General features: G+C 43.5%; 5 protein-coding genes and 2 long non-coding RNA genes across 37 annotated transcripts; 5 read left to right on the top strand and 2 right to left on the bottom strand.

Annotated features, from left to right (window-relative positions):
* Window positions 1-44,289: 44,289 nt before the first annotated feature.
* Window positions 44,290-79,846, top strand: LOC126980663 (ankyrin repeat domain-containing protein 17-like). 5 transcript variants are annotated; one of them, XM_050830755.1, is made up of 20 exons: window positions 44,496-44,643; window positions 47,371-47,555; window positions 59,226-59,430; window positions 60,582-60,946; window positions 61,362-61,562; window positions 62,331-62,429; window positions 63,522-63,746; window positions 64,488-64,677; window positions 65,766-65,940; window positions 66,346-66,472; window positions 66,712-66,927; window positions 67,390-67,675; window positions 67,781-67,974; window positions 68,251-70,512; window positions 70,689-70,950; window positions 71,272-71,435; window positions 71,753-72,109; window positions 73,132-73,307; window positions 73,743-77,565; window positions 78,131-79,846. In XM_050830755.1, exons 4-20 carry the CDS (start codon window positions 60,671-60,673, stop codon window positions 78,164-78,166), a joined length of 9,069 nt encoding a protein of 3,022 aa, XP_050686712.1. In that variant the 5' UTR covers window positions 44,496-44,643; window positions 47,371-47,555; window positions 59,226-59,430; window positions 60,582-60,670; the 3' UTR covers window positions 78,167-79,846. The 5 variants fall into 5 exon arrangements, with proteins under 5 accessions (XP_050686709.1, XP_050686710.1, XP_050686711.1 ...); XM_050830756.1 differs by having other exon boundaries at window positions 44,503-44,643; window positions 47,374-47,555; XM_050830752.1 differs by lacking the exon at window positions 47,371-47,555 and having other exon boundaries at window positions 44,290-44,643.
* Window positions 79,847-81,494: 1,648 nt separating this feature from the next.
* On the top strand, window positions 81,495-126,004 carry LOC126980664 (zinc finger and BTB domain-containing protein 7A-like). Of its 21 annotated transcripts, none has more exons than XM_050830773.1 (7): window positions 81,499-81,650; window positions 84,463-84,560; window positions 85,286-85,906; window positions 86,066-86,320; window positions 87,526-87,639; window positions 92,913-93,273; window positions 94,764-94,901. In XM_050830773.1, exons 2-6 carry the CDS (start codon window positions 84,480-84,482, stop codon window positions 93,246-93,248), a joined length of 1,407 nt encoding a protein of 468 aa, XP_050686730.1. In that variant the 5' UTR covers window positions 81,499-81,650; window positions 84,463-84,479; the 3' UTR covers window positions 93,249-93,273; window positions 94,764-94,901. The 21 variants fall into 21 exon arrangements, with proteins under 21 accessions (XP_050686714.1, XP_050686716.1, XP_050686730.1 ...); XM_050830774.1 differs by having other exon boundaries at window positions 81,500-81,650; window positions 92,913-93,259; window positions 94,764-94,888; XM_050830757.1 differs by lacking the exons at window positions 92,913-93,273; window positions 94,764-94,901 and adding an exon at window positions 101,679-106,949 and having other exon boundaries at window positions 81,495-81,650.
* Window positions 126,005-131,454: 5,450 nt separating this feature from the next.
* Window positions 131,455-147,784, bottom strand: LOC126980666 (regulator of chromosome condensation-like). The gene is made up of 9 exons (XM_050830780.1): window positions 147,551-147,784; window positions 144,363-144,495; window positions 143,062-143,249; window positions 141,772-141,951; window positions 140,670-140,895; window positions 139,396-139,548; window positions 138,587-138,680; window positions 134,734-134,912; window positions 131,455-132,297 (listed from the first exon to the last, which is right to left on the bottom strand). Exons 1-9 carry the CDS (start codon window positions 147,584-147,586, stop codon window positions 132,131-132,133), a joined length of 1,356 nt encoding a protein of 451 aa, XP_050686737.1. The 5' UTR covers window positions 147,587-147,784; the 3' UTR covers window positions 131,455-132,130.
* On the top strand, window positions 134,901-138,580 carry LOC126980667 (uncharacterized). Of its 3 annotated transcripts, XR_007733451.1 has the most exons (4): window positions 134,901-137,383; window positions 137,549-137,889; window positions 138,004-138,117; window positions 138,175-138,580. It is a non-coding gene; the product is annotated as an uncharacterized LOC126980667 (long non-coding RNA). The 3 variants fall into 3 exon arrangements; XR_007733449.1 differs by having other exon boundaries at window positions 138,004-138,580; XR_007733450.1 differs by lacking the exon at window positions 134,901-137,383 and adding an exon at window positions 137,474-137,548 and having other exon boundaries at window positions 137,662-137,889; window positions 138,004-138,580.
* An 18,339-nt stretch (window positions 147,785-166,123) lies between the features above and the next one.
* Window positions 166,124-240,433, top strand: LOC126980669 (TLC domain-containing protein 2-like). Its single transcript, XM_050830786.1, has 8 exons — window positions 166,124-166,454; window positions 220,005-220,087; window positions 226,852-226,981; window positions 228,031-228,260; window positions 229,992-230,083; window positions 230,205-236,644; window positions 236,678-236,770; window positions 236,806-240,433. Exons 1-6 carry the CDS (start codon window positions 166,255-166,257, stop codon window positions 230,319-230,321), a joined length of 852 nt encoding a protein of 283 aa, XP_050686743.1. The 5' UTR covers window positions 166,124-166,254; the 3' UTR covers window positions 230,322-236,644; window positions 236,678-236,770; window positions 236,806-240,433.
* A 413-nt stretch (window positions 240,434-240,846) lies between these two features.
* On the top strand, window positions 240,847-281,483 carry LOC126980668 (glutamate [NMDA] receptor subunit 1-like). 4 transcript variants are annotated; one of them, XM_050830782.1, is made up of 23 exons: window positions 240,847-241,325; window positions 241,722-241,902; window positions 242,829-242,951; window positions 243,918-244,046; window positions 246,321-246,509; window positions 248,306-248,406; window positions 249,665-249,838; window positions 250,823-250,939; window positions 252,082-252,256; window positions 264,288-264,389; window positions 267,238-267,346; window positions 268,117-268,251; window positions 269,133-269,287; window positions 271,144-271,274; window positions 272,099-272,184; window positions 272,934-273,082; window positions 273,833-273,990; window positions 274,929-275,101; window positions 275,603-275,898; window positions 276,308-276,359; window positions 276,781-277,370; window positions 278,124-279,377; window positions 281,187-281,483. In XM_050830782.1, exons 2-22 carry the CDS (start codon window positions 241,732-241,734, stop codon window positions 278,157-278,159), a joined length of 3,351 nt encoding a protein of 1,116 aa, XP_050686739.1. In that variant the 5' UTR covers window positions 240,847-241,325; window positions 241,722-241,731; the 3' UTR covers window positions 278,160-279,377; window positions 281,187-281,483. The 4 variants fall into 4 exon arrangements, with proteins under 4 accessions (XP_050686739.1, XP_050686738.1, XP_050686742.1 ...); XM_050830781.1 differs by having other exon boundaries at window positions 240,853-241,325; window positions 276,778-277,370; window positions 281,187-281,482; XM_050830785.1 differs by having other exon boundaries at window positions 240,854-241,325; window positions 276,778-277,142; window positions 281,187-281,482.
* A 1,106-nt stretch (window positions 281,484-282,589) lies between these two features.
* LOC126980670 (uncharacterized) lies at window positions 282,590-284,300 on the bottom strand. Of its 2 annotated transcripts, none has more exons than XR_007733453.1 (3): window positions 284,162-284,300; window positions 283,893-284,093; window positions 282,590-283,688 (listed from the first exon to the last, which is right to left on the bottom strand). It is a non-coding gene; the product is annotated as an uncharacterized LOC126980670 (long non-coding RNA). The 2 variants fall into 2 exon arrangements; XR_007733452.1 differs by having other exon boundaries at window positions 282,590-283,824.
* Between the last annotated feature and the right edge of the window lie 4,058 nt (window positions 284,301-288,358).

A 288,358-nucleotide genomic window follows, 5' to 3' on the forward strand; every position in this document is an offset into this window, starting at 1 on the left:
ATGCAAAGTGAGCTGAAGCATTTCCAGGATAATCCGCGATGCTGGCAACTTGTGATTCTCCGAAGTATTGACGGTAATGTGCTGATGGGAGAGCTGTCATGATGTTGTGTTTGAGAGAGCTGTGACGGTTTTGGAGAGAGCTGTGATGTGTTTGAGAGGGCTGTGACGGTGTTGAAGAGAGCTGTGATGTGTTTGAGAGGGCTGTGACGATGTTGAAGAGAGCTGTGATGTGTTTGAGAGGGCTGTGACGGTGTTGGAGAGAGCTGTGATGTGTTTGAGAGGGCTGTGACGGTGTTGAAGAGAGCTGTGATGTGTTTGAGAGAGCTGTGACGATGTTGAAGAGAGGTGTCAGGGTTTGTAGAGCTTTGTAGAGCAGGTTTGTAGATATGTGAAGACCAGTCAGGTTTGTAGAGGTTTGCAGAGGTTTGTAGAGTTTTTATAGCAGCCAGGTTTGTAGTGGTTTGTAGAGGTTTGCAGAGGTTTGTAGAGGTTTGAAGAAGTTTGTAGAGGTATGTAGAGCGGTTTTATTAAGGTTTGTAGAGGTTTGTTGATTAGTCAGGTTTGTAGAGCAGTTTTGTAGAGGCTTTTAGAGCAGTCAAGTTTGAAGAGACTCTTGAGCCTCTTTCCTCCCACGCCTTTTCACGATACGATATGAAAACGGACGAAAGGAAAAATAAAAGCGAAAAGTGATGTACGCGCCATCAACTCCACTTGACGTAATGATGTGAAAACTGAACGAACTGAACGAAAAATAGCATATATTCCATCCATGCCACTACGCGAAATTTAATTGGAACGAAGAGCAATAACGAAAAATAGTATACGAACACCCACTCCCCTGCACGAAAAGATATGGAAAGTAAACGAAAGAAAACGAATAACGAAGAATAGAACGCTTTCCACCCACGCCATTTCACGATAGGATATGAAAACGAGCGAAAATAATAGAAATAGCTGTAAATAGATCACTTTCCTCCCTCGCCACTGAACGATAGGATATGAAAACGAACGAAAATAAAAGAAATAGCTGAAAATAGATCACTTTCCTCCCACGCCATTTCACGATAAGATACAAAAACGAGCGAAAATAATAGAAATAGCTGTAAATAGATCACTTTCCACTCACGCCACTGAACGATAGGATATGAAAACGAACGAAAATAATAGAAATAGCTCAAAATAGATCACTTTCCACCCACGCCACTGAACGATAGGATATGAAAACGAACGAAAATAATAGAAATAGCTGAAAATAGATCACTTTCCACCCACGCCACTGAACGATAGGATATGAAAATGAACGAAAATAATAGAAATAGGTGAAAATAGATCACTTTCCACCCACGCCACTGAACGATAGGATATGAAATTGAACGAAAATAGAAATAGGTGAAAATAGATCACTTTCCACCCACGCCACTGAACGATAGGATATGAAAATGAACGAAAATAATAGAAATAGGTGAAAATAGATCACTTTCCTCCCACGCCACTGAACGATGGGATATGAAAACGAGCGAAAATAATAGAAATAGCTGAAAATAGATCACTTTCCACCCACGCCACTGAACGATGGGATATGAAAACGAACGAAAATAAAAGAAATAGCTGAAAATAGATCACTTTCCACCCACGCCATTTCACGATAGGATACAAAAACGAGCGAAAATAATAGAAATAGCTGAAAATAGATCACTTTCCACCCACGCCACTGAACGATAGGATATGAAAACGAACGAAAATAAAAAAAATAGCTGTAAATAGATCACTTTCCTCCCACGCCACTGAACGATAGGATATGAAAACGAACGAAAATAAAAGAAATAGCTCAAAATAGATCACTTTCCTCCCACGCCACTGAACGATAGGATATGAAAACGAACGAAAATAAAAGAAATAGCTCAAAATAGATCACTTTCCTCCCACGCCACTGAACGATAGGATATGAAAACGAACGAAAATAAAAGTAATAGCTAAAAGGATATACTTTCTTTGCATCCCACGTAACGAAAGGCTGTGAAAACTGAACGAAGAGTAAAGTAACAGCGGAAAATAATATGCATTCCACCCACGCCACTGCACGAAATTATATGAAAACGAACAAAAACAAACGGAAAGTACAAGTTTCACCTATTGCATTTAACGAAACTATGTGAAAACTAACAAAAATAAAGTTCCACCTACTGCTTTTAACGAAATTACATGAAATCGAACGAAAAATTATAACAAAAAACAATAGAACCTTCCATCTACTCCAGTTAACGAAATAATATGAAAATAAACAAAACAAACGAAACACCGGACACGCCAAGTACTGAATCCCTTTAACTACCGATCAGTCTCTTTTTCCATCGTTCGGCGCTCGTCCAATACCTTTTAGATGCGAGTGTAAGAGGTTAGGTATTATTGTTATAGGTATGAAGGGCGGGTATAAATGGTGTCGTTGTGTTTAATAGTAATAGTCGTGTCTGGAACTATGTAGACGGTGGACCTTAGTGCGTGAGTGTGTGTGCATTTGTGTTTGTGTGTGTGTGTGTGTGTGTGTGTGTGTGTGTGTGTGTGTGTGTGTGTGTGTGTGTGTGTGTGTGTGTGTGTTTCATTTTCTCTCTCTCTTGAATTTGTCTTTTTTTGTATTATTATGTCTTGTATTTCTCTCTTTCTTTATTATCTCTATGCTTTTTTGTATTTATCTTTTATATTTATTTTCTTTTTATTTTCTCGTATTTGTTTTCTTTATTATATCTATCTCTACCTCCCTCTTCCGTTCTCGTTCTCTCTCTCTTTCTCTCTCTCTCTCTCTCTCTCTCTCTCTCTCTCTCTCTCTCTCTCTCTCTCTCATCAACACTTTTGATCTCGGTCGGTCTCAAAGGAATGTCTTCTCGACACCTCCCTCATGACTTCGCGGAGGAGGAGGAGGAGGAGGAGGAGACGAGCCACTGACGCAGAATAAGTGAGACATGGAAGAGTAGACGAGAGTGAGGAGTTGGAGGAGGAGGAGGAGGAGGAGGAGGAGGAGGAGGAGGAGGCGACGACATATGAAAGACAGGCTCACTAAGGAGGAGACGAGGATGAATAACCGGAAGACTGATGAACTGAGAGGAAGAAGAAGAAGAGGAAGAAGAAGAAAAAGAAGAAGAAGAAGAAGAAGAAGAAGAAGGAAGGAAGGCAAGGATAAGAGAGGGAGATACCGAGAATAAGGTAAAGGAGAAGAAGAAAACGAGGAAGAGAAAGAGGAGTAGCAAACAGAGAGAAAAGGGAAGGAGGAAGAAGACGAAGAAGAAGAAGAAGAAGAAGAAGAAGAAGAAGAAGAAGAAGAAGAAGAAGAAGAAGAAGAAGAAGAAGAAGGAGGAGGAGGAGGAGGAGGAGGAGGAGGAGGAGAAGCATATGAGGAGGTGGAGTGTTAAATAGAGGAAAGTAAGCAGGAGGAGAAGGAAGAAAAAGAAGAAGAAGAAGACGAAGAAAAAGAAGAGTGCAACAGCTAGAAAGAAAGAAAGAAGAGAAGAAAGAAAAAGGAGAAAGAGGAAGAGGAGGGCGAACAATCCTCTTATCCACATCTCCTCCTCTTCCTCCTCCTCCGCGGCCCGTCTGTTTGTACGCTATTGCTCCTTGCTCTGTTTTTCCGTCCTGTTTTTCCCTTTTATTCAGTAGTCTCTCTGTTTCCCGACGTTTTTCTGTACCGTGTTTTTCCGCGAGGTCGTAAGCAGCTTTGCTCCTTCATATTAAACAGAGGCGAGGAGGAGGAGGAGGAGGAGGAGGAGGGGAGCAACAGGAAGGCTAGGAGGAGGAGGAAGAGGAGGAAGAAGCATAAAAGTAAGTAATACATGAAACGAAGCAGTGTGTGTGTGTGTGTGTGTGTGTGTGTGTGTGTGTGTGTGTTATAAGCCAGTGAATTTCCTGTTGCCTGCTCTTCCATGTTTCTTCTTCCTCCTCATCCTCCTCCTTCTTCCCTCCCACCTTTTATTCCTTCTTTTCCTCCTCCTTCTCTTCCTCCACTTTCTCCCTGTCCTCCTCTTTTATTTGTTTCATCTTCTTATCATCAGTAGTAGTAGTAGTAGTAGTAATAGTAGTAGTAGTAGTAGTAATAGTAGTAGTAGTAGTAGTTGTAGTTGTAGTATATCAACATTACTATCATTTACTCCATCCTCCTTTTCTTCCTCGTCTTCTTTGGTCTTCATCTTCGTTTTCTTCTTCATCTTTTCTCTTATTTTCTCTTTATCGTCCTCCTTATCATCTCCAACATCCATTTCTACCTCCTTCTGGTCATATTCCTCCTTCCTCTTCTCATCATCATCCTCCTCCTCATCCTCATCCCTCTCTGGTTTTACTCCATCGGTTTTCAGGAGAGCAGAGGAACCGTATCAATTAATGGGAACTTGTATTGAAAGCTTTTACAAGACAGAGAAAAAAGAGAGAGAGAGAGAGAGAGAGAGAGAGAGAGAGAGAGAGAGAGAGAGAGAGAGAGAGAGAGAGAGAGAGAGAGAGAGAGAGAGAGAGAGAGAGAGAGAGAGAGAGAGAGAGAGAGAGAGAGAGAGAGAGAGAGAGAGAGAGTCGGAAGGAAGTTTTTGAGAATGCACTTTTTTATGGTTGTTTAAAGTTTTACGAGTAAGGGAAAAAAATTTACGTATGATGTGGGAGCTGAAAAAAGGAGAGGCAGACTCGCCCCTCAGAAGAAAAAAAATTAGTAGAAGGAACTTGAAGAAAATAAGAAAAGGAAGAAAAAAAGAAAGAGGAGAATTATTACAGTTATTATTACAGACTATCTTTGGCAGGAGAAAAATCTTATTGTATTTTTCTCCTGTCAAAGATAGTCTGCAGCACCTCATTGTAAATTTTGGCAGTTGAATGTTTCTGTATCTAGTAAATAAAATTAAAAGTAAATAAAAAAAGAACGAGAATTAAGAGAGAAATCAGAAACGAAAAAGAAAAAGAGGAAAGAGGAAGAATAAGAGGAGAGGAAAAGAAAGGAAATAAGAAGCAAAGAGCGGAAAAAAGCAGATTAGAAAGGAGTGATAGAGAAAGAGAAATGTAGAGAGAAGTGGAAAATGAAAAAGAAGAAGAGGAAAGAGGAAGAATAAGAGGAGAGGAAAAGAAAGGAAATAAGGAGTAAAGAGCGGAAAAAGCAGATTAGAAAGGAATGATAGAGAAAGGGGAATGTTGAAGGTGAAAGAGAGGAAAAGAAGGAAAGAAGAGGAGGAGGAGGGAAAAGAAAGCAGGAAGTGATGGAAAAAGGAAGAACAGAGGAAAGGGAGGAGAAGGAAAAAAGACAGACAGCAGAAACTAGATGGAAAAGAGGAAGAAGAGGGAGAGAGGAGAAATGAAGCGGAAGAAAAGAAGGAAAAGGAAAAGAGAATAGAGAGGGAAAGGAGTCAGTGGAAGAAATTGAAAAGGAAAAACCCAGAATAGAAGGAAAGAAGGAAGGAAAAGAAAGAAAATAGAAGAAAATAGAAGAGGAAGAGAAGGAAAAAGTAAAGAGTGTCATAATTAATTTCATATAAGAAAAAAACGGAGAACGACGAGGAGAAAAAATGAAAGGAAGAATAAAGAAGGAAAAAAAAGAAAAGAAAAAGAAACGGAGAGAAGAGAAAGAGAATGGTGAATAAGAAACCAAAAAAAAGAGATAATAAAAATGAAATGTGGTTTTTACAATGAAGAATCGACAAGAAAGATGGAAGAGGAGGAGGAGGAGGAGGAGGAGGGGAAGATGGAAGACCCGAGACAGGAAGAGCAATGAAAGAAGGAGAGAAAGAAGATGACTTAATATGACCAGGAGAGAGAGAGAGAGAGAGAGAGAGAGAGAGAGAGAGAGAGAGAGAGAGAGAGAGAGAGAGAGAGAGAGAGAGAGAGAGAGAGAGAGAGAGATGAGACTCATTCATTCTTTCCTTCTTTACCTCTAACGGAACCTATCATGCACCTTAAACAGTAGTAGTAGCAGTAGTAGTAGTAGTAGTAGTAGTGATGGTAGTAGTAGTAGTAGTAGTAGTAGGAAGCAGGAACTTGATGGAAAAGAGAAAGAATAGGAAGAGAAAGCGAGAAAGGAGAAAGGAAGCGAAAGAAGGAACAATCATTCAGGGAGAGACTCGCGGCCTTGGTATCATTGCCTGGGTGAGGTAGTGCGCGTTCATTGCCTTGTTCTAACGTGCATGAAATTGACTCTGTATTCCTACCAAACCCTTTGTGAGTTAAGGAAACAGATTGCATCGAAAGAAACTAATTCAATAATATCTTTAATATCTTTTGTGTCTTTTGAATTATTATAGATAAATCTGAAACGACATTCATGATAAAACTAAATCGGAAACGCATGTAAACGGACAATATTTAGCGACGGAAGGTGCAAGCTTGATATTTTTTTAAGGCCTGTTGGAGCTAGATTTTATTTCCCTACGTTTCCTGCCACTACAGAGGGCTAGGCTACAGTCCACACAGTCTCATTCGTTAACTCATTTATTATACGATTTCGTGGTATATTTTTAGTCCCGACCTATAAGTCTGTTCAAATTAACTTGGCCAATTTGCACAGAAAAGCCCCTTCCCCCTACTGGCTAAGCTCCGCCTCCCTTTCACCTGATTGGCTGTTCATGACATCATGCATTGTTTGAATGACACGTACCAAATATATATGATTGAGATAATCTAGATAGCTAGATAGGGGCGGAGCTTAGCCAGTATGGGGGAGGGGCTTCACGGAGCAAATTGGCCAAGTTAATTTGAATAGACTATAGTAGCAGTAGTAGTAGTAGTAGTAGTAGTAGTAGTAAAAGTAGTAGTAGTTATAGCGGGGTGGGGCCAATGAATTGCTTTGTGAAAGGATATGAGAGAATATACCGCTCACAACGCAACTCTAATAGATGGAGGCCAGTAGTAGTAGTAGTAGTAGTTATAGTAGTATTAGTAGTAGTCGAAGTAGTAGTAGTAGTAGTGGTAGTAGTCGCAGCCAGGGGAGCCAATCAGCAACACTCCCTGCATACAAGCAATCCGTGTTCCTCATCCAGTCCCCCGCGCGGTGCTGGTAACAGTGGGTGTGGGAGGGAGTCGCGTGCGTGTGTGAGTCCCCGGGCGATCGTTCCTCGCTTCTTCCTTTTAGTGGAGGCGGCGAAGAAGGAGTAAGAGGAAGATGCGGAAGAAGGCGAACTGGAACTAGAGGAGGAAGAAAGGGGAAGAATGGGAGCTGTAGGCAAAACGAGAACAAGAAAAAGGTAGAGAAGAGGAGGAGGAGACGGAGAAGAGGAGGAAACGAAGGAGTTGAGGAAGAAGAAGAAAGAGAAATGGAAGAAGAAAATGAGGAAGAAGGGGAGATGTAGGCTGTACGTAAGGAAGAAAACAGGTGAAGAATGGGAGAAGGAAAAGAAAAAAGGAAGGATAAGGAAGAAGGAGCAGAAGGAGGAAGCTGAGGAAGAGGAAGACGGAATTGAAGGAGGAAGAAAAGGAGAAGGAAAGGGAAGTATGGAAGATTTTGACAGCATGTAAGGAAGACACCGGTAGAAAAGAGGAAGAGGAGAAGGAAAAGTAGAGAAAACGAAGCTGCTGAGGAAGAGAAGGAGGAAGAGAAGCTGTTGGTATTGCTTAAGGAAGAAGAGATGGAGAAGGAAGATTAGGGGAAGGAAAGAGCGACGAAGGAGGAGGAGGAGGAGGAAGAAGAGGAAGAATTAGAGGAGGCATAAACAAAGGAAAGGAGGAGGAAGGGGAAGGAAGAAAGGGAGGAGGAAGACTAGAAGAAAAAGGATGGAGAAATAGTGAAGAAAATATTAAGGGTAGAGAAAGAAGAGGAAAAGGAGTAGGGAAAAGAGAAACAATGGAACTACTACTACTACTACTACTACTACTACTACTACTACCACCACCACCGTGACCATCAACAACAACAACAACAGCTACCCTCCTCTCCACCTAATTAACCTCTCCTCCTCCTCCTCCCTCTCTTCTCTCCTCCTCCTCCTCCCTCTCATCCCTTCTCCTCTCTTGACCCTCCCCTCCTCTCCATCCCTTCACTCCTCCTCCTCTTTCTCCTCCTCCTCCTCCTCCCTTGCACTCCTCCCCTCCTTACCTCTTCTCTCCTCCTCTTCCCTTGTTCCTCCTTAACAAAACTGCCCCGCGCCACGCCCCCACCTGCTGCGTTAGCGAGGAAGAGCCTGAAGCATGGAAGACTGGAAACATGGAAGAGCAGGCGACAGAAAGCTTATAACGAGGCTGCCTGTTCTAGTGATTTCATTCGTTCTTCGTGCTCTTTAATCACCTGCGGAACAGTTTGTAGCCCTTGGTGTATGTAATTTGCGAGCCTCACATTTCGCTCCTGTCTACGAATTAAAAACAAGGCGAATTTTAAAGGTATTGATCATCTTCACTTAGCGGATTACTGCTGTATCGCCTCGCTTGATCGGAAGACGGGTGTTTCTAGTTCTAGGTTAACTTGGAGGTAAAAAAATAAACTTAGATATTTCTTAACCTGTATCAATTCTTGTAGTCGTTTCTTTTCAATCGTAAGGAGGTTGAGTCGCTGAGGCCTCACCCGTAATATCAGTTTCGTAGTGCACCACTGCTCTCCCTATGTAGTAATTCGTTGTCGTTGTAATTTCGGGACCCAGAACTGCACTGCGTATTCCAGGTGAGGTCCTCCCAACGAGTTATGCAAAGACAACAAACCCCCGGCGACTTACATTCGAAGTTCCTCGCTATGAATACAGAATTAGCTTTATAACAGCCACATAAACGTACAGTGTGACTTGTAGGGGCTTCCCGCGCATGTTGTAGATATGGTTGCTATTTCTAGACCCAAGCGCATGAGTTTTACACTTCCCAAGGTTGAATGACTTGTCGCTTCTCAGACCACTGAATATTCCGGTCAAAGTCTTCTTGGATAATACCGCAGCCGGGCCTTTCCACCCTACTATTCAATATCATCAAGCTTCAATAAGGAGGCTTTCAGTTGTATTTCTAAGTCGTTCGCGTATTTAATAGAGTGGGGAAAATAGAGTTCAGAAGGAATAGTACAGAAAGGATAAGTGTAGTACGATGTATTTAATAAAGAGAATGGGAAAGGAGGAGGAGGAAGAGAGAGAGGAAAAGGAAAAAAGAGAAGGAAAAGAGCAAGAGAAGTACGACGAGGAAGAGGAGGAAAGAAAGTTGGAAATAGGTGAAAATATAAAATGAATGAAGACAGAAAGGAAGACAGGAAAAAACAAGATACAAGGAAGGAAAAAAGTTACATAAAGAAGAAAAATTAAATAAAACAGAAAAGGAAGGAAAACAAAATGAAAACAAGACATTAAAGAGGAAAAAAAGTTAGAATTGAATGGAAAAAGAAAATGAATAAGAAAAGGAAGGAAAAATAGAAGATAAAAACAAGACATTAGGGAGGAAGATGAGTAAATAAAGCGAATTAAAGAGAGAGAGAGAGAGAGAGAGAGAGAGAGAGAGAGAGAGAGAGAGAGAGAGAGAGAGAGAGAGAGAGAGAGAGAGAGAGAGAGATAGAGAGAGAGAGAGAGAGAGGTCAGGAAGGAAGAAACGCATAAAAAACAGAGAATAGGAAGTGTTGGATAATATTATAAACAGGAAAGAAAGAAAGAAAGAAAGAGGGAGGAAGCAAATATGGAGAACGGAAGGAAGGTTAGAAGAGAGAAATGAAGAGAAGGAAGGAAACAGATAAGAGAGAAATAAAGGAATGAGGAAGAGGGAAGCAGGAAGAGAGAGAGAGAGAGAGAGAGAGATGCACAGAATATAATCTCCAGCTCTCTCTCTCTCTCTCTCTCTCTCTCTCTCTCTCTCTCTCTCTCTCTCTCTCTCTCTCTCTCTCCACCCTCTTTCGCACGCTTACTTCCGCCTTTCATTTCCTTCTCCTTCTTTCCTCCTCCTCCTCCTCCTCCTCCTCCTTCTCCTCCTCCTCTCATCTCCGCAAGAGGGGCGTGACGCGGCAATTTTGTTTAGGTAAAGAAGAGTGGAGGAAAGGCGGAGGAGGAGAATGACTTTAGAGGTAAGAGTGGGTGAAGAAGAAAGAGAAGAGGAAGGAAAGGAAAAAGGAGAAGAAAAGAAAAAGAAGAATAAGACGAATAGGAAAATGAAGGAAAAGGAAGAAAGGAAAAGAAAGAAAAGGGATGAAAGTGATGTGGAGAATAACCTAAAAAATAGAAGACAAGGAAGAGGAGGAGGAGAAGGAAGAAGAAAACAAAGAAAACAAAATGGAAAAGAAGGAAGAAGAGGAAGAAAACACTGGAAAAAAAATGAAAAAAATGAGCGAAAAAAAGGAAGATAGAAGCACAAAATGAAAAAAAAAGGAGAAAGAGTAAAAAAGAAGAAGATTGTAAATACAGGAAAGAAGAGGAAGAATACGAAAGGAACAGCGAAACAAGAATAACGTGAATAAGAGGAGGAGGAAGAAGAGGAGGAGAAGACATAAAAAGTACTCATGGAAGAAGAGGAAGAGGAGGAGGAGGAGGAGGAGGAGGAGGAGGAGGAGGAGGAGGAGAACTTAAACGCCCTTCGGGAAAGCGACTCCGAGACCGAAAAATTGTTAGTCCCGAGAGAGAGAGAGAGAGAGAGAGAGAGAGAGAGAGAGAGAGAGAGAGAGAGAGAGAGAGAGAGAGAGAGAGAGAGAGAGAGAGAGTCGACCAACGTTAAAAGTCATGTAAGCAGAAAAACAGACGTACAGGCAGATAGGCGGAAAGATACACACACACACACACACACACACACACACACACAGTGAAGGAAAGAAAGATGAACGAACTAAAAATGACTTCGTGTGTGTGTCTGTGTGTGTGTGTGTCTGTGTGTGTGTGTGTGTGTGTGTGTGTGCACTAATTACGTACACGAGTATGGACTTGGATTCCCTGTTTGTGTTTTCTCTCTCTCTCTCTCTCTCTCTCTCTCTCAGCTCACGTATTCAGCCAATGAACGAATAAAAATTTCTATTGATCAATTATTAAAAAAAAATGTCATCCTCTGTTCTGACACACACACACACACACACACACACACACACACACACACACACACACACACACACACACACACACACACACACACACACACACACACACACACACACACATTTACATAGATATTCAGACCACACAGAGCCTATGGTCTTGACTAGGTACAATGTTCTTAATCAAACATCAGTGAAGCGACATCAGACGGCCGCCAAGACGTTGCTTCTCTGCCATAACGAATATTAAGGTGGAGGAAGTGACGGTCGAATCTCTTGTGAAATTAGATGATCGCGTAGCACTGAACCACTTAACGCGGGAGCTTATTCCATTCTCGTACAGAGTGTGAATGAAAACAGGTGATGCAGTGGGGGTTTACTAATGTACAGTTAAGTTTTGTTTCATTGTTTCTTGTTCGCAATGTGTTATGGATCTCATACTATTTGGATTCATCCCTATTTGTAAAAGCCATTAAGTATTTTTTAAACTCTCCATCAGGTTCCCTTGGAGGCGACGGCTCTCAAAAATGTACAGATAAGGACAGCAGCACCTCCGATTATGACGTCGCTTTGCAAGACATTGAATAAGGTAAGCGATGTTTTTTCTCTTAGATTTGCACAATAACGTTTTTGAATTTCGTCACCCTCATAAAATAATCGCCTAAGTCATTTTTCAGCGATTTCCAGGTTTTTGTCAACATCAATTTTTCATCATGTGACGCCCATTTTTGTAGAGTTGCCTTCGTCATTCAGGGTTTGAGTGTCCTAGAATTGGCCTTTTCATTTCTGCCTAAATCTTACGCCAAATGAGATAATGACAGTTCTTTTCTTATTTCCTGTCAAGTAGAAAATAATGACTTAGGCGGTTTGTTTACGAAGGCGTCGATTTGATGTTAGTTTGCCTAAGCTTTCTAGAGGATGTGAGGAAAGGCTTTTTTGTGTTGCTTCATCTACACCGTCTTGGCAGCGAGACCTATACCACTACCACTACTACTGCCACTACTGTTACCACTACTACTATTACTATTAACACTACTACTACTACAGTGTTGCCCTCTGCCTGCACGCTAGCTCTGAAAGTCCCCAATGAGCGGCTTTCTCTTTTTTTTCCCGGTAAAGGAAGCAGCTCAAGGGTAAAAAAAGGGAGAGGAAAAAAATCCCACTAAGCGCTTCTCCTGCAAAAGCAAATTGAGTTGAGTGGCCAGAAGAGAGATCAATTTTGGATGGTAACTCAGTTTTATCCTTTTTCCCTGTAGCAGCTTACCTTCCACTTATGTTAGACTAATGGGCCTGTAATTACCTGGCGTTGATGTGTCACCTTGCTTCAAAGCGTGACAGCAGTCGTCCACTCAATTCAAACTTTTTAGGTGTCATCTGTACCGCCTGTAGGCTTTCTTGAGGAGCCTCTAGTCTAGGGCGACCCCAGCCCGTTAGTGGTGCAAGCGAATTTCATTTATATTGGCTGCCTTGATATTGCTCTCGCTTGGCCCATGCTGCCCCCTGTGCTCCGTTTGAACGAAATCGCTGAAGTTAGGGTTGACTAAAGATCTGGGCAGCATGTGGGTAATCTTTCGTCACTCGGCGATGGTTTGAATAATCAGCGTGTTTCGGTGGGACTCGAACGTAGATCCACGGCCTCACCACGCCCGCACGCTGACCACTCGACCGCCACTTCCATCAACAGGAGTAAACTTCTTCAGCACCTTGTACACCGTTTGAGCGGCTTCCTCTACTGTAAAACATATTAATTAGGAAGGTATAAGGTAACACTTTTCTTATTTAACCCGGTAGCAGCGACGGGCCAAATTTGTGGCTTTACCGTGTACCAGCGACGGGCCAAATTTCTGCCATGATATAAACCTCCCAAAATAGATGACGCATAAATTGATCACAAAAGCGTTGATATATATTATGAAATGGTTTGCGTGAGTGATGATTCTTTCTCATTATTTTGCTTAGAGGGGCCTTTAACCTAACCTAACCTAACCTAACCTAACCTAACCTAAGAAACATGACCCCCGCAGCTACCGGGTTAAGGATATGTCATTATTATCTTATTATCTGGTCCTGAACGTTTATTTGTTTTTCGTGTTCTGGATGCATTGAAAACTTTATCGGCAGTCACGTCAGAGTGTGGCGGGGTGAGGGTGGGCGGGTTTCAATAATAGTTGTCGGCGTTGGTGGCGGCGGACGGACTGCGTGTTGTTGAATGCCGGGGAAAATAATGATTCAATATGTTCGCAATGGCTTGGTTTCCAGTCAGTAACCTACCCGCGCTGTCAAATGATAGGTCGACCCCAGTAATGATTTTATCTGTTGTTTAAATATTTTTGAAGACTGATTTAGGATCGACCATACACGTGGCAGCAATGTTTTCCTCCTCATCCGCACTTTGACGGACCTACTACTTATTTCATATAATTTTATTTATTTGTCTATTTATTTGTTTATTTTTATTCTCGTCGCCAGGCTCCATGGTAAAGTTAACTATTTTTAGATGAGTTTTTGTTTGTTTGTTTGTTTTTGTTTTTTTGCTTGCTTAATGAGTTTCTCTCCTGATTAGAGTTCTTGATTTCGTGATTGAATCATGAAGAACTTTTGATAATGTTTTGTATCTTCGCAAAACTGGACAAAAAGTTATTATGCCGCGTAAATAACTTTTTTTAATTAGTGCCATATGAATTATAAATACACGATAACATAGTCAATAACCGTAAAACTCGAAAAGGCAATAAAAAATAAAAAATAAAAAAGGAGAGAAAGGGAAACGAGAGGAATAAGAGGAAGGAGGAAAACAGAAGGAGAAGGGTGATCGCATACCTCTCAATATTGGCCTGACTTGCTTTTTTTTTTTCCCATTAAAGCTTTGTACCTGTATTGTTCTTTCAGTCACACCTGCATTCGTGACAGACGGACGGAAGAACACACACACACACACACACACACACACACACACAGACACAGAGAAAGACAGAATGAAAGACAGACAGAGAGAGAGAGTGAGAGAAAGAGAGAGAGAGAGAGGGGGCAGGGTAGATGAAGACTATAGATTTAAAAAGGCAGACGTAAGCCGCAAGGAAGGAAGGGAGAGATTAGCCGAAGATGTAACAACTAATACGAAGAATAACGAAAAATAACCAAATAACAGCAATTAGAAGAAGACGAGGAGGGGAAGAAGAGAAAAGCCCCGCCAATAACAGGAGGAGGAGGAGGATTAGGATTAGGATAAGAAAAGTTACGTGGTTGTAGTAGTAATAGTAGTGGTGGTAGTAGTAGTAGTAGAAGTAGTAGTAGCATTAGTAGTAGTAGTAGTAGTAGTAGTAGTAGTAGTAGTAGAAGTAGTAAAGTAGCAACATCTCAGGAGAAAGGGAGAAAAAGAGATATTGTTATTAAAATTTATTAGAAAAATTAGCAGAAAGTAGAAGAGGAAAACAAGGAGGTAGAAGTAGCAGTGGTAGTAGTAGTAGTAGTAACAGTAGTAGTAGTAGTGGCAGTAGTAGTAGTAGTAGTAGCAGTAGTAGTAGTAGTAGCATATCAGTAGAAAGAACGAAAAAAAGATACGATATAGAAATTTATGAGAAAAAATATTACGAATCCAAAAAATTAGCAAATGAAAAGAAGGAAAGAAAGATGAAAATAGAAAAACAAGCAAAGAAAAAAATGAGAGAAAGAGAAAACTGAACGAAAATATATAAAAAAAAACTATAACGAAAGCAAAAATATAACAAACGAAAAAAAAAGGAGAAAAAATGAAAATAGAAACACAAGCAAAGAAATAAATGAGAGAAAGAGAAAAAACTGAACGAAAATATAAAAAAAAACTATAACGAAAGCAAAAATATAACAAACGAAAGAGAGGAGAAAAAATGAAAATAGAAACACAAGCCAAGAAAAAAAAGGAGAAAATATAGTAAAGAAAACGAAGAGAAAAATAACAAACGAAAAGAGAAGAAAAATAATGGGAAAAAATAATAAGAAAAATAAGAAAAAAATAAGAAAATAAGGAAAATTAAAATAAAAAGTTAGATGCACTCAAATAAAAAAAAAACTAAATAAACAAATAAGGACAAAAAAACACCTTGAAAATAAAGAATGAATTAAATAACGCATGAAAATGAATAATAAAAAATGCATAACAGAAATAACCAAAGAAAGCATAAATAACAAATACATAATAGACAAAAACAAACATCACACATAAATACTGAATGAAATAATGAATAAATTAATACACTGAATAATAGATAATAAAATGTATAGATTAATGAATAGAAACAGCCTAAATAAATTAATAAATGACACACAAAAAAAAAGCGTCTAAATAATGAATATGATAACGATGAAGAAGAAAAAGTAGAGGAAGAAGAAGAAAAAAAGGGGAAAGAAAGAAAGAAAGAAAGAAAGAAAGAAAGAAAGGAAGAAAGGAAAATAGAAATAAAAAGAGGCAACATAACGAGAGCGAAAGGATGAAAGGAAATAAGGAAGGAGGAAAGAAGAAGAGGAGGAAGAGAAGGAAAACGAGGAAGAAGAAGAAGAAAATGAAAGAAGAGGAGGAGGAGGAGGAAGAGGAGAAAAAAGTAAGGAAAAAGAGGAGGAAGAAAAAAAATAAAAGAAGAGAAGGAGGAGGAAGAGGAGAAAAGAGGAGGAAGAAGAAGAAAGAAAAGAAGAGGTTGAGGAGGAAGAGGAGAAAAAAGCAAGGAAAAAGAGGAGGAAGAAGAAGAAAAAAAAAGAAGATTAGGAGGAGGAAGAGGAGTAAAAAGAGGAGGAAAAAGAAGAAGAAAAAAAGAAGAGGAGGAAGAGGAGAAAAAAAAAGGAAAAAGAGGAGGAAAAAAAAGTAAAAGAAGAGGAGGAAGAGGAGAAAAAAAAGGAAAAAGAGGAGGAAGAAGAAGAAAAAAAAGAAGAGGAGGAGGAGGAAGGGGAGGAAAAAAGTACGGAAAAAGAGGAGGAAGAAGAAGAAAAAAATAAAAGAAGAGGTGGAGGAAAAAGAGGAAAAAAAGCAAGGAAAAAGAGGAGGAAAAAGAAGATAAAATAAATAAAAGAAGAGGAGGAGGAGGCGTCAATAAAACACATAACAACTAATAATAAATAAAACAAAATAAAATGAATAAAATAACAATAATAAAAGAATGATAATAAATATTGAATAAACAAGACGTCTTAAAAGGGGACTTGAAGGGGGATGAAAAATGGGTCTTGATGGGAGACTATTCCATTCTTGGGGTGACCGGGCTGGTGGTGGTGTGGCTGGTGGTGTGGCTGGCGGTGTGTCCATCAATAAAGCCCGCCACTATAATGATGGCAAGGAGGTGGTGGTGGTGATGGTGGTGGTGGTGGTGGTGGTTGTGGTGGTGGAGAAAGGAAGTATATGTTAGGAAAGAGCTTGCAAAAGATGGAGAAGAGGAAAGGGAGGAAAAACGAAGGTGTAGGAATAGAGAGGAGAAAAGAGGAAGATAGAGATAGAGGGAGATAGAGAAAAGGAAGGAAAGAAGAGGGAGGAAGGTAGGTCAGAAAAAAAATAAAAAGATGAAGAAGGATAATGAGGAAAGAAAAATAAAGAGGAGGTGTAGAGGAGGAAAGAACAGCAGGAAAAGAGAGTAGAGAAGAGGAAGAGGAGGAGGAAAGAGAGTAGAAAATGAAGCTCAAGAAAAGGAGGAAAGAAAAAAAGGAAGAAGAGGAAGTTGAGAGAGGAAAAAAGAGAAGGAAAGAGAGTAGAAAATGAAGCTAAAGAAAAGGAGGAAAGAAAAGAAGGAAGAAGAGGAGGTGGAGAGAGAAAAAAAAGAATAGAAAACAATGGTGAAAAATATGATAAAAATGAAGGAAAAAGTTGAAAATGATGAAGAAGAGGAAGGAAAGGAAAAGAGAAAGAATAAGAAGGTAGAGAAAAGGAAAGAATGAAGAGGAAAAGGATGTGTAGCTTAGGAGAAAAGATGAAGGGAAAGAAGAGGAAAGAAAGAAAGGATGAAGAGAGGAGAAGGTATAGGAATGGAGGAGGAGAAGTAAAGGAGAGGAGAAAACGAGTTAAAGAAAAAGAGAAGTGAAGAGAAGAGGAAAGGGACGATAAAAGGAAAGAAAGAAAGGAAGAAGAGGAGGAGGGAGAGGAAGAGTGGAGATGGAAAGAAAGAATTAGACAAGATAATGAAGAAGAAAAGAGAAGAAAAGAAAGAAGGAAGAGAAAGATGCTTAAGAATAGGAAGAGGAAGAAAAAGAAGAAGAAGAAGAAGAACCAGAACATAAAAAAGAGGAAAAAAGGAAAGAAAAAAAGAGGATGAGGAGAAATACGGCGAGGAAAAAAAGCAGGAAAAGAAGACAATGAAGAAGAAGAAGAAGAACTAGAAGAAGAAGAGGAAAAGGGGATATAAGAGTAAAGAGAGGAGGAGGAGGAGGAGGAAATGAAGAAGAAGAAATTAAACAAGAAAACTAAGATAGAGAAAAAGAGAAAAAATGAAACAAAAAAGGAAGGAGTAGTAAGAGAAAAGAACGAAAGAACGACGAAGAACGAAGAAAGGAACAGAGAGAAAGGTTAAGGAGGAAGAGGATGAAAAAGAAGAAGAAGAGGAGGAGGAAGAAGAAGAGGAGGCGTCATAAGTCATCTTCCGTCCCGTCATACAGGAGAAGGTCGGGCGTCGCCAACACATTATATCAAGAGATTTATTAATGAGAGCCTTTGTGGACCGTGCCAGGCTGGAGAAGGAGGAGGAGGAAAAGAAGAAGAAGAAGAAGGAGAAGGAGCAGGAGGAGGAGTGGGTTTAGGAGTGTATAAAAGGGAAGTATTGGAAAATAAGATAAAGAAAAGAAAAGAAAGGAAAAGAGAGAAAGGAAGGAGACGGAAGAGAAAAGGAAGGAACAGAAAAAAAGGGTTAAGGAGGAAAAGAAAGGGGAAAGAGGAAGCGATTAAGGGAAGGAGGAGGAGATACGAGTTAATGAACGAAGGAAGGAAGGAGAAAAAATAGAGAGAGAGAGAGAGAGAAAGGATGAGGAGGAGGAGACGAAGTGAAGAGAGATATTTTTATGAGGAAAATATAGGAAAATAATAAGAAGAAAGGGGAAAGGGAAAAAATGAGATAGAAGAGAAGAAAGAACGGGGAAAAGAAAAAATAAATGATAAAGAATGAGGAGGAGGAGGAGGAGGAGGAGGAGATATGAATTAGTGAAGGAAGGAAGGAAGAAAGAAAGATTGAAAAAAAGAGGAAAAGGAGGAAAGAAAGAAAGGAAGAAGAGACAGTTTAAAAGTGGGAAGAGGGGAAAAAGAGTTGGAAATTGTGTTAAAGAAAAAGAGGAAGGAAGAGGAAGAGGAGGAGGAAGAGGAGGAGGAGGAGGAGAAAGTAGTTATGACTGCATGAGGTTAAGGAGGAGGAGGAAGAGGAGGAAAAGGTACAGGCTCGGGATATTATTGATGGAAGAGGAGGAGGAGGAGGAGGAGGAGGAGGAGGAGGAGGAGGAGGAGGAGAGGAAGGAAGTAGAAGTAGAAGAAAAAGGAAAGGAAGTTGAAGAAGAAAAACAGGATCAAAAACAAGAACGAGAAGAAAATAAGAAAGAAAAAGAAGAAAAAAAAAGAACAAGAACCAGAAGAAAGTAAAGAAAAAGAAAGAAAAAAGAAAGAAGAATAACGAAAAAGAGCAAGAAAGAGAAAAGGGGGAATAACAAGGAAGAACAGAAGAGAAAGAGAAAGGAAGAAAAAAAGAAGAAAATAAATAAATGTAAAATTGTAAACGTCACCTTCTCAAGACTTTATTTTATACAGTTCACTAACCTATATAACTCTGTCTACATTATTCATTTTGTCTCTCGTCTTACTGCAAAGTGATAAGGCCTTTCTTTTACAGCTAAATAGATAGACTTATTAATATTTTACTTTTCTGTTCTACTTTTCGTTTTTTGGGAGCAACGCCATGGCGGGCTTTTTCTGTATCTTGTATTTTCTCCCTTGAGCTGTGTCCCTCCTGTGTTCCTCCTCCTCTCTTCACTCTTATATCCCCTTTTCCTCCTCTTTTCTTCTTTCTTTCTTTCTTTTCTTTCCTCTTCTTGTTCTAGTTTTTCTTCTTCTTCTTCATTGTCTTCTTTTCCTACTTTTTTCTCTCGCCGTATTCCTCCTCATCCTCATCCACTTCCTGTAAAAAGAGAAAAGATGAAGGAAAAAACAAGGGCAGGGAGAGGCGGTGGGTGAGTGGTCAACGTGCGGGTGGTGTGGCCTGCAGGATCCGGGCTATATATACTTTTTGGGTCCGGGTTCAAGTCCCGCTCGCCACTACAAGCTGACAATTTTCAGTCCTTGCCAACTGGCCTAAGACTACCCACATGCTGCCCTGATGGCCACCTGTCAACACGGACCCTGGCCAAATTCTCCAAAAGCCCTTTTCAGACGAATTGACTTTTCGCCGTGCACAGTCCACCACACGACGTCGTGCTCCCATATAACCAGAGGTGTCTATGGACGCTTTCACACGTTACGACCACCGCTGTGGACGCCGGAACGCCGTCCACGGCCGCCGTTATCCCAACGGCTCCCTTTTCCCGCCGTCCACGGCAGACGGCTGACCTTTCGCCGTCTTGACACGACGGCGACGCTACTTCCGTCCTTCAGTTTCTCCTTACCACTGTGCACAGTAGGCTACTGCTCGCCAGGGATTATGGAGGAGTGGATGTAGACGTTGAATTGCTAATTAGCCAGGTTCAGGACAGGCCGGTTCATGGGACAAAAGCCCAGAAGAATACAAGTGTTCAAAACAGAAACCACAGCATTCGGACAGAAGCATGGAGGGAAGTGTGCAGTCACCTGAACCTGGACTTTGAGTCTGTGAGTGATGATGCAAAGAACAAATATGGTGAGTACATGTAGCTTTCACATCAATATGTACAGTCGCGGACAGAAGTGAAGACACAGATTTCAGAACAATTCAGTTGGCTGGCGAGAACTGGCAACTGACAACTGGAACAGACAACTCACAGCTTCATTTCGTTCAACCTCAGAAGAGATAGATAGATAAGTAGATCGTGTCGTGGAACGAGCGTGGTCGTGGCGTGGACCGCCGTCCACACAACGGCGCACTCTCTGGAATGCACGACGTCGTGTCGTGGACGGCGAACGGCGAAAAGTCGATACGCCTGAAAGGGGCCAAAGAGGATGAAGTGAAGCTATGGGGGGCAGCGTGAGCCCCATCATGAAAGCCTGCCTACGCAGAACAGAGGAAAAAATAGCCCACAAAACGCTGCTATGATACAAACAAAAAGGTGTCGAGGCGAGGCGAGGCGAGGCGTCTGGATGCTCCCCTCGTGCACGCGTTCAAGTCGTGGAAAGGAAAGGAAGGGACGAAACACTCACGAATTGAAGGCTGTTGCCGAGTTTGCCGGCGAGAGGGATGAAAGAATGAAGATACACCTAAACTTTTGCGCCAGGGAGCGGAACGGCAGCATAAGGATGAGCTAGAGTAGAAAGTCGTGTTCAGGGGGCCGTGGGAGGGGGAGGGGGCAGTGGTGGCGACGAGAACTCAGCAACTTCAGAAGAGCAGTCAGCATGAACACAGCGATAAAAGATAGAAAGAGGAGCAACATTCTGGAGGGGCGGAGGACGGTCAGTGAGAGGAGGGGAGTTAATGAGGAGTGAAGCCTTTGACTCTACTCTGTCCAGGAGGGATGAGTGTTTCGGTCTCTCTCTCTCTCTCTCTCTCTCTCTCTCTCTCTCACCACGCCCTTTCTCACCTGAGCTGGGCCGTGGCAGAGGTGATTAGTTACCTGCGGAAGAGAGGGAGAGAGAAGGGAGGGAGGGAGAGGAGAGAAGGGAGAGGGGACGCATCTCCATTAAGGGGGTTGTGTTTATATTTTTTCTCAACTCTTATTTTATCACACACGACTACCACGCATGCGCCTACGACCTCTTCTGCGTCTCTGCAACGAATTCACTTTCCTTACGATGAGGTAGAGTACGTTAATGAAGAATGGGATGGAAACATATGTATGAGTCAAGCTTTCGTTAATAAGGGTATCTGGACACCTCCCCTTCCGAAACTGACCTCTCTTTCGGCCACCTCTTTGAATTCTTTTTAGGAGCAGGAAGTAGCGGGCTTTTTTTTATTATTGTTTTCTTTTTTTGTGCCCTTGAGCTGTCTCCTTTGTTGTAAAAAAAAAAAATCATAGGGCAATATTCTCAAACATTTCGGCGCCTAAGTTCGAACACATATTTGACAAGGCTTTCGTGGGGGTTTGGGGCATTTCCAGGGGTAGTTTTGTGACCCTGGTGGTAGTCCGACCCTTCTGCACCAACAACCCCCCAAAAAACATTCATTAGAACCCGACTGATCTCGTTTTTGGCCTTTGGAAATAATAGTTAATGTGAGGAGAGGGAGGATCTGAGAGCACGTACCCAGATCCACCCGAAATTGATCCTCTTTTTTTTACCTCTCGTTCCGTTTTCTTTTGTCGAAGCAGCGTCTCAGCGGGGGTTTAGGTGGCTGTGTTTCTGTTTATTAACCTTGAGCTGTCTCCTTTGCCGTAAAAAAATAGAATGGTAGAATAGAGCCTAGTGGTGTATAGTTTGACAAGACTTCTGTGCCATTAACGTAAAAAAAAAAAAAACATCTGAGAGCACCTACCCAGATCCACCCGAAATTGATCCTCTTTTTTTTACCTCTCGTTCCGTTTTCTATTGTCGAAGCGGCGTTTCAGCGGGCTTTTAGTTGGCTGTTTTTGTGTTTATTACCCTTGAGCTGTCTCCTTTCCTGTAAAAAATATAAAAAAGAGAGGTAGAATAAGAGAGCCTGGTTGTGCATAGTTTGACAAGGCTTTTGCACCGAGAACGTGAAAAAAAACGAAGCAGCGTCTCAGCGGGCTTTTAGTTGGCTGTTTTTGTGTCTATTACCCTTGAGCTGTCTCCTTTGCCGTAAAAAAAAAGAGAGGTAGAACAAGAGAGCCTAGAAGTGCATAGTTTGACAAGGCTTTTGCACCGAGAACGTGAAAAAAAACGAAGCGGCGTCTCAGCGGGCTTTTTAGCTGCTGTTGTTTGTTTATTACTATTGAGCTGTCTCCTTTGCCGTAAAATAAAGAGAGGTAGAATAAGAGAGCCTGGTTGTGCATAGTTTGACAAGGCTTTTGCACCGAGAACGTGAAAAAAAACGAAGCGGCGTCTCAGCGGGCTTTCTAGTTGCTGTTGTTTGTTTATTACTATTGAGCTGTCTCCTTTGCCGTAAAACAAAGAGAGGTAGAACAAGAGAGCCTAGAAGTGCATAGTTTGACAAGGCTTTTGCACCGAGAACGTGAAAAAAAACGAAGCGGCGTCTCAGCGGGCTTTCTAGTTGCTGTTGTTTGTTTATTACTATTGAGCTGTCTCCTTTGCCGTAAAAAAAAAGAGAGGTAGAACAAGAGAGCCTAGAAGTGCATAGTTTGACAAGGCATTTGCACCGAGAACGTGAAAAAAAACGAAGCAGCGTCTCAGCGGGCTTTTAGTTGGCTGTTTTTGTGTCTATTACCCTTGAGCTGTCTCCTTTGCCGTAAAAAAAAAGAGAGGTAGAACAAGAGAGCCTGGTTGTGCATAGTTTGACAAGGCTTTTGCACCGAGAACGTGAGAAAAAACGTAGCGGCGTCTCATCGGGCTTTTTGGTTGCTGTTGTTTGTTTATTACTATTGAGCTGTCTCCTTTGCCGTAAAACAAAGAGAGGTAGAACAAGAGAGCCTAGAAGTGCATAGTTTGACAAGGCTTTTGCACCGAGAACGTGAAAAAAATCGAAGCGGCGTCTCATCGGGCTTTTTGGTGGCTGTTTTTTTTTTGTTTTGTTTTGTTTTTCTATATTGCCCTTGAGCTGTCTCCTTTGCCGTAAAAAGAAAGAGTGATAGAACAAGAGAGCCTAGTGGTGTATAGTTTGACAAGGCTTCTGTGTCATGAACGTGAAAAATAACACTAATGAAAACCCCGATCCCGAGTGAGGTCCTTTGTGGCCCGTGGAAATAGCCGTTGTGAGAGCCGACAGCGGTAGAGAATACGGGCCTTTTTTGTAACGTATGGGAGTGACGGGAGAAAAGGAAGGGGAGAAGGGGAGGGTATGGGAAGGGAAGGAGTTGGTGGAGAAGGGAAGGGGAGGAAGAGGAGGGTATGGGAAAGGGAGGAGGAGGGTGGGGAAGGGAAGGAGAGGGTGGGGAAGGGAAAGGGAGGAAGGGGAGGGTGGGGAAGGGAAGGAAGGTGATGAAGGGGAAGGGGGTAACGAAAGGGGAAGAAGGAAAGGGTGGGGAAATGGAATGGGAGGGTGAGGAAAGGAAGGGGAGTATGGGGAAGGGAAGGGAAGGGTGGAGAAGGGAAGGGGAGGGTGGGGAAAGGAAAGGGAAGGAAGTGGAAGAGAAGGGAAGGGAAGGGGGTGGAAGGGAAAGAAAAGGGATGACTTGGAAAAGGGAAGGATTGTAATGTAACGCTTCTCTGCAAATGATCACGATATTATTTGACTTTCCTGGTATGATGAAGGGGAGGGAAGGGAAGGGAAGGGAAGGGGAGAGAGGGAGAGGGGCGTAGTTATATATGTCGAGTAGGGGAGCTTGCAAACTGTTCTACTGCGCCGGTTCTCACTCACTGCTCTTCCCTCACACAAATATGTACCTAAGTTTGGTCCATTTTAAAACACTCATTCATTCTCTCTCTCTCTCTCTCTCTCTCTCTTCTATCTATCTATCTACCTATCTATCTATCTATCTATCTATCTCCCCCCCTCCCCCCCGAGTCTTGTAACTACGCTGAAAATTCTCGGAAAATCTTCAAAAATCTTCTCTCTTTTTTTTCTTTTTTTTTTTTACACACGACTAAGAACGCGATTATGTTTTGTTTTTGTTTTGTTTTCGTTTTTTTTTTTTCATTCTTGCGCGAAGGTAAAAAAAAAAATAAATAAATAAAAACAGGTGAGGGACGTGAGTGAATTAAACTGAACGAAAGGAAAAGTACATTATGTAAAGCCTTGTGTGTGTGTGTGTGTGTGTGTGTGTGTGTGTGTGTGTGTGTGTGTGCCGGATCAGTAAATCTCTCAAGCTTAATGTATGTGTGCGTTAGGTGCGAAGAGAGAGAGAGAGAGAGAGAGAGAGAGAGAGAGAGAGAGAGAGAGAGAGAGAGAGAGAGACCGCCCACTCTCTTCCAATCCCCACTCTCCCGTCCCCCCACCACACCCCATCTTAACCCTCCCTACACCCCACTTTCACCCCGTCACATCTTCACCCCACCAAGCCACACCCTTGTACCACACCCCTCTTCACCCCACACCCCACCACACCTCACCTTACCTCTCCATCACATCACCCCACCTGTTCACCCCTCACCCCTCCTCTCCTTCACCTCCTCCCCTTTCTTTTATCTCCCCCCCTCACCCATGTTATCTCCCCTCATATCCCTTCCCATCTCCCCTTTTTCTTCTCTCCCCATCTCTTCCTTACCCCACCTTGCTCACCCCTCCCCCACCTCTTCTCGCTACACCACAGAGAGCACAGAAACACACACACACACACACACACACACACACACACACACACACACACACACACACACACACACACACACACACACACACCTCTCGAGCACTTTGGTTGGCCATTAGAAACACCTCGACGCCAGTAAGCCACGGGAAAGCTGCTCCGCCCGAGTCTGGAGGCTGCGAGATTGCTGTCAGCCTAACATCTCCGACGTCAGCGCTAATCTCGAGGCTCTGTGACTTCTTGGCGGGCGAGCTGGCTGGCTGGTGTTGACTCTGGTAAGGTTCATTTTCTCCTCCATTTCGGGGCCTACAGACTAACACATTTGGTAAGGCTTTCGTAGAGGATGTAGAGGTTGTTATGTTAGTGATTTTGAGTCTAGTGATAGTTTGACAAGGCTGGTTGGTGTTGACTTAAAAGTTCATATTCTCTTCCATTTCGGGCCCTACAGACTAACACATTTGGTAAGGCTTTCGTAGAGGTTGTAGAGGTTGTTGTGTTAGTGATTCCATGGGTAGTTTTGAGTCTAGTGATAGTTTGACGAGGCTGGTTGGTGTTGACTCTTAGTAAGGTTCATTTTCTCCTCCATTTCGGGGCCTACAGACTAACACAATCGGTAAGGCTTTCGTAGAGGTTGTAGAGGTTGTTGTGTTAGTATTTCCATGGGTAGTTTTATGAGTCACACACACACACACACACACACACACACACACACACACACACTAACACTCATTCGCCTTTCCCCTCCCGTTCTCTCCGTTCTTCTCTTCCCCCGTTTCCCTTCCCTCATCAAACCCTACTGTTCCTTTCTAGTCTCTCCTTCCTTCTTTCCTTTCTTTCCTTCCTTCCTTCATTCATTCTTCCTCCATCCAATCCTCCTCTTCCTCACTTTCCTCATTCCTTTAATAAGCCCTCCCTTCCCCTCACTCACTCCCCCCCACTTTCTCTCCTTTACGTTATAAGTCTTCGAAGGCCGATATATAGCGCCGAAGTTGCGTCCGCTGTCCGCTCCCAAAGTGACTCTCCCGCCGCGGCCGCCCCACCGATCAGCCGCCAAGTTTCTCAATCTAAACAAACAAGAAACCAAGGGTGCCGTTGAGCTGAGGTATAGCTTGGGAAAGTAGTGACTGTGTGTGTGTGTGTGTGTGTGTGTGTGTGTGTGTGTGAGAGAGAGAGAGAGAGAGAGAGAGAGAGAGAGAGAGAGAGAGAGAGAGAGAGAGAGAGAGAGAGAGAGAGAGAGAGAGAGAGAGAGAGAGAGAGAGAGAGAGAAGGAATGTTATGAGAGAAGGAATGAAGGGATATTGGAGGAAAGGAAGGAGATAGGGAATGGAGATGAGATAAGGGAGAAAGTGAAGGAAGGAAGGAAGGAAGGGAGAGAGGGAATATGCGAGGAAAGGGATGATATGAGGTAAGGAAGGTAAGGAATGAAGGAAAAGGTGAAGAAATGAGTAAATGAGGTTAGGAAGGTAAGGGAATTAAGGGAGAAAAGGAAAGAAAGAGTGAATGAGGAAGGTAAGGAAGAATGGAAGAGAAGGAAGGGAGGAAAGAGTGAATAAAGGAAGGGAGGAGGGAGAAAATGAGTGAACGAGAGATGAGATGAAGGAGAACGTGGAGGCAAGAATGATTGAAGGAGGAGGAAAGGAACGGAGGGATTGGGAGGGAAGGAAGGAAGGAAGGGAGAGAGGAAATATTGGAGGAGTGGAATGAGAGGTGAGGAAGATAAGGAAGGAAGAAAAGGAATAGGAGGAATGATAATAAAGGAAGGGAAGGGAAGAAGGGAGGAAAGGAAAGGATTGAAGTGAGGCAAGGAAGAATAGAAAAGAAGGAAGGGAGGAAGAAGTGAATGTAGGAGGAGGAAAGGAAGGAAGGGATTGAAGAAAAGGAAGAAGGGAAGGAGAGGGAAGGAAGGAGAAAGGGGATTAAAGAAAATGAAGGAAGGAGGGAAGGAAGGAGTGAATGAGGAAGAGAGTAAGTAAAGAAGGAAGGAAGGGAGGGAAGGAGAGAGTAAATACGGGAGGGAAAGAGGGGAAAGAAGGAGGGAGGGAGGGAGGGAAGGAGGGAAGGAAGGTAGGAAAGTTAAATTGATTGTGTGTGTGTGTGTGTGTGTGTGTGTGTGTGTGTGTGTGTGTGTGTGTGTGTGTTGGTAGGTAAGTAGGAAGGAAGAGAGGAAAGGAAGGAAAAGAGAGAAGGAAAGAAGGAAAAGAAGGAAAGAAAAGAGGAAGCAAAGGTTATGAATTTGGTAGGAAGGTGGAGAGAAAGAAAAGAAGAGAGGAAAGGAAAGAAAAGAACGTAAAGAAGGAAAAAAAAGAAAGAACAGGAGGAAAGAAAGAAGGAAAACAGGAAGAAAAAAAGAAAGAAAGGAAAGAAAGAAATAGAAGGACGAAAGGAAGAAAAAACAGGAAGAAAACAAAAGAAAGAAAGGAAGAACGAAAGAAAAGATGAGAAGAAAAGGAAGAAGGAGAGCAAGATTAGAAAGAAAGAAAAGAAGAAAAAGATGGAAAGAAAGTAGATACGCTGCATTAGGAAGTGTCTGTCTGTGCGTATGTATGTATGTGTGTGTGTGTGTGTGTGTGTGTGACGAGGTGATGCCCCCAGCTCGCCAGGGACACACGAGAAAGAGGAGACGACGGAGCATTTTCCCCGCGGCTGCCTCCTGGACGTCAGCGCGCGGACCGGCTCTCACTCGGGGCGGCGCTGCGTGAAAATGAATATGACAAGATGAGAAAATATGCAACGAGATTCCTGGGTGTGGCGGCGTGGAGTGCAGGCAGGCGGGCAGGACGAGCAGGCAACCAGGGAGAGGCGTAAAGAGGCAGGTCATGACAGAACAGGGTAACAGGGTGGGTAGGACGTAGTGGAGAGCATTGACAGAGAAGGAAGAAAGGAAGGTAGGAAAACAAGGTCAATGGAATGAGGACGAGCAGGCAGGGAAGGAAGGAGAGGCGTAAAGAGGCAGGGGATGACAGAACAGGGTAACAGGGTGGATAGGACGTAGTGGAGAGCATTGACAAGGGAGGGAGAGAGCAGAACATGGTGAAAATAGAACAGTAAGAGGCAGGAAAGAATTTGAGTAGTAATGGATAGAAAAGAAGAAAATAAGCAGAACAAGACAGACCAGGGCAGCAGAGTAGAGAGGAAGAAGTGGAGACCATTGACAAGGAAGGAAGAGAGGAAAGATCACAGTGAATAGGAAGAAAGGAAGGAAGGATGAAAATGGAGTGAAGGAGGAAGAGAGGAAGGGAAGGAGAGAGTGAATGCGGGAAGGGAAAGAGGGAAGTAAGAAGGAAGGGAGAAAGGGCATGAAAGGAAAGAAAGAAAGAAAGAAAGAACAAAGATGGAAAAGGACAAAAGGGAAAAAGAAAAGAAAAAAAAGGAAGAAAGAAAAGAACGTCAGAGAGAAAGAAAAAAAAAGATGAAAGGGAAGGAAAGAAAAAAAAAAGTGGAAAAAGAGAATTAAGGAAAGAAAGTAGATTGTAGGTAGATAGGTAGGTAGATAGACAGATGAAGGAAGTGTTTGTGTGCTCGTATGTAAGCATCTACGTATGTGTGTGTGAGAGAGGCAGGGAGGGGTTAACAGGGAAGTCCTTGTCAAACTATCACTAGGCTCATAAAACTACCCATGGAAATACTAACAACGTCTACTATGAAATTCCATGGCGCAGAATCCTGGTCAAACTATCCCCAGACCCTTAAAACTACCCATGGAAATACTGACACTAACACAACCTCTACGAAAGCCTTATCAAACGTTGGTGTGTGAGCCCGAAATGTATCAGAATATGGGTCACAAAGGAGCTTAGTCGGATTCTCATAAGCACCGAAGCCTTGTCAAACTATCACTACCCATGGAAACACTAACACAACCTTTACGAAAGCCTTATCAAACGTTGGTGTGTGAGCCCGAAATGTATACGAATATTAGTCAAAAAGAAGATTAGGCCTGTTCTCATAAGCACCGAAGCCTTGTCAATCTATCACTACCCATGGAAACACTAACACAACCTCTACGAAAGCCTTATCAAACGTTGGTGTGTGAGCCCGAAATGTATACGATTAGTCGGGTTCTCATAAGCACCGAAGCCTTGTCAAACTATCACTACCCATGGAAACACTAACACAACCTCTACGAAAGCCTTATCAAACGTGGGTGTGTGAGCCCGAAATGTTTGAGAGGATACGGGCCCGGGCTTGGCTGGGTCCCGGGCTTCAGTGGGCTGCAACACGAGCGCTTTGAGTGTGCTCGTCAATATGTAAAGCAGAAGTTTCAATCTGTTCTCCAGGTCACTGAAACGCCAGCCGGATGGACGAAATTACTTAGGCAGACTCGTTATTGCCAACTGGTTTCGTATTGCCTACTCATCCCTGCTTCCTCCTCCTCCTCCTCCTCCTCGTCCTTCTCATCCTCGTCGTCTTCCTCGTCCTCCTCCTTTCTCTTCGTCCTCGTCTTTATCATCATCATCATTTCCCGGCCCTACCTTCCTCTTTTTCTTCTTTTTCCTTTCTGTCTTTTTATGGTCATGTCTTTTCCATTACCTAACTCTTCTTCTTCTTCCTCCTCCTCCTCCTCCTCCTCCTCCTCCTTCTCCTCCTCCTTCTTGTCGTCGTCGTCGTCGTCGTCGTCTTCCTCCTCCTCCAAATTTTCCTCCCTTACCTTATTCATTTTTGGCCTTTTTCCTTTCTATCTTCTTATGTTCGTGTCTTCTCATACTTTTTTTTTCTTGCGTTGCCTACCTCCTCCTCCTCCTCATCCTCATCCTCATCCTCCTCTGCTCCGTCGAGTTTTACTCAACGGACAGGTCTCCGAGTGGCTCCCAGTAACAAGTGGAGTGCCACAGGGGTCACTGCTGCATCCCATACTCTTTATAAAAAAATCAACGACCTTGAGCTAGGATTAAAATCCACCCTTTCTAAATTTGCAGACGACATCAAGGTGGGAGGGAAGGCTCTCACGCCAGCAGACTGCGAAATTATCCAGAGAGACTTGGACCAGATCACTCAGTGGTCGGAAAAGTGGCAGATGTCCTTCAACACTACCAAATGTAAAGTAATGCACATTTGGTCCAGAAATAGCAACCACACATACTACATGGGTGGCGAACCACTACAGGCAGTGCAGGAGGAAAGAGACCTCTGGGTCACTATCAGCAGTGACCTGAAACACACAAAACGCTGCAAGTCCGCCTGCAAGAAGGCCAATACTATGCTTGGGTACATAGCGAGGAAATTGGAATACAAGACGCCGGGAATTGTGTTATCCTTGTATAATTCGCTGGTAAGGCCCCACCTGGAATATGCCGTGCAATTCTGGTCCCCTAATTGCAAGAAAGACATTGAATCACTCAAGAGAGTACATCGACGCGCCACGAAAATGATACCATCATTGAGGACGCAACCTTATGAAGAAAGACTCAAGCGACTCAACCTTTTCACGTTGGAAAAGAAACGACTGCGAGGAGACATGATACAAGTCTTCAAGTACCTGAACAAGCAACGTCGACCACTCCGAACTCCTCACACTACAAACTATCCCGAGAACAAGAAACAACGGTAAAACAATCCAAGCGAAACGATGTAGTACGGATATCGGCAGGAGTTATTTTCCGAACAGAGTCGTCCGCCACTGGAACAACCTTCCTGCAGGAGTGATTAGTGCGGAAACAATCAACTCCTTTAAGAATCGCATTGACCGTCACTTTGCTGCGTCGGGAGTGAACTGAACGTAATGCTGAGTCTGTACATTAGTTCTTTAATTCTTCCGCAGGTCACTCGTGTGCCTGACGGAATAATCACTAAAAGACTCGCAATGACCCAACAGGCTTTCTGCTGCCTGCTCGTCCATGTTTCCTCCTCCTCCTTCTGGGGCCACGGAGTCAGTCCTTTCTGGGCCGTAAATCAGTTTGAAAATTATGATGAGTTGGAATTAACTGGATGTTGCCCGGGTAACGTGTCTGCCTCGCGTCCTAACCCTGGCCCGTGCGTGGAAGCGGGAGGGTTGGGGTGGAGGGGGCATTAGGGGGTACGTGGGAGGAGGGGAGGACAAGTGGGTGGAGAGGGGAAGGGTTTTAATATGGCTGTTTGAGTTTGAGAGTAATGGAGAGAGGGGATGGGAGCGACGGGGACAGGAAGAAGGGAGGAGGGAAGGGGAAATGGGAGGAGGTGGGGGCTAATTTGGCAAGGGGAGGGATGGACGGGGGAGGATTTTAATAGTGCTGTTTGGCTTTGATGGTAAGGAGAAGGGGGGAGGGAGGGAGGGGGAATGGATGGGACGAGAAGGGTTTTAACATGGCTCTTTGGCTGTGATGGTAAGGGAGGGGGGGACTGGGGGTTGGTGATGCTGGCTAACTGGCTTGTGGAGGGGTGATGTTAGGTTAGGAGACGGGGAAGAGGTTGGGGCAGTTGGGGTTGGGAAGGACGGGAGGGGATCGGAGTGGAGGTTGGCAAGAGGTGGAGGCTGAGGTAAGGGAAGGGGTTGAGGAGGAAGGGAGGGGTGGAAACTGAGGTTGGGGGCTCAGGATTTAGGTTATGGACTTCGGTGGGGGGGGAAAGAAGGGGTTGAAGAGGAGGGGAGAGGGAGTGAAGGTTAGAGGGGTGGGGAAGAGGTTTAGGGGGAATGGAGGGGTGGGGATTGAGGCCAGGGGAGTGGAGGAGGAGTTGGGGGCTGGGAACAGGATTGAGGTTGGGGGCTAGGGGAGGGGATGGGAGGTAAGGTCAGGGGCTTGGGTGAGGAGGGAGGGGGATGGGGGAGAAAGTTAAGGGGTGACTCTCGTATGATGGGGATTGAAGAGACTGGCTGACGATGTGGGGATGAAGGAGGGAATGTCTGATTTATGGAGGGGTTGGAGGGGGTTGTAGTGGGGAATGAGGGAGGGAGGGGGAGAGGGAGGAGAGAAAGGGAGTTGTGGAGAATTTGGAATGGGGAAGGAAGAGGTTGGGATGGAGAATGGGGAGGAGGGGGAGGTGTCTGTGGGGTTCTGAGAGTAAAAGAGGAAGGAAATTGGGGAGGTTAATGAGCAAGGGGTTGGGGAGTTGAGGGGGAGAAGTTGGAGGGGGTGTTGGAATAGAGAAAGAGGAGGAAGGATGGGGAAGAAGGTGGGGAGGGAGGAAGGGGTTGGGGGAGAATGTAAGGGGTGGATTTCCGTGTGGGGAGACTAAAAAGGTTGGCTGACTAGGGGGTATGGGTGAGAGTGTCTTGTAGGGGGGTGATTTGGGGAATGAGAAGGGGAAGAGGGGGGGTGGCTGGCTTGTTAGGGAGATGGGAAGTTGAGGGGAGGTTGGATAGATAGGGGAGTGGGGAGTGGAAGGAAGGTGAGGGGGTTGAGGGGGTTGGAATAGGCAAAAAGATGATAAAAGTTGGGGAAGATGGGGATTGAGGGTTGGGGGAATGAGAAGGGGAGGTGGGGAGTGGGGAGTGGGAGGAAGGGGAGGGGGTTGAGGGGGTTGGAATAGGCAAAAGAGGATAAAAGTTGGGGAAGGTGAGGAAAGAGAAAGAAAGGTGGGGAATGAGGAGGGGAGGTGGGGAGTGGGGAGTGGGAGGAAGGGGAGGGGTTTGATGGGATTGGAATAGGGAAAAAAGAGGATAAAAGTTGGGGAAGGTGAGGAAAGAGAAAGAAAGGTGGGGAATGAGGAGGGGAGGGGAGTGGGGAGGGGGAGGAAAGGGAGGGGGTTGAGGGGGTTGGAATAGGCAAAAGAGGATAAAAGTTGGTGAATGTGAGGAAAGAGGTGGGGAATGAGGAGGGGAGGGGAGGGGGAGTGGGGGGTCAGGTAGGCTCGCAGGTAGGCTCATTAGTACCTTCATCAACGGTCTCATTTTAGGGCTGAAGCTGCACATCCACTCTTGTTGTTGTTGCTGTTGTTGTTATTGTTATTGTTCTTTGCGATGATTTTCTTTTTTGTGTTTGTGTTGATTGCATTGTTTTGTTTTGTTTTTGTTTTTGTTTCTTGATTGGTTGGTTGAGTACACTTATGTTTATTTATTTTTCTTACTTATTTTGTTTGTTTTTTTGTGCTTATTTGTGTGTATTTGTTGTTGGTGGTATTACTGGTATTTCTTTATCGTTGTATTATCGTTTTCTTCTTTTTTTTTTATAGTGTTCTAGATGTCTTATTTTTGTTATTTTTGTTATTTTTGTTGTTGTTGTTGTTCGCATTCCTCTTTTTCATTTATTTAGCAGCGTTTACACTAATACTATTTCTTATTATTATTATTATTATTATTATTATTATTATTATTATTATTATTATTATTATTATTATTATTATTATTATTATTATTATTATTATTATTATTATTATTATTATTATTATCAAGTAAAGTTAAGCCACAGACGTTTAATTATTGCAAGGTTGGGATAGATCAGAGCAGATTTTAATTAGGTAACGTTAGGTAAGGTCAGAAAAGGTTAAATTATATAAGATTATGACAAGTCGGGGAAGGTTTTGATAAGGTAGAGTTATGTTGCGTCACTTATGGTTAATTAGATAAGGTTAGGATAGGTCGGGGCAGATTTTAATAGAGTTATGTTACGTCTTTTATGGTTAATTAGATAAGGTTAGGAAAGGTCGGGGCAGATTTTAATAAAGTAGAGTTATGTTACGTCATTTATGGTTAATTAGATAAGGTTAGGATAGTTCGGGGCAGATTTTAATAAAGTAGAGTTATGTTACGTCACTTATGGTTAATTAGATAAGGTTAGGAAAGGTCGGGGCAGATTTTAATAAGGTAGAGTTATGTTGCGTCACTTATGGTTAATTAGATAAGGTTAGGATAGGTCGGGGCAGATTTTAATAAGGTAGAGTTATGTTGCGTCACTTATGGTTAATTAGATAAGGTTAGGAAAGATCGGGGCAGATTTTAATAAAGTAGAGTTATGTTACGTCACTTATGGTTAATTAGATAAGGTTAGGATAGTTCGGGGCAGATTTTGATAAAGTAGAGTTATGTTACGTCTTTTATGGTTAATTAGATAAGGTTAGGATAGGTCGGGGCAGGTTTTAATAAAGTAGAGCTATGTTATGTCACTTATGGTTAATTAGATAAGGTTAGGAAAGGTCGGGGCAGATTTTGATAAAGTAGAGCTATGTTACGTCACTTATAGTTAATTAGATAAGGGTGGGATGGCTCGGGGCAGGTTTTAATAAAGTAGAGTTATGTTACATGTTACAGATTGGATTTAAGAGACTATACGGACGATAAAAGGTTTAATTTAACGATAACAAAGTATTGGAACAAGCAGAGTACAGTAAAATATTCAGTTTAATAATAGTACAGTGTTAGAATAAGAAGACTATTTTTTACAGCAAGGGAAACAGCTCAAAGGCATTAAAACAAAACAGTAACAAAAAAAGCCCTCTAAGTGCTGCTCCAACAAAAGAAAAACAGAAGAGACCAAAAGAGAGCTCAGTTTCGAGAGAAGACTAGACAGTAAAAGGTTAAACTCAACGACAACAAAGCATTGGAATAAGCAAACTTGGCAGTGCGATAAGTTCAATTTAATGACAACCAAGTACTGGAATAAGCAGAATTGACGAAAAAAGTTCAGTTTAACGATAATACAGGATTCGAATAGGCAGATTTGACGATAAAAAGTTCAATTTGAGAATATTAAAGTATTGGAACAAGCAGACTTGACGATAAAAAGTTCAATTTGAGAATAACGAAGTACTGGAATGAACAGATTTGACGATAAAAAGTTCAATTTCAGAATTGCAAAGTATTGGAACAAGCAGACTTGACGATAAAAAGTTCAATTTGAGAATAACGAAGTACTGGAATGAACAGATTTGACGATAAAAAGTTCAATTTCAGAATTGCAAAGTATTGGAACAAGCAGACGACGATAAAAAGTTCAATTTGAGAATAACAAAGTATTGGAACAAGCAGACTTGACGATAAAAAGTTCAATTTGAGAATAACAAAGTATTGGAACAAGCAGACTTGACGATAAAAAGTTCAATTTGAGAATAACGAAGTACTGGAATGAACAGACTTGACAATAAAAAGTTTAATTTCAGAATAACAAAGTACTGGAATAGCAAACTCGACGATAAGGGATAAAAAAAAAAAAGCTCAATTCAACAACAATACAGCATCGGAAAAAACAGATTGATGATAAAAATAAAATAAAAAAGTTCAGTTCATTGATAAAAAGTATTGGATTAAGCAGACCACGTTGAGGGGTTCGGTCAATAACGATAATTAATAAATGGCTTTCCAAATGAGGCCGTCCCGTTCTGCTCCCTATCATCCCATTACACTCCCGATAATGTAATGCTTATGGGCGGCGGTTCGGGTTGTGGTCGGGACCGTTAGCAGTGATAGGGTTGTGGTCGTCATTTTTAGAAGCTTCTGCCTCTCCTATCAACCATATCCAAAGCCCAAAAATGAGATTAATCGGGTTTTTATGAGTTTGTTTTCACGTTCACGGTACAGAAGAAGGGTTAAACTACCATCAAGGTCATTATACTACTCATGGAAATTCCCAGAACGTATATGAAAGCCTTGTTAAATATGTGTGTTTATAGGTTTCGAAATGTTTAAGAATGTGGCCTACTGTGTGTGTGTGTGTGTGTGTGTGTGTGTGTGTGTGTGTGTGTGTGTGTGTGTGTCCAAGCGAAGGGATATGAATGAAAGGAAACGAATGAACAGTTGAAGAAATAAATAAATAATCTAGTAATTAAAAAAAAAAGAATAAACAAATGAACGATGGAAAAAAGATGAGTTAGGAAAAAAAAACGAATTAAACTAAGGAAAGAAGTAAACGAATAAGATTGATGAAGGAAAACTAACGAACACTTGAGACAAAGAAATATATGGAAAAAAATACGTAATTAAACAAAAGAAAAAATGAAACTAATGAAAAAAAGGCAAAAAATAACTGCAAATGAAAACATACAAATTAATCTTAATGTGTGTTTATTTACCACACAAACACTAACTACTAATTATTACTACTACTACTACTACTACTACTACTACTACTACTACTACTACTATTTTCCTTTTTCTTTCACTTTCTTTCGTTTCCTTTCTCCTCTCCCTTTCTCTTCCTATTCTAGTTCCTGCTTTCTACTACTACTACTACTACTACTACTACTACTACTACTACTACTACTACTACTACTACTTCTACTTACTACTACTACTACTACTACTACTACTACTACTACTACTACTACTACTACTACTACTACTACTACTACTATTACTGCTACTACTACTACTACTACTACTACAGCTGCTACTACTTCTGCTACTATTACTACTACTACTACTACCACTACTATTACATTTACTACTAACTACCTAACTACATAACCTGACCAATTAAAAGAGGGAGGTAGTTGGTAAAGAAACAGGAGGAATTTTTCGAGCAATTACTTAAGACATGTGATGATGGATTCTAAAACCAAATTAAAAAAAAAAAGGAAAAAAAAAACTCGAAGGGGGAAACTCGTCAAAAGCATTCCGGATAACTTTTGGTGTGGAATCTTCTTTTTTTTCTTTCTTTTCGGAGAGGGAAGCGGCTTAAGGAAAAAAAAGTAGCTATCTCTCTTCCTATAAAAAAAAACTTGTAAAAAACACCGTAAAAGTTCGTAAAGTTCATGTAGGGAAAAAAAAAGGAACTGTGATATAATGTAGTACCACTGTAAATGTATAAAAAAAAAAACTGGCTAAATCAAGGCCTTTATTTGTTTAGCACCTGTCCCCTACCATTGTATCTTGTTAGTTTCCTGGTGCTACTTACACATGTATCCATAGTTCTATAATCACACTCTCTACTGCCTGGGGGTTGGGATGGCATGTTCCTCCCTTCTCCTTTATTGTTTACTTGCAACAATAAATCAATCAGTCAATGAAAATAAAAACGTATAAAATAATGAAAACAAAATCTTGGGATAAAAATATATTGTAAAAAGTCTAGTGCTCTAATGTGAAAATGTAAATCTGTATAACAAATAAAAATGTATATAGATAAGTCAGTATTCTAATTATACCTTTCAGACCCTCAAGCACACGTAATAATTTGACAAGACTTTCGTACCCAGGCTTTTTGGGGGCCCTTTCAGAGGTACCTTCTTTGATGGCCCTACTGGTGTTAGTTTGACCCTTTTTCTGTACCCTCCATGATCATAAAAAAATACTCTTGGAAACCCGCTTAATCTCCTTTGCAGCTTTTGGAAATGGTTGATGTGAGGAGAGGAAGAGTTTAAATATACTGACCAAGTGCATCCCTTCCCTTTCCTTCCCTTCCCTTCCCTTCCCTTCCCTTCCTTTCCTAACACACCCTTCCCTCCCCTTTCCTTTCCTTTGCTTCCCTTCCCTTCCCTTCCTTTCCTAACACACCCTTCCCTCCCCTTTCCTTCCCTTCCCTTCCCTTCCTAACACACCCTTCCCTTCCCTTCCCTTCCCTTTCCCTTCCTTTCCTTTCCTTTCCTTTGCTTCCCTTCCCTTCCCTTCCCAACCCTTTCCTTTCCCTTCCTTTCCCTTCCTTTCCTTTCCCTTCCTCTCCTTCCCTTCCCTTCCCTTCCTTTCCTCACACACCCTTCCCTCCCCTTCCCTTCCCTTCCCTTCCTCACACACCCTTCCCCTCGGACAGACATACCAGCTTGAGGCAGCCACAGGGGTCCACCAGCAAGCCGAGTTGGTAACATTGATTGCAAGGCGGCGGCGGAGGAGGAGCGGCAGAGATATTAGTCTTAGTCCATCTGGTGACGGATAAGAACTTAGATGCAATGCTGAGAAGGCGCAATGACGGTAAGGAGGAGGAGGAGGAGGAGGAGGAGAAGAAGAGGAGGAGAAGGAAAAGGAAGTGAAGGTATTGCGAGTTGGTTATTGTAATAGGAAAAGGGCGGTAGTATAAATAGTAGTAATAGTAGTAGTAGTAGTAGTAGTAGTAGTAGTAGTAGTGTAGGAACCGTCCGTCTCAATTAGGTTCATTACTCGCATTAACTCGCCCATCAAGACCCTTAAAAAAGAGGATGAAAGCAAACAAGCGCAGAGAGAGAGAGAGAGAGAGAGAGAGAGAGAGAGAGAGAGAGAGAGAGAGAGAGAGAGAGAGAGAGAGAGAGAGAGAGCGTTTGGTCACCATCTGGCGGATTATTGCATGGTGATGAAAGTGATGATGACTGCCTCATTAGTGATCTCCTCCTCCTCCTCCTCCTCCTCCTCCTCCTCCTCCTCCTCCTCCTCCTCCTCCTCCTCCCTCCTCTCCTCGCGATTACTTCTAAATTTTCAAACTAACTTTTACCGTCTCATTTATTTTTCTCTTCCGTGTGTCCTCATCTTCCGTATTCCTCCTCCTCCTCCTCCTCCTCCTCCTCCTCCTCTTCTTCCATCATGAATATTACTTTTAAAAGATTGGAGACGCATCTTTCAACCTCATCTGCCTTCAATAATAATAATAATAATAATAATAATAATAATAATAATAGTATAGTTCAGTGATGGAGGTTCTATGGATTCATGGAAGGGGAGGAAGTGTGTGTGTGTGTGTGTGTGTGTGTGTGTGTGTGTGTGTGTGTGTGTGTGTGTGTGTGATTATCTCTATCTCTATATCTCTGTCTGTATTCCGATCATGCACGCAGAACAGGAGAAGGAGGAAGAGGAAGAGGAAGAGGAGGAGGAGGAGGAGGTGGAGGAGGAGGGGGGTGATGACAAGCATGTGGTTCAGTAAAGGTGGAAGAGGGGTGGACCGTGGAAGGGGAGGAAAAGGAAGAAGAAGAAGAAGAGGAGAAAGAATTTATGACGTCATCACGAGTCAGTATTCAGGTAAGATGATGACGAGAGAGAGAGAGAGAGAGAGAGAGAGAGAGAGAGAGAGAGAGAGAGAGAGAGAGAGAGAGAGATTACTTAATAGACAGAATACATACATACATACATACATACATACATACATATACACATACATACTTATAAACACAAACACAAACACACATATGATCAGAGAGAGAGAGAGAGAGAGAGAGAGAGAGAGAGCCTGAGGCGTGGCAAGGGCTGGAGTTAGCGACGGAGGAAGCCTTGTGTCGGAAAGTTTACGGAGAGAAGGAGGAAGGGAGGGAGGGAGAGAGAGGAAGGGAGGGAGGGAGAGAGAGGAAGGGAGGGAGAGGGTTGGGTAAGGTTGGGTAGGGTTGGGTAAGCTGAGGGGAGGGAGCGAGGGAGGGAGGGTTGGTCAGATCGTGTGGTGAGAAAATCGGAGGGAGGAAGGGAGAGAGGGAGAGGGAGAGGAGGGAGAGCTGCCCATCCCAATCCTCTCTGTTCCTCCTCCTCCTCCTCCTCTTCCCTCCCTTCTCTTCGCCGTAACCTCCTCCTCACAGTCCCTCTCCTCTCCTACGTTCCTCTCTTATGCTACTCCTCTTCCTCCTCCTCTCCCCTCCCTCCCTCCTTCCTTACCACCATTCAAAAATACGTTTCAGTAATTATTAACTCGTGTCAGCCCACTAAGGTTATTATATACACGTCCATTATACTCCCATATTATACAATTCGGCGCCAAAGTAGCTGCGTATATTTGACAAGGCTTTCGTAGGAGTTTTGTTGGGCATTTCCAAGAGGTAGTTTTACGACCATTAAATTCTTCTGTACCATGAACCTAAAAAAAGCACCCATTATAGAACCCGACTGATCCCCTTTTTGGCTTTTGGAATTAGTGGATCTGAGGTGTTGCATTCGTGGGAGCTTTGTGGGGCATTTTCAGGGATAGTTTTGTGACCCTGGTGGTAGTCTGACCCTTCTTCTGTGTACCATGGACGTTTAAAAACACCCATTAGAATCCGTCTGAGGGGTGGAAACGTCACTTTGTGCTGGCCTCGTGGATGGCTGAAAGAGGAAGTGGAAGCAAGGTAAAGAAAATGACTAATTGGAAGAGCCATTCATCCACTCCTAGTCAAACTTCAGCCACCCAGCCATGCATGCAGCCACTCGGTGAAGGCAATGACCCAGATCACCCTCCCCTGTGCAAATAACGCGGTGATATTTGTTACGTGTGATTGCCTTCTTAGAGCTTGGTGTTTGGGGTTTATTTTGGGGTTATTAATAAGTTTTCCTGTTTGGGGAATAATCAATGAATGGAAGTCCCGATCGAGATTCATATGGGACGCTGATACTGTAGTTATAATTGTCTGTGAAGTATAAGATGCGTATTTATGGGCGTAAAAAGGATGGGATTAAATTTTCATTAAGTAAAATGTCTCATGTAGGAACCATTGTAGACAGAGAAGGGTTAACAAAAGAAAATAGAAGGAATGGAAGGATTATCAGACGCTTCATAAATGTCTATAGAGTATAAGAAATGTGTTAATGGGAGTAAAAGTAAACAGGATAAATTTGTATGAAGTAAAATGGGTCATATAGGAACCATTGTGGGCTGAAGGGGGTCAAGAGAAGAAAATAGAAGGAATAGAAGGATGGCAGCAGCTGCTCGCACCAGAGAAAACGTGTCTACCCGCCCTAATGAATGGGAGACTTGCCTTTCCTACCTCACTTCACTTTACCTTCAGAAACACGTCAGTCCTCGTCAACAGACTAACTTGGTCGGCTCCTCTGACGCCAGCCGATAGAGTCGCTCTGTCGGCATCCTCCTCTTCATTGGCCGCCACCCGACAAGTGCCCATGGTCCCACCGCGGAAGAACATGTATGCATGACCTTGGCGGGCTCTATAAACCCCGTGTCCCCGCCTTAAAGGTAACGACAGATATTTAAAAAGAAAAAAGACCTTACCCCATCTCACCTTACCTTACCTTGTCTTACCCCACCTTACCTTACCTTACCCCATCTCACCCCTTAACCTCTCCTTACAGTACCTTACCTAGCTTACATTACTTTACCTTACCTTACCTTACCCCACCTTACCTTACCTTACCTTGTCTTACCCCACCTTACCTTACCTTACCCCACCTTACCTTACCTTACTTACCTTACCTTACCCCCCCTTACCTTACCCCACCTTACCTTACCTTACCTTACCCCCCTTACCTTACCTTACCTTACCTTACCCCACCTTACCTTACCTTACCTTACCCCCCCTTACCTTACCTTACTTACCTTACCTTACCCCACCTTACTTTACCATACCTTACTTTACCTTGATTACCTTACCCCACCTTACTTTACCTTACTTTCCTTGACCTTACGCCCTTACCTTACTTTATCTTACCTTACCCCACCTTACTTTACCTTACCTTACCTTACCCCACCTTACCTTACCTTACTTTAACCCCACCTTATCTTACATAACCCCACCTTACCTTACCTTGCCTTACCCCACCTTACCTTACTTTACCTTGCATTACCCCACCTTACCTTACCTCACCTTACCGAAGTGCCGTGCCCCTATACAAGCAATACCGAACATGGCTTTAACACATCTCCCTGTACTTCTTGATTGGTTGATGGTTTATTGTTGCAAAAGTACACAACTAAGGAGAAGGGAGGAACATGCCATCCCGACCCCCAGGCAATACATAGCGTGATGCGTAATAATACAAGAAAGAAACATGTGCATACTTTCCATATCACTATGCTGTAGGGGAAACGAAAACATATCCGGATGAGGGTAATAGAAAACAGGAAGATAAGGAAGCGAGTGCACGAAACCAACGATCGAAATCAGTAATACGTAACTTCTCAGATTGGCAAATGGTCGACTGGTTGGTGGTAGGCCTATACTTTTCTCTCTGCCTTCCTTCCACTCTTTATCCTGCAGCTCCTCCCGTCAAGCTCACATTTTCCAACTATCCTCTTAGTAGTAGTAGTAGGAGGAGGAGGAGGAGGAGGAGGAGTTGTAGTAGTAGTAGTAGTAGTAGTAGTAGTAGTAGGGTAATACGTAGAGACGGAGAATTACAAAGACACACCCAAGACACAGAGAAATTAGAGTTAACGTTAAAAGGGAATGAAATAGCGACATCCACACCTCTTCTTTGATTTTGACACCACAGAACAGCCCTTATATTGCCGTCCATAATGCGTAAAGGTCCATATACATATATAAGGCTTAAAACTGCCCGAAAAGAACTGAACAGATTAAAGTTGTCATATATCAGCTCCCATAACAACTGCAGAATGTATTAGAACATCCGAACAAGCATATATATCTTTTAATAATGTTTCTGGTATTTTTCACAGCCTAATACCCATCAAATTAAATCAGTGTGAAGCCCAAAGACTCATACAAGGATTGAAACATGTTGCCTTACTGAAATTAAAACGGTAGTATATATATTAACAAAGATTTTATAGATATTAATTTTAGGTCCCATTACAACAGAAGAATAGCCTAATAATTACCAAACTCTGCCATGAACTACCTTCCCTTATGTTTTTGTTTGTCTGTACAGATTAATAAGCAATCAGTTAATATATAGAGTCGATATATGAGTCTTGAAGAGCTTGTGGTATATCCCTGTGTTAATTCATATCTACGAGTTTATTAAAGAAATTAGTGTAGATTCTTATAAAACATACATAAAGTGCGGTGGTTCAATTTGTGTTTTCTTCTATAATCTCTCTCTCTCTCTCTCTCTCTCTCTCTCTCTCTCTCTCTCTTGGCAGGCGCAATTTTTTTCTTGAGCTCCCCCTATAATCTTTTTTTTTTTCTTCTTTCTTCTCCGTACTGCGTGGCATAGTACTATTCCACGGCAGATGTCAGTCATAAAAATAGTAACAGTAATAACAATAATGATAATAAAACTTCCTTCTTGAGCTGAAATAAATAAACTTGAACAGAAGCGATAGTGGAGGAGGTAGGCTTTTTTTTCTAATCTTTTTTTCTCTCTTCCTTTTTTTCTCCCTCGCTCTCTTTTCTAAATATACCACCGACGAACGTAACATACTACACCAAGTTCACCCCGCGGCCAAGCCATTTCTGGGTTAATGTAAACTTTCAATGCGTCTAAATTATTCAAGGTGACAAGATGACGGCCATTTGAGAGGAAGGACACGAAATGTTGAAAGTTCTTGCTATATAATTTGCTGAAGTTTATCACCCATATTAAACTTATCTCTTTTAATATAGTCTCCCATCACCCCAACATGATAATTTAAATATTTGGAAAAAAAGCGAACTATTTAGATATATTAAAAGTTCTTGCTAGTTTGCTTAAGTTTATCTAGGGTAGCATCCATATATTAAACTTATCTCTTTTAATATAGTCTCCCATCACCCCTACATGATAATTTAAATATTTGGAAAAAAGCAAACTATAGATATATTAAAAGTTCTTGCTAGTTTGCTTAATTAAGTTTATCTAGCATCCATGTTAAGCTTATTTAACTTTATTGTAGTCCCCCCAGCACCCTAACATAACTTAAATATATAATAAATTCAAGGTGATCGACGGCCATTTGAAAAGAAGGAAACGAAATCATAAAAGTTTTAATTAAGTTTAACTAGCATCCATATTAAGCTTATTTACCTCCTTATCTAGTTTGCTATAGTTTACCTAGCATCCATATATTAAAATTATTCTTCTCTTTTAAAATAGTCTCCCATCACCCTCACATGATCATTCAAATATATATAAATTCAAGGTGACGGCCATTTGAAAGGAAGGAAACGAAATATTTTTTTTTTGCTAGTTTGCTTAAGTTCATAATAGGCAACCATGCCAATATTAAGCTTATTCATCACCTGCAACATAATAAATAAGGTTCGGGTGCTCAGTCCCTGCAAACATCCTCATAACATAGAATTACGTAAACTTTTCAGACTGGCACACAATATCGTTTATAAATACCCGTGACGGAAAACTTGGAACACGCGGGAAGGGAATAAGATTTGGAAACGATTCATGGTGGTAAATAAATAGGACTTCAATTAAGGCATCATATATTAGCGTTTTCATCTTCATACGCTGCAAAATAAGGATGGTTCGCGACGGGTAACAAAATCATGTAAAACTTTCCTAGGGTGCCCCATATAACATTGCTCATTAACAACTAGCGTAAAATTTGGTGCATGGGATAAGCTTGTATTTGGAAAGATCAGTCATCGTAGTACTCGCTGGGTATATCAATTAAGGGCATCAATTAGGCATTTACATCATAATACGCTGCAAAATAAGGCTGGCTCGCTCAAGAGAAAATGGGGAGAAAGAAATACCAATGCTGGCGCCCTAACTCAAACTATGGCATGCACGCTCTTGAGAAAATCGAAAACACGAAATAAAAAAATGCACCCCGCCGGTACACACCCATGCCAGCCAACGTGGTGTTTGTAGAATGTAGTTAGAAAATATATTAAATAAGCCACTTCGTCGTTAGGGGCTGATTTATGGTGATTTCCGAGGTGCTCTGGCAGTGGGGTGGCGGCGTTATTCGAAATAAATTTACACAAAACGGCAATACATAGTGAACCTAGGGCGTATAAAAAACGATTATTAAATTCCGATTAAATATATTATACCATCCATATCGTCACCAGGGGCTGATAGGAGGAGATATGAGAGGTGTTCAGGGGGTGGGGTGGCAGCCATGTCCGAAATTATGACTAAATACAAGGACACAGTAAGTAAAACATATTTCCCCATGAAAAATCACGCTAAATCATCTGATGTGTCATTTAGGGCTGGATTATGGAGAAATTGGAGGAAAATGAGGGATATTCATGGGGTGGGGTGGCAGCCATGTTCAAAACTACCCCTAAATATATCAGGACACAGCCAGAAGAACGTATATAACCCCATGAAAAAATACGTGTAATCATCTGATGTGTCATTTAAGGCTGGATAATGGAGATATTGGAGGTTAATAGGAGGAAAAACGAGGGATGTTCAGGGGGTGGGGTGAGACCCATATCCCAAAACCACCCCTAAACGCCAGGACACAGGGAGAAAACACCTATTCCCTCAATGAAAAATTAATCTGAATCACCTAGTGTGTTATTTAAGGCTAGATCATGGAGAAATTCGCGGTTTTCACGTGACGGGGTGGTGGTGGAGGAGGCGTTATTGGAACCTCTCATCCGGGGCCCAGGCGGCAATGGCGGGTGTCGGCCCTCAGTGAAGAGTCCCCGTCGTGAGCGCGTTTCCCAGGTGATATGAACGCTCGGCCATGCTCTCTGGCGCCGGGAGAACCATTTAGCTGTGAAAGATGCAGAATGTGGTGCGTGGGAGTCTCGGGAAAGAGCGGTTACTAGAGGGCGAGGAGAAGACTGATCGTGGTGGTGGTGCTGATGGTGGAGGTCCGTCCCCGAATAATAATAATTCCGAAAATAAATGCCAGGCGTATGCGGACCTCCAGGACAAATTCTTCACGGTATCCGGCGAGTCTGACAGCGAAGAGGGCGAGGAATCGGAGGTGAGTAGCCGCGGGGACACGTGTTTGGGAGGATTTCCGTGAAAGACCCAAATTTGTGGCCCTCAACTTGTGGGTCGAAGTCGGCCTAAGGGTAAAATTACATCGTGGCCTTGTGATTTTCAGTGTATATCTTCCACTGGGGGGGATAAAACCACTATCGCCATTTTTAATATTACCAAGAAGTGGAGAAGAAGGATGCATGAGGGGGAGAGGGTGGAAGTAATGGCGTAGTGTGGAGAAAGACGTGGTTTGGGTGTGGATCATGTGGATGGTGTGGCTTTCCAGTGTTTTAAGGGCGTGATCCTTGAAGGTGGAGTCTGAATAGGAGGTTTTGGAGGATCGAGGAAGAGCGGGAGAGAGGAGGCACTGTTGTAAAAGGGAGGAGGAGGATGTAAGGAGATGACCAGGCGTAGAGACGGACAGACAGACACGGGTATGGTTGGGGATGTGGTGGGGATGATGTGGCGTGCTGGGGAGGGATGGGGAGCAGGGAAATGCGTACTGGGGGAGAGGGAAGACCAATGGCATGAGTTAATTATATAATCTCATCTTCCATGTTTGTTCTTTTTTGTCCTCTATCACATGCCCTCCCTCCCTTCCATGCCTCATCTTTGTCATCATTTATCCTCATTTTCTTTTATCTCCATATTCAGCCATACTTCTCTATCCTTTCACCCACCCTTCTTTCTTCCTCCTTCTCCTCTTCCTCTTCCTCCTTTATTTCATGCTCTCCATCCATGCCTCACCTTTGTTATCATTTATCCACATCCTCATTCTCATCTCTTTATTCAACCATACTTCTTTATCCTTACATTCACTACCCACCCATCCACCCTTCTCTCCTCCTCCTCCTCCTCTTTCTTCCTCTTCTTCCTCCTTGGTCCCTCTCAGTCAGATAACACGCCAAATATCATACCTTTATCACTATCCCTCACACACTGGGGCATGAGAACACTTGCCCTCCTTGTTTGCCTCTCTCTCCCTCATTCCCTTTTTATCTTTTGGTCTTCTGTCCTTCCCCTTTTATCTCCATTCCTCCTTGATGGTTTCCAGGGATGGGTTAGGGGGAAAGGGGTGGTGGTGGTAGGGAAGGGGGAAAGGGGTGGATTGTTGCAGTATTTTAAAGCTTTTGAAATTACATCCTTCTTAAAGGTGCATTGTGGTAGCAAATGCAGCAGCAACAGTAGTAGTAGTAGTAGTAGTAATATGAGTAGTAGTAGGAAGGGGTAGTATGTTCATGCTTTACTCTTAATTTGTGTGTGTGTGTGTGTGGTTTTATATTATTTATTTAATTACTTTCTTTGTAAGTTTACTTGTTACATGGATTTCTATTACATACTTCCCTTTGATGTCTTGGGATGCTCATTGATGAACCAACAGTGTGTGCAAAAACCAGGTGGTGTATGGAATGGCCATGTTTATTCTGTCTCTCTTGACTTCTCAAAAAACTGACCTCAGACACCCTGAACCCTTTTCTTGCACTGGAGCATTGGACAAGCAGTGGGTGGCTGTGTGTGTGTGTGTTTTGTTTAGTACAGAGAAGGAAGCTGGAGTAGATGGTCATGCAGGTGGTGGTTGTTAGGTTGACAGTGTGTTTGTTGTAGATGTTGTCAGTGGGAGGAAACAATCAATGGAGGTCAATATCAAAGGGGTAGTGGAGGTGGAGGAGGAGGAATATTGACTTTTGTGATCCACCCTCAAGTGGATTGGATGAATCTTGCTGTTTGCCAGGCACCTTGCATAAGCTTCAGCTTCAGGATTGATTTTGTGTGACCTCATACTAGTATCCAGCCAGCTGGCCTTCCCCTGCTGGAGGTGGCCTGCACTGCACTGTCATGGCAACTGTTGATAGACTCCCCCCAGCCACACACTGGAGGCTGCCCTGCTGCCCCCCCAACCTGTGGCACTCAACAGGAGGCAGGCACCACTTGCATGGGCTGGCAGAAACTCATTACTTGTGAAGAAAGTGATGCAGATGTGCAAGTCTGCCCTGTACGTGTGGCACTCAGCAGAAATCAGGCCACACTGAACTAGGCTGAGTAGGGAGTGGTGACTGCCCTCCAGTCTCCCATACCTGTGGCACTCAGCAGGAGGCAGGCCATACTGACCTATGTTGAATAGGGATCATGACTGCTCTGTACTTTTGGCACTTAGCAGAAAGCAGGCCACACTGAACTAGGCTGAGCAAGGAGTGGTGACTACCCTCCTGCCTCCTACACATGTGGCATTCAGCAGGAAACATAGGCACCATTTGCAATAGGAGAGAATAGTGAGACAAGCTTGGGAGACTACTCTGGTGCATCCTACACATGTGGCACTCAGCAGGAAGCAGATACTTTTTACAAGGGGAGGAAATGTTAAGAGAGGCATGGAAGACTGCCCTGCTGACTCCAACACATGTAGCACTTACCAGGAAAAAGAGGCTCCACTAACATAGATAGGGGATGTGGAGACAGTCCTGGGAAAGCTGCCTTGTTGCTTCCTGTACATGTAACGCTACAGGAAACAGAGGCACCACCAACATGAGAAAAGAATGATGTGACAGTCATGGAAATATGTCATCATGATGCTTCCTAACATGTGGCTATTAGCAGAAAGGAAGAGGCAACACTGACATAAGAGAGGAATGTTGTGACAGCCCTGGAAAGCTGTCCTGGTGCTTCTGTACATGTGACAATTGGCAGGATGCAGGCAACACTGACCTAGACTAACAAAATCTTCTTGCAGCAGGAATAAATAGATAAGCAGTCCTGGAAAGCTGCTTTGGTGCCTCCTGTACAAGTGGCAATTGGCAGGAAGCAGACAAACAGTCCTGGAAAGCTGTCCTGGTGCTTCTGTACATGTGGCAATTGGCAGGAAGCAGGCAGCACTGACCTAGACTAACAGAATCTTCTTGCAACAGGAGAAAATAGGTAAGCAGGCCTGGAAAGCTGCTTGGGTGCCTCCTATTCATGCGGCAGTTGGCAGGAAGCAAACACCACCTGCTTGCAAAATGAGTAAATTAGGAAGCAGGCAAAGAAAAAGCTTCCCTGGTTCTCAGCTTAACTCTACATGCACAGAAATTTGATACTTTTGCCATGGCTGAACTTATGTGGGTAGTACAGAAAGATGATTCAGAAGTACCCCTCTGCCTCCCCACCCACCAGCCCTCTCATGCTGCCCTATCACACTTCACCCCAGTAAGAGTAATAAAGGAAAAGGATGACACACTCCCACTGTCACTCCACACCTCATCCGGTATCCCTTCTCACCCTCCTTCCAGTCTGCCCTTCCATGTATTAGACACACTTGATAGGTACTGGGTAAGAGAGGAGACATATACAGCTTCCCCTTTTCTCCTCCCCTTCACCCCCCTACAGTAACCAACTTCCCCATGCCTCATCCTGTGCTTCTTACCTTCCCTTCTCCTCCTTTCCTATACCACCTAAACACACTTCATTTTATTCTTTATCCCTTCAAATTTTATCTCCTTCTCTCCATATCTCCTAATTTCCTCTGCCTTCTAATCAACCTACTCATCCTGTACTTCATCCTATCTCCTTTTCCTCCATTCCTATACCACCTAAACACACTATATTTTATTCTTTAGCCCTTCAGACTCAACCACCTCTCCTCTCTACAGCTTCTCCCCCTTCCCTCCCCCCACACTCTACTCCTCTTGTATTCCCTCTTCTATCCTCCTATTCCTCTCTCTCCTCCATTTCCTCTTTATCTCCTTTCCTACACCAGGCAAACACTTCACATGTCAGTCTGTACACTTCATTTAGTCCCTACCTCCTCCTATTCCTCCTACTCCTCTCCTCCACTCCTACAGCACCCAACACCCCCCCAGACCTCTTCCTGTAGCCTAGTCTCCCCCTCCCTCCTCCCTTCCTCTCCCTCTCATGTGGCTATCAGTGACTCACTGATGTTTGCTCCCCTCACCCATGCCTCAACAGCTGATGGACACTCACTCCTGCTACTGGGAAACTTCCACTCACACACCTTTGCATGTGGAGAAGAAGTGTCATTCCTGCCCCCTAGCTAATCACCCCTCACACCGAAGAGGATGTCGGAGAGTGCCTTAATTAAATAGTGGTCGTGATTATCCCCCCAGTCAGCTGATATTAGAGATAAGGCCAGAAACCCCCCCAGAATAACATGGCTGCTTTCAGTTATATGCGTACACAGGCAAAGTTTACATAAGGAGCTTGCACTTACACACACACACACACACACATTCATTTTTTTTATTTTTCTGTTAGGTTAGTTTTCCAGGGTTACTGTTGCGTTATATCTGATAGTTTCATCTTTATTTTGTTGTCCTAATTGATTCCACGTTAGATGGGATACTCTTCTGCTGATTCTGTTTATTTATAATGGAGTTGCTGCTGCTCCTGCTTCTGCTGCTATATTTTTGCATTGATGATTGTCTTTATATATTCACCTCATCTATCTTGTTGTTTTCCTTCCTTTTTCTTTTCTCCTCTTGTTTTATTTTCTCTTTTCCTTTCATTTACTTTTATCTTCTTTCCTTTTCCGCTGCTGCTGCTGCTGCTGCCATGAGATTTAATATGTGTTGGCTATGTATATTTTCTTCTTCTTTTTCCTCTTCCTGTGTATCCATCCAAAGCACATGTACATTTCTTCCTCTCTTTCTTTCTCCTCTGTTGAGCATTCATTCATACATTAACTTCCTATTCTATTTTTATCCTTGCTGTTTTGTGCCTTCAACATTTTTTCCCCTCATCTGTAGCTCTCGCATCTTAGATCCTTTGCTTTCATGTTTTTCTTTCTTAAACTTATGTAAGGCCATATTTAGTGTCTAATGGCCTAGTTGATTTGCTCTTACTCTGAAATATTGTTTGGAATCTTCTCAGGCAAGCTACAGTATTATTATTTTTTCTTATTTTATGGTGCATTTGTGAAGTTTTGGTAAGACTATAATATTTCCCTGCAGATCACACACCTAATACAGCTCTTTTCCTGTATTTCACAACTCGGTAAATACACACACACACACACACACACACACACACACACACACACACAGCCCAATGTCCTTTCTCTGAGGTTAAATTCTAGGCATTTTAGTTGCATAAGGTCTGATCAGTACTGCTTTTTTTTTTTTTTTTTTTTTTTTTTTCCCCCCCTCCACTAGTCGCCCCTGAGCTGCCAAGTGCCCATGACTGTCCTGGCTTGTCACGGAGGCAGTGTTGTGTTTGTTTTGTTGTTCCACTCCACCAACAGATTGTATTACCATTGCTCAGTCAGTATATTGCACCCATGAATATATCCACGAAACAGAAAATGACCTATACATGCACACAGACACTGATTTATTTACTTGCTGCTTTATTATTTTTTTACAGCCCTTTGTGTTCCTCCTCGAGCTTAAAATAACTACCCCATTTTGTATCTTGAGGCCTCTAGATTACGTGGAACCATGGATGGAAATTAAATAATGTTATGTGTTTAATTAAAATGGAGGTTGAAAGGTAAAAGTCTTCCCTGACTCTGGAAATACCCAGAAAGCAATTATCCTATTGAAGGTTACAAGACTTTTTTTTTTCTTATGGAACTGCAAGGGCAACACACACACACACACACACACACACACACACACACACACACACACACACACACACACACACACACTCCCTCCCTCTCTCTCACTTCATGAACAACAACAGTCGAATGGAATGTCCTGAAAACTGGAAGGAAGGAAGGAGGTGAAGCAATACCCAGTGCATCATCACCTTGCCCAGCCGAGGAGAATTTAAAAGCACCAGCAGGGGGGGTGAGCAAAAGGAGGAGGGAGGACACCTTATGCACAGATGGGGCAGTTTGAATAGGAAACATGACGGAATGGGAAACTCTTGACACGATTATGCAAATGTTGCCCCGTCCGTCACTCTGGAGGCAGGGAACACATGTATCTTGCTTGCCCTTCCTCTTCTTAGCTCATAGTTTCCTCTTCACCACAAGCCGGTAATGGAGTCTTGGTGGTGGGTTTGTTTAGGTAATTTAGGGCCACTTTCACAGTTCGCCATGATGGGTTAGTAAGCCTCCAGACAAATACGTACCAAAGACTGAAAATTACTTGTGTAGCGTTTTGTGTTCTAAGTTAAGAAATTTGAGGAAACTATACGGGAAATCTTTTGTGTATCTGGTCTTGTAACAAAAACCTAACCGTTGTGGAGTGTACAAGGTTGATAATTTTGGTTAAATTAGGTTGGTTCTGGTGATTACAAAGCCAACTCTTAGTGCATAAAGACCTCACACAGAATTATGCAAGTGTTGATCCTGTTTAAACTCACAGTGTGTTTGTTAGTTAAAAGACTTTTGCCCCTGTCTCTGTTATGATTTGCCGCCACCACACGCAAGTAAATGAATCTGTAGTATGTCTGTGTGTGTGTGTGTGGGTAATTTTCTGCTTGATGGATATACTCATTCACTTGGGTTGTAATAGTGATCCCAAAGAAGTGCAGAATAGTATAACAGACATGGTTTTCAAGAGTGTAGGAAAGCATTCTTTGTGTTTATGTATTGGTTTTCTTTTTTTATAACATTTCTGCCTATAGCTCCTGTAGGCTTTCTTGAGGGGCCTAGCTGGTGGTCGGCACAAGCCCGTCATGGCCCAGGCAATCTTTTTTTATAGCGCGCCAGTTATGCTTGGCTCATGCTGCCCCCCGGAACTCATTCTTGATTCACTGGACGGTTTCTTCTAGAGTCCGGGTTGATTGGTGGTCGTCAGGACAGCATGTGGGTAGTCTTAGGCCACTCGGCGGTGACTGAAAAATCCCAGGTGGTAGCGTGGGGATTCGAACCGACATTGTCCATGGCGTGGTGAATGTGAGCCCAGCACGCTAACCACTCAGCCACCGATATATTCATGCCGTTTGGATAGTAATAGTTACCCCAGAGAAGTGCAGAACAGTATAACAGACAAGGTTTTCAAGAGTATAGGAAATAATTCTTTGTGTGTATGTATGTTTTGGTCATTTTGTGCTCACTGTTTATATTCATGCAGTTTGGATTGTGAATGTGACGTACAGAACAGCATAATTAGACAAGGAGGTGAAAAGAAGCGAAGGAAATAGAATAATGAAGAAATAGAGTAGGAAATAGAAGAGTGAAGGATTAGCGACGGAAATAGAAGTGAAGGAAGTGCATAGAAAAATATAGACTAGAGCAACTGAGACAGGTAACGGCAAACAAGGACAGAACTCAACCAACACATTGCAGGAAGTTACTTTAATCTGACCTTAACCCAGTACCAGCGATGGGCCAAATTTGTGGCTTTACCGTGTAGCAGCGACGGGCCAAATTTGTGGCTTTACCATGTAGCAGTGACGGGCCAAATTTGTGGCTTTACCGTGTAGCAGCGACGGGCCAAATTTGTGGCTTTACCGTGTAGCAGCGACGGGCCAAATTTGTGGCTTTACTGTGTAGCAGCGACGGGCCAAATTTGTGGCTTTACCGTGTAGCCACGACAGGCCAAATTTGTGCCACGATATAAACCCCCTCAAAATAGATGATACATAATCTGATCACAAATGCGTTGATATATATTATGAAATGGTTTGTGGGTTTCTGTGAGGGGTGATTTTTTCTCATTTTTCTCGCTTGGAGGGACCATTAAGAAACATGATCCCCGCTGCTATCAGGCTAATTACTTGACCAAATTGCTAGCACTTCTGAGCCCTTCCTTCCCTTCGCTCAGATCGCCAGTTGGCTTGACTCGCTCACAAACAAGCAAGCACGGAGGATGTTCTTGCATAAGTAATTGGTTTAAAAAAAGGAAAGTATAGATAAGTAGGTCATGTTTATTTACGAATACAGAAGATTTGAGAATGCTGCAAAACCACATTATGCAGTTTATCTCCTCCTCCTCCTCCTCCTCTCTTTGTTTTATTTTTCCTCCATCCTTCTTTTGTATTCCTTCCTCATATATCTCTCCTCCTCCTCCTTTTCCCTTCTCTTCCTCCTTTTGTTGTTATTTTTTCTCTTCTTCCTCTTATTTCTCTCCTCTTCCTCCTCCTGTTGTTTTGAATTTTTCTCCTCCTCCTCTTCCTCCTTTTGTTCTTCCTCATTTCACCTCCACATCCTCCTCCTTTGCCTCCTTTTGATCTTCCTCCTCCTCTGTCTCCTCTTGTTCTTCTTCCTCTTTATTTCTCTCCTCCTCTGCCTCCTTTTGATCTTCCTCCTCCTCTGTCTCCTTTTGTTCTTCTTCCTCTTATTTCTCTCCTCCTTTTGTTCTTCCTCTCCTTCCTTCCTCCTGACTTGTCATCATCTACTTCTCATCCTTTATTTTCATTATTTTTATCACTTTTATTTTCCTTCCCATCTCTTCCTCTGCATCCTTTTCTCCTTCCTTCCTCCTCAGTGTTATCAGTATCTTCTCATCTCTCATTTTCATCATTTTTGGGGGGGAACTTTCATAGCTTCCCATCTCTTTCTCCTCCTCCTCCTCCTCCATTTTAATCTTTGACAAGTAGTAATAGAAGTAGTAGTTCTCTTTCCTCCTTCTCAAGTTATCAGTATCTTATCTTTTTTTCCATTTTCATAACTTATCCATCGCTTTATTTTGCCTCCCACCACTTCATGTCTCCCCACTTTTCCTTCCTCCTCCACTTTAGTCTCGGACAAGTAGTATGGTACGATCCCTTCATCAGCATGGATAGGACAAGTTATCAGCAGGTCAGTGCCACACCACCTCCATCTTACTACACACACTTGCATATGCTTTTCCCATTTATTCGAGTGGCATTCAGCAGGTTGTTCTGTTGATGTTTTCGTTTTTGGTCGAACTCCCTCCCTTGATGCAGAAAAAAAACACTTACCTACCCACAGTGGCATGCAAATTTTATCCCAGGCATCAAGCTCGTAGCCCTATAGTACATTGCTTGGGTCTTTCTCCAAGCTCAAAGAAATCGGGGCTCTAACGCGATGCACATCAGAGGCCCGACTGGTGCTGCCAAGTTTTATTTATGGCCACAGCCTCTTATGCAACCCAGTAACCAGAGGGGCTATAATGATGACAGAATGGGGAGGAGTTTGTATGGATTTGTTAGCTTTGTTTGTCTCTCTTGTTTTGAATATAGGAGCAGTAACTTTTTGACATTATTATTATTTGGTAGAGGAGCTATAATGACTGAACGAGGAGGATTTTGTGAATGGTTAAGAGTTTATGTGGATTTGTTGGTTTTATAATTATCTCTCTTGTTTTGAATATAGGAGCAACAATGTTTTGACTCTCCTTTATTATTTAGTAGAGGAAGTACAATGACAGAACGAGAAGGAGTTTGTGAATTATGGAGTCTATATAGATTTGTTTGGTTTATATTTACCTCTTGTTTTGAATATAGGAGCAACAACACATCAACTTCCTTTTGTTATTTAGTAGAGGAACTATAATGACAGAATGAGGAAGAGTTTGTGAATTAGGAAGTTTTACAGATTTGTTTGGTTTATATTTACCTCTTGTTTTGAATATAGGAGCAACAACACTTCAACTTCCTTTTATTATTTAGTAGAGGAACTATAATGACAGAACAGGGAGTAGTTTGTGAATTATGGAGTCTATATAGATTTGCTTGGATGTATAGAAGCAGCAGGATTTAAACTTTTTTTTATTTACTTTCCTTTCCTTTCTTTTTCCCCTTTATTTTCCCTTCTCCCTCCTCCTCTTGCCTCAAAAGAAAACGAATGATTGTGTCTAAGAGATTGATATTTATGGTATATTCCGTAACACTTTTTATATGTCTCCCTGTTTTGTATAGAGGAACAGGAACATTTCAATTTTTTATTTTTATTTTCTAGTTTCCTTTTTCCCCATCTTCCTCGTCTTACCTCGAATGAAAACAATCGTGTCTCAAGAGATTGTTGTTTATAGTATATTCCTCAACACCTTTCTGTTTTGTGTCTACGAGCAACAGCATTTCAACTTTTTTTATTATATAGATTCCTTTTTCTTTCCCCTTTTTCCCCCCTCATTCGGTCTTCCCTTGCCACAAAAGAAAGTAGTGTCTATGAGTTTGGTATTTCTGGTATGTTTCTCAATGCCTTTTTCACTCGGCCATGGTCAGGATATATTAGTAAAGAGGATGAAAAGTGACAGACTGGAAACTAACAGATATATAAAGTAAAAGAACAGTAATGGGCAGGACACATCAGTAGGAGAGAGAGGACAAAAAGTGACACTGGGAACTTACTGATACATTATAATTAACCCGTCCGCTGTGATTGGCTCGGATTTCGCCTTCACTGGTAGCCTGGTAACATATACTCCCAGGTCTTTCTCTGCCTCTGTGGGGGATAGTGGAGTGTTTTCCATGTGGCATTGGTATGCTGGATTTCCCCTCCCAAGGTGAATGACTTTACAGTTTTCTTCATTGAATTGTAGCGGCCACTTTTTGTTCCATTCCTGTAGCTTGGTGATGTCTTCTGGTAGGAAATCCACAGTCAAGGGGTTAAAATCAAGAAGTTGTCATGGTCAGGAGACATCAGAAGGAGATGACGAAAAGTGACCGACTGGGGGGGGGGACTACATAAACTAAACGGTCTCTTTTCCTCAGCGTTTTAATGGACAAGCTATATTTTGCCTGTTTGCAGTAGAATGACATACAGACTTAAAGATTATTAAAAAAATGTATATATGTATCCAGAGACTCAACTATTATATTTCAAAGGTCATTAGATTCATATTATTAGCAATGGAAAGTGAGAACAATTAGGCAACCACTGTAGGAGGAAGGGAAGGAGGAGGCCATTCAGTGGATAGTGTGATAATATTAGTTTAGTTTGCATAACGTTTACACATGAAAATCTGGAGGCTATTTATTTATTTATTTATTTGTCTTCATTGTTGTTTACTTGCCTGTTTTTGCCCTTGAGCTGCTTCCTTTACCGTAAAAAAAAAAGTGGGGAACAGTACAGAAACTAACGGAAATGCTTGCTATGGTAGTGTGGGAAAACTGGGAACTAGAAGAGTGGACAGCTGTAATTTCTTTGTGTTTGCCCTGGAGGTACTTTCTTTACTGTTAAAACAAAGGGAGGTGGTACAGAAACTAATTGAAATGCTTGCTATTGGTAGTGTGGGAAAATTGGGAACTAAGAGGCAGAGAAGACATTGTATTTTAGTTCATTAAGCGCAGTTCACACGGGCAAAGCTTCCTCGGTGCCGGTATCTCTGTAAAAAAAAGGGAGGTACAGAAACTAATTGAAATGCTTGCTATTGGTAGTGTGGGAAAACTGGAAAGTAGATAAATGGACAGCTTTAATTTCTTTGTGTTTGCCCTGGAGGTACTTTCTTTACTGTTAAAACAAAGGGAGGTGGTACAGAAACTAATGGAAATGCTTGCTATTGGTAGTGTGGGAAAATTGGGAACTAAGAGGCAGAGAAGGCATTGTATTTTAGTTCATTAAGCGCAGTTCACACGGGCTAAGCTTCCTCGGTGCCGGTATCTCTGTAAAAAAAAGGGAGGTACAGAAACTAATTGAAATGCTTGCTATTGGTAGTGTGGGAAAATTGGGAACTAAGAGGCAGAGAAGACATTGTATTTTAGTTCATTAAGCGCAGTTCACACGGGCAAAGCTTCCTCGGTGCTGGTATCTCTGTAAAAAAAAAGGGAGGTACAGAAACTAATTGAAATGCTCGCTATAGGTAGTGTGAGAAAATTGGGTAGTAAGAGACACAGAAGGCATTGTATTTTCTTTTAGTTCATCCCTCTGAGCTTCTTCCTTTACTACTGAAAAATAAAAGGACAAACTAAATTAAGTGCTTGCTACGGGCAGTCCAGTATGGGAAAACATGAGGGGGACTTGATTGCCTTTCCGTCCAGGGTGTTCTCCTCCTCTTGGTATGTGTCTCATGATCTCATTGACCCTTACTGATGTTTTTGGCACCTTGGGATTATTACTTCATTAATGAGGGAGTAAGATATTGAGGTCGGTATTATAAGATCGTTTCAGTTCTCACATCAACTATTTCTAAAGGTCAAAGAGGGGGTCAGTCAGGTTCTAATGAGTGTTTTTAGATTCATGGTACAGAAGAAGGGCCAAACTACCACCAAGGTCATGAAACTACTACAGGAAATGCCCAAAACTCCTGCGAAAGCCTTGGCAAATATGTGAACTTGGGCGACGAAATGTTTTAAAATACGACTCTGGGGGTCTTCGAGTGATGGCTGGTGTCAGTGGTGTGGGGGCCAGAATGTTGTTGCCAGTGCTTTGCTGTTTGGTGACTCTGAAGTGACAGTTATTGTGGTTGACTTCATCTTGGGTCACTTTTTGATGTGAATATATTATCATGCTAGTTTTCAGGTAATTGCAAGTTTGTGGTGTTATCAGTGAGTGTGAATGATGCCAGTTCTTGCTGTTTAGGGGGGCTTCGTGGTGCAGTGGTTAGCACGCTCAGCTCACAACCAAGAGAGCCCGAGTTTGATTCCCGGGCGGAGTGGAAAAATTTGGGCGGCTTTTCCGATACCCTACGCCCCTGTCCACCCAGCAGTGAATGGGTACCAGGTATTAATCAGGGGTTGTGTCGCATCTCCTGGGATCTGTTCCCTTCTCCTATTATTCCTTCCCCTCCTGTCTCTCTCCTGCATATGACCACAGATGTTGCGCCGACTAAACGAAACTTTCCAAACTTTCTTGATGTTTAACCATTCAAAGTATCCATTAAGGTGATTTAACCTTATGAAGCCGCACTGAATTTGATGTGAATATATGATCCTGTTAGTCCTCAGATGTTTGTTATCATTGAGAGAGTGAATGATGCCAGTTCTTGCCATTTAACCACTCAAAGTATCATGGTGATTTATGTACCTGATGAAGTTGTACTGAATTTCCTCTGAACATATGATCCTGTTAGTCGTCAGGTGATGCCAGGTGTGTTTGTTATCATTGAGAGTGTGAATGATGCCAGTTCTTGCCATTTAACCACTCAAAGTATCCATTATGGTGATTTATGTACCTGATGAAGTTGTACTGAATTTCCTGTGAACATATGATCCTGTTAGTCGTCAGGTGATGGCAGGTGTGTGTTATCAGTGAGAGTGTGAATGATGCCAGTTCTTGCTAATTAACCACTTTTGCGTATCCATTATGGTGATTTAACCTTATGGAGTACTTCTGAATATGTGAGTGTGGGATACTACTGGATGTCTTCAAGGAATGGGCTGGTGTAGCTGTTATTAGTACAGGAGACAATGTTGCCAGACCTTGCTGCTCTTACCACACTCAAGTGCCTGTTGTGATGTAACCAAAAGATAGTCATGTGCTGATGAGTGTGTTGATGTTAGCGTCATGTTTTGGCTGGTGGTGTGTTAGTAGTGTGAGAGGGGCTGAGTGTTGACAGTTCTCGCTGCTCCGTAACACACTCTGATGCAACCTTGGGATAGTTCATCATCACCTCTCCTCCCGAAATTGACCTCTCTTTTGGACACTCTTCTAAACTTTTTTTTATATAGGGGCTGTGATTGTCGGGGGGTGGGGTGGGGTGGGGGCTCTCATTATTATTATTATTAAAAAAAAAAATCGCTTATTCTTTTACTGTAAAAAAAAAAATTGGGTGTGTTGATGTTAGCATAATGTTTTGGCTGGTGATGTTACTAGTGTGAGAGCCAGAGTGGTGTCAGTTCATGATCTTCTGCAACACACTTTTATATACACATGGAATAGTTTACCATCACCTGGTCGTGTGTTGATGAGTATGTTGATGTTAGCACAATGTTTTGGCTGGTGGTGGTGTTAGTGTGAGAGCCAGTCTGTTGCCAGTTCATGCTCTTCTACAACGCACTTCTATATTAACATGGGATACTTTCTCATCAGTTAGACAAGGCTCATGAGTGTGTGTGTGTATTTACCAAGTTGTAGTTTTACAGGCCTGGGCTTTACGCTCATGTGGTCCCGTCTCCATATCTACATTTATCCAACTTTTCCTTAAAGATTTGCACACTCCTCGCCGATACTACATCCTCACTTAGTCTGTTCCAAACCTCTATATTTCTTTACATCTCAAGCATCTTCCCTTCCTCAGTGTGTGGGTGTGTGTGTGTGTTGATGTTAAGGTTACTGTGTTACTGAACTGCTACTCTTCTAGTTTCAAGTTTGTCTTACCACCATAGTACACCACATTTATGATAAGGGATTTTGTTTTTAGTAAATTACACTTGTATTATTAGTTTTTAGTTTTAGTCCTACCATGGGGTCAGAGGGGGGTCATTAGTAGTGGCAGGAGAGAATGTTTTGGCCGGCATTTGGTCTATGCCACCTTTGCCCTGGCTACTACACTCTTATATATGCTTCTGACTTTGTTTTAGAGCTGCTTCCTTTTCAATGAATATAAAAATGTCACCACTTTGTTTGATATCACTATCTTCTCATCTTCCATTTTCATTTTGTTTCCTGTCTTCTCCTCCTTCCCCTCATTCTTTTTCTTCTTCCTCTCCTCCTCCTTTTACTTCTTTCATCACTCTGCTCCCCCACACAATATGGTAGACTTTGGTTCCCTTGTGGTGGCAGCCCATTGCTAAGCCAGACCTGTTTCATTCCTGCCCACATGCTTTCACCAGCACCCTCTCTTTCCCCATTACCAGGTGGAGCCGTTTGCCCTGGGTGAGGCGGAGGGGGAGGAGGAGGAGGGGGGTGGACCTGGTGGCAGCGTCCGCAACAAGTTCCTGTTGTCCGCAGCAGCCCATGCCACAGCAGCCACTCCAGAGCTTGGAGCTGCCGCACATCATACCCAGCCACACTTTGATCCTGACACGCACTCTCGACTAGTGGCACTTCTGGAAGCTGCCGGTCAGTATCTTGTTGTGTGTTTCGTTGTGGTTGTCCCTTCCTCAGAGCTAGTGTGGTTAGGCCCTCAGACCTCTCTCTTAACCACTACTTCTTTATAGGAGCAGTGCTTAGCGGGCTTTTTTGTTCTCATTTGTTTTTGCCCTTGAGCTGCTTCCTTTACTGTAAAAAAAAAAGGGGGTGTGTTCAGTACTTGCCTCTCGTGCTGTCCCTGTTCAGTAATCAACCTTTATTCATCTCAGGAACTTAGGATATTCAGACTTGCAGGCAGTCACTTTGCTGCCATTTCAGTAATGTTGTTCTGTCTCCTTTCTGGTAGCCTTGTACTTCTAGCCTCTTCATCAGTTAGTTGTTTCGTTGTTTTATGTTCAGGACAATTCTTGTCCACTAGGGAAAAATATGCTCTGCTATATAAGCATGTCTGGTTAGAATAGAGTGTAATATTCACTTCCCTGTGATCCTTAGTTTATTGCAAACAAATAATTGGGTGTGTTTTGCTGCTCCCTTTATTATAATGCATTGATAGGAGTGTGTTGGTACAGTGCCATTAACTGTGTCTTTCATGTCCCGCCAACTCAGCTGACTAGAACACTGCAAACATCAGCATGCCCTGCACCTGAATTATTTAATGTGGAAGTTGCCATTTTCCTGTATTGCCACAATTTAATGTTAAGCCTTAGTATACAAGTGCACAGTGAGGGACATCCCATCAGATCACTTTATTAATTTCCTAGGATGTAAAATAAGGACTTGGGAAGAAGATGTCATGTCTAGGAAGCTGTCCAGCCAGGGACTGGAAGCCCTGACAATGAGGAATTATTTAGTGATGTGCATCCCAGTGGTGTCAGGAGCTTGTGTTTAGGATGACTATAAGTTATCTTCCAGGAAATAGGATAAAGGTGTCTGGTTGTATTTCATAATTGTGGTACTTAGCCACCTGTTGCTAGTTTTGTATTTAATAAAGATGTTATATAATTATATTGTCAGTTAATATATAAGCAAATATAGAAGTTGCCACAATAATCTTGAGAGAACATTCTCTTCTCTGGTTTGCTGCCAATCAGTCAGTTAAGTCATGCCAGGTGTGTGTATATGTGTTCTATATGCTGTACAGTGATCCACTCTCCATTACTAATGCAGAACACTGTATGTAGTTTCCTCGTCCTCAGACCCGGAGGTATTGCGCCGCCTCACCTCCAGCGTGTCCTGCGCCTTGGACGAGGCAGCCGCTGCACTCACGCGTATGCGCTCAGAGACAGTTGGGGGAGGAGCAGCAGCCGCAGCAGCCACAGTGGGGGGAAGCAGCAGCAGCAGCAGTAGCAGCAGCAGCAGCAGCAGCAGTAGTAGCAGCAGCACTCCTGGGGACGGTCAGCGTACCCTAGTGGAGGCCTGCACGGACGGAGACGTGCCCACCGTCCGCAGGCTGCTGGACGAGGGCCGGTCTGTCCACGAGACCACCGAGGAAGGGGAGAGCCTTCTTTCCCTGGCCTGCTCTGCTGGGTATTACGAGTTAGCCCAAGTAAGTGGTCCCAACACCTGTATCTTCTTTTATCAGTCTTTTATTCCCCAAGTGTGCAGCCAAGTGTTTGTGTAGAGTCCCTGGGTGTGGGTGGGCACATCCCAAGGGTAACTGGGTGGTCCTTCCTTTATCATATGGCTCCAATTATTGCCAATACTTTCCTGTATCCTATTTACAATTTTGAATATACTGAGTTTGTCTGTTACTTAATAGTTTGTAATTACGTGATGCTGGCAACCCTGCAGCATTGCCTCACATGCTCACTGCCTCACATCAGTACAGTAAGCTGAATGGACAGGTAAGAATTGTGTTTATCTGTTCATGATGGGTGGGTGGTGCTGGTGTCCCAGGGTGCTGCAGCAGACCTCTCAGTAGCCATTGTTCCAGCCAGCTAACGTGACCCCTCCCACCCCAGGTTCTCCTAGCCATGCGTGCCAACGTGGAGGACCGGGGCATTAAGGGGGACTGCACCCCCCTGATGGAGGGAGCCTCGGCCGGACATGTAGAGATAGTGAAACTCTTGATCGCCCACAACGCGGATGTCAACGCCCAGTCCTCCTCAGGCAACACCCCCCTCATGTACGCCTGTGCTGGGGGACACACCGATGTTGTCAAGGTGAGCAGCAGCCTCACAGCACCAGCCACTCTCAAGCCACGCCCTCTGCCAGGAGGCTTCGCTGAGTGACTGGTTATTTGTGTTGGATAGAAAAAAATACTTGGACTGTAAAATTATCTTTTTCTGCGTAAATTAAATCATGTATAAAGGGTCTTGAAGTCGACCACAAAGTACTGGACTGTTGCTACTCTGAGTGGAGGATGCAGTGGGAAAGATTTTAACCCCTTCTCCATGGCCGGGCCAAAACAGCACCCCGCGCCGTATCCGGGATTGCCACGCACGCCAAATTTCAAAAGTCGCTATTGAATATTAACAAGTTTTCAGCCATAAACTCAACATAATCATCATGTATTATATATGAAAACATGCAGAATTAAATGGTGTACATATAGAAACAAGTTAATTGATGATTTTGAGATGTAAGCATAAATATACAGAGATGAAATAACTTGTATACTGGCTAAAGCGGGCCAGGGCGCAGCACATTCTCGGATATGGTACGCCGCACGTAAGGACACAGTATACACATCCTCATGTTGAAGGAGTTAAGGTCTTAGGGGGTCAGTTGTGTTGACATGAGCACAGATGGTTGGAAGTGAGCCACTGCTACATGATCACCCTTCACAGACTGTACCATCCATCAACACAAATGACGCAAGGGGATTTTAATTGTTTTCATATCTATATCAGCTCGACACACCTAGATGTCAAAGGATTCATATCACAGTAATGGTTTATCCCACAACTTATTCTTTCTTCCCCCTTCAGGTCCTTCTACACCACGGGGCCAACGTAGAGGATCACAATGAGAATGGCCACACACCCTTGATGGAGGCTGCTTCGGCCGGCCACGTGGAGGTAGCCAAGGTGAGTCATGAATGCAGAGTGTCACCTGCTCTTCTCTCCACCGTCTGTGCGGAGAGTTAGCAACCGTTGAGTACTGCCATACCGTACCGTAGGGCCATATTATTATTTAACATTTCATTGCCCAAGAGCACACATTTGACATGGCTTTACCAGTTGTGAGTCTTTCCAGGGGTAGTTTTTTTTCCCATTTTCTTTCTTCTCACTTTTTTTGGGGTACCGTTTTATCTCCAATTTATATTTTCTCTTTGCGTTCCATTTTTTTCTCCTCTTCACACTCTTCTGTTTCCATTCTTCGCCTTCCGTTTTTTTCTCCTTTGCCTCTTCCATTTTCTCTTTGCCTTCTTCCATAAAATCATTCTCTCCATACTTGACAAGGCTTCTGTATCATGAACTCTAAAAACTCATGAGAATGCATTTTACCTCTTTTTCTTTGGCCTTTAGAAAAAATAATTGATGAGAGACGGTAGTGTTTAAGAACATGGCCCTTAGTTTCTAGGTTACTTGGAGTGTGATATGCATTTTATTATAGAAGGAAAACAAATTGATACCCTGTGTTTTGCTATGATTTCGCTCTCTCCAACTTTGTCTATATTATCTCCATTCCTCACACCCCATCTTACCTACCATACTCCCTACCATACCTTATCTAAGTTTCATAGTTGTCTGCTGTGTGGTATTCATTTTCTAGTTGGGAAGGAAAACAAATTGATACCCTGTGTTTTGCTATGATTTCGCTCTCTCCAACTTTGTCTAAATTATCTCCGTTCCTCACACCCCATCTTACCTACCATACTCCCTACCATACCTTGTCTAAGTTTCATAGTTGTCTGCTGTGTGGTATTCATTTTCTAGTTGGGAAGGAAAACAAAATTATGTCATGTTTTACTGCTCTTGACTCCACTCTGTCCATCTCTTCTACATTATTTTTGTTCCTCTCAACCCATCTTAATTTAACATATTTGGAAGACTATAGTTGGGAAGGAAAACAAAATAATACCCTGTGTTTTGCAATGACTCCACTTTATCCAACTTCTCTCCATTATCTCCATTCATCTTATCCGTCTTGTCTTCATCCTTCCACTCCTCTTCCAGATCCTGTTAGAGAAGGGCGCTGGCATCAACACCCACAGCAACGAGTTCAAGGAGTCGGCCCTGACCCTGGCTTGCTACAAGGGCCACCTAGAGATGGTCAAGTTCCTGCTGGATGCCGGGGCCGACCAGGAGCACAAGACTGATGAGATGCATACGGCCCTGATGGAGGCCAGCATGGACGGCCATGTAGAAGTGGCCCGCCTCTTACTAGACTCAGGGGCGCAGGTGAGGCACACAATCGCTGTTTTCATTATTATTTGGACAGGTTAAATTTTACGGTTGTTTATTTTAAAGGTTTCTTCTTCATTTATAGTCCATCTCTCATTCTTGGGGTTGGACTTGCAATGATCCTCCTCCATCTTGCTCAATCCATTGCTAATCCTTCCTCTATTTCTAAAACATTTCCAACTGGTCTCCTTCCAGATAGGTACCTCCATTTCCTCCACCCTCCTCAGCTCTCTGCTCTTTGTCTCTTCTCACGTGTCCAAACCCTTGCACCCGTCTCTGTCTGACTCTCCTTTGCATCTTTCAAACCACATATCCCAACCACCATGATTGTTTACCTTATGGGTGTGTGTGTACATTCCTTTGTTCCACTTATTTGTATAGGTCACTTCACTGGGTTATGTATCCCGACCTGTGTCATTTTGTACATTTCAATCTGAGTTAGATGCAGTGGTTCTTAGCATCAACCTGGCACAATACTTTCTAAGGCAAAGCAGACATCATTACTGACCTTTCTCTTCTGGCCTCTTGTTCTTTTTTCTATTGTCTGAGTAGCGTCAAGCAAGCTTTTTTGTTGATGTTTTTGTATTTTTACCCTTGAGCTGCCTCCTTTGCTGTAAAAAAAAAGAGAGAGAGAGAAAAAGGACTGTGCTCTGCTAGTACAAGTCAAGTCACATAAGCGTACACTCTGGTGCTACTCAGGTAACTGACCGCTCCCTCCCGCCTCCCTTTTCTCCCAAGGTAAACATGCCCGCTGACAGCTTTGAGTCCCCGCTGACCTTGGCTGCCTGCGGGGGCCACACGGACCTGGCCCTGCTGCTGCTGGAGCGTGGGGCCAACATAGAGGAGGTCAATGATGAAGGCTACACCCCCCTCATGGAGGCAGCAAGGGAGGGGCATGAGGAGATGGTCACCTTGCTACTGGCCAGAGGTGAGACATGGCTGCAGGTCATTCTGAAGTCCATATTCTTAAATGTATTGTGCTCCCCTTACAACTATTTTCCAAGACCACAGGGAAGATTAACTGATTCTTTGTGTGCTTTTTCTGTTCAGGGTGCAGAAGTGGGGTATAACTATCACTAGCATCACAAAACAGTCCATTGAAGTCCCTGACGAGAGGCTTTTCACACAAGCTTACTGAGGTGCTGATGCATTTAACCCGGTAGCAGCGACGGACCAAATTTGTGGCTTACCATGTAGCAGCGACGGGCCAAATTTGTGCCATGATATAAACCCCCCAAAATAGATGATACATAATCTGATCACAAATACTTCGATATATATTATGAAATGTTTTGTGTGAGGGGTGATTTTTTCTCATTTTTCTCGCTTGGAGGGACCATTAAGAAACATGATCCCCGCTGCTACTGGGTTAAGAACACGGACTTTAGGCTACAATCTCCTTCCTCATATTTTAGGTTACTGGCAAGGATGTGTGTTTAAAATCTTTACTAAAATTCAGCCAACACCCTATTTACCCTTCATTCTACTGGAAATGTGTTTTTGTTCTTAGTTTTCTGTAGCCACTTGGTCTCTTCTCTTTCCTCTCTGCACATGTTTATATGCCATGCTGTGTAAACTCTAATTACAGTAACTCCCATACAGTCATCTCTTTTCCCATCATTATTGTGCATTATATACAGTATTAGCTGCCTCTGTCTCCACCACGCGTACAATCTCTTCCTCCCCTTCATGCACTCATTAAAATAAAATCTTTTAAATTTTCTAGAATCACATCCATTGCTGCTTTCTCTTATTTCTCTGTCCCCTTTCCCATCTGTCTCTCCCTTCCATCCTCTTTTCCATCTGTCTCCCTTCCATCCCCTTTCCCATCTGTCTCTCCCTTCCATCCCCTTTCCCATCTGTCTCTCCCTTCCATCCCCTTTCCCATCTGTCTCTCCCTTCCATCCCCTTTCCCATCTCTCTCTCCCTTCCACCATCATCACCATCACCTCACCCCTTGTCTCTCCCTGCTATCATTGTCACCACCTCATCCTCTCCCCTTCCATCCCTCCCCAGGTGCTGACATTAACGCCCAGACCGAGGAGACGCAGGAGACCGCTCTCACGCTGGCCTGCTGCGGGGGCTTCAGAGATGTTGCTGACCTGCTCATCAAGGCCGGTGCTGACTTGGAGCTGGGTGCCTCAACCCCCCTGATGGAGGCCGCCCAGGAGGGACACAGGGACCTTGTCGAGTAAGAGCTTCCTACAGTTTCTTTTTTTTTTTTCTTCGTCTGTCTTCTTCCTCTTCTTTTTCTTCTTTTCAACGTCCATGTTTTCCCTGATGGGGTTGGACAAGGTATGAATCTCCAACTTTTGATGATCGTATACTCTCTCCTCCCTTACATTTGTTCTCATGTCTTCCTGTGATGCTCCAGTAAAAAAATGATTCAAACAAGACAGCAGTGAGAAAATATATATGTTCCATGAATATTTGTAATCATAATGAGAATTTGAGTAGGTTTCCTCTAAAGGTTATGAGCTTCAGATGGTTTTATTGTACTTAGAGGATTGACCTATATTTTCTCTAATTCAACTTTTACTAGCTGATCCATTATGTGTATGTTCCTGGACAACTCACAGCGTTGTTGTTGTTTCAGGTATCTCATCGATGCTGGAGCGAATGTCAATGCCCAGACATCCACCGGAGACACCGCTCTCACCTACGCATGTGAGAACGGCCACACCGATGTTGCAGACCTTCTGCTCCAGGCTGGGGCCAACCTGGTGAGACTGCCACGGCCTTGTTCTACCATGCTCTAATACATCAGGCGGCCAGCACTGCCAGTATCATTCTCACACACACACACACACGCACACACACTGACATACTTAAGAGTTAATAATCCGCTGTGTCAAATTATTAAGTAGAATGAAAGTTTTTAGCTGGAATATGTGTCATGATAGTTTTTCAGACTGTAAGTAAAATCAAATTGGAGAAAGAGGCTAACATTCCCTGACTGCAGGAGCACGAGAGTGAGGGCGGCCGCACCCCTCTGATGAAGGCCTGCCGGGCGGGCCACCTGTGCACGGTGCAGTTCCTCATAGTGAAGGGCGGAGATGTGAACAAGACTACCACCAACAATGACCACACCCCGCTATCCCTTGCCTGTGCTGGGGGACACCTGCCTGTGGTGGAGCTCCTGCTGGTCCACGGTGCAGATCCTCATCACAAGCTAAAGGTAGGTTAGGGCTAAGTAGTTTTGTATGGCTGTAAGCTTTTCAAGAAGACAAGGAGGGATTTGCAGCAGCTATCACCTTTTCATCTAGTCTACTTGTTCTTAACCCGGTAGCAGTGACGGGACAAATTTGTGGCTTTACCGTGTAGCAGCGACAGGCCAAATTTGTGCCATGATTTAAACCCCCCAAAATAGATGATACATAATCTGATCACAAATGCTTTGATATATATTATGAAATGGTTTGTGTGAGGGGTGATTTTTTCTAATTTTTCTCGCTTGGGAGGACCATTAAGAAACATGATCCCCACTGCTACCGGGTTAAAAGCAAAATCTAATTATAAATTGATAAAGGTTATGGTGATAGGATTAAAAGAGTTAGTAGTATTGCTCATCAGTTGAGTGTTAGTCTTGAGAGGCGTTCCACCCACCTCCCCTGTAACATTTTCCCCTTTCACCCCGCAGGATAACTCCACCATGTTGATGGAAGCCAGCCGGGGAGGACACACCAAGGTGGTGCAGCTGCTCATTGACTTCCCCAACTCCATCTCTCACTTGTTGCCTGTGGTTGCTCAGCCCCACCCCAGTGTGGCAGGGGGCACCACTGGAGGGGCAGGGGAGGTGACCACTGGGGGCCCTTTCCTGGAAGGGGACCCCCACTCTCTCACCATGGGTCTCACAGTGGTCCCAAGCTCAGACCCTCAGACACCTTTAGTGCTCAATGCGAATCAAGCTTTATTTAATGATATGGGTGAGCTTCTGCTAATCAATCTTTGTGTTGTGATGTGTTGTGCTATATTCAATTTGTGTTTATACAATTGTTAATGTTTGTAATTCCTTGGTTCATCTTCTCTAGATGAGGGAGGGGTCCCAGGAGGCTCAGCTGTGGTGGCCGCCAACCAGGCCACCGTGACCAAGGTGAACCGCACCAAGACTAACCGCAAGCCTGTGCCCACCTCGGCGATGCCAACCACTCTTGCTGCGGGCCTCACTCCCCCTGCCCCTGCTGTCGCCACTGACAAGACTGTTGTTACCAGTGAGACGCAGACTGTAAGTACAGTTTTACACAAGTTATTCACTTAAATGTAATATAGTCCTTCGTTCTTTCAAGTCCTAATTCTGACTATGCATTGTAAACTTACCTTTCTGCAAAATTATTGTCCACACATTATTTGTATTGTCAGTTGTCTATATCCATAACATTTTGTTGCATTCATTGATATTGGTTGTATACTCATATTTAAGAATTTAAGTAGATCTTTTTAATTAACTGAGTAGAAGAAAAATGAGCCACATAATGATCCAATTTCATATTTTTCCCCCAAGCAGACCAAGATTTCCTCAGCGAATAACAGCAAGAATGAGTACACCCTTCTGACGCCAACCTCCCCCACCTCCCCCCCACCACCTGGCAATCCCCCTGAGGAGGCGGGGACTCTACTGCGCCCCTGCGACCGCCTGGACCAGTACGTGGACAACCTAGTGAAGAAGGCTGAGCAGCCGCACCAGAACCGCGAGGAGCAGATCTTGCAGAAACAGCAGATTCTTGAGGAGCTGCAGAGGGTGGAGAGGGAGCTCCAGGGGAAGGTCATTCCCTTCAGCGGCTCCTATGACGCCTCTCGCAGCAGCGTCAGTACCAACGCCCCTTGCAGCAGCGGGGCCTCCATCAGCACCTTAGCAAGCAGCAGCACCTCCAGCACCACCTCCAGTACTGGCATCATTGCAGGCAGCACCTCCCTGGCAGCTCCCCTGGTCTACCCCCCAGCCTCTCTACACAGCCACTTGCCCGCCACTCACACTGTGGAGACTCAGACAGGCTTTCCTCCTGGCGGTGGGTGGACCACCCTTCCCCCTGGGGTTGTCATGTCAGACCTGCCCCCTGTTGTGTCCCTCTATGGGGGGGCGGCACCCTCTGCCTCACACCTGCCAGTCTCTCTTCCAGCTGAAGGAGCTCAAGTGCCCTCCTCCATGTTCCCTGGGGGGACCTGCCCCCAGGAGACTGCTGCGGCATACTCTGCTTCATCTGCTTACCTTACTCCAGCTTCTCCACCTTCCTTACCGACCCATAGTATTTCTTCCTCTGGTCCAGCCACAGGAAATGTTCCTGTCTCAGAAAGACCCAAAATGATTCCCTCAAAGAAGGCAGATAAGAAGAAACTTCAGTTACAGCAGCAGCAGCAGCAGCAACAGCAGAAGCAACAGCAGCAGCAGCAGCAGCAACAACACCAGCAGCAGCAGCAACAGCAGCCTACCTCCCAGCCCCAGCCCATGATGGTGGTCCAGCGCAGCGGCGGGGGGCCGCAGATACAAGTTCAGCCCGTGCAGTTATCCCACGGTGTGGAAGGCTCCTACAGCTGCCCAGTGAGTGGACTCCCCTCTCAGCCGTTGCTTGTCCCAGGAGGAAATGTGACCTCTCTTCCTCCCCCTCCTCCCCCGGGGGTGCTGCACCCCACCAGCGGAGCCTCACAATGCCTTCCCCCTCCCCCTCCTCCACTTCCTCCCGCGCTGCTTGTGGACGCCACTCATGAGCACAGCTGCCAGGCCAAGGGCAAGGCGGAGACTGCGCCGAGAGGAAAGATGGACAAGAAGCGAAGTGTTCCTTCTGAGTGTGACTGCCCTGGCCTCTTACCAAACGAAGAAGCGGCGAGCAGTGCCGGCCTGGGTAAAGAGAATAGCGGAGCAGCGCGAGAAGGAGAGACTGGAGCAGAAGTGGTTCCTCTCACCTCCATCAGTACTCCGCTGCAGCTCTCGACGGGGCTGGGGCCAGCCCCGGCCACAGGGTTGCAGTTTGTGCCCAACACGCTTGTATCCACACCTCACTTACAGTTTGCACCTTTCCAAGTTGGCACGGGCTCTGTGCCTCTACAGTATGGCCACTTGTCTGCCCTGGGGATGGGGCAGGCAGTGCCCAGTCAGCCAGTCACCAGTCAGACTGCTGCTGCAGCTGTAGCAGCCCAGCAGTTACAAGTCATAGGTCCCTCTGGAGCAGCATCCACAACCACTAGCAGCGTGACCAGTGCCAGTGCCGGCACTCCTGCCATGGCGGGAGCGGCTCTGTCGAACAAGTCCCAGGTGAAGAAGTTCTTACTCCACTCCCCTCAGCTAGGAATCAACACCACTGAGCTCAGTGGGCAGCAGAGGGGGCCCCCCATGGGTCCCCTCCTTCACACCAGCCCTGCAGCCCCCCACCCACCAAGCCTAAACCAACCTTCCAAGAAGAGCAAGAAGCAGGTGCGAGGCAACGCTGGCAAGCAGGAGCGAGAGGGCCAGCTCAGCCTCCCCGTGAGTGTGGATGGAGCGGCGGTCCAGGACACCGCCGTGGCCTCCCACCACCAGACGGTTGCGGCCGGCCTGCCTCTGGACTCCTCAAGTCAGGGAGTGGTCTTTGCCAACACCCACACCATGGCCCACTTCCCTGCCACCATGGCAGCCCCTTCTGGCACACTGCCCCTCACCAATGGACCAGTGACAACCTTCGGTCAAGGCCTTCACATGAATGAGAACGGACTGATGGTGGCCACCCCAGCAGCCCCGGCCAAGATCCTCAATGACCAGTTACCAGACATGATCACCACACCCGCTGCTCAGGTGAGTCTTGCGTGGCATTTAGTTTGTTCACTGCTGTATACTATTGAAGGAAAAATTTGTATTTGGTCTGACACATGCTGCCACCCATTCCCACAAGACGTCTTAGTGTTTCAGGCGTTGGCTCATTACCTGCAGGTTTGGGTAATTGCTGAAGTAAGTGTTTTGTGTGTTTGCAGGTGGGCAGTGGTCAGCTGGGCGTGGGTGGAGTGCCTGTGTCCGTGGGCGTCCCCTACATGGGCGGGGACGGCAGCGTGCAGTATAATGGCTCAACAGGGATTGCCCCCGGTGGAGTGTGCCACTACCCGACGGCGTTACCCTCAAGCCTGGTGGACGTAGACATCGAAACAGACTCCAATCACGACACGGCCCTCACCTTGGCGTGCGCCGGCGGCCACGAGGAACTGGTGCATCTCCTACTAAACCGGGGCGCCAACATTGGTAAGGCTCCACCCCCCTCCCTCTCTCTGTATATGTAAAAAACTGTTGTCATTTGAGGGATTGAGAACATAGAGTAAAGAATATGGAAATTATAATGGAGTGAATATAAAAGGAGCTGGAGAGTTGAATAACAGCTAGAATGTGGTGGACGAGGAAGGGCTTTCCTTAGAAACGTATCACTGTAACAAATCTTGATCTCAATCCCATGAAAATACTTCTGTTCAAGAGCACAGCATCAGACTAAAGGAGGTTTTCATATCTTCCATCACTACAAACATTTCCACCAGCGCCAGTTGGTCTCACGGTTTCTCGTTGTTTCAGAACATCGTGATAAGAAGGGCTTTACTCCCCTCATCTTAGCAGCCACTGCAGGCCATGCCAAGGTAGTGGAGACCCTCCTCAGCACAGGTGCTCACATCGAGGCTCAGTCCGAGCGCACCAAGGACACGCCCCTCTCCCTGGCCTGCTCAGGGGGCAGATATGAGGTATGCATTGAGTGGCACAGTATTGCCTCCCAGCCTTATTGGTTGAGGGTGAGCCTGTTTAAAGTAGAGGCAGATTGGGTGGTTAGATGTCATGGGCTAGAGTGGTGAAAGGGAACCTAGCTTTTAACCTTTAGGTCTTGGAAACATATCCCTTAAAACTGTCTCTTATGACTCATGCAGACATATTCCTAAGCCACATTTCTTAAGGTTATGAAGAACATGCTGAGTGTTAGTTAGTTTAAAGCTTGTAATAGCAGTATTGAAGGCACCGATCATTGCTTCACGCCAAACTCACCTCCGCTTCTCCTGCCACGTAGGTTGTGGAAATCCTGCTCCAGCGCGGCGCCAACAAGGAGCACCGCAACGTGTCGGACTACACCCCGCTCTCCCTGGCGGCGTCCGGGGGCTTCGTCAACATCATCAAGCTCCTTCTGGACAACGGGGCAGAGATAAACTCACGCACCGGCTCCAAGCTCGGCATTTCCCCGCTCATGCTGGCCGCCATGAACGGACACGTGGCGGCCGTCAAGCTTCTCCTAGACATGGGCTCAGACATCAATGCCCAGATTGAGACCAACCGTAACACCGCCCTCACACTGGCCTGCTTCCAGGGCCGGCACGAGGTGGTGTCGCTCCTGCTCGACCGCAAGGCTAACGTTGAGCACCGGGCAAAGGTGAGTCCTCATGTTCATCTTGTGCAGCTTCCTACACACTTGTACAATGGTAGATTAGGTGAAGCCTGTATTTGGGTCTGTGCATGTGCCCCAGGAATGATAGGGGAAAAAAAGGCAAAATTAAGGCGAGGTATTGGGAGGATGTCACCCAAATGTTTGAAGAGTTTGGGAAATGAAAGAATAATATTTGTTAGAAAATATGAATTGAAAGCTGGAAGTGTGGAGATTTGATTTGTTGTAGTGTTTGGTTAGTTGAGGATGTGTGCATGTGCCCAAGTAAATGATAGGGGACAGGAAGACAAGATTGAAGTAGACATTTAGGAGGATATAGCCCAGTGTTTGAAATGTTTGGGAAATGATAGAAAAATATTTGTGTTAGGGAATATGAACATAAGAAGCTGAGTAGTGCGGAGAGTATGGAGGTTAAGGTGGTTTGGGTACTTAAAGAGGAATGGGGATGATGAGACATTCAGGAGAGCTGTAGGGGTGGAAGTGCTGCCCACCAAGCAGGCTACATAAGGCATGGAGGCAGTGCACTGAAGAGGATTTGATAGCATTGGGCATGGGAAAGGATGAGGCAATGGACAGATTAGAAGCGTATCATTGACTGTCTAAACTCATGAGAAGTTAAGAGAAAACCTTACATTAAACAGAAGATAGTCATGGGGAATATGAAACAAAAGTTGGAAGTGTGGAGTTTTGAGGTGTGGTTAGGAAGAGGGGTGTTGATGGAATAAATGAGAATGGACAATACCTTGTGGATGTCTGATGAGAGGGGCTTGGTCCTGGTAAACACCTTCCAACACAAGCTGATCCACAAGCATACATGGGCAAGAGGGAATGGGAGGAGCTTCATAGATTGTGTTGTTTTCTTAGTGGCGCATTGTAACCATAACTCAGCCCCACCATATAAGGGGCCTCACAACACTCCACTTCAGAGTTAGCCCCATTTTTTACATGTGACAGTTTGCCTTAACTTCTGTGTTGGGCCAATCCCTCATCTTGGTGTCTGTTTGCTGCAGACCGGCCTCACCCCCCTCATGGAGGCTGCCAGCGGCGGCTACGTTGAGGTGGGTCGTGTGTTGCTGGACAAGGGGGCGGATGTCAACGCCCCGCCCGTGCCATCCTCCAGGGACACCGCCCTCACCATCGCCGCTGACAAGGGCCACTACAAGTTTGTGGAACTCCTTATTCAGAGGTGGGTTTTTGGCATGTGATATTTATTGGTTGATTAGTTACAATAACATCTTCATCATTATCCCCACCCTCACTTTCCTCTTATTAGTGTTGTCACTCCAGTAGCTTTTAGTCCCATGTTCTGCCTATCACCAATCATTTCTTCACATTCTGTTGAATTTCTTAAGGGTCCTGTGATCTCTAGACTAGAGGATGCCCCTATTTTCCCACATTCATGCTCTGTCCTTGTATAGGTCCCATCCTCTCCCCCTCTGACTTAAATATCATAAGTTCGCTCTTACTGTCCCTGTGTGCCTTCAAAGCTTTGGCATCCACTTACTCATCAGTGTGAGCTAGGCAGCAGCTCAATATTACTGTACATAGGCACTGCAAAACATACCCTTCCTATTTTTCAAAATAAAATGAAAAATTTGATGTGATTATTGTCTCTTTACAGAGGTGCACAAGTAGAGGTGAAAAACAAAAAAGGCAACTCCCCCTTGTGGCTAGCAGCCAATGGTGGCCACCTGGAGGTAGTGCAGATGCTCTACAGCGCTTCCGCAGACATTGACTCTGAGGACAACAGGCGAGTCTCCTGCCTGATGGCGGCATTCAAGCGTGGCCACTACAAGGTGGTGAAGTACATGGTGCGCAATGTTTCTCAGTTCCCCTCAGACCAGGAGCTGCAGCGGTACATTGCCACACTGGGAGATAAGGAGCTCATCACCAAGTGCACCAACTGCCTGGAGGTGATCCGGGCAGCCAAGGACAAGCAGGCGCTGGAGGCCAACAAGAATGCCTCCATCCTGCTGGAGGAGCTCGAGCAGGAACGTTCACGGGAGGAGTCCAAGAAGGCCGCTGCCTCTCGACGAAGACTCAAGAAGAAGGCCAAGAAGCAGGAGAAGAAAGAGGAGAAAAGACGCATGGAGGAAGTCAAGCGGACCGACGATGCGAGCGACAACTATGAAGAAGATGAATATGACAACGGCAGCAACGAGGATCAGGAGCAGCCCGAGGAGCAGAGCAAGCGGGAGAAGAATGAGGTGAATGCCCTCCAGCGCGCCGTGGACCAGATTGCTCCTGAGGAGAAGGACGGAGACAGCGGCATCGACTCCAATAGCCAGACCAGCGCCACCTCCGAGACCAAGCCAGCAGAGGAAAAAGACAAGCAGAACAAGAGGACCAAGAAGAAAAGGAAGGAGACCTCTGTGAAGGAGGCGAACGGCACTGCAGGCCCGAAGCCCGGCGCCACACCCTCCTCTGTCCCTCTGAGCGAAAGCAGTGAGCTCAAGAAGTCTGCCTCCACCACCTCTGCCTCTACCACCACCACACAGCCACTCTCTAGTGCCTCAAACACCACCATCTCTTCCAAGACTAAGAAAAAGAAGGACGAGGAGAATAAGGCCAGCGGAAACATAAATGAAGCGGATATCTTCCACGTTGACGTTGCTGCCAAACCAACGGCCAACAACAAGAAAAGCGGACACGAACCCTCTCGCGTCAGTGCCCTGGACTCCTTTGTGGAGGTAGACCACTACGTCACCCCCATACCTGGCCTGGTGGGCAGCGCATCCACTACCCTCAGTGCTCCCTCCCTCAGCCCCAACGCAAAGTCAGCACCGGGACTGGGGACCAGCCCCAAGAAGGGAACACGGAGAGAGGAGGGCTGGAAGGAAGTGAGCCGCAAGGCCAAGAAGGTGGCTGTTCCCAACAGTGCCATCAGCCGTGTCATTGGCCGTGGCGGCTGCAACATCAACACCATCCGCGAAGTGTCTGGTGCCCACATAGAGGTGGAGAAGCAGGGCAAGAGTCAGGGGGACCGCATGATCAGCATCAAAGGCTCCACCGAAGCCACCCGGCAGGCGCAGAACCTCATCTCAGCCCTGGTCAAGGATCCTGATAAGGACCTCTCAGAGTTGCTCCCTAAGTCAGTGACCAAAGTGGCTCCCAAGCCTTCCAAGATGAGTGTGGAAGCCATGAACCAAGGAGGGGGCGGCAAGGGGCTGAGGCCAGCAAGCACCATCGGCATCAGCATGGCCACCGTCACCTCCTCCACCATCAGTGTCTCAGTGGCTAAGTCTGGCACCACCACCACCACTGCTTGGTCCAACGCTGTCTCATCTCCCAAGCGCACTCCAGCCCAGGGACGGCCCATGTCTGGCTGTGGCCTCCCTGGTGCCAGCTCCAAGAGCCCAGCAGTGCGGCAGCTGTTCCCCGGAGACAAAAAGTCTGGGCCTCCCCAGACTGTTGCAAAGGTCATTAACCCTTGCCTCCCAAGCAGTGTATCCTTGCAGACTGAACCTCTTCAGACATTTGCTGCTAAACTTGCTGACCACAAGAACATAAACAAAAGCTCCACCCCACCTTTGGTGGCTTCCCCCAAACCTGTGCCACACCAAGGAGTGAGCAACACCAATGCTGCCTGCGCTAACAACACCACTATCAACAACGCTAATGTCTCCAACAGCAGCACCAATAATAGTTCCATGAATGTGGTGGAGACTGGCCCTGGGGAGGATAGCAAGGCTGCTCCAGAAGCCAACAACAACAACAACAGTAGTAACAACAACAATAATAACAACAATAACAGTAATGCCAGCAACAACAGTGGGCCAGTCGGCCAGCAGTACTCCATCTTCAGCAACCGGCTGAGTCAGGTGACCCATGAGGCCATGTGGGGCCCCAAAGAGAAGCAGGTCAACTTTGCTGCTGTGGCGGCTGCTGGCCTGGTGCCTAATGGTGGTGGTGGCAACAAGATGATGCCACAGCCCCATCCACCCCTTCAGCCCCAATTGCCCCATCCTACTTCCAGTGCTTACCCAGAGCCTGTGGAGCAGCCCCCGATGGCAGAGGTGACACGTGCACCCGGCTACAGGGGCACCGCCTCTACCGCAACTGTTACTACCCACACCAGCCACATGGCCTCTGTGTCCTCTGGAAGTCCCCCTGGCAGCGTGCCCATGCCCATGCCCTTGTCTGGACCTCATCAGGGTGGGAACGGTAACATGGCCCGCAGTGCCCCGGGTACACCTGTGGCCTCCCCTTCCATGCGGCCCATTGCGCCTCCCCCTGCACGCCAAACAGCCACGCCCCCACCCATCCCCCGCTCCTCAATGGAAATGGCTGCTGCTGCTCCCTTTGCTCTCCTTCCCGGACCCTCCCGCACCCCTCCGCCCGTCTTGTCTCCACTGGTGCGGTTGCCCATGCCTTCTGCCTCGCTGGGGCCCGGTGCTCCCCTGCCACCCACCCGTGGGCCCTTGTCACAGTCTGCGCTGAACATGGGACAGCAGCCTTATTCCGGTGTCTCCATCGCCAGCCTAGCACCAGGTGGCCCTGTGTCGTCCATGCCCCGCGGCCCCCTGCCTCCGCCAGACCACTCTGAGCTGGTGAACTTGGCACCTGGGCAGCCCTACCGAAAGCCTCCACCGCCACCCTTGGAGATGGGGTCGTTCCACCAACAGAAGCAGCAGCAGCAGCAGCAACAACAACAACAGCAGCAGCAGCAACAACAGCAGTCCTTCTCCACTCTAGCCCAGTTAGCTGGAATGATGAATGGGCCGCGGTTCACCACCCCCCAGACCAACACCCACCCTGTCTTCACCAACAACATCCTGGCTCCAATCTCTGCTGCCCCTCAAATACAGAGTAACCTCAACCCCAATGCACCAGACTTCACCAGCAGGTCGGGGACCTTTGTGCCGACCACCTTCCCTCCCCGCTCTCAGCTGGCTGCGTTCCAGAACGGGGCCTCGACAGTCACTCACTCATTAAGCACAGCCTTTGGAGGAATTGGGCAGTTTCCTGCGGGCATTGAGGCATCTCTCTCACTCCCAAATACTCTGAACGAGATGATGAGTGGACTGATGCCCCGCAACCCTCCACCTCTGGCCCCCATTCCAGCCTCAGTGGGAGGAAATGCTCCTTTCAGAAGCGGTGTAGGACCTGCTCAGGATAACACCTCTCCACTGGCCTCCCCTCACTCCTCCAACCCTGCCTCCCCCACTCAGAGTGCCTCCTCTGGCAACACGGGAGGCCTTGCCCAGCTGCCAGAGGAGCGTCACACCAAGCTGCAGCCCATAGGCACTGAGCGTGCCCAGAAGAGGTCTGAGCGCTGTGCGGGGGTGGTTGGAGGAGGGCGTGGGGGTGTTGGCGGTGTGTTCAACAATGAACTCCCGTGGGCCATGCCACTCCCAGAGATGTTGGGCACACCCCACATGGAACGCACCCTTCCAGCAGCCAACCCATACTACAATGACCTGGACTTAACACAGTATGGACAAGTAAGTATAATTCAAGATTCTTTTTTTCCTGTACTATCTCATTTTGTTCCTTTTGTTTTTGTTGTTTTGTAAGTGATATAGACACTGCCATGAAACACTTGTCATGCAAGCTCAAAGTAGTAGGGATGAGTATGTCCCTTGAATCTAATGTTCATTGGGGACAGGTGAACTGCCTCTTCATATGTTCCTTCGTCTCCTCTCTGAACTCCTTGCCGGATGTTTGCTGAACCTCTCACCCAACTCAGTATTCTTACCTCACAAACCAGGCCCCCCTTGCTTCACTTCTTACATTTTTTTCTCAGCTTACAAGTACATCTTTTCCTTTTGAATGCATCTTTAATTTTACTGGTTTGCCTTCATTAGCTGTCACCTAGATAGCAATACTTATCAAGTTATATCCAAAGCTCCATTCAAAGTGATTTCATCATTGCCACTCCATCATAGATCTGCTACTCTTCTCTCACTAGCATTCAACAGTAAACCATGAAGACTTTACATTGATCTTGTACAGGCAGCAATCCGTGTATGATTGTAGAGCTAAAATTGTGCCCCTTTGCTCCTTCAGTTATGGAATTGGGGTGACATGAATCAGCAGATGTAAGACTACCCCTCGAGTGTGAAGGAAGCAGCAGCAGCAGTATGAAGTGGTGGTGCGAGGTACTTGGTTGCAAGGCAGAGCACCAGTGACTTAAGGAATGGTGGCAGCAGCAGCAGCAGCGGGCCGGCACTCTCATTGCTCACTCCGCATATTTCATCATCCTCGACAGATCTGCTTGCCTCAAAAATCTTCTGAAATTACATGCTTTTGATTGTAGTCCTTGTGGTTTGGGTGACATGTAAACTCAGTGAAATTGCTTCTTCAAGATGTAAGAATTACATGGATGGTACCTGTATGTACCGATATTTTAGGTCATTAAAGCATTTTAAAGTGCCACTTTAAAATTGAGTGATGTATGATAACTGTTAATGTTTTCAAAGGTTTAAAGGCAACCTCATATGCAATCGCTGTGGTGTCACTCGTGTTGACATGGTTATGAGATTTTGTTGCTTGCCCACGTAAGGATTATTGGTAGCATTATGATGCAACTCATGGGTGGCCTCGTAAACTTGGTAGGATATTACCGGTGGTGTCTCGAACCACCACCGCCATAACTTGAGAGGACTCCGTTGTCCCGTGCGGCCATCCCCGCCACCCCGCTGAGCAGCCCATCCCCTTCCAGGCTGCCCGGGGGCGGCGGTGTGCAAGGGCCGCCCAGTAGTGCACTTGGGCACACACTGCTCCTGCCCACTGAACATGCTGCTGGCCTGGATGGGCAGACCGGCCCCACTTGACCTACCCACGCCCGCAGCCCCTGATGACCGCTTGTAGTCGGCTTGTCACTGGTTCGACCCACGCTGGGGTCTTCATACACTCACGTTTGCAATCTTGTGTTTACTTCATTGTATGCAAGTCAAGTCACTAGAAGGCAACGTATTGTCTTGAGTTGAGCAACCCTTGGCATTCCTTCCATCCCCCTCCCCTACCCCGCCCCGCTGCCCACCTCCCCTTCGCCAACACCCACTCGGTGACGAGCGGCTACCACACCGCCGCCTGCTCCAAGGTCGTACTTGTATATGCAGCAGTAATTATAATAAAAGCTTAACTATCCACACCTACTATGTGGAAACATTAAAAATTTATCAGGCAGAAAGTTCATTCTTTACCCTCCAGAGCTGCATCACCATGGTGTTGGACCTGAGGCTCCAGGGCCTATTGGGTCGCTCTGCTGTTGAGGCTTTTTTCACTGTGAGGGAAAAAACCTGCTTTTGTTGTATTTCTGAAAAATATTGTCTTGCAAGATAGATTCATTGCAGTAAATCACTTGTAGGTTCTTGGTTGCACGATGATTATGATGGCTAAATAAAGGAGTTTGTGTGTAGTGCCGAAGAGGAGGGAGTGAGAATTAGGACCCAGGGAGGGTAGTGTTGTGGTGCAGCCCTAGCATGGAACATTATAAAATAGGCTGCTGACACCTTCCTCAGACTTCTCACTTTTTATTTGCCACATCTTGGAGATTGGATGGAGTGGTTTTATTCTTTGTATTTGGTTGTTAATGAATTATACATGGAAAATAGTTAAATCCTTATAGTTTTAATTCAAAAATATCAAAAAACAACCTGTAAAAGTTGGGTACTCAAAGGAGGGTCCCACATCTTAAAAGTACTTTATTCCTTATGAATTCAAGAAATATAAGGGCTTTGTATAACTGGTGGAAATACAGATACAAGTAAATGACATATATTCAGACACATTCCCTACCCTGACAAAATATAAGTACTCAATAAAACTAGCTGCTTGAAGGTGAAATGAAGGTATACCAAATGTTAAGGCAATGGTAAGTGAGGTTTGTGCTAAGAATCACTAAGTGCACCAAGATGGAAATGTAAAATCACATACATTAGTCCAAAACTTACATATTAGTTCATACTCATGGCATCAATTCTGTCCAGGAGTCATTACTGGTGCTGTTTTCATGAGAATGTGCAGTAGTAACAACTATATATATGATAAGGAAAGTGGTATGGTATAAAACGAGCAGAATGTGAACTCTGCAAATACTACTCGCGAATCTGCACTTTCAAATTTGGCGGGCGGGCCCATTTGCCGCCCGAGCCGCGCGCGCACTATGGTTGCCACATGGAGTCGCCCCTCAACCATTTGGTGTGTCTGAGGTGGCCGGTGGACTCAGCTTGGTGGAACAGGGAATCATGGCCATATAAAGAAGGGGGGTGGGGGGTGGATTTCATTTATAGTTTAACAACGCTATCATTGGCATAGCTAGTAATAGACCCCCAACCATCCACACTTAAAACTACTACTATTTTCCTCATTATTCATCACTGGGCTTATTATATACCCCCATAACCACTTAATTACATCACTGGGCTCATTATATACCCCCATATAACCACTTAATTCATTACATCTTCGCATATCCCAAAATCTGAAACTCAAGAAATAATATATTAGTCTAGACGTGCAGCCCCGTATCTAGTTAATTTAATGGACTGACAATTTTATATATCCAGACATTTACATCAACCTAATAAGTCATAACCAAAAATTTAACTGATCATCCATTAGCATTTACACATCATTATTATCCATCACTGGGCTCGTTATATACCCTCATAACCACCTTAAAATGCAAAATGAACCTCAAATCCATCAAACCAGTAGGAAAACATAGGGAAATAAGGCGACATGATGGAAATAATGACAATGTGTTATGGATTTTCGGTCTGCCATGAAGGAAGGAGAAAAAGCATATGGCCACTCATGGACCCCCAACCACCCACACTTAACCACTTACATTTCCCTCATTATCCATCCCTGTGCTTAATTCACACCCCCTAACAACTCTAGGCAGGAAAAGGACACTTAAATCCATCAAACCAGTAAGAAAACACGAGGAAATAAGGCGACATGATGGAAATAATGGCAAAAATGTGATGGTAACTTATGGCAGCCAGCCCTCCCCTGAGCTTCATACACCCTCACTATCCATCTCTGGGCTTATTATACACCCCCATTACCACTTTAGAAAGCAAAATGATACTTAAATCCATCAAATCAGTAGGAAAATACGGAGAAATAAGGCGACAGGATGGAAATAATGGCAATAATATGGTGGTAGCATGGCAGCCAACCCTCCCTCAGCTTCATATACCCTCATTATCCATCTCTGGGCTCATTATACACCCCCATTACCACTCTAGAAAGCAAAATGATCCTTAAATCCACCAAATTAACATGAAAACACGGGGAAATAAGGCGACATGAGGGAAATACTGGCAATAATGTAACAGTAACCTACGGCAGGCAGATCTAGGCTCCCACTTAACCCACCCCACCATAGCCACTTGAGATTGCAAAATGCTTCTCAAATCCACCAAACTAACAGGAAAACCCAAGGAAATAAGGCGACATGAGGGAAATAATGGCAATAATGTGGGAGCTTGTGGCATCCCTGCGCGCGCATAGAATCCTCTCCTCCTGCCCCGGCCGGCCTGGCGTGGCGTCCCTCTTAATTACCGATAACCAGGTAAATATTCCTTGTCCACAGGTGAATATATATCCCCTTATCCATAACAAGCATGCTAACACCAGGGAGCGGGACATGGCGGCGCTGGGAGTCTATTTTACCCCTTTATTCCAGGCCAGCGGGGTGTTATTTGTATGGCAATGTCAGCGGCCCTTCCTCAGGTGTAATTAGGGGGATTTTAGTGTGGGTGTGGTGTGCATGGGCGGCGTGGAGGGGGCTGGAGCGTGGGCGTGGAGGCTGGGTGGTGGGCGTGGGCGTGAGGGCGTCGGGGGGGGAGGAGGGCGGTGGGCAAGGGTGGGCGTGAGGCAGACAAAGGCAATGGGTCCACAATGGCCGCCTCGCTCTCCTCGTCTCCTTTTCCAGCCTTCCCTCCTCCTCCTCCTCCTCCCTCATGCTCCTTTCTCCCCATTGGCTTCTATATTACATTGTCACCCCTGGAGTTGACGCCCCCCCTCCCCCGGTGGGAGTGGGGTGCAGGCTCCCCCCACCGTGGCAGGCGGGGTTCATGGTGTTTCTCTTATTGCGGTCTCCTATTGATTTAATTTTCACACTTATTTGTTTTTTTAAGGCTCATTTTCGTGTTTTCTGGGTGTTATTCTAGAGGTATATTCACCTGTCTCCTGCAGATGAAGTAGTTTGTGCTTTTACATTCACCAATAAGATAAGGTTAGGTGCATGGTATTTCTCTTATTGCCATTTCCTATTCATTTTTTGGTATATGTTCAGAAGGTTGCCCATCTCACTGTGGTACTTCTCACCCTAGCCATGGCTTAGATCTCATTATTCTATTCTAACGGGGGGGTGAAGCCGCCCGTTAGCTGTTAGGTTGTAAAGTTCGGTTGGTATAGTTTAAAAATGTTCCTCCACCCTAAACCCTCTGTGAGCTATTTTGCGGTGGCAGATGATGAAATTGCAATAATTAAGTCACTTTTTAGTAGTTTCCGAAAAAGAAAACCATCTCCAAATGAAAAAGCACAATATTTTGGCCTGAAATAAATAGCCAATGTATCAGATTTTGAGATGGGCAACTCTCTGAACATTTACCCATTTTTTTTCCCCCTTTAAATAGTTGTTTTTTCGTGTTTTTAGGGTGTTACTCAAGAAGTACACCCGTCTCCTGCAGATGAGATAGTTTGTGCACATACAACATTGCCATGTTTCTATGCCATCGAAAATCAGTCATTCATGAGATATTACTTTGATATGGCCCCTGGGGCTTTGTGGTGCAGTGGTTAGCACACTCGGCTCACAACCGAGAGAGCCTGGGTTCGATTCCCGGGCGGAGTGGAAAAATTTGGGTGGCTTTTCCGATACCCTACGCCCTTGTCCACCGAGCAGTGAATGGGTACCAGGTATTAATCGGGGGTTGTGTCCAGTCTTCTGGGATCTGTTCCCTTCTCCTATAATTCCTTCTATAATTCCTTCCCCTTCTGTCTCTCTCTGGCATATGACCACAGATGTTGCGCCGACTAAATAAAACTTTCCAACTTTTTTATTTGGCCCTAGGTAGGGATTTATTTGCTTATCGGTATCACATTTTGGCAGCGTAACAGAGGTCAGGTGTGGATAGGTTAGATTTAGTAGTTGGGTCAGGTCGGATTAGATGAGGTTAGGTTTAATTGTTTATGAGAAATACCAGATATGCTTCACACTGTGCCGCTGGTTGTCACTGGCGGGTGTACTTCTGGGATTTTGACATTTTAAGGCCTCATATGTTCTGAAGTAGATAATAGCGATAATATGCCCAATGTGACAATTTGGAAACTAAAGGGAGCGGAGCCCCTCTGTTAGGTTACATGCTATTCACCTGTATTAGTCATCCTCCTATTGGGTTTTAGCCGTAGTGAGGCACGTGCTGTCCTGATGCCTCATGACCACTTACTAACCCAGACTCTACCAAAACTCTCAAGAGGATCAAGTGGAGCTCTGGTGGTCAGCATAAGTAAAGCAAGAATGGTGCCACTGTAAAACACGCCTGTGTCACTGACCCACTGGGGCCAACCAACAGGCCCCATCATTAAAGCCTACTGGCACTGCAGGCCAAACATTAAAAAAAAAGATATATTAATAATAATCTAGAGGTTGAGCCTGTCCATCCAGGGTCAAAACAGCCAAGATATCTTTGCTGCAGTGTTTGTTACATATCTGCAAAAGTCACAAGATGCCAGATGGTGCACTTTCTGCATTGAAATTTCTCCAGCAGTTTCATGACTTCAATGAAAAAATAGCTGTCAAAGTGAAAACCAGCAAGGGAGATACAATTATTATAGCAACTCTTCTCGTCCAGCAATGATCTGGGACAAGGATCAAAGCACTGTTAAAAAAAATAGACACATCAAGAACTTAATGGAGCTTTTAACAGCAATGTAAACTAAAGATATGGAAACTAAGTACTGAGAGCCACTGGGATAATAAAGCTTTTACAGACCATTCAAGATTTTTTTTTCTCCGTTTCAGGGTCTGGGGATTAAGTATGGCAGCACAATACCATGCCAAGCCAAGGCAGGATAGCAGCATTCCATTTGTTAGGTTGTCATGTCTTAACCCGGTAGCAACGAGGATCATGTTTCTTAATGGGCCTTCTAAGCGAGAAAAATGAGAAAAAATCACCTCACACAAACCATTTCATAATATATATTGAAGCATTTGTGATCAGTTTATGCATCATCTATTTTGGGGGGGTTATATCATGGCACAAATTTGGCCCGTCGCTGCTACACGGTAAAGCCACAAATTTGGCCCGGCGCTGCTACCGGGTTAAGCTTTACTCACATCTACAGAGTCAATAACTTTTTTTTCCTTCCCCCTGCAGATGCCCAGACCTCCAAGATGGCAGATGGAATGTTATCATTATCCTGGAACAACCACAGAGCCACCTTCTGCCACATACTAGCCACACTCAGAGATAAGGTAAGGGCAGGGCCGGACACACAGTAGCACGTCCACACAGGCTATATTTACCCTTGACCCAGTCTCCATCTACTTTAATTTCACATGTGAACTGAAATGATGAAAATGAATTGTCTTGAGAATGTTAGTTATCTTACATATTGATTTTTGGGGGGATTTTATAGTGTTGCAGTAGTTATTTTTAAGGGGGGGGGGCTTCGTGGTGCAGTGGTTAGCACACTCGGCTCACAACCGAGAGAGCCCAGGTTCAATTCTCGGGTGGAGTGGAAAAATTTGGGTGGCTTTTCCGATACCCTACGCCCCTGTCCACCCAGCAGTAAATGAGTACCAGGTATTAATTGGGGGTTGTGTCCCGTCTCCTGGGATCTGTTTCCTTCTCCTATAATTCCTTCCCCTTCTGTCTTTCTCTGGCATATGACCTCAGATGTTGCGCCGACTAAACAAAACTTTCCAACTTTAGTTATTTTTGGTGTAAGAAATAAGTAAATTGGCTTAAGAATTTAGTTTATTATTTTGGGGGGAAATGTGGAATAGTTTTTTTTTTTTTTTTTTTTTTTTTTCCAACCAAAAAAAAAGCATAGTAATGATATATTCGTGGACATCACCATAATAGTAATAGTTGACTCATTAGTATTAGTAGTGAATAGTACAAGAGACAGCTCACCATCACACATAGGAGGAATGTTTCTGATGCCTATCTTCCCTTCCTGACTTCCCCTGCACAGGAGCGGTATACAGACGTGACAGTGGCGTGTGAGGGCAAGTTCTACCCCGTACACAAGCTGGTCCTGTCTACGTGTAGCGAGTACTTTGAAAAGATCTTTGAGAACACGCCCTGCAAACACCCTGTCATTGTGCTCAAGGATGTCAACCGCAGCGACTTGGAGGCCCTGTTCTGCTACATGTATGAGGGGGCCGTCAGCGTGGCGCAGAGCAACCTGGGCCGACTAATTAAGGCAGCAGAGGTTCTCAGGATCAAGGGGCTGGCTGTACCAGATGAGCCACCCATATCTGACGGTGGCGTCCGGCGGGGGGCGTCTTCACACCACCACCACTCCTCAGACGACCGCAGCAGCCCACACCCTAAAAGACGGAGACGGGAGGAAAGCAACAGCCACACACACCTTCGGACGCGTTCCTCCCCATCACCCCCGTCATCCCCCAGGCCCTCCCCGCTACACGATAGGGAAGACAGTCACCCGGCGTTAAGGTCCCGGAGTGACAGCCAGTGGGGGGATCAGGGTGCCAACGAGAGGGACGATGGGGGTGTGGATGGGCTTGGGGAAGACAGGATGGGGGACCACTCTGCCGCCAGTCACACAGCCCCCACGCCGCCACAAGTAGAGGTGTGTGTTGCCCCTGGTAGCGAGGTTTGCCCATTCCTATGCACCGCCATCTGAATTAGCACTCATGTCAGCAATAAAACCCTTCTTTCCATCCTTCTGTCTTCCCTTCATTCACTGACACGCACGCACACGCTGAAGGTCCGCTCTCCCTGCACACAGGTAATGATGGACGAAACTCTAGTCAAGGAGGAGATGATAGACCAGGAGGACACCGGGCAGGAGGACTTGATGGACTCAGGGATGGACTACGCGTCGGTGGGCAGCGACTCTCGGCTGGATGGCTCGGCGACGGGGGGCGGGGGCGAGGAGGACCATATTCTACCCGGCAAGTACGAGCCCAAGGCCAACCCTGGGCACCAAGCCATTCCTGAGGCCGTGGTCGAGGCGCTGGCGGGACCTTCAGGGATGCAAACGGTGGGTGGTGATTGATTTTTTTATTTTGGGGGATTTTGGGACATTTTTTTAATTTGGAGGATTTTTGATTTTGGGAGACATTGATTTTTTTGGGGGGGGGAGACTGATTTTTTAAATTTTTGGGATATTGTGAGCCAGATTATTTATTTTTTATTTTGGGAGATATTGTGAGCCAGATTAATTAATTTTTTTTGGGGGGGGAGATATTATTATTATTATTTATTTATTTATTTATTTATTTTTTATTTATTTATTTATTTATTTATTTATTTATTTTTTTTTTTGAGAGAGATTTAGGGAGGCAGACTGAGTTTTGATTTTGGGAGACAGACTGATTTTTGATTTTGGGAGACAGACTGATTTTTTAGTGCGGGAGACAGACTGATTTTTTAGTGCGGGAGACAGACTGATTTTTTAGTGCGGGAGACAGACTGATTTTTTAGTTCGGGAGACAGACTGATTTTTTTAGTTCGGGAGACAGACTGATTTTTAAGTGCGGGAGATTTTGTCGGCCCCCTTCCATGAAAAACTTTGGACTGTTGGGATGTTTTTCAGCTTATTGGTGGTTGTGGTGGTGTGGTTGAAGGCAGGTGCTTGGGGTATTGGCTGTGTGGCTACTGTTTGTCTTATTGTTGTTTGTTTATTTTTCCATGATTAAAGTAATCTATTTTCACTTTATATTCATGTGGCTCCATTTGAATTTTTTTTTATTTTTTATTTATTATTATTATTATTTTTTCCTCCATATATATATAAGGAGACTAGCTTTCCTGAACTGCTCTTGTGTTTACCCATATGCAGCTTTGATCAAGAGGAAAATTGAGAGCAGTTTCTTGAGAATAATGAAAATTGTCCGTTGAAAGAAGTAGGAAAAGGGGTCTACATGGTGTATTTTTTTCATTTCTCTGGTTTCTTACTTAAAATTACCTTGAGTTCCTTTCTTCATCTATAAAGTACTTGAGTTTGAAGTTTGTAAAGTGTGAGAGGTGGCAATTCAGACACCCTCCCTCCATCCCTCCTGGTGTCCATAGTGTCATCCTAAGACTAAGTAAATATGACAACACTGAGACAGATATAGATGTGTAAACTAGAGTGGCACCATGACAACCTCCTCGGCCACTAACAGACTTGCAGTGTATAGCCCATGGGTGTTATGGCCCCACTCATAGGGAGAAAAAATAATCCATTGTGTTCCTCTCCCACAGTGGTTGGGTGGGGGCGAAATGCCTTCCGGGTTCTCTGGGCTGGAGGGCTACGCAGGGGCCGAGGGAACCCAGGACCTTCACGCGCCCTCCCAGGCCCCAGCGGCACACCAGCTGGTGAGTGTTGTCCCCATTTGTTACCCCGGGAGGCAGCCATCTTGAGCCCGGCCCAGCCAAGCCCACTGTCACCACTGCCATGTTGTCCTCAGTGCTCATTTGCAAGTTTCTCTGGTCTGAAGGATTTGCTTTAACATTGGTTTTTCTCATATAATCAAAAAGTATACTCCGTGCAATGACTTCAAAATACAAAATTCAGAAAAAAGAAGCTAAAATTCATTAAAATTTATCCTACTTGAGATTTTTAACGATGTCTTGGATTGAGTTTCGTTCAGTCAGTAAGCATAGTCAGGAATTGGGTTTAGGTGATATTACCATACTCTGCTGAAGTAGTAACAAAGCTTTATCAGAATAATTGATCTAAACACAAGCAGGTGAGTATACCCAGAGTACAATTTTCAAAGAGCCAGATGGTGGTGGTGGTGGTGGTAGGCAGGGAGGGAGATTCTCATGGCCTGAACACGAAAACTTTCAGAGGGCACAAGGGAGCACAAGAGATCAATTTAACACACACTATGGCTAGCAGGTTTTGTACTTTTATCATTCTACTACTTTTCTTTTATCCTCAAAATTCCTCCGTCCTCTCCGTCACCTTTCACTCAACATTGACCAAACTCGCCACTCGCATTTTCTTCCGCTGCACCGTGTCCTTTGCCTACTCCAAGACTCTAGTGGCCAGGGACACTATTACAGCCTCACAGGGAGATCAGAGGAGCCAATATTAGTTAGGGATGTAAGAGCAACACAGCAAGTCAGCCTGGAACACCGGGGAAAGGAGAACACATACAAGGGAACCAGAGGAACAAAGATGCGCAGTACTTTAGGAAGAGGGTCAAGGCAGCGTTGCATTTTCGTAGTTTCTGACCAATAACGAATGCAAAAACAAACAAACAAACATTAATAAATAGGAGTTTTAACGCTAACTTCAATTTTCTATCGTTATTTGTGTAGGTATGAGAGTTTGAGGCTTAAAAGTAATAGAGATGAAGTGGTGAATACGATAATCTGGCAATGCTGGGTCAAGGTGAAGCACTGAAGCCTCCCTGTGAATTAGGGAAGCACTAATCTGAAGATGTGGAGCCTCCCAGTCATTAAGGGAACACATAAGGAATCTCAAAGGGTATCAAGTGAAAAATGAAACCTCTTAAAGAATATGAGAAACACGTCCACTCACCGGATCAAAAAGAATGCACACCACATCGTATAGGATCAGGGAAACACACTACTCTTTTAGATCAGAGAAACAATACCAAATAGGGTCAGAGAAATGCAAAGTACTATACAGGATCAGAGAAACATATAGAAGCTTATACATGATCAAGGGGAACCATTTTACTGCATGACAGGATCAGGAACATAATCTCACAGGGGACCAAAGGGAACCACCACATTGTCTCCTGTGCTGCCCGGGCCCAAGAGTTGACGAAGCATGTTACACCGCAAGCTGGCTGCCTCCCTTACTCTAGTGGTTACTGATAGAATCCTTTCATTGCACACCATCAAGGATATTCATGAAGGTATTGCTGTTAATTGGACACACTTGTTATCTTGTCCTCCCCAGAGCTAATCTTTTCATGCCACCAGTCACTTGTATAAATTCTGAGGTGCCTGGGAGTGGAGTTTGAGCCTTGATTGTGTGTAATGCGTATCTCTTGTAGTTAACTTTTTGGGGTAGACATTGATCATTGATATTATATGTGATAGGATCATGTGAGAAATATGTATTGTTCTGTACATGTATTTTTTTTTTTTTTTTTCCTTTATCGTAAATACTGATGAAAGAAACACAACCTTTACTTTAAAAGCATATTGTAAGACAAGCATATCCATCATATGGACAAAATGCTGTCCAGAAGGCAAAACACTCACTGCATAAACTTGCATCTCTGGAAACCTTTGCTCATGATATTGTTGGCATCTTGGGGTCAAGAGGATGGATGGCTTTGCAATTTTGTGGCCAGACAGCTTTTTCACCTGCTGTGTGTTTGCTCAGCATCCCCCATCAACTCAGTACTGCTCCTGCACTGAGCTGTGAGTCAGTCTGCCAGTGGCAGTACATTGGTTACACTGAGCTTGGCAATTGCACAGCACCTGAATGGCTTGTTCTTGTGGGTAAGGAAATGTTGATCCTTCTGTGGTTGCAGAAATCTGTCGATTTCTTTGTGGTTTTGAGACCAGAAACTTGGAATTGTGTGGCTGTTTTGGAATTGGACTTGAAGTTCATGCATTGCACTTAGCTGAGGCATTGACCTGGGGGTTGGATGCTGTCTTCCTGCCTTGCCATCTTTGGGTATCGATGTATCACTTTGTCTTGACAATGTGTCTGTGAATGGCATGTATAAGGCTGGTGCATAGTATGGGAATGGGTTGTAAGAGCACTGCATTGATTGTCTCAGTTCAAGTTCTTGGGGGATGGATTGTGGTTTTTCTCCAACTTACTATCATGTCTCAGCTGTAATGCATCTCATAAAATCCAACAACAACAAATCTTCATTTACTGGCACATGTCTTAATCTGTAAAGGAATTCTTCACCTAAGGAATTAAGGTATGAGAACAGTAAAATGCAAATAGGCATGAAAGAATACTGGTGGCAGTCTTGTGGTGTGGGTGTGAAGCCTACACTTGGCATGAGCACGGAAGGTTGAAAGTAAAGGCAGTAAAAATCAACACAGTGAAATATGTTTGTTTAAAAAGTGGGGTTTGGATTGCAGTTGAAGGATGATATTTTACTGGAAGGTTTGGGCTTTGAACAAATATTTTGAATGAAAGACAGGCAAAATAAATGAGAACTAAACTTATCATCAGTAATCTAGGTGAGGATAAATGCTTTGTAAGGTTCGGGAAAGATATTAGGATAAGTCAAGAGGGCAGGGGGAGAAAACTGTTAAATGGCAGGGTGATAGGATTGAGCCAATTCTGCACCCCTTTTATTTATTTATTTTTAGTAAGTTATTTTAGCAAGGTCTGTATCTAAGTTAGCTCTTCAGTTTTCATGATGGAAGAGAGACAGGCAGTGTAGGTTATTTCATCAGGGCAATCTTTTTACTGCGAATTTTTTTTTTTATTTTGGAAATATAACTTATTAGTAATCATTTTGTGAGAACATCAAAGTTTGCAATGTACATTATGTATGAATTTTTTGTTAGCTTTATGGTTTTCTCAGTTTTGTGGGTCCCTATGATTTTTGTTCTGAAGAAAACAATATACAGACATCAATATCTTGGAGGGGGGGTGTAAAATACTATCCCGCAACAGATCTTTCCCTCTTCTTCTTGCCTCCATTTCCTCTTGTGCTGCTGAACCATGCCTTACTTAGCAAACTGGTTACACACTCCCAAAAAAATGAAGAACAAGAATACCTCAAGCTTCCCACATCTCAAGTGCAGTAAACACATTGCTGGTTTCCTGCACAAGGGTAGATCCTGAGTCCTTATAGAGCTCCCAGCCAAGGCAGCAGAAAAGCAAGTAGCACCTGGGATCATTCAGCTGGCGGAGTCTTGAACACGAGAAGAACGCATAGACATGGAAGGTTAACTTTACTGGGCCTCTGGAACTTTGGGTAAAACTGATAATCCCAACAAGAGTGTCTCACAGGGATGTCGGTGTTTGCCAGTGGGTGGGTGTTTACTATGCTATAAGATAAATGATGGCAGAGTGTTGCTGCCCAGAAGAACCCCCAAAAATAAGTTGATTTCTAACTGCTGTGATGGGCGTCCCCTACAGGTGGGGTTGGGCAGGCACGTTCAGATGGCCGGCAAGAGAGGAACCGCAGGAGTTATCAGCCTGGTGCACCCTCTCTCTGACGCACCATTCATGCTGAAGAACACCGCCTCGGCCCACGGTTGTAGTAGCCATTATGGGAAAAAATCTGCCTCCTGCCCTGACTGTGTTTACCGGGTGCGACGTGGGACGGGGAGTCGAAGGTCATCCGACTTCGGAAAGTGTGTGTCCCCGCCGGTCAAAGTCCATCAGTGTCGCTACTGTGCTTACACCACTAACTTCACCACTAACTTGATTAACCACATGCGAACACACACTGGAGAGAAACCCTTCCAGTGTCCTCATTGCCCCTATCGTGCTAACCAGAGAACTAACCTCACCATGCACATGCGCACTCACACTGGCGAGAAGCCGTATGCCTGCGCCCAGTGCCCGTACCGCTCCTCCAGGAAGGATGCCCTAAAGAGCCACCTGCTGAAGCATGCCACCCGGACTACCACAGATGACTCCACCCTCTCGTAGCAGGGTGAGGGCAGGTGGCATAAACGGCAGCCCTGACCAGCCTCCTGTGCGGTCTGCCGTGGTCTGGTGGACTCGAGTGCTAAGCTGAGTGAGGTGTAATGCTAGTGTGTAAGACCAGTGGGCTTGTTTTGTATCAAGTATTTCAAGAGCAAGTGAATGTGGGAACAAGAAATTTGCCTGATTCAGTGTTGACCTGACCTGTGCCCAGATGGGTAGTGTGTTTTGCTCAGCTGTCAATGAAATGGAGCCTGTCTGTGTCAGTCTGTGGTAATCAGCACGGACTTAAAGTACTTGATGAAAGCCACCTTTTATGTGAGGTCTTGTGTTTTGTAAAAGTGATTTGATTTATGAAAGCCATAAAGTTGGTTAGTGATAGAAGAGCCTGCCAGTACTACTCATTTGCTTTTGTTGTGGAGATTATGGAGGACCATTAAAAGCTATAGCATTGATGGGTTTGTTTTATGCCATCACTCTGTGCCTGTGCTGCTGAAGGGGAAGGGTAGGCATGGCTATGCAGCGCTGGGGAGCGGGTACAAAGGGAGGAAAGCATGCTGGGTATACACACACACACACACACAAACACTAAATAGCTGACATTTCTTAATATATTTCAACTTTACTTCGGTTAAAAAATAATGAAGGGTACATCAAGCAGTCTTTTCTTCCTTGACTTAATATTTTGTGTTTTGAGGTTTCACTCTTGCCCTTCTTGTGAGGGAAAGGGGCTGTCTGTGGTGTTGACTTAGTGCTGCTAAACTCTTCTTTTGAGGCTGATCACATCACCTGGGGAATGAAAACACTGAAAGGCAAAACATAGCACACCAAATGGGAAGGGGAACAAAGAATTTTTGTATACTTTTGTTTAGTTTACAAGTTATTCTTAAGTCAAGATTATTATTATTATTATTATATTGCTATTATTATTATTATTATTATTATTATTATTATTATTATTATTATTATTTATATAAGATGCCTTGCTTGCAAGGTAGTTAGTCAGTGGTGAGTAAGACCAGCGTACCATCAACAGATGTCGCCGGGGAACACCGATCTGAAGACGAGGAGTGGGGACATGTTAGCGTCCAATAAGGGGGCAGTAGCCCAGGGCAAGATCCACCATTGCCCTTACTGTGCGTACCGATCCAACAAGACCACCAACCTTTATAATCACGTTCGCGTTCACACGGGAGAAAAGCCGTTTACCTGCCCCCACTGCCCTTACCGCGCCACCCAGGAGACCACCCTCAAATTTCACATCCGCACCCACACCGGAGAGAAGCCGTATGCTTGCGACGTCTGCTCGTACCGATCGATCAAAGTCAGCACCTTGCGGAGACACAGGCTAACACACCAGCTCACATCCTAATAGAGTGAAATGTCTGTGTACCTTTGTATGTTCCCTTTGTTTTGAGTGCATGCCATTATCACCTGGGCCCTACTCATGACACAACCACACTCACATCATGGACAAGGGCACACACACTTCAGCTTCCTCGTATTGTTTTGTCACACACTCATTTCCTCATGCTTTTTGGAGCTAGAGTAGACATAGTTAAGGAAGGAAGTTATCTGTAGCTAGTTAACTCATTTCTCTCTCTCTCTCTCTCTCTCTCTCTCTCTCTCTCTCTCTCTCTCTCATGTACGATACCATTTTCCTGCGAACCGTTGAATATAATTTAGTAAAAAGGTTTAACAGTTGTGATAATAGACTATAGACATTCCAGCCTTGAGGTAAACTTTATACCAGCATCCTTCTGCAATGGTTTCATCAGTGCATTCCTATATCTGTCTTTTTAATGTTTTAAAATCCAAATGAATTGTGGATGCCTGCTTGCCTCACAGTTAACTGGCAGATAACCCGTTTTTGGAGTTTGTATAATAATTTCATTAGACACAGGTACCAGCCCTGTAAATATGAACTATCTCACTCTCAATGAATTTTTAAGGGACAAAAGGCAGAACTCACTTATCCATCATTTAATCTCAAGCCAGTATTGCATCATTAGTATTAAGAAAGATGATTTTATAGGAAGAGAGTAGTTGCTTTTGGCTGCCATATGAGCGTTACTTTTCCCGGGTGAAGAAGGTTTGTGCTTGTCAGAGGCATTTTACTTTGTCTCGTGTCAACCAAGTGGGCGTTGATTTGTCCCCAAGGCTGGAGTCCCATTAAGTTAACCCGGTAGCAGCGGGGACCATGTTTCTTAATGGTCCCTCCAAGTGAGAAAAATGAGAAAAAATCACCCCTCACACAAACCATTTCATAATATACATCAAATCATTTGTGATCAGATTATGTATCATCTTCTTTGGGTTTTTTATATCATGGGATAAATTTGGCCCGTCGTTGCTACACGGTAAAGCCACAAATTTGGCCCGTCGCTGCTATGGGGTTAAGCACTGAGAGAGGTCTTGAGAGGGCCCTAGCGAGGAGGAAGAAAGCACATATGTTAAAGTAGCCACATTCCATATATTGAACTATTCTCTCTCTCTCTCTCTCTCTCTCTCTCTCTCTGTCTCTGTCTCTCTATCTCTTGAGGACATTTATTAGGGACCCTTTGATGTAGTGTAATGTTTTAGCTTTGCACATACAGCACTGAGTGACCTTGTTTTTCTATATACAAAAGGATATAAGGATATGTGTGTGTGTTTGTCGTATAAGCAGGCAGTGATGAATCTTATTAGTGTGAATTTGGAGTTTTGAAAAGGGCATAACCAATAACGTGAGGCATTACATTATACACTTTCCATTTTACATAAGCTTTGATATATTAGACTGTGAGCAGGGTGGGGGGTGGGGGGGGGTGAGCAGGAAGGTTGGCAGTGGCTGGGGTGGTGAGGGGTGGCTGGCATCCTACTAAGACGGGCATCGTCCCCTCTACAGGTGGTCTCGGGTGTTGGGAGAGTAGCGGGAGCGAGGGAGGGAGCATCGGCCACGTCACCCGGAAAGACCCACCATTGCCCCTTCTGTCCCTACACCACAAAGAAGAAAACACACATGACCAGTCACATCCGCGTTCACACTAAGGAGAAGCCATTTCCTTGCCCCTACTGCCCCCTCCGCTTCACTCAGAAGGGCAACTTACGGACCCATATGACCACCCACCTGCGGAAGAGCCTCTTACTGAAGGAGACTGAGATCCCCGCCCACACTGGCTCTGTCTTGTAGGGAGAGGAAGGATCAGTTGTACATACCTATACATATATGTAGAGTGAAGAGATTTCAAAATTAGGTTATTTGATTTTCTTATTAATAATGTGCTTCAGTAACCTCTTAGTATCTATTGTTGACACAGCAAGTCACAGAGTTACAGTGGCTAAGGATATCAAGAGCTGCTGGACAAGTGCAGACCCATGAGAAGTATGCAAATGATAGAAAACCTTTTGTGTGAAGAAGCAGCACTTGGTTATCAGTACTCAGACTCACCTCTGCAGTCACCTAGCAGCACAGTGCTTAGTTTTGCCATGCCTTACAGTATATATGTCACAAATTAATGTTGTGAACTCAAAGAAAAGAAGAAAAACTGATTTTCCATTCTGAACACAATGCCTTCTCACTAGCCTTGTGGAGAAAGAAGAGCATTTCATAGTTTGGTGTGTTGCCGTCACCCCACTGGAGAAGAGACTCGTTCCTTTAAGACTTTCCGTGATTGCAAACGAGGCATGTGGCTAAACAGGTGGGTTGCCCACAGGTGGAGCCTGGGGCTGCTGGAGCGCTGCCCGGCTGGGTTGGGGGGGCTGCCGCCAGACGAAAGCTTCATAGATGCTCCTACTGCAGCTACTCCACCATGTACACCACGGGGCTGAGGCGTCACCTGCTCACTCACACAGGGGAGCGGCCCTTCCGTTGTCCCTACTGCCAGTACTGTGCAGTCACCGCCTACCACCTCAAGCGACACATTCGGGTGCACGGCGGAAAGTTTCAAAACCAAGGGACGGCCGACGCCAGGCTCTGAGAAAGCTTTGTTTCTCTCCCCAGCCAGTTATTGCTTGCACAGGAACATGTGCATACAAGGTCATTATATATTTAAACATTTTCCATTATAATCTACTTCAATCTGGCTTGAAATAGCATTATAGTTTGCTCCTAAAGGCCATAAAGATAACTATGAGTTGGTAGTTATGACGGCTAGCCAGGGTAACTCAACTTGGTGCAATATTTTATTTTTGTATTTTGTGTACATCCTGAATCGGATTAGATTTTTATAATTTTTGTTCATTATTTTTGGTCACTTTAAAGGACAAACTTGTATAGCCTGTAGAGGGTCACTTACACAGGAGGCTGTCTCTGGTGTGCTGCTGGGTGCTGGCTCTGAAGGTCATCCTCACATGCTGCAGGGGACAGTTCCATCATAGCTGCCTTGAATTTTGTTGTTAGTGCTTTAGCAGTCTTCTCCTGTACATACGCTTAAAAGTATACATATCCAACTGCTTTTATATGTGTGAAAGGACCAAGGTTGTATCAGGGAAGGAAACATTGTATTTAGTTTTTGTATGTTGCAGTAATATTGCAGTGATATTAGAAATGGACATTGCTGTCATGCAAATACTCTGCGGGTTTCCATTGTCTTTTGTCTGTCATTCCACGCCTGGAGGCATAATGTAGCTGTCAGAAAGAGGTTTAATCATACATTATATAGTTAAAAAAATTACAATTGTAACACAAAATCTGAGAGCCCTATTTTTGTATTAGTTCTGTAGGCTGTGTTGTTACCAGTGTACATCACCACACACCCTCAAGGAAACCTCTACCTCCACTTCCACCTTGAAGGCTGCGTGCTAATGCAGCTCACCACCACTGGTCCTCAAGGGCACATGGAGTAAGGGTGTTTGACTGGTAGTTGTGGGAGACACTACACCCAAACCTCCCTCACATGCTGGGCAGGGGATGTGTGTAGGCTGTGTGTTGTCTTAGATAATGATATAACCGAGGCAGATGACCCTCAGTAAGCAGGACGTAACCAACAGGTGGGGCTGAACAGAGGCCGTGTGCGGACGCGTGCGAGGGGGGCAGCAGCGAGGGCTAGGAAGAGGCTCGCTCGCTCTGCCGCTGCCAGCGTCAAGACACACCACTGTACCTACTGCCCCTACACCACCACTAACTACACCCACCTGTTGCGCCACACTCACACCCACACGGGGGAGAAGCCGTTCTCCTGCTCCCGCTGCCGCTACCGAGCCACCACCAAGGAAAACCTTAAGCGCCACGTGCTGACCCACACCGGGGAGAAACCTTACGGCTGCCCCTACTGCCCCTACCGTGCATCTCAGAAGGAGAGGGTGAAGGAGCACATGTACACTCACACAGGGGAGAAGCCGTACGGGTGCAGCATGTGTGCCTACAGATGCTCCCAGAAGGGGAACCTCAAGAGTCACATGATGACCCACCGAGCCAACACCTGAGTCCCTTCTAGGAAAGTCTGGAGCTCCTGAAGGACAAAGCAACATGGGGATAAGTGTGTGCAGGAGAACCATTGACAAGTGGGGAGTGGTGTGTTCCCAGAGTGATGCCAAACACACCCAGCATGTGGTAGGCAAGATAAAAGTAAAAGGGTGGATGTGGAGAGTCAGGGTGAGTCACTGTTGGCCATGATGTAAGACCCACAGTCTGTGCAGCAGTGAGTGTGGCGTTCAGCATGATTTTTGGTTAGGAATTCACTAGTAAGAAACATTTTTAAAGTAAATTGTCTCTACGAATCTTCGCAGCAGTGTAACAAAAAGGGGATGTTTGCAGTACATCATTTTAAGATGAATTATAAAGTATGGTTGTGATTAATCATATAAGTAAATATTTTATTAGAAATAAATGCATCTTTCTTTAACCATTAGTACCACATGTAAGTCCCAACATTTTTTTGAGAAAACTTATAGATAGTATATAAGGAAATAATGCTTTTGGAAGTTTTCGTTTTGGGCCCAATAGAAGTAAGGATGCCTGAGTTGGTAGCATTTATAATGGCAGAACTAACATTTGAAATCTATGATTCTTAAGAGTTTGTACAAAAGGGAAACTTCAAAAGTACTTGAAGGGAAAGGAAGAAACATAAACCAACCATTTCCATAATTTTTTTGCATGAAAGTTCAGTTCATCAGAGGGGAGGCGGGGGTTGCTCTGCGCCACCCATGTGCTTGTTGTGTGTGGAGGACAGGGCAGGACAGGACAGATGGGAGGGGGGGTGAGGGGTATATTTCCTATGTACTACTTGCCACTTGTCTGGAGCCCAGGAGTGTGGTAGTATTACGAGCATTCCTCTGCAGGTGAGGCCAGAAAGCGTGGGTCAGAGGAGAGGGGGTGTGCGCCTTCTGCTGCCCCGGGTCCACCAGTGTACCTATTGCTCCTACTCCACCACCAATGCCGGCCACCTCAAGAGGCACTTATATAAGCATACCGGGGAGAAGCCGTACTCTTGCCCCTATTGCACTTACAGCTGTACCCATGACAGCAACCTGAAGGCCCACATCCGGGTTCACACGGGAGAGAAACCCTACACCTGTGACCACTGTCCTTACCGCGCCACACAGAAGGGCACCTTGCTCGCCCACCTCATAAAGCACAAGCAGCCTTCCTCATGAGTCAGGCGGGGCATTGTTGTCTTGGCTCTGGGCTGGGGGGAGCAAGAATGATGTGATAGTGTTGGGGGACTGTAAAAGAGGGATGTTTGATTGTTGGTGTCATTGTTGTTGTTAGTGTTAAGGGAAAAGAAAGGGAGTGGGTGGGCATGGGCAGGAGGGAGAGTCAGGGGTTTCGGGAGGGAATAAGTGTGGGTGAGGTCTATGTCAGAGAACATTTTCCTTGGTATTGCCTGTTTTGTTTAGGGGTTAAGAGTATGGCAAATTGTTAGTGAGAGGGTGTGAGGTACTTCATGGGGAGGCATTGTAAGAGGTGAGGCAAGAGTGGATAGAATAGATGCACCATCCACACTGGGAGTAGAGGGAAGGGGGGGAGGGAAGAAGTATTAAAAAGGTGAAAGTATTCTTCACCGGTGATTAAACTGTGATAGTGTTGAGTCGGGTCCGAGAGACAGGAGGATATGAGCAACTTGTAGTTGTTCTTTGGGTAGTGAGCCAGTGTATTGTTTGCCATCCTTCATTCCCTCACGTTCATGTTACAAAATTTGTCCATTGGAGGGTGTGAGGAACTTGTCATGAGCTGGTGTCCTAAAACTCATCCTTCAGAGAATGCTGCCAAACACTGCAGCAAGTTCTGGTATTGTCTGCCACAGTCATGAACCAATGTTCACAGAATCTGCTGAACATTATCCTTTTTCCTTAGTCAAATCTGTGTTATTCACTCACTGAGTGAAACTACTAAATCAAAGTAGTGAGAAATATAATGTTTCTTGAAAGAAACTTGTGATATGTGTGAATCAATTAGTTGTTATGTCCGTGCCTGTCAGTACCCATCTGTGTGTCTTGATGGCCCCTGTCATGTCACTGTCCATCATTGCTTACTTGTCCATTAACACACACACACACACACACACACACACACACACACACACACACACACCACTCCCATGGTTCAGTGGATAAGCATTGGGTTGCCATTTCATCAGTCAGAGGTTCTCGCCATGCTCAGGCCAAAAGATTTTCCTGGTGATAAGCAGCAGTTGCTCTCCCCCTTCAGTAAGGGGGAATGGGGGTGTAACATTTGAGGTCCCAATTTTGTTTTATATTGGCTAACAAGCTCCAAAGCTCTTTCTGAAAGGGTACTGGGTGGCAATCATGAGTCCAGCATGTGATAAGGCCTTGAGTGAATTACACACACACACACACACACACACACACACACACACACACACACACACACACACACACACACACACACACACACCTATGTCCAGGTGAGTGTGGGAAGTGTGCCCGATCACAACTGCTTCTTATAATTCAATAAATAATGATTGTGCCAAACGAGTGAAATTTTCTTCCCTCAGTGTTGTGAAGAGCATGCGAGTTTTTGAAGTTGCTTTCAAACTGTGATTGTTCATAATAATACCTTCCTTCAAAGCCTGGGGTGGGAAGAGGGGGGATTTTATTGATTGATGTGGATGCCAGTTTTGGGGGAGGGAGATAAGTTGTGGAGCATAATATACAACTTGTAGTGGGTCTCTATGGCTCACCCTGCCACGTTGCTTACTCCACACATGCACAGCCGCATCTCTGGCAGGGCTTACACCTTGAGGGGATGCTGTCTGAATGAGATGCTGAGTCTGTATGTGACTTGTTCTGCTTACAAGGAACCTTAAGCAGTGTGTTCCAGGCTAACCATCCTTTTAGGTCTGCCAAGAGGTTCATTTAAGTTTTATCCTTATATCTGCCATTTAATTGCCATGTTTTTAGTTCTTGTGCATTTCCCATATTCTTTATTATAATTATTGTTTTATTTCTTTGGGGGGAGGGGGGGACTAGGAAGAGCTTTCCAAAAGGTGATCAAAATATTTATCTCCTAGCTATTAAAAATATATTTTTTTTTTTTATATATCAAGTATTTAATCATTTTGCTTACTCTGACACCTGTTACTTTTCCAAAGAAGAGGAAGCCTATGTGCTAAGCTTTCTCGGTGGACACCCTCTGTTAGTATTGCTTTCATAGCATCATATTCTAAGTGAATATTAATGAACCGAAAATTCACAATGGAGTCAAAAGGTTGATGCCTTAGAGGAGCTTTGTTCAACAATGCATTACAGCCCATCAATAGGTTATATAATGACCTACTTGTGTTCTTTGACTGTGTCAGTACCTTGGAAAATATGCCATAAGTGTTAAACTGCCCTGAGGAGCTGTGCAAACATGGTAGTGAGGAGCCATCACTAGAGAATAAGTGTGATTAGCAAGCCTTTTGTAGATCTTCTGACAGTGTAAGTCAGCACAAGTTAAGGGCTGCACAGCTCACTTCTTAAATAGTCCAGAGAATAAGACGCCGCCTCCTCCACAGGTGGAGCAGGGGAGTAACAGTCAGTGGCCGGGTGGGAGAGGAACCTCTGGGGGCTGGCAGGACCCAGCGGCTGCCACCAAGGTGCACCAGTGTGCCCACTGTCCCTACACAACCCCCAGCATACAGACTCTCAAGAGACACGTTTATAAACACACGGGGGAAAAGCCGTTCATGTGCCCGTACTGCTCCTACAAGACCACCCGCAAGGCCCTGCTGAAGGAGCACGTGTACACCCACACGGGGGAACGGCCATTCTACTGCCCGTACTGCTCTTACAAGTCCTCGCATAAGAGCATCCTCAAAGCCCACATCCGCACCCACACCGGGGAGAAGCCTTATGCCTGCGTGTTCTGCCCTTACCGCGCCACCCAGAAATCCTCCCTCAACACGCACCTTCTCAAGCACAGGGTGGAGGGGCCGCCTGTCTAGCACACCCCGCACAGCAGCACTGGTTTACTTTGCACAAGGGGAAAGAATGCACTGTTATGCACACATGCTTAATATTGGGTCTTTCTTGCCTCTACTACCACTAGAACACAGCAGCCTTCATGGTGTGTGCTATTGGATGTTGTTAAAGGGGTTTGGAGGCAATATGTAAGTTTTCCATGTTTTTATAACTAGTATTTATTTTGTTTTATGTTTATTTATTATTTTTTATTTTATTTAGATTTTGCATGGGAGTTGAAGTGCCTCTGTGTGTGTGTGCGTGTGTGTGTGTGTGGATATAGTTATGTGTAGGTATGTTTATGGATCTGAGTATTTTTGTGCTTGCATGTGTGTGTGTGTGTGTGTGTGTGCGTGTGTAGTGAAAGCATTGCTGCCATCCCCCCCTGAGAGTGTTCATGCTAGGGCATCCTCCTCAGGTGTGGCGGGAGACAATTTCTCAAGAGGGTGTGGGAAGGCTGCCCAGGGAAGGATGCCAAGGGACTCCCGGCCCTGCCACCATTAAACTCAGCTGTCCCTCACCTCCGTCCCCCTCCTCCACCTCCGCCTACTCATCCACCGCTGCCTCCTATCCTACTGTCTATGCCTCCCTCTCCTCTATTTCCACTTCCGTTGCTCCGTCAGTCTCCATTTCTCCGCTTCCAGGCACCTCACTCATCTCCTCCGCTCCCTCAGCCTCATGCTTCACCTCCTCATTCTACTCAAACCAGCAGGATATGCCTCCTCCCAATCCTTCATCTCCTCCGTCTTACACTGTCGCCAACCCCTCTCGTGCTCACTCCCGCCAACGCATCCACTCACACCTTCCTCACAGCCTCCACCCCCTGCACATCTCCCATCTCCGGTCCCTCTCCCAGCCACCCCTGTCCCCTCCGCCTCTCTCTTCCACCCCATTCCCTGGCTCACCCACCTCCTCCACCGTCAACGCCCCCAGCCTCGACACCACACAAATGGATGATCGGAAGCCATTTTCCTGCGAGTACTGCCCTTACAAGACCACAAGGAAGACTGCCATGAAGGAGCACATCAACAGCCACACCGGGAAGAAGCCGCACGCCTGCCCCTTCTGTCCCTACCGCACCTGCTGGAATTCCTCTATGGTGGTCCACATGAGAACACACACTGGGGAGAAACCTTACTCTTGCCCCCACTGTAGCTACCAGGCCACCCAGCGGTCCTCCCTCAAGGCCCACCTTCTCACCCACCAGTCACAGTCACTCATCGCTACCACTGCAACCACCACCATCACCACCCCCACACCTACTTCTATTACCACATCCTCTCCTGCTGCTACTACCACTACTACTACTATTGATGATGATGATGATGATGATGATGACAACCCTGTGTGTGTTATCTCATCTACCGCTTCATTGAACTCCTTATCCAACCCTTCCTTGCCCCCCATGACCTCACCTCCTCTACCTCTCAGTCCTCAACAATCCATGACAGTGTTGGATTCCGCTCCCTCCGTTTTTGGCCCTCAGCAGAATGCCCCCCTCTCCCCTCCCACTCTCCCCATATCCCAGGAGTCTCCCTCGTCCTCCCCGCCACCTTCCTCACTCAGCCTCGGTATGTCCCAGCAGTCCTCGTCAATACCATCATCAGTTGCTGCTTCCGTTGCCTCGACCCTCGCCTCCCTCCTCCCCTTCCAGCACAACCCATCATTCTTCCCCTCCGGACTCTCTTCCCCTGCGCCTTCCCTCACAAACCACCACCCCCACCACACACCTTCCTCACTCTTCTCACACCTCTCCTCCTCCTTTGCCATGCCTCCATCACCCTCACTTGCCATCCTCCAGTCCTCACCCCTTCAGATGCCCCAGACCCCCGGCGTTGCCATCCCCCACTCCCCATCTCTCAGCACTCAGCAAGCCCCCTCCCTCTCCTCCCACCAGTCCCCTCTCCCCCGTTAATCACTTCAGCCACCTAGCCACCCTTGCTGACGGGTGACCACACTCCTTACTAAGAGGTCTGATAGGGACACTAGTGCATGATTGTGACACATAAAGTTTAATACATATACAGAGAAGACCCATTACTAGTACACGCCAATACTCATGCTTTGTTTTGGTGCTGTGTTCCCGTCAGAGTGATCCAGATAGACTCGGTGGGTGCTCTTCCAGGGTTTCTCTCTCCCTCTCCTTACTTCCCTTCCCCAAGTTCACATACTTGATGGGTGTTTGAAATATGTCACAAGGGGTTGCTTTTACATAGTTTTTTTTTCTCTCCAACTGTGTATTGTAGTTAAAGGCTTGTGTTCATTTTTTTACCATTTAACCATAATTTTCTCATTGCTTAAACATCATGGTCAGCTGGTGTTTCTTTTGTATTTGCACATGATTCACAAATGCATCAGCCATTTGACTCACACTTGTTGGACGTCTCCTCAAAGGAGGAAGGAAAACACCCTTCCCAGACGCCACTCACCTCAAGAATCCCGTGCACTTACAAAAAGCTGTTAGAGTTGAGTCTCATACTTCTGCTTTATGCTGTGTTCAGTGTACCCAATGGTTGTGAAAAGCATTTACTGTTTCTGAAGAAATATTTCATTACTCATGACAACTTGGTATATATATATATATATATATATATATATATATATATATATATATATATATATATATATATATATATATATATATATATATATATATATATATATATATATATATATATATATATATATATATATATATATATATATTTATATATTGACATGCAGTTTAGACAATGTACATAGTATTTAGTATCAAAATACCACTTAATGTATTAACCCATCCATAGCTTGGTCGTACATACCATAAGCCTCATGAATCTCAGTCGTGAGACACAACCTATACATGCGTGTTTCTAATAGAGCTTTTTAGAATACAGACTCGCCTTGCCACAAGCTTGCTAATGTCTTAACCCCTTCACTCCGGCGACGCCGACATCGGCGTCCGACAGTGTCACCATATGGAAAGGGCTAGGCCTCTTCTAAACCTCTTAATCCTCTTCCATTTCCTCTTAATCCTCTTCTAAATCTCTTAAGAGGAAATGGAAGAGGATTAAGAGGAATTTAGAGGAGGATTGAGAGGTTTAGAAGAGGATTAATCCTCTTCCATTTCCTCTTGACCCCATCCATACTGTGACGCCGACGTCTGCGTCACGGATGGAAAGGGTTAACCAAACAAGTTTTCTCAATTTAGAGGAAGTAACTGACTGACAGGCCGGCAGCCCTGTTCAGTGTTAGCAGAGAAGCAAGTGCAGAAAACTGTCATATTCCAAAGTATTTCCTGTTCCTAGTATTTACCTCAAAGCATTGACTGTCTGTGAAGATATTCATGCATTTGAGAGTTGTTCCTGGTTCATATGTTTATAGCAGCGATGATAGGCTCCTTAGATCATTTTTTGTTCTGGTGCACTGAAACCCTGTCAGTTGTGTGTTATGTTATCAGAATGGCAGAAGACACCTGAGAATTGATGTGTGTAAATTGATATTAAGTGGGGAGGGATTTGGGAACTTTGGGCATTGAAGAGGCTGAGGCAAGGGACAGGAATAGTTTGAAGCATGTCAACTTAAAAGATTGTGGGGAAATCTGATGTTAAACAGATGCTGGGGAGGATGTTTAAGTAAAAAAAAAGTTCAAAAGCTCATTTCTTTAAAGTATAGTACAAGTTTAGTCTCTAGTCTTATTATTTTGGAGGGAGAAGAAAATGAAACTCTGTAGAAACCCCAACCTACTGTGTATTATTAAGTAGTATTGGGGGTTCCAGCTGAGGGGGGGGGGGGGTCGATTCAGTCTGCATTTAGCAAGTCTCTTAACACGGTAGCAGCAGGGATCATGTTTCTTAATGGTCCCTCCAAGCGAGAAAAATGAGAAAAAATCACCCCTCACACAAACCATTTCATAGTATACATCAAAGCATTTGTGATCAGATTATGTATCATCTATTTTAGGGGGTTTATATCATGGCACAAAATTGGCCCGTCGCTGCTACACGGTAAAGCCACAAATTTGGCCCGTCGCTGCTACCGGGTTAAGTAGTATTGGGGGTTCCAGTGGGGGGGTGAGGTGTCGATTCAGTCTGCATTTAGTAAGCCTTTTAAGCAGGGAAGCAGCATGCTGTATTATAAGGGGTTGCATATGGTGCTGTTGCATGTGCTCATTTTAGTTTTCTGGTTTTCATCATTTATTTATTTTCATTTCAAGTTTTTTACCTATTTATTTTATTTATTCTCTTCTCTTTCTTCCTTCCTTTCATCTTATTCCTTTTTGTCATTTCATTTTCTTTGTTTATCCTTCTAGATCGGCCTGACTATAGGTAGGGTGGTTAGCCAGTACAGGCATTCTCAGACATACAAAAAATAGCTCTCGAAGGTTCATCTTTTCTCGGCAAAGATTAGTAGTTTCATTAAAAGACATCTTCACTTCTCACATCGGCTATTTCTAAAGGTCAAAGAAGGGATCAATCGGGTTCTAGTGAGTGGTTTCTTTAGGTTCGTGGTACAGAAGAAGGGTCAAACTACTCCTGGAAATGCCCAAAACTTATACGAAAGCCTTGTCAAAGATGTGTGTTTGTGTGACGAAATATTTAGTTATACGGCTCGAAGTTAGACCCACCAATGTTCCTGTGTCTGGTACGAACCTTACTGTAATACGATTGTGATGCCTTGTTCTTTCCGGGCCTTTTTTTTTTTCTATAATTTGCCAGTTTCATGTAATTTTTTGTTATATTTTGCCTCTCAGAATTTTGTATTTTTTGGATAATTTGCCACTTGATTTTTCTTTCATTTGGATAATTTGTCACTTTGTAATTTCTCTTCCATTTGGATAATTTGCCGTTTTCATAATTTTTCCTTTCTTTTGCCACTCGTAATTTTTTGTTTTTGCAATTTCCCACTTTGTAATGTTTCTTTTCTTTGGACAGTTTGCTACCTAGTTTTTCTTTCATTTGTCTATTATGTCTCTTTCCTTACCATTTTTCTATTGCTTTGGACTATTTGCCACTTTATCATTTTTTCTCTCATTTTGATCATTTGCCGCCTTCTCTGCGAGGCCACGAAAACACGTGCTGTGAAGGAGACAGAAGGAAGTTTCTGATGTATACATGTTGGTGAGTCACGGAGGGGAAGGGCATTTGGGCTTTGGAATGTCTGTTCTCCATCTATGAGTATTCAGAGGGCTCATTTGGTTGCTACGAGGCTGGATCTGCTTTTGTTGCCAACGCTTTTTAGTGTGTAAGCAAGTGTTTGAGTAGTGTGTGTAAAGGTGGGAGGGAGTACTCAAGTGCAGGTTTCTACAGGCACAGACTTGGATTCCTTCTCTGGGACTTTAGATGATCTTCAGTTATCTGTTTGTTTGAACATGATTTAAGGTTGGGAAAGGAGAAAGGAAGAAGTTAGGTATCGAACTGGTTAATGAATGTTGAATAAACAGTTAAATTCTTTGTGCAGATCCAATTGAAATTTCAAAGGAAGGTCAAGGATTTGTTTACTGCGATGCACAGGTCGAGCTGACTGGCCTCTTGCCAACCACTAATATCCTTGTGTGTAAAGAAATTCAGATTTGTTAAGCATTAAAATCCTAAAGTGTCATTTTATTTTGGGCCTGTGTGTATGTGTGTTTGGGAGTGAGCCATTGAATGTTTTAAGGATGTATTATTTTTCTATTATATGAGAGCTTTCAATAAACTTCTATGGAATTTTTGTTAATTTCATTACCTTTTTTGGTCATAATATTATGAACTGAAAGCTAAACTGCTGGATGTTGGGAATGTTACAGAAACTGGTGTAATAATATTTTTTGTGTACGCACAGACCAAATACATCTATTTAGAATGGTTGAAGTTCACACACATGAACAGGAGGGAAAATTTCATCTAAATGTCAGTACTTCAAATGCACTCATGAATGTTATCAACAAGGAGAGCCTGTTGCTAACATTTGCCAGTGTTTGCAGTTTATATCTTATCTAAGAATGTGTTCTTATTGTTGGAGTGTGGAGGCTCTGCTCCCCCGGTGGTGGAGTGTTGGCTGGAGGTGGGACAGATGTAGCCTTCAGTGCACATGACAATGACCAGTAAGATGAGCCTCCTCTTCAGGTGGAGCGGGAGACAAACCCACAGTGGAGTGACAGAAGAAGAGCCTCGGGCGAGTGGCCAGTCCCCACCCCTGTTGGGAAGGTGCACCAGTGCCCCCACTGTGCCTACTCCACCACCGACTCCTTTAAGCTTAGGAGACACACGCTCAAACACACGGGCGAGAGACCTTTCACGTGTCCGTACTGCTCCTACGGCACCACACGTAAGGAGCTCCTGAAGGAACACATCAACCTGCACACGGGGGAGAAGCCGTACAGCTGTTCCTTCTGCTCCTACAGTGCGTCTCAGAGGAGCTCCCTCAACGTGCACTTGCGTAGACACACGGGTGAGCGCCCCTACACCTGCACACTGTGTCCCTACCAGTCAGCCCACAAGGTTTCCCTCAAGAACCACATGCTCATCCACAAGATGCCGGCCAACAACTGATGCAGCCTTGCCCTTGAAGGGACTGCTGGACTCGTGCAATATAGAGTGTGTGTGTGGGATGGTTTCCCTGCCACCATAATGCAAAATGTAAATACTGAAAATTTCAAACTAACCTTCATTGATGGAAGATTAATGCATTTGGTCACTCAGTAATTCAGACTCCTCTCAGAGTTGTAGCTTCTCAGTATTTTAATTGAGGAAATGATCATGCCTCTGTTACCAGTGAATCACTGAGAGCGGCTTCATTCACATTCCTTTTGGTTGAGCTCTTTGCAGAATATGAAGACAAATTCCAATGACACAAAGGACTCCTTTAGAATAATTGCTGATCAACTTACAATGTTTGTTTATTTGTTTATTCTACTATGAATTTCAGTAAATATCACTTAAGATTTTTTAGCTCCTCATGGATAATTTTTCAAAGACCTCGATTCATTACTTCACTGAGTCAGTAATAGTTATTACTATAGTCTGTTTCATTTCATCTGTCCACCAACAAAGTGGGAATGTTGATGGATGTGGCACCTGCACATTACTAGTTCGTAAATACGTGAAAATCAACTTGTGATAAAGAAAATATTTTAAAAGAGGGAAAGGAGGAACCATTCATGGTTTCTAGTCTGTAATAACTGTAATAAAGAGCAAAGCTTTATGGTATTTACAATGTATAAGTAGGTTTCCGGTGAAATAGAGAAATACAAAGTTTAATGAAGTTCTGTATTTTATTTAAGTTTGTATGTTATATATTATTGTATACAGAAAGCTCTTCTGGAGCACTTGACTCTGGCCACGGGGGGAACTCTAAACCGGAGTCAGTAACGATAGATTTAGTATTTCCCTTGTGAGCATACGTCCATCACTGATCTGCCTCTCCTTATCAGCTGACAGAATTAAACAAAGATGGATTTAACCCGGTAGCAGCAGGGATCATGTTTCTTAATAGTCCCTCTAAGCGAGAAAAATGAGAAAAAATCACCCCTCACACAAACCATTTCATAATATATATTAAAGCATTCGTGATCAGATTATGTATCATCTATTTTGGGGGGTTTATATCATGGCACAAATTTGGCTCGTCGCTGCTACACGGTAAAGCCACAAATTTGGCCCGTCGCTGCTACCGGGTTAAAGACTGACAGAGTAAGATGCTGCTCCACACCACACCACCACAGCCTCCCTGCCGCACACACCACTCCCACACTGCCCTACACACCACAGCTTCCATCACACACACACACACACACACACACACACACACACACACACAGATACATACACACACACCACAGCACAGCCTCCCTGCCACACACACCACAGCTTCCTTCACACAAACACACCACTCCACTGCCTCCCTGCCACACACTGCTCCTCACACACACACGCACACCACAGCACAACCTCCCTCACACACTACCACATCGCTACTTTTCTGTTAACAAGGTAGCAGTGTGGTAATGTGAGGGAGTGGTGGTGCCTCGCTGTGTGGTGGGAGTCGGGTGTTGCGTGTGTGTGTGTGTGTGTGTGTGACAATGTATTACTCTGTGGCAGTCTCTGAGTTTAACCCGGTAGCAGCGGGGATCCTGTTTCTTAATGGTCCCTCCGAGCGAGAAAAATGAGAAAAAATCACCCCTCACACAAACCATTTTATAATATATATCAAAGCATTCGTGATCAGATTATGTATCATCTATTTTGGGGGGTTTACATCATGGCACAAATTTGGCCCGCCGCTGCTGCACGGTAAAGCCACAAATTTGGCCCGTCGCTGCTACACGGTAAAGACACAAATTTGGCCTGTCACTGCTACACGGTAAAGCCACAAATTTGGCCCGTTGCTGCTACACGGTAAAGCCACAAATTTGGCCCGTCGCTGCTACACGGTAAAGCCACAAATTTGGCCCGTCACTGGTACACGGTAAAGCCACAAATTTGGCCCATCGCTGCTACACGGTAAAGCCACAAATTTGGCCCGTCACTGCTACACGGTAAAGCCACAAATTTGGCCCGTCACTGCTACCTGGTTAAGTTTGTTTCAGACCTATCACTCGTACATTACTTTTAGTGCAGTCACCTCACATAACTCATCCAATTCTGCACCCTTCATGTTCATCTCCTTCGTGAACATATTTGTTTTTTCCTTATTACATCTTAGTTATTTTCTCGTAAACTTGCCTTGACTTGATAATATCTTGCATTATTTTCCCCTTTCTACTAGTACGGGAAAGGTCAGCATATAGCAAAATCAGCAGTCTTCTGTCTCTTAGGTCTGTCCCCTTTACCATTCATGTTACCCATGCACCTCGTCTGTTCACTTCACATGGTATAGTGAACCTCTTTGGACTCAAGCCTTTATTAAGCAAGCAGACCATCAAATACGATTAAAGAAGAGTGTATCAAGACACCTCGCCATCCAAAATTGACCTCTCTTTTGGCCATTCTATTCTTTTTTTCTAAAAAAAAATTTTTGTTGCCCCTGAGTTGCTCTCTGCTGTAAAAAAAAAAAAAAAAAAAAAAATACATGACATTTGAAGCATCGTACTCTCATCTTTGTTGGATATTAAAAGAGTTATGTGATCTCTCATAGAAAGTGTTATAGGAAGGGAAATAAGAATATCTCTGAGGCAGCACAGGGTTTTGCCCCCCCTGGCTGCCGGTGACTGGCAAAAGTGTTCCTTTGGTCGCTGGATACCCCATCCCCATCCTTGCCCTGGCACACAGCCTTGTGTCAGGAGGATGTGTGGTGTGCAGTGTATGTGATGTGACAGTTTCTGCATGTAAGCTCTTTGTATGAGTGTATATGGCAATTATATTATTAGTGCTGATAAACATTATTTGTTAAGTAAGTCCCCAACAATACCTTACTTCTAAAACACTCCACAGAAGTTTTACTGAGTTTTTGGCTTTTAGCATCCAAGACATTCTTTCATGCCTATCTGTTGGAGCCCTAGGTCCCCCCGTGCCCCCTTGAGAGCAGGATCTGGTACATTTAATTTGTTTGACAATGAAAAGTAAGATGAAGCCTCCTCCACAGGTGGAGCGGGAAGCTAACTTTGAGTGGACTGATGGCGGAAGAACAGGAGAAGAATGGCAGAGCTCCACCTGTGTCAGCAATAATCTGAGGAGCAATGCCTTAAGGCAGACAGGGGAGAAGCCATATACTTGCCCTTTTTGTTCTTATAGAACCTCAAGGAAAGCTCTCGTGGAGGAGCACATCAACACACACACAGGGGACCGGCCCTTCTCATGTCCCTACTGCCAGTACAGTTCTTCCCACAAGAGCATCCTCAAGGCCCATATACGGCGCCACACGGGCGAGAAACCTTATGCCTGTGCTCACTGCCCTTACCGAGCCACCCAGAAGTCCACCCTGAACAGTCACATGCTGACACACAAGGGGAAGGACCCAGTGGCCTGAGGGCACCAGCCAGTGACCATTGGCCACAGAGGTGTTCAGGGTCTTAGTGGGCAGCATGTCACACAGGCCCTCTGCCCCCCACACACCTGCCCCATGCCTCATGTTGTGGCAGTGGTCCTCTGACACACTCCAGCCCCGGCACAGTGTTGTGTTCCTGGTGAAGGAGTGCCAGTCAGGGAGAACTGTGAGAAAAGACTCATTTTTATCTTAGGTTTCACTCAGAGAACCAGACAGTGACATGCATGTTCTGGTTGAGATTATTTTATGCCTTTTGAGGTGATATTTTTGTCCATTTTATAGCTTAAGGAGATAGAAAGCAGTATTGCAGCTTAATATTTAAGGAACTCTGCTATGTTAATAATGCAGGTTATAAATAGTTGATGGCACCTCCAGTTTTGTAACCAAAAACTGAAGGAATAAGTTCAAATGCTTCTTTAGTCAAGAAATGCCAAGTTTTAAGAAAGTGTGTTGATTGTTATTTCATACATCAACAGAAAAGTCCAAGTCAGATGGTTAACTTAAAATGCACACAAATAAGGGCTTTGTAGTTAGACTCATCAGTGCAAAAGTGTTGGACTTCAAAGTACTGTGAAGGGGGGAAAAATGCTTCCACAGACATTCACAATAAAGATCTGATGTAAGAACCTGTTTACTTCCTCACAAGGCCGCAGCTGCTCCTGTCAGCTCCTCACTCTGAGGAAGGTGGAAACTTTATTTGGATTTGAGGATGAAAAAGTACAAGGGAATATTTTTTTTCAACACTAGCAGTAGATACACCTGTTTGCATTTATATTTTTGTCTTCCACATAATTATTACATCCTATTATGATTTTTTTCCATCCTTGATCTCGCCACTTCACAAGCCATTCATGTCAGCACCTGCTTGTCCTCCTCTGTGCCTGTGTCTGTCCATCTGCTTGCCACCTGGGCTGTCCGGTGGATCAGCTTTTAATCAGCTGGTCGTGGTGATCCCATACCACACAGCACTCAGAAACACGGAGGGCTGAAGCACTCACTGATGCCATGCCAGTCTCCTCCTATGTATTTATTGCTTTCATTGAGTGTGCAAGGCAGAGCAGTCTATTTAAAACACCTGCTTATAAACCACCTTGAGATGCACACAAGTAAGACGAAGCCTAATCTGCAGGTGGAGCTGGGAAGTAACTGTCATTGGAGTGAGGCAGCACAGTCACCACCCGAAGAATGGCCGGCTCTGGGTAGTGGAGGAGGAGGAGGAGGAGGAGGAGTAGTGGGCAGCAGCAGCAGCAAAGTGCACCAGTGCCCGTACTGCACCTACAGCACCACTTACATACACACGTTGCGTCGGCACACACTTAAACACACGGGGGAGAAACCCTTTGCCTGCCCTCACTGCTCGTACTGCACCACCCGCAACGCCCTCCTCAAGGAACACATCAACACCCACACCGGCGCGCGGCCCTTCTCGTGCTCGTTCTGTTCTTACAGCTCCTCGCACAAGAACATCCTAAAGAGACACATAAGGACTCACACGGGCGAGAAGCCTTACACGTGTGGCATTTGTTCCTACCAAGCGGCTAGCAAGACTAACCTCAACAGCCACTTGCTAACCCACGAGCCAGGCCGGGATCCCCCCACATAGGGTCTGGCTCTGCCCCCATGGCTCAGAAGATGCAGGAACATGTGGCCTTCCTTCATGATTTACTGACAGTATTAGGTTATTTATTCTCAGTGCATATATTCACTTCCCCTTCAGTTCAGGAGGCAGGAGTGCGGCCGGTGCCCTGCTCGCTGGTCCCCTGTCTGTTCTCCCAAGTTAGCTGTTACTAATGTTCTGATGAATAGTTTATCATATTGGAATAGTGAGTGATATGTTAGCATTTATATCAGTCGTTATGTATGTTGAGAGTCTGGCACATTTATCTCATAAGTGACAAAATTTTAAATAACTTCTCTCATGTTTTGCTATGTTTTTCATCATAGACATTTGTGAAGTTATCTAACAGAAGTAGCTTGTTTTTGTTTTATGTTATCAAGGTTTTAATGTTTTTATCTCAGGTTTAATTTTCACAAATAGTTCAAATTCTTCTAAGGAAACAACAGGCATTTATTCTTTTAAATATACAAAATTATTTGATAGTGGGATTAGAATATTGTGTTACCTTGAAGTACCAGTGCACTTAATTCATATTATTAGACTTAGTATACAAAGAAAATCTATTATGTGTCAATTTGGATCGCAGAGAATGTGAGAGATTATCTTGTTGTGGTAAGCTGTCTCGGGGAGCTGGGAAACAGGCGGGTCATTGCAGAGAACAACAGGACAGCTTGGCATGGGTCTATATATTCCTATTGTTGGGAACACTATTTTTTGTAGGCTAAGGGCCACTTTCACAGTCACTTTGTTTGTTTTGATCGTTACCAATGGCGGCGATCGACGCTATAGTTTTCCACGTGAAACTGGCCAATGGGGTAGTGGCGGCTGCAGAGGAAGCAAGAGGTGTTGAGAGTGTGTGGTAAGGTGTGGGGCTAGGCTAACCCCGCAGCCGCCACTACCCCATCAGCCCCACTACCCCGCCGCCACTACCCCATCAGCCCCACTACCCCGCCGCCATTGGTTACGATCAAAACAAACAAAATGACTGTGAAAGCGGCCGTAAGGATTGGTCAGGGAGAATCCAGCAGTGTATTGTATCATCATTATCTTGGTCCATATCATGAGGCATCCACCACACCAGGAAAGCTCACCCATCACCCATGCCATCCCTCACCCATGAGTCTTGTTCTATGCATGGTAAATGACTAAGGAGTAAGCAAATATATATGAGTAAAAGTTTCTGATGGACTGTAATTTACCCATACTCATTGTGCTGCTTTTATGGGATTTTGTTGCCTCTTATTGTTTTGATTTTTCTCTTCAAATTGCATTAGAAAATATTTTGTTAATCTTTTCTGAAACCTTGATTTTTTTACATTAATGAGTAAGCACATCAGCTCACCTGTCACCCAAAGCACTAATCTAAGCAGGGAGGTGTGGGAACTGTCATTTGTTTGTCCATTTCCTTGATTTTATTTATTTATCGTATTTTTAATCTTAAAACCTTGTATTGGCCAACTAGTAAGACGGGGCTCCTCCACAGGTGGAGCGCAAGGCAAAGACTGATGGCAGGAAGGCGACAGGAGAGTGGCAGGGTCCCAACTCTAGCAGCTCAGGCCATAAGTGTCCGCATTGTGACTACGCCACTGCTAGCATGAATGAAGTCTGGAAACACATAGCTCTCTCCCACTCTGGGGCCAAGCCTTACTTTTGCCCTTATTGTTTGTACAGAACAACCAGAAACTCCCTCCTCAAGGAACACATCAACACACACACTGGTGAGCGGCCCTTTGCGTGCCCCCACTGCCCCTACAGTTCCTCCCACAGGAACATTCTCAAGCGACACATTCGCACCCACACGGGGGAGAAGCCGTATGTCTGTACACACTGTCCATTTCAAGCAGCCAGTAAAACTAATCTCAACAAGCACTTGATGATACATAAGAGAAAGGAAGATGCAAATCAACAGTACCTTTAAAGTAAAACTCAAATCTGTTGGGAACAGGGAGACACTTCTTGATGCAGAGAGCTTGATGGGTGAATGTGGGATTAGAATGATGGAGTTTAGCATTAGTGGAGCTGTGAAGCTGTTTGACAACAACTAAGATTGAGAAAATATTTGTTAATTCAGCATAGGCAAAATTTTAAAAATTTCCAGTATATACTGGAAAGTATTTACAATCATGTTTTCCTCAAGATCTCAAAATCAGTAATTACTAATCTTTTCATCAAACTTATGGATCAATGGCTAGGTAGTGAGGGAGTCACCAGGGAGCTCTTAGTCAAAGTTTGACCTAGAAGGATGCAATGTTACTAGTACAAGCATATCATGTTCTGTTGGTTCACTGGTAGAGCACATCTGCGGGAGACACGGGTCAGCCGGTTGTTAACACTGCTCATGAACATTTTACTCTGATGAACTACTTCAGTCTGGCCTCAGTGTAGCACTCTCATGCCCCTGCTGGGCCCGTGGGGCCATGGAGGTTCCTCCGTCCAAAAGTACACACCTGGCATGAGAGCCATTCTTTGCACACGCCAGGACGACTGAACTAGTTGCTGTCCCGGGAAGTGCTGCTGTGGTGCTGTGGCTTGTAATTTTAACCTAATTTTGCTTTAGAATAACTGCTGCAGTAATGACAGTTCCAAAGTCAGGTCACTACATGTTTTAAATGTTTAAGTATACAACTTTTATTTATTTTATATTTCAAAACCTCTATTGATTAGTGAGCTTGAAGGTGAGCCGTGTGGGAGTGGCCGGGCAGCCTGTGGCGCCTCGCTCCAGGCCCCGTCAAGTGTTGTTAACTCAGTAACAAATACAAACTTCCTTCCATGTGGTGTTTTTTGTGTCTTCACTTTCTGGTATAAGCTAAGGGATCTTGGAGGGTATTAAGATGTTTCTCTGATTTATCTCCATTGGTATAAAAATAAGATAAGGCCTCCTCTTCAGATGGAGCGGGAGAATAACTGTGAGTGGCCGGGGGAAAGAAGGACAAGAGGCGACTGGCAGGGTGGGGCAGGGGCCACCACTGCCAAGGTGCACCAGTGCCCACACTGTGCCTACACCTCCACCCTGCTGCATAACCTAAAGAGACATATCTTAAAGCACACCGGTGAAAAGCCATTTGCTTGCTCTTACTGTTCGTACACAACCACCAGAAAGGAACTCCTGAACGAACACGTCAACCTACACACGGGAGCCAGGCCGTTCTCCTGCCCGTATTGCACCTACAGTTCCTCTCACAAAAACATCCTCCGCAGACACATGCGGGTCCACACGGGGATGCGGCGCCACGTGTGTCCGCACTGCTCCTTCCAGACAGACAACAAGGGCGTTTTCAACACACACTTCAAGATTCACATGCAGGAAAACACTGTTTAAGGCCTTCTGGTTTACACAAAAATGAGTTGCTGCCTATGATATAATAACTGAATCTGGGAAGTGAGTGTTCCAATATTATCAATACCTATTGTGATGTGTGAGGCAGATGGTGATGGTAGAATTACTGTTTGTATGTCAGTGGCTGTTTAGGCAAGGCAGAGTAATGATATTAATTTATTACTTCTTTGTACCTGAGTCCTGGGATTGCCAACTTAACTTGGAGCAATGTAGCAGCCATCATGGGCAGCTGAGCACCACTGAGGAGTGAGAGCACTTCCATTGCCTCACCTGCAGACTAACTGTTCATAGCTGGTGCCAAAGAGGTGGTACCTGATGCCATTAACTTAGCTGAGTTTGTACCCTGAGCTGTAGGCTGTGAGGGTGTGGGAGGCAGTAGTATAGGATGTCTCACTCGTCAGTATGCCAAAGCCTCTTGCTGAGCGTGTTCAAGTGTGATGTAGAGAACTTGTGAATGTGTTGTGTGTACTTAACAGTTAAGAGTAAGATGAAGCTCCTCCTCTACAGGTGGAGCGAGAGACTAACTGTGAGTGGACTGGTGGCAGGAGAGCCAGAAGGGACTGGCAGGGCCTCACCTCTGCCAGCAGATTGCACCAGTGTCCCCAGTGTAGCTACAACACAACCTTTATCCATAACCTTAAGCGACACATTCTCAGACACACAGGAGAGAGGCCCTTTACCTGCCCGCACTGCTCGTACAGCACGGCCAGGAAAGACTTGCTGAAGGAACACATCAACACTCACAGTATTGAGATGCCATTCAGCTGTCCCTACTGCCCCTATAGCACCTCGCACCAGTACATTCTCCAGCGCCATGTTCGCGTCCACACCGGGGAGAAACCGTACGCGTGCACATATTGTTCCTTCAGAGCCACCTGCAAAACTCACCTCAACAGTCACTTGCTGTCCCACAAACATGAAACCGAGAGTGAAGGGCAGTGAGGTGGTAGACAGTGGGTAGGAGAGGCAGGCAGTTTCAGTGTGAGCCAAACTTCTGTATTTGTCTTACTAGCAAGCTGGTGAGTGTCTGAGGGAAGTCTTCAGGCCACGGTGCAGCTGGGCATCATTTCAGTAGGGAGCCACAGACTTTTTAATACATACAGACCTTTTGTGAGGACTTAAGGGAACAATATAAACAGTGTTGAAAAATGATAACTGAATTTTTTTCATTTTAAAATCTTCTAAAAGCTATTTACCATTCATTGAAATCTTATGATAGGTAGATAGGGTGATCTCTTAGGATATATTCAATAGTGCAAAATGTTGTGACTGGTACAAAGCTTAACCTTGTGTTTTCAGTGAGTCCAGACATTCCTCTTCATCCATTTCGTTACTAGGCAATCAAGACACACTAGAGTACACATCCTCGCGTGGAGAAGATGGTTCCTATTTGTAATCCTTTGCATCAATTCAGAACCTTAGGAGGTATAGCTTTTTTTTTTTTTTTTTTTTCCCCTGGTAAACCAACTTTGCCATTTTGGTCTTTTGGTGAAGCCCAGATGCTGCTCCTTAATGTCAAGTGCCATAAAAGTTCTGATGTTAGTGAGTCTTAGTAAGTTCTCTGTCTTTGTTCAGTTCAGAATTGGCTCATAGCAAATGTTTAGGAAAATTACACAGAGATTATGTTTAGCTGCCCAGCACCAGTAAAGACTTTGATCATGCTTTGATTGTCAGTGAATTTGGAAAAACAACAGAATACTGAACAAGAAGTGGAAACATGAATGTTTTAATTCTGAGGGGTGTTTTAGGCTAATGGTCAGTTAGTGTAACATAAAATTTGCCCACACAGGCTTGCAGCTTAAGTTCCCAGTAAGATAACAAAACCTCATCTACAGGTGGAGCGAGAGGCTAAGTATCAGTGGACTGATGGCGGCAGAGCAGAGGACAGGCAGGGGCTGGGCTCCGCCAGTAAGGTGCATCAGTGTCAGCACTGTGCCTACCAAACGCCAGATTCCTATAAGCTGAAGAGACATACCTTAAAGCACACAGGGGAGAGGCCTTTCATGTGCCCTTACTGCTCTTATAGCACAACTAGGAAAGAGTTTTTGAGCGAGCACATAAACACCCACACGGGGGAGAAGCCCTTCTCCTGCCCCCACTGCCCCTACAGCTCCTCCCACAAGAACATCCTGCGGCGCCACGTGCGGCGCCACACCGCCGAGCAGCTCACGTGTGCCTCCTGCCCCTTCCAGGCCATCACTGAGGCCGACCTAAAGAGTCATATGCGGCTGCATGGTGTAAAAGACCAGAAAGTATAGGTTAGGTGTAGAGCATTAGTTTTTCAGTTCTTAGAACATTTTGGTTTATTGAATTTTGAATGATTTTTATTGTCAGTGGGAGCACCTGTTGAGACCATAGTAAAAGGGCCTCTGACAGTCTGCCAGTTTGAGAAATTGTTTCTCACCAAAAGTGTTACTTTGCTTAGTACATATTGAGTTGGCAAGCAGTTTGTGTTTGCAGCATAATGCACAAAAATCACCGGTGTGATTGTCAGGGCATTTCAGCAAAGCCTGGGCTGTCTGGGCACACCTCACTCCATCAAGATGTGAGACAGACCACCGCTGGAAACTAAATTTACTCCTTCAGCTGGCTGCCACACTGCCCACTGAAGGCATCTTACATAACATTGTTTATGAACCTGCTCCTCTTTATACATCAAAATCTCACCTCGCTTAATTTTATTGCCAGGAGACTTTTTAATAAATTCTTTGGAACAGTTTTGTTTTTGCATTTTAAAGAGAACTGTATCAAGTTTAATAGCTTATGTAGTTTTTGTGCTGTTGAAATGCTGGAATGTGTAAATTAAAAGCCTTACTGAAAAATTTCAGTTGAGGTCTTTGGGTGTACTGAAGTGACCATTTTCTCATCATGGATGGGACTAAGAATGAGGCTTTGCTGCCATTCTTGGCTGCCTCAGAGTGTCACCTGAAGGAAAGTGGCAGTTGTTTGACTTGTCATTTGAGGTGTAAATGGTCTTCCAGAGGCCTGGGGTGCCGTGACACACTGAAGCCTCAGCTTGCCAACACTGACGGCTGTGAGGGTGCTGCCTCTGAAGGCCTTGCCTCTGCGATGCTCTGAAGGAGGAATCCCAACCAGTTGTCAGATGACACAGTTGGAGTGCCAGGGAATGTTCTTTGCACTGACATGTGTCAGTTATGGAATGAAGTGTGTCTTTAAGCCACAGTATAGTGCTGTAGCCGTACAAGCATGACCTTGAGTTCATTGAGGAGTTATTCTCAAACACCAAAGAAAGCAAGATGCTTACTCTAGAAAGTCTCGTCCTTATCAATAAGCCATTTTTACCCATTATTTATTAATTGATTTATTTATGTATTTACAAAATGACATCAACTAGTTTCTTGGAGGGGAGCAAGCTTGTCCCTTGGCACTTGGCAGCAGTTGTGATGACTTGCTGCAGACCATTTGGGTCACATTTGTGAAACTAAGATTCTGAAATAGACTCCCTAACTTCACCTTCTCTCTCCCTTGATGATTCTGAAATTCACAATAGAATTGTGATAGATTCCGAGAGTGTCATTTAGAGTCTTAAGTGCCATTATGAAGACCTTGAGATAGCTCAGGGCGGCGTCCCAGGCCATACAGGAAGGAAGATGGATGCAACAAAGTAAAGCTCATCTTTTAAATCATAAATACTCAAACTAATATGATATTTACCAATGAGATGACCGCTAGAGAAAAACATTGGCAACTCTTTAAGTGATGTTCTGGTACAAAATTATCAGATATTTTCACTACACCAAAAATGTAGTCAATGAATTGATATTAAGTTTCGATAGAAGCTAAAGAAATCTTATGTTTATTAAATCTATTAAAAATTATTAATAGAAGCATATTAATTTCACATATCTTATGCAGGGAGTTTTGTGTCCAAATGGTTGGCAAAGTTGTCAGTTTCCACCATGTTTTTATTCTTCATGTGCATCAGCGTTGTGTAGTATTTTTTCCTGTATCCTGCGACTGAATGTGTTGTTTTGTTGGTATGATTTTCTTAAATATCCTGTGAAGTCCACTGGCTCATGCTTTCCATTCTGTAGCGTCATGAGGTTGTCCCCGTGATCCCTGAGCCAGGCCAATAAAGCAAAGGATGCCGTGAGTTGAGTGTCTGAGTGCTGTATCCCCAAGTGTCTGTTTCTTTTGTCTAAAGCCTCCTTCTTGTTTGTTTCTTTTGCACTAAACAAGTAAACTTGTGGCTTACAAAATGCAATTGGTCCTTGTGTTAAGCCAAGGAGATTTGGTCAATTTATTACTTCTGGAAGTTTTTTGTACATTCCCCACATTCAAAAATGCTTCTATTTCAGCAAACCTTCTTTTAAGGAGCTCTGTTTTTTAACCAAAAAATGGATTTTACTGAACTGTATAAACCTAGCAAACATAACTGTTTTTTGTTTATATAACTTGTTATTTATGAAACTTTTTTTAACAAAAGAATTAACAATTTCAACTTGATACAGCAGTAAACTATACCAAACTATATATTTTGCTGTTGCTTAATATAGTACCTTGTACCTGTCAATACCTACATGTAAAATGAACTTTTGGTTATAACTATTATTATATATAGGTGTTAACTCCAATTAGTACAGCAAACACAAGGTTTATTGTGAAGGGGAGCATGAGCAGCTGTAGAGCCATGCAGACTCCTCTTTACTGTTGAAGCATTTCTAAATGCAGAGACTGTACATACTACTTCCAGAAGCAACAAAGTTACCACACCACAGCGGCCTAACACACTGGCGCTGTCTTGCAGAGTGACAGATAAAGGTGTCACTGATTGTCCATGTCAGGCCCAGCCCCAGAGGCTCCACATCTGGATCCATTTTAAAGAGTCACATCACTGGTCAACAACATTGTGATTACCAGATGAAGTTCTGAAAAATGATGATGAAAACTCAAGGCGTGAAAGAAACAGAAATTATATTTCAACACAAGGAGAGAGTATAGAATTGGAGCCACCTGTGTCACAGCATAACTTGAAACATTATTGAAGTTCTCTTTGGGAGGATGAGAGCTTCACAGTAATTCAACAGACGCAAGGAAGTAACAGCCGTGTGTGGGGCAGGAACACCCTGCTGACATCACATACTGTCACTAGTCTTTGTTGTGTCATTTTCTGAGCCTTGCTGCCCATTTAATTCAGTTATCATTGTAAGAACAAACTAAGAAAATTACAATATATTCTTTGGTAGAATTTAGTCTTTGGAGGAATATTAGAAATATAAAATTTATAACTATTAGATTTATTGGATATGTCACCCCAAAGATTCTGGTTTATAAAGGCATTTGAACTTTTTGAATCACATCATCCTTCTTAAAAGGTTGATAAATGGTGTCAGAGGCTTCCCATCAGATGTGGTCTGAGCGGCACAGGCAGGAAGGACACACTGTGTGAGTGTCTGGATTGGCCAGTACAAACACTCAGACGTCACTTCTCTAAAGTTTTAGTTTTCTGGACAAAATTCTGGATAGATGCAATTCTACTGTACATACACTTTTCTAGACACTTTGCCGTGACTCCCACAGTGTCTGCCACTCAGCGCGGACAGTGGTGACATTGTTTTTATTGTGTTTGTTGGGGACTTGCCCCGGAGGACTCCCGGGCTTGGTAACGTAGGGTGGGCGAGGTGACGCACCCCCCGACGTATGCCCCATTGATTGATTGATTGTCCATGAGTGTGAGGATGGTGCACATTGTATCAACGTTAATCCATTATTGGCACTATTTCTTTTTTTGGTGATTACCACCGCCATCAAAACATACAAATAGGGAAGAAATAATGTTGGTCATTGCTTGAATTGATTTTTTTAATTGCTTACTGTGGGTAATAAGCCTATGCCTATGCTGTCTAAGCGAGTCTTACTCATGCATTGAGGAGCATGAACAATTACCGTTGCAATTTTGCACATGTCATTGAAAGCCAAACTTAAAGTGGTCGAGTAAAAGTTTGGGAGAATCGTTTCATTTTTCAAAAACTTTTTAAGTCCGTATCATAAATTTGTTTCTGGAATTGTAGTTTTCCAATCATAATTGGATTGGAGTTTTGTGAAGTTTATTTGATTGGTCCTGTGTGATGTAAACTACTGGTTATCAAACAGCTGCTGGTAGTGTTGTGGTGCACAGCAGCAGTGGTCACCCGCACATGGGCCACACCAGCCCGGCGCTCATGCTGGAGGGGCCGAGAGGCTCTCAAGACTAGTATTTATGTGCTGCCTTTAAGTTTCCTCAGATTTTGTAAATTTTAGAGTAGTATGTATGGACAGCAAGAATAGAAAAAATCAATAGGTAGTCTGTATTTTATGAGACAAAGCAGGGGTTCAAAAGATTCTACAGTGACCAGCCTCTTTGACAACTCATAATATGTACTTGGATCTGGGAAATGCTCAGTAAAGGGCGTGAAGTGCTAAGCATGAACAACAGTAATGCATGTCTGTGATAAGTCACTTCATTGTAACTGTTGTATCCAGAAATTACACAAACACTGCATGTCACCATGTCAGCAGCAGCTGCTGCAGTAATAAGTACCCACACCAACCCCCCACAAACACATGCACACACATGCACACATTGTCATTTTTTATCTTGGCAGTGGCCCTGGCCAGACAAGTAGCTTGCTAAGGGTCATACCTTGTACATAGAGAAAGCATGACCAGCTGGGGCCTGATGGCTGTTGTGTAAGCTAAAGTGAATGACTCCTTATAAGTGTACTGTAAGAGGCCTTGTGCCAGGGTTGAGGACCGCCAGTAAGACAGACGCATGTCCCCTACAGGTGGGGGCGGAGAGAGGTAGCGAGGCGTCTCTGTACCCACTGCCTGGCAACACCACCACCTCCACCACAACCACCACCTCCACCATCACCACCAAGACCCACCGCTGTCCTTACTGCACTTACGTCACCATAAAAACCACCAACCTTGTAAGACACATCCACACTCACACGGGTGAAAAACCCTTTGCCTGTCCTCACTGCCCCTTCCGAGCCACCCAGGAGGATAATTTAAAGAGGCACGTTCGTACTCACACGGGGGAGAAGCCCTATTCGTGCTCCCTTTGCCCTTACCGCTCCCGGCAGCAAGGTAGTCTGAAGAGGCACGTTTGGGCGCACCATAATTAAAGGTAACTGATCTACTCTGAGAAAGTTCCTGATAGTGTCTTTCCTCTCACCATGCTGGAAAAGTTCCTGATAGTGTCTTTCCTCTCACCATGCTGGAAAAGTTCCTGATAGTGTCTTTCCTCTCACCATGCTGGAAAAGTTCCTGATAGTGTCTCTCTTCTCACCATGCTGGAAACCAAGAAACACACTGTCCATGGCTCCACCTTCCTTCCTCCCTGTGTTGGTAATAGCTCCTGTCTCTCTTGCTGTAGTGGTTGATGTAGACTCACCTTGAGCCACATCATCACCTCTTAAGAAGTGTATTTCTTTTACTGACAGATTTCATGTGGCATGTTGAGGAAACATCCTTAAACACACTGACGCTTTTGCCAATAAACAAAAGCTGTGTGTTTGTTGCAGTGAGTCTCCTCAGCTAACTCAACTGAAATATGTCTATAATATTAGAAATATGCTGAGGTGATTGTGTCTAGTAATGCAAGGTTTATGATCTCTCCATAAATTGGTAACACTTTATCTAGTAGAAGAAATGTTGCTCAGGTCTCTGTTCTCCACACTATAGAAACATTGACTTGTTTTTGCAGCACATGTGTAATGTAGTTTTTGTATTGTGGTTTATTATTTTTCCAGAAAAAAGTGACGCCTTCAACAACTGTGGCCACCCACTCAGGGGAGTCCCCAAGAGGGGCGGGATGCCAGAACTATACCTACATAGTGATGGATCCAACTACATGTTTGGTCTCTGAATTTTATTTATTACTGACAAGATTAAGTACCTCAGATTTATGTATAATCTTGCCAATTACAACCATTCACCCATGTTCCTTTGGAATATCTTGGCTGTCATTTATAAATTGTAATAAGACAAGGGAAAGCAAGCCAAACCTATGCAGCTGCTTGTTTATCCTTTCACTGAAGTCCAGCACTTCCTCCTCCCGCCAAACAGTGAACAGTCCGCAGCACACCACAGCTGGGATGAAGTCTTCAACAAAGTCCAGCGATATTAAACTTCCTTCCATCCAACACGTAGGAGCAGGATAGTATCTGGCTCATGCACTGAAAAGCACTCTGATTGATTTAATGATTAACACAAACACATGCATCCTAAACTCTGGCCACATCGAAAAAATAATTGGAGGAAGGAGTGGTTTGTACTTGTTGTGAAGCAAAGTTAGAGTCACTAAGTGACCTTTTCAAACCTGACAAAAAAAGGACTTTAAGAGCAGACAAATGCTTTTTCTTAAGATCTGAAAGGGTGTTGTGGTTTGCATGATGATGAAAGTGACATGAAATTTGACGCATTTGAAGTTTACAGATTCTCAAACAAGTATGCTGAGGTTCTGATGTAGAGAAGCATTTATTTCTAGTGTTAGAAACAAGAGTGGAGTGTACTGCTGAGACCTCACCCAGATTATGCAGTTCAGTTTTGGTCCTTTTACTAAATCATCACTGAGAATAATGACCAAAAGGATCCAAGGGGTTAGCAACTCTTCATACATCATCGTGTATGCTGCTCAATGATTCAACTGAAGTATTGAAATAGATTATGGGGATTGATTGATTGATTGATTGATACTGATAAAAGATAGTAGGAGTCATAGCATTGGGGACCGGCTGGATAAATTCAGGTTTGGGAAGCAGACAGGTTCAGGAACAAGGCAGTGGATGTGTGAAACAAATCAAGCCAATGTTGTTGAAGCATAAAATAAAGAAGCAGGTCAAAGGAAAGATGGGGAAGATGATGATAAATACCTGATTCACAGAATCCATTATTTATGGGTTGAATTGTCCCTTTTGGATCCCCTTATAAAGAATCTTTGTGTATCTTCGTGTTGAAGAAGGATGTATAAATGCTTTGGAGGATCATTTTTTATTGAGTAAGTTTTTATGACAACAGGACCAAATGGTGAGTTGGGTGTGTACACCAACGATGGTAATTTTTTCTAAATGGTCATCAGGAGACCACCTGACTAAAACTCCCCTGGTCAGTAATAACAGGAGATTGTGTAGCGTTTCATCCAGTTTGGAATGGAGCACGTCACATGGGAAGTAGAGTTCTGAAGGAAAGTATCTCCTGGTGAGTGACACTTTAAGAACAGGTTTAACCATAGTGATGTAGAGGGAGCCAGTAATATGGCAGCAGGCAGGCTAGGGCCAGTACAGGGACTAGTGAGTAAGTCAGCCACGTTGGCAGATGGCGGCAGCGGCGGCGGCAGTGCTCGGGGACACTCAGCAGAAGGAGCAACAGAGGAGGAAGACGGTTCGACTCTGTGAAATTCCAAGTGCCGAGAACAGCAACGTCAAGACCATAGGACTGTTGGCAGAAGGGGAGAGCCTACCCAGACCCACCCCTGCTGCCCCCTCCACCCCTCGCCTCCACTACTGCCCTTACTGTGCCTTCACCACCGCCATCACCACCCAGCTGAGTGAACACCTTCGCATCCACACCCAGGAGAAGCCGCTCCCATGCCCCCACTGTGACTTCACGGCGGTACAGGTGGAGAGCATCCGTGCCCACATCCGCACCCACACAGGGGAGAAGCCCTTCGCCTGCGCCCACTGCCCCTACCGCTCCACCCAGAAGGGCAACATGAAGAGGCACATCATCAAGCACCACTTTGTTGTTGCTTTTTCCAAGTGATGCAGAGTGGCTTGGCATCTCTGTGCAGGTAATGACGGTGATGATATTCCTGACAAATATAATTATTGCTATGATATATACATCTTTGTTTACCTAAAAATATTTTACCACCATCAATGTTAAGGTCATCACAAGGAAGAAGTCTGGCCTGAGATGTGGCATGTAGATGTAAAGGTAAGTCAGTTTTATTAGTGTTAAGAGGGCATGAACTTGTCTAACATTGGTAAAATAAACTTTATATAATTTTATTGCATCTCCACTTTCATATATTGGTAGTGCCTTCTCTTATCCTCCTCACATTACTTGATAATGTTCATTTCTACTTGTTTATCTTCCTCACATCACTTGATAATGTTCATTTTTGTTTACCTTTCCATATCACTTGATAATGTCTCATTTTATTTGTTTAGTCACTCATAAGTCCAATCCATTTGCATTTCTAATCATCTTGAGTTTCCAGGGATTTTATCCTTTCAGGGTTCTGTGTCCCTGCCCATGGCTGGCAGCCAGCCCAATCCCTGATGTGGATTGGTTGGGACAACGCTGTGTATTGGGAGAGTGACCACTTGCTGCTCTAATGCAATCTTGCCTCTATTCTGTTCACTGCATCCTACCCAGTGCTTCTGCCTGAAGACAAGCTCACCACCCATGGAAAAAAATTATAGTATTTGAAATTCCAGCAGCTTGTGTTGAGGCAAGAGTGCTTGGTAGGAGGCAGTGAGCAGGAGCAGCATAGAGGCAAGATGATGTCTAGGGAGTGGGTGGTCAAACTTTCCCTTTCAGTACAGCTTTGGGTTGGGACGGACTTTCAACTCCAACCCCGTGAAACTTGACTTGCTCTAATAAAGCAAGACAAGTGGAAGGGCCAGGTTCAAGGCTCCAGTTGCAACCCAAACCCAATGCTGGTGGAAGGCCTGACCATGCAGTGGGCTCCCGCGATGCATCTGCACCGGAGGAGCATGACACCTCTGGCAGAGCACAGACCCTGGGGCCATTGCATCCAAAGCCCATCTGTTTTGGGAATGGCAGGAGTGGTGCAGAAGCAGCACTTGCCTGTGGAACATGTAGTAGAACTTGGAGATGAGGAGGCCTGGAGTGGCAAGATCAGTAGTGGGGGATAAACCTACTTCTGGCCCAGCATGATCAATAGTACACATCTTTGTGGGGTAGTTATAGGCATCTCCAGGCCAGCCAACTGCAGCCAGTCATTCTTAGAGTTACTCCAGTTGGTAAACACATAATGTGAGTGAGGCTGAGGCACACCTCGGACTTCATGTCTCTTAGTTCAGTGTACACTTCTTTTGAGATCTTTTAAAACTGAAGAGTTGTTCTATGCCAAACCCAACTCTGTATTCTCTTCAAGGTGTATACTCCCCCTCCCCCACCCCCCCAAAAAAAAAAAATCCTACATTATTATGAATTTATAAGTAGGAACTGACAACTGAGATGAATTAATCCTTAAACTTAAAGTAACCTATGGAGACTTTCAAATCACTCAGCAGTATATATATATATATATATATATATATATATATATATATATATATATATATATATATATATATATATATATATATATATATATATATATATATATATATATATATATATATATATATATATGCGTGCAGTGGCAGTATCGTAACCAATGAGGTTCATCCGAGGTGCGTCTTTGCTGCCTATGCGCAGAGCTCCCTTGTTTGGGGTATTGGGAAAGGAGCAATACGGCTACCCTCTGACTGGGAAGGTAGCCTACCCCATCCTCACCTTCACGTGGTGCGCACCGTTAGTATACCCTGCGGGGTAGAACCAACGGGGAGGGGGGCAGTGACCATCAACTGCTTTGTCTTAATCCTTTTAGCCTTGACAAGGAGCAAGTCTCCATAACACCACATTGGACTGGCCACCCATTGGTGACCTCTAATACCTTTATCGAGTTTTTAGAGGCAGGAGTGATGGCCAGAGGGCAGCAGAAAAGAAAGGAATGTATGAGACTGGTGTCTATTAATGTGAATGGTTTAGGTGGTGAGGAAAAGAGGAGAGTGATGATTGAAAATTTTGTAAATGGTAGAGTGGATGTGTTGGGAGTGAGTGAAACACATATTCGAGGAACTGGTGTGAGTGATGGTAGAGAGGGTATGTGGGAGGGTGTGCCTGGGGGGGTTGTATGGACGGGGATAGATGAGAAGTATAGAGGCAGGAGTAAGGAAGGATGTGCTATTGTGATGTCTGAAAGAGTGTGGAATGGTGTGACTGATTATGGTTGGAAGGGATCAAGAATTGTGTGGGTGAAAGGAAAAGTAGGTTTAGAAAAGTATGCATGGGTTTGTATTTATGCACGAGTAAATGTGAAAAGTAAAAAAGGACTGAGAGAAAGGGAAGTTTTTTGGGAGGAAGTGAATGTATGTTTGAAGAGTTTTGAGAAAGAAAGGAAACTTATTATGATGGGAGATATGAATGCTAAAGTGGGTGATGAATGTGTGATGGATGTGGTGGGAAAATGGGGGATACCTGGGAAGAATGAAAATGGAGAGTGCCTGGTGGATGTCTGTGCTGAGAGGGGAATGTTCCTAGCGAACACCTTCTTTCAGCACAAGAATATCCACCGATACACATGGAGGAGGGGAGAAGATAATGAGCAAAAAGGATTGATTGATTATGTGGCAGTAGATGAAAGGCTTAGAAAAGAAATTTGTGATGCAAAGGTAGTAAGAGGAATGTTCGATGGATCTGACCATCTTGCAGTGCTGGCAAAGTTAAAGATGAAAGAAAAGTGGGTGTTTGAAAAGAAAGGTGAAGTAAAAAAGGAAATACTGAAGATAGAAAAGTTACAGGAAAAAGAAATAAAAGATGAGTATAACCGTGAAATGGCAGAGGCCTTAAGTGAAAAATGGGAGTGTAAAAGATAATACAAATATTGAAATTTTTTTTGGAACATTTAAAGAAATAATGGTAACTACAACAAAAAAGTGTTAGGGATGAAAGTGGTGAGAGATGGAAAAAGAAAAGGAAATTCATGGTGGCCAGAAGAGATAAGGAGGATAGTAAAAGAGAAAAGGGAACTTTTTAAGGAAACTCAAGAAAGAAATGTGTCTGAACAAGTAAAAAGGGAAAGGAAAAATAAATATAGAGAATGCAAAATGAAATTAAAACAAGCAATGAAAGAAAGTAAGAAGAGTTGATGAAGACTTTGGAAAAAGACTAAGTGAAAAATATAAAGGGAACAGGAAATCATATTGGAAAGAAGTAAAAAACGAAAGAAATGCAGAAAATATCTCCCCAAGTAAAATAAATGAAGTTATGGATGAGAATGGAAAGATGTTGAAAGATGGGGAAGCTGTGAAAGAGATGGAGAGAATATTTCAAAAACTTAATGAATTTTGATGATGGACGTCCAGCAGCTGTAACAGCAGCAGTTTTGAGTAGAGGTAGAGGAGGAGTATATAAAGAAAGAAGTATAACATATGAAGAAGTAAATCAGGCAATAAAGATTAAAAAATGGAAAGGCAGCAGGAATTGATGGAATCACAGCAGAAATGTTGAAGTGTGGAGATGAAATGAAATGGATGGTCAAGATATGTGAAGTAGCATGGGAGGGGGGGGGGTGCCAGCAGACTGGATGAAAGCCATCATTGTCCCAGTTTACAAGGGGAAGGGCAAGAGAGGGGAACATGGGAGCTGTAAGTCTCCAGAGTATACCCGGAAAGGTATATGGAAAAGTCATAATAGAGAGGGTGCAAAGACTTACAGAAGAGAAAATCAGTGAAGAGCAAGGAGGCTTCAGGAAGGGAAGGGGATGTGTGGATCAGATATTTGCCTTCAGGATGGTGGTAGAAAAAATAAAAGCAAAAGGAAAGAAACTTTACGCTGCCTTCGTGGATTTGGAAAAAGCTTATGACAGAGTCGATTGGATTGCATTGTGGGATGTTTTAAAGATTTATGGTGTGGGAGGAAAACTGCTTAGTGCAATAAAGTCTTTCTATGAGGATGCATCTGCATGTGTCAAAATTACTGGAGAAACAAGTGAACATTTTGAAATAAAAGTGGGCTTAAGACAAGGGTGCATCATGTCACCATGGTTATTCAATATTTATATGGATGGTGTCATTAGAGAAATGAAGGGCAAAGTTGGAGAAGTTGGAGTAAGACTGTTCGATGAGGGAAGGAAGTGGGTACTGAATTCGATACTGTTTGCTGATGACACAGTGCTCATTGCAGAAAATGAAAGTGACCTACAAAATTTGGTCAGTGTTTTTGATAGTGTCTGTAATAGGAGAAAGCTGAAAGTAAATGTCAACAAAAGTTAAGTGATGGTTTGTGAGCGAAGTAGAAGTGAGGTTGTAGATTTTGTATGCCCATATAGAGTGGGAATTGAATGTGAAAAAGAACGCAAAATAATTTTGAATGGTGAAGAAATGGAGGAGGTCAATGAGTTTAAGTACCTTGGATCAGTTATGTGTAAGCATGGTGGTATGAAGGGAGAGATAAGAGAAAGGGCATTGCAAGGAAGAAGGGTGGTAGGGTCTTTGGGACGAATCATGAATGGCAGAAGTGTGAGCATGGAGGTAAAGGGGGATTTGAGAAATACAATAATAGTACCAACCCTCACATATGCAAGTGAAATGTGGGCCTGGAATGAAAGTCAGAGGTCTAGAGTGCAGGCAGTGGAAATGAGTTGTTTGAGGAGTGCTTGTGGTGTGAGTAGAATGGATGGAATGAGTAATGAAAGTGTGTACGAGCATTTTGGAATGTGTCACAGGGGTGAAGGGAAGACGTGTGGAGTGGTGGAAGAAGTGAAGCGACAGACCTTTATATATAATATAAATATATATATACATATATATATATATATATATATATATATATATATATATATATATATATATATATATATATATATATATATATATATATATATATATATATATATATATATATATATATATATATATATATATATATATATATATATATATATATATATATATATATATATATATATATATATATATATATATATATATATATATATATATATATATATATATATATATATATATATATATATATATAGCTAGCTAGCTATTTAGCTTGTAGCATGAACAAGTAGCTGGATCCTGCTGGGAGGTACATGGGATAAATAGGGGACTTGCATGGAGACTAGATCGGGGGACCCATGGGAATGGCATCGTAAGGTGGTTGAGGCAAACTCCCCTTGATTGACTGATCTTGTGCCAGGGTTGGCAATGATTAAATCAAATTGATTAAATCATTGATTTTTTTACTAAAAAAATCATTTTTTATTTCTTTATTTGTTATCACTCAGCAGTATATATATATATATATATATATATATATATATATATATATATATATATATATATATATATATATATATATATATATATATATATATATATATATATATATATATAATTAAAAAAAATCACCAACCCTGTCTTGTGCCCTTTGCATATGATGCGTGTTGGCTTGATTTTCTCTTCATGTGGGTAAAGACAGAGGAACATTGAAAATATCTTTATTACAAGGGCTGAGTTACCACTTGTAACACAGTACATGACATCACAGAAATATTGTACTCTATTATGAATTAAATTAAAAGTTTTCATACAACAAAAAGGAAAAAAAATGAATTATTCTAGAAAACCAACAGCTGATATTCACTTTTCAGGCAACAAAAACTTGAGCTCTTGTGCTGTCAAACTTAGGCTTTAGAAGCAAACCCAATAACACCTTATATCCTACAAAATAAATTAAACTAACTAAAATTTACATTTTCAGTATTCACACATAAAAGATATTAAAATCCAGAAACACCTCATCTCTGGCGTCATTTAGGATCAAGTGACCAGTGAAACACTTCCGCTACACAAGCACACACACAATTGACACTTTACACATTGGCCACACGCCCAGTGCTGTCACCTCACACAGTGGCACACGTCTGCTCATACCAGACTGCTGGAGTACACAATCCAAAGGGAGAGGGAGGGCATGGATAAGCAATGTGACATTTGGATAGGTAAGAAGTTATGAATGAAAAGAAAAAGTATCCTGACATCATTACAAAGGGCATGAGGATATTTCTAGTTAATTTAATATGGGAAATGGAGGATAAAGTAAAGGGGCAACTATAAAATATCACCACAAGGTGTAAATAATTAGCCTAATGTCCTGGACGTCACTTTGGTACGGCCAGGAGGACAGTGTGTTGGCCGCCGGCCTGTGCTGCCACCACTGCCCGCTCAGCCAGCTGCTTGCCTCCCAAGGGCACCGGCACCAACTGGTCCTCTTCATCTCCTTGGGCCAGCTGGTTGTTGGTGCCCATGCCAAAGCCAAACACCTGACCTGAAGAAGAGAGAACTGTGTTAGGCGGGTATTTCACGGGAATGATTTTAGTTGAGCATCCATAAGCAAATGCTGACAGATGGGACTCTGCTCATGGATCATAGGGGGTACTAGAGCAGACCAGGCTGGAGCTATTTTATGCTTCTCAGGCAGCCTGTTCACATTATCCTGGGCGCCTCACTTCACCCTGATTCGCTGGCTGGTTCTTATGCTTCTCCCACCTCAATGACGTCATCAGCCTCAAACTTGCTCACTCCTCTCTCTTTACTTTTTCACACTACTTTGAATTTTTATATGTAGCTTCATAGATAGTTTATTTATAGTAGTTTATAGATAGCTCTCACTCAATCTCCTCTCTCTCTCTTATACTACTTTGAATATTTATAGGTAGGGACTTTGCACACATCTTATTTATTCCAAGTTGGGTTCTGATTAAGTCTTTACAATCAAATGTTTTCGATCCTCAATACTACTCATGCCTACTTGTTATTCATTCACCTTCTGCCTTCTCTGTCTTTAAAACTGTTTAACATTACATTTAAACCTCCAACTGTATTTGTATCAACTGAGCATCTCTTAAATTCACCTCATTCATCCAGGTGAGGTGAGGAAGGGTGAGGTGTATCTATATCTATCTATCTATCTATCTATCTATCTATATCTATATATATATACTGATCATAAATGCATTGATATATATTATATAATGGTTTGCGTGAGTGATGATTTTTCTCATTAATTCACTTAGAGGGGCCTTGAAGAAACATGGTCCCTGCAGCTATTGGGTTAAAGGCCCCTCTAAGCAAATTAATGAGAAAAAATCACTCATGGAAATCATTATATAATAGATATCAACACATTCGTTTTCAATTTTTGCATCCTCTATTTTTGGGGATATATGTTAAGCCAAAAATTTGGCCTATCACTGGTACCGGCTTAATGATGAAAAACAACATTCAACTTATTCTTTTCTTTTTGGTTAGTAATCGATAGGGACATACACCAAGGGGCGCGTCACCTCATCCACCCTACAATGCCAAATCCGAGGGTACCTCCAAGCAAACCCCCATCCCCATCCTAAGTACCTCAAAGCAGGAGCCATCAACTTGCTCTAGGCATTCCCTGGGCATCCTCTACTCAGGGTTATATCTCTTACAGACATAGATAGCCTGATGGGCGGGGTCAACTTCTGGGTAACATGCCACATGCCCATAGAGCCAGGGTTGACATTCATGAACTATGCTGGTAATAGGTCTCAATTCAGTCTCGAGTAATCGCCAGTTTGACAAAGTTATTCCAGAGATATCCAATTATTCTTTGTAGACACTTTACCAAAGACATCAGTCTCTCCGAGTCACAATTCAGTGTCCATGTTTCACAGCCATAGAGTTAGGGAAAGACCACAAGCGCTTTGTTCTTTTACAAAGGTATCAACACCATATACACATGTTGAGTGAGTAAAAAATGCCAAAGGCAAAGCCAATCCACAATAAGACATTGATGAGACCCACCGTTGTTCTGCATATACCACAAAGGAATGTGAAATTTTCCATATCAATGTTCTCACCTCACACATGAACAAACTGTACGGTTTCATCTAGCAAGCCTCCAAACACCTGTACCTTGGTCTTGGTCCAATAGCAGCAACATATCAATAAAAAGAGTATGATCACTGGAATGAAAAGTCTAACTGATAAATTATAGAACAAAAGCAACCGTAAAAAGGTAATTACAAAAGGATCTTGCAAAGAGCAACTTCCAAGACAAAGGTTTCAACAATATGGACTAGTTAGAATGAATAGTAAGTTCCTACAATAACTTTTGGATGCTTTCAAATAATTGATACTCAACTGGAAAGAACTTCCTGGGTGTAATTTCAACGGCATCTGTTTGCTGCTGTCTTAATAAAAGGCCCTGCTAGTGAACAAGGATACATGTATAAAGGGAGCATTGGCACTGTCACGCCATATCTTTCACCCAGTTTTCCTATTTGTAGCCCTTCTATCACTATGATTCGTGAAATAAGAATATATTTAATTGACATGGTAATATAAAGCATCACAAAGGAGTAAATGAGGTGTCTGGGGTGATGATTATTCCAAGGTTTGCACACTGCGGCCACGTCACAGTAGCCGCCACATGCAAGCCTCAGAATAATCACATCGAATACCTCACTAAGTCTTCTCAGGAGTTTCATATTACCCACATCAGTTCAGTATTGATGCTGTAAATCTTGTTTGGGGCTCTACATTTTTAAATTCATACACTATCTCATTGCATATGTGTGTGATTAGTATAGGATTCTTTTATGATTTCCTGAAGAAAAAAAATAAATACTCCAGCAGTTAGATTACGAAAGTGACGCTATATAATGATATAAGCACAACTGAAGAAATAAATGGATCACCACCAAGCCATGCTCCAGCCATTACCCACCTCCCTCCACCACGACGAGCGAGACGCACTCCCCGGCCGAGACGCTGGTGGCCTTGTGACTCTCGAGGGTGGGGATGGGCGTGGGCTTCACCTTGTCCTCCTTTAGATCCCCGAGACCCAGCCGCCCATACTCCCGTCGGCCCATGCAGTGAGCCACCCCATCCTCCGTCAGCGCCAGGCTTTGGGGGCAAGACAGATTAAGCATTTTTTATATTGATGGTAAGAGACACAGGGGTAAAAAAAATTAGTAACACATTGCTCTGAAAAAAAATGCTGAAAAATACTAAACACATACATAGCTCCCCCTCAGAAATAAGAGTACTAAAAATGTTAAAAACAAAACATGGGAGATGAAAGAGACATGTATTAGTGGAAGGAATAGCTTGACGATCTTTTTATATTTTCTAACAAGCAGATCGGTAAGAAAGGTGTGCCATCAGGAATACTAAAGACTTTTAAATACATAACTGAAGAATTATTTGCATATGGAGTAGAACATCAAATTTTGTGCTGCTTAACTACTTCCACAAAAACATGCAAAAAAACTTAATCTGAGAAAATTGAGGCATCGATCCTACGAGAAAAGGTTAACTGGTTTCGAGCTCATCTGAAATCTAGTCCAGTGTTCACTATAGTCAAACCAGAGTGGTGAGTCCATTGTGGTGTTGGCTCCCGCTGGTCCTTTCCTCCCCTCTGCTCTGCCACACAGTCCCAACACCTACTTTTTCCTCTTATATGTTACCTATTGCTAACATATGAGAGGAAGAGAAAGGTGTTGGGACTGTGTGGAAGAGCGGCTGGGAGGAAAGGACCAGCGGGAGCCAGCGCCACAATGGACTCGCCAATTTGATTTCACTATAGTTCACAGAGAAAGCTGCATTTCTCAACACCCACTGTCATAACCAGGTTTGCCTATAGCCTTCCTAGCCTTATTTAGAGGGAGCCATACCTCACCTCCTTTAGTCACTTCTTACAAGGGTGGAGTTAGCAGATGTACATGTCTCCAGATAAGAATGAATCCACTTCAGACAAACACTAATGAGGGAAGAAAGTGCTGAGGTGAAGATAATAAATTAAGAGTGAGAGAGAGAGATGACTGGAGTGGGAGAATACTATAGTCTTCCAAATATGTCGAGGCCAGTCTGGCATAGGCTTCTGTGGGTCCTTTCCTCCCCTATGCTCTGCCACAGTCCCAACACCTATCTCTTCCTCTCATATGTAAGCTATAGGTAACATATGAAAGGAAAAAATAGGTGTTGGGACTGTGTGGCAGAACAGAGGGGAGAAATGGGCCCACGGGAGCCAACCCCAAAACGGAGTCGACAATTTGGTTTCACTACAAGAGATGGAGAATACAGAAAACAGAACTATAATGACAAGAGCAAGAGAGAGGTCATAAAATCACTTGTAGCCTGATAGAGACTGAGTCCGAGAAAGGAAAAAATGAGGAGAGTAAGAGACCAATGGAGAACTAAGAGAAAATGATATTCAGGTAAGTAGACAAAAATGGAAAGGTAAGAAAAAGGAATGCTTAAGATGAGTAAAGAAACAAACATGGATTTAGTATGAGGATGGAGAAGCTCAGATAAGTAGATGACGATGTAGGATAACGTGAAAATACCGAAACTCCAGATATGTAGACAGGAAATGGAGAGGCATGTAAAAAAATATATAGAGACTGAGTAATACTATGTGAAAATGAAGTTAAGAGAAGATGGCGCCACTATAAACACTTGCCTGCGCCAATACGGGCTGGGGTCGACTACTATCCAAGCCCCTCAAGCAAGCCTACAGGCGCTATAGAAAAAAAAAAAAAAAAGTGTGGATAATGATGGAAATTTCAAATACACAGAGACAAGAGATGGAGAACTATGAGAAGATGAAGAACCCCTGACAGGTAAATTGTTTGAGAACAGGAAAAACAGGTAAGTAAAGAAACTGAAGGAGCAGTAATATAAGAAAAAACAAAAAGGTCGAAAATTATCAGATGACAAAAGATGAAGTGGTACAAGAAAGAAAGGATGAGATAAATAAGAAGACAAGAGATGGAGGGATATGAGGAAGAGAGGTTGAGGTAAGCAAAGAAAGAGATATGGAAAGGATGATTGAGAGAAGAAGACGAGAAATCGAGAATAGAAGGTTGAGATGACACGAGACAGAGAATGGAAAGTTTAACCCGGTAGCAGCAGGGATCATGTTTCTTTATGGTACCTCCAAGCAAGAAAAATTTTTAAAAAATCAACCCTCACACAAACCATTTCATAATATATATCAAAGCATTTGTGATCAGATTATGTATCATCTATTTTGGGGGTTTATATCATGGCACAAATTTGGCCCGTCGCTGCTACACGGTAAAGCCACAAATTTGGCCCATCGCTGCTACTGGGTTAAGTTAGTTAGAATACATGTAGAGCAGTGATATGAAATAGACCGTTTAATAGGTAAAAGGAAAAGAGATGGAGTGGTAGGAGAAAGGGTTGAGATACGTGGAGAAAAGAATGGAGAAAGGGAGGTTGAGATAGTTAAGAAGACAACAGATGAAATAATATGAAATAGGAAGGTTGATAATTAACAAGCGATGCAGTAATATGAAAAAGGAAAGTTGAGATAAAGGGCCGTATTACAAGTCCAATCTGACAAGTTTCAGGTCCCTACAAAGGTCAGTTTAGGGGCCATATTACAAGTCCAATCTGACAAGTTTCAGGTCCCTACAAAGGTCGGTTTAGGGCCGACAAATCAATCCGACAAGTTTCAGGTCCCTACAAAGGTCGGTTTAGGGGCTGTATTACAAGTCCAATCCGACAAGTTTCAGGTCCCTACAAAGGTCGGTTTAGGGGCCGTATTAAAGTCCAATCCGACAAGTTTCAGCTCCCTACAAAGGTCAGTTCAAGGGCCATATTACAAGTCCAATCTGACAAGTTTCAGGTCCCTACAAAGGTCGGTTTAGGGGCCGTATTACAAGTCCAATCCGACAAGTTTCAGGTCCCTACAAAGGTCGGTTTAGGGGCCGTATTACAAGTCCAATCCGACAAGTTTCAGGTCCCTACAAAGGTCGGTTTAGGGGCCGTATTACAAGTCCAATCCGACAAGTTTCAGGTCCCTACAAAGGTCGGTTTAGGGGCCGTATTACAAGTCCAATCTGACAAGTTTCAGGTCCCTACAAAGGTCGGTTTAGGGGCCGTATTACAAGTCCAATCCGACAAGTTTCAGGTTCCTACAAAGGTCGGTTTAGGGGCTATATTACAAGTCCAATCCGACAAGTTTCAGGTCCCTACAAAGGTCGGTTTAGGGGCCATATTACAAGTCCAATCCGACAAGTTTCAGGTCCCTACAAAGGTCGGTTTAGGGGCCGTATTACAAGTCCAATCCGACAAGTTTCAGGTCCCTACAAAGGTCGGTTTAGGGGCTGTATTACAAGTCCAATCCGACAAGTTTCAGGTCCCTACAAAGGTCGGTTTAGGGTCCATAATACAAGTCCAATCCGACAAGTTTCAGGTCCCTACAAAGGTCAGTTTAGGGGTGGTATTACAAGTCCAATCCGACAAGTTTCAGGTCCCTACAAAGGTCGGTTTAGGGGCCATATTACAAGTCCAATCCGACAAGTTTCAGGTCCCTACAAAGTTATTCATCCCGAACTATGTAGGGACCCGAAACTTCTTGGATTGGACTTGTAGTATGGCCCCTAAACCATCCTATGTAGGGACACGAAACTTCTTGGATTGGACTTGTAGAATGGCCCCTAAACCGACCTTTGTAGAGACCCGAAACTTCTCGGGTTTGACTTGTAACCTATGTTCAAATTTAGCAGGAACATTCAGGAAAGCCAAGAACGTGCAATGCTTCTCCCCACCTGTGATGCTGTCCCCCTGAGATCTGCTTCCAGGTCTTCCCGGCAAAGTTCTTGAGTAGCACCGGCTGGAATTTCAGGTTGCTGTCCTCATCCCCTGCAAAAAATGGCTACAATGAACATTCGACTACACTGGTTTAGTTTCTACACTTTCAAAGTTTCAATATCTGTAAAGAGGTTATATGCTTGAAAATTTTTACACATTACTTATTACTAGTCCTCATAGCAGAAAAAAAACATCATAAGGAAACTGAGGTATAAAATGAGTTAAAAAGTAGGATAAACAATATTTTGATGGTATTTCATTATGATGGACAGTGAATGCCTTAAAAACCTCAGATTCACAGATGAAATAGTCTTGCTGAGTCTGAGGAAAACTTGCAAAGAATGACCAAGGAACTAAACAGTCTGAAAGGAGCTCTTTAAATGTGTGAAGGAAACAAAAGGTATGTTCAATAATCAGTGGGCAGGACATCAAATAATGACCAGAAATAAAACACTTGAGAGTAAAGGAATATACACATCTAGGACAAATAATGAGTGCAAATTCAACCCTTGAAGAATAAATGAAGAGAATAGGAATGGAATGGAATGCTTTTGGAAAACAAAGATACTTCATGAATGGCAACTCTCATGACTGGCCACTCTTCCTGAGGAGCAAAGTGTACAATCAATGCATCTTGAGTCTTAACATATGGTTCAGAATCTTGGCGCCTCACAACTTTCCCAGCTTGACTCTTGACTTACACTGAGAGACAAACAAGCACAGTTGACAGGCAACCTTGTCACATTCCAACTGGCAGACAACTCACCCATCTGGTTGTAGTTATTGAGGCCAAACCCATATATGTCGCCGGTGTCCTTGGCCCGAACGAAGGTGGCCAAGCCGCCGGCCCACACCTCATCAAACGCCACAGCCTTGCGCCTCCTGTACACTTTGAGGGGCTGGGGCTCGAGCAGAGACTCTGAGGAGAAAGGTCAAAGTTAGAAGGTTGCTAAAATTATGCTTTATCATTTATATTTAGCTGTACAGCCTCATTTTAAAGCTGGTTGATAAATAAATACATGAATAAACATAAAGAAAATTATCTGAGAAACTGTAAGCCTAAGTGTCTGAATCAGCCTGGTCCATGTCACACACACACTCAGGTACTTTATCATACATGAGTGTAATAGTTACAGGTATCATAAATATACTGATATCAGCAATTTCATATTTATCATATATTTCATTAAATCCATATTTGTTAAGTGTTTGGCAAACATGGCCATGGGTACTCAGAATAGTACTTTCTCGGGTTTTAAAGTGTGAGTGTTCCTGGGTCTTTTCTTGTGGGTGGCTAAAGTATTGCAACTGAAGGACATGACAACCCAGTAGCAGCGGGGATCATGTTTCTTAATGGTCCCTCCAAGTGAGAAAAAATCACCCCTCACACAAACCATTTCATAATATATATCAAAGCATTTGTGATCAGATTATATATCATCTATTTTGGGGGGTTTATATCATGGCACAAATGTGGCCCGTCGCTGCTACCGGGTTAAGCACAAAGGTAAGTCTAGAGCAAGTTACCAGCTTGACAAGTGGTCAGGATGAATGGGAGAGTTGTTAGTCTGTAAGGGAGGAACCTATGTGTCTGTGTGTGCCAAACAACGATATCAGTGATTTACAAAGTTACAAACACATTCATTCAGGGAACACAAGGAAGCATTGCAAGGTAATGGTTCATCTGTGACTTTTTTGTTGTTGTTGTTGCTGTTGTTGTGAAGGGGGCAGTAATATTGGTGGATCCCTACTGACATCCTGTATCTGAATCCTGCACCCACATACTCTCTTCACAAAGTTATCCTCATTCATTCTACCATGAACTTCTTTTGCTGAGATTCTTACTTTTAAAAATCAATCGGAATCTTAAGACAAAAAATCTTACTGAAAAATATGCATGGTCACAAAAGCAAGTCATACACATAATAGGAATGCAACCAGCAAATCAAATGTCACAGGAATATGAAATAGCCCTGTGTAAAAGGTAATCTTTTGTGTCCTGCATGTGGGGCTATCTGTTTGTGGCATCCAAACACTCACGTATTCCATTTCTGTTTCTGGAGGTCCTCGTGGCAAACACCTCCGCAATCCTCCCCAGCTGGCCAGACTCTCCGCAGCCGAAGGTGAACACCCGGCCATCCTGGGCAAGCAGCGCCAGGTGGTTGTTCCCTGAGGACACCTTGATGATGGGCACATCCGCCAACACCTGCTGTGGAGTCCTGTGTCCATTGCCTTCCGTCAGCAGACCCAGCGGACCGTTGTTGTCCTGTCCAGAGAAGACTGATGGATTAGAATAGCAGGTGCTATGGAAATACATATACAAATAAAAGATTAAAAAAGGCTCATGTAACTAACTGGCATCTTAAAGACTTGTTATTTCCCTCATTGTCCTTATGTTTATAAATTAAGATGACAAACAAGTGCACCTCCAGCAGAAATGGTTTTACTTTTACTGTTCCAGCAAAAGTCTGTACAGGTAATCAGGTTTACAGCAACAGTAAGTGTCTTTACACACACACACACACACACACACACACACACACACACACGTCTGCAATATGAGACTAGATTGGAGGAACTGGGCTTACCAACATTGGAAGAAAGAAAAGAGGAGACCTGATAGTACTGTACAGGAATACATGTGGAATGGGCGTGTTGGATAGAAATGATTTCATCAAGATAGAAGGGAGGCAACTAAGAGGACACCATAAGAAATTGAGGAAGGGGACTTGTTAGAAAGACATAAAGAAGTGGTTTTCCATACAGGAGTGTGGATGCATAGAATGGACTAAACAAAGACATTGTTGAAGCGGGCAGTGTCCATATAATGAAGGAAAAGTTGGACAAATATAGATTGGGAGACAGGACTGTCCGAGCTTGAGCTCAGGCCCTATATACTATAAATAGGTAAACACAAATAGGTAAATTCAAACACACACACACACACACACACACTTCAGAGGTGAACCCAATCAGGCAAAAATTAAGTCTCAATATTGATATCCTCAAGTTATTCATATAATACATATACCTATATCATAAACAAAAAAAATCCCCTCTCTTTTATTACAATGCTTGAGGTAATCAAATATACAATCAAGAGGCAGCAGCAAGCCTCTCCACCCACACGTCCTATACTCACCCTGAAGCATCCCCACACAAACACCTTCCCCTCATCTGTGAGTGCCGCAGTGTGGCAGTCCCCGGTGGAGATCTGTACCACTTTGGCATCCAGCTCCACCACGCCACTAGTGAAGGCATCCTCCTCCGTGGCGGTGTGGCGGCCCAGGGCACCCTCGTCATTACAGCCCCAAGTGTGTATCTGTGGAGGGAAGATAAGACTGCTAGGTACTGGAGGACAGAGGTGATGGTGTTGCTGACTGTGTACATCTGGAGGTTGGGTAAAGCTGCATGTATTGGAGTGCAGAGGTGTTGGTGAGTGTGGGTGTTGACTGTGTACCTGTGGAGGTTGGATAAAGCTGCATGTATTGGAAAGCAGAGGTGTTGGTGAATGTGGGTGTTGCTGGCTGCTGCTGGGTGCTGAGGAAAACAGGTGTGGGCACAGACCCCTTAACCCTCTCCAATGATGTCATACACACAAAATATCCACACCTTTCTTCCTAAACAAACACAATGCATCAGACCCACAAACTACATGTAACAGAAAGCTAACGGGTTCCAATAGTTTAACCCCTTGACTGAGGATTTCCTACAAGAAGACATCACCAAGCTACAGGAATGGAACAAAAAATAGCTGCTACAATTCAATGAAGAAAAAATGTAAAGGTATGCACCATGGGAGGGGATATCCAGCATACCAATACCACATGGGAAACACTCCACTATCCACCACAGAGGCAGAGAACGACCTGGGAGTGTATGTTACCAGGCTACCAATGAAAGCCAAATTTGTGCCAATCGCAGCAGACGGGTTAATGGGCACCTGGCTTCTCTTCCCACCAAATCTTTCAGTGCAAGATAAGCTTAGGAAGTGAAATACTGAGTGGAAGGAGTAGCCCACATTTCTAAAATTGAGGACAGAGTGCATGCCAATGAGATGAAGTTACACAGGTACAACCAACTTCAAATTTAATGGAATGATTTACCAAATAAAATCATGCATGTCAAAAGTATACACAAGTCTAAGAAATTATGCATAGTGATAAAATATGAAGCATTACAAGCTTGACTCAGTCCTTTAAAAATACTAGCTAGGTAGAATGCACATCTCAAGACATCTCTCACTTCAAAACTGGCCCTCTCTTTTGACCATCCTCTTTCTATTGTACTTTATAGGAGCAGTGCTTAGCGGGCTTTTTGTTTTGTTTCCGGCCTTGAGCTGATTACTATGAAAAATAAATAAATAAACAATAAACAAAAAGGCATAACGGAACAGTGGATTGCATGCTGAGCTAAGAACACAGGCTCTTACCTTTCCATTTTTATCCAAACATACTGTGTGAAGGCCACCAGCAGCTATGGCCACGATGTCCTCCGAGAGATTCACTAAGCCTGGCCGGGTCTTCTCCTGCACATCCGGGCCCAGACCCAGTTGGCCGATATCTCCCATGCCCACCGTCAGCACCACACCGCCCTCAACCTTGGGTGCCTCAAGCTGAACTGTGAGGGTGGACAGATCACAGAAGGCATATATAAGTAGAGATTATGGGGAATACTATGAGGATCTGAAGAGTACAGAGACGGACAAGTTAAAGAGAGAATATGAGAAGGATATATATATAATGGGGAATGAAATCAAATATAAGGTTGGATTGTGGGGGTGAAGGAAGAGATGGAGATGGGATGAGACAAGTAGAAAGATGATGCACTCAAGATCTGATGAATAGAGAAAGACACATCAAAAAGAGAAGTGAAGAATCAAGAGAAGTAGAGATGAGATCAAAGAATGAAAGAGGTGCTACTTAGCAAGGAAATTGATGTCATGTGAGAAATGTAGAAAAATGGCGAAGTGCATGGTGAAGGTAAAGAGGGAAAGGAGAAATATACGGGGAAGATGTAAAAGGGTGGAAATGAGGAACGAAATAATAGAAAATAAAATCGAAACCTGAGGGTAGAGAACATCATGAAGGGACAAGACAAAATGAAAACCTTGGAAACCACCAATAGGAAAATAATGAGAAGGAAGAGGAAAGTGGGATACTGAAATAAGAAACGTGACAGAAATTAAAGGAAAATTATAACAAACAGGTAAAATGTTAACCAGCCAAAGATGAAAGTGACAATTACAAATATAACAAGCCAATAAATAGGTATAAGCATGTATGAGAGGTTTGATATGGGTGTGACAGAGAAATGAGTGGTCAAATGGGTGAAGCGTGATACGATGAGATGGTTCGGAAACGTAATGAGAATCAATTTGTGAAGTGTATAAGGGAAAGACTGAGGAAGGGGATGCCAGGGGAACTATTGGAGTGAGAGTTGGAAGTAGCAGGATTGAGTGTGCTGAAAAGGAGCGCCAGAACAGGAAGAGATGGAGACACTTCTGCAGTGGCCTCCCCCCTGCAAGGAAGGCCCGGTGAGGGAGCAGCGCATCGGGGATATAGATTGATAAGCATAAATATATAACAAGACCAAGACAAGTAGAAAAAAATACTACAAAGGTACAGAATAAACACAATCCTATTTTAACACTAAAGGCATCACTGAAATAATAAATGGAATACAGTGCAAAAATGACCTCAACACCCAACAGAAAACCACAGTGATCATTACGTTTGACTTTCTTGGCCTCGGTGACCGGCTTCTCTGTCTGGGTGCGCTTCCGGCCCCGCCCTCGGCCCGGCTTGGCTGCCACATTGTTGGTTGACAGCCGGTTGTTCACTGCTTGGGACCTTCTCGGCATGGTCTGCGGAAGGGTTGGTATTACTGTTACTGTGATCCATGGAAGGGTTAAGATGAGTGAATGCAGTGTGTGTGTGTGTGTGTGTGTGTGTGTGTGTGTGTGTGTGTGTGTGTGTGTGTGTGTGTGTGTGTGTGTGTGTGTGTGTGCTTGTTGCTACTCCTGTTTCCAAAGATCCCAGCTTAGTAGTATATATAAATAGATAGATTAGATAGAAGAAAGGGCATCAAAGGAAAATAAAAAAAATTGATATAGGCCCAAACTAGGTCCCCCCAATGAGCAGACATGGATAGGATAAATAAGACAGTGACAGTAAAACAAGGAGAATAGAGAAAAAGGGGGAATAAAATGGATAAATAGAGAAGATGGAAGAAGACAATGGGGACAAAATGGAAGAATAGGGATAATAGAAGAGAAAAAAAGGGGATAAAATGGAAGGATAGGGATAATAGAAGAGAAAAAAAGGGGATAAAATGGAAGGATAGGGATAATAGAATAGAAAAAAAGGGGATAAAATGGAAGGATAGGGATAATAGAAGAGAAAAAAAGGGGACAAAATGGAAGGATAGGGATAATAGAATAGAAAAAAAGGGGACAAAATGGAAGGATAGGGATAATAGAATAGAAAAAAAGGGGAAAAAATGGAAGGATAGGGATAATAGAATAGAAAAAAAGGGGATAAAATGGAAGGATAGGGATAATAGAATAGAAAAAAAGGGGACAAAATGGAAGGATAGGGATAATAGAAGAGAAAAAAAGGGGACAAAATGGAAGGATAGGGATAATAGAATAGAAAAAAAGGGGACAAAATGGAAGGATAGGGATAATAGAATAGAAAAAAAGGGGACAAAATGGAAGGATAGGGATAATAGAAGAGAAAAAAGGGGACAAAATGGAAGGATAAGGACATGAAAATGCAAGCTATTTTACAGTGGCAGCGGCATCACCGTCACAGTGGCCAGCACCAGAAGAGGCGACGCGCTTTCGTAAACATTATCCCCTATTTTCAAGAGTAAGAAAAAAAGTCCTTGAATTGGATTTTGAAAGCGTTTCCATGACTGTTGAAGGTTTGTAGAAAAGATATATGAAGAGCTAGTGAGGTTTTATAAGGAAGGTAATGAGATACTGGCACGGTATTAAAACGAATCTTAACTCAGAGGGCTGTACTTCTGTAATAATACTGAAATCTGTAGGTGACACTACACAAGAAATAACAAATTTTAAAAGCCATGTTTCAATTCAGTCCAGGTAAATAGGGTATAGGGAAATATGGGAGTATGGCAGTTGTAAGGCAGAAAATCGAGCTAGAAATCAGGAAAATAAAACAATTGTAGAAAATTACTAAAGGACCGGAGAGTAATTAGGGAATGGACTGAGGTAAATCTTAAGAATAGCGGCTCCTAGCGGGTGCGCATTTAGGGCACGGTGTGGTGGTAATTACAACATTTCTAGCACGTACGACGGGATTTTGACAAGCGGACAGGCAGGTTTATGTCTCTTTACTTTAGGGCTCTTCCCTTTCTTCACCCCGGAGCTCGCAGTCTCATCGTCCATTGACTTAGAAGAAATTGTGAGGCCAGCGTGGAAAAATACACACCTTGTGACATAAACATGGCTGTCCGCTTGTCTAAACCCCGTCGTACGTGCTAGAAATGTTGTAATTACCATCACACTGTGCCCTAAATGCGAACCTGCTAGGAGCCACTATTCTTAAGATTTACCTCAGTCCATTCCCTAATTACTCTCTGGTCCTTTAGTAATTTCCTACAATTTTTTTTTCCTGATTTCTAGCTTGCTTTTCTGCCTTACAACTGCCATACTCCCATATTTCCCTTGCCTTCTCAACCTTCCACAAAATCAGTTTTACACAACAGAAAGTTAATGCAATTCTGGACAAGGTTTCAAAGACCTGGGTAAACAGCTTTCCTGGGAGGGAGGGAAGGAAAAAATCTGAACCTCCACCTCAAATGAAATGGCTGAACAAACACCGGGAAAGAGATAACATGGATATAACTGGCCGGGAGCAAATTCTTTCCTCCCCTCAACCTATGGACTTCCAGGTAACTCTTCCATGTTCTGGGGAGTCTATGAACATCCAGCCTCCATAAATAAGACATACCAGACTTGCCATTGCCCTCCCTGAATCCAATCCCAGGCAAAAAAAATTAAAAAAAAATAATAAATGCAAGTACGTATATATTTCAAAGCCTACACAAACTACGGACTACCAGATAATTCCTCCACGTCCTAGAGAGTATATGAACACCAGCCTCTATAAATAAGACACACCAGACATGTCATTGCCCTCCCTGAATCCAATCCCAGGCAAAAAAAAAAATGCAAGTACTTATGTATTTCAAAGCCTACACAAACTACGGACTACCAGATAATTCCTCCACGTCCTAGAGAGTATATGAACACCAGCCTCCATAAATAAGACACACCAGACATGTCATTGCCCTCCCTGAATCCAATCCCAGGCAAAAAAAAAATGCAAGTACTTATATATTTCAAAGCCTACACAAACTACGGACTACCAGATAATTCCTCCACGTCCTAGAGAGTATATGAACACCAGCCTCTATAAATAAGACACACCAGACATGTCATTGCCCTCCCTGAATCCAATCCCAGGCAAAAAAATAAATAAAAATAAAAAATGCAAGTACGTATATATTTCAAAGCCTACACAAACTACGGACTACCAGATAGTTCCTCCACGTTCTAGAGAGTATATGAACACCAGCCTCTATAAATAAGACTCACCAGACATCTCATTGCCCTCCCTGAATCCAATCCCAGGCAAAAAAATAAATAAAAATAAAAAATGCAAGTACGTATACATTTCAAAGCCTACACAAACTACGGACAACCAGATAGTTCCTCCACGTTCTAGAGAGTATATGAACACCAGCATTCATAAATAAATATCGCCCAGGAAAAAAAAATACCCCAAGAGATTGTTCCCCGCAAAGCTCCATTTCAAAGGCTCACCAACACTTAACCAGACGCTCCAGTGGACTCGTTCCTATCTATATATATGCTCAGGGTCTCCACTCACCTTCCGCGACCCCTCAGTCAGGCCTCCACCACACATGAAACAGGAAATTGAGCGGAGACGAGGAGGAGAGGTGCCCGGGTCGTCGCCGCCTTGCCTCTGCACGTGGTCTTGTTGTGGGGGAGTTTTGGCGCCAAGTTCAAGTGACGGTCGAGTTGCGCCTGATTCTTCTTCTTCTATTTCTTCTTTTTCTTCTTCTTCTTTTTCTTTTCCTTCTTCTTTTTCTTTTTCTTCTTTTCCTTCTTTTTTCTTTTCTTCTTATTTTTCTTTCAATATGAGGTAGGCCAGACGATCGAGTTGGTAGAAATTAATGTGAAGGACGGAGAGAGCAAGTGGCTGGATTGGGGAGGGAGGCGATGTAGAGGAAAGGGTGTGGAAATGAGTAACGAGATAACAATTAAAGAGGAGAGAGGAAGGGAGTAGAGTCAGAGGAGGGGGAGAGATAGATGAAGAGGAGTGGCAGGAGAGAGAGAAGACCGGGAGGAGAGAGACAGGAAGGATCGAGAGACGGAGGAAGGGGGAGACAGAGAGAAGAGAGGAAGAGAGACAAGGGAACAAAGAGGGGAGAGGAAGGGAGTAGAGTCAGAGGAGGGGGAGAGATAGATGAAGAGGAGTGGCAGGAGAGAGAGAAGAGGGAGGAGAGAGCTAGGGGATAAGAAGGGATCGAGAGACGGAGGAAGGGGGAGACAGAGAGAAGAGAGGAAGAGAGACAAGGGAACAAAGAGGGGAGAGGAAGGAAGGTGAGACAGAGGGAGGAGAGTCGAAGAGAGAAGAGGAAACAGAGAGAGGATTGGGGTAGAGACGGAAAGGAAAAGGCGAAATGGGAAGGAGGTGGTAGGGGGATGATTCACAGATAGGTATACCTTTTTTTATTTTCATTTTTATTCATTTTTCACTTATTTATTTCTATTTAGTCCACTTTTTTAACCTTCTGCTTCCGCTTCTATACCTACCGCACTTTCTATCTTCCACTTTATATTCCGTCTTCCACAAATATATTTATATAACTACTTACCTGTTATATATTATTTTTATGAAATATTCAGATTCTTCACTTTTTGTTATCCACTTTAGGGGAGGTACTGCCCCCTCCCTTGTTGTGCTTTCCTTCCTACCATTGTATCTTTTTAATTTCATGGTGCTACCTACACATGTATTAATAGTTGTATAATCACACTCTGTCCTGCCTGGGGGTTGGGATGGCATGTTCCTCCCTTCTCCCTTGTTGTTTACCTGCAACAATAAACTATCAATCAATCTCTCTCTCTCTCTCTCTCTCTCTCTCTCTCTCTCTCTCTCTCTCTCTCTCTCTCTCTCTCTCTCTCTCTCTCTCTCTCTCCACTGTCATCTCAGCCTCACATAACTCTGTATTTGTGTATTTCAATCATGTAAACTTTCTTTGAATATAGTTTTTACATATTCATTCGGTTATTCCATTTTTTTATATCTTTTTAATAGCTCTGAATGACTGCTCCTTCCCCATTGAATTTAACTTCTATTTTTTTCTTTCTTTTATTGATTGATTGATAGTTTATTGTTGCAAGTAAACAACAAAGGAGAAGGGAGGAGCATGCCATCCCAACCCCCAGGCAGTACACATTTAACACCATTTAAATTTCTCTTTACACTAAATATGAGTCTTCTTTTTCTTTTCTAGTTATATTTTTTTCCCTCGAGTCCATATAATTCTTTTTATCCTCTATATTTGCAGTAAAATTTTCTAAGGTTATTTTTCAGATATTAACATGAAGCAAAAGTGATTTCCCTTCCAAATACCACCCCCCCCCGTTTCCCGTCCCGCCTGTCCTTATCGTGTTTGTTATGTTACAACACCGCGACAACGCGCTCAAAGTTTTCCAGAGTGCTACGTGGCCATTTTGACGCGAATCCGGCTAAATATTTATTGAGGGGAAGGAAACTGCTTCACAACCTCAGCGTCATGTGTGATAGGAGGCACCGCCCAGTTATGCTACGCACGTATAATAATAATAATAATAATAATAATAATAATAATAATAATAATAATAATAATAATAGATTATTATTATTATTATTATTATTATTATTATTATTATTATCATGGATAATTTACAGTTTCACCCAACCAACGATTTTTTCACGTGGCTCATGTTTTTCTGGTGATAGATGAAATGCATTACATGATTTTGTACCTCATTTCCGTTGCAAATGTCTACTTTTCGAGTTATGCCTCTTTTCAAGTTATGCCTATCCCGTGGTTTGGCGGCGGAAGCGGCCACTGGGAGGTGAGCAGTATTGCCATCTTTTTTTTTTTTTTTTTTTTACAGCAAAGAAAACAGCTCAAGGGCAAAAAAAGAAAAAAAGGAAAGAATAATGAAAAAAAAACCGTTAATTATTGCTCCTGTAAAAAGGATTCAGAAGACTCCCCGAAAGAGAGGTCATTTCCGGGGGTAGAGGTGTCGTGATACTCTCCTCTTGAAAGAGTTCAACTCGTAGGCAAGAGGAAATAGAGATGGAGGAAGATTGGGTAAATATGGAGATTTACTACGCCCCTCCAGTATTGCCCCCACGAGAATAATAACTTTTCCAAGGTCTCACATACTGCTGTACTTCTCTAGTTTTACCGGCGCATCATACATGTGTGTGTGTGTGTGGGGGGGGGGGGGGGGGAGCAGCCCCCTGGTTAGGAGGGAGGGTCGAGGGGGGCGAAGCCCCCCCGTTAGAGGTACATAGCTGTCACCATCTTCAACACTGAACATCCTCGGTCTATCCTTAACTCAAAATCTTAACTAGAAACTTCACATCTCCTCTCTCACTGAATCAGCTTCCTCGAGGTTGGGCGTTCTGTATCGTCTCCGCCAGTTCTTTTCCCCCGCACAGTTGCTATCCATATACAGGGGCCTTGTCCGCCCTCGTATGGAGTATGCATCTCACGTGTGGGGGGCTCCACTTACACAGCTCTATTGGACAGAGTGGGGTCTAAGGCTCTTCTTCTCATCAGCTTTCCTCCTCTTACTGAGAGTCTTCTGCCTCTTAAATTCCGCCGCGATGTTGCCCCTCTTTCTATCTTCTATCGTTATTTTCACGCTGACTGCTCTTCTGAACTTGCTAATTGCATGCCTCCCTCCCTCCCGCGGCCCAGCTGCACACGACTTTCTTCTCATGCTCATCCCTTTACTGTCCAAATCCCTTACGCACGAGTTAACTAGCACCTTCACTCTTTCACCCCTCACGCTGGTAAACTCTGGAACAATCTACCTTCAGCTGTATTTCCTCCTGCCTACGACTTGAACTCTTTCAAGAGGAGGGTATCAGGACACCTCCCCTCCCGAAATTGACCCCTCTTTCGCCTACCTCCTTGGATTCTTTTTAGGAGCAGCGAGTAGCGGGCTTTTTTTATATTTTTTATTATTGTTTCTTTTTTTGTGTGCCCTTGAGCTGCCTTCTTTGTTGTAAAAAAATAAAATAAAAATAAATTGATAAATACAATCTCTCTCTCTCTCTCTCTCTCTCTCTCTCTCTCTCTCTCTCTCTCTCTCTCTCTCTCTCTCTCTCTCTCTCTCTCTCTCTCTCTCTCTCTCTCTCTCTCTCTCTCTCTCTCTCTCTCTCTCTCTCTCTCTCTCTCTCTCTCTCCCCGGACGCTATATCCTTTCTCTCCCTCTCCCTAATCTCCCTTTCTTATATTTTCATTCTATTATTTTACTTATCATTTTCTTCATTCCTTTATTTTCGTTTCCTTATTGTTTCTTTTATTATTCCCCGTCTTTTCCTCACTTTTTCTGTCTTCTTTTTTTCCTCTTGTCTTTCTATCCCTCCACTATTCTCTATTATAGCTGTTTTTTTTTTTTCGTTCCTCCCAGTTTCTTTTCTCTTTTATCCTTTTCTTTCTTACCTCTTGCATTCTTTTTTTTTGTCTCCTCTTCTTTTCCATGCCTTTCTTCTCTCTTATTGTCCTCTCTCTCTCTCTCTCTCTCTCTCTCTCTCTCTCTCTCTCTCTCTCTCTCTTTTATCACAGGAAACAAGAGAAAAAGACGTTACATGACGGAGAGAGAGAGAGAGAGAGAGAGAGAGAGAGAGAGAGTAAACGCATGGGCATAATATATAAGAACATAAGAACATAAGAACGCAGGAGTCTACAAGAGGCCGGTAGGCCTGTACGAGGCAGCTCCTTTGACCCTAAGCTCCCGTGTATCTAACCCCACCTAATATCGCTGTCCAAGTGAGTGCACTAAAGTGTACTCACTGGGGGGCGGAGCGTTTGAAGAAAGCAGTGATTGTGGGGGCTCAGTCGTCATTATGGACTTGGGGCTCGGCCTGGGAGGAGTAGTGTCGGGATTCGCTGCGCCCAATTCAATCTCAGGATGGAAACTACGTTCGCATCGGCCACTCCGCCTGCAGGTGTGTGTGGGGGGGGGGGGGCAAGTTTTTTTTTACAGTATTGATTAAGACTTAATTGACTGTTTGCGTAATCACGTTTTACTTAAGCGGTATTACAAGACACCTTCGCTTCTCACATCATCTATTTCTAAGGGCCAAGGAGGGGGGCAGTTGGGTTTTAATGAGTGTTTCTTGAGGTTCACGGCACATAAGAAGGATCAGACTACCACCAGGGTCATAAAACTACTCCTGGAAATGCCCACAACTCCTATGAAAGCCTTGTCAAATATGTGTTTTTGGGCGGCGAAATGTCTTGTAATACGACCCTGCCGAGAAGGCGGGTAGATTTAGAGATGCAGGTCGGTTCTGCCAACTGCCCAGTTCTCCCCCTTCCCAAAAACTGGCAATGGACCGTATTTTTTTTTTTTTTTTTTTTTTTTTTTACGTTGTTGCCTATTGCGCCGGTAGCCATCTTCCCGGTGGGGCCTGATGGTCGGCCCAAGGCTTCTTCCAGGTGGGGCCTGATGGTCGGCCCAGCCCGTTCTGGCGCAGGCGAGTGTTTATAGTGGCGCCATCTTGCATTGGCTCATGCTGCCCCCCGGAACTCTTACTTGATTCGCTTGGACGGCTTCCTCTAGAGTCCGGGTTGATGGGTGGTCTTCAGGACAGCATGTGGGTAGTTTTAAGCCACTCGGCGGTGACCGAAAAATCCGAGTGGTAGCGTGAGGATTCGAACCCGCGTCGTCCATCACGCGGCGAATGTGGGTCCAGTACGCTATCACTTCGGCCACCGCCTACCCACTATACAGGCTATACAGGCTATACAGGCAGCCCCACATATGGCCACTCAACTCCAGGCTGAATTTTCCATAGAGTTTAAGTTTTATACTAGAATGCGTCTGAGGCTGTCTCAGGGATACACGGCCATGACTGCTTCTCAGTGCAAATTGGCCAAGTTAATTTGGACAGACTGTAGTACCGGTTGGATTCCCAATACCGGCGCTTAGGGCCCAGACACACGGACGACTCTGTCGTGCGATTTTTAATCGCCTCTAGTCGCGAGTAGTTGATATAACATAGGTTTCAATGGGAAAATCGCTTACCCCAACACACGGGCGGGTGTGTAAAAGCGACCACGCTGGGTAGTCCCAAGTACAAAGCGCTTGCAAGGCGATTAATCGCTTGGACCCCCCCACACATGGGCGACATCCTGTCGCCTTTCCGAGGTACCGGAAGTGATCTGTCAGTCAGTCCTCGCTCATCACTCCTTGCACTCACACTGGGCAGGCAAGATGTGATACTGTGTGTGTGTGTGTGTGTGTGTGTGTGTGTGTGTGTATATATATATATATATATATATATATATATATATATATATATATATATATATATATATATATATACACACACACACACACACACACACACACAGTATCACATCTTGCCTGCCCAGCCGAGTCGCTTTACCCCATACACACGAGCAGGGCCGTGCAGAGGGGGGGGCGGAGGGGGCTCGAGCCCCTGCCCCTTTGAACCTTGATGCCCGAAGTGCCCTTTTGCAGCATACATAAACCGGAAAACATGGAAATCAGAAGGAGTTAATCAGTGGAGAAAGGCTCTTGATAGAATTAAAGGTCACAGTGCCTCAGAATCACACATGTGTAGTATGGTGAGGTGGAACAATTCAAAAAAGAGATCACTGGAGGTAGCTTTCGAAATGGGTGACCGTGCATCACAAGCTGCTAAAGACAGGGAAAGAGAAAAAAACAGAGAAATCTTGTCCCGCTTACTAGCCACCACACTTTACCTGGCAAGACAGGGATTGCCTTTCAGAGGAGATGATGAGAACCCGTCAAGCCAAAATAGAGGTAATTTCATAGAGTTGGTAGAGGTATTTGGTAAATATGACAGTGTAATTAAACTGCATTTGGAATTGGTAAAACAGAAGCAAGGAACTGCTAAAAGACCTCTTGTCTCACTCCTCTCCAACAGAAGTCAGAATGATATGATTAGAGCTTTGGCCATATCAGTAAAAAGAGTGATCCAGAAAGAAATCCAAGAGAGCAAAATCTTTTCAATTCTCATGGATGAAACCACAGATGCTGCACACACTGAGCAGGTTTCTTTTGTCATTAGGTATGTGCATAACATGAAAATCAATGAGCGCTTTCTTCAGGTGTGTAACATTCATAACACAAGGGGAGAATCTCTTGAAAACTTAGTGATAGATCTACTTGAAGAAAATAATCTGAAGTTGGAAAACATCAGGGGTCAAGGTTATGATGGTGCTGCAAACATGAGCGGACGCTTTAACGGACTTCAGTCAAGAATCCTGAAAAGAAATCCAAAGGCATTGTACGTACACTGCCAGGCACACTGCCTTAATCTGGTGCTGGTTGAAAGTGCAAAGTCAAACCTCTGTTTTGTCAGCTTCTTTAACTTAGTTGAAAAACTTTATGCTTTTGTGGCCAACTCATCCAAACGACACTCTGCATTTATTGAAATGCAGAAGACGATGTACCCTGATCAGCGACCACTGGAACTGCAGAAGCTGTCAGACACGCGTTGGGCCTGCAGAGAAACAGCCCTTTGCACTCTGAGGAAGGTCCTCCCAGCTGTCATGGAGTTTCTTGAGCAAATGACACAGCAAGACCCTCCAGACTCTTCAGCAGGTGATGCAATGATTCTACTCAAGAGCATCAACTTTGAATTCTTCCTGTGTTTGGAAATCACCTGTCCAATCTTCCAGGTAACTGCGATGGCTTCTAATGCTTTGCAGCAGAAAGACATGGACCTGGGTGCAGCATACAAAGTTGTTAATGGAGTTTTACAGGAACTGGCACACAGCAGAACAGAGGAGAAGTTTGATAATATGTATAAACAGGCTACAGAGAAGGCTGCATCAGTGGGCCTGGACCCTCCAACTGAGATTCCTGGTCAAGCTAGGAGGAGGAAAATGCCAGCTAAGTATAAGTTCACTGCCACAACAGCTACCTTTGATCACACTTTCCCTACTTTGCAAGACTACTATCGTGTTAAAGTGTATTACGTTTTTGTGGACACAATGACACACGAGCTTCGGAGACGGTTCAAAGGAGAAGATAACTCCACTTGGGAATTCCTTAATGCTTTCCACAGCCTGATAGCTCCAGAGAACTGGAAAACAACAAATCCCCAACAGAAGTACTGCAAGCTGTGAAAAACTCTGTCAGTTCTATAACATTGAAGTAGACATATTGCAGACAGAACTTAAGGTGTTCCATGCATCATACTCATGCCCCTCACCCATCAGTGTGACATCTATTCTTACAGTGGTCAAAGAAAACAATGCACATATGGTTTTCCCTAACTTGACTGAGCTGCTGAAGACATATGGCACCCTCCCGGTGTCTACAGCTACTGTGGAACGTTCTTTCTCAAAACTGAAGCTGGTGAAAACAAAACTTCGCACCCTTTGCAGAGAGGATAGGTTGTCAGACCTTCTTTTACTTGCGATTGAAAAGGATATTCCAGTCAACCTTAGTGAAGTCATTGATATTTTTAAATGCATGGGTAACAGGAAGTTGCTGTTGTAACTGCAAGAGAAGATGCCACTGTAATGTACACACACACACACACACACACACACACACACCTTAGTGACCTTCTCTAAGTTCTCTTATCTATTCTTTCATCAATCAGTTACTTTTAGTTACATTAATAATATTATAAAATAACTATGAATAAAGCCTACATCATTGATGTCTATGATATCTGTTAATAAATGCAGGCTGGATTATGAAGCAATAAACATTTAAGATTTCAGAAATATGAACTTTATTATTACTGGCCACTCTCTACTAATTTATACATCGAGTAATTTGAGTATGAACAATGATGTGGTATGTTGTGATTCGATGTTATCTTTATGAATATGGGTTGCTACAATTCAGCCTGTTATAGTCAGGTATGCTTTTGTATCCTTTCTCAAATTCATGCTCCATGTGCCCCTTTTAAACTTTTGAGCCCCTGCCCCTCCAATGGTCTCTGCACGGCCCTGCACACGAGCGATTTTAAATCGCTTCTTACGCGATTTAAAATCGCTTCTAAGTCGTTCGTGTGTATGGGGTGGTCAAGCCGCTCAAGCGATTGTGAAGTCGCTCGTGTGCCTGGGCCCTTATAGTGACACGCTCGCCCGCCTTGCTGTGCGAGTCGCTGCCCGTCTTCCCGCCATTTTGTCCTGCCTTGTTGTTACCATCCTCCCTCCCGCCACCATTATTTTATTAATTCATCTATTAGATCATTTTTCATGTCCGATTTTCTTTTTAAAGGTTTGCTAATATATACTATTATTGTTATTAGACTATGAGGCCATCCATAATAACTATATATATGCTATTTTTTATCGAAGAAATAAATATTCAATTCATTCAGGAGAGAGAGAGAGAGAGAGAGAGAGAGAGAGAGAGAGAGAGAGAGAGAGAGAGAGAGAGAGAGAGAGATCATTAATTTATCCACCATACACAATAAGCATTAAGCAATTTGGATCCACTCGATCCTTCTATCATATCATTAACATATACTGCAAACATAATTGGGGCCAGCACAGAGCCTTGCGGAACTCCACTCATGACATTTTTCCAACTTGATGTGTGTGTGTGTGTGTGTGTGTGTGTGTGTGTGTGTGTGTGTGTGTGTGTGTCAAAGATGGAAAATGAGAGAGAGAGAGAGAGAGAGAGAGAGAGAGAGAGAGAGAGAGAGAGAGAGAGAGAGAGAGAGAATCACCTGTCCTCAGGGGCTGACCTCACTCTATCATCATGAGAAATTTTGGGGCTGTTGAGACGGGGACGGGGAGGGGCGGTGGAGGCAGGTAGGGGGAGAGTTAGGTGGCTATGGACGATGAATTAGTAAAAATTTGAAAAGATTAGAAAATAGAGAGCCCAGCTCTGGTGTTCAAGTGACAACGGCCCCGACTGTACCTGCCCATCCCTACTTTTTTTTTAATTACAACAAAGGAGACGGCTCAAGGGCAACAAAAAGGGTGTAGAAAAAAAGGCCGCTACTCACCGCTCCCACAACAGACAAAAGTAAAGAGTAGCCAAAAGAGAAGTCAATTTCGGGTGGAGAGGTGTCTTGATACACTCTTCTTGAAAGAGGTCAAGTCATAGGCAGGAGGAAATGCAGACGAAGGAAGGCTGTTCTAGAGTTTACCAGTGTAAGGGATGAAAGAGTGAAGATGCTGGTTAACTCTTGAACAAGGTTTTTTTTTTGACAGTATAGGGATGAGCTGGGTAGACAGTCGAGTGTAGCGGGGCCGCGGGAGGCGGGGGAGGCATGCAGTTTGCAGAAGAGCAGTCAGCGTGAAAATATCGATAGAAAATAGAAAGAGAGGCAACATGGCGGCGGAATTTAAGAGGCAGAAGTCTATCAGTAAGAGGAGAGCTGTGTGAGTGGAGCCCCCCCACACGTGAAATGCATACTCCATACGAGGGCGGACATGTCCCCTGTATATGGATAGCAACTGTGCGGGGAAGAAGAACTGGCGGAGACGATACAGAACGCCCAACCTCGAGGAAGCTGATTTAGTAAGAGAATAGATATGAAGTTTCCAGTTAAGATTTTGGGTTAAGGAACGACCGAGGATGTTTAATGTTGAAGAAGGTGACAGCTGAGTGTTGTTGAAGAATAGGGGATAGTTGTTTGGAAGATTGTGTCGAGTTGAGAGGTGGGGAAAGTGGGTTTTGGAGGCATTGAAGGACACAAGGTTCCTTTTACCCTAATCGGAAATGATAGCAACAGTGATGTTCCACAGGGCTCTGTCCTATCACCCACTCTCTTTCTGTTATTCATCAATGCTCTTCTTTCCATAACAAACTGTCCTGTCGACTCATACGCTGACGACTCCAGTCTACATTATTCAACTTCTTTCAACAGAAGACCCTCTCAACAGGAATTACATGACTCCAGACTAGAGGCTGCAGAACGCTTAACCTCAGATCTTGCTATCATTTTCGATTGGGGTAAAGGAGCCTTGTGTCCTTCAATGCCTCAAAAACCCAATTTCTCCAACAATCAACTCGACACAATCTTCCAAACACCTATCCTCTATTCTTCGACAACACTCAGCTGTCACCTTCTTCAACACTAAACATCCTCGGTCTATCCTTAACTCAAAATCCTAACTGGAAACTTCACATCTCTCTCACTGAATCAGCTTCCTCGAGGTTGGGTTGGGTTCTGTATCGTCTCCGCCAGTTCTTCTTCCCCGCGCAGTTGCTATCCATATGCAGGGGCCTTGTCCGCCCTCGTATAGAGTATGCATCTCACGTGCGGGGGGCTCCACTCACACAGCTCTCTTGGACGGAGTGGAGTCTAAGGCTCTTCGTCTCATCAGCTCTCCTCCTCTTACTGATAGTCTTCTACCTCTTAAATTCCGCCGCCATGTTGCCTTTCTTTCTATCTTCTATCGATATTTTCACGCTGACTGCTCTTCTGAACTTGCTAACTGGATGCCTCCCCCCCTCCCGCGGCCTCGCCACACACGACTTTCTACTCAAGCTCATCTCTTTACTGTCCAAATCCCTTACGCATGAGTTAACCACCATCTTCCTTCTTTCATCCCTCACGCTGGTAAACTCTGGAACAATCTTCCTTCATCTGTATTTCCTCCTGCCTACGACTTGAACTCTTTCAAGAGGAGGGTATCAGGACACCTCTCCTCCCGAAATTGACCTCTCTTTCGGCCACTCCTTTAACTCTTTTTATGGGCAGTGAGTAGCGGGCTTTTTTTAATATTTTTTATTATTGTTTCCTTTTTTATGCATTTGAACTGACTCCTTTGCTGTAAAAAAACAACACAAAAAAAAAACATAATGGTTTACTTGCAGCTGCTGCTCCAAGTCCTGCTCCAGCTCCAGTTGGTTACGTTCAAGCTCCTGCTCCAAGTCCTGCTCCAGTTACAATTGTTGCAGCTTTGGGGCCACAATCGGCACACATGAACTGTCCTTATTGCCATAATGATATTACCACCATGATTAAAAAATCACCTTCTGAGAAAGCCTGGACCCTTGGAATACTCTTATGTTTAATTGGGTATGTAATTTGATTTGTATGCTTTTTTTCAGTTATATATACAAGTTATGATAGCAAAATACACACACTGCATATCTGGCATAAATCTGGCCAACGAGATGGTTTCCTCCCAAGAAGACCGACTTTGTTAGCACAACTCTGTCTTCTCGCGGACTTGCAGGGAATTTATAAACTTTGTATCCCCTCTCCGGCCTGTTACTACAGCCGCAGGACAGGGAGCAATTAAGGGGGAAAGTCATTTTTACGGTCGTGTTCGGACATTTTGATCTCCTGTGGGCGTAATTTTTCGTCTAGACTAATGATGCTTTTACAGTTTAAACACTAGACTGTGAGGTACCCCTGATATAATTTTCATAAAAATTGAAGGATTTTTTTTTTTTTTAAGTTTTACACATGCTCAAAAAATTCTTTTTCACGGAAAACTATTCAAAGTAAAGGAATATCCTTTATATGAGATTTAAATGACACCCAAAGGAACAATACTACATATTATCATTTGTATATCGCAAATAATAAGTGCACAAAACAAAATCAATTCAAGCGGTAATTTTTTTCTGTAAAAACTTCCGAAAAAAAAATCACAGATCCTACAAACTTCGACATCAACGAATCTCAATATGCAGTTTTGTAGATAATTCTTTTCTGAGTATTATGCTGCAAAAAAATTAAAATCGTCCAAATACAAGTCGAGATATATAATTCTTTACATTAAAATTTTCATTTTGAGAAAAACGCACTTTTATGTTTAGGTGACAATGTACGGTACAGAGATGTTTTCTAGCACAACACAACTGTCTCGTTCCTTATCTTACTCTTCTGATAATGTTCAAGAGGTCAGATTTCCAAGGAAGCTCTTTCAGGTCATCTCAGGTCACTTCCACGGGGAGGGTGTGCTCACAATTGATTTTCCTCGAAGTAGATTTAGGCATCTGGTCCCCTCGCGTGGAGATGTGGAGAGACTATCATTCAGCACCATAATTACATATAATCACGAAAAAAATCGGAAAAAGAGGATGCAAATAGAAGATACACAAAGAGAAGTGACAGTATATATGTTTAAATCCCCCGTGCGTAGGGTAGTAGGTATTTAATTAAAGGCCACCATGACGCTCAAACGCTTGGCAGTGCGGCGCAGTACCTCCGCACGAGCCGCGTAAGTTCATATGGAAATTTAAAAAAAAAAATATTTTTTTCAACCGTAAAAATGACTTTCCACCTTAAGGCATAATTACATTATAAAGCAGCCGTGTCCGCTCCAAAAATAGGAAAAATTATGTTTTTAATAGCTCAGTTCAAAGTTGGCGCGCTGCTCGAGGGGCCAATAATGGCGCCCAACAGCCTTATACACAGGGCCGCTGTGGCAGAATGAAATGTCCAGCGTGTCCGGATGCCGTGTTTGCTGCCAGACGTGCGTGGCACCACCCTCAGGAAAAGCACCCCCCCCCCCCCCCCCACACACACACACATATATACACTTTTTACTTCAATCCAAGTAGCCTATCTCCGTGTTCGCACTAATCCCTCAACTATATTCTTTTTTTCTCTAGAATATGTTAACGTGAGACGATTTTTTTTCTTGTTTGTTTGTGTGTGTGTGTGTGTGTGTGTGTGTGTGAGAGAGAGAGAGAGAGAGAGAGATTAAGGTGGTGTCAGGAGTAGCCTATCAAGATCTTTTGTATATAACGAGATAACCTATGATTATTTATACTCATTTATTATTTTTCATATGGTTAAGCACTTCAAAATCTCTCTCTCTCTCTCTCTCTCTCTCTCTCTCTCTCTCTCTCTCTCTCTCTCTCAATAGCTCCTGTAGATATAACGGGAAATGCTTCACTCGTGTGGTACTGGTCCCGTCTCCATATCTACAGTATAATTGTCCAGTCTTTTCTTAAACTGTTTGACACTTTGCCATCACAAGATCTTCCCCTAATCCATGTCATGTACCTACTGCTCTACTTTTTCACCTGCACTTGAGACGGAAGCCTTTGCTGGAGTAATAGAGTGCAGTACATATGTTGAAGTGAGGTCATCACTCTACCTTACTTTCATTACTGCTATCATTGCTCAAATGTATTCATATCAGTTCATAGTAGTACTCAAAATAATCTCCACTTAGTCCTGTCCTTTCCACTTAGCTCATTATTGTGTTTTCCTATGGTTTTCCAGTGCTTAGTGTGGCTTCCATTGTAGCTCAGTTAGAACTGTTGACATAATCTTATATTCAGGGGGTCAGATAGGCTGCCATGCTTCAAAAAATGTTACAGAGCCTGCAAAATTTGAACCAAGCATTCAAAATTTAGTGGTGCGCAAGTGGTTAATCTAATCAGCAATGGCCACTCTAGCGGACTGCAGGGGATTTGAACTCTTTCAAGAGGAGGTTATCAGGACATTTCTCCTCCCGTATTTGATCTTGCATTCGGCCACCTCTTTTGTTTCTTTTTTAGGAGCAGCGAGTAGCGGGCTTTTTTTTATTATTGTTTTCTTTTTTTGTGTGCCCTTGAGCTGCCTCCTTTGTTGTAAAAAAAAAAAAAAGTGGTAGCTGTCGTTTAATCAAAGGTTATCTCCGATATATCAAGCTTAACATTTATACGTACATACACTCATCTACTAAATCTTACTTTATATTCATTTATTTTAAACTGGCTGATAATTTGTTAATTATTTATATTTGCAGGTGCGATTTTGGGTGCTGCCTGATTCCCTGCTGTATGGAATCCTACAAGAAAGTTGACCACACCTGCCCTCGCTGCAATGCCCACTTGGGTGAATACGAACCCTAGACATCCCATCCAGAAAGCTTTGATAATTCCATTTTCGGTTATTGTTATTCAGTAGATTCTTCCCGTGCTGGCTCCATTGCTTAATTGATGTAATTTTTTTCTTATCACCTATATATTTGAAAAATGAATACCTTATCAGATTCTAACATGTACGTACTACGATTGTGGTATGTTGATATAGTTGCTGGTAGCAGGATTCATACAACAGACAGGTCGGCTCACTCGCTAGCTCGGGGTCAGCGCGTGAGGTCATGTGTCCCACGCACCTCATAGCCTGCTTGCCACTCTCTCCAGTCAGAAAATAGCCATCCATCTATTCTGACGTGTTACACAATGCTTTATCCTTTTCAGCAGATATGCCTAGTAACTGTTCAGTGTATTTGTGCGACGATACTATACAAAAAAAAAAAAAATGGAAATACAGTGAGGTATTTTTGATTTCCTAGGAAGGAATCGGTGAGAAAACAGTGGGTGACTTGTTGCCGCCGTAAACATCAACACAAAATATGCACTTTTCTGTAATGTGCATTTCACACAACACGATTATGCAGATGACATAAAACACAGGTTGCTTGGCACTGAAAAGCCAAAAAATAAAAGACTCCTGAAGAAAGACGGTGTCCCTTCTCTTTTGCTGCTGAAGAAGCCTGTGTTTTATGTCGTCTGCATAATCAAGTTGTGTGATACTCACAAAACAGACAAGTGCATATTTTGTGTTAATGTTGTCTTTACGGCGGCAACAAGTCACCCACTGTTTTCACTAATTCCTCCTTCGGAAATCTGAAATACCGCACAGTATTTCCAGTTTTTTATAGAGTATTGTCGCACCAATACACTGAGCAGTTACAAGGCATATCTGCTGAAAAGGATAGAGCACTGTGTCACACATCAAAGTAGACGGATGGCTGTTTTCTGACTGGAGAGTGTGGCCGGGCTATGAGGTGCATGGTCCACATGACGTCACGCACTGACCCCGAGCGAGCGCGTGAGCCGACCTGTCTGTCGTATGGATCTTGCTGGTAGCATTTGAGTCACCACCCCCGTAAACAAACTGCCAAGGCATTTTTCGGTGATTTCCATATTTTGGCTAAATTAAATTTTTATCATGTAGTGCACCTTTTGGTTTAGTTGCCTTTATTGTTCTAGAGTGTGAGGTTTTTCTAAAATTTCCCATAAATTTTCTACTTATAATATGAAAATTAAAAAAATGAGATTTTTTCCCCAAAAAAGTAAAATTTTTTTTTTACTTAGGCAGTTTGTTTATGAAAGAGACTATTTCACACATCCTGTGGATTAACTGATTTTAGTGTATAAAAGAAAGTTTTACATTTTCTAGTACATTAGATTAACACTGAGAACAAATTCCTCAACATACACAAGGATATCAGAAGACTACAAGCAGGAGTGAACACGGGAGTGAGGCAGGGCTATGTCCTTGCCTCATCGTTTTTCAACACTTGTATGGACTGGGTACTAGGCAGAGTAGTGAACTTGAGTCACTGTGGAGCATCCATTGGTAATACCAGGGTCACTGACCTTGTTTTTGTCGATGATGCAGTAATGCTTACGGAGTCGCTGGAGGTTTTGGTTTACTCTCGAAGCACTGCACGGAGGCGAAGCCCTTAGGATTTCAAGTCTCCTGGGCCAAGATCAAGGTACAGGTTTTTGGAGGCATGCTAGATTAAAGAGTACAGTCTGTTCATGCGTGTGGCGAGGACATTGAGATCTTACTCTATGACTGTGAGACATGGACACTAAACAGAAACTTGGAAAGGTGAATTGATGCTTTTGGTAATAAATGTCTACGGAGAGTCATGGGATATTGCTGGAATGATTGTGTCACATCGGCGACTACTCCGTGAGACTGATTTGACATATATTACCCGAATAGTCTGTTAACGCCAACTCCAGCCATACGGGCATGTGGTACACCAATGTACTATATAGACACTGGTACACTAATGGTACTTTATAGACATTGGTGGTACACTACCCTGAAGACAATCCTGATTGAAGGAGGCCAAGGGGGCGCCTACATAGATCGTAGATTGAGCAAGTCAGTAAATCCTGCCAGGAGGTACTCAGGAAGGGAATGGGGCCGGCATGAATGCTTGCCCATGCAGAGACCCCCGGGCCTGTAGTCTTAGGGTGAGCTAGGCGACGCGCCCCAGTATATGCCCCCATTGATTAATTGATTTGTTAAATTGGTGACATAAACAGATTTCAACACCAGTACACTGAATTGATGATTTATTGATTCTGTGTTCAGATGAACCACCTAGGTTAAGTTCCATGTCATATCAATGATTACTTAGTACTATTGTTTACTCTCACTCAGTGATATGGTATATTGAAATTATAATTTGAACCAGTTGAAGAACAGCTCATATGTGCACACCTAATTGTATAAAATAAAATGCTCCTTTCCTCCCTTAACCGTCAGGGCCGTAATTTCTGGGGGGCTAGGGGGCTAACCCCCTCCCCCCCTTATGTTTTCTATGTTGGCTTGAAAATGATCCTAAAAGTCTTTATTTAAAAAAAAAAAAAGATTTCCCCAACTTGCGCATGCTTCCTTTCTCGCCACCCTCCCCCCCACCTCGAACCTATGATGACCTCCAGGCCCCCCCCAAAAAAATCTGCCAAAATTACGGGCCTGATCGTGCAATATAATGTTGAAAGGACAGTTTCAGAGATGAAGGGAGTCACCAAATTACTTATTTTGAAGAGGCTTCTTCTAAAACCAATTTTGAATAGGATATTTTCAGAAAAATAAAGCTGAGTAGTATTAAATATTAACATTAATATTAACATTAACATTAAGATCAAACCATATCAAAATTTTCATAAAATGTTTTTAGGTCTTAGAGCAAACACTCTCTCCTAAATATTCCATATTATTTGTTTTCTGGTGATCTGACAAGATTTCTGCAAATTTATGTGGATATATTACACAAATGAGATAATGTGCCATTTAATCTTGGTATTTTTCATTCACATATGCAAACATTAATATTGATTGCCAGCATACCGGAATGGAGTGAAAATAAATATTGTTTGTTTTGGCTTTAGTAAGTAAAAAAAAAAATGTTTGTTTGAATAAATGATGATTATCCTTCATTGCAAATTTCTTTGTCACTGTTTATCAGAATGGATACAGAATAAACACTGTAAACTTCCTAACATCTGCCAGTAGAATTCAGTGTCATGGGGGTATTTCCACTTCTCGAAGCACACGAGAAATTTATCTATTTGGGAGATTTTATTTTCCAACTGTCTGCTTGGGATTTGCTCCCAGTCCCCTGAGCCAAGACAGAGAGCCCTGTGGAACACCACTGTTGATATGTTTAGGGGAAGAACAATGATCGTCTACTACAGCAGTGATAGATCGGTCAGAGAGAAAACTTAAGATAAAGGTGCAGAGAGAAGGACAGAAACTCTACTCTGCCCAAGAGAGCTGTGTGAGTGGAGCTCTCCAAAACATGTGATGAATATACCATACGAGGGCGGACACGGCCCATGATATATGGATAGCATCTGTGCGGGGGAGAAGAACTGGCGGAGACGATACAGAACGCCCAACCTGACGAAGCTGAGTAATATTAACACATATACAACGAAACTAGTGGGGTCGCGGTCATGTATAGAGCCAGGTCTAGAGGTGCATGATTGGGGTCGTCTGGAAAAAGGTTGGGAACGACGTACTGTGCTACCCGAAAGCGCCGGTAGTGTTTCTTCAGGGGCCTGGTGGACGGCCCAAGACCGTCATGACGCAGGCAAGTGTATATAGAGGCTCTATTTATTCTTATATATATATATATATATATATATATATATATATATATATATATATATATATATATATATATATATATATATATATATATATATATATATATATATATATATATATATATATATATATATATATATATATATATATATATATATATATATATATATATATATATATGCATATATGTGTATAGATAGTTAAATAGATAGATGCACGTTATATCAAGCAAAAAATATACATCCATTTCTCAGTGACAATAGCCTGAACAACGACATACTCATTTGTTTTGAACTATGATTATTTTTAACAAAAGCGAGGAAGCTCAAAAAGATCATCAGCATCACCACCCTTTTTACTATATTATAGTCCACTGCAGGACAGTGTCACTTCCTAACGTTATTCACATCCTGCTACTGTAGTACTTCCTGCTCTGGTATAATGAAATAATAATAATCATGAGCAGCAGATATCTAGACATTTACGTAAATAGGGCGTTGCGTATAACCTTTTCCTCTCAAGGGTGTCTGGCAACACTACTGAGCGGCAACCGCGAGTCGCGACCGCGCCGCGCGAGAAAACCTTCAGTTAAAATCGAACCGTCGTAGGGGGTGTGTCAAGCCTTCGTACCTTTCCATCTTCACTTAATTTTTTGAAAGCCCCTCCGTCCTGCGCGGTTCCGAGAGGCGTAGTCCCCCGCACTTAGCAGCATGTCGGCAGCAGAGGCGGTGGTGTCTGGGCCGCGGTGGGTTTTGGGCGGGTTCTTGTTCTTCAGTGCGTGTAATCAGCTGTTGCGCCTCGCTGTCCCTCCTTCTGCCGCCACCACGGGCAAGAACACGGCCTGGAAGTGGAAGAACACCGCCGTCTCCCTTGTCCACTCCCTGGTGACGGGCACGTGGTCCCTTTACTGGTAAGAGAGAGAGAGAGAGAGAGAGAGAGAGAGAGAGAGAGAGAGAGAGAGAGAGAGAGAGAGAGAGGTTTGTTGGTTTTGTGTTGTGGCAGAGAGAGAGAGAGAGAGAGAGAGAGAGAGAGAGAGAGAGAGAGAGAGAGGTTAATTGATCTTGTGTTGTGCTAGAGAGAGAGAGAGAGAGAGAGAGAGAGAGAGAGAGAGAGAGAGAGAGAGAGGTTAATTGGTCTTGTGTTGTGCTAGAGAGAGAGAGAGAGAGAGAGAGAGAGAGAGAGAGAGAGAGAGAGAGAGGTTTAGTGTTATTGTGTTGTGATAGAGAGAGAGAGAGAGAGAGAGAGAGAGAGAGAGAGAGAGAGAATTTGATGTTATGGTGGAGGAAGAAAGGAAGGATGTATGGAGGAGGAGGAAGAGAAGGGGCGGGGGAAGGAGTGTGACAAGCTATATATCACATCTGTCATTCTCTTTCTCTTTTACTCAACATGTAACAACAGCCTTTCTTTGCTCATGATGCCCCCCGCTGTTCTTCCAGTTAACATTATTTCCGTTTTCTTCAACACTATGCAAAAATTAGTGTGAAGGTGTTCTTTCCGTTTCATTATAATATGTACTGTTTATATATATTTACCATTATCGTAACCTTGTAATGTCTGAAACTGTCTTATCAACCTGTGAAAATATATGTGACGAGCCAGGTGTGTTGTGTGTGTGTGTGTGTGTGTGTGTTTGAAACGTTCGGCGTGCATACCATCCTGTGAAAGTGCGTGAACGTTTTTCTTTGTCGTACAGAAGAATCCAACCTTGAAAGTGTGTGTGTGTGTGTGTGTGTGTGTGTGTGTGTGTGTGTGAAAGGAATAAGTCTAGCAGGATCAGCAGTAGGTAGTGTCATTCCAAAACCAGCAGCCAATCTTGATATTAATAACGAGTGGTGATGAAAGAGATAAGAAACCCGATCCTGTAAATCCATGGTGATCATTACCGAGCTCTTCTTCCCTTTTACAATAATGATAATAGCTACATATTGATCATAACACAATTCTTTGTTTCCCTAATACATAATGATAATTACTACATCGATCTGCGTTAAATAAAGCAGTAAATCACAAGCTTACCTGACCATGAAATTGCAATACCTTCCCTCTGTAGAATGTATAAATGATATGTGTGTCTCTGGGTATAATAGGCATAATGCTGTTTATAATGTATTGATATAAAATAACTAATAATGTAAACTTTCAACCTTATTCATGTTGCGTTGACGTTGACCTTTCTAGTCTAATAATTTGCTTGGACGGAAGTAGGTTTAGCACATGCCCTCTTGATTCACCATTCCTTGTCCTGTTGATTGTGTAAGGTTTGGGGGAAGTTACCATAAGTGTGTGTGTGTGTGTGTGTGTGTGTGTGTGTGTGTGTGTGTGTGTGTTATTCAATTCGTGTCATTCCACTATTAGTAATGCAGCGATCTTTAAATTGATTAATCATGTAATTGGATATGATCATGTTAGCAGTATGAACATAAAAAAAAAGAGATGCAGATGTAAAGGAGTTACCGGTAGTGAATGGAAAGAAAAGTAAATGAATAAAATTGCTTTACTTGTTCATCATTTACTAGTCTAGATGATGAAAAAATGTAGATATATTGCTAATAGTTAGTGGAAACTCAATATTATGTTCGTTTTGTTGATTCTTTTGTCATTTTTTTACCCTAACGTTTGCTGCGTAATGTCGTCGCTAGTTTCTTTTGTTTCATCCTTTCCTTTCTTTACATCATAAGGGTATTTTTTTGTGGTGAATGTCTTGGTTAATGGGAGCATTGGTGCCAGGGGTGGGGGAGGGAGGAGGGGAGGAGGAGGGGGGGGGTAAAGGAAGTAAGTTGAGAAAGTATTCTGGAATTAACGGTATAATCATTGTCATCATCATCAGCATAGCCGTGGATATGAAAGATAATTCGATGTGCTTACGTCATCAAAAGAACCCGTTTCTCTCTCTCTCTCTCTCTCTCTCTCTCTCTCTCTCTCTCTCTCTCTCTCTCTCTCTCTCTCTCTCCTGTCAGTCCGTTGATCAAAAAGTCAGTGACCCCTCTCTCTCTCTCTCTCTCTCTCTCTCTCTCTCTCTCTCTCTCTCAATGGTATACGTAATGCGTCATACCCTTACGCACCCCAAATATCCTGGTCCTAATCTGCTGGCTGGGATCAAGGCCTCGAGTGACTCGTAACACCTTCCCTCTTACACATGCGTATTATTGTATACTGTCCTTCCCTCCCTCTCGCTTAGGTCTTCCTTCGCTTGCAGTGGGAAGAGAGAGACAACGAGGGACGCTGAATGGCAAAGTTGAAGGCTCATTTTTTGCTTTGTCTCCTCAATCTGTTGGTAGTGGTAATGTTGGAGTGTTTTTGATGATTTTCTGTCCAAATTTGGTTGAGTGCTAAGTTCTGCAGATGGCACTTGTTGGCTACCGTATGCTATTATTATTGTCTCCATTCGGCGGTTGAAGTTGATTTAGAAAGGTTTTTATTAGCTCTCCGTTTACGTACGATTATTTTGATATTGGCAAGGGTGCTTTTCGAGGCTTATTTCGTGTAGTCGTTTGTTAATAATTTCGAAGACTTAATGTGTCCGGCAAACATCAGATGGACGGATGCTGTGAGAGATCAGTGTTGCCAAATGAAAGGTGTTTACATTTTTTTTTTTTTTTTGCGATAGGACCAGTGAATCATTTTGTTTTCGCTTAGCTGCCTCTTTAGTAATATTGACGTATATAATAGGTTCGTGATAGTAAGAAAAAGTTAGTTGAAAAATTTGGGTAGGTGTCTCAGTAGGGTTAGGATTGGGCGTGATAAGACTCATATAGCACTTTTTTTTCAACATGGCAGGCTTGGTTGTGATGTTAGACAAATACAGGGAGACTATACATACCCAGACATACACCTACATATTTCGTTAATCCTTGCATACTTATGAAGGTGATGGTGTGATTTTATGTTCTGGAATCTCTTCTTTAGTAACAATAGGCTAGCAATTTTTCTTCTAACATGGCAGGCTAGCTTATGATGTTAGACAAATACAGACAGATACCCACATCATTCGGTAAATCCCTACACACATACTAAGGCGAAGGTGTGAGTTTATTTTCTGCAATCTCTAGTCACATAAGTTGCACACCACTGCCAACATTGCGTATTGCGTAGCCTCTGAATGTGGAGACGTGGCGTGGGATGTATTGAATCAGTATGCTCTGGGCGTACGAGGAAGTGGTGACTCCCTGGCGGTGTGTGTGTGTGTGTGTGTGTGTGTGTGTGTGTGTGTGTGTAACTATTCCCAAGTCTTTTGTACCATCCACTTTGAAGTAAACGTTGGCATATTAGGAGTTTTCGTCACCAATATCAACCTTTCGCCCTAAGTATCTTTCTTTTACACTCGTTTTCACAGCCAAGCAAGATTTGCAGGTAAAAACAAACAGAGGAACGCGATTAGGGAGGGTCAGGTTTACTTCTTATGTTACTCTAAGCTTATGTGAAAATGTTCGTCTCCCTGCCAGGCCTAATCTTGGCGACTCGTTCTGACACTTTCACTTTTGCATTGGTGGTGATGGTGGTGATGTTGATGATGGTGTCGTTGGTGGTGATGGTGATGTTAAAGGTGGTTTTGTTGATGGTGGTGGTAGTGGTGATGTTGGTGGTGGTGGTGTTTTTTTTTCTTCTTCAGCAAAGGAAGCAGCTCTGGGTCAGAAGTAAATGAAAGGAAAATAGCCCGCTAATCACTGCTCCTACAAAAGAAAGTATAGATGAGTGACCAAAAGAGAGGTCAGTCACGGGTTGTTTGTTGTTGCTGTTATTAGCGGTGGTGGTGGTGGTAGCGACGGTGTTGTTGGTGTTATAATGGTGCTGGTGGTGATGGTGGCGTGGGCAGTGTCGTAGAAACCTATAAAAAGATACACAAAAAGCGGCAGGCGCGTCCCAGCTTTCACATATATAGCACCGGCGTAACCAGCAGCTCTCGTAACGCTCACCACTACTCAGCTATTTTTGTTAATCCATTCTCCGCCTCCCCAACGCAGGACGAAGGCTGAAAATATCGTCACCTTCGTAAACAGACCGCCTAAGTCATGATTTTCTACTTTACAGGAAATCAGAAAAGAATTGTCATTTTCTCATTTGGCTTAAGGTTTAGGCAGAAATGAAGAGGCCAAATCTAGGACACTCAAACCCTGAATGTCGAAGGCAGCTATACAAAAATGGGCGTCACATGTTGAGAAATTGATGTTGACAAAAACCAGGAAATCGCTGAAAAATGACTTCGGCGATTATTTTATGAGGGTGACGATATTGTCCCTGTGAAATAATAAGCAGAGCCACGTCTTGTTACATCATTTATATTTTTTATTTTTTACTTCTACTATTAACGTAAAAGGAGGAAGGATATGGACTGTACTCGGCGGGTTACAGTTAAGGGGCTACACTGGGCAAACTTTCCGTGGATCTTCAGTCAAACCACGATATCCGCTGGCGTGGTTCTCATATTTGCGTGGTTTTCTGACGTGTCCACGATCTTCCAAAGCTACGGTAGATTTCATTGAAGGACGACGGTATAACTCACCATCATCATCAGCAGCAATAACAACAAACAATTGAGAACCACGCTAGCAGAAATCGTGGTTTGACTGAAGATACACGGAAAATTTGCCCAGTGTAATAGCCCCTTTACTCTTTCCGCGTGTCTTCTGCCTTACCACACAGAGCACGTCAGCATGTGTACATAAATAGCATCAATATTCGTATTCTTCTGACCCCCTCATACTCTTCCCATTAAATCCACGGACCGGGTTGTGGTTAAAAGTGTAACTATACCTATATATCTTTTTTTATTTTATTTTCAGTGAAGCTTTACTTTCCTCCTCAAAGGGAAAATGTTTAGTATTGATGGAGTTGTAGTGTTATCATCATCATCATCTTCATCAATAGTAGTCATAACACTTTAATAATTAGTTTCACAAGAAGGAAAGAAAAAAATGTAATGGAGAACCTAACATTATTGCCAATTTGTGGAATGTAAATTACACCTTGGCGCGCATACGATCTCATCAGTGTTCGTATATTAGACAAAACAAAAATGGCAAGAATGATAATAGTATATCAACATTTTTTTTTTTAATTATTCTTCAGGCACGGAGAAAACATTTACCGATTGTATTTACCGATGTTCGTGTATATATTCGACGTAACAAATGGAAAGAATAATAATAAACACACACTGAATTTATTTATCATTATTCTTCAGGTACGCACGGACATATTTTTTACTCGGGGTATTGTTTGTTTTACCTTCACTGCTTGCGCGGGAGCTTTCACTCAACCTCCTGACCTGACCCATCGCCTTCAGAGGTGTGACGCCGAGCTGGGAACAATGAATGGCCAGTTGCAGAGGCGTGCTGTGAGCTAGCTTGAGTAGCCTGCTGGATTGCCTTACCTATTGTATCGTGTTACGAGAGAGAGAGAGAGAGAGAGAGAGAGAGAGAGAGAGAGAGAGAGAGAGAGAGAGAGAGAGAGAGAGAGAGAGAGAGAATATAGCCATTTACGAGTAGCCTTGCCTTCTGAATTGCCTTACTTATTTTGCAGCGTTACGAAAGAGAGAGAGAGAGAGAGAGAGAGAGAGAGAGAGAGAGAGAGAGAGAGAGAGAGAGAGATTTCAGCTGCCCTCTTATTCATGTGTTGTTACCTCACATTTTATTCGTACGTGTAATATTGTACGTTTACTGAATTGCCTCAAGCTCGTATGTTCCGTTTTTATCATTTTATCACATTTTATCATATTCTCAGAACACGTATATATACTTGCTTCTTGCACACGTGATTTCATTTGATAAAGTATTTCATTCATCAGATCACGGATTGGTGTGTGTGTCTGTGTGTGTGTGTGTGTGTGTGTACTCGATGTTTATGTCCGTCTCGTACAATGGAAAAAATAAGTATACAAGGACCTTAAACTTGAGCTGCTTCCGTTACTGAAAAAAAGTAGATAAAAATAAATAAGGAAAGAATATGGATAAACAAATAGATAAACTGAAGCCACCTCTTTGGATTCGTTTTTAGGAGCAGCGAGGAGCGGGCTTTTTTTTTTTTACTATTGTTTCCTTTTTTTGTGCCCTTGAGCTGTCTCCTTTGTTGTAAAAAAAAAAAAAATGAGAACAAGAAACAAGGAGCAGTATATTCAATGACCAGCTGACCTCTCGATGATGATTATGTAGTAAAAGAGGAAATACAACTTGGATTGTGCTTAAGCTGTGATACGTAAGATAAGGGAAACATAACGTAGCATACTGATAGCGTGAAAAATGAAATAATGTGTGTGTGTGTGTGTGTGTGTGTGTGTGTGTGTTGGGGGGGTTCTTCGTCCCTCGTATAAGGAAAAAAAAAGTATAAAGACCTTGTACATGTGTGATTAAAGAAGTGTAAGAGGAAAGCGAAATAGTCAACGGTTTAGAAGGCTTTGTATGATTATATTAAGTCGTTGATGTCCCTTTCATAACCTCAAAATCGGAAGAAGAATAAGAAATCAGAAAGGGGTGACGTATGAAATGAAAATTATCTATCCATCTATTCATCTACCTATCTTTATATAAGCATAATTAGTTAAAAAATATACCGCAATACATAATAGTTAAGGGCATAAGGAGACTGCATGAGACTAATAAGCCTTACGACACCCAGAGCCATATAGCCGTATTATAAGACACTCGTTCTCACATCAACTATTCCTTGGGGTCAAAGAGGGATCAATCGGGTTGTCATGAGGTTTTTTTTTAGGTTCACGTTACAGAAGAAGGGTCACACTACCACCAAGGCCATAAAACTACTCCTGGAAATGACCCAAACTCCTACGAAAGCCTTGTCGAATATGTGTAGCCTACTTGGGCGACGAATTGGTTTAAAATACAGCCCAAGCATACACACATTTGACAAGGCTTTCGTAGGAGGTGTGAGGCTTTCCAGGGGTAGTTCATTGACCCTGGTGGTAGTTTGACCCTTCTGTACCACGAACCTAAAAAAGAAATATTAATTAGAACCTGACTGATTTCCTTTTTAACCCTAGAACACTAACCTTAGAAAAAGTCACACCACTACTAACCATGGGTACATCATCCTGGTGGCCAAACTTCTTGTGGCTTCCCAGGTCCTGTGATCCACTGCAGGTGATCACTAAAAAAAAAAAAAAACAATATCCTAGGGACATGGACAACACCTGTATCACCACCCACTGGTATGGTGCACCCGAATGTAGGCCCTACAACAAAAAAAAGGTGAGAAGAGAGAGCAACGTGTGACCCCCCTACACTGTCAAGCGGGCACATGAAGCTACTGAGTTAACCTTTGGAAATTGTTGATCTGAGAGTACCGAGCTTCCTACTACTACTATAATTATATACTTAGCGCTTGAAGTAGTGGAGTAGTGTAGCTTTGGTGATGTTTGTGAGGGATGGGATGCGTGGGTGGGAGGGAGGGAGGGAGGGGGAGATTCAGTATGTAACCGTCGCCTTCTATAACGCCTTCCCCCCTCCCCCTCGACCACACCGCTTCCTTCCCCTCCTCCCCCCTCTCCTCTCTTCCCCTCTCAGTGGCGCCAATGAGTTTCACAACGCTAAAAAAAATCAATGCAGGATCACATTTACCTTCCCTTACGCCTCCACCCTTCCCCTTCCTTCCTCCCCACTACCCTCCCCAAGCCCCTTCCTTCTCCTCTCCTCCTCCCCCTTCCCTCTCCACCCTTCCTCTTTCCCTTTCCTTCTTCCCCATAACTCTACCCACCCCCCTTCATCTTCCACCTCTCCCTTTCTTTCCACCCCTTCCTTCTCCTCCCCACAACATTACCAATCCTCCTTCCTCTTCCTCCTCCTCCCTTTTATCTCCCTCTAACCCCCTCCCTTCTACTATTCCTTATACTAGGTCGAACAATGCCTCCTCCTATAGGTCCAAATTATGTTAGGTACTGTTCCTCTCCTCTCCCCCCCTTACAGTCCCCTAACTCCCCCTCATCTCCCACCCTCCCCTTGAATTTACTCGTGGACTTGTGCCCTTCTCCCTGTCCAAATTCTGTTACTGGTTCCCCCTTCTCTTCCTCACTCCCTCCCTCAGTCCCAATAATCTCTTCTTCCCTATCTCCCTCTCCTCCCCACCCGCTCTTCCCTCTCCACTGTATTTGCTATAGTATGAGATTGAAGGGAGCAGGTGTGTGTGTGTGTGTGTGTGTGTGTGTGTGTGTGTGTGTGCTTCTCGTAATATCACTTTTTAATAACGAAAATTATTTGGTCCCATTTATAGTGGTAAGATTGGTGTTATTATTATTATTATTATTATTATTATTATTTATTGTAGTTGGTAGTGATGGTGATAATAATGGCAATATTTAGTGTGGGTGGTAGTTGCAGTGGTGATACTGATGTTATATAAAATAAATACAGTAGGAAGGATTAGTACATGGCAGGAATGGTGATGGTGGTGTGTCTCAGAATAAAAATAAAACAATTAGGGGCGTGTCCATTTCCCTGTTGTTACGGAAAGCACCACCACCACCTCCTCTTCCTCCTCCTCCTCCTCTTCCTCCCGTTCAAGTTGACGCTCTCTCTCTCTCTCTCTCTCTCTCTCTCTCTCTCTCTCTCTCTCTCTCTCTCTCTCTCATACTTTATCTGTCCTCATTTCACAGTTTCGTTTTATATTCAAACTATATTTCTGTCTTCCTCAATAATCTTTTAAGTCTGTCTGTTTGTGTGTGTGTGTGTGTGTGTGTGTGTGTGTGTGTGTGTGTGTGTGTTTTAACAGACCACCACAGATCGAATTTTAAGGCTAATTACATGTCATTCAACGAGAGAGAGAGAGAGAGAGTAATCTATGATCATATTTATTTTATTGGTTTTATTGATTTGTTTAATCTTGTAATCCTGTATGTCGTGATAAAGTTTATTTAGGCGCTTGTATGTAGGTACGTACGGATGAGTGTGTGTGTGTGTGTGTGTGTTGGTAACAGTGCAAGCGCAAGCACTTTATCATGTTTGTGTGTATAAGTATAAACACAACGTCATTATTATCACTCACTCTCTCTCTCTCTCTCTCTCTCTCTCTCTCTCTCTCTCTCTCTCTCTCTCTCATTATGCAAGGTCATGAATATATGCTTTGCTTGCTTAACGATGGTGATTAATTATTATTGCTGCTGCTATTGTTGATGTTGGTTGAGGTTTTTGTTTATTCTTTTATTTCATTTATAGACTTATTGTAGTTTCTTATGTGCTATAATCGTAATATAATCTTAACAGAACGCCGCTATTCATAGACGATTGGATTCCCTTTATTCTCTCTTTCGTAATACTGTATAGACGAATTAATCTTTTCTTACTTCGTGTTTTATAGATTGAAGATACAGTGTGTGTGTGAGAGACCAGTTGGCGTTGGGCCTAAATCTATGGCTTTTAAGGGGAAGGGACTGTAGGGGTGGAAGAGGAGGACTGAAGGGGAAATGAGTATGGCAGGAACAGGAGAGGGAGAAAGAGAAACAGGAGGAAGAGGAAGAGAAGGATTGAAGGGGAAATGACTATGGCAGGAACAGGAGAGGGAGAATTGAGAAAGAGAAACAGGAGGAGGAGGAAGAGAAGGATTGAAGGGGAAATGTCTATGGCAGGAACAGGAGAAGGAAAAAGAGAAACAGGAGAAGGAGGAAGAGGAGGATTAAAGGGGAAATGGGTATGGCTGGAACAGGAGGGGAGAAAGAGAAACAGGAGAGGGAAGAGTAAGAGGAAGGTTGAATGTATTAGATTAGTAGAAGGACTGGAGTAGGTTGAGAGAGGGAGAAAGATAGAGGAGGAGGAAGTAGAAGGTAGAGTGTTGAGTAGAGGAACGAGAGTAGGTTGAGAGAGAGAAAGTGAACGAAGAGGAGGAGGAAGAGGAGAAGAGGGAAGAGGAAGAGGAAGATTGAGATTACTACAAAAGATACAAGAAAAAAAAGTTAAAATAAGGAGTAAGAGAAGATGGAAAAGAAAAATAGTTAAGGATGAAAAAGAGCGAAAAGCGTAAAGGAAAAATAATGAAATGTTGGAGGAGGAGGAAGAAAAAGGGAGAGGAGGAGGGGGAGAAGGAGGTCAAAGGAATATAATTGCTTCTTATCCCCCTTCCTTTCTTCATTAATTAATTTCTTTCAACTGTGATTCTCTCTCTCTCTCTCTCTCTCTCTCTCTCTCTCTCTCTCTCTCTCTCTCTCTCTCTCTCTCTTGTGACTCATATTACTCACAAAATTAATGAACTGCATATTTTCCCTTCATAACAACGTATATAATTGCTCTCTCTCTCTCTCTCTCTCTCTCTCTCTCTCTCTCTCTCTCTCTCTCTCTCTCTCTCGCATTCTTTTGTGCGCTTTTTTTCTCATTTTAACTTTTTTCTCTTCCTCAATCCCTCCCTTCCTTTCCTTCTCTTCCCTTATTTTTCTTTCCCTTATTTCCTTTTTACTCACCTTATCTTCCTCCTCTTTCCTTTTATCCCCTTCTCTACTCTCCATCCTTTCCTTCCTTTGCCTCCCTCCCTTTCCTTCTCTTCCTTTTCTTCTCTTTTCCTCCCTCCTTCCTTCCTCCCATGCTCCTTCCTTCTCTTCCCTTCTCTTTTCTTTCTCCTCTCTCTCTTCCCGTTATTAATTCTTGCATATCATCGGTTACTCCATTGCCTCTCTCTCTCTCTCTCTCTCTCTCTCTCTCTCTCTCTCTCTCTCTCTTCGTTTTATGTCTTTTTCCCCTACCTCCTCCTCCTCTCTTCCGTATTCCTATTCCCACGGGTGTTGTTGAGAGAGAGAGAGAGAGAGAGAGAGAGGGTTGTTGGGTGCTATCTTTTCTTTCACAATTTTCTCCGCCACCTCCGCCTCCTCCTCCTCCTCCTCCTCCTCCTCCTCCTCCTCGTAAGCCTAAATTCATTCTCCGTCATTTGATTTTTTTTTCTTGGGAGAGAGAGAGAGAGAGAGAGAGAGAGAGAGAGAGAGAGAGAACGTAGAGGATGAACGTGGGAGAAGAGCAAATAAAAGAAAAAACTTGAGTAATTGCAGAGAACACACATACACACACACACACACACAGAGAGAGAGAGAGAGAGAGAGAGAGAGAGAGAGAGAGAGAGAGAGAGAGAGAGAGAGAGAGAGAGACAGAGACGAACTGTTTGCACTGAGACGTGACCGCTTGCTTGACCGAGGAACACACACACACACACACACAGAGAGAGAGAGAGAGAGAGAGAGAGAGAGAGAGACAGAGACGAACTGTTTGCACTGAGACGTGATCGCTTGCTTGACCGAGGAACACACACACACACACATACACACACACATACACGAGTTGTCAGTTAATGATTACTTTTTCATTCATTTATTTCTCCACCCTCGTTTCTACATCTCAAAATTAACATATGTGTATTTTCCTTCCGAGATAATTTAAGAACACCATCAATGTGAAAAAACAACAACTCACGAGAACTCGACTAATCTTCTTTGTGGCCTTCGGAGATATTTGTTGTGAGAGTCAAAAGTCTGAAGATACGACTTAAAATCAACTCAGCGTGACGACCTCCCCAACAATATTTTATCCACTTGTTTGTTGACCTCCATATGGATGTCTTTCCCACCCTCCCTCCTGCCCTCCCTTACTCTCTCCTTTCTATTCCTCCCCTCCTCGTCCTCCTCCTCTTCCTCAACCTTCCACCACCTCCTTCACCATATCCCGTCTCTCCTTTCCCTCGGCCCGCCCTCTCTCCCACCCTGTCACTTCCCATCTCTCTCTCTCTCTCTCTCTCTCTCTCTCTCTCTCTCTCCAGTATTAATTTTCGCACTGATATCTTGTTATTTTCTCTTCTCATTTCTATTTTCTCGTAACAGTATAGTAAGTAGTAGTAGTGGTAGTAGTAGTAGTAGTGGTAGTAGTAGTAGTAGTAGTAGTAGTAGTAGTAATGATCAGTAATAATAATAAGAATCGGAACGCGAAGGGAAGAAATAGTCTAACGCCTACACAAGAATAGCCTTGGATAGATTTACTGACGTCAGCACAGTTAGGGTGAGGCTGAGAGAGAGAGAGAGAGAGAGAGAGAGAGAGATTGTATATCCACTGCTGAATTGTTTTATATCATTGTTTTATTTGCATGTTCTCTCCTTCGTCTTGAACCTTCTTATTCCTGTGTGTGTGTGTGCGTGTGTGTGTGTAGCCTTGACCACGGCGTCGGTTACTTTTGAAGCTAGACCCCCTTAGTCATCCTCCTCTGTACTCTCTCTCTCTCTCTCTCTCTCTCTCTCTCTCTCTCTCTCCTGTTTTGCGTTTTCTTCATTTAATTTGCCTTTGAAATCGTTGTTTTTTTTCTTCTAATATTGTTAATGCTGTCTTTACTGTTCTACTACTACTACTACTACTACTACTACTACTACTACTACTACTACTACTTCTACTAGGTACTACATAAATTCCTTCGACTGTCCGCCACCGCCACCACCACCATCACCATCTTCAACACAACGACACCCACGCACGCATTTTAATCCTTGTCAGACCCAACACAACACAGCACCCATTGTCACGATTGCTACGCCAGCCGTGTCCACAAGCCCTGGCAAGCTGCTAATACTCTGCGTGCTGGTGAATGTAAAACACTATGCCCAAATTCTCAACAGATGCTTTTGGGTCTCAACAACAAAATACTACCAATGGCCTCAAAGGAGATTAGTTGTGTTCTCATGAGTGTGTTTTTACGTTTAGAGTGCGGAAGCCTTGTCAAACTTAATCGCTTGGCTAATAAAACTAACCCCCCCCCTTCCCCCCATGGAAATGCTCCAGAACACAATCTCTACGAAAGCCTTATCATAATGTGGGTGTGTTAGTAGTCCCAGAAATGCTTGAGAATATGGGTCACACACACACACACGCACACACACACACACACACGTATAATGAAGGAAAGAAAATGGAATCGGGGAAGAAAAGAAGGAAGTCGGGGAGAAAGGCAGAAAGAATAGTGAGTAAAGATAAATTATTGAAAGGAAGGGATAAAGGAACGTAGGAAGAACAAATCACTAAAGGAAATAATGCAAAAAAGAAAAACAAAGACAGGAAAGAAGGAAGAAAAAATAAATAAATAGAACACACACACACACACACACACACACACACACACACACACAGCACGTGACGGTTAGGTTAATACAGGACTTGGCGAAGTGCATTATCATATTCATACAAAGACACGCCTGCTTTTGCTCTTTGCTCCATGATGCTTATTGTGTTTATGCTTGCTTGTGTGTGTGGTGGTGTGTGTGTGTGTGTGTGTGTGTGTGTGTGTGTGGTGGTCTTGTTTGTTTTTGTTTTATATTCATGTTTTCTTTTTGTTTTTCTTTTGCTTGTATATTCTTTCTACATTCTTTCCTGCGTCTTTTTGTTCATTGTTTCCTTTATTAATTTGTTCTTTCTACCTTCCTTCCTTCCTTCCTTTGCTTGTCTTAAACTTTATTAATTTGTTATTTTTCTCTCCTTCCCGATTTCCCGACTTCTTTCCTTCCCCCCTCTCTTTTTTTCCTTCATTCTTTCCTTCTTTCGTGCTGATATCTTCCTTTTTTCCTTCCTTTCACCTTACTTTCCTTCCTTTATTCCTTCTTTCCTTCCTGATGTATTTCCTTTGTACCTTTTATTTATTCCTAGTTATTTTTTTATGTCTACGGAGTTTAAAGGTAAGGATGATTGTGGAGGAAGAAGATGATGTAGTTATGATAGGAATAGCAATGTAGTTTTGCCTATTATTGTTGTTATTGAATACTCATCATTTTATTATTTGTTTTTCCTATTCATATCAGCTTCTCCTCTTCCTCCTCCTCTTCCTTGTCCTCGTTATCCTCTTCCTCCTACTTGTCCTTGTCCTCTTTTTAATGTGTTCTTGTAGCTCTTCGTTCTTGCCAGTCATCAGTCATCGTTCTCTACGCAGTACGTTATCAAAACCTCTTCTTGCTGTGTGTGTGTGTGTGTGTGTGTGTGTACCATGACCTAATCACCACCACCACCATCTACGCCTCTTCCTCCTCTTCCTCGTATTCCTCCTCCTCCTCCTCGTCCTCGTCCTCCTCTTGCCACACCCTAACATACTTTCTTCGTGTCATCACCCTTACTGTCCCTGTTGGTATTGTTGTTGTTGTTGTTGTTGTTGTTGTTGTTCATTATCATTATCAACATCGTTTTTTGTTCATGCTTAAGCTTTCTTCCTCCTCTTCTCCTCCTCCTCCTCCTCCTATCCTCAATATGGTAGGTGATGGTGTTGTTTCTCCTTCACCCACATCTCTCTCTCTCTCTCTCTCTCTCTCTCTCTCTCTCTCTCTCTCTCTCTCTCTCTCTCTCTCTCTAAACTTATCCTTCCTGTATTTTCTATTCCCTCTATTTTTTTTTATTCTTTTTTCATTATCTATTCTTCCTCTTCATCTGATTATTATTATTATTATTATTATTATTGTGATTATCATTATGAACTTAGGTATCATTGTTTATCATATTGTGTACGCAGTAAAGATTATCACTAATTTTTGTGGTGTGTGAAGTAGTGGCCTTGATAGCTGCTTAACCTCCTTACACACACACACACACACACACACACACACATTTATCTCTTTGGTGGAAGGGGAGAAGTAAAAGCATTGGATGGTAAAGGAAGGAAGGGAAGGAGAAAGGATGGGAGATGAAGAGAAAGAAAGAAAGGGTTGCATGTGAAGGGAAAGGGAAGAGGAAGAGGAGAGGGAGAGAAAATGCAGAAAAAGAGGAAGAATTCGTTGTGGCTTTTAAGGCTTTTTATATCAAGTGAATTAGAGTAGAAAGCAAGGTTACAAGTGTGGCTAAAAGGAGGAGGAGGAGGAGGAGGAGGAGGGGGAGCTGTAATGGATGAAGGAAAATACCAACACGTGTGGATATAATGAAAAGGGGGAAGAAGGGAGGAAGAAAAAAAAAGTATGGGTTGAATGACAAGGAGAAGGGGGAGTAGGAAGAAGAAGAAGAAGGAGGAGGAGGCGGATATGTAGGAAGAAGAAGAAGAAGGAGGAGGAGGAGGAGGAGGAGATGTGACCTTAATGGGGGAGGAAGTAAGAAGAGTATGTGGTTTGAATGACAAACAGGAGGATTGAGAAGAAGAAGAGGAGGAAGAGGAAGAGGAAGAAAGTGAAAGGAAAGAAGATAATGGATGAGGAAGGAAACGGTTATGATGTTAAGATAAAAAGGAAGAGCTGAGGAAGAAGAAGAGGAGGAGAAGGAGGAGGAGGAGGAGGAGGAGAAGGAGATTAGAAAGCGGGAAATGATAGAGAGAGAGAGAGAGAGAGAGAGAGAGAGAGAGAGAGAAGAAAACGAAGTAGTAAAATATAGAGAAATAAATAACTGGGATGGAAGACAAAATGGAGGAAGAAGAAGAGAAGGAGGAGGAGGAAAGAGGACAATGGATAAGGAAGGAAACAGTTAAGATAAGAAGGAAAAGCAAAGAAGGAAGAAAACAAAATAGATGATGATGATGATGATGATGATGATGAGGAGGAGGAGGAGAAAAGTGAAAGGAAAGGGCAATGGATGAGGAAGGAAAAGATTAACGTGAAAAAAGGAAGAACAAAGAAGGAAGACAAAATGGAGGAGGAAGAGGAGGAGGAGGAGGAGGAGGAGGAGGAAGAAGAGGATAAAAGTGAAAGGAAAGAGGGCAAAGGATGAGGAAGGAAACGGTTAAAATAAGAAGAGCAAAGAGGAAAGAGGAGAAAATGGAGGAGGAGGAGGAGGAGGTGGGGGAGAACAGGTGAGGAAGGAGGGGGGCCAAAACTCGTTACTACAGGTGTGCAGCGGAAGCAGGAGTGCGTGACCACCTGTTGCTTTCTCTCTCTCTCTCTCTCTCTCTCTCTCTCTCTCTCTCTCTCTCTCTCTCTCTCTCTCTGCTGTTTTGTTTTGTCAGTTTCGTTCACTTTTTAATTTTTTTCTATTTGTTTTTATTTATTTTTTTCCGTTCTTTTACTTTATTCTTTTTTTTTATTTCAGGTTCTTTCGCTCCTAAATATTTTCCTTGCTTGCTTCTCTCGTATATATTTGTTGATTTTACTTTGTTTCTCTTATTTATTCTCTTCTCTTGTTTTCCTACGTTTATTTTATTTTATTTTTTATTTTTTACCAATTATGCATTTTCAGTAAGCGAATTTTTAATGTTTATCTTTCTCTAATTTATTTTCTCCACGCTATTTCTCTTATTTATTCTCTCTTATCTCTTCTGTCTGTCTTTCTTTTTCTCCTACGTTTATTTTATGTATTTCTTTATCAATACTGAATTTTTTTATAAGCGAATTTTGTTTAACTTTCTCTAATTTATTCTCTCCACGCTATTTCTCTTATTTATTCTCTCTTCTTTCTTCTGTCTGTCTTTCTTTTTCTCCTACGTTTATTTTATGTATTTCTTTATCAATACTGAATTTTTTTATAAGCGATTTTTGTCTAACTTTCTCTAACTTATTTTTTCCGCGCCATTTCTCTTACTTATTCTTTCTACTCTCTTTTGTGTCTTGTTTTTTTATATATTTATTTATTTATTTCCTCATGGGTAATATACTGTAGCTTTCACAGGCGAATTTATGTTTCATTTTCTCTTATTCATTTTCTTTGTCATTTTTTTTCTCCATTTCTTTCTGCGTCATTATTTTGCCTTCCAGCTCACGCACAGGCAAGAAAATTATTTGGTATAGTGTTTCGCTGGAGACCTTTTCTTTAATGCAAGGTATTCTTATTAACATTCTTATTATTTTTTGTTCAGCTATATACTTGATTTTTATTTTAACCGATGTTCTAATAAAGGATTAAGTCGTTAGTTGTTTCTTTATGTTCTTCATCTATAACACGATTGATATTCTCCTCAGCTTCCTTTTACGGTACTACTACTACTACTACTACTACTACTACTACTACTACTACTACTACTACTATAATGATAATGATAATAATAATAATGATAATAATAATAATAATAATAATAATAATAATAATAAAAATAGTGACCCTTAAAAGAATTGCAGTGATGAGGTCAGCACACTTCCCAGGACTTTTATAACGATGAACACACACACACACACACACACACACACACACACACACGGGAAATGACGTCATTCTCTTTATTACGTTTGCGTCGATTCCCTATTTCGTTTTCTTTTCCTTCTTTTTCGTTTTCTTTTCCTTTCTCTCGTTTTTTTTCTCACCTTTATGAAGTTTTAATATTTTGCCGTTGGAAAGCATCTTTTTTTATTATTTCATGTTTTTTCTTTTAACTTTTCTATTTTGAAGCGTCATTTTCCTTCATTTTTTCCTTTTGTCGTTGTTAATGTTGACCTCTTCATCTCTCTCTCTCTCTCTCTCTCTCTCTCTCTCTCTCTCTCTCTCTCTCTCTCTCTCTCTCTCCTTATTTTACATGTTTTTGTTCTTACTTTTTCCTATTATTCTGAGTTTTTTCATCTTTCATTTCTTCTTTTTCTTGCTTCTCTAATTATTGCTGTTATTGATGTTGACCTCTTCCTCGTCGTCGTCCTCCTCTTCCTTCTCCTTTCTCTGCTCCTTCTATGTTTTGTTTCCTCTCTTTAGTTGTTATTTCACTCGTTATTTTTTTGTTTGTCACGTATTCTTCTAATGGAATTGCCTATGTTGCTTTGTATATACCTAGTCCATTCTTGTGGTGTGTGTTTGTGTGTGTGTGTGTGTTTGTGTGTGTGTGTGTGTGTGTGTGTGTGTGTGTGTGTGTGTTACTGAGATGTTCTTTTTTTGTTTGTTTTATTAGTGGTGGTCATTAGTTTGTTTTATTGTTTTGTTGTTGTTTTTCTGTTCTTTTCCTCAGCTTATTGTTTACAAGCCACAAGCAAGCAAGCCACGCCCCTCTCAAACCCAAACTGCTTGTGATTGGCGGACACTTTGAAAGATTAAAGCTGATTGGCGGCTGCTTTCCACTGTCCACAAGCAAGTCACGCCCATCCTCTAACCCAGGCTTTGTGATTTGTGGATGCTTTGAAAGGGTTAAAATCCAATTGGTGACTGCTTTATATGTTGCAGTTCACGATGTCAAGCGATTGGTGGATGCTAGGAAAGGTTAAAGTCTAATTGGTGGCTGTTTTACAAGTTACAGCCCACGAACCCAAGTAGCTGGTGGATGCTAGGAAAGGTTAAAGTCTAATTAGTGGCTGTTTTACATGTTACAGTCCACGATCTCAAGCGATTGATGAATATGCTTAGAAAGGTTAAAATCTAATTGGTGGCTGTTTTGCATTTCACAGTCCACGAACCCAAGTAACTGTGGATGCTAGGAAAGGTTAAAGGTCTAATTAGTGGCTGTTTTACATGTTACAGTCCACGAACTCAAGCGATTGATGAATGTTTAGAAAGGTTAAAATCTAATGGGTGGCTGTTTTGCATTTCACAGTCCACGAACCCAAGTAACTGTGGATGCTAGGAAAGGTTAAAGTCTAATTAGTGGCTGTTTTACATGTTACAGTCCACGATCTCAAGCGATTTATGAATATGCTTAGAAAGGTTAAAATCTAATGGGTGGCTGTTTTGCATTTCACAGTCCACGAACTCAGTAACTTTGGATGCTAGGGAAGGTTAAAGTTTAATTAGTGGCTGTTTTACATGTTACAGTCCACGAACTCAAGCGATTGATGAATATGCTTTGAGAGGTTAAAATCTAATGAGTGGCTGTTTTGCATTTCACAGCCCACGAACTCAAGTAGGCTAACTGGTGGATGCTAGGAAAGGTCAAAATCTAATTGGTGGTTGTTTCACATGTTACAGTGCACGAACTTAAGTGATTAGGAGATACTCAAAAAGGTTAAATCTGATTAGCGGATACTTTAGGTTACAATCCACAAGCTCAAGTAATTGGTAAACACGTAAAAAAGGTTAAATCTAACTTGTGGTCACTTTACATGTGGCACACTCCATAAGGTCACATGATTGGCGGATGCTAGGAGAGGTTAACGCTGATTGGTTCCGGGGCTTACGAAGGTGTGGCTTATCTTCGAGGTTACCGTGAACGGGAGGAGGGTTAAGTTATACAGTTGGCTAGACGAGATAGGGGAGATACTAAGGGCTTCGTTTTGTATCATCTTGGTCATGAGAGGCTGGTAGATAGCAAGGTTATCGTGCGTGTGGTTACAGTAGGTCAGTTGTGGTCGGAGAGAGAGGGAGAGAGATTATCGTGCGTGTGGTTATTGTACGTCAGTTGTGGTAGGAGAGAGAGAGAGAGAGAGAGAGAGAATTATTGATGGTTCTTGTTACAGGTTATAGGTTTTAGAAAGACGTGTATGATATGATTATTGAGGTTAGAGTTGATGGCTGGAAAGATACGTAAGTCTGATTGCAACATTATGAAGGTCAGTTTGAAGTGATTTTGGTGTTAGGAGAGAGAGAGAGAGAGAGAGAGAGAGAGAGAGCGTTTGTACAGTGCAAGCATTATGTCATGTTATTGATTTATTTGTGTTATCTAGTCATGTTTTCCCATTATCCTCGTTCTGAACCTTCTCATTCTAGTGTGTGTGTGTGTGTGTACAGCAGAGTCAGTTCAAGGGCATAAAAAAGGTAACAAATGTGAAAGAAAAGCCTGCTACTCAGTGTGTGTGTGTGTGTGTGTGTGTGTGTGTGTGTGTGTGTGTGTGGTTTAGTTAGGTAAGTCTGGGCACTGGATTAGTCAGCTCTGTGGATTTTTTCAGGTTACGCAAGACCACGAATATGATAACAATTAAGTAAACATTATTCCACGCGGCTTACACACAACAATCAATATATACCTGTCATGAATCATATTTTACTTCATGTATTTGAACTCGTATATACATAAACACCTCGCCATCCAAAACTGACCTCTCTTCTGGCTACCCAACTCACTATATTTCAGTAGGAGTAGCGATTAGCGGGCTCTTTTTCTCCCCCCTTTGTTTTCTTCTGCCCTTGAGCTAATTCCTTTAAACACCTCGCCATCCAAAACTGACCTTTCTTCTGGCTACCCAACTCACTTTACTTCAGTTGGAGCAGCGATTAGCGGATTTTTTTTCTCCCCCTTTGTTTTTGTTTTTTGTGTTTTTTCTGCCCTTGAGCTAATTTCTTTAAACGCCTTGCCATCCAAAACTGACCTCTCTCCTGGCTTCCCAACTCACTTTATTTCAGTAGGAGTAGCGATTAGCGGGCTTTTTTTTCTCCCCATTTGTTTTATTTCTGCCCTTGAGCTAATTCCTTTACGGTAGAAATGATGTAGTCACCCGTTTTTTTTTTCTTCATTCCTCCACCATCGAATTCGTGAAAAAACAACTCTTGCTAAACGCCATCTGAAGCAGGGTTACCATTTTACCGTACTCAAACATCGCTTTCATCACTTCCAGGGCCTCAAACTCTCGTAGCCACACAGATAACGAGATTCCAGCTAAAGTTATCGTTAAAAGCGTTACTTATTGGTGTTTGTTTGCGATAGTTGTTAGTCAGGAACCGGGAAATACGGGATGGTATTATAAGGCACTTTCGCTTCTCACATCAACTATTTCTAAAGGTCAAAGAAGGGGTCAATCGGGTTCTAATGAGTATTTCTTTAGGTTCACGGTAGAGAGGAAGAGTCAAACTACCACCAGGGTCATAAAACTACTCCTGGAAATGCCCCAAACTCTTACGAACGCCTTGTCAAATATGTGAACTTGGGCGCAGAAATGTCTAGTAATACGCCCCACGATGTGCTGTGAGTGGCTGAGTACGATAATTTGGATGTTTACGATAGTTGTGTGTCAGGAACCGGGAAATACGATGTGCTGGGTGGCTGAGTACGATAATTTGGATGTTTGCGATTGTTGTGAGCCAGGAACCGGGAAATACAATGTGCTGAGTGGCTGAGTATGATAATTTGGCAACTCTGGTCCAACGTTGCCAGATTGTCGTACTCTGCCTCTTATGTTTGCCGATTTCCGACCCCAAAACTGCTTTCATCACCCAAATAACTGCCTTCATAATATGGTTATCGTTAAAATGGTTGATTATTGGTGCTTCATGGCAAGTTATGGGCCGGAAACCAGTAAATACGTGGCTCTGAGTACGATTATCTGGCAACGGTGCTCTGGTCTGAAGTCTGTCTACCTTGCTATAGCTACGTAGTGCATGGCTGTCATTCCTCACCCTGACCTTTGTATGCGTTGGTGTTAACATGCTTGACGCGTATCATCTATGTCAGTGACCATTGTCCACACGAGGAAGAATCAGATGAAGCCAGTTTGATGTAGTGTGTGTGTGTGTGTGTGTGTGTGTGTGTGTGTGTTCGCGCAGATGTGTACTTGTCATTTAAGGATGCGGAATCATCTCTCTCTCTCTCTCTCTCTCTCTCTCTCTCTCTCTCTCTCTCTCTCATCATCATATAATCAGCTTAGTAATAATAATGATAATAGTAATAGTAATACTTTCTTCTTCTTCTTCTTCTTCTTTCGTGCCTGATTAGAAATTATACCCAAGTTTTCCTTATCTTCAAGTACAGCAGGATGCACAATTATCTCTCTCTCTCTCTCTCTCTCTCTCTCTCTCTCTCTCTCTCTCTCTCTCTCTCTCTCTCTCTCTCTCTCTCCAGAACACGAATATACTTGTCAAAATAAAGATATAGATATGCTCTACTGAGAAAAACCTTTTGTAAATAGAAACATCACTTACGTCTTAAAACAAATAAATAAATAAATGACTAAATAAATAAACAAATGAGTAATAAAGAAAATCCCTAATGCCTAATATCAAACAAAACTCTGTAAATCCTTCTATATAACGATAGTAATAATGATACTATACTAATAATAATACCAATAATGATAAGTCAACATGTTTTTATTTTATTTATATTGTCATCAGTGCGTGAGGGAGAGGAAATAAACGACCTCAATAAATCCTTAGTAACAATCAGGGTATCAGGACACCTCTCCGACCACCTCTGATTCTTTTTAGGGCTTTTTTATTATTATTGTTTCATTTTTTGTGTGCCCTTGAGTTGTCTCCTTTGTTGTAAAAAAAATAATATAATGGGTAAATAACAATGAATTCTGAATAAATAATAAGTCAACTTCATTTTTTCTTATTGTCACACGAGGGAGAGGAAATGAAACCAACGCAACATAAGAAGTAAACACACCGTCACAAGATAAGAGAACGGAAATCAACTATGTAAACAGGAAGCAAAAATTGTAAAGTGCAAGCCATTTCTAGCTATTGTTTAATGGTATCCCTGTGATTGAATTGAAGACGAGGACACTTGTATCGGTATGTATGTGTATGTATGTAATGTTTCAACTGTGTCATGGGAGGAAGGATGGAGGGAGGATGAGGAAGGAAAGAGGGAGGAAACAAGAAGAAAAGGAAGAGGTGGAAAGGGAGGAAGGCAAAGGAAGGAAAGGATGGAGAATAGAGAAGGGGATGAAAGGAAAGAGGAAGAAGTTATGGTGAGTAAAAAGGAAATAAGGGAAAGAAAAAGAAGGGAGGAGAAGGAAAGGAAGGGAGGAGGGATTGAGGAAGAAGAGAGGAAAGTTAAAATGAGAAAAAGAAGCGCACAAAAGAATGCAAGAGAGAGAGAGAGAGAGAGAGAGAGAAGAAACTACAACACATTATCAGAATTATACCCCAACAGCGTCCAACCGCAGCATTGCCAGTTCTCCCTTACTAAATATCCCATGTCAAGTTATTACCAACACAAAAACAACGGCAACCTCTAAACTGTTTCTCGCTTTCGTAAATTCCACATCCTTTACTCCCTTTCTTTTTTTTCATACTTACTCTTTATTATTGCTAACGGAAAGGTAATATGTTGGAAAAAGACATTAACCTGTAAAAAATATGACATGTTCTTGCGTAACCTGAAAAATCCAAAAAGCTGGGTAACCCCTGGCCAGACTTACCTAACTAAACACACACACACACACACACACACACACGGGGTAAAGGATGTGGCATACGGATACTGATGAAACTGATCCCAAAAGACTCGCCTCTTCTCTAAAAAGTTGTTTATACTGCCAAAGAGGTTTAATATCATATCGGCTCTATTACTATCTACTATCATCTACTCAGCATTATTTTTTATTTTATTTCGCCTGCCACTTTCCTTTTTCCTCCAACTTTCTTCCTCTTTATTTTTTTCTTTCATTTTTCTCACTCCAAAACTCTCCTTTCCCTCCCTCCCTCCGTTCCCACCTCTTCTATTCGTCTTAATTTCTTTCATCTTCTTATCACCTTCTTCCTTCATTCTCTTCGTCCTTCCCTCTTTCTCTTCCAACTGTCCTATTCTTAATTTACCACCTTCCTTTTTGTCACCTCGTCTCTTTCTTCCTTTCTCCCTCTTTCTTCTTTTTTATCTTTATTTCTTTCTTCCTTCTTTCTTACTCCCTCTTCCCCTCTTCTCTTACAACTGCCCTATTCTTATTTGCTATCTACCTTTTTGTCACTTCCTATTCCTTCCTCTCTCCCTCTCTCTTATCTTATTTCCTTTTTTCATCTCTCTTTCCCCTCCTCCTCCTCCTCCTCTCCTTCTCTTTCAACTGCCTTATTCATTAATTTGCTACCTTACTTTTTGTCATTTCACCTCTCTCTTCCTTCCTTTCTCTCTCCTGTCTTACCCCTATATCCTTCATTCACTTTCCTTCTTCGCCCTTCTTCCTTCTTTCATTTTTCTCCTTCCTTTCCCTCCTTTTTCAAATGTCTTCTTAATTAAGTTTCTATCTTCCCCTTTTTTCACATCATCTCTCACTCCCTCCCTCCTTCCTTCCCTCTCCCTCCCTCTCGTTCCCAAACCTTCTAATATTAAAACAAAGGAAGGTAATCATACAGTCGTTTTACTTCCCTGGGTCAGCTAATACAAGGTTCCCAATACGGTCTAAAATAGTACAACACCAGGAAGCCTTACTTACACACCTCACCTTTGCTTACCTAACCGGACACCACCTTAATGAATGGGGGAGGGAGGGGGGACCAAGTGTTTGTGGAGGGGTGGCGAGGGGGAGGCTGGCGAGATGTGTGTGTGTGGAGGGGGGGAGGAGGTGTGTGTGTGTGTGTGTGTGTGATTTATGTATTTCCTTTTTCATAAACGTTCTATCGTATCAGAGAGAGAGAGAGAGAGTGAGAGAGAGAGAGAGAGAGAGAGAGTTCAATATTTCTCGACTGGAAATTCATGAAAAGTGTGAACGTTCTCTCTCTCTCTCTCTCTCTCTCTTCCTTTCTATTTCCTGCGCATCAGAAAGAGGAAGGAGAGAGACGTAGCCTTTGAGAGAGAGAGAGAGAGAGAGAGAGAGAGAGAGAGAGAGAGAGAGAGAGAGAGAGAGAGAGAGAGAGAGAGAGACTGCTTGCTCTTTTATCTTGAAAGCTTGATGTCTCTTTTTCCTCCTCCTCCTCCTCCTCCTGGTACCCTCTTCCGCTGATATCTTACCTCTTCTTCATTTTCGTGAATTTTATGTTTTATGTGGAGGAGGAAGAGGAGGAGGAGATGGAGGAGGTGGTGGAGGAGGAGGAGGAGGTTGTGGTGTTGGTGGTCAAATAAAGGATATGAAAAGGATGAATTCGGAGAGAAGATTGAAAAAAAAGTTGGTTAAGAAAATAAAAGAAGGAAATGAAGGTTATGAGTCGTAAAAAATGAGTGAAAAAATATAAGGAAGGAGGAAAAAGTGCAGGAGGAGATAGGAGCTGACTGATAAAGGGAGATCGAGATGGAGATAGGATAAGGAAATGAGGAGCAGGAGGAAGAGGAGGAGGAAGAGGAGGAGGAGCTGATGGGTTCTAAAAATGCGTGAAGATACCATAGTGAATCAATGAACTGCAATCTCTGGTAGATAAGAAAATACTGATACATGATGGGGTCGAAAACGAACAAAAAGGAGGAAGAGGTGGTGGTGTTGGGTACTAAAAATGCGTGAAGATACCAGAGTGACCCAGTAAGTTACATTCTTGTGTAGATAAGAAAATGCTGAAACATGATGGTGAGAAAAAGAAAAGAAAAAGGAGGAGGAATTGAGATAAATGATCAAAGGAGAGAGAGAGAGAGAGAGAGAGAGAGAGAGAGAGAGAGAGAGAGAGAGAGAGAGAGAGAGAGATTTACGTTGACATAACTCAATAGTCTTTCTCTGTCCAACGTCAAACTAATTAAAACTTGATCGACTTTCTCTCTCTCTCTCTCTCTCTCTCTCTCTCTCTCTCTCTCTCTCTTTAGGGCTATGGTATTGCTGTGTGTGGCGAACGTGATTGTGTGTGTGTGTGTGTGTGTGTGTGTGATAATCCGTTGAAATTATGACGAGAGAGAGAGAGAGAGAGAGAGAGAGAGAGAGAGAGAGAGAGAGAGAGAGAGAGAGAACAACAAACGAAGGGAATGACGCAGCTCAATTTTTTATTTGATCTTCCTATTTTCCTTACCTCCGCTCCCTCCTCCTCCTCTTCTTCCTCCTCCTCATTATTGCTCTTCCTCCATAAGCGATCTGATACCACGCAAAGATTAATTAACTGTCTGACATACTGTATACTGATAAGCTTTTCCCTTCCTTATTATTATTATCATTATTATTATTATTATTATTATTATTATTATTATTATTATTATTATTAGTATTATCATTATTATTATCATTATTATCATTATTAGTAATAGTAGTAGTAGTAGTAGTGGAAGTAATAGTAGTAGCGGTCGTGGTTGTGGTGTTCTTGGTAGTAGTAGTAGTAGTAGTAGTAGTAGTAGTAGTAGTAGCAGCACCACCACCACCACCACCATCACTACCACCATCATCATAAACACGCCAAGCCAATATTTCCGAGCCAGCCAGAAGGGAACAGAACCAAGACTTACGTAAGTACCTACTGCTCCTACTTACTCGTGTACTGGGAGCCGTTGAATTCCTTCCGTCTCACTCATCATTCGTCACCCGCGTCTTTATAGTCAGTGTTGCCAACTCGAGAGGAGGAATTAGAAGTACCGTTTTAATATTATTATTTTTTTTTTCAATGCCTTTTTTTAGTGTTGGTCAGTGTTCCTTTCTTCGCTTTGTTATCTGCGACTCTTATTTCTTTGTTCTTTCTTTTCCTTTGTTTCTTTCTTTGTGTTGACTCAGTTTTATCCTTGATTTTTTTCTCTCTTCTGTAAGTTTTGTTTTGTATATATTTGATTTACGTGTAATTGGTTTTTATTATTATCATTATTATTATTATTATTATTATTATTATTATTATTATTATTATTATGCTTATAACTATCTATCTATCTTTATCTATCTGTCTTCCACTTCTAGAAATAATACAATCTTTGGTGACTGAAATGGAGAAAAATAGTAATGTCCAATAATAAACCATTCAGTGTGTTTATGGTTCCAAGAAACTGGATTTAGGAAGTACAGGCGTGATGGAGGGAGAGGGAGAGGAGACAGTTTACAAAGATCTACTAAGGTCCAGGGTCATTTTATGGTCCCTAGATTGTTTATGGAGCACGGGAAGGCGAGGCAAGGAAGGGACGAAGGAATGGGAAGGAGGGAGGGTAGAAAGGAAGAGAGAGGCAAGAGAAAAAGGATTGAGAGATGGATGGGGAGAAAGGAAAAAAAGTAAATGAAAGAAGAGGAAGATGAAGGACAACACTCACGGTAATAGAGAAAAGGGGAGAAATAAATTGATAAAGAACTAAAAAAAGAATTGAAGGGTTACCAAAAAAAGGGCAGGGAGAATGAATTGAAAGAGGAATAGGAAGAAAGTAGAATAGGTAATGGAAGGGAAGGGGAAGGAAAACAGTTAATAAATAGGAAAAGAGAAGAAATGAATGAATGAGAAGGAAGAGAAAGAAAGGAAGCAATACAATAAAAGAGGGAGGCAGGAATAGCTTATGAGGAAAGAAAGAAATTAAAGAAAAGGGAAAGGAAAACAATAAAAAATAGGTAAGCGAAGAAATAAATGAAGTGAAATAGAAGATAAGAAAGAAAGGATGAAAGGCATACAAAAAAAAAAATAAGAACAACAACAATGAAAAACAAATGAAGGTCGACCGGATATAAGAAAATAAAGGGATTATAATGTCTTCAAACCTCTTTATTACACGTATGAGTAAGACAGGAAGCTAGAAAGAGAGGTGGATGGGGCACAGTGTTACCATATCCCCTTATACTTGTCTCCATTGCTTTTAGTATGAATAAGACATGAAGGAAATAAGAGAAAGGGTGGGATGCAGTGTTACCATATTCCCTTATACTTGCCATAACCCTCCCTTTAGTATATGTATTAGTAAGGCAGGAAGGAGGCAAAGAGAGAAAGGGGGTCCGCAGTGTTACCAAACCCCATGAATACTTGCCATAACCCTCCCTCCATTACATGTATTAGTAAAGCAGGAAGGAGACAAAGAGAGAATGGTGGGTCGCAGTGTTACCATACCCCCTGAATACTTGCCATAACCCTCCCTCTCATTCATTTTTTTTTCTATTTTCTTAACTATTTTCCTTCCCCTTCCCTTCCATTTCCTATTCTACTTTCTTCCTATTCCTCTTTCAGTTCAATAGTAATACGGCAGTAAGGAAGGACAGTAAGGCAGGAAGGAGGCAAAGAGAGGAGGGTGTTACCATATTTCCTCGTTATGTCATAGCCTTATACCTTCCCCCCTCCCTCCCCTTACCGTGACATACCTACAGCCTTGCGTGATGGCCTTCCAATACTTCACCTAGACACAGCACGGGGGGTAAGGGGGACAGGTGTATGGCAAAGGCGCACCGTGGCCACATACCTTACCTTACCCTACCTTGCCATACCTTAACCTTACCTTACTATATGTTAGGTTACTTTGCCTTACCTAACCTTATCTTACCTTACCTTACCTTACCATACCTTAGTTAACTTTACCTTACTATATGTTGGCTTACCTTGCCTTACCTAACCTTATCTTACCTTACCTTACCTTACCATACCTTAGTTAACCTTACCTTACTATATGTTAGCTTACCTTGCCTTACCTAACCTTATCTTACCTTACCTTACCTTACCATACCTTAGTTAACCTTACCTTACTATATGTTAGCTTACCTTATCTTGCCGGATCTTACCTTACCTTACCTTACCATACCTTAGTTTACCTTACCTTACTATATGTTAGCTTACCTTGCATTACCTTACCTTATATTGTCTTACCTTTTCTTACCTTACCTTACCTTATCTTACCGTAGTTGACCTTCCCTTACTATATGTTAGCTTACCATGCCTTACCTTTCCTAACCTTACCTTTCCCTACCTTACCTTATTCATCCTCGTTCCTTATCAGTCAATCACTGGGGGCATACGTCGGGGGTGCGTCGCCTCGCCCACCTCGTTCCTTAGTTACTATCTTATTATCTTATCTTTCCTTACCTTTCCTCACCTTACCTTACGTGGTAGTTTTTTTTTCTTTCTGTACCCTTTTCTTTTTCCTCGTTCTGCGTTTTTTTATTAATCTTTCTATTCCTCCTCCTCCTCCTCCTTCACTTTTGTCATACCGCCTAGTCCAGTGTTTATTTACTTGAAACAAATATATGAAGACTCGAAGTATTACCAAGACAAATGTATAATTGCGAACACCAATATTGTTTTCGATAATTATTTTTTTCTGGCAACACTGAAGGAGCTTTTTTCGCGTTTGTTTATTTATTTATTTATTTATTTATTTATTCACCTATTGGAGTAAACGTTAAGACTAGTAAGTTATTCATTCCTCTTAAATTTTTTCTTTATTTTTTTCTTTTATGATGCCTCTCTCTCTCTCTCTCTCTCTCTCTCTCTCTCTCTCTCTCTCTCTCTCTCTCTCTCTCTCTGCACACACACACACACACACACACACACACACACACACACACAGACACACCATTTTCCCGTTGCTTCATAAATTTAAAAAGAGCGCAGGGAGGAACATACCTTCTTAAACTGTATGATATTGTACGCGTGGAAACACTGCAAAAACAATGAGATTTATAATGTGAAACAAATCGTATTACCTTTGAAAATCATATTGCAACAGAAGTCAGTTAATAAGTACGTAGGAGGAGGAGGAAACACAGCAGTTAGTCAGTCAAGCTTGTAGGAAGGTATTTTTTTACAGGTAAACAAACAGACAGGTAGGCAGGCAGGTGAGGTAGGAGGAGGAGGAGGCGGAGGTTGTCTGAAGGCCTACCCCCTCCTCACCTGCCTCCCCTCTTACACAGGTGAGTTGATTATTAAAGGTGATGAGAAGCTGCGTTACTTACTTGTTTACTCGGCCTTCACCTCCTCCTCCTCCTCCTTCTCCTCCTCCTCCCATTTACTTTCTCCTACCGCTCATCATCTTCCTGCTATCATGTGTGCGTATGTGTGTGATGCATGGTACTGAGAGAGAGAGAGAGAGAGAGAGAGAGAGAGAGAGAGAGAGAGAGAGAGAGAGAGAGAGAGAGAGAGAGATCAAAGCACGACCATTAAAATAGTGTTTCTCGGAAGTGGAAGTTGCATTTTTTTTCTTAGTTTTTCTTACAAGCGTCCGAAAAGCGCAGGTTTGGCTTTTTCTTGAAGGGGGGCTGATATGTGGTCTCCCTCCCCTCCCTCCTGCCCCCGCCCAGTCTGTTAGTGGAGCACGCGGGCAACTATACGTATTTATAGTAACGCCGTGATATCCCTTGCTTGGCTCTTGTCTCCGCGCTCTTGCTTCTCTGATGGTACGGGAAAGAAGGGAGAAGTAGGGAAGAGGAGGAATGAGAGTAGAGAGGAAGATGGAAGGAAGATGAAAGAGGTACAGTCGCGGTACGAAATGTTTACACAGTTTTCATAATCTTAGTCTTAACATAGAACTCATTTGACTCTTTTAATGTCTTGAACGAAAACCGTATCAAAATGTTTCGGCAGAGCTGCTTAATATATCGTTATAAGGTAAAAACTTCCACTCTATTGAATTTATTTCCTTTCTCAATATCATATTTTGTGAATTTATAACAAAATCACTCCTAAACATTCCTTCCCTTCTAATGATATTATGTATTATTTGAACGAAAGTCATTGCAAACTGTCTCAACACTTCGTAGCGCGACTGTACACCTGATTTTTAAAACGTTGTGTCAGTCAATCTTCATCAACAACAATGTGACTGATCCGTCTATTTTGAGCCGTTTTTTCAAGGCGTGATTAGCTGGTTTTGTTGATTTTTTTATCACTTTTTTTTACGACTCACTTTGTACTATTGGATTTATTTATATTTATCGATTATTATTTGCTTTACCTATAACACATGAGTTTATATAAGGAAGTGAGGTATTAGTAGTAGTAGTAGTAGTAATAGTAGTAGTAGTAGTAGTAGTAGTAATAGTAGTAGTAGTAGTAGTAGTAGTAGTAGTAGTAGAAGAAAAAGAAACTGAAAATCAAACACCTCAAACTACGGGTCGTATTCTTAAACATTTCACCTCCCAAGCACACACGCTTAACAAGGCTTTCGTAGGGGTTTGGGGCATTTCCAGGAGTAGTTTTATGACCCTTGTATAGTCTTCCAAATATGTCGAGACCGGTCTGGCGTAGGCTACCACGGGTCCTTTCCTCCCCTCTGCTCTGCCACACAGTCCCAACACATATCTCTTCCTCTCATATGTAAGCTATAGGTAACTTATGAGAGGAAAAAATAGGTGTTGGGATTGTGTGGCAGAGCAGAGGGGAGAAATGGACCCGCGGGAGCCAACGCCAAAACGGACTCGACAATTTGGTTTCGCTATAGTAGTTTTCTATGTCATGATGGGGTAGAAAACACTCATGAGAACCCGATTAATCTCATTTCTGGCCTTCAGTATTGTTGATGAGAGGGGCGGAATTGTTTAAATACCAACCTACATCCCCAGAGTGAAATTAAAGTGCCTAGCTAGCCACACAACTGATAGTAAACAATAACACAACGTTTAAAAAATCTCCCACCTTACCTGCCTGCCTACCTGTCTGTTTACCTATAAAAAAATACCTGCCTACAAGCTTGACTGACTGACTGCTGTGTACCTAAATAGACAGATAAATAGATGTGTAGATAGATATAGGAACAAGGAAATTCATAAGGTACGTAAGAAAACATCCATTTCTAAATCAAATACGCAAAAAGTTTATGTTAAAAAAAAATGTAACGTGTTAGTCAGAGGTGTGATAAGTAAGTTGTCAAACAGTGCATCACAAGATTATGTCAAAGTACAGATTAGGTGGACTAGATGACATATATAACTTTTTTTTCTCCATCCTCCTCTTTATTTTTCGATTTTTCTTCTTTTTATCGTTCATGTTGTTGTTATTGTAGTAGTAGTAGTAGTAGTAGTTTTTGTTGTTTCTTATTTTCCTCTTGATCTTGTTCTTGTTCTACTATCACTACTATTCTACTACTACTACTACTACTACTACTACTACTACTACTACTACCACCGCTTCGTTTGTTGCCAATAATCCTGCACTTCATAATATACTGCAAATCAAATTGTAACATATATTAATTCTTCCATTTCTTCGTCTTGCTCGTCTGATGTGGCAATACCAGTTTTAACCACCTTGTAAAGATTGCTACCCATATCAAGAGTTATTTAAATTATTTCTTCTTTTATTCTTATTCTTATTCTTTGCGTATTATTTTAATGTTTTAGTATTCCTAACGCATTGCTTTTTCTCATCCTCGTTTTCTTCGTTTTTCTCTAATTTCTTTCATGAGAGAGAGAGAGAGAGAGAGAGAGAGAGAGAGAGAGAGAGAGAGAGAGCAATTTAGTACAAGTCCAACATTCAGCCAGTATAAACATTTTCTTGTAGTCACTGGTTACTGATCCCTTCTCTCCCCTCTCCCTCCTCTCGACCTTCCCTCCCTTCCCTCCTCTTCCCTCCCCCTTCGTCCCTCTCCTCCCTTTCGTCCCTCCCTTCCCTTCCCTTCCCTTCCCTTCCCTTCCCTTCCTCCGTCCCTCCCACACAAGCAATCAAGAACGCACATAGTTTTATATATTTTTTGTGGGTGCCTAAAGAGTGCGTTTTCTCCTTTTCTCCTTGTTCTTGTTCTCCTCCTTCTGAGCTTCTTCCTCCTCCTCTTCCTTCTCCCCCTCCTCTATAAAATTCATTATCATCATCTTCCTCCTCCACCCTCCTCTTCTCCCTCCTCTTCCTACTTCTCTATATAAAAAAAATCAGCTTCACCATCTTCTTCCCCCTCCTCTTCCTCCTCCTCCTCCTCCTCCTCTGGGACGTGGGAGAATCAATATCAAGATCGAACGCACCAATCTGTGTGTGTGTGTGTGTGTGTGTGTGTGTGTGTGTGTCCACTTGTGGCACTATTCATATTTTAATTTATCCAGTCAGTTGTGATTTTTTCTACTGACCTGAATTCGAGAGAGAGAGAGAGAGAGAGAGAGAGAGAGAGAGAGAGAGAGAGAGAGAGAGAGAGAGAGAGAGAGAGAGAGAGTAATGTAAGTCAGTTTCACGCATCGGAATTTAGGAATAAGTTGGGTGTTTGATAAGGAAAACGATTTTACGTAACTTAAACATTGTGATTATATGACTAGGTAACCCCCAACGTGTGTGTGTGTGTGTGTGTGTGTGTGTGTGTGTGTGAGGCTTGGCTGGCACACAGGAACAGCCCCTCCCCGAGCTCTTTATCAATGAAACTGGTTATGAAACGTTTACCTGCGGGCCGACGATGAATAAGCTACTACTACTACTACTACTACTACTACTACTACTACTACTACTACTACTACTACTACCTCCTACGTCACTATAACGACTACATCCTTTTCTTCCTCCTCCTCCTCTTCTTCTTCATCTTATACAACTACTACTACTACTACTACTACTACTACTACTACTACTACTACTACTACTGCTTTGCTTCCTTGTTACAATGAAAACGAAAGGTGAAATTCATTTATATTCCGTAGTGCAGAGGTATTCCAATCAAATGGTTGAACTTGCATAAACCCTGTGTGTGTGTGTGTGTGTGTGTGTGTGTGTCAGCGCGAGAGGGTTGGCAGGCCTGCTTTCAGGGTTTGGCGCCATTTATATCAGTGTTACCACCTCTGTGCGACTTCTTCAGAGGGAGGAAAGCATCTGACACGACCCCATTATATACTTACTTGATACTGAGTTACTTCTTATTTATATTACTATAGGATTTATTTATATTTATCGATTATTATTTGCTTTACCGATAACACCTGAGTTTATATAAGGAAGCGAGGTAGTAGTAGTAGTAGTAGTAGTAGTGGTATGTAATTGAAGTAGTAGTAGTAATAGTAGTAGAAAAAGAAGGAGAAGAAGAAGGAAAAAATGGATGTAGACGTGTAGGCTCTCGTCTAACAATTAAAATGCTTTTGTAACTTGAATGTTCGAGGTTTGCTTAATCAATATCTACCAACTCTACGCAACCAACTCTACACATTTTAGAACATTTACTCTCAACGCCATAGCCAGACACGCAAAACCACTTACATACAACTTTCATTAGTCTCAAGCAGGCATACGTAATATGTAGTGTACGGTAATTATTTGGCTTTGCTTAAATGTTTGATATGTTCCACTTTCTCCAGTAATATCGAGGTGCTTGTAACACATTAAGATGCTGTGTTTTCATCTACGAATAATTTTGAGATGTGTTCTTGTAGTATATTATTTACAAGTTAACCTCTACATCACCTTTTAATTTTACACATTGCATGAGATTGACAGGTAAATAGATAGACAGACAGATTGGTAGATTCATACACTTACATACATATACATACATAGGTAGATAAATTGTTAGAGATTATTAACATCTATAGTTCGATTAGTTTTAAGTTATGAGTCTCCCATCGATTATCAGGTTAATTATAATAAAAAAAATATTGTGGGCTGTTATGAGCTAAACACTACAGTATATCGATCCCTACATTAAGGAGCATGTTATCACGGGTAAGAGAGAGAGAGAGAGAGAGAGAGAGAGAGAGAGAGAGAGACCAGACCAGACCAGACCAAACCAAAAAGGCAAGAGGCGAAACCATTGACATAAGGGACAGAGGTGAACAGAGCCTTACCAACCAGCGGCCTTCTTACATAGCTTCCCACCCATCCTTAACCTTAATACCTCATGTTCCCACCTCTCTCCCTCTTTCATCCCTCCTTCTGTTCTTTCCTTTTGTAACGTTCTTTTTTTTTCAGCGCTGGGAAAGAGGCGGGAGAATTTGAATGGGCCGTTGATGGTGATGGTGGTGATGGTGATGGTGATGGCTCAGTGACATGGCGTAGGAGGGAAGGTAGCTGATAGGTTGACGATAGTATGAACAAAGGAAGAATGGATGTAAAAGAAGGGTGATCAGAAGCTAAGAAGAAGAAAAAGGAGGTTGAGGAAGGGATTGGAGGGATGGAAGGACGCGGATGTTCGCCTAATAGCTATGAATGGTTTTGGGCTTGAAAGAGAGAGAGAGAGAGAGGAGTACTATAACATCGGTTCAGTAGAGAGAGAGAGAGAAGGAATACTATAACCGGTTCAGTACTACAAAAACACCTTATTCATTTATCTTTAAGGGAAAAAAAGTGGAATATGAATCATCTTTTTTTTTCTTAACACCTGTCATAATATAGGTAGTAGAATGTATAACCTTTCTTTCCAACATTTATACATTCTTTTCCCACCACACAGGACCTTACGTAAAATCATCGCTATATTAGGCTACTCCACACTTTTCTCTCCCTCGCTCTATTTAATTAAAAACAATTATTGACAGTATTAGGTTAGCCAGCTGCAGGCAAACTATCCCGCTGTCCACATTTGTGTTAATAAGAGCAGCATGTAATGGGAGGAGTCCTTGTCTTATTTCCTCTTAAGTAAGTAGCATTTAGTAGTAGAGCGGCCCACATTCTATTAAAATCCAAGAGTGACCCCACCACACAAATCTCTCTCTCTCTCTCTCTCTCTCTCTCTCTCTCTCTCTCTCTCCGGCGCCTTCATATTCCCCTTCTTTATCCTCCTTTGACTCCTTCTCCACCTCCTCCTCATCTTCCTTCACTGCTTTCTTGTTTCCTTCTTTCTAGGGTCAATGCTCTCTCTCTCTCTCTCTCTCTCTCTCTCTCTCTCTCTCTCTCTCTCTCTCTCTCACGCCTGGGGATTCGACACTTTCCAGACTACCCACTCAGTTAGTCTCTGTGTCAAGGCCTTCTAATATGCGTTGCCGTGCTCTTCAAGGGGTGGGTGCGGGAGGGTTGGCAGCCGTGCGTCCCACCCGTGACATAACCTTGCTCTCGGTCATGTGTCCCGCGGTGTGCTTGACGGGCAGGTATTATGGAGGAGGGGTTGCTATGTAAGGTTGTTATGTTGATAGCGCTTGAGTGGTATGCTTGGAGGTTCAGATAAGCAGGGTACGGAAGATCAAGTTGTCTGTTTAAGTGTTACAAGGTTACATTAACATTACTACATGGTCTGATACATGTTTTGGTTATATACATTTGTTATCTGCATATTGTCTCCACCCTCTCCTTGCTTTTGACGTTTAGGTAACAAGGGTGCAAAGGGGGTGATTATGTTATCTGTCCGCTTATGTATTACGAGTTTACAGCAATAACTTTCCTAATACATATTTTACGTATATTCAGCATCCGTATATTGCGTCAGACTGTCTTTGCTTGGACATTTTGGTAATAAGGGGGTAAGGGCATGATCAGGTTATCTGTTCGCTTAGGTATTACTAGGTTGACGTTTAGGTAACCAGAGTATGATTAGGGGCTTGGGGTCGTATTATAAAACATTTCGTCTCCCAAGAACACATATTTGACAAGGCTTTCGTAGGAGTCGTGGGCATTTCCAGAAGTAGTTGTATGACCCTGGTGGTAGTTTGACCCTTCTTCTGTACCACGAACCTAAAGAAACACTCATTAGAACCTGACTGACCCCCTCTTTGACCTTTAGAATTAGTTGATGTGAGAAGCCAAAGTGTCTTATAATACGGACCAGAAGTGTCTGTCTGGTCAGGCATTGCAAACTTACAGTATTACCACATCTACGCCGCTATTACGTATATGGCCTGTATTCTCATATCATTTCGACTCTCACAGCTAAATTTTCCAAAGGTCACAAAGGAGATTAGCCGGGTTCTCATGCGTAGTTTTCACAGTGCGGAAGCCTCGTCAAACTATCACTAGTCTCATAAAACAACTACCCATGGAAATGCTAAAGGGGCTATTACACTGGGCAAATTTTTCGTGGATCTTCAGTCAAACCACGATTTCCGCTAGCGTGGTTCTCATTTGTTTCGTGTTATTGCTGCTGCTGATGATGGTGAGTAATACCGTCGTCCTTCGGTGAAATCTACCGTAGCTTTGGAAGATCGTGGACACGTCAGAAAACCACGGAAATATGAGAACCACGCCAGCGGAAATCGTGGTTTGACTGAAGATCCACGAAAAATTTGCCCGGTGTAATAGCCCCTTAACGCCACAACCACTACGTAAGCCTTGCCAAATGTGGTTATATGTGTAGCCCCGAAACGTTTGAGAATATGGCCCATCGTATGTATCATATGATTTATGTGTATATATAGCATGTGAGTTGACGTCTAGGCACTAACAGGGTGGTGTAGGGATGGGCGACAGGTAGCTCAGGTATGCGTCTGTATATAGGTATGACCATCACCTTACCTCATCGCACCTGTCAGCCTACTTATATGTGTATCATGTGTATTGTGGTTATACAGACCGTGTGTGGATGTGTTGGTAATAATGTTTAGAGTGGGTCGTTAAGTATATCGGTTATCTTTCTTCAGTTGACCATTACCTCACCGCATCGCACCTGTCCGCCTACTTATATGCGTATCATGTGTATTGTGGTTATACAGACCGTGTGTGGATGTGTTGGTAATAATGTTTAGAATGGGTCGTTAAGTATATCGGTTATCTTTTTTCAGTTGACCATTACCTCACCGCATCGCACCTGTCCGCCTACTTATGTGTATCATGTGTATTGTGCTTATACAGACCGTGTGTGGATGTGTTGGTAATAATGTTTAGAATGGGTCGTTAAGTATATCGGTTATCTTTCTTCAGTCATGACAATAAACGTGTGTGTGCCATGCATATACCGCCTGTGCGTTGTTGAGTTGGTGATAATGTGAAGTGCGGGTTGTGAAGTATATCGGTTATCTTTCTTCAGTCATGATAATAAACGTGTGTGTCATGCATATACCGCCTGTGCGTTGTTGAGTTGGTGTTAATGTGAAGGGCGGGTTGTGAAGGTATCTCTGTTATCTCTGTTCTGGTATGACAATGTAAGTGTGCATGGTGTGTGTGTATGTATGTTTACGTAAGGGAAAGCTCGTTGATGAGTTGGTAACAGTGTGTGGAGCTAGGCATTAGGTATCTCCGTTATCTCTTCGTGTATGACAAAGCAAGTGCGGGGTGTGTATGCTTTTTTTACGCAAGAAGTTTTTACGTAAGAAGTGTGAGTACCAAGACACCTTTCCACCCGAAATTGACCTCTCATCTGACCTCTCGTGTTTTCTTTTGTCGAAGCAGCGTCAAGCGGTCTTTTTGTTGTTATTATTTTTACTCTTTTGCCCTTGAGCTGTCTCCTTTGCTGTAAAAAGAAATATAGAGAATCCTCAGGGGCAGCATTACAAGACACTTTCGCCTCTCACATTATCTATTTCTAAAGGTCAAAGAGGGGGTCAATTGGGTTCTAATGAGTGTTTCTACAGGTTCGTGGTACAGAGGAAGGGTCACACTATCACCAGGGTCATAGAACTGCTCCTGGAAATGACCACAACTCCTACGAAAGCCCTGTCAAATTAGTGTACTTGGGCGATGAAATATCTTATAATACGACTCTTAGTGTCTATGGTATAGCATTAAAATTGTAAACATCAAGAAAACAAATGTATGTTTCCTCATGTTCATTCCAGTATTGCAAATATTTCTACATCGCACCTCTTGTCAGGTAAATATGCTTATCATTTTTTTCCTTCAGGTGATGTTTGTGTGTAAAGTATGCTCAGGGTTTGTGAAGAGAAAGCGACGTTTTGTTAAGTGAGCTAATACGTAGTTTGTGTTTAAAGAAAGCCCAGCGTGTCGCGTATGCAGTGAAACGTAAATATTTGTAAAGAGAAAGCAACATCATGTTATAGTGATCTGATACATAGTTTGATAGTAAATGGCGTCATAACTTAACTCCTATGAAATAACTGTAATAATTCTGCAAGACATACTCATAAACTTGAACGTTAGAAGAGATCTTAAACTCAAGCCAATGAGAAGTTTTTGCAGCTGCTCCATTTCAAATACTGATGTCATGAGTCTAGACAACCTTCGTCCGTCAGCAAACCAGGAAATACTAAGGCGGTGGAAATATCACGAAAGAAAAAAAATATTTGTATGCAGCATGAAAAATATTGATGATGAAAAGCGGAGAGATATGAAGTATAAACGTACCAAGGAAGTGATTGATAGCATAGTCTGTTCACCTGAGTGTGCATGTTAGGCAAGACTTTTATTTATACTTAACTCTTATGTATTAACAGTCACATACGTAAAAAAATAATTGCTATATATACATTCACTATTAAAGAAAAAAAGTAGATTTAGTCATCACTTTCATGGCATAAATAGATGGAAAGTAGTAGTATACTTAGAATTAACTCATTTATTGGACCATTGAATAACTTGACTACTATTATATGGCCTAACATCAAATTACTAAAAAATGTAAATAAATAATAAATAGGAAATAGATTAGGACTGCAGCGCCTCCAAAGCCAATTTATATAAGGTGTCACTCAATCAGTCATCAGTCAGGCAGTTAATAACTTTGCCAATTTTGTTCTACTTAACTATTCTACATCAAAGCCGTATTGAAGGTGTATGTCAGTCAGCCAAATGGTCACTCACTCACGCACACACTCACGTACTCACTCAGTATGTACAAACTTCAAAACACTCGCAAATTACTCTCGTCCATCAAAGCACTCTCCAAGGCTCTCTTACTTTTCTTATCCTTTGTCTGTATGTGTTGTTAGCTCTTTCAGTCAGTCAGTTAGTCAGTCTATTAGTCAGGCAGGTAGGCATGGAGGTAAACAATCTATCAGTCAGTTAGTCAGTCAGTCATGTACTTCAGAAGACGATTCTTCATTTATCCATCAACGAACGGTGTCAAAGCACTCATTTTGTTATCATTTGCTTCTCTGGTTTGTTTACATAAGTCTCATTCTTTTCAGTCAGGCAGTAAGGCAACGTGTTCTACCTAAAAACAAAACTATTCCTTTTATTCATCCATCAACGAACTCTCTAAAAACGCTGATTATATTTATATTTTATCTAGCCATTTGCGTTATTACTGTTGCTGTGTTTTTGTTTCTTTTGATAATATGTTATTCTTTCAGTCAATCAGTCAGTCGGTGAAGCAGTAAGGTGACGTGTGCTAACCTAAGAAAGCAACAACAACACACTTCTTCAATCACGTACCCATCAAAGGTACTCATAATATAATCTTTCGTAAGTGTGTACTGTTGTTAGTGTTCGTACGTGCATGAATTCCGCCGTTCACCTCACAAGGGTATTGGTCACACGAGCTCAATAAAATCCATCGACTCGGCTTTCGGTCACAAACACGCCAAGGACAACACAAAGAAAGGGAAAGAATGGGAAGGAGAAGGAAAGGAAGGAAGGAAGGGAGGAAGGGAAAGCAAGGGACGGATAAAGGAAGAGTATAGGAAACGAAATGAAAGGAAGGGAAGGAAAGGGGAGGGAAGGCATGGGAAGAGGAAGATGAAAGAAACGAAGGAAAGCAATGAACTCAAAGGAAATGAGAGAAGGGGAAAAGAAAGGAGAGGAAGGAAGGAATGGGAAGGGAAAGAACTTGGAAAGGGAAGGGAAAAGGAAAACAAGGGACGGGTGTATAGTCTCTCTCTCTCTCTCTCTCTCTCTCTCTCCTTCCCTTTATAAATATTACTCCAGTTACCAGATTGCATGAGAGAGAGAGAGAGAGAGAGAGAGAGAGAGAGAGAGAGAGAGAGAGAGATTAGTAAATACTCCAGTTTATCTTCCTATCTATATATATATTTTTTTAATCTTGATGGTATGCCGATAAAGTTTATTTTCTCTTTCCTTAACTATTTAATCATTACTCTCTCTCTCTCTCTCTCTCTCTCAAAGAGTGGTGATTGACGGATTTAACTCAGAGTGAGCGCCGGTCACTAGTGGCGTCCCTCAGGGCTCGGTTCTTGGCCCAGTGCTCTTCATTATTTACATCAACGATGTGGATGTCGGACTCAATAATCGCATTAGTAAATTTGCAGACGACACAAAGATTGGTAACTCGGTTCATACTGACGAAGACAGGCAAAGCCTCCAAGAGGATTTGCACAAAATTTCAGCTTGGTCGGATAGATGGGAGATGCCTTTTAACGTAGATAAGTGCCAGGTCCTTCAAGTTGGAACAAGGAATAAGAAATTCGATTACGAAATGCGCGGCGTTAAACTCAAAAGCGTTCAATGCGTTAAGGACTTGGGGGTCAAAATCGCGTCAAACCTCAAATTCTCACAGCAATGCATCGATGCAGGAAATAAAGCGAACAGAATGTTGGGCTTCACTAAAAGAAACTTTTTATTCAAGAATAAAGATGTAATACTTCCACTCTACAATAGACCCCACTTGGAATATGCAGTACAGTTTTGGTCTCCCCACCATGCAAAGGACATTGTTAAATTAGAAGGTGTTCATCGTCGGGCAACAAAAATGATCCCTTCCTTGTGCAACAAATCTTACGAAGAAAGGCTTTCCACCCTTAACATGTTCTCTCTTGAGGAACGTCGCCTCCGAGGAAAACTGATCGAATGTTTTAAAATACTTAATGGTTTCATGAATGTAGACAGATCAACATTGTTTATGATCGATGACACTTTGCGTACGAGGAACAATGGCGTAAAACTCAAATGTAGACAAGTAAATTCAGACTGCACCAATTTTTTCTTCACTAACGTTGTAGTGCGAGAATGGAATAAGCTCCCACCGTCAGTGGTCCAGTGTAACACGATTGACTCCTTCAAAAACAAGCTCGACCGTCACTTCCTTCAACTTAATATCAACTAGAGTTGAAATGCATAGTTTTGGAGCCTTCTGATTAATGTAGAATCACTTAGGTTTAAGGACAGACCACCTAGTCTGAACCATGGGGTCTGTGTGGTCTGATTTTCTATGTAAATCTATGTATGTAAATCTCTCTCTCTCTCTCTCTCTCTCTCTCTCTCTCTCTCTCGGGTTTAAAATGAAAGTAGGATATGTTGTAGTCTGGCTTAGGCTATGTGTGTGTGTGTGTGTGTGTGTGTGTGTGTGTGTGTGTGTGTGTGTGTGTGTGTGTGTGTGTTACGTAAACATTAATTAGTGCCACAGTTTGCCTATAACGATTTTTTCATATATATTTTTACCACGAAACGCTGTACCGTACATAAAAAAATTCGTTGTAATTTTTATGACGCTCTCCTTCCATACGTAATATTATCCTGCCTTAATATTACAGAGTGACGTCATTAAAAGGGGAGAGATTTTTCTTATTATAAAGTTAAGCGTGAAAAAAATGATAATAATAATGTAGAAAGAAAACTCCCATTAGCTACCTAGGCAATGAAGGAGAAAGAGAAACATAAGGTGAGTCGTTGTGAATTATTTAGCAAGGTATTGATTTGTTTCAGTGTAAAGTTCAGTAAATATAAATAACAATGTAGAAATAAAACTCCCATTAACTATCAAGGTAGTGAGGGAGGAAGAAAAAGAATTGAATGCGTATTATTTAGCAAGGTATATATTTTTTGTCAGTATAAAGTCATGTGAATATAAATGATAATGTAGAAATAAAACTCCCATTAGGTATCCAGGTAATGAGAGAGAGGGGAAGGAAGGTCGAGGATAGATATAGAGATGTAGGTAGCACTGAACTTTGCGAGTGGCTGGCGAATCTGCCTTACATAATCACACACACACACACAAAAAAAAAAAAAGAAGATATTACTACTAAAACAAAAGAAAGAAAGAAAGAAGGAAAATAAACACTAGAATTAAGAAACAAACGCACAATAGCAATACACAGATTTGTTCGTGATAAGTTTGTTCAGCGGTTAGTAAACACACACACACACACACACACATACTTATAGTACTACGCAGCTTTGTTCCTGGTAAGTTAGTTCCACGAAATTAGTAAACACACACACACACACACACACACACACACACACACACACACACACACACACCAACACATATTTTTTCCTTTTTCCTTCCAGCTTCAAGAGAGACATTTACGGTACTATTTTTTTAACTTTCAAGGCAAAAAAATACATAACCTTACCTTACCTTCCTTCTTACGTAACCCAAATAAAAAAGTAATGCCATTGTAAATACATACACTTCAGAGTAATAATCCACATCCGTCTCTCTCTCTCTCCCTCTCTCTCTCTCTTTACCTTGTTTGCATAATTATGGGAATTTTATTTTTACATTACTTTTTTTACCTGACTGGAAAAAAATCTATACAGTGCTTAATAATACACATCCAACTCTCTCTTTCTTTCTCTATTTATTTTGAAGTCTATTAGGAATTTTATCTTTACATTATAATTACTTTTTTTTATTACTGAATATTATACTGAAAAAAATCTATGGTCTGCTAAATGATACTTCCGACTCTCTTCCCCTTTATCATTCTTCTTCTTCTCTACTTACCTTAACAGCTAATTAGAGTTTAATTTTTACATTATCATTTATATTCATCTGACTTTATACTGACAAAAAAATCTATACCTTGTGTGTGTATTTATGTAATGCAGACTCGCCAGCCACCCGCAAAGTTCAGTGCTACCTACGTCTTTATTATTTATCCTCGACCTTCCTACCTTCGCCTGGCCTTCCCTCTTCCTCCTTTTCCTGCCACACGTGTTGCCCTTTACCTGATAGTTCCGGGGAGCTCAGGTAGACGCAGGGGCAGCCAGCACAGTCTACCCTTCCCCAGCACGTGAACTTAGAGAAAACGGGGCAAACACGCCTATTTTTTTAGTTTCTTGCGTCCTTTCTTTCTAGTTTTGGGTGATTTTCCTTTCTATTATTATTATTATTATTTTTTGTGTATGTGTGTGGATTTGGCAATACTGTTTTGACTGTCTGATTTACTCTCTCTTCCTCCCATGCATCATCCGGTCCCCTTTCTGGCGTATATATGTAACTTATGTGGCGAGATATTGAGACATATAATCGAAGAAGAATATGATTTATCTTCGGTAGTCTTTCATTCTTTCTGTTTACTTCTTGTTCTTCTTTTCTTCTTCATCTACTTTTTTTCTCATTGCTGTTCTGTCATCATATTTTCTTTTTCTTTTTCATTTATTTTGCTACGTTTGTCGTGTTTTTGTCATACGCAACCTTTCAAGTATATATAACGATTATTAAACTTTTAGGCTTATGTTGCCTTTGATCACACACACACACACACACACACACACACACACACACACACACACAAAGGGGCTTTACTATGGATTTCCTGGTACAATCAAGTTCGCGCGAGAGAGAGAGAGAGAGAGAGAGAGAGAGAGAGAGAGAGAGAGAGAGAGAGAGAGAGAGAGAGAGAGAGAGAGAGAGAGAGAGAGAGAGAGAGAGAGAGAGAGAGAGAGAGAGAGAGAGAGAGAGAGAGAGAGAGAGAGAGAGTTATGTGTGTGTCTTATATTTCACTCTTCATGTACTTGCTCTTTTATCTCTTTAATCTTGTTAATGCACATGCAAGAGAGAGAGAGAGAGAGAGAGAGAGAGAGAGAGAGAGAGAGAGAGAGAGAGAGCACACTTGCCCGCTAAAAGCACACCTGAATAACTCGTTTAATCACTTTCGTATACCTCCTGACCCCTTCTCTTCCCCCCCTTCCCCCCTCCTGTCCCTTACCTGTGCCATCGAGGAGGAGGAGGAGGAGGAGGAGGAGGAGGAGGAGGAGGGACACTTGCAAGCCTTTATTCATAGTTAAACGTCCTTTGTCATTCTTCCTCCTTTCTCTCTTTTTTTTTTTTTTACTTTATGGTTGCTTTTTATTTCTCTTTGACATCTCTCTCTCTCTCTCTCTCTCTCTCTCTCTCTCTCTCTCTCTCTCTCTCTCTCTCTCTCTCTCTCTCTCTCTGCACACACACACACACACACACACACACACACACACACACACACACGTATATCCTTTTATCTACGTCTAATCCTTCTCATCCCTTCCATGTATTCCTCTCTCTCTCTCTCTCTCTCTCTCTCTCTCTCTCTTCATTCCTTCACTCAAAGCCTTAATCCCTTTTCCTTTTTGTTAACTTTTTCTTCCTTCTTTCTTTTCCCATATTCAGAAGCTATTCACCCTGCCTTCCTTCCATTCTTCTTCCTTCCTTTCTTTCTTTTTTTTCATTCCTTCCATCCCTTTTTCCTTTCTTTGTTCATTCCTTTCTTCCTTTCTTTCGTTCCTTTTTACTCAATTTCTTCCTTGCAAATTTCTTTCCTTATTTTCCTCCCTTCCTTCCTTCCTTCCTTCCTTCCTTCCTTCCTTCCTTCCTTCCTTCCATCCTTCCTTCCTTCCATCCTTCCTTCCTTCATGATTATTAGGGGTAAAAGAAATTAATCGAGAGAGAGAGAGAGAGAGAGAGAGAGAGAGAGAGAGAGAGAGAGAGAGAGAGAGAGAGAGAGCAAAACGTAAGTGTTATATATAAGTTTAGCGCGCAAGTGACCTTTTATATTGATGAGCTTAGAACATGTTTTTGTCGTTGCTAATCTTTCCTTCCCTTGCTTCCTTCCTTTCTTTCTTTTTCTTTATAATATTTTTTTCTTATATTTTTTTTCAAGATATCTCGCAACATTTATCGTCATTTCATTAGAGTTTATCCACATACTACTACTACTACTACTACTACTACTACTACTACTACTACTACTATTATTATTATTACTACCACTACAAATATTACTACTGCAACTATTACTACTACAACTTCTACTTCTACTACTACTACTACTACTACTACTACTACTTCTACTACTTCTACTACTACTACTACTACTACTACTACTACTACTACTACTACCAATTCTTATTCCTCTTATAATTTTATTGTTATTTTCATTATTATTATTATTATTATTATTATTATTATTATTATTATTACCCTTATATTAATTAGTGAGGTCAGATTCTTAGATAACATCAAGGTGGCTGTTCAGATGAAAGAAAAGAAGGAATCGATTGTATCCACCCTCCTTCTCTCTCTCTCTCTCTCTCTCTCTCTCTCTCTCTCTCTCTCTCTCAGACACACATACCTAGCCCAATTTCATGCTCACCTTCGCCACATTGCATATCCGAACATTATTTAGCTTGGCAGATAGACGGGTGTGCATGCCTCGTCGATGTCAGTGTTGCCAGAACGGAGGCGGATGTTTGGCCAGCGCTGGTAAAGGAAAGGAAGGAGCGAGCGCACGTGGGCCCAAACTGTTGATACCACGAGTGATGAAAAGTACGGTTCACACTGCTTCCCTAACTGTTGATATCACGCCTGTTGGGAAAGTCTCATTCACTCCGCCTCGTGTTGATATTAATACACTTTACAAGGCCCGGGAGGTGTTTTAGCGTGGAGCTGAGGATAGATACTAGGGGTCATATTCTAAAACATTTCGATGCCCAAGTAGCTACATACATTTGCTAAGGCTTTTGTAGGAGTTGTGGGTATTTCCAGGGGTAGTTTTATGGCCCTGATGGTAGTTTGAGCATTCTTCTGAACCCTAAACCTGCAAAAACACTCCTTAGAACCCGACTTTATTATTTTGTTTCTTTTTACTGTAGTCATAATCCGTGTATGTGTGTGTGTGTGTGTGTGTGTGTGTGTGTGTGTGTGTGTGTAATCTATTAGAATTACGTGACCATTTAAGCATATGTAGACTAAGTTATACCACATGCTCTAAGTAATTGAGGAATGATGTTATTTTCCGCTTATATCACCTGCATTCTATGACTCAGTCGTTTTATTATATCTCTTTATAAGTCTTCGTCGACAGCAGTGTTACGTAATCGCTCATATGAGTTTAAGCTTAGATTATACGTTACGTGGAATTGAGTGTTGTGTTCACTTATGCCTCGCCCAGAGGATCAAAAGGTGAAGGTAAAGTTTGGGGCACGGGGTGTAGCTGCGCGTGGCCTCGTTGCTCATCTCCGTTGTATTTTTTTTTAACAATAAAGGAAGGTCCAAAGAGGTTCGTTATATATTTCTTATGTGTTATCAGGTTATCAAAAGATAGCAGTAGTGAGAGAGAGAGAGAGAGAGAGAGAGAGAGAGAGAGAGAGAGACTTTTTACGGGGTAGTATATCTATAAATGATAAAATCAAACAGATACTGCTATAGGTTTCAGAGGCGTGTTTCCTCTTTTTCTGAGGGGGAATAACTCTGTAACAAAGCGTTAGACTAGGTTCATATTTTCTCAGATTGTTTCAGACCTCCCGCTAAATTTTGTCACCGTCGTTTATTAACAAAAGTGAATAATTAAGGCACTTCCCTTCTATACCACGTCGTGGAGCTCTTCTCCAGCACGAACGTATCGTGATGTTGCTGTGACGTCACTCCCTATATAGGCTCCGTCCCAAACTTAACTGCCACCTTCCTGACAGGTGATACCACCGCTCCTGCCACTAGTAGCATGACTGTATTTATCCCGTGTTATCAAGATACCACAATGATTTTTAGGAAAATAAGCATACCATTGCGTGCACAGTACATTGTTGCATATCATGAGCCTAAAGATTAGATCACTTAGTCAATCATTTGGGGCATAGGTCGTGGAGGAGCGTTGTCTCGCCCACCCTACGACGCCACTCACATGGATTTCCCCAGACGAATCTTCTGGCTGCCTTCCCATGCCACGTTCCTCCAGGCAGGAAAGAGTAAACTCTGCTTAAAGTAGGATAGAGCAAAGTAAAATACTATATAAACAGTTCCTCTCAGTTTTGTTGCTGAAACTGTTTACTGCTCCTGTTTGAAGGTAACTATTGGATGGAGCCCAGGGAGTGACGTCACAGCAACGTCACGTAACGTTCGTGCTGTAGGACAGCTCCTCGACTCGGAAATTGACTTTATGTATAGAAGAGAAGTGCCTTGATTATTCAATTTTCTTAATAAACGACGGTGCCAACAATTAGCGGGAGGTCTGAAACAATCACAAAATATGAACCTAGTCCAACGCTTTGTTACAGAGTTATTCCCGATATAGCAAAGGAGACAGCACAAGGGCACAAAAACAGGAAACAATAAAAAAGAATCCCGCTACTCGATAAAAAAAAGCCCGCTACTCGAAAACGATGGAACACGGCCTCTGAAACACCTAGTAACACACACACACACACACACACACACACACACACACACACACTATCTCGGGGTGTGTAATCTGTGTATGTACTGTGTGTTGGGGCATGTCCTTATCTCTCTGCCCATATGTGATAACGAACCTTATCGCCCTCCGTCACACCGTGTCTTTTGTTTGCTCGAGGGCGGATTAGCTACTTCGAGGGTGACGGAATATTTGGCGCCATTGTCGGTTGGTGTGTTGTTGTTGTTGTTGCTGTTATGTTATTTTTATTATTGCTTCTTTTGTGGTTTGTGTTTTATTTTTCATTATTTTTTTTCTTTTCTTCTACTTCTATTACTTTTTCTTCTTTTTCTTTTTCTTCTTCGTCTTTTTCTTGTTCTTGCTCCTCATGCTGTTGTTCTTCTTGATGTTCTTGTTATCATTATTAGTTATTATTATTATTATTATTATTATTATTATTATTATTATTATTATTATTATTGCTGTTGTAATTGATGTTTTTCTTATTATTATTATCATTATCATTGTTATCATTTTCATTTTTTTTATTTCATTCTTTTATTCTTTTATTTTCATTCTATTTTATTCTTTATTTTTGTCGTGTAAATACAGATAAAAGATGACACTTCTTACTATAATAACACACCATATATTTTTTTTTCCATTTTAAGATATTTCAAGAAAGGTTTGGTGACGATCGATATATATCTAATCATTTACCTTTAATTCCTCGTTTAACAATTCCATAACTATCAATAATTATCATCCTCTGCTATCTATTTCGTGGCTTATCATTGGTTCTCGCCGCCTCAAAATTTTCCACAGGCAGCCAATCACAATCTCTTTTACATATTTCTTGCCTTCTCATTGGTTCTTCCCTCCTTAAGAGTCCACAGGCAGCCAATCACAACCTTGGTTCTTCCCTCCTTAAGAGTCCACAGGCAGCCAATCACAACCTCTTTCACGTATTTCTTGCCTTTTCATTGGTTCTTCCCTCCTTAAGAGTCCACAGGCAGCCAATCACAACCTCTTTCACGTATTTCTTGCCTTTTCATTGGTTCTTCCCTCCTTAAGAGTCCACAGGCAGCCAATCACAACCTCTTTCACGTATTTCTTGCCTTCTCATTGGTTTCTCCCTCCTTAAGAGTCCACAGGCAGCCAATCACAACCTTTTTCACGTATTTCTTGCCTTCTCATTGGTTCTTCCCTCCTTAAGAGTCCACAGGCAGCCAATCACAACCTTTTTCACGTATTTCTTGCCTTCTCATTGGTTCTTCCCTCCTTAAGAGTCCACAGGCAGCCAATCACAACCTTTTTCACGTATTTCTTGCCTTTGCAGTGGTGTTCGACTCAACGTATTCATTCCACAGCCAGCCAATCGCATCTTCTTTCTTATTTTTCTCGCTTTCTTATTGGTTCTCGTCTCAACGTATCCCACAACTAGCCAATCACAGCGTCTTTCTTATATTTCCAGCTTTCTCATTGGTTATCGCCTCAACGTATCCCACAACTAGCCAATCACACTCTCTCCCCTGCATTTTTCGGTTATCAGGGCAACCAATCCACCTGCGTTATCCGGATAGAACGATCGATAACATACGTAACGCTGAGATTTGTTTGACAGGAAGAAAAATGCTGTGTACTTTATGGATTATGGATTAGTATTGACAGTATTACCAGATTGCTTCGTGTATTAGAGACCCTTATTCTCAAACGTTTTCGGCTCTCACATCAAATATAAACTATGCTGAAGGCCATCAAAGGAGATTAGTCGGGTTCTCAAGAGTCTTTTTTTAGGTTCATGGCGTAGAGGCTTTGTCAGGGTATATCTGGGCTTATAGAACTACCCATGGAAAGATGCACAACCTCTACGAAAGCCTTGTCAATAGTGTGTGTGCTTGGGAGCCGAGATGTTTAATTTGGCTTAGTCTTATTAGCAACGTTTCTTCTTTTCTTTCTATAATATTTTTAGTCCTTTTGTAGTTTTAGTTGCAGAGTTTCATATTTTCTTTTTTCACTTCAAGTTTTATTTTTTCATTCGTCTTTCTCTCTTCTTTTTAGCAGTGTTTTTCTTTCTCTTTCTTCATTTCCTTCTATAATATTTTTAGTCCTTTTGTAGTTTTAGTTGCAGAGTTTCATATTTTCTTTTTTCACTTCGTTTTACTTTTTCATTCGTCTTTCTCTCTTCTTTTTAGCAGTGTTTTTCTTTCTCTTTCTTCATTTCCTTCTATAATATTTTTAGTCCTTTTGTAGTTTTAGTTGCAGTTTCATATTTTCTTTTTTTTCACTTCAAGTTTTATTTTTTCATTCGTCTTTCTCTCTTCTTTTTAGCAGCGTTTCTTCTTTCTCTTTTTTCTTTTCTTTTTATAATATTTTTTAGTCTTCTTGTAGTTTTAGTTGCAGAGTTTCATATTTCCTTCTTTTCTTCTCACACTTGTATCATCACCATACTAGTGTTTTTTTATCTTATTAATTTCCTATGTCTCTATCTCCGTTGTCTGTTATTCGTTATTCATATCTTGTCTTAGTCTCTGTAATCGCCTCCTCCCTGCCTCTTTATCTTCTTCCCCTCCTCTCCTATTCCCTCCCCTCAAGGAACCCTAACCTCCCCTTATGTACGAAGGGGATGAGGAAGAGGGAGTAGGGGAGGAAAAGCAAGGGAGATAGGAAAGAAGAAGAGGATAAGGGAGGAAGGGGGAAGAGAAGGAGGAAGGGGGTAAGCGGAAGAGAGATGGGGAGGAGAAGGAAGTTGGAGGAAGAGGGAAGAAGGGAGGAAAAGGAAGGGAGATAAGAAAGAAGAAGAGGGAAAGGGAGGAAGGGGGAAGAGAAGGAGGAAGGGGGTAAGCGGAAGAGAGATGGGGAGAAGGAAGTAGGGAGGAAGAGGAAGAGGGAAGATGGGAAGAGAGAGGAAGAGGGAAGAAGGGGAGGAAAAGGAAGGGAGATAGAAAGAAGAAAAGGGAAAGGGAGGAAGGGGGTAAGCGGAAGAGAGATGGGGAGGAGAAGGAAGTAGGGAGGAAGAGGAAGAGGGAAGATAGGTAGAGAGAGGAAGAGGGAAGAAGGGGAGGAAGAGAGGATGTGACTACTCTCCCAGTTCCTCTTATGGCCTTTTTGAGAGCCCTTACAAACCAGGAAGAGGCGATTTAAGCGGATTGAGAAAGCGGAGGAGGAAGAAGAGAAGAAGAAGAAGAAGAAGAAGAAGAAGAAGGAGGAGGAGGAGGAGAATGATGAGGAGGTGGGAGATGACTGACCACTACTAAGGGAAGGAATACGAGCAGGAAAACAGGAGGAGAAGGAGGAGGAAGAGGAAAACAGAGACGAGGAGAATGATTACGATGATGAGAATGACTACCACAGCGAGGAGGAGGAGGAGGAGGAACAGGAAAACAGGAGGAAGAGGAAAGAAGAAGGAGGAGTTAACTATCCCTTTGTATGGTAGTTCTGAGGAGTCGTTTCTCAGGAGTGATTTTAAGTGGGCAGAAAAAAAGAGGGGGAGGAAGGGGGGGTTAGAGGGCGAGGGGGGAGTGTGTGTGTGTGTGTGTGTGTGTGTGTGTGTGTGTGTGTGTGTGTTGCTTTAGTGCGCGTGTGAGTCTTTCATGGTTGACTTTAATGGGTTAAGTTTTCAGGTTGTTTTGAGAGAGAGAGAGAGAGAGAGAGAGAGAGAGAGAGAGAGAGAGAGAGAGAATTTATATGTATCATCACTCCTAAAGGGATACAAATAAAACAAAAATAATCTAAGGATAATAAGTGTTTGTCACGAACGAGTACACACACACACACACACACACACACACACACACTTAAAAATATTCTTGACGCTAAAATAAACGTAAGAGGAGTCAACCCACACCGCCACTTCCTTCCTTCCTTCCTTCCTTCTTTCTTCCTTCCTTTTCCTTCACCTTCCTTCCTCTTCCCCCCTTTGCTCCCTTTTTCCTCCTCCATGCATGTGATGACATTACGATAACTCTCTCTCTCTCTCTCTCTCTCTCTCTCTCTCTCTCTCTCTCTCTCTCTCTCTCTCTCTCTCTCTCTCGAAATAGCAATTAAAAGAAGTAAACAGTATATTGATGAATCTGCTTTTGAGAGAGAGAGAGAGAGAGAGAGAGAGAGAGAGAGAGAGAGAGAGAGAGAGAGAGAGAGAGAGAGATGAGGCAAGGTCGTTCTAAAATAATTGATTTGCCGTTAATATATTACTCGGTTTCAAGTAAATCTTCCTCACTCATTATGGATATTTATTTATTTATAACTTAATAATAGCCATCGTCTGTAGAAATAAAACTGGTGATAAGTATTGGCTGCAAAGAGCAAAGGTTCTGGAATATTGCAAGAACACGAACATGCTTGCAATTATATATATATATATTTTTTTTTAACTCTTCTGCCTCCCACATTAACTATTTCCAAAAAGCCAAAAAAGGAGATTAATCGAGTTTTCATGAATGTTTCTTCAAGTTCACGGTACAGAAGAAGGGCCACACTACCACCAGGGTCATTAAACTACCCCTGGAAATGCCCCAAACTCCTACGAAACCCTTGTCAAATGTGTGTTTCTTCAAGTTCATGGTACAGAAGAAGGGCCACACTACCACCAGGGTCATTAAACTACCCCTGGAAATGCCCAAAACTCCTACGAAACCCTTGTCAAATGTGTGTTACTTCAAGTTCATGGTATAGAAGGGCCACACTACCACCAGGGTCATTAAACTACCCCAGGAAATGCCCAAAACTCCTACGAAACCCTTGTCAAATGTGTGTTTCTTCAAGTTCACGGTACAGAAGAAGGGCCACACTACCACCAGGGTCATTAAACTACCCCGGGAAATGCCCAAAACTACGAAGCCCTTGTCAAATGTGTTTCTTCAAGTTCATGGTACAGAAGAAGGGCCACACTACCACCAGGGTCATTAAACTACCCCTGGAAATGCCCAAAACTTCTAGGAAACCCTTTTGAAATGTATGTGTTTGGGTGCCGAAATGAAAAGATAAAGAAAAGGGAAAAGGAAGGAAGGAAGGAAGGAAGGAGGAAGTGGAGGTGTGGGTTGATTGCTCTTACGTTTATTTTAGCGTCAAGAATGTTTTTAAGAGTGTGTGTGTGTGTGTGTGTGTGTGTGTGTGTGTGTGTGTGTGTGTGTGTGTGTGTGTACTCGTTCGTGACAAACACTTATTATCCTTAGAGTATTTTTGTTATATTTTTATTCTTTAAGGAGTGATGATACTTATAAATGCCCGCCCGCTGCGATTGGCACGGATTTTACCTTCACTGGTAGCCTGGTAACATATTATACTCCCAGGTTTTTCTCTGCCTCTGTGTTGGATAGTGGACTGTTTCCCATGTGGTATTGGGATGCTGGATTTCCCCTCCCAAGATGCATGACTTTACATTTTTCTTCATTGATTTGTAGCAGCCACTTGTTCCATTCCTGTAGCTTGGTGATGTCTTGTTGGAAATCCGCAGTGAAGGGGTTAAAAATATGGCTCTATTAAGTCTAGCATATTAATATTGAACTTCTTTAATTAACACAATTATATACGAACCACAGCAAAGGGAAAAGGTGAGAGAAAAGGGGAATTGGGTATACTAATAGTTAAATGAAGAACGAGGTTATTGGAGGAAGAGGAAAGAAAGAAAAGAAGGGAAGAATGTAAACACAGACAGGCTTACAATAATGTCTTCAGAAGTGGTTTGGGGTGAGAAGCATAGAAGAAAGGAAGGAAGGGAAGGATTTAGGCACACAAGAGCTTACCATAATGTCTGTATCATCTAACATGAGTGATCTGGGGAGAGAAGGAAAGAAGAAAGAAAGGAAGGGAAGGATCTAGACACACAATCTTACCATAATATCCATAGAAGTGATTTGGGGTGAGAAGCAGAGAAGAAAGGAAGGAAGGGAAGGATTTAGGCACACAAGAGCTTACCATAATGTCTGTATAAGCTAACATGAATGATTGGGGAGAAAAGCAGAGAAGAAAGAAAGGAAGGAAGGGAAGAATTTAGACACACACACACACACACACACACACACACACACACACACACACACACACACACACACACACACACACACACACACACACACACACACACTAACTCTAATAGTATGTGAAAAGTGTCCCCAATCCTCCCTCCTCGCCCTCCTCTTACCTCCCTCCCCCTTTCAATCTCATATTCCTTTTAACACTGTTCTTCTTTCCTTACAGTTTCTATGAGCACCCGAAGCTTGCGGAAGACCTGATCAATGCATACTCCAACTCTTCCCACATGCTGATCTCCTTCTCCGTGGGTAAGTTGCCAGCAGAGACACCCAAAAAGTGAAGAAAACATGGGATGGTGTGGGAAGGTGGTTTAACCCGTCCGCTGCGATTAGCACGGATTCGGCTTTCACTGGTAGCCTGGTAACATATAGTCCCAGGTCCTCTCTGCTTCTGTGGTGGATAGTGGAGTGTTTCCCATGTGGTATTGGTATGCTGGATATCCTCTCCCAAGGTGCAGGACTTTACATTTTTCCTCATTGAATTGTAGCAGCCACTTTTTGTTCCATTCCTGTAGCTTGGTGAGGTCTTGTAGGAAATCCGCGGTCAAGGGGTTAATGCTCCATAACACGCCTCTTCCAAATATGCCGAGGCCGGTCTGGCGCAGGCTCCCGCGGGTCCTTTCCTCCCCTCTGCTCTGCCACACAGTCCCAACACCTATCTCTTCCTCTCATATATAAGCTATAGGTAACATATGAGAGGAAAAAATAGGTGTTGGGATTGTGTGGCAGAGCAGAGGGGAGAAATGGACCCGCGGGAGCCAACGCCAAAACGGACTCGACAATTTGGTTTCACTATAGCTACGAATCCGCTGGCCCAGGGTTCGAGCCCAGGTGTTTATCCTCCCGTTCTGGCTGGTTGATGAACTGGTATCTTGGGAAGTCTAGGGAAAAAGTTGGAAGGTTTCGTTTAGTCAGCGCAACATCTGTGGTCATATGTCGGAGAGAGATAGGAGGGGGAAGGAGTTATAGAAGGGAACAGACCCCAGGAGACGGGACACAACCCCCGATTAATACCTGGTACCCATTCACTGCTGGGTGGACAGGGGCGTAGGGTATCGGAAAAGCCGGCCACATTTTTCCACTCCGCCCGGGAATCGAACCCGGGCTCTCTTGGTTGTGAGCCGAGTGTGCTAAGGAAGTCTGGGGAATGTAAACTGTGGTAACCCGGATGTCACACTGGCCCTGTATCTCGGGGTGGTGGGTTCTTACTACAAGTTCAAGGGCCAATGAGACGGAGATGAACAATGAGGCCATGCGCAAATTAGTGTATCAGGACACCTCTCCTCCCGAAATTGACCCCTCTTTCGGCCAACTCTGGATTCTTTTTAGGAGCAGCGAGTAGCGGGCTTTTTTTTATTATTATTTCCTTTTTTTGTGCCCTTGAGCTGTCTCCTTTGTTGTAAAAAAAAAAAAAAGCCCCAAATTTTACTTAAGTGAGAGGTCATTAGGTTACATCAAAGAAGCCACGCATTGATAACGAATTAACTATCTTTTAAACCTTTAGTACATCTTCAGATCCTGTTAAATATCTTCAGTGGTTAAGATAAATAGGTTTCCTTGTTTGGATTTCAGCAGACTACAAAAGCTTTAGGTCGGTTTTATAAGACACCTTCGCTTCTCACATCAGCTGTTTCTAAAGGTCAAAGAGGGGGTCAGTCGGGTTATAATGAGAGTTTCTTCAGGTTCACGGTACAGAAGAAGGGTCAAACTACCACCAGGGTCATAAAACTACTCCCGGAAATGCCCACAATTCCTCCGAACGCCTTGTCAAATAGGTGTTCTTGGGCGGTGAAATGTCTTATGAGACGACCTTTAATGTTTAGGACATAGATAGAGTGACCCATTTAGCTCCAAAAGACTGAGTAAGCTATTATATGTCATTCTTATTGAAGTGTTATCTTTCCTCCCTTGACTCCCCCACACGTGCTCCCTCGTTCTGCCCTAAGTCTATATACACCGAGTCAAGTCATACGCAGGTTTGTGGGAGGAGACCCGGCCGAGGCGTGGTTTATGCGTGACACTGCTTGGAGCCAAACTAGAGAATGTAGAAACAGGGATTTAGAGAAAACGAGGAAAGGCACACTAATTTAAATCAATAACTTCAACATGCCCTCCCTCACACCCCACAGTAATCAATGAAATTACAGTCACGCAATAACACAATAAAAAGACATTTTTTCGTCAGTGGCTTGCCTGAACGCGCTGTGAAAGAAGGCGAGAATGCACATCCAGAGTCCACATACGGCCCCAACTTTAGTCACCCCTGAACTGACGGGTATTTTGGGGGGGGCTCCAAGTGACGTCATCCCGCTGCTCCGCCCCAAAACCGCCTCCTGCGTGTACCGGTCGCGGTTTTGAAGCAGAGTGACTTGACTTGGTATATATAGACTTAGGTTCTGCCCACCCATCGCCAACTGCCCATGTGTTGATGATCGCTACCAACTTTACTTATACCTTTACACATTAACAATTATTACCCACTTTACATGTTTATAATTATTGTCCTTAACATGACCTTGCATAATAATAATTGCGTCCAACTTTACCTCACCTTTGCATATTAATAATTGTTACCAGATTTACGTATCAATCAATGTGTCCAACTCTAATGATTATTCCCTTTGGCCTTTCAGCATTAATTAAGGCTCTATTTAAATGTTCCCTTGGTCTTGCCTATTCACTAAATAACCCTTCCTTCCCCTTCTACTGAATGTACCTGTTTTCAGCACCTTAATGTTCTCTGTGATTGATATAAGTTTTGGGTGTGAGTGTTCCCTCCCCATGTCAACCTATCTGTTTGTTTATCTTTTGCTGTACAGGGAAGGTTTATAATAGTTAACTTCTTACTGTTATCAAGAAAACTTTTTACGTTACTTAAGTTTTATTCCTGAGATAAGTTTTTGAGGGCAGTTTTTTCTTCTCCCGGATATTATTAACCCGGTAGCAGCGGGGATCATGTTTCTTAATGGTCCCCCTAAGTGAGCAAAATGAGAAAAAAAATCATCACTCACACAAACCATTTCATAATATATATAAAAGCAGTTGTGATCAGTTTATGTATCATCTATTTTTAGGGGGGTTAAATCATGGCACAAATTTGGCCCGTCGCTGCTACACGGTAAAGCCACAAATTTGGCCCGTCGCTGGTACCGGGTTAAAAGGTGTGCTGATTGGTGAACATATACTCGGTGTGTTTTTCGTTGCGCTGATCATGAGCATCTTCTGGCCCACCAACTCTCACCTGCCCAGCATTTATTTTCTCTCATTCACTTTTAGGTTGTTTGCCCATGTGTGCAGTGATCCAAATCTTACTCATCACACCTGGAAGAAAACTACTGCAGAATTTATCCAGATCCCCCCAAAATCCAACTTTTGACTGGTGCGACGTACAGGAAAATTTATTGAAAAAAAGTTGCTCATTTTATCACGATTGAGTCTGGAAAATATAGTTTATAATCTTTTACAAGGTAATTTACTGCCTAGAGAGAGCCAAAGTTGTGGTAAAACTGGATTTTTTTTTTTTCGGCATAGAAGGATGAATGAAAACAAATATGAACACTTACATTTGTGTATGTTGGTGGTCACGAGGGCAGTGTAGGGCTATATCCTGTTTGTTTGGTCAGTGGGGCAGGGAGGGGAGCGATAAATCAGAGACCGATAAGCATGGCTCAGGCTATTTTTAGCATGCATGGTAGGGGAAAGTCGCGGAAACAAAAGAGGTGCCAATTAGTCACGTATGCCTAGACAAACATAGTTACGCACACCTTTCAAATTCCGGAAAGCTTTTCGCTCTCCGGCGCTAGCGACATGCTCAGTGCCCACGTCTGATAAACTGTATGACGGCAGCTCATGGAAGATGTTTCTTAGAAAATTTTCTGGCGCTCCTTGCTGAGAAATCCGTTTCTTTCTAGGTTGTCGCATTTGGCTGGAATTCCATGATTCCCGAAAATTTCAACTTTTTACTGGTGCGAGTACAGAAAAAAAAATATTGAAGAAAAGTTGCTCCTTTTATCACGATGGAGTGTGAAAAATATATGTTATAATCTTTGACGAGGAGCCTTACTGCCTACAGAGAGCCAATCAGAGTTGAAGTGAAACTCGAAAAATAATTTTGACAATTGTTTGTAGTTTTTTTTCACTCTGGAATTAATCTCATTGAATAAATGTTGTAGAAAATGATTCGTATAACTCAACTGTGAAATCAGATTATGATTTGGACTGACCGTTTGGTTGGAATTCCAATGTTCCCCCCAAATTCCAAGGTTTTACTGGTGCGACGCACAGGAAACTTTACTGAAGTAATGCTGCTCATTATATCACGATGGAGTCAGAAAAAAATATTTTACAATCTTTGACCAGGAAATTTACTCCCTACAGAGAGCCAAAATTACAGTGAAACTCGAAAAATATATATATATTTTTTTCATTCTGGAATGAATCCCATTGAATAAAAGTTGTAGAAAAACATTCGTTCAACTCAACTGTGAGTGTCATAGTCGTCGCTAAGGGGTTTTAAGAGACAGAAATTGACCCAGAAATTATAAAAAAAAATATGAGAAAAGAGGAAAGGAAAGCTATTGACAAGAACAACAATGACATGAAAAAAAGTCTTCTCTCTCTCTTTCTCAGGATATGCAAAGTGTAGGAAAGGCATAGATTTTTATTCCATGATTTCAGGAGGTAGAAACTAGCCCAGAACGGTTAAAGGAAGTACATAGTATTATGAAAAATGGAAAAAAAAGGAAATTATTGACAAAAGCAACAACATGAAATAAACAACACAAAACACTTATTGATCATCCACGTACTACTAAGGTTATATATATATAGTGCTTTAGATGTGTTTGTTTTACCCTTCGTTTCAGTTTCAAGTCTCATTGCAAAGGAAAGGAAGTGTTGGCACAGGGACATACGGTGAATCTTATATATGTAGAATAGTAAATTGCTGTATTCTCTTCTTTATTATATATGTTGCTTACCTCATTGCAAAAGGGAGTGCTTATAACCAGGGGTGTGGAGTCGGGTACTTTTGGTCGGAGTTGGAGTCGGTAAAAATACCCTCGACTCCTTAACGTAGTAATCATTTATCGTGTAATGTAGTTGTGAAGTTTTTTTTCTTTTACATTATCTAGATTGTGTCTATATAGAGTACACGTAATTTGGATGTAAATACTTGTAAGAAAAAGACCTCAAGAGAGTCTACCGGCACTACAGGAAGCATCTAAAAAATAAAATAAAATAAAAAAGATTTGCAATAGAGGGGGAGGGGCATGGAGGCCGGAGTCAGAGTCGGAGTCGGAGTCGGAGTCGCAATTTTAAAATTTCCCGGTGTCGGAGTCGGAGTCGGAATCGGAGTCGCAACTTAAAAATTTCCCGGAGTAGGAGTCGGAAAATTTTAACCCTGACTCCTCACCCCTGGTAATAGCAAAGGGATTTTCAGGGCATATAGGAAGTCTTACATGTAGGATAATCATGCCCCAATGCACTAATAATAAAAGAAATTCCAGATCATCTATATGCTAAGTTTTCTTGAGATATGTGTGCTTGTTTTTGTGTTCGGATGTTGCAGCCTCGTGAAGGATAAATGTCGTCACCTTCGTAAACAAAGCTCCTCATTATTTTCTACTTTACAGGAAATCAGAAAAAGAACCGTCATTATCTCATTTGGCTTCAGATTTAGGCAGAAACGAAAAGGCCGATTCTAGAACACTCAAACCCTGAATGACGAAGGCAACTATACAAATATGGGCGTCACGTGATGAAAAATTGATGTAAACAAAAACCTGGAAATCGCTGAAAAATGACTTAGGCGATTATTTTATGAGGGTGACGATGTGTTGGTGGAGGATGAGGTGTAGATGTAGGATGTGCACTGATGCTTCTCTCTCTCCTTGAACTGTATGACTGGCTGGCAGGGAGGCAGGATGAGCCCTTCAGGTGGACTTGAGTTCCCTCCTGCCATGGTAAAAATGCTCTCCATGAATCTTACTTGCCTCCCATACCAACCATACATTACCTCTCTCCCTAGTGTGGTTCCTCATAGTGTGTTCCCAGCACTGCCATGGTAGCTGCATCTTTTATTCCTCGCTTAAGTTGGTTCGACTAATTAGATATTCATAAGTCTGATTCCAGAGAATGTCTAGCACTGGCGTTGAAACAAGTGTGGAATCTCTAATTGAATTCCTATAATTTTAGCATTTTTTGAAGCCACTTGCTGCATTCTACCTTAAAGCTTATTTTTATTAGTTGCAAGTCTTACAATATTTTTCACCCCCTAAATTGTATATACAGTTTTACGCTATGATATTAAAAAGTGGAGGAAGGGGTTTCCATTCATATTGCTTTGTGCAAAACACTTTTTCAAATTATTTCCCTAACTACTGTATGATAGCTTTGCCTCAAATGTATCTTTCTTGTGCTGGTGTGCATGATGTTACTTGTTCACCTTAATTTCCTTTTAGCAGCATCTTTTGGTGTGTGGCAATAATATCCATCGTAGACTTGGCCCACCACATTCCTCTGTTGGTTATGCTCGCAGTACCTCAATAGTTATGGTTCTCCCACCAACCCCCACAGGTGTTAGCTGCTGTATAGTGGTGCCTCAGTTAGGTATTATTGAAAAGAATGTTTCAGAGTATCAACTAATATACAGTACATGGAAGGATTTTTTGTTTCTTGAGAATACTTTTGAGATTACTGTGAACAACTCTGTAAACAGCATTGACAGAGTGGTCCTTGGTCTCATGCAAAATCAAGCAAAACTGAGATGGTATATTACATAACTTATTGTTCTAGTCTACTGAATACCAGTCATTCCCAGCAAGGCCACATTATCACTCCCACCATTAAATAAATTGAGAAGCATGAACTTAAATCCTGAAGAGTGAACATACCAAACGCTGCCTTACGCTAGTTTAACATATATTTTTTTTGTAAGAAATATTTATTGAAACATTGTCATGTGTAAAGCTTTCTGGGGATGAGTCTACAGTTCTGTTCTGTTGCCCTCCCAGGCTACTTCATCCATGACTTCCTGGACATGGCCTTGTGGCATCGCAAGCGCTCCTCCTACGAGCTGATGGTCCACCACACCTGCGTCATCCTGTGCTTCGGCCTGGCAGTCTGGAGCGCCATGTTTGTGGGGTCAGTGGGCCAAGGCGGCTTCTATTTGTGTCTGTTTTAGCAGTCCTCCAGTTAGTGTGCATTTGAAATTCACCGTGTTACTTATATCAGGGAAAAACTACCTATGTGCCTTGGAAAACTTTTTATGGTTTCATTTATATTCCTCAGCATTTATTGTATCAGTTGTCCAGTTAGTGTGTAGCTTAATAACCTGGTAGGAGCAGGGATCATGTTTCTTAATGGTCCCTCCAAGCAAGAAAAATGAGAAAAAATCACCCCTCACACAAACCATTTCATAATATATATCAAAGCATTTGTGATCAGATTATGTATCATCTATTTTTGGGGTTTATATCATGGCACAAATTTGGCCCGTTGCTACAACACGGTAAAGCCACAAATTTGGCCCGTTGCTGCTACACGGTAAAGCCACAAATTTGGCCCGTCGTTGCTACCAGGTTAAGTTTACGTTGTTGCTTATATCGGAGAAAAAAATGTATGCTCTCTTGTAGCAGTCATCCAGTTAGCAGGCAGTTCAAGTTGACGATATTACTTACGTCAGGAGAAAAAATTACTTAGGGAAACTTTTTATGCTATTTCATATTTATTCCTCATCATCTAACGTAGCAGTCATCCAGTTAGCAAGCAGTTGAACTTAACGATTTTTTATTTTTTATTTTTTATTTATTTATTTATTTTTTCATAGGAGGCAGACCAATGACTAAATGAAAAAGAAAAAAATCAGTGAAAAAATTGCACGCCCCTTTTTTTTCCAAGAAAGTCCCAAGGTTAGAAAGGTTTCTGCTTTATGAACCTTTCAGTTATCATCCTAATCACTGGTCATAATAATAATAATAATAAGAATAAGAATAGAAATAAGAAGACAACTCAAGAGAATAATTTGCTCCATATCCTATAGACAGGATGGGGAGTTTTTTTTTTTATTTATTTATTTATTTTTTTTTCTTTTTTTCTAGTAACAAGAAAACATCTAGTCACAGAAGTAAAAATTTCCCTCCGAAATTTCCATCATTGAGCCGAGATTGCAAACGTTCTCTGTTGCATTCCAGGTACGCAGTGGTGGCGCTGTTTGTGGAGGTGAACAGCATCTTCCTGCACACCCGGCAACTGCTCAAAATCATGGGCGTGAGCAATCAGGACCCCAAGTACCGCCTCAACTCCATGCTCAACATCGGCACTTTCGTAGTGTTCCGCATCGCCGTGCTGGGCTGGATGACGCGCTGGATTGTCATTCACAAGGACGACCTCACCCTGCCTGTGTACACCCTCGGAAGCGTCGGTGAGTCCTGATCTTGGATGCCACGTTATCGTACTTATCACACTGGATTTTCCTATTTCTAGCGCATAACCATTATAAAAAACTATAATTAACATTTTAGCAATAACTAGAAATGGGTATCGTTAGTTTTATGGGTGCGACGGTTTTTAGTCTGAAATAGGTGAATTTAACCCGGTAGCAGCAGGGATCATGTTTCTTAATGGTCCCTCTAAGCGAGAAAAATGAGAAAAAATCACCCCTCACGCAAACCATTTCATAATATATATCAAAGGATTTGTGATCAGATTATGTATCATCTTTTTTTGGGAGTTTATATCATGGCACAAATTTGGCCCGTTGCTGCTACACGGTAAAGCCACAAATTTAGCCCGTCGCTGCTACCGGGTTAAGAAGCGGAGTACGACAATCTGGCAACGTTGGTCCTGATGCACTGTCATATTATCCAGACAGTTTTCTCCTTGCATGGTTGTTTGTGGCTGTAAAGGCAACATGAGGTCCATTTCATAAGCAGATTCTTTTTCTTCTTTTTTTTCATTTATAGTTTATTTTCTCCCATTTTTGGGGTTAGACTTGTGATGATCCTCCTCCATCTTGCTTAATCCAGAGCTAATCCTTTCTCTATTTCTCAGTTCAGTTCAGTTCAGTAGTAGGCGTGGGATAAGCCTTGGCATCAGCTCCCACTAGGCTGTTTCTTTAGTTGTGCTGCAGTTCCTGTGTTTTTCTGTGTCTTGTTTTCCAGATAGTTTTAATATATTCTTTTCTTTCTTGTATTTCTAACACTTCCAGGTCTTGTTGCACTGTTCCTCTCCATGTTCTCTCCATCTTCCATTTGATAAGCAGAAAAAAAGCTGTTTATAAGTAGGGTAGTAGATAAATAGAACAAATTCAGCATCTGTTTAATCAGTGTAGATATGATTGAAAGCTCTTAGTTTGATAGGTTTATGGACAGGTAGACATTACTGGTTCTCAGGAGCTACCATGAATACACCAAGTGGCCTCATGTTGAAGGCCTTTTATATCTCTGTGTAGGCTACCTTGGTGTTAATAGTTTGGGATTCATTTACATAGGCTTTCATGATGTCCAGCTACTCTAGGTCACTGTGACCCTCATTTAATTTTCTACGCAACTTTTTAATGCATAATATCCCTCACATGTGCATGGTAATAATGACAGATGTCTTGCTGTATTGGTACTTCATTCTTGTGAGTCAGGCACAGGAGTGAGGCAGAGACTGGCAGGTTTGAGGGTGTGCATGAGTGGCCTGTGTCCCTGAGCTTGACTTTTTGGGCCGCTTTCACATTCACTTTGTTTGTTTTGATTGTTACCAATGGCGGCGATCGACGCTTTAGTTTTCCACGTGAAACTGGCCTATAGGGTAGTGGCGGCTGCAGAGGAAACATGAGGTGTTGAGAGTGTGGTAAGGTGCGGGGCTAGGGTAACCCCGTAGCCGCAACTACCCCATCGGCCACTTTTAGGTGGAAATACTATAGCGGCGATAACAGCCATTGGTAACGATCAAAACAAACAAAATGACTGTGAAAGCGGCCCTTAGTCTCATGTATTATGAGAACTACCAACATGGTGGTTGTTACGACTCCCTAATGTCAAATAAAAGATAGCTCCACAAAGGTAATATATAACTACAACTTTTATCCAACTCACCAGTGAAGTAAAAATTATTCCTGATTGCCTTTATTTGTTTTACATGTTGTTCTTCCCTTCTGTTCCAGGTCTGGCAATCATCATGTTCATGAACATCATTCTCTTCTTCAGAATCTGTATAGTAGATTTCTCAAAAAAGAAACACAAAGAATCAAAATCAGTAAGTTGTAATCATGTTTGTTTGCATTTGAAAAGTTCATTTGAGAACATATGAACATAAGGTGAGATATGCATACATTAGAGAGACATTGGATTGTGAGAGTGATGTGTTTTATTGTCAGAGTTCACTGCACAAGAAGATCCTCCAAGATGACGATGAAGTGAGTGCAGCGAATGGCAGCATCGGGGGCCACTCCGCCAGCCTGCTCTCCAGCGGCACCAACCTCCACCTCTCCTAGTTAGTGGGTCGTCTTAGCTAGCTAGTCTGTTGCTGTAGAGAAACTTTGTATGGAGTCACAAAATATGTAATTTATTTTTTTGTAAGGAAAAGTCAGATAGATTTCTGTAGACCAAATATAGAACTTGTACAAGCATTTTATCTATTTTATGAAGTAAATGTTGAAATCATTTACACACAGGGCTGATACAGTAGAAGTACTGAATATAAATTCCTTTAACCCTTTCCTTGCTAAGCACTCGCAACGAGACTATCCCCTCAGGCGCACTCGGGCACCCCAGCGGGCGAAGGGGATCTCTTTTAACTGCTGTATCTCAAAAACTATCCATCACAGCTACAAAACAAGGACACCATTGGAAAGAGGAGGCCAAGATCTATAAGATACAGTTATGTAAGCCTCTCCTGCGAACGTACAGGCACGTTCAGGGGGTGTTTTTTGCTGTGAGTGCAACTGGCGCTCGCAGCGAGCTTTTAGCACCACCAGCAAGTGATGCTAGTGCTCGCTCTTTTAACCTCTGTATCTCAAAAACTATTCATCACAGCTACAAAACAAAAACACCATTGGAAAGAGGAGGCCAAGATCAATATGATTTGGTAATGTAAGCCTCTCTTGCGAAAGTACAGGCACGTTCAGGGGGTGTTGCCTGTGAAGACGTACATTTATGCGTGCGTGACGGTCAGCCGTAAGGCAACTACTGTAGATCTCTTGATGATGGGGTTGTGGCAGGGCAGTATTGCTAACTGCAAAATTTACAACTATTTGGTCAAAATATCAGTCATGTGATAGGTGAAGCTATGCAAAAATGTCGCTATATTGGTCATCAACATCCACCAGTTTCTTATCCGTAGATTTTACGCGCTGGGCTGATATGATTTTCCACCAAATTTAGTGGAGAACCCATTCAATTGGCAATCCTATGTTGTGAGAAATATTGTTGGAACACTCTCATACGCGGGAGATATGAGTGCAGCTGGAGCTTGCAGCGAGTGTTTAGCACCAGCAAATACGCCTAACGCTCGCTGCGAGCGTTTAGCAATGAAAGGGTTAAATGGATACAAATATTCTTGGTATAAGTTTTGGGCCAAAGAGTCGGTGAGTCTGAGTGTTGCTGAAGGAGCAGGTGGAGCAGCTCTAAAGCCTTCGTCACAATGGTCCTTTGCATTACAAGCATCAAATGTGAACACACATTGATCTTATTACTTCATGTGCTCTTATTGGCAGCCTCACTGTTACCAATATAAATTACATCACAGTTATGAGCTAAGGTACTCAGGTATTTCCTGGTGTTATTAGATTCATTATTAATGGAATATATATTTTTGTGGTTTTTCATGCTTCTGAACTATTGATGAAAACTTACATAAGATATGAGTGCTGCCCTCCATCTCTTATACGCCCAGGTTCGAATTCTGGCCCGAGCAGTCGGGGTGCAGCTCACCCAGCTGTTCATCCTCCCTCTCAGGCTGGTTGATACATGGGTACCTGGGAAAACCTGGGGAAGGTAAACTGTGGTAACCCGGATGTCACACCGGCCCTGTATCCCGGGGTAATGTGCTCCCTCCCACCACAGGGTCAATGACCAATGTTACGGAGCTGAGCACCGAGGCCACACGCTGCTACAGCGTACGCCCCCAACTTTACCTTTTTACCTTTTCCATCTCTGGTTAGTGGTGCAGGATGGAGGCAGCCTCTCTGAGTCAGTGGCTGGTGTGTGTGTGTGTGTCTGGGTGTTTCCAAGCTACCATTAGCTGATGAATGTGAGCTGTGTGATGCCAGTGTTGATATATCCATGGAGCTAAAATTTGCCAACTGTGCTGATGGTCAGAATCAACGTGTGTTATGTACTTGCGACTTTATAAGTGGACAGCTGCTGCTGACATGAAGATTTTTGTTACTGCTTGTTATTATGATGAACATGTTCCTTTCATGTACTGTATTTGATAGGACAAAGACCAAGTTAATAGTCAATACTCTGAAAGAGACTTGGTGTGCCAAAGTGATAATGAGCCTCGCCCTCCTGAACAACACAGCCTCCCAGCGCTGCCTCCCACACCTCCTGGCCGGCCCTCCAACACACCCAGGAGGGAGTAGTCAAGGCCCCGCTGAAGGGGTTTTCCCCACAACTAGCTATGTGGACGGGTCATTGTGTCATTGTCAGTCTGGTTGAGCATTTGTAGGTCAGGTGTAAAATGGAATTTGTTATTTTATTGCTTTTATGATCAAATTAATATCACAATATTTTGTGCTTATATGTCTCTATAACTGTGTTCATGTACCTACCTTCATTCCTCAACATGAGCATCTGTATCATTTTGTTTATACATGTTGATTTACCTGTTTATATGAAGAGCAGCTCTTGGGGCGTGAGTTTATGTTGAGGCCAAGCAGGTGGTGCAGGTTGGGCTCAGTCAAGCAGGCAACCTCAAAATAATGAAGTGTTTGGGATGGTTTACTAATGCAATTGCCATGGATAATAGACTTGATCCAGCTCATTGGTTTATTTTATTAGGGAAAGTTTGTATACTTTATATAGTACTGCCAGGAAGATCTTGTGATTGCACACTTCCCAGACGGACATAATGTTTGTCTGATTTTTACAAGGTTGTGATGAGTGAATGCCAGTCAGCGCCAGTCTGTAGAGGCTTGAGTGTTGTGTGTCTGGAATATCTGTAAGAATGCTGACAAAACAATATTTTTTGAATGTTGCTGCAGTGTGTGTGTGTGTGTGTGTGCGCGTGTGCGTGTGCGTGCGTGCACATGCTTGAGCGCACAATCATGTTTGCCTGTGGGTGTGCAAAGGTGTACAACTAACCCAGCCGTTGCCTGTTGGAGCTTACAGTTAAAGTTTATTTGAAATGCTTTGTTAGATTTGTGAGAGGTGAGGATTCTTATATTTATTTGTTACTTTTTAATAGAGGATATTATAATTTGAAATGGAAACTGCTTTGGTACAGGTCAATCTAGTGTTGCCTGAGTAGCTTCACCGTCAGAACATATTTCCACTACTGCTTATGTTATCTGTGCAACATGAATATTAATCCTTCATCAACAAAAGTTTCTTTTTTGTATTCTTTAGGATTTACTACTGTGTACATATGTATGTATATATATATATGTATGTATGTATGCATGTACATATATGTTTTTATGTATATTATTTTCTGTGTGATTTTGTACATTTTAAAACTTTGAAACCTATATACAAGCAGTGTACCAAAATCTAGTCATGCTTTAGATGTTCAGCAAACCTCAGTTGTATGTGCTCAGTGCATTCTGCATTCTGAATAAGTTTGTGCAAAGGAGACTTTCTAGGAAATTTTTCTTTCCAGAGTTAAATGCACAAGATTTATCACTGCCTACTCTGAGATTCTCACACACACACACACACACACACACACATACACACACACATACACCACTCCGTGGCCCAACTGGTAGAGCGCTGTGCTGCCAGGCTTCACGGTCTGACAGGGCTGCGGTTCAAGCCCGCTCAGGCCGGATTCTCTCCGTTGCCTAGGAGTGGTTACTGTCCCCCTTGAGCAAGAGGGATGGGGGTGTGTGGTGTGTGAGGTCCTGGCAGTACCCAGAGATCGACGATAAAGAGCACTTGCTCATGTCGGGAGGGTACCTGCTGGCGATTAGTACAAGTCTAACACGTGATCAGGCCATGGTGAATCACATACACACACACACACACACACACACACACACACAAACTTTTTGGTAGGGAGGTTTCTTTCATCAAAATGTGTAATTTATTTAGACCTTAAGTAATGTGTAAGTCCTGTTTTACAAATTTCAGCTACTCAGACATTCCAGAAATTATAGTCCCTCCTCTAATGTCATGTCAACACTTCCCCAACCTAAGCCTGTCCTGAGCTTCATTCTGGTGCTGTTGTGTGTTTTTTATAGTGCATCTTTGATGAAACTTTATACCTTGTAAAAGTGAAAAAGTAGCTATAAAACATGGAACCATTAATAAGAAAATGATGGCCTGGCATGTATGTATGACAGACAGTCCATTTAGACATCAATGGACTAAGGCTCTGCTCTGGTAGGTTTTGGGGGTAGTGGATGAGTGGAACAAATTAAGCAGCTATGTATTACATGCAATTACCGTTGATATTTTTAAACAGAGGTCAGATAAGTTCATGAACAGGGAGGGGAGTAGGTAAATAACTCAGTTAAGGATGCTGCCATGTGTAGGCCTACTGACCTCTTGTAGTGGCCTTATATTTTTTGCACGGTCGGTCATTGTCACACGTTAAATATTGGAGGTAATATGTATGTAGCAGAAAACCTGAGAAAAGTTAACTTCACAAAGCCAGTACTGTTGTAACATGGTTCACTACTTTGCAGAAACTAAGTGCTGTTGTGCAGTGCTTGTGAGATTCTAAGCAAGTTTTCTTTATTTTGTAGTTTTTCATTTTTCTGATAAGTTAACAGTGAACCTCAAGCAGTTTGGATATGGCGAGTTACCTTTTATCATTAAATACAGGCTAATGTTTTAATAACATTTATTAACATTAAACAGTGGAATGCAGTGGTATTCAAAGCTTTCACAGAAGACAGTACACATTGTACGGCCTCTCAGGGTGTGGTGCTTATAAGTGACTTATAGTTATATGTCTGCATGTGTGGGTACAGGTCTAGTGCATCAGGAGCAGGAGTGTGGAGAGGGACAAAGTGTGCTTGGCACAAGTACAGCTGGGAGACCCTGGCCATGAAGTAATGAAAGATGAAAAGGTTCTTCACTGTATAGCAGTCTACAAAACACCTGATGGCAACTGTTCTGTAGTGCGTTCATAACCTAAAGATAACACATCACTGGCTGTTAAAGCTGAAGTGTTGGAGGAGATGCTGCTCCTAAGCTTCTCCTGTGCATCATTTACACAAGAGCACACAAGAGAAGAAAACAAAGCTGGAAGTTCCTGGTGCTTGTGTTTTATTCAGAGCCGTGAACTATTTAAACTTGTTTCTACTGTAGACTTGTTTACTGTTTTTACCATATTTAAATTATATTTATTTTAATATTCACAAAGTAAACCTAAAATAATTTCCAAGAGTACTTCTTGTATTTCATATTTCAAATGAAATACTTTGTGTTAGTTTCTTTAGATCAAAGATTTACAAAAAATATTGGCTCATTTTGTGTTTTATTTCTAGGCTTTGCAAGTCTTATTAAGCATTAACTAACATTGTCCTCTGAGACAGTTTTATTTCATGATTATTTGTCATCACATAATATGTAATGAAAAGGAAACATTGAAATCCTTCAGTTGAAAGGCCTGTGTGCAGCTGATATAGATTTGAATGGCAAGCAGATTGTGCATGAAGGTTGATTTTATTTTTCTGAAAGTGAATGAAGGTTCATTATATATATTTTTTCCAATGTTCTTATTTAGATTCACTGAATTCTTAATAAAGGCAATGGCACCACCTGCCAACACCAAAATATCATACTGACTTATGATGGAGAGGAAGAGTAGTGATGGGCAGAGGCACACACTCACTGAGGTGCCTGTGGCTGCAACACACACTCACTGAGGTGCCTGTGGCTGCAACACACACTCACTGAGGTGCCTGTGGCTGCAACACACACTCACTAAGGTGCCTGTGGCTGCAACACACACTCACTAAGGTGCCTGTGGCTGCAACACACACTCACTGAGGTGCCTGTGGCTGCAACACACACTCACTAAGGTGCCTGTGGCTGCAACACACACTCACTGAGGTGCCTGTGGCTGCAACACACACTCACTGAGGTGCCTGTGGCTGCAACACACACTCACTAAGGTGCCTGTGGCTGCAACACACACTCACTGAGGTGCCTGTGGCTGCAACACACACTCACTGAGGTGCCTGTGGCTGCAACACACACTCACTAAGGTGCCTGTGGCTGCAACACACACTCACTGAGGTGCCTGTGGCTGCAACACACACTCACTAAGGTGCCTGTGGCTGCAACACACACTCACTAAGGTGCCTGTGGCTGCAACACACACTCACTGAGGTGCCTGTGGCTGCAACACACACTCACTAAGGTGCCTGTGGCTGCAACACACACTCACTAAGGTGCCTGTGGCTGCAACACACACTCACTGAGGTGCCTGTGGCTGCAACACACACTCACTAAGGTGCCTGTGGCTGCAACACACACTCACTAAGGTGCCTGTGGCTGCAACACACACTCACTGAGGTGCCTGTGGCTGCAACACACACTCACTGAGGTGCCTGTGGCTGCAACACACACTCACTGAGGTGCCTGTGGCTGCAACACACACTCACTGAGGTGCCTGTGGCTGCAACACACACTCACTGAGGTGCCTGTGGCTGCAACACACACACTCACTGAGGTGCCTGTGGCTGCAACACACACTCACTGAGGTGCCTGTGGCTGCAACACACACTCACTGAGGTGCCTGTGGCTGCAACACACACTCACTGAGGTGCCTGTGGCTGCAACACACACACACTCACTGAGGTGCCTGTGGCTGCAACACACACTCACTGAGGTGCCTGTGGCTGCAACACACACTCACTGAGGTGCCTGTGGCTGCAACACACACTCACTGAGGTGCCTGTGGCTGCAACACACCCCAAACATCAGAAAGCAGATGCTGTGCAGACTGAAATAATAATTAAATCCCCATACCTCATTACCTTATGTGTTGAATGTGTTAATAGTTTAATATTATTATTATTATTACTTTTTTTGTCAAGCAGGTTCTTATCCAAGCTTTGGAAAGGTGCACAGCACCATTTGTTACTTTTCAACAGTCAGGAGAGTCTCTTTAGTTTCAATCATTAAATGTAACTACTTGTGTACCCTCGTCCCCCTACATGCAGGTTAGTTTTCTTGAAGATGTGTGTATTATAATTTATTTGATACATTACTTATCCAACTGTCTGCCACTAACACACACACACACACACACACACACACACAGGGATGATCTAAATGTGTCACATTCTTCACTGTTTTCTTCTGCAGGCAATAAATACACAGCTAGTTTATGGTAGCATAATTTCGTTACATAATTGTGATAAAGAAGTACAATCAAATTGCTCATGACTGCCAGAAGCAATTAATTAATTACTGCTGCAGTGAAGCGTCAGTGCCTGGTGTTAGCGGTGTGGCTGGGCCGAGGAATGGAGTGCCTGGCAGGGTAGCCCACAGGGCTCGGTGCTCGGTGCTGCGCCTCACAGACTCTTCACTCTCCAGCCACTGGGTGTCAGTTACTGGGCCAGGGGAATGCAGGGAAGAAAGGGAGACAAAGAATGCCCCAAGATGCCTTGTCTTAAACGTAATGATCAGTGCTGATCACAGCGCGTTGGTCTTCATTACTACTACTGCTACTACTACTACTATTAAATAAGGTAGCAATATACCACCACGTGCTACACGCCGGAAGTGTAACAGTAATAATGGTAATGTTTGATTCCTTATGTGAGATAGAAAAAAACACTAACTGAGAACCACATTCCACCGTGACGACCAGTGTGAAGCAGAGGTCTTAACACATCATGTCCTTAGCCAAACAATGTACAGCTTGTTTGTTGTAAAAAAAAAACGCTCCCAACCGTGCTAGTGTTAAAGAACCAATTTCTGTTCCCTTTAGTCCTAGAAATGGTGTTTTAGTCAGGCATACAAATGGTAGCTGGTGTTTCTGGAGGGCTTGTTAACACTGAGTGGCTGATGTCATTGTCTTGTCTGTAAATTAAACGTTCCACTCCAGGAAAATCGCATTGTTAGATTAGGTAACAAGTGGTAACCGATGCGATGTCGATACTGGAGGGAATGTTTCACTGCCGAGTGGTTGATGCCATTGTCTCGTCTCGTCTTTATACGTTCATCACTCGAAGTCTCGCCGTGTTGCTATGTGGTATTGGTCGTGGCTCTCATGCACACAAAAAAAACAAAAAACAAAACTAATGCCCATATTCTTAACCCGGTAGCAGCGACGGGCCAAATTTGTGGCTTTACCGTGTAGCAGCGACAGGCCAAATTTGTGCCATGATATAACCCCCCAAAAAATAGATGATACGTAAACTGATCACAAATGCTTTGATATATATTATGAAATGGTTTGTGTGAGTGATTATTTTTTTCTCATTTTTCTCGCTTAGAGGGACCATTAAGAAACATGATCCCCGCTGCTACCGGGTTGAACGTATCAGGCTTCCATTGTGACTATTTATCCCAGTGTCGCAGAGAAGAATAACCGGATTTGCATGGCTGTTTCCCACGTTCATGGTGCAGAAGAGAACTCATGTAAAACTATCTCGAGGATCACAAAACACTCCATGAGTATCTCAATAATTTCTACGAGAGGCTTTTCAAACACAAACAGGCGAACATAATTTCCACAAAGGAGATTAGTCGGGTTCTAATGAGTGTTTTTTCACGTTCCTGTGGTGCAGAAACCTTGTCAAACTATCACCAGGCTCATACATTGCGAAAACCTTATCACTTGTGGGTGTGTAAGCTCGAAATGTTTGAGAAATGGACCTTCGAATAAAAGACTTGAAGCTTTGTACTATTCTTCAACATATTGGCACCTTTATAGTAGGCCTTCGTTGACCTGTTTGAAAAGTGCGAAAACCTTATCACTTGTGGGTGTGTAAGCTCGAAATTTTTGAGAAATGGACCTTCGAATTAAAGACTTTTTGGTATTGACTTGAAGCTTGTATTCTTCAACATATTGGCACCTTTATAGTTGGCCTTCGTAGACCTGTTTGAAAAGCTTGGACTGTTTTGTGGTCCTAGTGGCAGTTTTACACGACTTAACACCATGAACGGAAGAATCACCACCCACTCACACTGTTGCCAGATTACCGTAGTCAGAGAATCGTATTTACCGATTTCTGAGCCATAGCATTGCCAAAAAACACCATTAATTAACCGCTTTAACGATAACTATATATGATGGCAGTTATTGGGGTCGAGGAGGCAGTTTAGGGGTCAGAAATCGGCAAACATAGGAGGCTAGGTACGACAATCTGGCAACGTTGCGGGCCACTTATGAAAACCCGGTTAGCAACGATGCCAGATTTCCGTAGTCAGTCTCTTATGTTTCCTGATTTCCAGCCCCAAAACTGTCTCCTCTACGCCAATAACTATATTCATTTATGGTTATAGTTGAAATGGTTAATTATTAGTGTTTCTTGGCAATAGTTAAGTGACGAAAACCGGTATATGCAATGTGGTGGATACGACGATTTGGCACAGTTGCCGGTTAGTCTTCTTTGACTTTGGAGAGCCCGTTACGTTTCACAGAATAATACCTATGGACAGTGGAACAAGACTCATCACTTGGGAAGTCTCGCCATCGTGCTGTGTGTGTGGTGTTCGTCGTGGTTGCTCCCGTGCATAGGTGACTGACCTAATTATCGTGGTGCATTATTTGTACAGCCGTGTAGGTGTTGCTCGATGAGAGACGCTTATAAAAGGGCTATTGGTCGTATTTTAAAACATTTCGTCGCCCAAGTTCACATATTTGACATGGCTTTCGTAGGAGCTGTAGGCCTTTCCAGGGGTAGTTTTATGACCCTGGTGGTAGTTTGACCCTTCTGTGCCATGTACCTTAAAAAAAAACACTCATGAAGACCCGATTGATCCCCTCTTTGACCTTTAGAAATAGTCGATGTGAGAAGCGATGGTGTCTTAAAATACAGCCTTATTACACTGGGCAAATTTTCCGTGGATCTTCAGTCAAACCACGATTTCCGCTGGCGTGGTTCTCATATTTCCGTGGTTTTCTGACGTGTCCACGATCTTCCAAAGCTACGGTATAGATTTCACCAAAGGAAGACGGTATTACTCACCATCATCATCAGCGGCAATAACAAGAAACAAATGAGAGCCACGCCAGCGGAAATCGTGGTTTGACTGAAGATCCACGGAAAATTTGCTCAGTGTAATAGCCCCTTAACTGTGTGTGCTCGTGTGTGGCACTGGTTTGTGATGGAGCTGCTGCCTGCGACGACGTGCGCGCTTCTTGCAGTTGTAATGTTTATGACTGCCGGGAGTTGATACTTACTGGTTACCAAAATGTAGGCGTAAGAGTTTTCACAATTTGCACACCTTGTAATAAAGTAAGATATGAAAACCCTTGCGTATTATTTCCAGTTGTCCTCAGAAAGAAAACTTTGCCTTCAGTGCGCAGGTAATACAGGGCAGTGTGTCGATCAGTTACGCAACGATGTATATATGAGAGAGAGAGAGAGAGAGAGAGAGAGAGAGAGAGAGAGAGAGAGAGAGAGAGTGTGTATGATCTCTTACGTAAAAGTCAGACGAGTGTACCAGAAGATGCCTCAACACATGAATAAGCATGTGTTAGGCAGGTCAGGGACAGCCCCGCGCCTCTTTATCCACGCATGGGAGGCACAAGGCAGGGAGGAGGCGTGAAACACCTATACTTGACGGGGCGGTGAGCAATGATATACCAAGCCTGCAATGTGCCGTTCTCTGGTAGTACAACCGCGGGAAACTCGTGTTCGCGGCAGCTCTTGGCGGGGCGGGGCGGCGTGATACATGATAGGGAAATACCTAGGGGGCAGGAGGATGGTCCGCCTTGGCACGCTGCCCTGAGCCTCGGCGGTGCACATTGTGGCAGCGGTGCCAACAGTGTCGCGCTGAAGCTGCATGTGCCCGTGTCGAGTGTTTCTCAGCGCGGTGATGGTCAATGTTCAGGTGACGAGGGCCTGAGCCCGCGTCCTGCAGCCGTGGGGTACGGGCCCCCGGAGTGGCGGTGTGCTGCGAGGCGGGCAGGTGATGTGCGAGAAAACGATGTGATATTCTGTGCAGGGGTTTTGGTTGCAGTTGAGGAAAACAAACAACATTAACGGGGCGGCCAACGGCCGTGCCAGCTGCTCCAGTTGCGGAGAACTCTCAGTTTAGTGAGGCAAGAATGGAAAAGTTATGTGTGAGTATACTGACGGCGTGTTGTGGTGCCGAGTGATGTGACGACGCCGACACCCCTACTCTGCTGGACCCAAGATGTGAGTTAGGGCAGACGGAAGGAAGAGTTTGCTATTTATCAATCAATTTATCATTTTTCTTTATATATATTTTTTTGATATTTCAATTGATAAATAAATTTATATAGCCTACAGGATGTGTATGTGTGTGTGTGTGTGTGTGTGTATATTTATTAATCAATTTATAATTTTTCTTTATATATTTTTTTATTTCAATTGATAAATAAATTTCTATAGCCTACACGATGTGTGTGTGTGTGTGTGTGTGTGTGTGTGTATTTATCAATCAGTTTATCATTTTTTATAGTATATATAATTTTTATATTTCAATTCATAAATCAATTTCTATAGCCTGCACGATGTGTGTGTGTGTGTGTGTGTGTTGGTAAACATTGGAGTGGACAAAATTCTCGGCAGCACACTGGTGATGGCCCCTTGCCGCGGCAGGTGGGGTAGGTTGGTGCTGTGCCTGGCGGCGGTGTGGGGGGCGGGGGGCGGCACGGCCGAGGAGGGATCGCTGCCCCCCTCAAGACGGTTCAACATCGGCGGCGTTCTGCACGACAACAACACGGAGCGGCACTTCAGGGACGCCCTCAAGGTGAGCCGCAGCGGGGCGGCGTGGACGTGTGTTGGCTTCGTCACTTTCGGCTCTTGTTGACGCCCTACGACCACTTCAGGTCCTGTGGTGGCGAGAGGTCGCGGCCATGACTTTCTCCTCAGGCTCACTCTTATGCAGCTTAACTTCCAATGCAGGAGTTGACCAGTTTCTTCGTTAACTTTTTCACTGGTGGACTCTGGCATCCTTCCTTCGTCTGTATTTTATTCTTCATACTACTTGAACGGTCTCAAGAAGGCAACAGCAAGCCGATAACCCTTTCGATATCTTTTTGGCATGCTTTTGCCGGAGCAGCGATTTGCGTTTTCCCATTGTTTTGCTCGTGGCTGCCTACATTGATTGATTGATTGATAGTTTATTGTTGCAAGTAAACAACAAAGGAGAAGCATTGCTGTAAGAAAACAAAATTATCGTGGACACTTTCGTTCATGAGCTGCCTTTTTTTTTTTTCTATACTATCTGATTCTACACATCCTTTTCTTTTTGAAAATCTATGATGAGAGCTTCAAATAATTATTTCAATGCTTCAGGCTGCTTGAACGAATTAACACAGTGATATACTCATTAACAAACTGAGTGAAAATATATATATATATATATATATATATATATATATATATATATATATATATATATATATATATATATATATATATATATAAAAAAAGATTGCAAACACCTCTTTTACCTAATGTGGCCGTGTCTCTTCATAAGGATAAGAAAATATTCAATCGTGAAAAACCATCATTTCACTGTCAATAGTTATCACTGACACGAGACATGATTCGGTGCAGGACTCAAAACACGCGAAGCAGCAACGTGAACCACTTGAAGCAGCAATAAGTATTTTCTCCTGGCGGTTCTGAGTGACATTTAAGTGACACGCCTCTTCTCTCCGCCTCGCTCAGGACATCAACTTCGACGGCGTGTCCGTGGCCGACCAGACAACGCTGTACGACGTGACGCTGGTGCACCACGGCAACCCCATCGCGGCGGCGCTCCACGTGTGTCAGGCGCTCATCTCCCGCGCGGTGAGTGGTGGGATGAGTGGGTGTGGGGGCGGGAGTGCAGCCGTGAGGGTTGCGATGGGCGGGTGAAAACAGGTCTCCTCCGCCCGGTGAGTAGACTACGGCCCTACGGGGCAGGGATTCCACGATATCGTACTCACCAAACTAGATTTACCCATTTCTGAAGCATAATGACTGCACAAAACCCTCTTTAAATAACACTTTTAGCAATAAATATAAGTCGCTATCGTTAGTTTTGTGGGTGAGACGGTTTATAGCCTGAAATCGGGAAATAATGAGAAGCTGAGAACGAGAATCTGGCAACATTGCTACGGGGGTCCTGCTGCAGCAAGGCGCAAGGGCATCTCATTGACTGCTCTTTTCGCTTCCTGCTACCTGGAGATACGTATGGTCATGTGCGGAAAAAGAAAAAAAGTTGGAAAGTTTCGTTTAGTCGGCGCAACATCTGTGGTCATATGCCGTTGAGAAACAGAAGGGGAAGGAATTATAGGAGAAGGGAACAGATCCCAGGAGACGGGACACAACCCTCGATTAATACCTGGTACTCATTCACTGCTGGGTGGACAGGGGCGTAGGGTATCGGAAAAGCCACCCGAATTTTTCCACTCCGGACGGGAATCGAACCCGGGCTCTCTCGGTTGTGAGCCGAGTGTGCTAACCACTGCACCACGAAGCCCCCTTGCGGAAGAATAAAAATGTGTCAAAAGATATTACGATAGTGTTAAAATAAATTAAAAGAGGCACTGAAGAGTAAGAGTTCCGCTTTTAAGACGGAAGCACTTCGTCTTTTATGACACTAACATCCACCTGGAGCCCTCTGGCGGATGCTGTCATGATGTGCTAAAGGCGTCGAGCCAGCCGGTAACAACGCATTCTCGACAGGTGTTGGTGTCGCATGACCCTTGATGGCTGGCACGGCGCTCCCTCCTCCCCCTCACCTCCCTTCTCACCTCCCCCTTCCCCCTCCAGGTGTTCGCCGTGGTGGTGGCGTCCCCTCCCGACGGCTCGGTGACCACGGCGTCCGTCTCGTACACGTGCGGCTTCTACCACATCCCCGTCATCTGCACGCACTCCCGGGACTACATCTTCTCCGACAAGGTGGGTGAGCGGCGCCAGGAAGATATGGGTGAGGCTGGGAGACATTGAATAATTATAAAGTTTAATTAAGTTGCTTGTACGGATTAAGGGGCTATTACACGGCAAATTTTCCGTGGATCTTCAGTCAAACCACGATTTTCGCTAGCGTGGTTCTCATTTGTTTCTTGTTATTGCTGCTGCTGATGATGGTGAGTAATACTGTCGTCCTTTGGTGAAATCTACCGTAGCTTTGGAAGATCGTGGACACGTCAGAAAACCACGGAAATATGAGAACCACGCCAGCGGAAATCGTGGTTTGACTGAAGATCTACGGAAAGTTTGCCCAGTGTAATAGCCCCTTTACACACATATTCATTTTCAGATTTTCTTTATGGATAAGGTGGGGAAGTTACAAAGAAAGGAGCGGCAAGATACAGATACGGAAATACATAAAATACGAGAAGAAAAAAATGCTGAAGGGCGGTCCGACTTGCTTCTTTTGCAAGTTGATATCGAATCATAGTGAAGTGACCACATAATGCCTGTCTTCTAGTAGTGGTACAGTAAGGATTTTTCTACATGTGTGTTAAAAAAATGGTTTTAGGAATTACAGTAATATATTTTTACAATAAAGGAAGCAGCTCAAGGGAAAAAAAAAGAAAAAAGAAAGCACGCTAGTCACTGCCCTTATGTGCTATAATTGTAAGAATAATAGCTACTGTTCACGTGACTAGAAGATGGCGCCACTTTAAACACTTGCTTGCGCCATGACGGGCTGGGGCCAAACACCATCCAGGCCCCTCAAGCAAGCCTACCGGCGTTATAGGCGTAGACATAAAAGAAGAAACAGGGATCAGTGACTTTACTAACTGACATACCGTAAGCAAACAGAGAAAGAGCAATTCCAGTTTCTCATTATATATTTGTGCCGAGAGCGCGTTTATTAACCTCAATTCATTAAAGTGAAACAAACGAATATAGGCTTAGGTGAATGCTGGGACTAGGCTAGGAGATATGAGCATTGAGCAGGGGCGTGAGCCGAGGAAAGGCCGGAGGATAGATAGGGTGTGAGCTCAGGATAGGCCAAGGAAAGGGATGCGCAGAAAACACTTGGTTGGCAATTCGGAAAAGTGAAACAAAAGACGAGAGACCGGGGTGAATACTGGGAGTCGTTTAGGTGATATAGGGGTGAAATATCTTACAAACATATATTTTTTAACACATTTTGAGCACAATAAAGCAATAAACAGACTCATGCAAATAAAATTACTATATATTGTAACGTTTTCTTGTGGGGGTAAAGGCCGGAGGATAGATGGGATTGACGTTAGTTCAGGAGAGGCCAGGGGGAGGGAAGGGATGAAAGCAGGGATAGGTAAGGTTAGGTAACACAACACAATAAAGCAATAAACAGACTCATGCAAATAAAATTACTATATATCGTGTGGGGGTAAAGGCCGGAGGATAGATTGGAAGGGCGTTAGTTCAGGAGAGGCTAAGGGGAAGTGAAGGGATGAAAACAGGGAGGGGTAAGGCTAGGTTAGGTGTGTAAACCGTATAGGCAGGTCAGGGGACAGGTGTGTGAGGCTTGCCAGAACCCTGCACAGACACACCTGACAATCTACCTGGTTTTTGTTCTTTTAACACTTTCATTCCTGGTGGATGCATGCTCTCTCTCTCTCTCTCTCTCTCTCTCTCTCTCTCTCTCTCTCTCTCTCTCTCTCTCTCTCTCTCTCTCTCTCTCTCTCTCTCTCTCTCTCTCTCTCTCTCTCTCTCTCTCTCTCTCTCTCTCTCTCTCTCTCTCTCGTCAATTCTTCCTTCCTTTCCACACTTCTCTTTTCTCTCTCCCTCCCTTCTTCTCTTGCCTTCCTTCCTTTATCTTTTCCCACTCTTCCTCTTTTCTTTCTTTCTTTCCTATTTCTCTATCTACCTATCTATTTGTCTCTCTTCCTGTCTGTCTATTTAACTATCCCTTCTCTCTAACTAACTAACTTACTAACTTAACTATTCAACTATCTATCTGTATCACTATTTATCTATCTCTATCACTATCTATTTATCTCTCTTCCTGGCTGTCTACTAACTATCCCTTCTCTCTAACTAACTAACCTACTAACTTAACTATTCAACTATCTATCTCTATCACTATTTATCTATTACATCACTCTCGCTATGGCCATTGCTCTCCATCTATCTCACTTTCACGTTCTCCCTCACAGAGCCGGGATATGACCTCAGATGTTGCGCCGACTAAACGAAACTTTCCAACTTTCCAACTTTCCAACTCCCTCACAGAACATCCACGTATCTCTGCTCCGCACGGTGCCACCCTACAGCCACCAGGCAGACGTGTGGGTGTGGCTCCTGAAGCGCCTGCAGTATAATCAGGTCATCATGCTGCACTCCGCGGACACCGACGGCCGCGCCCTCCTCGCCCGCTTCCAGTACGCCGCCATGCACAGCGACAACGAGAAGGGTGTTAAGGTGAGGAGGGAGGCACCGAGGAACACACACACACACACACGCATACACACACACCTCCTACTCCCTGTTTTCATACTCGATTCAAACTAACTAACCCACTCCATGTTTCCCTCTCCTTGCTAGTAATAGTAAACAAACCTATATGCCCTCTTCTCCCCTCCCTCCCTCCCCCCCTCCGCCCCTCACATACACAAGGCCCCGTATTTTTCTCCTTCCTTCTCATTTCTTTCTTCTTTTCCTTTCCCCCCTTTTCCAGTTTTTCTCTTTTAATCTCTTTCCCTCCCACTCATAAGAACATAGGGAGACTGCAAGAAGCCGAATGGCCTACACAAAGCAGCTCCAGATCCCCCTCCCCCTCTACCACCTGTCATCCTCGTCCATGTAGCTATCAAGTCTACTCTTAAAACAAGCTATCGTCCCTGCACCCACTATGTGATTGCTTAGTCTATTGGCCCATGACAACCCAGCCGACTCAGCATCCGGCGACCGTTTCTAGACCTCTTTCCGACCATGTGCGATCCTTTCACATCAACATTTCACACCCAAGACCTCGTGTACCCTGAGTCGCTGGGTTGTCGTGGCCCAGAGTCGGCACAGTGTGAACGGGGCATAAAATCTTATAAACACAGCTCCAATAGCCATATCGAACCGTCCTTTCACTGAGTTAGCCGAGAAATATCATGTACTGACCCCTCTCTTCTCCACAATCAAGTACTACAGTTTCGTCAATAACATCTTTACATTTACGTATATTCTTCACCACATCAGAGTTCCATCATGAAGAAAATTGCGATTATGAGGAATACTAAAAAAAAACTAATGGAAAAAAATGTGTAAGATAATGGAAGAGAAGGAAGAAGGCAAAGGAAAGGTACTACAGAAAACAATGAGCACAAAGAAATGAAAGTGGGAAGTGGGTGGGACGAGATAAAAGGAGACTACAAGAGGTCACGAGGTCTATGCATGACAGTCCCTATAGTCAGACACAATGTGAAGTCCGTTAGAGTGTGGCTCGAGCCTCTCCACAGCCCTGCCGCGTCACCCTCGATTATGTCTTGAGCTCCCTTCCCTTCTCAACTCTTTGCGCGATGACAGCTGCCCCGACGGCTATTCTTACTTCGAAGGCTAGATTTGGCATCATAAGCTGTCTTCTATTTGAGTGTATAATTATGTATCTCAATTTTGTTCTCGTTCGTTTACTTGTCCTGTTCTTTATATATGCCGATGTGTGAAATAGAATTATTATTATTATTATAGCTGTGACCAGGAGACTCCACGAGCATGCCCTGCCCATTTCAACCAGACACTATGCCCGAGAGTGACCATAGCTGAGGCATAGTTACTTCCTTCTGCCCTTCCCCATTCACCAGTATATTCTCCATATACATTTAATCTTATGAAATTTCGAATCACTCTTATGTTTTTCTTATCAATTTCTGCAACATTCGCGGTCTTCGTTCTAATTTTCATTCTGTGGGACACCATCTCTCCTCCTCTAAACCTCACCTTCTCTTCCTCACCGAAACACAGGTCTCTGAATTGACCTCTCTTTCGGCCACCTCTTTGGATTCCTTTTTGGAGCAGCGAGTAGCGGGCTTTTTTTTTTTATTACTGTTTACTTTTTTTGTGCCCTTGAGCTGTATCCTTTGTTGTAAAAAAAAAAAAAAAAAAAAAAAAAAATCTGAGAGACTGCTCACCTGCACCATCTGGATGATTACGTCAACTTAAAGGGGTAAAAATAAACGTTGCCTTGTGGAGCAAACTCTACCTGCGTGTGTCCTGTGTTCCCTTCCCAGCTGTCGACGGTGGTGGAGTTTCCCCCGGGCCAGGAGTCCTTCGTGCGGGAGCTGACCCTCATCCGCGAGCAGCTGGTCAAGGTTGTCCTCCTATACGCCAGGTAAGGATGCCCCCGCTGGTTCCTCTTACCGTGTTTGTGGATGTCTGTTTTTCCCTTGCCGCTGCTGCTCCTTCACCTGCTTGTTATGTAGTCGAGTCGCGTGTTGTAGTGTTTATCGTATAAGATGTTTACAATTGCTGCATATCTGTTACCCTCCTTGTCAGTGTTTTCCTATCAGATGTGTACGACTGTGCTGTTATGGTCATTCCTCTGTTTGTTCGACTTCTGGGTTCCGACAGTTGCAAAGTCTTACTCGCTGTTTACGTGCTTGGTTGTTGGTGTAGGTTAGTTTTGTAGCGTCCTGAGTTTGTGTTACGTTTTTATTCACTGTGTGTGTGTGTGTGTGTGTGTGTGTGTGTGTGTGTGTGTGTGTGTGTGTGTGTGTTTCTGGTTCTGAGCTTCTTGTTCTTGTTCTTTTTCGTTCTTCTACTTGTTCTTGTTGTTGTTCTTTTTTGTGTGGTTGTTCTCGCTTTGTTTTTCTCGTTTCTGTTCTTGTTATCAGTGTCCTTTTCTTTCTTGTTCTTGTTCTTTTCGTTCTTCTACTTGTTCTTGTTGTTGTTCTTTTTGTGGTTGTGCTTGTTCCTGTTCTTCTTGTTTCTGTTTTTGTTATCCGTGTCCTTTTCCTTCCTGTTCTTGTTCTTCTCTTTGGCTTTCTTTGCTTCATTCACAATTTTGCTTTCATTCTCTTTTTCGTCTTCATTTTTACCTTGATTTCCTTTCTTAATATTTCCGTAATTGTCTTTTTCATTGTCTTCCTTCCCTCCTCCTCTTCATCGTACTTATGTTTGCTTTCATGCTCTCTCGTCTCCATTTTCATCTTAATTTCCTTGCTTTTTTGTTTTCGTAATTGTCCTCCTTATCGTCTTCTTTCCCTCCTCCTTATTTCTTTATTTGTGTTTTGGATTCGTAATTGCTCTCCTCCACATCTTACTTCTCTCCTCCTTATCGTACTTACGTCCATATTCTTAAACGTTCCGGACTCCCTTTACGACTATTTCCCAAGACCACAGAGACCACTAACCGTTTTTATTACTTTTTTTCCGGTTCAAGTTGTAGAGGTCGTGTAAAACTTAAAGGCCACAGAGAAGACTAACCGTTTTTATTACTTATTTTCCGGTTCAAGCTGTAGAGGTCGTGTAAAACTATCACCAGGATCACAAGGTAGTCCATGAGAATCCCAACAACTTCCACGATATGCTTTTCATACAGGCGAACTCATACGTTTATGAATACAGACTTTATACTTTTCCTTCTTCAGCGAGGCGGACGCTGAGATCATCTTCCACGACGCCAGTTACCTCAACATGACGGACGCCAACTACGTGTGGCTGGTCACCGAGCAGGCCCTGCACGCCCGCCACATTCCCGCCGGCGCACTCGGCCTACAGCTCAAGCACGCCGACGACTACAACGCCCACATCACTGACAGCCTGTGAGTGCACGGCGGGGCGGGACGGGGCGGGGCTGGGGGATAAAGGGGCTATTACACTGGGCAAGTTTTCCGTGGATTTTCAGTCAAACCACGATTTCCTCTAGCGTGTTTCTCATTTGTTTCTTGTTATTGCTGATGCTGATGGTGAGTAATACCGTCGTCCTTCGGTGAAATCTACCGTAGCTTTGGAAGATCGTGGACACGTCAGAATACCACGCAAATATGAGAATCACACCAACGGAAATCGTGGTTTGACTGAAGATCCACGGAAAATTTGCCCAATGGATTAGCCCCTTAAGGTTGGCGGTTGCGGCGTGTAATTAAAATTTGGAATGAGATTTGCGTAGAGTTTTACGGTATGGTTCACCTTGACCACCAACATGCACTGTAGATCCCTCCCGCTTCTCCTGACCAGCCCTCCATCAATACACCCAACACCCCCAACCCCCCTGCCTTACCAGCCAGCGCTCCCGAACCTGCCTACTGCCTCTCCCATCGCCTATTTTAATCATTCACTTCTATCATTTCATTATTTTGTTGTTTTCACTAAGGTTTTTATTATTTCTTTTAACCCGTCCGCAGCGAATGGCACGGATTTGGCTTTCATTGGTAGCTTGGTAACATATACTCCCAGGTCTTTTTCTGCCTCTGTGGTGGATAGTGAAGTGTTTCCCATGTGGTATTGGTATGCTGGATTTCCCCTCCCAAGGTACATGGCTTTACATTTTTCTTCATTGAATTGTAGCAGCCACTTTTTGTTCCATTCCTGTAGCTTGGTGATGTCTTCTTGTAGGAAATCCGTAGTCAAGGGGTTAACACTTAAATTCAGGGCCACATGACTAAAAAAGTTTGACTAATGTATTAATCCCCTTGACCCTGTACCATGTCCCTTTCCTCCTCATCCTCCCTGAGCCGCAGTATAACCCCTTCGTCTCCCCCGACCTCCCTCGTCCCAGCACTTAGGTCCTGCCCCTCCCCCAACAGGCGCGTGGTGGCCCTGGCGCTGCGTCGCCTACACGAGACACACAAGGTCATCCCGCAGCCGCCGGTCAACTGTGACGCCGAGGACGGATGGGACAAGACGGGCCGTGAACTGTTCAGGTGAGGCGGGGAGGGAGTGAAGGAGAGAGGGAGAGAAGGAGGGAGGGAGGGACGAAGGGAGTGGAGGAGGGGAGGGAGGGAGGGAGTTAAAGAGGAAGAGAGGCAAGGGAGGAGGGAGGCAAAGGAGGAAAAATGCATGATGGAAGGAGGGAAGGAAGGGAGGAGGAAGGCAAGGAGGGAGTCGGGGAGGAAGGGAGGAAGGGAAGGGAAGGGAGGAAAATGAGAAGAAGGGAGGAGGGCAGAAAGGCAAGGATGGAGGGAGGGAGGGATGATGTGTAAGCCTCAAAATTAAAAAAAAAAAAGGAGAGAGGGAGAGAAGGAGGGAGGGAGGGAGGGAGTTAGAGAGGGAGGAGGAAGGCAAGGGAGATAGAGAGGCAAGAAGGAGGGAGGGAAGGAGGGAAGACATGAGACAAGAGAGCAGGGAGGCAGGGAGGGAGGCAAAGGAGGAAAAATGCATGATGGAAGGAGGGAAGGAAGGGAGGAGGAAGGCAAGGAGGGAGTCGGGGAGGAAAGGAAGGAAAGGGAGGAAAATGAGAAGAAGGGAGGAGGGAAGACTGGCATAGAGGAAGGGAGGAAAGGATAGAAAGGGAGGAAAATAAGAAGAAGGGAGGAGGGAAGACAGGCATGGAGGAAAGGAGGAAAGGAAAGAAAGGGAGGAAAATGAGAAGAAGGGAGGAGGGAAGACAGGCAAGGAGGAAACACTTGCCCACTGTCCCTTGCTGTGTGGTCTGGTTATCTATGTAAATCTATGTAATCCTATCTCTCTTCTTCCACCAACACCTTCTCCTTTTCCCACTTTCCCTTCTCCTCTATCTCTCTCTCCCTTCCTCCACCGACACCTTTTCCTCCTCTTCCTACTTTCCCTTCTCTATCGCTCTCCCTTCCTCCACCAACACCTTTTCCTCCTTTTTCTACTTTCCCTTCTCCTCTATCTCCTTCCCTTCCTCCACCAACACCTTTTCCTCCTTTTTCTACTTTCCCTTCTCCTCTATCTCCTTCCCTTCCTCCACCAACACCTTTTCCTCCTTTTCCTACTTTCCCTTCTCCTCTATCTCCCTCCCTTCCTCCACCAATACCCTTTTCTCCTTTTCCAACTATGGGCCTTAACTCACTCCCCGATCTTCCTCTTCCATCCCGTGCAGGTTGATCCGTGAGCAGGTGCTGACGGACGGCCGCACGGGGAAGGTGGCGTTTGACGAGCACGGGGACAGAGTCTTCGCCGAGTACTCCGTGGTGAACGTGCAGAGTCAGCGTCGCCAAGCACACCACGCCTTCAGCAGGAACCGCCAGTCCGTCGGGGATTTCCTGTACGATGCGGTGAGACTTCGTGGTGTTGGAGGAAGATAGAAAGGCAGGGAAAGTTGGGGAAAGGAATAAGAGGAAGGGATAACAACAGAAGAGGAGGAATAGTAGAAAGGGAGGGAGAGTAGGGGAAAGGAGTAAGAGGAAAGGTAAACAATAGAAGAAAGAGGTGTTGGGGGAGGAAGGGAGGAAAATAGAAGAGGAGGAAGAGTAAGGAAAGGAGGAAGAGATATTGGTAAAGAAAGGGAGAGCAATAGAAGATGAGGGAAAGTAGGAAAAGAAATAAAAGGATTCGGAGGTGGAGGTAGGGGAATAGGAAGAGAGAATGGGAGAAGAAGAATAGGAGGAGAGCGAAGGAAAAGGAGGAAGAGGAGGATAATAAAGACACAGGAGAATGTAAGGCTATAGAATATAGATATTATCATGTACATATGACCGTGTGAATGTATGTGTCGAAACACAAGCTTAGTGTCACGCCAGGATGTTATTAAAGACGTAAGTGCCTATGGCCGTGAGAACAGTGCTGAGCTGACGGCAGAGTCAGCTAGGATTTGCACCGGAAGGTCAGGACTTCCGGCGATTCAGCGACCGGAAGGCACGCCCTGCTGGCAAGCGGACAACGCACATAAATTGCTTCGCCTCTATCGCAACTTTAAAAGACAAAGGTACCTTTTCATTGGAATGCCCGACAAGAAAATAGTTTTACAGACTTGAAGTCAGCATTAATCAACGCTCCAGCCTTGTCATACCCGGACTACAACGTCCCTTTTACTCTTTATACAGACGCCTCAGCCCTAGGCCTTGGTGCTGTTTTGATGCAACCAGACGCTCGCGATAAAAATCTATTGCGTATGCAACTCCTACTTTAAACCAAGCTGAGTCGAACTATTCAGTGACGCATCAGGAAACCCTAGCGGTTGTTTGGGCTCTTAAACATTTTAGGGATATTATCCTTGGCTATCCTATCACTGTATATACAGACCACGCGCCAGTCACCGAGCTTTTCAAGGGTAGAAACCTCACCGGTCGACTCGCACGGTGGTACCTGACCATCCAGGAATTTGGGCCAACCTTTAAGTATTTACCTGGCCGCGCGAATGTCGTCGCGGATTCACTGTCTAGAAATGTACCTGTTGGCTCAGTGGCAGAAACGCTTACTGAAATTGAAAATTTTACTCTAAAGGATTTAGCAGCAGCCCAGCGTCGACATGACGTTTGGAGTAAAGTAATATACGCTCTGGAGTCGGGTGATGAAACAAGTCTCCCGCCACTACCTGTGTCTTTTTCACAATTTTTCTTGTCACAGGACGATGTCTTGTGCCGCTACTGGCCCCGCAAAAAGGAGTTTGTCGCACAGTTTGTGATACCAGAGTGTAATGTACCGGCGGTGCCGAACTTAGTTCATGACGCGGTTATTGCTGGCCACCCAGGGAGGGAACGCACATTAACAGCGGCTCGAGCGGTCTATTTTTGGCCAACTATGCGTGTAAATATTGACGCGTATGTGACTAAGTGTGTCAAGTGTGCCCAACATAAAGGGACGGTGCCTAGGCCTGCGCCGATCCTAGAATACCCGCCCCCTGACCGGCCTTGGGATGTAGTTTCTATTGACTTGCTATAACTTCCCGCCAGTCACCAGTGGGCCTGTATTCTGCATAGTGCTTATGGTCAACCATAACTAACCGTCATAGATAACAGAATTTATGACCGTCAGTATAATGACCGTCAGAAGTCTTCTTCTAGTCGTCGGCCATAGCGCAGTAAATCAACAACACCGTGAGCCGCTAGAACGCACCGCTCAGTATTTGTTAACTTTAAATTTATGGAATGAAATATATTCTTGACATTATTTTCTTTGATTTAAATTATTTTGACCTCATATTACGACTTTTGGGGAAGTTAGACATCGTAAAATAGGAATTCGTTTCGAGAAAATGCGCCGAAACGTATTCCCGTTGAAAAGTGTGTAAACCCCGGGAAAATTTGCAATGTTGAGGAAATCTCCCTTGTTCGCCTCAGTAACGTCTTGGGTGGTGGGGAAACTGATAAACTGCTTGCGAATGTTTACGTTTGCAAGGGCGTCAATGGTCTGGGTGATGGCTCTGCTGATGCTGGGTTGTGATGGGCCGAGGTCGTCGCTGCTGCACATTTGGATTTTTCCCGTGGCAAGATACCGCAGTGTTATGATCACCTTAATTAATTTCCGGGGTGAGTGGGCTTCTCCTCTTGGTTCCACTTGACAAGGCTTCCCTCACAAGATTAGTGACGTACAAAATACCTTCCCTGTCAAGACGGTATCTCCTGATAAGCTCAGCATCACTGAGCTCGTTCAGTACATAAGAACATAAGAACGTAGGAGTCTGCAAGAGGCCGGTAGGTCTGTACAAGGCAGCTCCTTTGAACCTAAGCTCCCGTGTATCTAACCCCACCTAATATCGCTGTCCATGAATTTATCTAATCTATTTTTGAATGTGACAATTGTATTGGCACTCACCACATGACTGCAAAGTCTATTCCACTCATCCACCACTCTGTTAGTAAACCAATTTTTGCCTATGTCCCTGTTGAATCTGAATTTATCCAGTTTAAACCCATTACTTCGTGTCCTACCCGGTTCTCTTACCAGCAAAACTTATGAATATCCCCCTTATTAAAGCCCTTCATCCATTTATAAACCTCGATCATGTCTCCCGCACCCTTCGCCTTTCTAGAGAATGCAAGTTTAACTGTTTGAGTCTTTCCTCGTATGGCAAGTTTCTCAACCCTGAATCATCTTAGTCATCCTCCTCTGCACCAATTCTAACATTTTGATATCCATTCTATTGTCATTAAGGTGATCAGAACTGCTGAACCGCATAGTCAAGATGAGGGCTGGGGAGCTTGTTGACATGGGGCTGCCATGTTGACGCGCTTCTGACGGTCATAAGCAGCGTTATGGCAGGGTGAACCCGACCACAGCGTCCCGCGCAATTTTATGGTCGTCCATAGGAGTTTATGGTCGACCATAAGAGTTTCTGACGGAGTTATGTCTGAAATGCGTCATTTTGTTCCGTTATGACCGTCAGATGAAGTTATGACGGTATGTATGTATGTGACGAAACACCAGCTCAGTACAAAGTCACAGGATGTTATTGGACACGTAGCTATTTTGTGGCCGTGAGAAAGAGTACTGCTGACGGTTAAGTCAGCAGTATCTACGCCGGAAGGTGGGAAGTTCCGGCGAATCGGCACTAGTCAGCTCCGTAAGGATCATAGTTCCGATGATGCACAATAAAACCTGCGAGCAGCACGAGGAGCAGCCAGAAGACGCGGTAAAAATCGCGCTATTGCGTATACAAGTCGTACTTTGAACCAAGCTGAGTCGAACTATTCAGAGACGCATCTTCTCTGGCCCGCGTCTTCTGGCTGCTCCTCGTGCTGCTCGCAGGTTTTACTGTGCATCATCGGAACTATGATCCTTCCGGAGCTGACTAGTGCCGATTCGCCGGAACTTCCCACCTTCCGGCGTAGATATTGCTGACTTGACCGTCAGCAGTACTCTTTCTCACGGCCACAAAATAGCTACGTGTCCAATAACATCCTGAGACTTGGTACTGAGCTGGTGTTTCGACACATACATTCTTGCATTAAATATGCACAAGGATTTTACATACATTCTTACATTAGTGCCTTACAGGAAACTAAGAAATGATGATGACAGAAAAGGAAGGAAGGAAGGAGGTGGATAAGATAAAGGTTCAAACTCTTCTTTAGCACTTCAATGGACAAGATGTTGAGGGATTATTACTATTATTATGACTAGGCTATTATTGTTCTTATGATGGATTAAATAACTACTCCTTCATGTGTGTGTGTGTGTGTGTGTGTGTGTGTGTGTGTGTGTGTGTGTGTGTGTGTTGCGGCATGTGAATATCTGCAAGCCTTGGAGGTAGGCAGACAAGTCTTACTCACCCTTTGCTTGACATGCCGCTGCTGCCCGTTACGGGAATTATTTTTGACGTCGCTGTAAGAGTACTGTCCGAACGGCTGGTAATATCAGGTGTGGATGGGTGCCAGGGCCACTTAATACTTAGTACAGACTTCCTTCGTCGGTATTTCCTCCGGCCCACGACTTGAACTCTTTCATGAGCTGAGTACCAAGACTCCTCTCAAACCGAAATTGACCTTCTCTTTTGGCCGCTCAAATAACTTCACTTTGCAGGAGAAACGTGTCAAGGGTAACATAACGTTTCTGTTTTTCCACCATTTATGCTGCTTCCGTTGATGTAAAAAAAGAATATTAAAGGAAAACAGGGAGACAGACCGACCAGCCTGAAACAAGAGAGAGAGAGACAGACAGATAGACAGACAGACCAACACACAAAAAATGTACAAAAATAATGATAATAATAGTAATAAAGAATGCACGAGTTAATCGCATTAGACAAGTTAAATGTGAGAGAGAGAGAGAGAGAGAGAGAGAGAGAGAGAGATAACGGAGTAATGGAGTTTAAGAAAGTGAGAAGAAAGTGAGAAAAAGTCCTTCGCCACCCCGGTGACAGGATGTGATAGCAGGCGAGCGACGGTCACCTCAGGAAGTGCCGCTCAACGGGGGTGGCGTGAAGGTAATGCTGGAGAGGCCGCCAGGAGAAGGAAGGAGCGAGAGCACGCCCCCCACCCCGGTAGTGGGTCAAGAAATTCCGGCGTGGACTGGGCGTGGCTCCTGGCGGCTCCCGTGCCTGTACTGCGTCATCGCCAGGCCCTGCGATGTTACGACCAGAACGTGTAGAGGACGAGGAGGCAGTATCCTACCATGTACAGTACATCCAGGCCGTCCAGGATGGCGACTCCCCAGAGCTCCCCGCGCCCTAGGGAAGATTCAGGCTCCGGAACAGCTTCGTAGAATTCCAGAGACGGTAGGTCCCCCAACTCCGTCTGTGGTGCTGCCGAGTCCTGCCGTACGAAAGGCTCAGGCTCAGGATCGTCCTTGTGCAATTCGCGGTAGAGTGCCAGAGTTGCTGACTCCCCCAAGTCAACTTCTGGCACCTCCGAATCCTGAGTACTGGCCGACGGGTCCGCGCAGTACACTCTTGGCACTGCAAAGATCTGGGAACAGTCAGGAAGCCTTACCGTGACTGGCTGAGGCTCTGGCACAAAGGCCGGGACGCGGGCCGATGGCAGGCGTGCGTCAGCCTTGGCTCTGGCTTCCATTTCACAGGTTGGTGTCTGCCATACAGGACACCACAGCTCAACGGCAGTCAGCTGTCTGTGGCTCCTGGTGCCACCTGATGCCGTGGGCTCCTCTGCTGGGTGATCCAGCGGGTGGTCATCCACACCTAGGGCCAGACTGGCCGTGGCTGGGTTCTCGCTTGGAGGAGGCAGGTCATCGCCCCCACAATGGGCGGGGGCATGCTGCTGCTGCTGAGCCTCAACAAGCTGTTGGGTGCCAGGGCTGGCCGGCGCGCCGCAGTCATCCTCCCGGTGACTGTGACACTCGGCGTCCCCCTGGCCGCCGTTCTCCTCCGTGTTACCGCCGCTGCCGCACAGCCTCCCGCTGCACGACAGGGTGGTGTAGGCGGCCCCGCGCTCCTCCACCGCGTCCTCACCGCCTGCCAGCGAGAAGAGCAGGAGGGCTGCGCCTCCCCTCGCAGCCCCCTCCCCGAGGGCCAGCAGACGGGCGAGGGGCACGGTGGCCGCAAACACGGGCGCCCCGCGGAGGATGCACTTCACCTTGACGGCAGTGCTGGCGTCCTCCTTGTTCAGCTTGGCCCAGGGCAGCTTCCGCAGCTCCTTGGACCTGCACACCTTCTGTCCTTGGCAGGACACCCAGTAGCGGCGGGGGAAGGTATACTTCGCCAGCCGGAGTTTCCCCCTCCCCCAGCAGCGCGCAGTGCTGCAGGAGAGGCTGAGGGCGTCCACGAGGGGGAGCCCGGCCGGCACCGTCACCTCCGCCTGAACCTTTACCTGCGAAGACGTTTGTCCCATCGTGACGTAATGTTCTTTGCAAGTAATAAAAAAATGTGCGAGGCGAGGCGAGTGATGCGGACTGACTTGTTGGCTGGAGGCTGCGGGCCCTTCCTCCCAAGGTCACCCCCGTACTCCTCCTCCGGCAAGGATTTAGGGGGTCAGTTCTGTATGGCAGTGTACATATTGTGTAAATACACATCAAAATTATTGTAAGGTAGCTCCATATTACCTGTCCCAACCTTTCGCCCAAAGAAAACCTCGGTGACTTGTGATTTCTATATAGTTTTGTCACATATCATACACACAAGCAATACAGGAACTTAGGGCCAACTGCCATGAAGGTTTTGCACTGCAGAGGATCATGTCGACACGTGTGGTAATATTCAAGAATACAGGACGTGGGCGTGTTATTTTAGAGAATTTTGATTAAAATGTTTAAGTCACAGCAGTTATTATGTTAATACTTCATGCTCAAAAGGAAACACGTGGGAAGTTTTGTAGCAAGTTTCGCTGATCTGGACGCATACTTGACGAGGTGACACTCCTTCAAAGTGTGGTGTGTTTTGGAAATGGCATAACAGTTCCACAGACTTCCGACAAGTATGGCGCCAGATTCCCACACAGCCCTTAAAATCGTCACAAATGGTATTGTTATCTGTTCACGGACATCATTGCTATTAGAAAATGTGACACTGGCTTTCTCCCTTTCTTCCTTCCTTCCTTCAGTTATTCTTCCTAAATTTTCCTTCCCTTTTTACTCCCTTTTATCTCCCTTCCTTCCTTTATCACTCCCTTTTCCTTCCTTCTTTTTATCAACACTCTTCCTCCCTCCCTTCCTCCTCCCTTTTGTTGATATCATTCCTCCTTCCCTTTCTCCTCCCTTTGCTCTTTCGTTCCTCCCTTCTTAAATTCTTCCATCATTCCTTCCTTTCTTACTCCCTTTCCTCTCCCTTAATTCCTTTCTCCCTTCCTTCCTTTCTCCTTTCATACTTACATCCTTCCCTCTTTCCTTCCTTCCTTCCTTTGGTCCTTCCTTCCAACTTTCCTGTCTATCTTCTTTCTTCCTCTCTTCCCTTCCTTTCTTCCTTCCTTCCTTTCTCCTTTCATACTTACATCCTTCCCTCTTTCCTTCCTTCCTTCCTTTGGTCCTTCCTTCCTTCCAACTTTCCTGTCTATCGTCTTTCTTCCTCTCTTCCCTTCCTTTCTTCCTCCTCGTGTTTGCATTACGTGGAAACAAAAGACTAACGCCACCTGACTAATGGGTGTAAATGGGGGATAGCTGGAAATTTAGTGGCTCGACAATTTTTCTTTTTAATTGATGTTTATTAATGCTGGAATTACATTAATCAATTATTCATGCTGGATTTATAGATTTCAGTTAGATTAGTTACAACGGTGATTTCACAACTTTGTGACAGGATTTTCTTTTATAGTACTATAGATCTGAAAAACGGAGTATCATTATTTTTGTTCCGTCTCCCTTTTTGCGTTCATGTTTGCGCAGTGCTGCTGGCCCAGACGATGCTTCTAAGGCTCTACAGACTTTTCCTTATCATCACATTCTAACTATTCTTCTTCCTTAGGAGACTCTACGGATAACACTACCTCTTTTCACACAACCATTTTGTTTGTTTGTTTGTTTCGGTGGTGTTTCGAAGGTTCAGAGCTTCTTGAAGGATTTTTTTTTTACTATTCCAAAGAGCCTCATTATCATGTATCCTAATGACAGTTTAGTCAATTCAATTTTTCTAAGATATATCATGTAAATAATCTTTTCGAGGTATCATTTTGTTTTCTCGGAATAGGAATCAGCTTCCCACGTCCATGACTCTAAGACTCCCCTATGACCTGCTTAGTAGTTCTCATTCACCTGCATATAATGTAGATGATTATTCTAAGATTCAGCTCAAAGTCTTCTCAGATATTGATAGAAACGTCAAATAGAGACTACAGGCTACAGCTGAGGCTATGTGCTTGCAGCAACTGTTTCTTTAAAAGTGGGTGACTTTGTTTTGCTTCGAGTCCAAGAAAGAAGTTCGAAGTTGTCCCCATTCTTGGCCCCCCGCCAGATAGTTAGACGACTTTGTGGCCATAAAATTGAGCTTTATGACCTCATTTTTTGTTCATATGAAACTGTGCAACGTGATCGTCTCAAAAAGACTGACCCCCAGCCTGAGGTCCTTGATTCGACTTTAGTTGAACCCGCGAGAACCGCCTGTTTGCCTCAGCCTGACGATGCCTTGTCTATCTTTCCAACACACGACTGTAACCTGCGTCCTCGCAATTACTAATTCATGTTTGGTTCCTGAGTTTTTGTCTACATCTTTTTCATGCGAGAGGGGAGTGCTTGACACCTTGAGTAATACTTTTCACTTCAACTCACTATTTTCTTTTATTGCTAAGCTGATGAAAGGCACTCTTCTTGTTTGTTTGGGAACCGTTATAACAGAGGATGTAGGGTAACATAGGGATAGGTGCTTTTAACCTTGAACCTCATGTGCTTCTGCTTGAAACAGACATTTTCTCTGCAAAGACAGACTTAACTAAACTTGAGCAGATGCTATCCCTAACTTTTATTTTGACCAGCATGTGAATATCTGCAATCTTTGGAAGTAAGCAGACAAGTCTTACTTACCCTTTGCTTGACATGCCGCTGCTGCCCGTTACGGGAATTATTTTTGACGTCACTGTAAGAGTGCTGTCCGAACGGCTGGTAATATCAGGTGTGGATGGGTGCCAGGGCCACTTAATACTTAGTACAGACTTCCTTCGTCGGTATTTCCTCCTGCCCACGACTTGAACTCTTTCATGAGCGGAGTACCAAGACTCCTCTCAAAGCGAAATTGACCTTCTCTTTTGGCCGCTCAAATAACTTCACTTTGCAGGAGAAACGTGTCAAGGGTAACACAACGCTTCTGTTTTTCCACCATTTATGCTGCTTCCGTTGATGTAAAAAAAGAATATTTAAGGAAAACAGGGAGACAGACCGACCAGCCTGAAACAAGAAAGAGAGAGAGAGAGACAGACAGATAGACAGACAGACCAACACACAAAAAATGTACAAAAATAATGATAATAATAGTAATAAAGAATGCACGAGTTAATCGCATTAGACAAGTTAAATGTGAGAGAGAGAGAGAGAGAGAGAGAGAGAGATAACGGAGTAATGGAGTTTAAGAAAGTGAGAAGAAAGTGAGAAAAAGTCCTTCGCCACCCCGGTGACAGGATGTGATAGCAGGCGAGCGACGGTCACCTCAGGAAGTGCCGCTCAACGGGGGTGGCGTGAAGGTAATGCTGGAGAGGCCGCCAGGAGAAGGAAGGAGCGAGAGCACGCCCCCCCACCCCGGTAGTGGGTCAAGAAATTCCGGCGTGGACTGGGCGTGGCTCCTGGCGGCTCCCGTGCCTGTACTGCGTCATCGCCAGGCCCTGCGATGTTATGACCAGAACGTGTAGAGGACGAGGAGGCAGTATCCTACCATGTACAGTACATCCAGGCCGTCCAGGATGGCGACTCCCCAGAGCTCCCCGCGCCCTAGGGAAGATTCAGGCTCCGGAACAGCTTCGTAGAATTCCAGAGACGGTAGGTCCCCCAACTCCGTCTGTGGTGCTGCCGAGTCCTGCCCTACGAAAGGCTCAGGCTCAGGATCGTCCTTGTGCAATTCGCGGTAGAGTGCCAGAGTTGCTGACTCCCCCAAGTCAACTTCTGGCACCTCCGAATCCTGAGTACTGGCCGACGGGTCCGCGCAGTACACTCTTGGCACTGCAAAGATCTGGGAACAGTCAGGAAGCCTTACCGTGACGGGCTGAGGCTCTGGCACAAAGGCCGGGACGCGGGCCGATGGCAGGCGTGCGTCAGCCTTGGCTCTGGCTTCCATTTCACAGGTTGGTGTCTGCCATACAGGACACCACAGCTCAACGGCAGTCAGCTGTCTGTGGCTCCTGGTGCCACCGGATGCCGTGGGCTCCTCTGCTGGGTGATCCAGCGGGTGGTCATCCACACCTAGGGCCAGACTGGCCGTGGCTGGGTCCTCGCTTGGAGGAGGCAGGTCATCGCCCCCACAATGGGCGGGGGCATGCTGCTGCTGCTGAGCCTGAACAAGCTGTTGGGTGCCAGGGCTGGCCGGCGCGCCGCAGTCATCCTCCCGGTGACTGTGACACTCGGCGTCCCCCTGGCCGCCGTTCTCCTCCATGTTACCGCCGCTGCCGCACAGCCTCCCGCTGCACGACAGGGTGGTGTAGGCGGCCCCGCGCTCCGCCACCGCGTCCTCACCGCCTGCCAGCGAGAAGAGCAGGAGGGCTGCGCCTCCCCTCGCAGCCCCCTCCCCGAGGGCCAGCAGACGGGCGAGGGGCACGGTGGCCGCAAACACGGGCGCCCCGCGGAGGATGCACTTCACCTTGACGGCAGTGCTGGCGTCCTCCTTGTTCAGCTTGGCCCAGGGCAGCTTCCGCAGCTCCTTGGACCTGCACACCTTCTGTCCTTGGCAGGACACCCAGTAGCGGCGGGGGAAGGTATACTTCGCCAGCCGGAGTTTCCCCCTCCCCCAGCAGCGCGCAGTGCTGCAGGAAAGGCTGAGGGCGTCCACGAGGGGGAGCCCGGCCGGCACCGTCACCTCCGCCTGAACCTTTACCTGCGAAGACGTTTGTCCCATCGTGATGTAATGTTCTTTGCAAGTAATAAAAAAATGTGCGAGGCGAGGCGAGTGATGCGGACTGACTTGTTGGCTGGAGGCTGCGGGCCCTTACTCCCAAGGTCACCCCCGTACTCCTCCTCCGGCAAGGATTTAGGGGGTCAGTTCTGTATGGCAGTGTACATATTGTGTAAATACACATCAAAATTATTGTAAGGTAGCTCCATATTACCTGTCCCAACCTTTCGCCCAAAGAAAACCTCGGTGACTTGTGATTTCTATATAGTTTTGTCACATATCATACACACAAGCAATACAGGAACTTAGGGCCAACTGCCATGAAGGTTTTGCGCTGCAGAGGATCATGTCGACACGGGTGTTAATATTCAAGAATACAGGACGTGGGCGTGTTATTTTAGAGAATTTTGATTAAAATGTTTAAGTCACAGCAGTTATTATGTTAATACTTCATGCTCAAAAGGAAACACGTGGGAAGTTTTGTAGCAAGTTTCGCTGATCTGGACGCATACTTGACGAGGTGACACTCCTTCAAAGTGTGGTGTGTTTTGGAAATGGCATAACAGTTCCACAGACTTCCGACAAGTATGGCGCCAGATTCCCACACAGCCCTTAAAATCGTCACAAATGGTATTGTTATCTGTTCACGGACATCATTGCTATTAGAAAATGTGACACTGGCTTTCTCCCTTTCTTCCTTCCTTCCTTCAGTTATTCTTCCTACATTTTCCTTCCCTTTTTACTCCCTTTTATCTCCCTTCCTTCCTTTATCACTCCCTTTTCCTTCCTTCTTTTTATCAACACTCTTCCTCCCTCCCTTCCTCCTCCCTTTTGTTGATATCATTCCTCCTTCCCTTTCTCCTCCCTTTGCTCTTTCGTTCCTCCCTTCTTAAATTCTTCCATCTTTCCTTCCTTTCTTACTCCCTTTCCTCTCCCTTAATTCCTTTCTCCCTTCCTTCCTTTCTCCTTTCATACTTACATCCTTCCCTCTTTCCTTCCTTCCTTCCTTTGGTCCTTCCTTCCTTCCAACTTTCCTGTCTATCTTCTTTCTTCCTCTCTTCCCTTCCTTTCTTCCTCCTCGTGGTTGCATTATGTGGAAACAAAAGACTAACGCCACCTGACTAATGGGTGTAAATGGGGGATAGGTGGAAATTTAGTGGCTTGACCATTTTTCTTTTTAATTGATGTTTATTAATGCTGGAATTACATTAATCAATCATTTTTGTCAGCAATACTCTTTCTCACGGCCTCAAATAGCTACGTGTCCAATAACATCCTGTGCCTTGTTACTGAGCTGGTGTTTCGACACATACATTCTTACATTAAATAAGTACAAGGATTTTATATACATCCTTACTAGGCGATTATTATTCTTATGATGGATTAAATAACTACTCCTTCATGTGTGTGTGTGTGTGTGTGTGTGTGTGTGTGTGTGTGTGTGTGTGTTGCAGGCGAGCGACAAGATGGTCATGGAGCTCAATCAGACGAAGATCGAATGGCCCGGGGGAGCGACCAAGGCCCCGCCCGGTTATTACCTACCGCGGCACCTCAAGGTAGGCTCCTCCTCCTCCTCCTCCTCCTCATCTTTCTCCTCATCTCCCTTCTCTTCCTCATCATCCTTAATCTCCTTCTCTTTCTTCTTCCTCCTCTCCTCTTCCTCTTTCTCCTCATCTCCCTTCTCTTCCTCATCATCCTTATTTTCCTCCTCTTTCTTCTTCCTCCTCTACTCCTCCGCTTTCTCCTCATCTCCCTTCTCTTCCTCATCATCCTTATTCTCCTTCTCTTTCTTCTTCCTCCTCTACTCCTCCGCTTTCTCCTCATCTCCCTTCTCTTCCTCATCATCCTTTTTCTCCTTCTCTTTCTTCTTCCTCCTCTACTCCTCTTTTTCCTCATCTCCCTTCTCTTCCTCATCATCTTTATTCTCCTTCTCGTTCTTCTTCCTCCTCTACTCCTCCTCCTCCTCCTCCTCCTCATCTCCCTTCTCTTCCTCATCATCCTTATTCTCCTTCTCTTTCTTCTTCCTCCTCTACTCCTCTTTCTCCTCATCTCCCTTCTCTTCCTCATCATCCTTATTCTCCTTCTCTTTCTTCTTCCTCCTCTACTCCTCTTTCTCCTCATCTCCCTTCTCTTCCTCATCATCCTTATTCTCCTTCTCTTTCTTCTTCCTCCTCCACTCCTCCTCTTTCTCCTCATCTCCCTTCTCTTCCTCATCATCCTTATTCTCCTTCTCTTTCTTCTTCCTCCTCTCCTCCTCATCTTTCTCCTCATCTCCCTTCTCTTCCTCATCATCCTTATTCTCCTTCTCTTTCTTCTTCCTCCTCTACTCCTCCTCTTTCTCCTCATCTCCCTTCTCTTCCTCATTCTCTTTATTCACCTCATTTTTCTTCCTCCTCTTATTCTTGCACTTTCTCCTCCTCCTCCTCCTCCTCCTCCTCCTCCTCCAACTACTACTACTACTACTACTACTACTACTACTACTACTACTGCTACTGCTACTGCTGCTACTACTACTACTACTACTACTACTACTACTACTACTACTAATAATAATAATAATAATAATAATAATATCTATCTATCTATCTATCTATCTATATTTATCTATCTATCTATATCTATATCTTTCTCACTATACGACTAACCTGTTCCTCTTTTCTATCATATCCTTCTCCTTCTCTTCTTCTTTTTCCTCTTCCTCACTATTCTACTACTGACCTGATCCTTTTTTTCTAATACATCCTAGCTCTCCTCTCCTTCGCGGCCTCCTTTTCCTTTTCCCGACTCATCCTTCACTCCTCTTCCTCTTTCTTGCTGTACAGTTTACCGTTTACCGTTGATGAGGTTTCAGGCCCCGCTCCACTGTCAGCGCAGCGCTCCGCAGGGCCGTCAGGAATAATGATGTTAGCCTCAATAATAATCCTCGATATGCACTTATTCACAACGTCGTAGTGAGTGAGTGAGTCTTAATTGCTTTCATGGATAACCTACTGATGTCCTTTTAATATACTTGACATCATTATAGTCACTTGGCCGTGTTTTGATTCGTACTAATCACAATATCTTTCCTTTTTATAGTATCATAAATATCCATTGTTTTATTTTCCATTTATCTGATATTTCCTTTATATTATCACTATTCAATGTCCAATGATTATTTCCAACTCACTGAACATATACTATTCGAGTCTCAAACACCAGTTAATAGCCATGATCGGTTATGTTACGAATTCTCTTAATTTCAGTTTGAAGAACTACACAACACTGGTCATTCGCTGAGTGGTTGATTTCAGGCTTCTTGTACCTCACACAATTTATGCATTTCCTCTCAGCCATGGAGCAATCTTTTGATTTAACGATCACCAGCGCCCTTGTAACATTTTGGGGCTTCTCCATTGTTCTTGGCAATGCAGTTGGCCTCAAGATGGCCGTATCTTTGACAATGGTAACATATGGTTGCATGGTATCTATCTCTCACAGTGTATACTCCCCATTCTAGTTATATCTTGTCATGATATTTATAAATCAACTCTAACAGTTGGATCACATTTCAAAATACAGTGCATTGTGCCACCAGCAGCAGGCTTGCTAAAAATCTTCTCAATTTTCCCCTCAACTCCAGAAATCGAGTGTGGGAACTCATTCCTGTTTAAAAGTGTATCATTTATCTTATCCCCGGTCTCCTCCTTATGCACATTGTAGATCATGATCTTTGACCTTAGTTTCCCACACTTTTTGTCCTAACTTGCTCTACATTTCCCAGTTTCTGAGCTGCTTCATTCCTTGTGTTCTCATCATCAAAGTTCATAACAATGTTACCTCCATTCGTGAATCTTGAATCAGTTATCCGAATGCCTTGTAATGCCTGGGAAACTTCATTTTTCAACTCGGTAGCCTTTTTGTCTTGATCAGAGGCCTTGACAACAAGGAGATTCTTCTTCCTCTTGCGTCTGGCTACGTCGACAAATCTGGCGCTAACCGACTCTGCCTGCTCATCACAAATCACGCCTGGCACCTCACTCAACTCCTCCTTGACACTGGACATCCGAGATTTAACCTCATCTTTAACCACAGATACTTCTTTAGATAATTCTTGCTTGAATTTATCCAATTTTTCAACAATGTTGGTAGCGAGAGACGCTTTATGGAGTGCAAATCCAATTTATTTTATGTACATTATCCTGCTTGACTCCAGTCAAATTAGCACACTTCACGTGACACCACCTTGCACACAAACAGCATGCAATCCACTTCTCGCCTGTAAAATCTTCAGACACAACAGGAATCTCTCAGGCTCCTGGTTCTGCGCGCCATTGTCGACTCAACAGTTCCAAGGAGCTCACGCCGGCACGTCCTTACCCTACCACTCTCACTCACTTACCTGTTCCTTGTTCTTATCTCCAGGTCCTGACCATCCGCGAGACGCCCTTCGTGTACGGCGAGGAGGTGGAGGACGAGACGGAGTGTTCGGGCGAGGACGAGGTGATGTGTCCGCTGCTGCAAGGCGGGGAAGGCAAGTAGCGGAATATCCTCCTTGGTCTTGGTATAGTGAAATTCGTCTACTGCAATATTTTCACCTACTATAAACTGGGCCTCTAGTTGGCTAAGCACACGTCCTTTTAGAGCCTATGATGGAATGCATGTCTTCTTTATGTTACGCAGATATGGCTATTAAAGAACAAAGATTAGCCTACTGCCCCATTTTTCTCATTTTACAAACTGGGCCTCTAGTTGGCTAAGTACACGTCCTTTTAGAGCCTATGATGGAATGAACGTCTTCTTTATGTTACGCTGATATCCCTATTAAAGAACAAAGATTAGCCTACTGCCCCATTTTTCTCATTTTACAAACTGGGCCTCTAGTTGGCTAAGTACACATCCTTTTAGAGCCTATGATGGAATGAATGTCTTCTTTCTCTAAGTTACGAAGATGTCCCTGTTTAAAAAAAAGTAGTCAGTCTGAGGCGTTACTTCTTCCCTTCATCTGAGGCTCGGGGAGGAAGCCTTATAACAGGTCTCCCATCTGTATTCTCTTATTCTTATTATTTTATAACGAGATCCATGAAAGGGCATCGAGGGGGAAATATTATACGGATCCAAACAGTCCCCCTCGGATAAGAAGAAAGAAAGGTGCATGCAATAAAGTAAGGAAAAGAATAAACAGAAAAAATAGGGAGGGGCGACAAAAAATCCCTAATGAGTGAACTGGCGGGTGTTGACATTTGCTGTGAACTTATACCCCATTTATCTCCTTATAACCTGCTGTGCTTATATCCCTTGCAGAGGAGCCGCGTCCCATGTGCTGCTGGGGCTACTGCGTCGACCTGCTGCTCAAACTCGCCAAGAAGAACGAGTTTAGCTTCAACCTCTTCCTCGCCCCCGACGGCCAGTACGGGGAGCTACGTGAGGGGCCGGACGGTAAGACAGAGACGAGTGGCCAGTTCGACACTCCAACACATGAGGGAGGTGTACTCTAAGCGAGAAAAATGAGAAAAAATCATCACTCATGCAAACCATTTCATAATATTATCAACGCATTTGTGATCAGTTTATGCATCATCTATTTTTGGGGGTTTATATCATGGCAGAAATTCGGCCCGTCGCTGGTACACGGTAAAGCCACAAATTTGGCCCGTCGCTGCTACACGGTAAAGCCACAGATTTGGCCCGTCGCTGGTACACGGTAAAGCCACAAATTTGGCCCGTCGCTGGTACACGGTAAAGCCACAAATTTGGCCCGTCGCTGGTACACGGTAAAACCACAAATTTGGCCCGTCGCTGCTACACGGTAAAGCCACAAATTTGGCCCGTCGCTGATACACGGTAAAGCCACAAATTTGGCCCGTCGCTGATACACGGTAAAGCCACAAATTTGGCCCGTCGCTGATACACGGTAAAACCACAAATTTGGCCCGTCGCTGCTACACGGTAAAACCACAAATTTGGCCCGTCGCTGATACACGGTAAAGCCACAAATTTGGCCCGTCGCTGATACACGGTAAAACCACAAATTTGGCCCGTCGCTGCTACACGGTAAAACCACAAATTTGGCCCGTCGCTGCTACATGGTAAAACCACAAATTTGGCCCGTCGCTGCTACACGGTAAAACCACAAATTTGGCCCGTCGCTGATACACGGTAAAGCCACAAATTTGGCCCGTCGCTGGTACACGGTAAAGCCACAAATTTGACCCGTCGCTGGTACACGGTAAAGCCACAAATTTTGCCCGTCACTGCTACCGGGTTAAGCTCTCTCATTATTTCTTAACCTCATACACCTTCCCCCTCCTTCGCGCCAGGGAGGGAATGGACGGGCATGATCGGACACCTGGTGGGGGAGGCGGCCGACGCGGATATGCTGGTGGCTCCACTGACCATCAATCCGCAGCGCTCCCAGGACATCCACTTCACCAAACCCTTCAAATACCAGGGCATCACCATCCTCGTCAAGCGGGTGTGTATGTAAGAAAACGAGGAAATAAGAACAGAAAGAAATTAAAGGGATGAAATTGATGGAGTGTCAGAAAGCGAGGAAAAGCAATATCAACTAAGAAATAAGAAGAAAGAAATAATAACAGAATGGAATAAAAAGAAGTGATATTGAAAGGAAAATAGGAACAAAGGGAAATAAAAGAGATGAGATTGAAGGAGTGTAAGGAAATGTGTGTGTGTGTGTGTGTGTGTGTGTGTGTGTGTGTGTGTGTGTGTTGGGGGGATGAGAGGCGAGGAAGAGGTGTGTGTGTGTGTGTGTGTGTGTGTGTGTGTGTGTGTGTGTGTGTGTGTGTGTGTGTGTGTGTGTGTACTAACTTCGTGGAACTAACTTACCAGGAACAAAGCTGCGTAGTACTATAAATGTGTGTGTGTGTGTGTGTGTGTGTGTGTGTGTGTGTGTGTGTGTGCTTCTTCTCTCCTTTATATCTGTTTTCTTGTCAATTTTTTTTATTTTCTTCTTTTTATTCCATTCTCTTCTTATAATTTTCTAGATAACTCTTTCCCGTTTCTTATATTTCTTCAATACCTTTTTTTTTCGTTAATTTTCTAAACATTTTTCTTTCCTTTATTTCGTTGTATTCGCATTTCCCTGATAACTTCCCTTCCATTTCTCACATCTCATCAATATACTTTTTTTTGTTCACTTTTCTAACATTTATTCCTTTCTGTTTTTATTTTCTCTATTTTTTTTCCTCGTTTTTTTTCCACACCTTTCATGTCTATTTAGTACACTTTTTTTTCTACCTATTTCCCTTCCTTTATTCATTAGTCTTTTATTAGTTTCTAGGCAATTTTCCTTTTAATTTTATTTTTTTCACATTTCTTCAATACCATCTCCTTTACCTTTCATGTTTTTTTAGTTCACTTTTTTTTACCTATTTCCTTTTCTTTATTCATTAGTCTTTTATTATTTTTTCAAGGCAATTTTCCTTTTTTTTCACATTTCTTCAATACCATTTCCTTTACTAAACGCTGCTCATTTTTTTTTTAGACATCTCCTCGCTTCCTTACAATTCCATCAATATCCTTTCTTCCATTCTGATCGTATTTTCTCGACAATTTTCCCTCCTTTCCTTACACTCCTTCAAACTCATCCCTTTTATTTCCCTTTGTTCTTATTTTCCTCGTTTGTTCTTATTTTCCTTTCGATATCACTTTTTTTTATTCCATTCAGTTATTCTTTCTTTCTTCTTGTTTCTTAGTTCGTATATTGCTTTTCCTCGCTTTCTTACACTCCATCAATTTCACCCCTTTGATTTATTTCTGTTCTTATTTTCCTCGTTTTCATATAAATTTAAATATCACTCCTTTTATGCCAGTCTGTTCTTATTTCTTCTTATTTCCTACTAATTTTTCCTCGTTTTCTTTCAATCCTTCAGAATCACTTCCTTTATTCCTCTCTATATATTTATCCTTCGTTTTCTTAAATTTCTTCAACCCCTTCAATCCCTTGCTTTATGCCAGTCTGTTCTTATTTCTTCTCTCATATCCTACTCATTTTTCCTCGTTTTCCCACAATCCTTCAAAATCACTTCCTTTATTCCTCTCTTGATACATTTCCTTCGTTTTCTCAAATTTCTTCAACCCCTTCAATCCTTTATTCTAGTCTGTTCTTATCTCTTCTCATATCCTACTCATTTTTCCTCGTTTTCTTACAATCCTTCAAAAACACTTCCTTTATTTCTCTCTAGATATATTTCCTTCGTTTTCTTACATTTCTTCAATCACTTGCTTTATTCTAGTCTGTTTATATTTCTTCTTAGTTCTTATTTCTTTCCCTCTCTTTCTCACACTCCTTCGACATCACCCTTTCTGCAGGCGCCCATCGTCCCCGCCCTGGTGTCCATCCTGCAGCCCTTCCGAGGAACGCTGTGGTTGCTGCTGATGGCCACCGTGCACGTCATCGCGGTGCTCATCTGGCTGCTCGACCGACTCAGCCCCGTCTACATGTGAGATTGGGAAGAGTGAGCGAGATTAGGAATGAGTGAGATTAGGAGTGAGTGAGATGAGGAGCTAGTGAGATTAGGAAGAGTGAGTGAGATTAGGAGTGATTGAGATTAGGAGCGAGTGAGATGAGGAGTTAGTGGAGTTACGAAGAGTGTGTGAGATTAGAAGCGAGTGAAATGAGGAGCTAGTGAGATTAGGAAGAGTGAGTGAGATTAGGAGTGATTGAGATTAGGAGCGAGTGAGATGAGGAGTTAGTGGAGTTACGAAGAGTGAGTGAGATTAGAAGCGAGTGAAATGAGGAGCTAATGAGATTAGGAAGAATGAGTGAGATAAGGAGTGAGTAAAATGAGGAGTGAGTGAGATTCGGAAGAGTGAGTGAGATTGGAAGTGAGTGAGATGAGTAACAATGAAGACGAGGGAAGAAGGGTGGAGTTAGGGAGAGTGCGAGAGATGAGGAGTGAGTGAGATTAGGAGTGAGCGAGGGTGAGTACGAAGGAGGAGAAAGGAGGATGAGATTAAGAATAGTGAGAGAGATTAGGACTGAGTGAGATGAGGAATAATGAAGAGAGTTAACGAGAAAAAAAAGTGAGACTAGGATTAGTGAGTAGAATAGGAATGATGTCTGAGTGGGGACGAGGAGGAAGGGTGATTCTTTCTTGCTCTTCTTTGTATTCTTTCCTTACTTTTACCTCTCACCTCTAATTTTAATACTTCACCTTTGCTTTTTTCTCATTCATGAATTTAATATGATATGGCGGATATATATTTCTTTCCTGTACAGTTCAAATTCTCCCGATCTTTGCATCTCCCTCTCTCTCCCCTTCAGGACAGACGATGACTGCGAATCACTGGCGCCCTCGGAGTGTTTCTGGTTCTCGTGGTCAGTCATCCTCAACAGCGGCCTGGCGGAAGGTGGGTGGATGGGTTGCTTATTGAGGGTGCTGGCTTCGGGCTGGCTGAGGGGGGCGGTCTCTGAGAGGGTTGTTAGCAATCTGGATATCAAGATCGAGACAAGAGAGACAAGCTCTCACAAGTTTTATTTATTTCTTTTTTTCTTTTTAGGTGCTGCCTGTAGCGCCGGTAGGTTGTCTTAAGGGGCCTCTTGGACGGCCCAAGCCCGTTAGTGGTGCAGGCGTATTTTATTTATAGTGTCTGCCGTGATGTATGACTTGCTTGGCCCATGCTGCCCCCCGTTTTCCGCCACTCGGCGATGGTTTGAAAAATCAGTGCGTTTCGGTGGGACTCGAACCCAGGTTCACGGGCTCACTAGGCCCGCACGCTGACCGCTCGGCCACCGCCTCCCCGAAGTTATTTCGAAAGGCCACTAAGGAGATCAGCCAGATTGACGAGATCGTTTTTGCGTTGGCTCCCACGGGTCCTCTCCTCCTTCCTCTCATATATTACATAACATATGAGACGAAAAGACAGGTGTTGGCAAGACTGTGCGGCAGAGTGACGGGGAGGAAAGGACAGCGGGAGCCAACACAAAAACGATCTCGCCAATCAGGTTTCACTGTAGACTCATAAGACTACCCATGGAAAGACCCACAACTTTTACGAAAACCTTTTGAAATATGGGTGTGTAAGCCCCGAGGTGTTTGAGAATATTGACTCAGGTGGTCAGGTGGTCTCTCTTCATGTCACCCTTCCCCCCAAACCAGGGACGCCGCGGGGCCTGAGTGGGCGCGTCCTGGGCATCGTGTGGAGCGGCTTTACGATGATCATGGTGGCCTCCTACACCGCCAACCTCGCCGCCTTCCTCGTGCTGGACGCCCCCGCCACACCCATCGCCGGCATCAACGATCCGCGGGTGAGAGAGAGAGAGAGAGAGAGAGAGAGAGAGAGAGAGAGAGAGAGAGAGAGAGAGGGTGGGGGGGTAGGGGGCGAGGTGCCACGCCTTTAGTCTTTTTCCTTCAATACGGAACTTAGGCTCGTATTCTCTGACACTTCGGGCTCTCATAAACAAATATTCCCCGAGGTCTCAAAGGAGGTAATAAGTCGGGTTCTCGCGAGTTTTTTTTCCACATTCATGATGCAGAAGCCTTGTCATACTACCACTAGGCTTATAAAACTCCCCATGGAAATAGAGTAAGATGAGTGAGTGAGATTAGGAAGAGTAAGTGAGATTAGGAGTGAGTGATATTAGGAGTGAGATGAGTGAGTGAGATTAGGAGTAAGTGAGATTAGGAAGAGTAAATGAGATTAGGAGTGAGTGAGATTAGGAGTGAGATTAGGAAGAGTGAGTGAGATTAGGAAGAGTGAGTGAGATTAGGAGTGAGTGAGATTAGGCCGCAATGATAGGCTGCATACTAAGGAATTAACTTTGATGAAACCATTTTAACAGAACCTACAACAATTACGTAACTCATTAACTTGTATGTACGATAAGGGGAATGATTTACTTTGATTCTGGTAAAGTATACATATAGATATAACTACCGAGAATAACACATGAAGATCTAATGTAAGCAATTCTTTCTTGTCTTGTGGGTTCATGTCCTGACTTCAACTTGGTGTGTCTTGGCCCTGGTCTTGACGTGGCGTGGCTTTGGCGGAGCAGCTGAGGAACCCCGTCGAGAACTTCAGCTTTGCAACGGTGCGCGGGTCGGCGGTGGACATGTTCTTCCGCCGTAAGACCGAGTGGGCCAACATGTACCGCGTGATGGAGGCGCACCACTATCGCACCGTGGACGAGGCGGTTCAGGCGGTGCGCGACGGGTGAGGAGGAGTGGTGCTTGTGGTTGTGGTGCATGTGGTGGTGGTGGTGGTGGTAAGGATAAGGGTGAAAGGTAGAGGAGAGATGGACGGGAAGAAGAAAGGAAGGGAGAGCAAGTGGAAGATAAGATTGCATGACTGAGAGAAGGAAGAAAGGAAAAGAAGATGAAAGGAATTAACGGAAAGAAGAAAGGAAGGGAGAAAAACTGGAAGATAAGACGGAATGGCAGATTGAAGGAAGGGAGAAAGGTAGGGAGGAAGGAAAAGAAGATAAAAGGAAGGGAGAAAAACTGGAAGATAAGACACAATGGCAGAGTGAAGGAAGGGAGGAAGGTAGGAAGGGAAGAAAAAAAAAGAAAGGAAGGGAGGAAAGACGGATAAGACGGAATGGCAGAGTGAAGGAAGGGAGGGAGGTAGGGAGGAAGGGGAGGAAAAGAAGGTCAGGAAGAAAGTAAGGAAGGAAGGTCGAGAGGAAAGGAGGCAAAGATAAGCAAGAGGGAAGATTGTTGATTGTATTAATGATAAGGTTGAAGTAGACAGGAAGGAAGGAGGGGAACAAGGAAAGAAGGACCTGTGGGACGGAGATGAGCAATGAGGCCAGACGCAGCAATAGCCTTTAACTCTACCGTTGTCTTCCTCTGTTCAGGGATCTCAAAACGTTCATCTGAGGGAGCTATCGGCTACCCCCGCATTCTTATGTATCGGCACCTCTGTTAACCTGTTTAAAAAGCCTCTCGTAGAAGTTGCTGGGATTTTCATGGACTCTTTTGTGATCCCCGTGATAGTTTTACCCGACCTCCGCATCTTGAACGGGGAAAATGATCCATGAAAACCGGGCCATAAATCCCTGTGGACTTGGAAAATAGTCGTAATAGGAGCCCGATACGTTTAAGATCATGGACCTACCTGGTATGCCCCTAACTCTACCTTCCTTTCCCCAGGGATCTCCAAGCGTTCATCTGGGAGAGCTCGCGGCTGGAGTTCGAGGCATCGATGGACTGTAGCTTGGTGACGGTCGGGGAGCTCTTCGGGCGCTCCGGGTACGGCATAGGACTGAGGAAGGGCTCGCCGTGGGCAGACAAAATCACGCTGGACGTACTCGATCTTCATGAGAGTGAGTGATGTGTTTTACTTGTTGCTGGTATAGTGATTGTGAGAAGTGTTGTTAAGTGGTGGTGAGGATTGAGTTGGGGATAGGGAGGAAAGAGGAAATAAGTGAATGAATGAATGAAGGAAGGAAGGAAGGGTTAAAGTAAAGTAGAAATAAATAAAGGTATAAATGATTGTGGTAAGAAAGGAAAGGAGGGAAGGAAAGAAGAAAGGATTGAGGGAAAGAAGGAATGAATGAAAAAAGGATTGAGATAAAAAATAAAGGGAGGAATGAAGAAAGGATTTGGAAAAAAAACTAAAGGAAGATAGAAATAACTGAAGTAATGAACAAAGGAAAGAATGAAGAATGGACGGAGGTAAAGAGGAAAGGAGGGAAGAAAGGATTGAGATAAGGAAGAAAAGAAGGAACGAAGAAAGACTTGAAGTAAGTATATAAGGAAGGCAGGAGGGAATAAAGGAAGGGACAGTCATCCTAACACAATCTCAATCACACACACACACACAGGAGGCTACATGGAGGACCTGGACAAGAAATGGATCTGGAATGAAGGAGACTCGTGCAGCGGGGAAGACCAGGAGTTCTCCAAGCGGCTGGGACTCAAGAACCTGGAGGGCATCTTCATCCTGGTGGCGGGCGGCGTTTTCAGTGGCATCCCGCTCATCGTGATCGAGCTGGCCTACGACCGCTGCAAGAGGCGCTACGGTTGGGGTAGGAGCAGCCGCGGCACGCAACAATCGGGGAGTGAGCGAGCCCCGTTCTTCGGCGAGGGGGCGGAGGGATACGAACACTCTGATCAGGAGGTATAATGAAGCCACAGGGAGCTGCTGGGTGAAGGGAACGCTGCTAATTAGAGCCACATTCAGCCCCCAACCACTCTCATGTTATTGCCAGGACATTCGGAGGAGTTGTAGGCATTTCCATGGGTAGTTTTTTGACACTTGGTGGTAGTTTGAAGAAGCTTTTGTATTATGAAAATGAAAGAACACGCATGAGAACCCGATTAATCTCTTTGTCGGCCTTTGAGAACAGATGATGTGAGGCCGAAGCGTTTGAGAATACCAACAGTTCTAGAATATAGGTTAGGGGAGGTGTGTGACTCTATAGGTTACCTGGTATTTACTATTACCTTTGAGTTTATTATTCTACTGTAGCACAATACACGTCTTGTCTGAGATATTTCAACCTTTCGAAGCTCTTCTCCCTCTCCAGGACGACGCGCCCCTGAGGAACGCCGCGTCCACGAGGATGAAGACCAGCCAAGGTGAGGCGCCGCCGGGGAGTTAACGCGAAATGTCACGATGATGCGAGAGTATTAGGTCACATGTGGAAATATATTTGAACACTATTCTTTTGTAATCTCCTCTTTTTATGAGAGTGGTGTCTTGCAGCATTTATTTTATATTTGATCGCTAACTTTTGGAATCTGCTCTACTTCATGAACAGCATTTAGCTTATTTTTTGATTGAGCGCTTGGTCTTTTTTTTTTTATCTTAAGTGCTGCCTATAGCGCCGGTAGGCTTTGTTGAAGGACCTGATGGGTGGCCTCAGCCCGTTAGTGGCGCAGGAGAATTTCATTTTAGTGGTTGTCGTGGTATCGTGACATGACGCGGTCTGCTTCCTTTACCATAAAAAGTTGGAGGAGTCTGAATAATTTTGATTTTTTTTCTTCTAATTATTAGCAGCGAACAACGTGGCGGCCCCTCGAGTCATGCCTCGCAGCCGCGCAGGCCAACAGGACGCGGCGCCAGAAAACTGTGTTTCGGGGGAGGCCGCGGGGAGGACGCGGTGCCAGTACCCCTACCCGTGCCTACACGCGCCCAGCAGCGAGGACGTGCTGCGCGAGGTGGAGGAGCGGCTCTTGGCCAGCCCACACATCCCCGAGGAGTGGTGGATCCTCGGACCGCCCACCTGCCCGCCCTTCATTGGGACCTGTGCGCCCTGCGACCATGACCCCGACCCTCACTGCCTCGGGGACGCCTGCGCCGCGCCGTGCCTCGCCGATCACGACGCTCCGGGCTGCGGCGACGCCCACGGCTGCGAGAGTGTGAGTGACACGGATGGTCGAGAATGTCCTCAGTTCCACGTTGATGTTGACTTGCACGTGGCGGCGGCGGGGGTGGAGGACGGCGGCGAGGCGTGTGTGTTCGGCTGTGAGTGTCAGCCCTCCGCCGGCCCACCAGCGCCAGCCGCGGCCAGCCTTGTGTCCCGCGGCCCCGCCAAGGTGCCGCTGGAAAACCTGCCTGACGTGGTGGATAACTGCAGCGAGCGGGAGGTGTGTATGGAGGAGGCGGCGGGGGAAGGGAGGGAAGTGGAGGCTGCTGGTGGAGAATGTGGAGGCGGTGGCGGAGGCGGCGGTCAGCAGGCGGGTGGCGGGCCGTCCAGGAGCCGTAAGAGACGCACGATCTATGTGTAAAGTGCCGCCGACGATGAACATTGGTCGCCATTCCGAGAGACTTAGACAAGTATGACCATAAATAAGGAAGACGTCTTTATTTTACATGACTCTAGGATATGCAACTGTTTGGGTGATGAAAAAGCCTACGTAAGGCCACAATTTTAATAAGGAACTTTTTTGTAAATTTTCAGAAATCGAGGATACATAAATTTGTCATTATTTTACATGAATCTAGGATATAGAACTGATTAGATAATGAGAAATCCTTCCTTGATATTAAGAAGGAAGTAAGGCCACGATTTGAGTGAGGAGTTTTTCGTTAAATATTATAAATCGAGGCATACAAAGTTGTGTTGACAATGTACGTACAATATTGCCTTGTGAATAGTAATGTTATCGTCAACGTTGCCAGGTTGTCGTACTCTGCCTCTTATGTTTGCCGATTTCCGACCCCAAAACTGCTTTCTTCACCCAAATAACTGCCTTCATTATATGGTTATTGTTTAAATGGTTAATTATTGGTGCTTCTTGGTAGCCAGAAACCGGTAAATACGCGGCTCTGAGTACGATAATCTTGCTTAATCGTACTTATGAAGGAAACATGTGCAGTGAAAGTGACGATTCTTTCAGGTTCCCGTTTCGTCAGGAGGAAGGGAAGGTTCCTAGACAGATGCCATACGAGTGACACGCGCCGCGCCCCCCGTCTGAGGCCACCACAGCATCGCCCCTGCCGGCCAACATTGCCAGATTGTCGTACTCAGCCTCCTATGTTTGCCGATTTCCGACCCAGAAACTGCCTCCTCAACCCCAATAACTGCCTTTATATATGATTATCGTTAAAATGGTTAATTATTGGTGTATTTTGGCAATAGCTATGACTCAGAAACCGGTAAATACGAGGCTCTGAGTACGATAATCTGGCAACGGTGCAGCCGGCCCTTCCTTCCGTCACCAGACATCGTTTATCTGATAATGTTACACGTAGGAATTAATGTTTTGGGCTCTTCTAAGCGTCCTTCCTTATGGTGTTACTTTTTTATTAAACAGGTGGACTGAAAAATCTCTATTCATTCTACGTGTGTGTGTGTTAATTTGTGTGTGTGTGTGTGTGTGTGTGTGTGTGTGTGTCATCCATCAAACCGTATTCTTAAACGTATCGACATATCAATATACGCCCGTTTGAAAAGCCTCTCTTGGACGTTGCTGGGATTTTCATGGACTTTTGTGACTCTATTAGTCCTACACGATATCTTTATAGTACCATGGACGGGAAAATTACCCTCGAAAGCCCGGTGAACCTTCTCTGTGGCCTTGGAAACTATTTGTGATGGGAGCCCGATACGTAAAGGAATAATTATCATCATCATGTCTTAAGGGAGAACCATCACAGCTGTACTCGTCTAGTGATTTGCCCAAGTACCATTCGCTAGAGGGAGCGGATACTGAACACTTCTCTCAATGAATAGTGTTGTTACTTCACACATAAACACTTCCCCTGAAACCTGGTTGTACTATTTACACTGACTTCACGGTAAACTAGGGCAGAGGGTTGCTAGCGAGTTTTTAGTGTTGAATGAGTCATGAGGTAGTGGGCCATGGAGGGCCGTGAAGCCTCGAAGCGTGTTGGCCCGGTGCCCGCCTCCCTCAGTCATGGCGAAGGGACGGTACGGGGAGGAGATGGAGTCTTTGCGTGTGTTTGTGTGTGTATTGCATATCTTTGGTGGTCAAGAGCAGTGTTTGTCGGTCATCATGGCGGCGGCTGGCTGGTGTCCTCGGAGCTTAGGCAGAGGGTTGCTCCACGAAGACCCACGTGAAGTATTCGTTCCCTGATCGTTCTCTGGTGCACACTTGCTGGCCCCCTCCAATGTCGTCTAGTGACAGCAGGTGGGTAATTGGGTTTTTACTAATAATTGAATGGGGCTTTTCCAATTTATTATTTTTGAGGCCAGTATTGAGGCGCTATATGTACAAATGACTTAGACGATTATTTTACGAGGGTGACGACATGAGACCAGAAACACATACCAATCAGTTTCCAATCCTTTCCTCCTCCTTCCTCTTCCACCTCTCACCTCTCCCCTCGTTACAGCTCCACCTGGCGACATGCGGACAGGTGCGTATTCAGTCGCTATATGTACATCATTTACCGTGAACTCAATGTAAACAGTACAACCAAGTTTCAGGGGGAAGTGTTTAATGTGTGAAGTAACAACACTATTCATTGAGAGAAGTGTTCAGTATCCGCCCCCTCAAGCGAATGGAACGTGGGCAAATCACTAGTTACCTACAGCTGTGATGGTTCTCCTTTTTCCATCTCGAGGACTCCCTGGCGTTATAGAGAAAATGACTGATGAACAAAGAATCCAGAGAACCCCAAAATTCCGGTGGGGTGGGGGGTGGAGGGTAGGGGACAATATATGAAGTCAGCGAAGTTGTTTCAAAGCAGTGAATGAGACCTTGAAGCCTCGGAAGTAGTTCAGCACTTCCAACCCTGCAAGGCTGGCCAGTGGTCCGCGTATTGTTGCTACCCAGCCATTTAACTCGTACACTTTAGTTACGTGATTAACCTGCTTTCATGTTATCGTTATTATCGTTATTTACTGAGCTGTTGCCTTAAGACTCCTTCAAGACTAATTTCTCACGGTTGACGGTGATTCTTTTTTTCGTAACCATGGAGATAAACCATTAAAAGGCGTGGTAAATCTTAGGAATAGCGGCTTCTAGCGGGTGCGCATTTAGGGCACGGTGTGGTGGTAATTACAACATTTCTAGCACGTACGACGGGGTTTTGACGAGCGGACAGGCGTGTTTATGTCACAAGGGTGTATTTTTCCACGCTGGCCTCACGATTTCTTCCAAGTCGATGGGCGATGAGACTGCGAGCTCCAGGGTGAAGAAAGGGAAGAGCCCGCGCGGAAAAAAACACCCCGTGTGACATAAACACGCCTGTCCGCTTGTCAAAACCCCGTCGTACGTGCTAGAAATGTTGTAATTACCTCCACACCGTGCCCTAAATGCACACCCGCTAGGAGCCGCTATTCCTACGATTTACCAAAGGCGTGTATGTGGAAATAAGGTTGACTGTTGGCCTAACCCTCTCTGACCTCTACGCGGAACCCCCCCCCCCCCTGACCTCTACGTGTGAACCCCCGCCCCTGGCCTAATCAATGTCCGCCTCGTTAGCGGCGCGGTAATCGCCCGAAGATCATTAGGCTCACCTGGACATAATTACCTGGCAGTTTCTCGTCTCTTTTCATGAAGGGTCTGTGGGCAAACTGTTTTTATGGGGAGGAGTTGAGGGGTGAGAGGTTCTGTTGTTCGTGTCACTATTACTATTACTATTATCATTATCATTAGTATTAGTAGTAGTACCGTTATTATTATTGTTGTTATTATTTGTATTATTAATAATATTATTATTACTATTATTATTAATATTAGTAGTAGTAGTATTATCTTCATTAGTATTATAGTTAATAGGTATCATATATTTATAAGTCCTTTTTAGGACAGAAATGGAAATAGATATTGATCCATGGGCTAACTTTTTAGGAAAGAGAACTACAGGTTATTGGGAAGAGTATTTTATAGTTCAAAATACACTCTGAGCGGGAACGGATGTATGTTGAAATGACAAGTGATGACAGCATGAGTGCGTAGCGTAACCTTTCTTTTACTCCTTCACTTTCCAAGAACTAGTCTTCCTCATCAACGCTGCCGAGGTTTATGATGACGGACTCTACGTATGTATGTTGTCTGTGGACCAGTACTCCTCCTCAAAGCCTTATGATCCACGAACCGCACCTGCCCACACCGTTTAACAAACCATGTACCCTCGCAACACCTCAAAATGCTCAGCTCCAGTAAACCATCTGTCTGTCATCATTCTCGCTCGTTATCACCCTCCACATAACCGCACCCAAGGCTTTACTTCCACATTATTTCACTCTAAATAAATGACACGTGCATGTTGGTATACCACATTTCTATATCCTTCAAAAATGCCGCATGCACCGTAGGCTATGAATCCATGAGAGAGAGAGAGAGAGAGAGAGAGAGAGAGAGAGAGAGAGAGAGAGAGAGAGAGAGAGAGAGAGAGAGAGAGAGAGGGGGGAGGTTGGGTCTAGGGAGTGACGTAGTGATGACTGTGTCCGAATACTGTCTCTGGATATCGGGAATTTCTTTCAACTGTCAAGAGTATATAGCTTACTCATACACTTCTGGCAATGCACTATACAGTCAGATATTAGCGCAAGGTGTGAAATAAACTGTGGCAAAGTATACCTAATAGTGATCCAACACTTCGTTACCGAGAAAATCCAGAAAATCGAGGTTAACACAGCTGCTGAAATGCGTAGTAGTTATTTTGTTAGGAGTTAAATAGGTAGTTAGTCAGGTAATTTTACTGTATTACTTATTTATATATTTCTTTATTTTATTTCGTATTTTTTGTTTTTGTTTTCTTTTTCTTTTTGTTGCCTCCTGGCGGCGGAACGAATGATCGGTGGAAGGTGAAAGGGAAAATATGAGGAATAAGATAAGAGAAATAAGCCGAGGAGTAACTCTCTGGCTGTGGTGTGTCGTGGTGTGTCACGGCTGCTCGGTGTTGAATGTCCCAAGCCAGCACTTCGGCATCGTCTCAACAGCAAACGAAGAACATTATGAATACTCGCTGACTCTGAGGGCAGGGTTAACGCATCCACACACGTGCATTTTTTATGATTCGACATGTAGGCTATGATAGGGTGCTCGGGGCGCTGTAGGAGGCGAGGAAGAGGGAGACAGCTAACAGTAACGGTGAAGGAAAGACGTCCCTTCTCGGCCTCGCTGTCTGCCTCCGTAGAGCTCCACGAACTCCACCCAGAGAACCCACAAGTGATTAATAGACCCCGACACGTGAGTAATAGTTGTCTTTCTGAATGATATCTCTGATGTGCGGGTTAAATGATGAGAGTTAATTGTTCTTCTGATATATTAATCAAGTCAACGTGAAGGGTCTTCTTATTTAAGTAAGAGTTAGGTAATTTTAGTATATTATTTATTTATTTATTTTGTTTGTTTTATTTTATTTTTGTATTTTTGTTTTTCTATTTTTGTTTTTCTTTTCTTTTTCTTTCTTTTTCTTCTTTTCTTTCGTGTTTTCTTGCTGTTATTTTCTTTATTGATGTTTCTCGTAGATGTTCTTTTTTTTCCATATCATCCTTTTGTTGATGTTCTTCGATGGTCTGGGTGCGCCGCTTTCCTCCCAGAAGAGACCCACCCATGATTTTGGTGATGTTACTGAGGGCCGAAAGGTGGATGATGTTCCTTGTATATTTCTTGTTCTTTTTCTTGATATTTTTCTTTTTCGGTATTTTTTTCTGTTCTTTCTTTTTTTCTTTCTTTCTTGATGTTCTTTTCTCTATCATCCTTTTCTTGATGTTCTTTGATGGTCTGAATGAGCCTCTTTCCTCCCAGAAGAGACCCACCCATAATTTTGGTGATGTTAGTCAGGGCCGAAAGGTGGATGATGTTCCTTGTATTTTTCTTTTCTTGATGTTGTTGTTTTATTGCTGTTACTTTTCTTTTTCGATGTTTTTTCTGTTCTTTTTTTCTTTTCTATATTTTTCGGTGTTCTTTTCTCTATCATCCCTTGTTGATGTTCTTTGGTCTGGATGAGCCTTTTTCTCCCCAGAAAAGACCCACCCATAATTTTGGTGATGTTAGTCAGGGCCGAAAGGTGGATGATGGTTGTATTTTTCTTTTCTTGATGTTGTTCTTTTATTGCTGTTACTTTTCTTTTTCGATGTTTTTTTCTGGTTTTTCTCTTTTCTTTATTTTTCGGTGTTCTTTTCTATATCATCCCGTGTTGATGTTCTTTGGTCTGGATGAGCCTTTTTCTCCCCAGAAAAGACCCATCCATAATTTTGGTGATGTTAGTCAGGGCCTAATGGTGGATGATGTTTGTATTTTTCTTTTCTTGATGTTCCGTTTCTATATTTTCCTTTTTATGGTGTTCTTTTTCATTTTCATTTTCTTTGGTGTTCCCAAAACGTGGATTGTCTACGACATCTAACGGGCACCACAAGCCCGGGTTTGTTGTTCGGAGTTTGCTCTCCTAGGTGAATTGCCTACCACGGCTAACGACCTCCACCTGCCCGGGTTTGTTGTTCGGAGTTTGCTCTCCTAGGTGAATTGCCTACCACGGCTAACGAGCTCCACCTGCCCGGGTTTATTGTTCGGAGTTTGCTCTCCTAGGTGAATTGCCTACCACGGCTAACGACCTCCACCTGCCCGGGTTTATTGTTCGGAGTTTGCTCTCCTAGGTGAATTGCCTACCACGGCTAACGAGCTCCACCTGCCCGGGTTTGTTGTTCGAAGTTTGCTCTCCTAGGTGAATTGCCTACCACGGCTAACGACCTCCACCTGCCCGGGTTTGTTGTTCGGAGTTTGCTCTCCTAGGTGAATTGCCTACCACGGCTAACGAGCTCCACCTGCCCGGGTTTGTTTAGAGTTTGCTCTCCTAGGTGAATTGCCTACCACGGCTAACGACCTCCACCTGCCCGGGTTTGTTGTTCGGAGTTTGCTCTCCTAGGTGAATTGCCTACCACGGCTAACGACCTCCACCTGCCCGGGTTTGTTGTTCGGAGTTTGCTCTCCTAGGTGAATTGCCAACCACTCCTAACGACCTCCACCTGCCCGGGTTTGTTGTTCGGAGTTTGCTCTCCTAGGTGAATTGCCTACCACGGCTAACGACCTCCACCTGCCCGGGTTTATTGTTCGGAGTTTGCTCTCCTAGGTGAATTGCCTACCACGGCTAACGACCTCCACCTGCCCGGGTTTGTTTAGAGTTTGCTCTCCTAGGTGAATTGCCTACCACGGCTAACGACCTCCACCTGCCCGGGTTTGTTTAGAGTTTGCTCTCCTAGGTGAATTGCCTACCACGGCTAACGACCTCCACCTGCCCGGGTTTGTTTAGAGTTTGCTCTCCTAGGTGAATCGCCTACCACGGCTAATGAGCCCCACCTGCCCGGGTTTGTTGTTCGGAGTTTGCTCTCTTAGGCATATTGCCTACCACGGTTATGAAACCCCACTGCTCGGATTTGTAGCCCGAAGATCTCGGGCACCTCCGTCGGGGCCCCGGGGGACGCGTAGGTGCAGTGCCGGGAGCCCTCCACTCCTGCCACGCTCGCCAGGTAGACCTTGGGCTCGCTGGCGCTCCCCCGCCCCGCCGAGGCGAGGAGGGCGAATGCAAGAACTCGCTTCTTAAAACTACTAGATTGGATTATGAAATTAATCATAAGTACCGAAAAGTCGCTGATCACCGCGGTTATCGGTTCTGGGATGGAAGGCCGCCGGGCCTCGGGGACGCGCACAAGCCTCCAAGGGAGTCCTCGCGACGGCTCGCGGCGCAGCGTCCGTTTCCCCTTCTTCTTACTTTCGATATTTCCTTTTTATTATATTTTCCTTTTCTGATTGATTGACTGTGTGGTTTTACTTAGTAAGAATTAATTTACCAATTAACATCTTTCGGGTTCATTACATTCATATAGCCAGTGGCATCTCAAGTAGGGTTCACTGACACAGCTGATGAGATGCAACACCGGTGAGTGTGCTGCGTCACGAGGGCGGCGGCGGCACATTAAAGTTTCTTAACATTTCCATTGGCGTCCCACTTCTGAAGGGTCGTCTATTTTTTTTTTCTCTTTATTTAATTTTATCTCTCCCTTTCAACCCTGCACTCCATTTTTATAGTTCTTTCTTTTCATTCTCTCTCTCTCTCTCTCTCTCTCTCTCTCTCTCTCTCTCTCTCTCTCTCTCTCTCTCTCTCTCTCTCTCTCTCTCACACACACACACACACACACAGAGAGCGAACATTCTCTTTTACATATACTTTCGTCTCCGCGAAAATTATGAATACCTATATATTGATTTCAGAGTGTGGGAGAGAGGGAGGAATTTAGACAGCAAGTTCAGTAGCTGGACAGCAGGGCCGTGCAGAGACCATTGGAGGGGCAGGGGCTCAAAAGTTTAAAAGGGGCACATGGAGCATGAATTTGAGAAAGGATACAAAAGCATACCTGACTATAACAGGCTGAATTGTAGCAACCCATATTCATAAAGATAACATCGAATCACAACATACCACATCATTGTTCATACTCAAATTACTCGATGTATAAATTAGTAGAGAGTGGCCAGTAATAATAAAGTTCATATTTCTGAAATCTTAAATGTTTATTGCTTCATAATCCAGCCTGCATTTATTAACAGATATCATAGACATCAATGATGTAGGCTTTATTCATAGTTATTTTATAATATTATTAATGTAACTAAAAGTAACTGATTGATGAAAGAATAGATAAGAGAACTTAGAGAAGGTCACTAAGGTGTGTGTGTGTGTGTGTGTGTGTGTGTGTGTGTGTGTACATTACAGTGGCATCTTCTCTTGCAGTTACAACAGCAACTTCCTGTTACCCATGCATTTAAAAATATCAATGACTTCACTAAGGTTGACTGGAATATCCTTTTCAATCGCAAGTAAAAGAAGGTCTGACAACCTATCCTCTCTGCAAAGGGTGCGAAGTTTTGTTTTCACCAGCTTCAGTTTTGAGAAAGAACGTTCCACAGTAGCTGTAGACACCGGGAGGGTGCCATATGTCTTCAGCAGCTCAGTCAAGTTAGGGAAAACCATATGTGCATTGTTTTCTTTGACCACTGTAAGAATAGATGTCACACTGATGGGTGAGGGGCATGAGTATGATGCATGGAACACCTTAAGTTCTGTCTGCAATATGTCTACTTCAATGTTATAGAACTGACAGAGTTTTTTCACAGCTTGCAGTACTTCTGTTGGGGGATTTGTTGTTTTCCAGTTCTCTGGAGCTATCAGGCTGTGGAAAGCATTAAGGAATTCCCAAGTGGAGTTATCTTCTCCTTTGAACCGTCTCCGAAGCTCGTGTGTCATTGTGTCCACAAAAACGTAATACACTTTAACACGATAGTAGTCTTGCAAAGTAGGGAAAGTGTGATCAAAGGTAGCTGTTGTGGCAGTGAACTTATACTTAGCTGGCATTTTCCTCCTCCTAGCTTGACCAGGAATCTCAGTTGGAGGGTCCAGGCCCACTGATGCAGCCTTCTCTGTAGCCTGTTTATACATATTATCAAACTTCTCCTCTGTTCTGCTGTGTGCCAGTTCCTGTAAAACTCCATTAACAACTTTGTATGATTCACCCAGGTCCATGTCTTTCTGCTGCAAAGCATTAGAAGCCATCGCAGTTACCTGGAAGATTGGACAGGTGATTTCCAAACACAGGAAGAATTCAAAGTTGATGCTCTTGAGTAGAATCATTGCATCACCTGCTGAAGAGTCTGAAGGGTCTTGCTGTGTCATTTGCTCAAGAAACTCCATGACAGCTGGGAAGACCTTCCTCAGAGTGCAAAGGGCTGTTTCTCTGCAGGCCCAACGCGTGTCTGACAGCTTCTGCAGTTCCAGTGGTCGCTGATCAGGGTACATCGTCTTCTGCATTTCAATAAATGCAGAGTGTCGTTTGGATGAGTTGGCCACAAAAGCATAAAGTTTTTCAACTAAGTTAAAGAAGCTGACAAAACAGAGGTTTGACTTTGCACTTTCAACCAGCACCAGATTAAGGCAGTGTGCCTGGCAGTGTACGTACAATGCCTTTGGATTTCTTTTCAGGATTCTTGACTGAAGTCCGTTAAAGCGTCCGCTCATGTTTGCAGCACCATCATAACCTTGACCCCTGATGTTTTCCAACTTCAGATTATTTTCTTCAAGTAGATCTATCACTAAGTTTTCAAGAGATTCTCCCCTTGTGTTATGAATGTTACACACCTGAAGAAAGCGCTCATTGATTTTCATGTTATGCACATACCTAATGACAAAAGAAACCTGCTCAGTGTGTGCAGCATCTGTGGTTTCATCCATGAGAATTGAAAAGATTTTGCTCTCTTGGATTTCTTTCTGGATCACTCTTTTTACTGATATGGCCAAAGCTCTAATCATAGTGTTACGCCAAGGCTTAGCTTAGTTTAAATTGTAATTGGCGCCACGTGACGTAATGAGGGTTCCCTGCGGCCCCGTTGAGGGGGCGGGCTGGAGAGGGACGCCATGCGGCGAGGAAGAGTGGAGACGGAGAGAAGACAAAGGACGCGCTCGCCTGTGCTCTGTGCCTTAGGACTTAATCGCCTGTGATTTGTGCCTTGACTGCCTCCCCCTTGGACTATAAGGATTGTACAACGTGCTATTGCTTAGTAAACCCCAAGAAAGTCCGCCCTGTATTTAATTGTGCCTCGCTGTGTGCTCTGTGGGTGTGTGCGAGTGTGTCCGCCGGAGTGTCTTTGTGTCTGCTGTCCGCCTCGTGGGAGCACTGTGTTTTCCATAGCGAGCCCAGTTTAAGTAATTGGGAGAGCACCTGTCTGCCTGTGTGAGGGGTAGACAAGTGGAGTACAACAGTGGTGTCAGGAGCGGGGTGGAAATTGTGCTGTGAGTGGACGGGCAGACAAAGAGTGACGCCTCGGGCACAATGGAGCTCGGCGAGCACGGTGCGGCTGGCGGAGCGAGTGGTGGGGGTAGTGGTGACCTTGAGGCTGATGAAGACGCTAAGCCTGGCCAGCTGGAGTTAATTGCCTCAATGTTGGCTGGCTTGAGGCAAGAAATAACGCTTCAAGGTCAAAAGCAGGCACAGCAGGCCGAGCGCTCCGAGGCACAGGCCAGCAGGCTTGAGGAGCAGGCCCGTGAGCAGGCCGAGCGCTCCGAGGCACAGGCCAGCAGGCTTGAGGAGCAGGCCGGTGAGCAGGCCGAGCGCTCCGAGGCACAGGCCAGCAGGCTTGAGGAGGCACTACAAGCAAGCTTGGCTTCT

The sequence above is a fragment of the Eriocheir sinensis genome, chromosome 45, assembly GCF_024679095.1.
Source record: "Eriocheir sinensis breed Jianghai 21 chromosome 45, ASM2467909v1, whole genome shotgun sequence".
Taxonomy (NCBI): Eukaryota; Metazoa; Arthropoda; class Malacostraca; order Decapoda; family Varunidae; genus Eriocheir; species Eriocheir sinensis.

Coding starts and splice junctions, on each gene's coding strand:
- LOC126980663 (XM_050830752.1), top strand. CDS start 44,437: ATGCAGAATGTGGTGCGTGGGAGTCTCGGGAAAGAGCGGTTACTAGAG. Junction 64,678..65,765: donor CACCTTGCTACTGGCCAGAG/GTGAGACATGGC, acceptor ATCCCTCCCCAG/GTGCTGACATTAACGCCCAG. Junction 67,975..68,250: donor TTACCAGTGAGACGCAGACT/GTAAGTACAGTT, acceptor TTTTCCCCCAAG/CAGACCAAGATTTCCTCAGC.
- LOC126980664 (XM_050830757.1), top strand. CDS start 84,480: ATGGCAGATGGAATGTTATCATTATCCTGGAACAACCACAGAGCCACC. Junction 84,561..85,285: donor TAGCCACACTCAGAGATAAG/GTAAGGGCAGGG, acceptor TCCCCTGCACAG/GAGCGGTATACAGACGTGAC. Junction 87,640..101,678: donor CCCCAGCGGCACACCAGCTG/GTGAGTGTTGTC, acceptor CATCCTCCTCAG/GTGTGGCGGGAGACAATTTC.
- LOC126980666 (XM_050830780.1), bottom strand. CDS start 147,586: ATGTGTGGTGGAGGCCTGACTGAGGGGTCGCGGAAG. Junction 141,952..143,061: donor GTTTGGATAAAAATGGAAAG/GTAAGAGCCTGT, acceptor TTCCCTCCACAG/ATACACACTTGGGGCTGTAA. Junction 139,549..140,669: donor CAGAAACAGAAATGGAATAC/GTGAGTGTTTGG, acceptor CTTTCTCCTCAG/AGTCTCTGCTCGAGCCCCAG.
- LOC126980669 (XM_050830786.1), top strand. CDS start 166,255: ATGTCGGCAGCAGAGGCGGTGGTGTCTGGGCCGCGGTGGGTTTTGGGC. Junction 226,982..228,030: donor TGGAGCGCCATGTTTGTGGG/GTCAGTGGGCCA, acceptor GTTGCATTCCAG/GTACGCAGTGGTGGCGCTGT. Junction 228,261..229,991: donor GTACACCCTCGGAAGCGTCG/GTGAGTCCTGAT, acceptor CTTCTGTTCCAG/GTCTGGCAATCATCATGTTC.
- LOC126980668 (XM_050830781.1), top strand. CDS start 241,732: ATGGCCCCTTGCCGCGGCAGGTGGGGTAGGTTGGTGCTGTGCCTGGCG. Junction 271,275..272,098: donor CGACTCAGCCCCGTCTACAT/GTGAGATTGGGA, acceptor TCTCCCCTTCAG/GACAGACGATGACTGCGAAT. Junction 272,185..272,933: donor CAACAGCGGCCTGGCGGAAG/GTGGGTGGATGG, acceptor CCCCCAAACCAG/GGACGCCGCGGGGCCTGAGT.